Source organism: Leucopleurus acutus, assembly GCF_964270905.1.
Source record: "Leucopleurus acutus genome assembly, chromosome: 3".
Lineage (NCBI taxonomy): Eukaryota > Metazoa > Chordata > Mammalia > Artiodactyla > Delphinidae > Leucopleurus > Leucopleurus acutus.
This window is the reverse complement of record NC_139145.1, coordinates 21,618,545-21,892,596: the sequence shown is the minus strand read 5'-3', so window position 1 is coordinate 21,892,596 and position 274,052 is coordinate 21,618,545. Positions and strand designations below refer to the sequence as shown.

The following is a 274,052-nucleotide window of genomic DNA, read 5'->3' as shown; positions in this document are numbered from 1 at the left end:
ATGAGCTCCTGCCCCCAAAGAAACGCCATCACGAGCTCATATAGCTCCACCCGAGGTTTCCTGCCAGTGGAAAGAAGGAGGGGTCCCGCCATACCGCAAGGGCTGCCCCAGAAGTCTGCAAAGACAGGGGGCGAGGAGGGCCCTCCATCGCCCTCTGCAGCTCTGGTGGTTTACCAGAGGAAAAGCCAGCCTGACAAAAATGCAGAGGCAGCAAGAGGGCAGAAAGGGCCCTGGAGGAAGGGCTCCTGCACATCTGACAGTCCCAGGCCCCGAAAACGCAGGATTCCTCTGCTGCCGCACAGGCGAGGGGAGCCTCTGAGGCTGCCTCCAGCCCCTGAGCCGGGTTTCCCGGTCACCGCCGAAGACTTAGACTCAGAGAAGGAAGCAGTGTTCCGGCGCATCAACAGAGCGCTGCGGGGTGAGACCTATGCCATCGGGGACCTCGGCAGCTCTCCCCAGCATAGGCAACGGAAAGCCCCAGCCTTTGCCTCTGCTCCAGGCCCTCCAGCTTCGGGCGGCCCCGCACAAGCATCTTCTGGGGGTGGTTCATCCAGAAATTCCACCGTGGGCACCCATGCCAGCACACAGCTGGGTTTTGGGAGCAGAGCGGCTGCCCTAGATCTGAGCTGCATGTTTGCAGCTCTCAGCGTGACATCAAGAAAGAGGGGGCCCCCGAGCACCACACACAGCAATGGGGGCAGCGTGGGACAGAACTCCTGGGACCCTCCTCACCAGAGCCACCCCATGGTGACCACGGGACCCAGACCTAAGAAGAAGCCTGGGTTTGGAGGCACTACTGCCCCCATCTTAATGCACATCCCTGGGGGCCCTGATTGGCAGCAGCGAGGAACCACCGCCTGTGGCAGCTCTCCCCAGCAGAGGAAACAGAAAGCCCCAGCATTTGCCTCTGCTCCAGGCCCCCCAGCTTCGGGCGGCCCCGCACAAGCATCTTCTGGGTGTTCATCATCCAGAAATTCCACCGTGGGCACCCATGCCAGCACACAGCTGGGTTTTGGGAGCAGAGCGGCTGCCCTAGATGATCTGAGCTGCATGTTTGCAGCTCTCAGAGTGACATCAAGAAAGAGGGGGCCCCCGAGCACCACACACAGCAATGGGGGCAGCGTGGGCCTGAACTCCTGGGGCCCGCCTCACCAGAGCCACCCCATGGTGACCATGGGACCCAGCCCTAAGAAGAAGCCTAGGTTTGGAGGCACTACTGTCCCCATCTTACATCACATCCCTGGGGGCGCACCCAGGCAGGGCCCCCCTACTTCCAGCGGAGGGCGCAGCCCATGCCCAGCCAAGGCTGACTTTAGGGGTGTGTCGGTTCCGGCCTCTACTCCTATCAGCCTCAGCTCCGCAGTGGGCACAGCAAGGTGCAGCCTTGCTCTTAGGGCCCCCTCATCACCTGCCCAGGGCTTGGCTGGACAAAAAACCACTGGGCCATCGACCAAGTCATTCTCCTCCAGGTCTCGATTCATTACCTTGGGGTTTAAGAGGAGGAAGTTGGCCTGAGCCAATAACTTTGGGGCGAGGCCATCAGTGTCCACCTCCTCCCAGGCTGGGCCTCGTGTGGACCCTGTTTCGATGTGAAACTTATAATAAAGCTTTGTTCTTGTTCTTTTGCATAATCCTCACGTGTCTGTGATCTGTAGATCAAGTGTGGAAAAGCACTGGCTTGTATGAGTGGTAACATGGAAAGCCAGACCTGTTTACAGTTTCCTGTGACCCTGCTCATGGGTTGTGAAGAGTAGCACAACAAGATGGCTACAAGGGCCCTATATTAAAAGTGTGTTTTGAGTTTAAACGATGCAGCCTGGAATAAAATGGGCCCAGAGGGAGGGGTAAACAGGGAGGGTCATCCTTGTCTGTTGTAATTGCTACTTCCCACCCACCTCTCTGGCCTGGAGGGGGCTGGGTCATCCCGAGCACACACCAGCCGCCCATATTCAACACGTTTAGTATTTTCTAATGTAGCAGTTTCTTTGACTTTTTTTGTTTTGCTTTAATAGGTCTTAGGCAAATCATTTACATGCACATCTCACTCGGAGAGTATATGTCCATACAACCTAAAGCAATCTACCCATCCAGTGCAATCCCTATCAAAATTCCCATGACATTTTTTACATAAATAGGAAAAACAATCCTAAAATTCGTATGGAACTGCAATAGACTTCAAAAGCCACAGCAATCCTGAGAAAGAAGAACAAAGCTGGAGGCAACACTTTTCCTGATTTCAAATTATACTACAAAGCTAGAGTAATCAAAATAGTATGGTACTGGCATGAAAACAGACACATACACCAATGCAACAGAATCAAGAGCCGAGAAATAAATCCACACACATACAGGCAACTAATTGACAGGGATCCAAGAATACTCAACAGGGAAAAGATAGTCTCTTCAGTAAATGGTGTTGGCAAAACTGGATACCCACATGCAAAACAAAGAAAGTGGACCCCTATCTTACACCATTTGTAAAAATTAACTTGAAATGGATTAAAGACTTAAATGTAAGACCTGAAACTGTAAAACTCCTAGAAGAGAACATAAAGAGAAAGCTCCTTAACATTGGTCTTGGTGATGATTTTTTGGGTATGATAACAAAACCACAAGCAACAAAAACAAAAAGCAACCAATGGGACTACATCAAACTAAAAAGCTCCTGGAGAGCAAAAGAAACAATCAACAAAATGAAAAGGCAACCTAGGAATGGGAAAAAATATTTGCAAACCACATGTATGATAAGAGGTTAATATCCAAAATCTATAAGGAATTCAAACAACTCCATAGCAAAAAACAAACAAACAAAAACAAATAATCTGATTCTAAAATAGGCAAAGCAGGGGACTTCCCTGGTGGTTCAGTGGTTAAGACTCCACACTTCCACTGCAGGGGGCATGGGTTTGATCCCTGGTCAGGGAATTAAGGCCTGCATGTCATGCAGTGTGTGTAAAAAAATAAAATAAATAAGGCAAAGCAAGACTAGGAAACAACTAAGTGTCCAACAGGTGAATGGATAAAGAAAATGTGACATATAGATATAGATAGATAGATAGATAGATAGATAGATAGATAGATAGATAGATATAGATAGATAGATAGATAGATAGATATAGATAGATAGATAGATATAGATAGATAGATAGATAGATAGATAGATAGATAGATAGATAATGGAATTTTATTCAACCACATGAAAAGAAGGAAATCTGCCATTTGTGACAACACAGATAGACCTTGAGGGCATTATGCTAAGTGCATTAAGTCAGAGGGCGAAACATAAATACTGTATGAGATCACTTATATGTGGAATCTTTAAAAACAAAGAAGAAACAACTCACAGATACATAGAATAGACTGGTTGCCAGAGGTGGGAGGTGGGTGAAATAGCTGAAAGTGGTCCAAAGGTACAAACTTCAAGTTATAAGATAAATAAGTCCTGGGGATGTCATGTATAGTGTAGTGACTATAGCTAACAATATTGTTGTGTATTTGAAAGTTGCTAAGAGAGTAGATCTTAAAAGCTCTCATCACAAGAAAAAAATAATTTGTTACTGTGAGTGGTGATGTATGAAAAGCCATGGAAGAAGCTTAAATGCATATTGCTAGTTGGAAGAAACCGGTCTGAAATGACTACACACTGGATGATTCCAACCATATGACATTCTGGGAAAGGCAAAACTATGAAAACAAGAGGAAATGTGGCCCCAGTGGACACCACTGTCTCTCCTTTCAGGAGCCTCCAGGTGCTGGAGACCTTCCCTCCTGAGATCCAGGTCTTCATGAAGGACTCCAGTGGCCAGGGCAAGCCTTATGCCATTGACCCTGATGACTCCATCCACGACTTGAAAGAGAAGGTTGAAGAGGCTGGAGGACCTTACATGGAGGGTCCCGGGGCCAGAAACTGTGGAATCAATAGCTTCTCAGATTGCACATCAAGGATTGTGACACCATCATGCTCGTTAAGAGAGGCCCCACATCCCCACGAGTGCCAAGATCAGGCTGTTCATTTTGCAGACTCCTATGGTCATGTCCCCCTAGCTCACCCCTTTCTACCCAGACCACTGTGCTCTTTCTGAAGCATAAATAGAAACAGAATCCTCCCCTGCTTAAAATTCTCCAATGACTCCTATTACCTACAGAATCAAGTTCAAGTTCCTTTGCTTGGCATTCAGGGTTCTTGACCATTTAGCTCTTGCTGACCTCTCAGTCTCTCCTCGTCACTCTCAAAACATACCAGACGTGGCCAAACACTTGCAATTCCAGAACACTGAATGCTGGCTCACAACTCCATGACTTTGAGTCAACTTTCCTTCTCCCCCATGTTGTCACCATTCAAAGTTCAAACCTCTAAGTTATTGATTCTCAAAAGTACGGACCCCAGACCAGCAGAATCAACATCATCTGGGAACCTCTTTGAAATAAAAATTCTCAGCAGCTAGCCCAGAATTACCTGAGTTAAGTTCTCTGGAAGTAGGACTCAGCAATCTGTGTCTTAACAAGCCTTCCAAGTAATTCTGAGCAAATATGGAAGTTCCAGGGAGTTAACACCCCAGGGGGTAAGCCTTGGCCCATTGAAAGACAGGAACCAGCGAGTGCAGTGAGTGCATACTCCCCTCCTCCACCTCTCAGGTGGATAATTTTGAGGCACGTTCTGCATTGCTCCTTAGAGGGTCCCCAGTGGGATCAAAGCTCAGCTGCCCACAGTAGTGATCAATTTCATGATATTTCTTGGACTGTTTTTTCCTCCTTCTCAATCCCCCACACCTGTCCCTTGGGATCATTTCCCAAAACAAGTCTCATGCAAATCCTTGTCTCAGGTTCTGCATTTGGAGGAACACAAGCTAAGAGAAAACCCACCTTTATGCATCTTCCTCCTTCCTAAAACCCAGCCCACACCCTTCCTAACCACTAGCTCTTCCCCCACCGCCATAGAAATGTGCCCAACTGCGTGGCATTTCTACAAACCATAAAACCAATACACAATCGACTGCATGTTCCCCCCCGCCTTTTTTTTTTTTTTGTGGTACACGGGCCTCTCACTGTTGTGGCCTCTCCTGTTGCAGAGCACAGGCTCCGGACGCGCAGTCTCAGCAGCCATGGCTCATGGGCCTAGCCGCTCCGCGGTGTGTGGGATCTTCCCGGACTGGGGCACGAACTCATGTCCCCTGCATCGGCAGGCGGACTCCCAACCACTGCGCCACCAGGGAAGCCCCATGTTCCCTTTTCAAATCGTTTTTTTTTTTTTTTTCTTTTTTGGCCACACTGCGAGGCCTGCAGGTTCCTAAATACCAGACCAGGGGTTGAACCCTGGTCCCTGGCAGTGAAAGCCCAGAGTCCCAACCGCTGGACTGCCAGGGAATTCCCCCTTTTGAAATCTTGAAAGCTGCTGAACTCCCAGATATCTCATGAAAATGAATAATGAAATGAATCAAAACTAATATGTAAGGTCTATTGAGCAAAGTGATGGCTACCAGTGGGGAGAAGGAAGTGGGGAGAGGCAAAATAGGAGGACGGGATTAAGAGGTACAAACTACTGTGTATAAAATAGATAAGCTACAAGGACATATGGTACAGCACAGGGAATAGAGCCAATATATTATAATAACTTTAGTTTTTCAAAGGTTTATTATTTATTTATTTATTTAATTTATTTTTGGCTGCATTGGGTCTTAGTTGCGAGACGCAGGATCTTCATTGAGGCGTGCGGGATCTTTCATTGCAGCACATGGGCTCTTCGTTGTGGTGTGGAGGTTTCTCTCTAGTTGTGGCCTGCATGCTCCAGGGCACATGGGCTCAGTAGTTGTGGCGTGCGGGCTTAGTTGCCCTGCCGCCTGTAGGATCTTAGTTCCCCGACCAGGGATCAGACCTGTGTCCCCTGAATTGGAAGGCAGATTCTTTACCACTGAATCACCAGGGAAGTGCCTATAATAACTTTAAATGGAGTATAACCTGTAAAAATATTGAATAACAATGTTGTACACCTGACTGATATAGTGTTGTAAATCAATTATACTTCAAAAAAATGTTTTAAACTAAGATGTAAGGTCTGAATGTTTGAATAACTTTTGTTTGAATAACTTTTATATTGCCTTGAAGCTCATTATCTGTCATTATAAACATAGGACAAATGTTTGGAATCTCACTTTATTGTTGACTTTGGTTTGCGAAATTGCCACTGCTCTTTAAACAGTTATAATATAGGACTGTTTAAGGACCAGGCACTACCAAACTTTGAAAATATGGAGACTTTTAGAATTTATGTAATTAAAAATGTGATTCTTTCCGTTTGGGGTTAGCCAGTTGGAGAGTTTAAATTGAAACGTGTCATGATTGAGGGGTTTTTTTTTCCCCCCAAATGGTATTTAAGACAACAAACACCCTCCACCCCACCACTTCCTCCAGCTAACACCTGGTCTTTCTCCTCCTTTTCACGACAAAGTTCTTAAAAGTGTTATCTACACTCCTGGTCTCCATCCTCCTCACCCAACTTACTCTTCAACCCCGCACCTAAGATCTGGCTTCTGCTCCCAGCTCTCCCTTACATTTCACCCACAATGATCACCAGTAGCCTCTGGGGTGCTTCTCAGACCTATATTCCTGAACTTATCGGAAGCATTAGGCAATGTGGACAACTATTTTAAGCTCTCTGGCTTAAACAGCTACCCTTGTAGACCTCCCCACTTCCCACTCCTCCTTGTATCTTCCTCCCTTTGTTAATAGTACCCTCCATCCATTACCCAGGTACCCAAGCCAGAGAGCTGATAGCCATCCTGTCTTTTCCCTCACCTCCTACCTGTAGTCACCAAGTCCTGTTCACCCTTCCCCCAAGGTAGACCTAGAATCCCATCCCTTCTCCAGCCAAGTCCGGGTCACCTTCCCTCTCACCTGGATCACTGTACAGTGTCCTGACACCTCTCCCTACATATCTACCCCTGCCCCCTGCAATCCATCCTCCCCACAGAAGCAGCCAGACCAATCTTTCCAGAATGGTCATTTCACCTCTGGTCGCTCCTCTGATTTGCCACTGCCCTCAGGACAAAGTCAGCGCAGATTCACCTGATATGTGACCCAGTGGATCACTTTCTCTTTCCTAGAACAATGTTTCCACTTGGCTATCGAAGCACACTCCGGATTTTTCTTCCACCTCCCTGGCTACTCCTTCGCATTCTTGTTTGCCGGATGCTTGCCTCTCCCCAATCACTTAATACTATTAAGTGTTTCAGGGCCCAGTCACTGGTCCTTTTCTTGCCTTGCTCTATACTCACTCCCTTGGTGAACCCACCCAGCCTCATGGCTTTAAATATATCTATGCTGGTCATTTGTATCCCAACCCCAGACTTCGTCCCTGAAATCCAGACTCAAATATGCAACTCCCTAGCCAACTCGGATCTCACTAGACACTCAAGTTTGCTTCCAAAGCCGAGCTCCCGACCTTCATGCCTACACTGTGCCCTGGCCCAGTCTTTCCCTTCTCAGTTAAGCACAATTCTATCCTTCCAGTGCTAAGGCCAAAAGCCTTAGAGTGGTCCTTGACTCTAATTTTTCTCTCACATCACACTCTATCCTTTAGCAAGACCTGTTTATACTCAAAATATAGCCAGTGAAATGATATGAGGTCTGGGATTCACTTCCGAATAATACAGGAGGGGAGATGTGGATGGAGATATCATTGAAACAAGATTGTCTGTAGGTTGGGACTTCCCTGGTGGTCCAGTGGTTAGGACTCTGTGCTTCTACTGCAGGGGGCATGGGTTCAATCCCTGGTTGGGGAACTAAGATCCCGCATGCCGGGTGGCCAATAAAAATTAAAATGGGCAGAAGACCTGAATAAACACTTTAAAAACTGTCTACAGGTTGATAATGGTTGAAGATGGGGGATGGTACATGGAGGTTCATTGTATTATTCTACTTTTGTTCATGTTTGAAATTTTCCATAATAAGAAAATTGAATCATACCACTTCTCCCTACCTTCACTGCTACCATTCTGATCCAAGGCGCCATATCTCTTGCCTGGACTGTTGTAGTAGCTTCTTAACTGAATTCCTGCTTCTGCTCTCACCTCCACTCCCCACCCTCTGCTTTTAATCCAATCTTCCCACGAACAGCCAGTGTGATACCGTTAAAATGAAAGTCCATCCATGTCCCTCTTCTGCTTGGAACTCCCCAGTGGCTCCCCATTTCAATCAGAGTAAAAGCCAAAGTCTTAGTAGTCTTCAAGATCCTACACAATTTGCCCCCTACCCTTGTACTCAAACCTCATCCCCTCCCATTCTCCCCCTTTGATCATTCCATTCCAGTCACACTGCTATTCCTCAATCCCACCAGGCATACTGCCGCCACAGGGCCTTTGCACTTGCTGTTCCTTCTCCCATTCTTCTTTAATTGTTTTTATTTATTTTATTTTTTTTAAATTTTTGGCTGAGCCGGGTCTCAGTCGCGGCACACGGGATCTTTCGTTGGGGCGTGTGGACTTCTTAGTTGCCACATACAGACTCTTAGCTGCGGCATGCATGTGGAATTTAGTTCCCCGATCGGGGATCGAACCTGGGCCCCCTGCATTGGGAGAGTGGAGTCTTACCCACTGGACCACCAGGGAAGTCCCACTTTCTCTCATTCTTCCCTCTGACATACATACCGCTCACTCTTCGCCTCCTTCATGTCTTTGCTCAAATGTCTCCTTTTCAGACCTTCCCTAGCCACCTTTCTTGAGACTGAACCCCTGAACATTACCAAGTCTCACCCCACCCACACACACGTAGTCAGTACCTTTTAACCTCTTTCCCTGCTTTATTTTCCTGATTAGCGCTTATCACCGTCTTAATTATTATAATGTTACTTATTTATCCTGTTTATTATCTGTCTCCACCATTAGAGTGTTAGCTCTCTGCAGTCCGAGAATTTTGCCTATTCACTGCTGTATCCCCAGGACACCTGCCTGGCACATAGCAGGCACTCAACAAATGTTTGTTGAATGAATGAATGAATGGCATTCCGAGTTTCAATCCCTGCCCACCTGTCCAGGCACAGCTCTCCCCTCTCCCCTCCCTGCCCTCCATGCCAACGTGGATCTGACAGCCGAGTCCTGGCACATGGCAGGATGATTCACACTTCTCAGCCTTATCCTGTCTTGTGCCCTCTGTCTCGTGGCCGCATTCCCAGTCTTTTAAGACTCATCTCAAGCAGGTGTTCACTGACACCACAGGTGACCCCAAAGAAACTCTTCTGCCTGAATTTCCACCAAGTTTCTGTGCCCTCTTTTCTCCTAGTACACAGGACACTGGACTCTCTGTGTCTCCTCTGTCTCCCCCACTGCTCTGGGAGCCCCTGGGGCAGGAACCACGTCTTACATTGTCTTCTTCGCACAATGTCTGGCACCCAGCCAGCACTCAATAGATGTACAGTGAACGAATAACAATACTTGCATTTACTTAATGTTTTCTCTGCTAAATGTTCTCTTGCTTAATCCACACAACCTATGGGGTAGGTATTATTCTTAAACCCATTTTAAGGATTATTTCTGTGAGAGTCAGAGAGGTTAAGAGTCTGGCAAAGGGCAGACTGGAATTCCAGAGTTTGTTCTGCGGAACCCTAGAATTCCCACTGTTCAGTCCAACCTCCAGCGAGTGCCTGCTCTTACTGAGCCTGTTTTGGGTGACAAGGTTGTGGGGATGGGATTGGTGGATACCATCCAACTCCCATCTCCTGGGGGAGTTGCTTTTCCCAGGGCCATCCTCAAGCCAGTTTCAGTTTCCAAGTTGTAAAAGGGAAACTAAGAGGTGAGAAATGAAACCTACAGCAGAAAGGGTGACTAAAAGCCCCGCCTGTTAAGGTGGTTTCACCCAGTGTTCCTCGGTACCCCAGCTGCAGTGAATGGCCTCCAGGAAGAGGATCCCCTGGTCAGCCAGACACCTCTTGTTTCCTCTCCACTCTGGTCCTTTGTTCCACAGGGTGCTGGAGGTCAGCTGAGGAGGAGTCCCCTTAAAGAAGAGTGTGTGTGCCAGGAGCTGGGTAGGTGTGTGGGTATAGATCTAGCCACCAGTGGTACTCTCAAGACAGAGATGGCAGTGCCCCCGGAGCTCTTTGTCACCCCAGCTTCCAGGCTGAACTCCTTCGTGGCTCACTGCCTGCATCCCAGCCAGAAGTGGAAAAAAGAGGTGTTGGAGACTGTGCAGACCGTGGAGCAGTTCCTGAGGGAGCAGAGCTTCCAGGGGGAGCATGGGCTGGACCAGGAATCGGGGGTGCTGAAGGTGGTCAAGGTGAGACTGGTTCCCTCCATCCCCAGGCCAGGGCTGGGCAAAATGCAGCTTGTGGGTCTACATCCCTGAGGATGCTGGGACCTGTTGCCTCATTATCTCTAGCCCATGCTACTGACATCTCAAGACACTCCATCCCAATGCACTGCTGCCTTGAGCAGAGCAAGTCCAGTAAGGAAGCTAATAATAATAGTGTACTTTTTAGGATGCACTAGCCTAACCCCTTAACATGTATTATGTCTAATTTGTGTACCCTGTGAGGTATGTACTATTCTTTTCCCATTTTACAGATGAGCAGAATGGAAACTCAGTGATTTAAGATCCATAATGACCAAATGCAATGCAAGGTCTCTGATTGGATCTTGGTGTGAATGGACCATCTGTAAAATATAATTTGGGAACAATTGGAGAAATTTCAATATGGCCAGAATATTAAATAATATATATATATAAGGGAATTGTTTTTTTAATATTTATTTATTTTATTTATTTATTTTCTTGGCTGCGTCAGGTCTTAGTTGTGGCAATGTGGGATCTTTTGTTGCAGCGTGCGGGCTCGGGCTTCTCTCTAGCTGTGGCGTGCGGGTTTTCTCTCCCTAGTTGTGGCGCGTGGGTTCCAGGGTGTGTGGGCTTTGTAGTTTGCGGCATACGGGCTCTCTAGTTGAGGCGTGGGAGCTCAGTAGTTGTGGCACGTGGGCTTAGTTGCCCTGCAGCATGTGGGATCTTCGTTCCCTGACCAGGGATCGAACCCGAGTCCCCTGCATTGGAAGGTGGATTCTTTACCACCGGACCACCAGGGAAGTCCCAGGGAACTGTCTTTTTGAGGCGTAATAGTTTTGTGGTTATGGGGGAAAATGTTCTCTTTTGTTGGACACAAATGCTAAAGTATTTAGGGACGATGGTTCTTAGCGTTTGTAATTTACTTTAAAGTGGCTTAGTTGAAGCAAATATGGCAGAGTTTAGACTTGTTGAATCTGGGCGGATATATAAGTGTTCATTGTATTCTCTTTCTGTTTTTCTGTTTAAAATTTTTGATAATGGAAATTTTTTTTTAATGGAAGCTCAGAGAGGTGAGGTCACTTGCCCAAGGTCACACAGCTAGTGGTGAAGCTGGGATTTCACCCAGGATCTATCTTACTCCACTCCAGGCTGCCCTCACTGAGCTTTTTTCCCCCAAGCCCTTCCTGCAGCTGCATCATGTCACCTCCTGTCCTAGCTAGGATAATAATGCAAGAGGGTCAAAACTAGAAAGGTGTGATGAGAAAAACAACTTTGAGGAAAAAATTTTGTTTTTCTGAGTGGCTGCCTAGGCATTTTACAGTATGGTGACCCTACTAACACCAAAAGTTCAGAGTCTGGACTTTTAGATAGGTTTAGGGTATCCCCACAGGTTCCTGCTTTGCCTTCCCCGGTGGAACCTTTTAATATAACCACTGAGTGGGCTTCCCTGGTGGTCCAGTGGTTAAGACTCTGAGCTTCCACTGCAGCGGGCATGGGTTCGACCCCTGGTCAGGGAAGTTCTGCATGCCACACTGTGTGGCCAAAAAACATAAATAAATAAAATTTTTTAAAAATTTAGAACTAAGCGGGTTTTAAATAAATTTTTTTAATGTAAATTGATACAGCCACTATGGAGAACAGTATGGAGGTTCCTTAAAAAACTACAGATAGAACTACCATACGACCCAGCAATCCCACTACTGGGCATATACCCTGAGAAAACCATAATTCAAAAAGAGTCATGTACCAAAATGTTCATTGCAGCTCTATTTACAATAGCCAAGACATGGAAGCAACCTAAGTGTCCAACAACAGACGAATGGATAAAGAAGATGTGGCACATATATACAATGGAATATTACTCAGCCATAAAAAGAAACGAAATTGAGTTATTTGTAGTGAGGTGGATGGACCTAGAGTCTGTCATACAGAGTGAAGTAAGTCAGAAAGAGAAAAACAAATACCGTATGCTAACACATATATATGGAATCTAAGGGGAAAAAAAAAGAAGGTCATGAAGAACGTAGGGGTAAGACAGGAATAAAGACACAAACCTACTAGAGAATGGACTTGAGGATATGGGGAGGGGGAAGGGTAAGCTGTGACAAAGTGAGAGAGTGGCATGGACGTATATACACTACCAAACGTAAAATAGCTAGTGGGAAGCAGCCGCATAGCACAGGGAGATCAGCTCGGGGCTTTGTGACCATCTAGAGGGGTGGGATAGGGAGGGTGGGAGGGAGACGCAAAAGAGAAGAGATATGGGAACATATGTATATGTGTAACTGATTCACTTTGTTATTAAGCAGAAACTAACACACCATTGTAAAGCAATTATACTCCAATAAAGATGTTTAAAAAAAAATAACCACTTAGAGTTAAGCCTGTGAAAAGTTAGTAGCCTCTGCCCCAATCACCTTGTAAGGACTAGGTGCTTGCTACCCCGCTCTAGCTCCTGCTGGCTTGTGACCTGGGGTGAAGACTGCCCTTCCCCCGGCTCACTGTGTCCCTTTGCTTCTGGGATATATAAGTAATAAATCATTTTTTTATTTTTTAAATTAATTTTTGTTGGAGCATAGCTGCTTTACAATGTTGTGTTAGTCTCTGCTGTACAGCAAAGTGAATCAGTTACACGTATCCATATACCCCTCCTTTTTAGATTTCTTTCTCACTTAGGTCACCACAGAGCATTGAGTAGAGTTCCCTGTGCTATACAGTAGGTTCTCATTAGTTATCTATTTTTGAAAGTAATAAATCTTATGACTCTACTCCCTTTGTATGGGTGTATTGAAACTGCACCTTTCCTCCAAATGACCCCGGGGGTTTCATTTCCCCACAGAGGGAGTTTGGATGCTGAGGGAGCTACCTGCCCACACTGTGTGGGCGGCTTGTGCCCCCGGCCAACGAGAAATTAACACTTTATTTGGGCTTTAAACTCTCCCCCAACCCCTGAAAATCTGGTAAGCTGTGCTGGTCCACAAGAGTGAATGCTTGTCCTTGGGTTTGAATAGGTTTGAACTGAAGCAAGTCATGAAACCTGTTCTAGAACGCTCTTCCCTCTCTGCCTATATCTTACCACTGGAAAAGGTGGGAAGGGCAGCACAGGCACAGCCTTCAGCGGGATGGGCTCTGTGCCATTCCCAGCCCTCTCACATAGGGCAGAAAAGCCCCGCCCCTGCCAATTCCTGAGTTAAAGCACTCACCTCTAATGTGACTGTATGAGGAAATAGGGTCTTTAAATTAAGGTTAAATAAAGTCATAATGGTGAAGCCCTAATCAGACTGGACTCGTGTCCTTATAAGAAGATAGAGACATCAGCGGCCTCTCTCTGTCCATGCACACACACAGGTAAGACCATGTGAGGACTCAGTGAGAAGGCAGCTGTCTGCAAGCCAGGAAGAGAGGCCTCAGAAGAAAGCAACTCTGCTGGCATCTTGATTTTAGACTGCAGAATTCCAGAACTGCGAGAAAGGAAATTTCTGTTGTTTAAGCCTCCAGTCTCTAGTATTCTATTATGGCAGCCCAAACAGACTAATGCACCATTTTATGTTGGCTTTTTTCCCCTATAACAGTAGACTAGCATCCTGGTCCCCAGGCCATTTTGGTTCAGTTAAATTCTTAAAGTAGCACTTACATCTTACCTCACACTGAAATAAATCCTTTTGTAGCATGTGAGTGGCACAGAGTGGAGCTTAAAAGATTTGGTGGGCCATCAGGCTCTCTCTAACCCACCCCTCGAACCTGTCTTATACCATCTTCTTTGCTTCCCAGTCCAAACCCTGTGTTCCAGTCTTTTCCCTGTCCCCCATTTATAGTGCCCACTCCTTCCTTGCCCAGTTGGAATTTTCTCTAGCTTCCATGCCGACTGCCCAAACCCCATCTCTTCTTCAGGGTCATCCTAAGCCTTACATCTTTGGGGCCTCTTCTCAACCTTCCAGCCAACCTCTGCATCACTCTGGTACTTCCTGCTTTTGCAGAAATTTAACAGAAAGAGAGGAGGGGATTGGAGGCACTGTGCCTAAGATCTCAGGTGGATGAGATTCTTCCCTGCAAGCCAAGTGTCCGGCTGTAAACAATACCTTCAGGGCCTAAACAGTGAATAGAGGGATAGAAAGTGACTTGACTTTGGTGTATGTATGTGTTTATACCCATATATGTGAAGTCTGTGCTCTTGGAGTAGAGCCCCATTCATTTAGAGAAAAAAGAGCCTGCTCCAAATTCCCCATCTGGAACTAGCAATTTGTCCTTAATGAGGCACATGTATAACACAGGTTATAGATTAAGACTGACCTGAAGAGAGCACACTGACTTTCGTCTAAGCACCTCAGCTAGACAGCTAGACGTGGAAGAAACCAAGAAATCAAGTGTAGGATTTCCCAAACTGCAGTCAGTTACTAGCCACATTAATAACTGTTTTAAACCTTATTCACATTGCATCAAAGGGATGCTTTGATGCACTGCTGAGGTCTTCTCAGCAAAGCTCACGGGAATTTGGTATATGAGGATCCACAATAGCGATCCATTTCATCGGTGTCAATCTTTCTGGACAGTTTGGGTGGAAAGGACAATTCCTGAAGGTGCGATACCTTCACCGCATGTACTAGCATTGGGTCTTGCTTGTGTGTGTGTCACCGACTTCAGCCTTGCTGTAGCAATAATAGCTAAGATACTGTAGAGCTGAGAGGCTATTTAAGTATTTATAGATATATACATAAGGTAAAAGCACCTAACTTTTTTCTACCTATTGCTTACCCTCCACAGCGGTGTACACACCACACTTTAGGAAACAGTGATGTTGTCCAATTTGTCTTCTCATTTGAAGATGAGAAATGAAGGTCTGGAGACCTTTCATTTCTCAAGGTCATTCGAGTGTTTAAGGGCAGGATGCTGGGGTTCCTGACTTCCAGGGAACCTAACTTTTCTCTGAAATTATACTGCCCCTTAATCTCTTAGCAGTACATAAAACAAATATTGGTGACCTCGTGACATGCCAGCCCTTGGGTGAAATGGAGATCTGTGACTGGCTCTCAAACTTTTAAGAAATGGGAGTCTAGAAAAAAAAAACCCAAAACAGTCATGCAAAGACTCACTGGGCTGGAAGGGGAGCCCGTGGTCGTCTAGCTCAGTGCTGGGCTGAACCCTGGATCGTCCAAGGAGGGTCTTGGAGGCCTCTCTGGAGGCCAAGAAGTCAAGGCATAAGGGGGAATAAGGCAGGTTTGCTTCTGTGTCTTCATGTTATTTTCATGTAAGATAGCACTGAAAATTTCAAAAGTAACACTGGAAATGTTCTGCGCTTGTCCATTTTCATCGTATAGATAATGACATGAAGGCTCAAAGGGGGATCGTGTTTTGCTAGTTAATAACAGACAACATTCCTCATCCAGCATTCCTATAGCTTAAAAAAGCAATAGAGGCAAGTGGGTCCATGAACGTGGGTTTTGTGGTCATGCAGATTTGAACTTGCATCCCAGCAGGGCTTGAATGGAGTTTTTCTCTCCAAATTAGGCAAATTGTTTCTCCAAGGCTCATGGGGTGGTCAGTGTTGTTATAGGGGAGTGAGGTAAAAGCATTTTCCTCACCATATCCTGCCCCAGACATGTTATCTGAAGGGAAGGAAAGAAGGGAAAATGGGAGGGATATATGGAGAAAGAGGGAGGAAACTAAGGTGGCAGAGAACATTCCTAAAAGTCCTCCATGTTACTTCTGCTGTGCTTCCACACGCTCCTTGGGACCTCGCTTGCCAACAGAAATGTTGATTAAGCACTCTGGTTCTTATGTACGTTCTGCATTGGGAACACTTACAGTTAGGTTTCAGGGCTCTGAACTCCCCAAACTGGGGAACTTGTCATTAAAAGGTCCTTTTAAAAAGCACAAGTGCCCCCAAGTTTAATGGCATTAGATTTTGGCAATGATTTCTTGAATATGACACCGAAGGCCCAGGCAACAAAAGGAAAATAGAGAAATTGACTTCATGAAAATGTTTAAAAATCTGTGCATCCAGACCCTATCAACAGAGGAAAAGGGCAATCGCAGAATGAGAGGAGATGTTTGGAAATCACATATCTGATAAGGGATTAATATCTAGAGTGTACAGAGAACTCCTAAAACTCAACCACAAAGCAAACAACCTGGCTAAAAAATGGGCAAAGGACTTGATTAGACATTTCTGCTAAGAAGATACATAAATGGCCCATAAACACCTCAAAAGACGCTCAGCATCAGCGATCATTAGGAAAATGCAAGTCAAGACTACAGTGAGACACCAGCTTACACACATTAGGGTGGCTACTGTGAAAAGAAAAAATAACAAGGGTTAATGAGGATGTAGGAAATTGGAGCCCTGTGCACTACTGGTGAGAATGTAAAATGGTACAGCCATTGTGCAAAATATCATGGTGGTTCCTCAAAATTAAAAGTAGGATTACCATATGGTCCAGTTCCACGTCTGGGTGTATACCCAACATAACTGAAAGCAGGTTTTGCAAGATACTTTGTATACCTATGTTCATAGCAGCATTGTTCACAATAACTAAAATGTGGAAGGAACCCAACTGCCCACTGACAGATGAATAGATAAGCAAAACGGGATGTATACACAACAGAATATTATTCAGCCTTAAAGAGGAAGTTCTGACACAGGCTACAACATGGATGAATCTTGAGGACATGATGCTAACCTACCAGTCACAGAAAGACAAATGCTCTCGATTCCACTTGTATGAGGCACCTAGAGTGGTCAAGTTCATACGGACAGAATGTCGAATGATGGGCGCCAGGGGCTGGGGGTAACAGTTGCTGGAGGGCAGAGAGTTCCAGTTTTTCCAGAAGAAAAGAGTTCTGGAGATTGGCTGCCGCACAACGTGAATCTCCTGAACGTTTCTAAACTCTACACTCATAAGTGATACGATGATACAATTTTATGTGCATTTCACTACAATTAAAAACCAAACATGGACTTCCCTGGTGGCACAGTGGTTAAGAATCTGCCTGCCAATGCAGGGGACACGGGTTCGAGCCCTGGTCCGGGAAGATCCCACATGGCGTGGAACAACTAAGCCCGTATGCCACAACTACTGAGCCTGCACTCTAGAGCCTGCGAGCCACAGCTACTGAAGCCCGTGTGCCACAACTACTGAAGTGCATGCACCTAGAGCCCGTGCTCCGCAACAAGAGAAGCCACCACAGTGAGAAGCCCACACACTGCAACGAGGAGTAGCCCCCGCTCGCCGCAACTAGAGAAAGCCCGCACACAGCAACAAAGACCCAAAGCAGCCAAAAATAAATTAATTAATTAATTTAAAAATTAATTTAAAAATTATTAAAAAAATAAAACACCAAACACAAGTGGCCCTCGGAGACACAGTAAATATTTTTGCCATTCACAGTTCAGAGCTGCCTCATTGTCAGGGTGCTAGTCTTCAGTCAACTAGCTGAGAACTGGTACGGAGGGGGTGGGAACTTCCATGAAAGAGCTTCTGAAGCTAAGTAGCCTGGTCCATTTCCTAATTTCTTCAACGAATATCTGAGTGCTTGCTGGAGCCAGTCACTGTACTTGGTCCTCGAGATAGACAGCTGTGAAAAAATTATACAGAGAGCCTTGCAATCTGGGAGTGAGAGGTGGGGTAGGGAAGGACCCGCAAATGAAAGCATGGAAGTTTTTAGCATGTTACCAGATGATGCAGGTTACGGGAACAATAAAGCATCAAAGGGAAAGAGGGCTACCCTAATTAGAAGGGGACATGTGGACAGACCGGAGAGAGCAGCCCCTGTAGATACGGAGAGAAAGAACATTCTAGGCAGAGAGAATAGTAAGTGCAGGAGGCTATGGGGAGGGAGCTGCTAGGAACAGCCAGGGACAGCGTGCCAGTGTGTCTGGAAGGGCTTGAGGGAAGGGGAGGGACGGTGTGTGTGTGTGTGTGTGTGTGTGTGAGAGAGAGAGAGAGAGAGAGAGAGACAGACAGACAGACAGACAGAGACAGAGACAGAGGGCGGGGATGGGGAGGGGGAGAGAGGGAGAAGACTGCTTTTATTCGAATCCAGATGGGGCCTCTGAAGGGTTTTGAGCTCTGAGCAACACGATCTGACTTGGGACTTACCAGGATCACCGTGACCACTGTACCTAGAACGGATTGAATGGGAGGGGGCAAAGCAGAAAAACGCATTTGAAAGGGGTGCACAGAAGGGGAGAGCAGGGCTGGTGGGACCTGAGGGGAGAGGTTTTCTGTCTCTTGCAGGGTGCCGGGTAGGGTCTAGTCTGGGTGTGGCCGCCCCGCTCCCCGTCTGCAGCACTCTGCCCTCCTCACCTCCTGTAAACGGAGGCTAAGTACATCCTTGAGGCTCTCCCAGAGAGTTGATGGCCTGCCTGGGACAGTCCTGAGTCACAGCCCCTTGGCTGTCGCCAGCTCCAGGGATGCTCCTGTCCTGAGCATTAACCTCCCTCAGCGGGAGTCCTCATTCTCCAGGGAGGAAATGGATATCTCACTGCTGCGGGCTCTTAACTCCTATAAAGCTGCAGGACAAATGACTCACTGAACATGCTTCATGCAGGGAGGAGTGGGTAATCTCAGAGAAGGGAATAAAACTTCTCAAAACTCCGAACCGGGGGATTGCGGAGAAGCTCGCTGTCTTCTCTCTTGGGTGCGTGTGTGTGTGAATCGGGGAAGGAGAGGGCGGGCACCGACTTGGGTCTCGGTTCGCCCCCGCGGACCATTCTTCCAGGGCAAGTTTTTCTTAGTGTCACTCGATTTCCTGAAGTGGGAGAATGAATACCCAGTGTAGAAAAGTGGGAAGAAAAGCGTGTTAGTTAACATGAAATATGGTCATCTGATGACTTGTCCATTATGTATTTGAGGAAGCGGAGATTCTGAAGACCTTCACCTACCCAAGGAGAGGAAATTGCCTCTGTCTAGACCAGGACCTCTTACTTTTGCCACTGGTGACATTTTGTGTCCGATAATTCTTTGCTGTGGGCTGTCCTGGGCATTGTGGGATACTCCTACAGTATCCCTGGCCTCCGCCCAGCGGACGCCAGCAGTCCTTCCCCAGCTGTGACAGCAGAAATGCCTCCTGAACTTGTCAATTGTCCCGGGGGCGGGGAGCTGGGGGGAGGGCGGCAGAGTTGCTCTGGGTTGAGAGCCCCTGACCCAGGCTCAGCAGGCACATGGGTGAAGTCAGGACTGTGTATGTCATGTCCTCTCTGGCTAACAATAATTGATGGAGTTAAAACTAATAGTGGCTTCTGCTTGGTCACTGGGACAGCAGAGCATTCACTGCTCTGCCTTGAGAGAACAATTTTCCTGTGTTTTAACTAATAAGGCCGTTGTGACGGCTGGATTCTGGGCACCCCAACTAATAAGCGTGCCGATAAGGCAAAGACACCAAAACCAACGTCCTCCCTGATTGCCAGGGAGGGGGCATGTTTTCTTTCCCCTCCGTCTCCTGGATCCATGCAGTAATTAGCCAAAGTAAAATGAATTTTAGCTCATGCTTAATTGCCTTTACAGCGTACTCGCCAGCACGGATGCAGTAGTGCTAAACTAATTTTTAAACTAAATTTTAAAAAATTTATTTATTTTTATTTTTGCCTGCCTTAGGGCTTTGTTGCTGCGCGCGGGCTTTCTCTAGTTGCGGTGAGCAGGGGCTACTCTTCGTTGCGGTTCGCGGGCTTCTCATTGGGTGGCTCCTCTTGTTGCAGAGCACGGGCTTTAGGCGCGTGGGTTTCAGTAGTTGTGGCACTTGGGCTCAGTAGTTGTAGCTCGCGGGCTCTAGAGTGCAGGCTCCGTAGTTGTGGCGCACGGGCTTAGTTGCTCCGTGGCATGTGGGATCTTCCCGGACCAGGGTTCGAATCCGTGTTCCCTGCACTGGCAGGAGGATTCTTAACCACTGCACCACCAGGGGAGTCCCTAAACCAATTATTTTTTTAACTTTATGGCTTTAAATAATCCTTGGCTCTGAAATTCCCTGTACCCCTCAGCTACGTAACCACAGACCCCTCTGCCCTAAATCCTTTTCTTATACTTTTGTAGCTTTGTAAGCAAGGCCCCTCTTTAGGAAGACATAATCCCTTCTCTGTAGAAAACATGAAAGACCTGAACAAATCAAGATTTCTCCATGGAGAATTCAGCTAGCCCTGTGCTTAGCTCCAAACAAGGAAATCCATCTCTCTAGCAAGCATGCCATTACCCGGACTAATGCCTGACTTGAATAACAAGCAAATTGTTGTGCTTTTAATTGTACCCTGCTGGGTCACAAAGCTTGTGAGAGAGGAATGTGCCCAGCTTCTGCAGGAGAAACAGGTCAGGCCTCTAATCCTCCTTTTCTGTCACCTTCCCCTCCCCCTTTCCAATCCTTTCTCTTCCCAGCAGAGCAGAGGGACAAGAAAGAGACAGCTAAATTATGTTTAAAATGGAAGAGTCTAAAAGAAGAAAAACGGTGGTCAGTACTGACTTGGGAGAGGATGCATTATCTATCCACAGCCTCTGCAGTGTGGCCCATTTGAGGACAATCAGTGTTCTCACCGGCTTGCTGGAGGGCGATATCTGAGAGCGTAAACCAGGCTTTCTCAGCCTCAGCACGACTGCTGGGTGGGGTTGGATGCTTCTTTGCTGTGGGCCTGTCCTGTGATGGAAGGACATTTAGCCTCGCGTAAGCTGTGACCATCCAAAGTGTCCCAAGACACTTTCAAATGTCTCCTGGGTGCAAAATTGCCCCTGTTTGAGAACCACGGCCCCAAGCCCTTCCATATTGGGATGGACTTGCTCTCTCTCTCAATCTCCCCCCCCACCAGTACACAAAACCCAAGAAAATCATGGTTCCTGTGTTAAAACTGGGGAGATCAACGTGCTCTTCATGTGGGTAGAATGAGTGGAAAGGAAAAAGACGCTGACTTGTGTGTAGGCAGGGGACAGAGTGGGAACCCCCTCAACACCGAGACTGAAAAGAGTCTTAGGATGTGGGTGTGTTTGTGGCTCCCGCTGGGAAGTGGCAATTCCCCTGGTTGAACAAGCCAACTTTCGAACGCCTCTACCCTGTGCACTTTGGAATAGGGCTTGCTGTGGGCGAGATGAGGAGTGATGGCGAGGCTGCAGAGATGAAGGCGCCTCTGAAGGTGCTGACTGTCTCCTCCCACACTACTTGGGACAGGGGAGAACTACCCAGCTTCACAGAGATACCCATTGCTCAGACAATGACAATCCTGTCTTGGACCTAAACATCGGGATGAAAGAGGGCTACTGACAAGACAGACGTTGTGCAAACATGGGGTTGCACTTTCATTATAGACATCGAGGCAAACATTTCACTCCTGGTGATATAATGAGACCTCCCTATTTTTAGGAATTTACAAGAAGCATTATTGCTTGTCCGTACCGGCCAGAAGGAAAGGCGGGAGAGCGAGCACACTGCAGTGAGCCCCCATATCCACTAGATGGCGGTGTACATCTTCCTCAGAAGCCAGGCGGGCAGCGCTCCGGGCAGCTCGTTGGCCTAAGCAAGACAAGGGCTACTCTTCTTTTGGGAGACAGGCGTCTCCTGTCATTGTCGGCACAAACAGCCCCAAACAATTGCACTGACCACTCAGCTCTAAGCCATGTTCCAGGGCACTGCCGTCTGTTCAGGAGTGAATGCTGGGGAAATGAACCACGCTGCTAATTTGCTTGATTGGGGGCCAAAATAAGATCTCAAGTGACAGTGGGTGTGATTTATTTTTCCAACAAGAATAGGGGCAAAGCCATTTCATCCCACCCCCCCCCACCCCCGCCCCAACTGCTACCATAAATGAAAGCAATCACCTAATTAGTCCTGAATTACTAACTGGCAGGGTAAAGATCTGCTGGAATTCAAGCTGAAGTGGGGAGTCTGGAGAAAGGGATGTGATTTCTGCAGGGGAGGAGGGGAGGGGTAGGGCAGGGTGGGAGGGGCGGGAGGGGAGGGGAAGACCTGAAGCCCATTGTGAGGTCCTGCGCCCCTGTGGTCTGGGGGCCGTGCTGGCCCTGACCCTGGGAGAAAAAGAGGCTCAGTGATGTCTTCAGGCCGTTCATTTTGTGCAGGAGAATGACTTTATAAACTGAAGGAAAAAGAACCTGTTGGAGAAAACCTAGCCGAGAGTTTCTCTGAAAATGCTACAGATGGAGATGAACTGGCTTGGGAAGGAGAGCACAGCCCTGTGGCGCCTGGCCACCCCGCTGCTGGTGGACCCCCCACGAAGGTTCTGTCATGGAAACGACAGGCATATCTAAAACCAAGTTGGGCTTTACGTCATTAAGAAATCCCCCAAAGGAATGGAATAAAGGCCTCCTTTCACACTTTGGGTTTTGCATGTGTCCTGAGGAAGCGCCTCTTCCCCAGCTGAGACAGCGCGCTGTCCCCGCGACCCAGTGAGCGGCCCTCGTCCTGCGGGGAAAGCAAAACAGCAGCGGGGTGGGTGCGCGCCCAGAGCTGCCCCTCTCGCAATTGATTTGTTCAGGGGTAACTTCTTGCGTTCTATTTAGATGTGACTTTAATCGAAGTGCTTTCCTAAGGCGATTTATCACAACTGTGAACGGTCAGTTTGCACAGCTGCTGCTCTTTTAGGGAAACGCACAGGCTCGGGAGGCGGAGGGGCCGGCGCGGGCTCCCCTCTTTCCCACGGACCGACCCGCGTGCCCCTCGCCCACCAGAAATATGTGCACCGCGTCTTCAGAGGCCGCCGCTTCTGTGCTCGGGCTCCTCTGCTGTCTCTGGCTGCTGAACAGCCATCTCCTCTCTCCTGGGAGGAGCAGCTGGTTTCCTTTTGGGGCGCTCCCCTTCTCCCCGTCTCAGCTCCTGCAGCGGAGACGAGGCTGCCCCTCTCTCCCTGCACGCTGTGGGCTGGGTGTGCAACCCGGCTCGGGCCACAGTCACCGTCCCCGCCGACCCCGCTCGGCGCCCACCGCAGCCGGCAAAGCCCACACGGGGCGCTCAGTTAAAGCTGAACCTTAGGTGAAAACCACGACTTTTTAGGGTGTCTTCAACATTGCATGCAACATACTTCTACTAAAAAAATTACTGTTTATCTGAAGTTCAGCTTTAACGAGGCGGGCATCCTGTATTTTGTCTGGCAGCCTTCTAGGTTCTAGAGAAAATGTTTGTCCAGAGCAGATCAAATTGGAATCAGCCTAGGACTTTTAACTGGAGCTTTGGGGAAAAAATACTTAAAAGGTATCTGTTGGGACTGCTAGGCTGGTAGGATTCATGCTTGCAACCGCTGGGAGCCAGCTTTGCTATCATATGGGGAGAGCTGCTTGAACTAGAAGCCAACACCACAGAGAGCAGACCTGTTTCACTTGAACAGGTGGATCCAGCTGTTCTTGAAGCTGGCCCGGTGGGTGGTAGAGGTCAGGGTGCTGATGGCCAGGAGGGATAATAATTTCCTACCCCTCAAATCTGGGAAGTGAAAACAGCAGGGCTGAATGTGCCCACGGGGCATGGCTTCTGTTCAACTGGAAGAGTGGTGAATGGCTATTGGGTGACCAAAACAGTCGGTCTACTATATTCTTACTTTGTTTGCTAATTGTTTTGCTGCATGTAAACTCTTTGTTGCATTAGCTCTTGTTCGTGACATCATGTCTGGAGGCAGGGTCTGATAGACTTACATGTGGAATTGGAGACTTAAATTTCAAATCTGCCTCTGTCTGGTTGAGTGGCTTTAGGGTTCTCGTAACCTCTACAAAGTTGAGTTTCTGGGTCTGAAACCTAAGGACAGAGGTTATCGTAATCCATTTGGACTGCTATAACAAAATACCAGAGCCTGGGTAGCTTATGAACAACAGAAATTTATTTCTCATAGTTCTGGAGGTTGGAAGTCTAAGATCAGGGTGCGAGCAGATTCACAGTCCGGTGAGTCTCCTCTTCCTGGGTCACAGTTGGCGTGTTTTCTCTGTAACCTCCCATGGCAGAAAGGTCGAGGGACCTCTGCGGGGTCTCTTTTATGAGGGCACTAATTTTGTTCATGAGGGCTCTACCCTCATGACCTTATCACCTCCCAAATGCCACACCTCCTGATACCATCACTTTGGGGGTTAGGATTTCAACATATGAATTTTGGGGGAGGCAAATGTTAAATCTATAGCAGAGGTACTTTCCCCATAGGATGGGGGAGAGGGAAAGTATGTAAGCACCTGTCATAGGGCCTGGTGTGGAGCAGGTGCCCCATACAGATGTTACTACAAAATATTGAGTATAGTTCCCTGTGCCATAGAGGAGATCCTTCTATCTATTCTATGCCTTCTTTGAATGACCGTAGCACTTGTTGTATCATTTTTATGTCTGTTATTGCTTTGTGACTGAAAACGAAAAATTTCTTTTTGTCCATGTCCTGGCCCTTACATAAAAATGTGTTCATTTATCTATTTCATATTTATTGACTACATCTTAGACACCGTGTTAACTGCTGGTTCTAGATGTTAGTAAAATATAGACCTTCCTGCTCAAAGGGTCACAGTATTTGTGGGAAAACAAAAAAATGAACAACTATGTCTCAAAGAGCTTTGTACTTCCCAAAGAGAACACACCTCGTAGGTACAATAAATACATGTATCATATGTAAATGTATAAATAGTTAATGGGATTATACACCTGAGATAACTGCTTTTCGATTCTGACGAAATGATGATTATATTTCACCAGGAGCTCAATACCACTCTGAGAATGAGGGCTTAACCCCCGACTTGACTCACTGCATCGCTTTCCTATATAAAAATACACAAGTCTGTACATACGCTCTAGAAAAAGGCTTATCTGGCATGAATTTCAGATAGCAAGAAGAAAACTTCAAGGGGTTCAGAGAAGCATCCAGAAGCTCAGATGATTGTCTGGCACTAATACAACTTGCTTGACAGGGAAATAGAGCTGTAAATCTCACAAAATCAGATGATCTTTCAAGAATTTCAAAACCTCCTGCTATTAATTGGAAATCCTAGAAGAATAGCTTCTTTTAAAATGTACTGATAATATGCTTTACAGCTTAATATTCAGAAGCCTATGTTTTGGCTAAGTGAGCTTCAGGAAGGAAGGAAATTTGCGGTTTACCTCCACTTACTTTGGAACTGCTGGTTCCAAACATCTACTTCTATGCACAGTCATCTTATCGCTGTAAAATGGAGGCAACTCTAAGACAACAGAGTTACAGAGATGTTGCACAGCTCCATGTGTCATTGTCGTCATTTGTTTCAGAATACCAATAACATCTAAGCGACTAATGAAAGAGTGCTATATTATTTGGGGTCATCTAGTGCAGCTCTGTCAAAGTAAAGAAAAGGGACCTAGAATGACTATAATTTTCCCAAGAGGACACAATTATTTTATGGTAAATCTGGGACAAGAACCCTGATCTCTTGGATCCCATTCCATTGTTCTTTCATTGGGTTCTGAACAACCCAGAGAAATAAAGAGAAATAAAACTCCTGTGTGCTGTGTCACTGGTACTGGACATGGCAAGATTGGAATTGGAGCACTACATATTAAGAGGTATCTGAGAAATTCTTCAAACTAATTGAGATATATACCAGGTACATAGAAAACAGTATATTTTATGATGATTCTGTGCAATGAACAGAACTGGTAACACACACTGGAAGGTGAATTCTCATTTTCTGGCACCTTGAAAACGCCCCCTCAACATACACGTTAAAATAAACATTTGAACTGGGTCATATTTAATTCTGCATGCTCTTGTAAGTCAGCAAAATATTCCATATATCATTTAAGTTGTCATTCACTTTTTAACTTGACTTTCAATTTCTAAAAGTCTTTCCAAACATAAAACAGAGGTGGGAAAATGGTATATGGGAAGCTGCAGAGATGAAATAAGCTTATTTCATTAGGCATAAGGATGAATATCCAAACAACTTCTTCATGGCTGAAAGTGTCCAAATCTACTGTCTTCATTTTGTAGTCAAGGCTTCCGGAAAAATATGCTAATGGAGTCCTTATTACCCAAATGCCCCATATCAGTTTCAGTAGGTATCATTATATATTATGGAAATTTTTCTCAGTGACAGTGAAAGACACCCTGACTGAACATCCCCCTGCCCATGACACAGAGATGATGGTCTCAAGCTATCTTGAAGGCATTGGAGCCCACACTATCCGTTACTAATATTAATGGAGGATAAAACTTCATATTCTGTTTGCTCTATATTTGTTCAATCACTTCTTCCCTTCATTAAACTGGATGGCCCATAATTGAGTCTGTAGTGTGTCTATCATTGGAAACTGAACAAAGTTTTGTTGGTTTTATTAATGTCATACGTTCCTAGGGAGGGTCTATTCAATAACTAAGTCTAGTTTCACAGTTACAAATAAATTATGATGTAACTTTGAATAAATTAAGTTCATCATAAAGGAAGGATACTGAGAGTTGCTACTACTCTTTCCTTGCGGGGCTCTCGTAAGGCGCTAATTAAAGTAACAGAGGTGTATATGTATGCATATATTTTCAATGATATTTGTACAGACTTAAAAAGAACTCTACAGAATGCATTATAAAAACCTTAATGCTGTGTGTCCCTGGTTCCCAGCTCTCTCATTAGAACTACTTAAATGAACACAATCTTATCTGTTAGGATAGCTATCAGAGTACTCCAAATACTACTTCTTGCAGTACCCTGTCCCAACCATTTGCCATCCTCTTCCCATTAGTCCTCAAGTCAGAAGCCCCGAAGATCTGTTCATTAATTTATGAACACATTTCTTCATCCAGCCAAGAAAATTGATTGATCCCTTACCAAATTTCAGGCACCATTCTTCAGTATGATTTATAGGCATGTTCAGGAAACACAGCAGTGATTAACACAGATGAATATAGTCTCTCTTGAGCTGAGTGGGGAGACAAAAGTAAATCAGCAAATATAAAATCATAAGTATAGGGCTTCCCCGGTGGCGCAGTGGTTGAAAGTCCCCCTGCCGATGCAGGGGACACGGGTTCGTGCCCCAGTCCGGGAAGATGCCACATGCCGCGGAGCGGCTGGGCCCGTGAGCCATGGCCGCTGAGCCTGCGCGTCCGGAGCCTGTGCTCCGCATTGGGAGAGGCCACAACAGTGAGAGGCCCGCGTACCGCCAAAAAAAAAAAGCTATGAAAACAAAACCTATGGATGGAGACCTACATGAAAGATGGAAGAGTATAATAATGGCCAGAGTACATTACTGTGGCAGAAGCAGCAGCCCTTAAGGAGGACAACTTTATAAATTACAAATTGGATTTAAATAGACAGGGAATTGAAAGTGGAGACATTATTTTCTGCAGAAGATGATGGACAGGGGAGAACAAAGAAAATAAAACTGAGATTGTTAGCAAAATACAATGCTAAGCATGTAAGTTAGGACTGAGTCCTTAACTTTCATTTTTATTAATGAGTGGGTGAGTATAGATTACTGACTACACACAACCAAGCCTGGGAACACATTTTATATTTATGATCTTTGTGCCTAAAACTAGATTCACCTGCAATTTAATATGACACTAGGACAATGACTGGCCAAGTTTTAGATTAATCACTCTTACACAAAGATTTTTCATTCATATAATCTCAAACAAATACTGCGTCACCAATTAAGTTCCAGATCCTATGCACTCTGGCTGAAGATAGAAATATCTTGCAAGCCCAGCGTCACTTTCCTCTTTCTCTGGTAACAAATCACACTTTCTATTATGACAATGGCCCCAGTTATCGGCCCAGGAATAAACACTTGACTCAGGAAGAGCCAATTAAAGCCCTCCTTTACAGTTGATCGAGAGCTTGAAGGTTAGAGTATTTCAATCTTATGAAATTTTTGTAAAACAAAATTATTTCAAAATCTACTAATTATTCTTTAAGTTCTAGAAACTGCATTCTGTGACTAAGAGGACAATTTATTTGCCGTCGGTTCTGCTCTGCCCACTTTATGTTTCTGTTATTGTGAGATAAAGGCAGTGGGGAATGGCAAACCAATTCTGATTCATTCAACACATGAGTGCTTCTTAGGTACAAAACACCATTCTGAACATTGTCCGAGGTAAAAAGATAAATAATACCTAGCCCCTTACCCTCAAGGATCTTCCAGCTTAGCAAGGGAAATAAAACATGCACACAGATGACTGCAACAAAAAGAAGATAATGATTGCTGCCAGACGTTTGGGGAGAATGAGTAGAGCAAAGAGAGAACACAGAATAAGGCAACATTCAACAGTCAGCCAAGAACTATTTGTTGAGCAATTGCAAGCTGTGACCTGGAAATGGAAGAGGAGAACATAGATCTTCACATGGGCAGGTGAAAAATCAAGTGTTATTACTTGTAACACAGCTCTTCAAATATATTTTTTGGCACCAAGTGCCTACTAAATAGCCTTAAATTAAAAACTAAATAAGGATACAGTCTCTATCAAATATAGCCTCAGGTACTGATGCCTAAATACTAGGATCACAGTATTTGTGTTCCCAAGGATGCCTTTCTATTGCTTTGCTTCTTTCCCCTTTCCAAATTAGCTAATGCTGCCTTACCAGGATATCTATTTCACTTGTTCCAGCCTTTTTGATCCAATGTATTGAATAGCAGAATAGGTGAGTTACAAGAGGATATTTTGACTTCAAACAACAGAAATAAAATACTATATAATTGAAAAAAAAGAGGCACATGTGGATCCAGGAGTTCAGGCACATGTGGATCCAGGCACATGTGGATCAGGCACATGTGGATCCAGGAGTTTCAGGCACATGTGGATCCAGGAGTTCACATGTTCTAACCAGGTCCCTTTCTCTCTTCCCCACCCCTTCTTCTCTCTGCCTTTTCTCCTCTCTGGTAGTTCTCATTATGGGATTCAAATATTTCCCTGTTTATGTGGGAGCTTCTGGCACAGCTGCAGGCTTATACCCTCACAGCTCCAGGGCTGGCTGGAAGGGGCGGGCGCATCACAGCATAAGGTTGCACAAGGTGTGCACTTATATAGCAGGGCATCACATCTATGAGTGATTGATGATCACATTGTATACAGGGGTAGCTTCGCATAGTTTTTACATCACTTTTCTTGAAGATGGCAGTAAAATGGTATGTTTTTACAAAATCAAATAGTGTAACGTTGTCCAAAAGATATACATAAAGCATTTAGAGGAAGGAGGCTCCTTTTTCTTTTAACTCCGGCACGGATTGTCTATTGGACAGTGGTAACCCTATGTCATCAACCTCGTTACTCCAGCAGAAGTCCAGGGATTAGCCCTGCATAACTCTTGTTAGCCTCTATTCCCTTCCTTGAACACTGTAGCCAGAAGGTTTTTTTCCTCCTCAAACCTTAAGTATTGAAACCTGGAGGAGGGGCATGTCTGAAAAGAAAATGATGGACTGGACTCTCCCTAGAAGGAAGATAAATGGGTGGTCAAGAAGAAAAAAAATAAAATCCTCTGTACCAGGAAATGTTTGGAGTGTTTTTTGGGTATCAAAAAACGGGTGCCCTACACATAAAGCAACAAAGGATATTGGTCTAAAAAGAACACCATGGCCAAAGGTGCATGACCTATTTCAACAGAGGATTTGAAAGTTAAAAGTTAACCTGTAAAACATTCAATTCAATTTCATCATTTTACAGATGGGCAAAGTAAAACTCAGGCACAGGAACAGAAGTGCCAAGGTCATACAGGTGGTTGGTGGAAGAGACAACCAACTTCCCAACTTCTGACTTTTTAGGTGTGTGTGTGTGTGTTGTTTTGTTTATGTGCAAGGACATTTTTCTTTAGTACACTAATATTACAACAGAAAGTATAGTCTTGTTTTGGTTTTCTCTGCGCCCTCAATTCTGTATAAGACAGTTTCGCTGCCCTCCAACAGAAAGGCTCAGCAAGAGTAGAGACCACCATAAGCAGTACACGTGGGCACCAAGGGCAGATACATTGCCCTTCCTTGTGTAGGAACTAGGGCCACTTGTTGCTTTAATGGGCCAAGTTTGGGCTGGACCTGCAGGAGGGGACACCTTTGAAAAACAGCTTCCTAACTGCACTACAACCTGCTCTGGCATCCTGGTTCCACTCCCCAAACCCCCCAAATCTTCAGCCAGAAAAAAAAAAAAAAAAAGAAGAATGGATCACTGGATCGATGGGGAGATTTCTGTCTGCTCCTCCTACTGCCACCTCTTTCTTGCTATTTCCTGCCCGAGGAAACCTGACATCAGCCCAAAAGCATCTCTGGAAATGGGTAGGAAGGAGCCTTACACCTGTCAGCGCCAGAGAGGAAAGGGCGCTCTGCAGAGTTCTCAGTTGTTCCATCTCTTGCGATGAAAGGAAGAAAAGGAGCGAATCCGCCACAGATTTACTGGAGACCAGGGTTACTTCATCCGGCTCCGGCCACAGTAACCCCTGAAGACCAAAGATGCATTTCCATTCCCAGCATTTCTTGTTGGCGTCTTTCCCTACAGGCTAGCCCAGTGCCTGGCCCCGGAGAAGTCTCTGCGTAAAGGTTCTTTAGGTCATAAATCAGGCTCCTGTGTGTATGTGTGTTTTTCTTAGGAAAAACTGGCACAGACGAATTAGCAGTACAGACTGGGGTCTCCCTACTACCCTTCATGCTTGGCGGCATCACCTTCGACTACCTCGCATTCTCCCGGCGCTGACAGTCCGGGCTCCGGACCTCAGGGTTGGAAGCAGTCAGCCCCAGCTAGAACCGCCCTGTCCGGGGCTGATGCCACCCTGTGCCTAGAATGTGCGTGTGGGTGCAGGCGGGCGAGCGAGCGGCTTCTACAGTGAGACCGAAGCAGGAGCTCAGCCTTCGCCTGCGACCTGCAATCCCCAGATTCCCTGGGGACCTCGAAACTCCCAATCGGAAGTACTCCCCCCCCCACACAGCCGCCCACCTATTCCCTCCCCTCTTACCTCAGCACGCAGCCCCTCCCTGCGTGATGATGCAAAACCGTGGGGAGGGTGGGCGCTGGGAAGGGTGGGGAGAGCCTGAGAGCGAGCGAGGGTGGGAGGGAGTGGGCGGAGGAGGAGAGGGAGCCGAACGCGCATTTAAAGCGATAGCCATGCTCGCTCTCTCCCCAGTGCTGGGCTGTTGGAGAGCTCGAGCTGCAAGCCACCGAGCGCGAGCTCGAGCGCGGCGCGCTGGCCGGGGAACCCAAGAGCGCACGGCGCCCCAAGATGGCAGGCGCCGCGGGACCCCCCACCCTCGCCGGCTGCCCTTTCCCGGGCGCCCCTACCCTCCTCGCCCGCAGGAGACCCTGGGCTTCCCCGGAGGAGCTCACCCCAAGGGGCCAGGACTCCGGCGAGCCCGCCACCGTCCCCTCGAGTGCCGCCGCCACCACCGCAGCCGCGGGAGCAGCATGGTCCAGCTGGGGAAGCTGCTCCGCGCCCTGACTTTGATGAAGCTTCCCTGCTGCGTGCTGGAGGTGCTTCTGTGCGCGCTGGCGGCGGCGGCGCGCGGCCAGGAGATGTACGCCCCGCACTCCATTCGGATCGAAGGGGACGTCACCCTCGGGGGGCTGTTCCCGGTGCACGCGAAAGGTCCCAGCGGAGTGCCCTGCGGCGACATCAAGAGGGAGAACGGGATCCACAGGCTGGAAGCGATGCTCTACGCCCTGGACCAGATCAACAGCGATCCCAACCTGCTGCCCAACGTGACGCTGGGAGCGCGGATCCTGGACACTTGTTCCAGGGACACTTATGCGCTCGAACAGTCGCTCACTTTCGTCCAGGCGCTCATCCAGAAGGACACCTCCGAAGTGCGCTGCACCAACGGCGAGCCTCCGGTTTTCGTCAAGCCCGAGAAAGTAGTTGGAGTGATTGGGGCTTCGGGGAGTTCGGTCTCCATCATGGTAGTCAACATCCTGAGGCTTTTCCAGGTAGGGGGGCGCTCCCTCCGGGGCAGAGCGCGCCGTAGCTCCCCGCGCTCTTTATCCTGAAGGCTGGCTTGGACTCCAGGGGTGCGGGGTCTGGTCAGCCTTCGCTCATTTCCACCCTGGAGATCCTGCCGAATCCCTCCCACCTCACCCGAGGAGGTACTTTCCCTGCTTGATTCATTTCCCTTCCATCTCTCCCCTGTCCGCGCTCCACTCCATCCGGCTTGACATTCTGGATTTATGGCCCCATTGACAAGAAACAGTCTCCGAAAAACAAGGCGATGATTTAAATGGGTTTGCATTCGAGTGAAATATGGTTCCAAAACAGGCTTGTAAAAGTGCCGGGCTCCTGTGAGAGCCACTTAGGCGCAAGGAATATGAAAGATGAGAAGACGCCTAGAAACTAGGCATTTCTCAACTCCCCAGCTTCCCTGCCCCAAGCCGCCCGACAAGCTGCAGCTCCCTTGGAAAATTTCCAGAAGAGCTTAGGGAGGCAGTTCTTAAACCGAAGGCTAGGTCTTCACCTACATTTGGACGTGAATTGCCCATTTCGCTCGGGTTGGATTTCCCGACCTTAACCTGTCTCTGCGAGGGCATGGGGCGGAAGGCGTGGGGACTGTCCTCAAGCGGGGAGAAGCCACCCGCAGACGTGCCCCCAGGTGATTTGCTCTGGGCAGTTGTTTGCACCGTCTAAACTGCCTTTGCGATCCGGCCACTGGCAGGAGCCGGGCGATCAGCTTTCTACTCCTGCCAGCTCAGAGCCCGGAGGTGAGCTCATGCTAACTGCGAGACACAGTCGCTTTGTCTGCACCCACCCTGTGCCCATCCTTTCCCACGACCTCTCTAACGCAGCCCCCAACCCCAGTCCTGGGTTTTGAGGACGATTCTCAGAGCCAGACAAGAAGGCGCCTGGAGGGAGGCAGTAGGGTGCGCTGAGCAAGGCCGGGCGGTCCTCTAGCTCCGGGTGCAGGCGGGCAACGGCGGAAGAATGCGAGGACGGCGGAAGATGCGAGGACGGCGGATCGGGCCCGCTGAGCGGTGGGCGGTGCTGCAGTGCTCTCTCACCGCCTGCTCCCGCAGCCTCGGCCCCAAGGCTCCTGTGCCGCCCTGGGTATAGATGGATGGCTTCTGGATGAAGAAATTGAGTTTCAGGGTCTGCGTGACTATGGGTTCTCTTGTTTCTCTGTCTTTCTTCCTGTGTGTCTCTCTCCTTGTGTCTCTTTCTCCCTGCTTTTTTTTTTTTTTGGTCTGTCTGTTTTTATGTTCTCCCTTTCAATTTCTGCCTCTCTTTTCCTTCTCTACCCCTATCTCCAAGTTTTTTGTTCATCTCTGTCTTGAAGTGATCCTTTCCTAATGCACAGCTCTCTCCCTGCCTGGTAGGACCCAAGCTCCGTTAGTCCCTTCTCCAGATGTTCTGGCTGACCCTTATGCTCCCCGTAGCTAAAAAGTCGGCTCCCTCTCAAGTGCCTTTCCTGAAGCATGTTGGGTTTCTGGAGGGGACTCCTTGTGAGATTCAAGCTGTCACTACATCAGCACCCAGGGGTATGAAGTTTGTGTTTGTGCCAGAAGGAGGGGTGCCTGTCTAAAGCTGCAGCCTGGTATGGCCCCTCTGAGCCTCTGAGCATCCCTAGCACCTGTTGAGTATGCCACCTCTAGATGTTTGCAAGGCCAAAAGTGCTTCTGGGCAGCCTTCACTTTGAGGTAATGCTTTCAGGAAGAGCCTGGGTTGTTGGAAGCAAAACCCAGAAGCACTTCCTTTACCTCTGAGCTTAAACTAGAGAACCTGAGGAGGCAGCGCTGCAGGGAGGATGAGGCCAGAGGTCACCTGAGAATCACAGGGGCAACTCACAGTATTTTTACTGGAGCTCTGGGGGTTGAAGGCACATTTGCTGTTTGACATTTTAAAAATTATTTTGGTGCCTTCACTTGGAGCTTGGGAGCTTGCAGATGGGCCTGCCTGTCGAAAAAAGAGTGAAATCTTAAAGTCAAGAGAGAGCTTGCAGACTAGGTGAAGGATTGTGTTTGCTGAAAAAGATTCCAGGGGGAGCTGATTCCTTCTCTGGTATGTGGATCTGAGGCACTTGCAAGAAAAGAGAACGCTTGCCTTATGCTTAGTTCCCCCGTTCCCTGGGCTGGGAAGGAAAGGAACTGAATGCCAGCATTAGCAGTGTGCGTTGGGACCAAAACCATTCAGAGAAAACACTGTCATTTTCCTCTAATTTGCAAATTGCAGCTATTCATGTTGGATTGAACAGCTGAGGGAAAAGAGCCCCCAGTTTTCACCTGCATTTATTGAGAAGAGGCTGGTAGTAGGAGGGATGCACCAACTTGTGGCTTGTGCTGCAAGCTGGATATAAGCTTGGTGTGAGCATCCTGGTTAACCACTGCCCATGTTCAAATATACAGAGAGAGATTCCAACAGTCTCTTCCAGTAGCCTTATTTTTGCGTGTGATCTTAGAAGCTCCTGGCATGTAAGTCCAGCCCCCAGTTTCCAAGCCTCTGTAAACCTGCAAAATGAATAGAGAGAATAGTGGAACACAGACCCCTTGTTCAAAGACACAGTCACTTTAGGGAAAGAGGAAAAGAACAGGTAGGTGAATCTTCTCTGGGATTGCAGGGTTCAGCTCAATGAAGACTGTCCTGGATAAAAGAAACTCCTCTAAATGGTTGAATTCTTAGCTCTCCAGAGATTTGAGTTTTCTTTTCCCCAGTCCCTGTGGGTTGCTGTGGGGAATGTGTCAAACCTATCATTTGAGATAAAAATTTATGGTGAGGTAAGCTTCTAGGCTGGGGGAAGGAAGACTTAGTGACTGAAATGGGGGATGCTAAGCACTGGGGGGCAGGAAGGAACAAGGAGCTAGTAATGGATGTAACAAATGCTGCAGCTGCCAGCAAAGCCTGGATTGAACTTCCTTCCTGAAAATGAGGACCCGGGCAAGAATGACCACTCAGATGTAAACAGTGTCTCTGACGGGGAATTCTCATCTGCCTGCCGGTGGGCCAGAGCTGAGCAAGTCCTTTCTGTCTCCTCTGTATGCACACTGAATTGGTTAGTAAGTGACATGTCAGAGGACAGGAATCCTATTCAGTGGATCTTTCAAATCCAGGAGTTTGAGGCTAATGAAATTAGTGTGTGGCCAGGGCTCTGCCAACTAGAATTAAGTCACTGCAGCCACCCTGCAATGCATCTTCAGCCTGAAGGGAGCATCAGGGAGGAATTTCGGGAGATTTGTTTCGGAGCCTGTACAAAATAATACTCTCCTAATGCTAAGAAAGATTAAATGTAAATTAATATTGACTACGAGTAACATATTTAAAAAATAATCGCCGAGTGGGGGATGGCTTAAAGTGGAGAGATTATATAATATGGTGTCCAAAGAATAAATCTCCTCTGACCACTGTTTCATGGGCTATAAGTAAGATCTATCACAATGGAAAGTAATGGGAACGTTTTTATTCAAGGCTTCTCTGCTATTGACTTGAGAGCAAACACTCTGAGAGTATAAATTACTCTTGCTGTGTGCTGACTCTGAATGAACAATATTTCATGTGCAGTGACATGGTCTAAGCTATAGACTTGGAATTGAATGGCATCTGTTTCAATTGTTTTGTTCTCTCAAGAGCAACTAGATAGAAAAAAGTGGTCAATTTGACCCTTGTGGGAGCGTGTTGCAAATGTAAACCTGTGTCCCTCATACCATAAATGAAATACATTTGTAAATTTGTAAGTGTTTTCCTTCTGTTCATTGATGCTTGAGTATAATCTCAAACTTTGGCAGCAACATTTTATACATAAGTACTTGGTTTTCTTCCTTTCTTCTTTCTCTTCCTCCTCTCTCTCTCTCTCTCCATCTTATGTAATTGAATAGAATTGGGCACCTAGGATGATGTGGTGTTACTATAGTGGGATTTTTTTTTTTTAAAAAAAACAACTCTAACTTACCCTTTTAAACATTTCATAAATACAGGTGTCAGTGCCATTTGGAATAGTCTCTATAACAATTTCTGTCTCCACATTTACTGTGTTTCAGCAAATTTACCTAACAGATGGTGAGTGGGCAATTTTTAAAGGGGCATTTTTTCAAAGAGCGGAGAGGGAAGGAATAGAGACAGGCACATACTATATTTGAAGTTGCCTCCACGTGTATTTTATGTATGTATACCCATACAATTAAGAAGTCTTTGGATGTTTTATCTTCAAGAATAATTCAGATAATGGATTACTTGACTATCATAAACATTTAGGGTTTAACAGATTCGTTACATATAGACGTTGTATCATGGATTTAAAAGACCGTAGCCAGCGGGCAGCGGCGGGCGGAGCGACCGAAGGGCGGCGCGGGCTGGGCGTCGGGTGCGGGGGTCCGTGCTTCTTCGCGGTAGAGGGCTGGGGTTCGCCGGAGACGCCGGGTTGCTCCGCGTTGCCAGGTTACCGAGCGCGTGCCCCGCGCCCACTCTTCCGCCCGGGCCGCCCTCGGCGCCGCCTGAGCCGCGGTGCGGGCTGCGCGGGGCGCCGGGTCCGCGGAAGCCTGGGTCGGGGGCTGCGTGAGGGACTCTCGTCGCGCGTGGACGCTGCGCGAGCGCGCGGGGGACGTAGGGCGCCGACCTGGGGCTCCCCGGCGCTCCGGCTCTGCTCCGGGCGCCCGCTCAGGGGCCTCCGGCGCGAGGCCCCCTTCGTGGTAAAGATAGCAGCGCCCAGGCGGGCCGCGCCGAGGTGAGCTGGAGCCGGGCCCGGAGAGGGGTGAGTCTGCCACGCCCAGGCCTTGGACCCCGGGCTGGTCTCCCGTCTCCCGGGGAGCGGCGGGTGAGTGGGCGCGGCCGCGCGTAGGTCCCTCTCGTGGGGTGGTTAGCTCTTCGTGCGTCCGCAGACTTCTGTCGTCTGATAATCAGATCTGGGGTGGCCCAGGTTGGAGGCGAGGGTGCTTGATTGGGGAAACCTGAGGGGTTTAAGGACTCTGTTGGGATCGTTTCAGACCCCAGCAAGAAGCTGAGCAAGTTTTCTCCTCTCTTCCCGGCTAAGTGTTCTCCCTTCTCTGAAGACGCCAGCTTTTCTGAATCACCTTGTTCCTCGGGGGGATACAGTTGGTGGTTCTGACCGTGGAACGTAGGACCCGGCGCGGGGAAGCCTGAGCTGGTTCTAGTTACTTTGTTTGCAAAGCACTTGTCTTGTCTTTGGAATCTTTGTGTATGTAATCAACGTTGGGAAGAACCAGCGTTTTCTCCTCCAAAACACTGCGAGGGGTAACTTTATACGTAAGAAACAAGTGGGCGTTCACATCCATCTCTTTTCCAACCACTGAGTTTTGGTTGTGTTTCCTTTCTTTAAGTTTGTCTCGTTTTGAACTGATAACCAACCAACCAAACAAACAAACAAACCATAGCCAATTACACAAAGTATATACTCTAGTCTCAGTCCTGCCATTAATTAGCTATGTTACCTTAAGTCATTTATTTTTTCTAGGTCTCATTTTTCTCATGTGATGTTTTTTCTATGAAAAAGTATAGTTTCTCGAAGTCGCTAATCTCTGTGTCATAGTTCAGCTTGGAGAAAACCTGTTCTTATCCAAACTCCATGACATTGTATTTCCAGCTCCAACTTTGGACTTTGAGTGAGTTGGGGGCAACTTTTTAAGGATATTTTCACACAGCTTTTTTAGTTAGTATCAGTCTAGCTGACTTGTCATACTCAGACTTTCTCCCATATTCTTTTACCAGTGTGTTCCTTAGTCATATATATAAAGGCTGTTGTGGAAAAATGACCTCCTGGGTCAGCTTACTGCATGGTCATCGACACAGGGCAGGGAGTAAGATTCTGTGGATTTTACAGAAGCAGATACAGGTTTCATTATCCATGTCCTCTCCCCTTTCATCTTACAAAAACAGCAGGCTTTTCTTGGAGAACTGCCAGATAATGCCATCCTGCCTCCTCACGGGCCCCGGGGATGAGTCGCCCAGGGACTGAACTCCAGTAAAGCAGGTGATTGGCTCATGGGTAGGCATCTGACCTCGGCTAAGTCTATCAGACTGCTCCCCAGGACTTTTCTCTCAGAGCAAAATGGAAGAATTGTCTTTTCTCTCTGGAATTTCTAAGCTGGGGAGATATGACTCTGGGACTCCCAGTGACCATCCAGCACAAGGAGAGACTTTCTGTAAAATAAAGTCTTGCAGAGGTAAGCAGGGCTGAGCGATGGAGAGAGAGCTGGAACCCTGCTAATACTCTGGAACTTCCATATCCAACTGTATCTGAATATGGCTGCATTCCTGAATTTCTAGTACTTGTTTGTTGAGGTGGTTGTTGTTTGGTTTTTGTTTTTAAATTTCCTTTGACTATTTTGAATTTGTTTTCAGCCATGTGCATTTGAAAGCATCATAGCTAAAAGAGCTAATTTCCTACATTAATGTCAGGTTTGCTTCCTTAAGTGAAAAATAATATCCGCTATTTTCTTTAAATAAAATCCTTCTAGCTCAGGTTTGAGATATTCAAAACTCTGCCTCCTACCCCCCTCTTTTCCAACATTTACTATATCACCTTGAAGCATTTATGACCACATCTTTCCCATCTAGACGCAGTTGAGAGAGAGAGCAAAGACTTCTGATATAAACTGCAACCTATACGCCTCCTACCTGGAAGCTTTAGAACATACTTGATTCTTGTCATTAAAGCAAATCTTTTGTTGTTGTCTCCAGGGCACAGAAGCATTTTCATGGCATAATGGAGTACAAAGTACATTAAGCCTAACTCTACTTCTCATCCTCTTTGACTTTAAATAGGCAGAAAAGAACAATCTCAAACACATTTTCCCAACAAATAAAATACATATATGATTATGTTTAGAAGACGTTTATGCAACATATAGTTAGACTGATTACTTAATGGACCTTTCGCCAATTGGCACAGTAAATATATATGTTCAATGTGCTCAATTAAAAAGAAGACAGTAACATATTTTTACAGGTTAATTATCTGAGAAGAATATTGTGCCAGCACACTTGATACTACAGTATTTCATGTTTGACAGGTAATCTTCTTTCAGTTATATTTACTGCTAAATGTTTCTTGGATCAAGCTATTATAAGGTCAAAAGTAAAATGATATGAAATTACAATGATACAGGGACACATATCCCACTTTATGAGAATAGAAGTTCTAATTTCTTTTCAGTACTACTAGTAGTGACCACAATACTAATTTGAGCCCTTACTATGAGCCACTGTGCCCATATACATTTAGTTCTTACAGTAGTTCTGCAAAGGGCATATAATAATCCACACTGTAAAGCTGAAGAAAGTGATTCTCATAGCTGAAAGTCACATAGCTGGTGAGTGGCAGTCTAGATTCAAACTTAGAGTCGTCTGACAATGCCGAGGTTGTTGACCACTATGTACACTGCTCAGTTGTTGCACCAGTAAAGAAGTGCTTGAAATAATTATAGATTTGCCTACCCTGAAACTGCAGTGATTTAAAGACATCAAAGTTGCCAGTTGCTTAACCACATCTACTTACAGTAAGAAATTACATTTTATTTCATTTCTAAAACAAGATTAATTCTGCAGGCCCATCGAAACTTGAGCACACAAATCCTACCTCCAAATGAAAGATGCTTGTTTTCCATTATTCAACACATGGCCCTGTACAGAGGCAATAAATATATAGTAGAATTTTCTTTTTTTTTTTTTTTAACATCTTTATTTGGGTATAATTGCTTTACAATGGTGTGTTAGTTTCTGCTTTATAACAAAGTGAATCAGTTAGAATTTTCATTCAAATAAGTGAGAAGAGAGGTTTCTTCTTGTCCTGATTCAGTGCCCATCATTATGGATTATGATGGCTCTTCCCAAACTTTACTTCATTCACTCCACTCTTTCTACAAAACTCCAGTAATGGAATCCATCATTCAGATATATGTGCAAAGCGAAAGGACTGTATTAATACAGTTGCTGAAAGTCAAGTTGATAGAGCACAGGAAATACATCCTAATAAATGCAACATTAATGTTTGTGTGGGCCTTGGAGTGAGGGGTAGAAGAATTTTCAGTTTAATGGAATATTTTGCCTCTTGCTGTGAAAGTGCGGCTTAATAGTCTTGTAATTGGTCATTTACAGAATCCTCCATCTCTGGGTTTCATGCTTTCTTTACTCTGCAGCTGTTGATTCCTTCTCTTGTTCTGGATGGAAGAGAGCCACTTCAAAGGGCTCAGCCTGCCTTTTTGTGTTATTGTTGAGATGAAGATATTTCCATTTATTAAAGAACACTATTTAAACATTTTTATCATGTTTTAAACTTGACTGTGTCCTGAAGGTATGAGCACAGGCAGACATAATGGGGGATGTTTTCCAGGAGAAAACATACTCTTATCAAAGGAATTATCAGAATTTTCATGTATGGATTGAGAATCAAATTCTGGAGTTAGACCTGAATTTAAATTTATACTCACAACTTATTACCAGTCTCATCTTGATCAAACGGTTACCACACTTCTCATCAATTTCCTTATCTTTGAAAGCGGAATAAGAGAAGTATGCCTGGTGGAGTTACACATCAAGCTCATCTGATAGAATATTCATAAGGATTTTGCAGAAAATATACATGGAAATATTTTAGCACCGAGTTTAGCATGCGATTCGTCTTCAATACATTTAAGAGCTATTATTTTATTATTATTATGCTATCACTAAATATCACTATTACTTAAATGTCATTATTGCTAACATTGCTGTAAAACTACCGGAATAACCCATGATGAATTCCCCTCTTCTGTTTCCTTTGTTTAAATGGAAAATATATATATAAATCTAGACAGAGAACACTTTAGTGATCCTATTCAGTGGAGTGAGAATTTCCATGGCACTGATTAAAACAAATCCTGAATTGCATGGACTTAAGATAGCAGAGAGGGGCTTCCCTGGTGGCGCAGTGGTTGAGAGTTCGTGACCCGATCCGGGAAGATCCCACATGCTGCGGAGCGGCTGGGCCTGTGAGCCATGGCTGCTGAGCCTGCGCGTCCGGAGCCTGTGCTCCGCAACGGGAGAGGCTGCAACAGTGAGAAGCCCGCGTACCGCAAAGAAGAAAAAAAAAAAAAAAAGATAGCAGAGAGGCTAAGAGATTTGAAGTTAGACATCCCCAAGTGTGAATTCTACTGTGACCCTCTTCTAGCTCTAGAACCTTGAGGAAGTTACTTAAACTTTCTGAGCTTTACTACTAGTTTCCTCTTCTGTATCTTTTTCAGGACTATTTATCAAGCATCTTCCTGTTCTCTATGGTTGGACGTATCAATGAATAAATCAGACAAGAGCCTTTGCCTGCGTGCTCCTTCTTGCATGCTTTCTCCCTCCTTACACTCTCGTGTGGAAACGGATGTTATAAATAAACTCTATGCTTTGTCACAGGTTGATGGACGCTACGGGAGAAGGAAAAGGATGTGAAGCTCACTGAAGAGGCTTGGGTTGGGAGTGCTGGAGGAGTGTACAGGTAGGTTCTGATTTTAAATAGGGTAGTCAGGGTGGATTTTATAAGTTGACATTTGAGCAAAGACTTGAAGTGAGGGAGTTGTCAGAATGTATGAGGGGGAGACCACTCCCTGGGAGCAAGAATAACCAGTCCCAACACTCTAAGGCAGAAATATGCCCGGCAGCTTGGAGGAATATCAAGGAGGCCACCCTGACTGACTTAGTCAGTGGGGAGGAAGAGACAGCAGGAGGGCTGGAGGTCGGATATGTGATGGGATGGATTGGGTAAGTCCTGGGAGGCCATCACATGCATTGTGTCTTTTACTCTAAATGTAGGCAGCCAGGGGCAGGATTTTAGCCGAGGTGTGGCATGAACTGTCTCTTTTTTGAAAAGCATAGCTGTATCTGTGGTCTTGAGGATGTGGGGAGAGAGTGGAGTCAGGGAGAATCTCGGGAGGCGACTACAGGATCCTCGAGGTCTATGTTGTTGGCCTGCACCAGGCTGCTAGCGGCTGGTAATTCTCAGAAGTGGCACATTGGAAAGGTTGTGACAGCATTTCGTGGTAGATTGAATGCAAGAATGGAAAGGAAGAGGGGGTCAAGGGTGAATTCGAGATTTAGGGCCTGGGGAACTGGAAAGGTGTGGTTACTGTCACCTAAGATGGAAAAAGTTTGGGGTAGAGCATGTTTGGGGGATTAAAGACCAGTTTTGGAGGTATAAGATTTGAGATGTTTTCGTGACATCCAAGTAGAGGTGCTGAGTACACAGTTGGATACACAAGTCTGCAGTTCTGAAGAAAGGGCTAAACTAGAGATACACTTTAATACAATGGAGATATTAAGAATAATTACATGGAAGCGCTATTTTAAAGATAAAATGAAGTAATGCAATTAGCACTCTGTCTTCTCAAAACATTTAATAACTGTTAGCTAAAATAATTACCTGAAATGAAAAAATACCTATAGTTTCTTTTGTTGTTTGCAGTAAAAGTGAATAAAATGTCACAATTATTTTAATAGTATTTGTGACATAGTAGTTTTAGTTAAGACACCATGACTACAAACATTTACAATAAACCTTTCAGTCTCCGGCTTTTCACTCTGATAGGGTACTTGGAACCATATTTTGTAAGGTTTAAGTTAGTTGTCATAGGGTACCTCTTTAATTAGAAGTAATTCTGAACTGCCTAGTTCCATGCTGTTTTATATACATATATGTATAATTATTATTTTATGATTTATCAAACTCAGTTGAAAATTTGCATCACTGATATACATTAGAATTTAAGCATTTACCCAGGTACTCAAGGAAAAAAATGTACTTGTCTTGTAATTTCCATAGGGGTACTTGCTTTCACATCTTCCCTTCACTTTGCAATTGCAAACGTGGCAGGGGAAATATTATCTTACTGGTCTTTGAGTTCCCCTTAGCTATCTGCAAGTCCTTAAACAGCCTTTGTGGCTTAACCAAAATTCTCTTGCATCTTCATTCCGCTAACAGATATTGGTCTAAGCATGTACTTATACTAAAAACTGCATGACCACGTTGTCTCTACACATCTATAATTTTATGTTAACACTATCATTATGTAAGCTATACTTTAATTGTAATTAAAACAGATTTTATGTCAACACACATCCATTTCTAGTGTTCATCTGGTGTTCAAGGGGAGAGCAGCATGTCGTAAATTTTATCAAAATATAACATCTGAAGAATAGAACAGAGGGTAATTGTGTAATTCTGTATTCACTCTAATTAAGTTCAGTGGAGTTGGCATAATAGAATTAAGATGAAAGAAAAAGACATCGAGGTACCATGGCTCCCTCTCCTAACACACCCTTTTTGTATCCGAGAGCAGAGACTCAGCACCTTTCTGTACAGAAATGGAGACAGGAAGAGGCCAGAGGATGAATGACAGGCACGAATGAGGTGGAACTTTGAAGAGCAACATGGAAATGAAATACTTCTTTTGTATTTGGTAGGTGGGGAAAATGTACCAGCGTGTATGCCTACTGGGACCACGTTTTCCAGAACAGTTAAGCCCAGTGTCCACTGTGCTGTCCCACCTTCCTCGTAAGTAGGAACATACTGTTACTTGAATCTTTGCTTCCTGTTTCTTGATAGCTGGTTGAGAAGATTATCACAGGAACTGCATCTTGTTAGCAAACACACTGTTTTGAAATGATTGACACTCACTGAAGAGTGGCAACTCCAAGCTTGCTCTCTCTTGATCTTGGACTATTTAAGTCTGGAGTGCAGGAGTGGGTTACGGGGAAAGACCATTGGAATTCTTATGTCTTCAGCATAATGGTTATAGCATAATGGTTAGGAGTGTAGGTGCTGGTTCAAATCTCTGCTTTCCACTTGCTAACCATATGAGCTTGGGCAATTTACCTGATTACCTGAACCTTAATACTCCTGCCTATAAAATGATGTTAATAATATTTCATCCCCATAGACTTGTTTTCAATGTTAAAATGAAGTCACTTACACCAAGCACTTAATACAATGCCTAGAGCATAGTAAAGTCTATTATTACTACTACTACTGCTACTAATACTATTATTATTATTACTGTCACGATGCCAGGTGCTAATTTTCCTATGCCTTATTCCATTATCTTCTGCCCTGTCCCCCCATTCTGTCTTGTTTCTGTACAAGGGTAGGTTTGTCACAGAGCATTTTCTTTCCCTAGTGTCTGACTCTTAGTCATCAAGGTGACTGGTCCACGACCTGGCATTCATTGCTGCTCGTTGAAGCAACCCATTTTGAGAAGGGGAGTTGGATATTGATGCCAAGTTGGGTCAAGGAGAGAGAATTTTCTCTCTTCTGCACTCAGAGAGCTAAGTGAAATATTCAGGCCTCAGAAGGAGAATCAGGCAAAGGGCAACATGCTTAATTTCATACCTTAGTGATTAAGAACAAGTCAGACAGGCTGGATTTGAACTCATTTCCGTCATGTACTGACAACGGGATCTTAGGTGCTTTTGTAACCCGTCTGAGGCTTAGTCAACATCTGAAAGAGACGAATAACATTATCAGGACCTGGCATATAGCCTCGTTGTAATAAGTGAGTAAATCCTTTTAAAACGTTCAGCACATTGTTTGGCATATAAACACGTAATAAAATTTAGCTTCTTTGACTACTACCGCTGCTAATATTATTAAGTAGCTGAGCAGATCCGAGGCCCATTTTTTTCTTAGATTGCACATAATCATTTGGACAACCAGCTCACATTGATCAACCGTTGCTTATATATAAACCCCCATGAACCCAAAGGTGCTTTAACTCTCTCCCAGTCAGAGCCTGTTCTGGGGGCAGAAGCAACACCGGCACTACCCCCGTCATCTTTGCCTTTATTGTCACTACACTCGCCTGCCGTACTGAGCACTTTCTGTTTGCCAGGCACCAAATTTAGCCCTGCGTATGCACTATATCATGTAGTTCTCACACTCAGGTGGGAGACATTATCATCATCCCCAATTTTCCGATAAAGACGCCGAGGTGTTGGAAAGGTAAGAAACTTGACCCACAGCAAGAGATGGAGCCGGAGTATTCAAACTCTTCTCTCTGACCTCAAGAACCCTTAAATATTAGCATACTAGTACATCCTGGTAAGAAAATCTGCTTCCAGCCACTCTGGTGAGAGTAGAAATGATTCTCAGTCCCCACATTCCTCTATTGCCCATGCCACCCTAGCCTCAGGACTAGGGGGGAAAGGAAGTGATCTCTTCAAAGAGCAGCCAAAGGGAACCTACTCCCTTCTGCCTTTTCGTAATCAACTAACCAATATTTTATTTCCTTCTTAAGAGTCCCCACGTGTTCCTTTTGGTACTTAGCTTGGCCTTTTAGAATTCTGACATTCTGTACATGACTCATCCACTGTATTTCATGTTACTTTATTGAGGTCAAGTATAGGGTCTTACTCATCCTGAAGTCCAGTTATCCCCTGTCACATCTAACTGTTCTTTTCTTCTTGTAGGACATCTGCAGATATTTATTTGAATTTTGTTGAATTGTTCTCATCAACAGTACATTAAAAGTTATACAGAAAGTGCTTTCTTATAAGGAAAACCATCTAAATAGATTTCTAGCTCTTTACTTTTTATAGCACTATTGTAGAGATTATAGATCTCCAGGTAATATTTTTTAGATTGAGTTCTTCGTATCATCTTATTTTTACATATAATGATAAATCTGAATTTTCTCTATCAAAGCTCTGAGACTTCACTGGCTTGTAACTTAGCTTGTTGATATGTGTTGTTGACTTTTCCATTTTCAATGATGTTTGATCGTGGTAAGGATGGGGCTGGGTGGGAAGGTACATCTTAGGGCCATCAATTGGTTTTGTAGAGAACTAACAGAAAGATCTAAAGTCTCATCATATTTCTGCAGAACTCATGAATCATTTTATTATAATTCCATTCATTCAGGGAGTATAAAACCATTTTCAAATTGTTATTCCTAATTTGTTCATCTTCTCTTCCTTAGTCTTAGTGAGAAGAGAGCAGGCTGAATGGAAGACAGTCATTATGACCACTGGGGCCACTAAGGTAGGCCTCAGTCCCAGAGTTTTGTTTTCATCTCTCCGCTATTAATATTGGCTAATGTCTTGAGTGCTTACTTGGTGCAAATTACTTAGCCGACCATGGCAAATGGGTTGTGTCATTTCATCCCCTGATAGTCATACAATTAATGTATGTATTATTATGATATCCCATAATGCATACATGGAACAGAGCCTCAGAAGTAGTTATTTGCTCACCAAAATATGGTAGATGTGGAATTTGGACTGAGGTCTGATAGACTCCTAAATCACTCCTAGTGATTTTTACCACTGAATTAAAGTTGTATACCTCTGGAGAGTAGACAGTTTCTAAAATTTCCTCAGCTCTAATGTTTTATAATTAAATTTTTGTCTGATGGCAAGCTTAACAGTTAAGATGGGTAGGAAGGAATGCCAGCCTGTTGAATGGAATTTCCCTGAAATGAGCCAGTTCACTCATTCATTCACTCAGCATGTATTGAATGTTTGCTCTGTGCAAAGGCATTTTAGGCATCACAGTGGAGTGAGCGCCCCTTCCATAGACTCTCCTGCAGCACTCAGAGAAGTCTTGGACTGGTTTGCCTGTTATGGAATGGGGCTTGGTGATAGAAGCCTGGTTTGTCCTCCACTGATAAAACTAAGACATACTCATTTGAGTTTAGAGGCATCTTGAAGCCGTGGGATAGTAACACATATGAATCTTAGCATTTTTGCCTGGGATTAATGATATAAAGGCTTTGGATTTGGGTATGGAAAATGGGTGCAATTATGGGCGTGTTGGTTCTACATATATATGGACATCACGTGTCATCAGCCTGCAGCTACCTGCCATTCCTCACTACTTCTTTTCACAAATCAAAGAAGTACCTTCTTATCTCTCCTGTGGATAAGCTCTTGACAGTGGCACTAGGGCCTCCCTCAAGAAGTACATCATTGGCTAAACCAGTGGTTTCTCAGATATGCTCATTGAACAACCCTTAAGGTGGATTGACATTCCACTGCCTAGAATAGAATATGGTGTTCTTTAGAAATCGGGGGGAAAAAATAGGCCACCAGATGTACTTTCTTTAATTTAAATTGTTTATATATATGAACAATTGTTATATATGTGTATGTATACTTGTTCATATATATGAATGATTTAAAATTGAAGAGATATATACACACACACATATATATATGTATATTTAAATTTTGGCTTCTGTTAGCAAGTAGTAAATTAAATTATTAGCAGATCCATACTGCAGGGAAATAACCAATCAGATTTCATTCAATAGCTTGCTTTTTTGTAGATTTATGGTTGTGATTTTATATCTGCAGGTATGTTTGCTGAAGAAAATATTTCTGCCACTTTACACAAAATTAAATTCATTTAATACCAATGCGGCATGTCTCAACTGTCTTAATACAGTTTTAATCTTGAATCGCATCAGAAGTATGAAATTAGAAACATACCCCAAAATCATTTGAAGATATAATTACTTTCATTTCCCTTATACTTTTGAGACTTTTGAAAAATAAGTTTTTAGTTGTACTTATCTGTTTCTGTCTGTCTACGGATAGGAAACACTGAAACACAATTCTTTTTAAAAGTCAATATTAAAAATATATTGTCCAAGATGATCAAAACTAAGGAAGTGGCAAAGAAAGTCAAAAATTTAAACTTTCAAAGGGTGCTTTTTTTGTGAATGTGTAGTACTTGTTCTTCTGAAGGAATTAATCTTTTTAAAAATTTAATTAACTTATTTTTTATTGAAGTATACTTGGTTTACAGCGTTGTGTTAATTACTGCTGTACAGCAAAGTGACTCTGTTATACATATGTATATACATTCTTTTTCATATTCTTTTCCATTATGGTTTATCACAGGATATTGAATATAGTTCCCTGTGCTATATAGTAGGACCTTGTTGTTTAGCCAATCTATATATACCAGTTTGCATCTGCTAATCCCAAACTCCCAGTTTATCCCTTTCCCACCTGCTTCCCCCTTGGCAGCCACCAGTCTATTCTCTATGTCTCTGATTCTGTTTCTGTTTCATAGATAGGTTCATTTGTGTCATATTTTAGATCCCACATATAAGAGGTATCATGGTATCTGTCTTTCTCTTTCTGACTTACTTTGCTTAGTATGATAATCTCTAGTTGCATCCATGTTGCTGCTGCAAATGGCATTATTTCATTCTTTTTTTTAATGGCTGAGTAGTATTTCATTGTATATATGTACCACATCGTCTTTATCCATTCATCTGTTGATGGACATTTAGGCTGTTTCCATGTCTTGGCTATTGTGAATATTGCTGCTGTGAAGATCAGGGTGAATGTGTCTTTTTGAATTATAGTTTGGTCTGGATATACGCCCAGGAGTGGGATTGCTGGATCATATAGTAGGTCTATTTTTAGTTTTCTGAGGAACCTCCATACTGTTTTCCACAGTGGCTGCACCAACTTACATTCCCACCAACAGTGTTGTAGGAGGGTTCCCTTTTCTCCACACCCTCTCCAGCATATGTTATTTGTAGACTTTTTAATGATGGCCATTCTGACTTGTGTGAGGTGGTACCTCATGGTAGTTTTGATTTGCATTTCTTTAATAATTGGCAGTGTTGAGCATCTTTTCATGTGCCTATTGGCCATCTGTATTTCTTCTTTGGAGAAATGTCTCTTTAAGTCTTCTGCCTATTTTTTTGATTGGGTTGTTTGCTTTTATTGTCATCAAGTTGTATGAGCTGTTTGTATATCTTGGAAATTAAGCCCTTGCTGGTCGCATCATTTGCAAATATTTTCTCCCATTCTGTAGGTTGTCTTTTCATTTTGTTTATGGTTTCCTTTGCTGTGCAAAAGCGTGTAAGTTTGATTCGGTCCCCTTTGTTTATTTTCATTTTTATTTCTATTGTCTTGGGAGACTGACCTAAGAAAACATTGGTATGATTTATGTCAGAGAATATTTTGCCTGTGTTCTCTTCTAGAAGTTTTATGGTGTCATGTCTTATGTTTAAGTCTTTAAGACATTTTGAGTTTATTTTCGTGTATGGTGAAAGGATGTGTTCTAACTTCACTGGTTTATATAAGGCTGTCCAACTTTACCAACACCACTTGCGGAAGAGACTGTCTCTTTCCCATTATATATTCTTGCCTCCTTTGTCAAAGATTAATTGTCAAAGATTAACTGAGGTGTGTGGGTTTATTTCTGGGCTCTGTATTCTGTTCCATTGATCCATATGTCTGTTTTTGTGCCAATACCACGCTGTTTTGATTACTGTGACTTTGGAGTACTGTCTGAGTCTGGGGTGGCTATGCTGCCAACGTTGTTCTTTTTCTTCAGGATTGCTTTGGCAATTCTGGGTCTTTTATGGTTCTGTATGAATTTTAGGATTTTGTTCTAATTGCGTGAAAAATGTCATGGATAATTTGATAGGGATCGCATTAAATCTGTAGATTGCTTTGGGTAGTATGAGCATTTTAACAATGTTAATTCCTCCAATCCAAGAACATGAGATGTCTTTCCATTTCTTTGAATCATCTTCACTTTCCTTTATTAATGTCTTACAGTTCTCCGCGTATAAGTCTTTTGCCTTCTTGGTGAGGTTTATTCCTAAGTATTTTATTTTGAGGGTTGTGATTTTAAAAGGCATTGTTTTTTTACATTCCCTTTCCGATATTTCATTGTTGGTATAAAGAAATGCAACCAATTTCTGTATGTTAATCTTGTATTCTGCTACCTTGCTGAATTCGTTTATCAGTTGTAGTAGTTTTCATGTAGAGTCTTTAGGGTTTTCTCTGTATAGTATCATATCATCTGCATCTAATGACAATTTTACCTCTTCCTGAAGGAATTAATCTTGAAGTTCTACTAAGACTTCTGGAATACCTGTTTTAATGAGCCACTACTTCCTGCCTGAGATTGCACTATGCACCAGAGATTCTAGAATTAGCATAATAAAACTAATAATGCAAACAACAACAACAAATCTTCACAAACCTTCCTTGCAAGGAAGTAAAGTCCACTGGAAAAACAGACAAGTGAAACACACATTCAAAATGGCAGTGATTCTCAAACATTTATGTGCTGAAAAATCATGACAAGCATGATAACCAGGGCAATTACTAGACCCCTTCTCCAGCTGGACAGGTGTAAGGTCCTGTAACTCTATTTTTGGTGAATGCCTCCAGGAGAGTGTGAGCCAGATGTTCTCAGTTGTCGTCAACCTTTAGTGTGCATCAGATTTGCCTGAGAATATTGTTAAAACACAGATTGCTGGGCTCCAGTGCCAGAGTTCTAACCAGTTCCCAGGTGTGGCTGATATTGCTGGCCCAGGGACCACATTTTGAGAACCACCTTTCAAAACTCTGCAGTATGCGGTTGTGTGTGTTGTGAATGAGACGGGCCCAGAGAACCAAAGGAGGGCAAAGGGACTCTGCCCTAAATTAGCCAAAGGTAACAATAGCAGCTAGAATTGATTGACCCAAGAAAAAATTATAAGAACTTTACCTGCATTTGCTCATTTAATCCTTTCAGTAAGGTACGTAGGTGCTACTTAGTGTTCCTCTTTTACAGGGGTGTCCAGAGAAGGTAACTACTTTGCCCACGTCCTAAACTGGTAAGTAACATTAAGAATTCAAGTCTAGGAAGTCTGATTCCAGAGCCCACACCTCTACCCTTTCTGCATAGAGAGGAGTAAAGGGTTGTCAGTGAAGCCTTCCTGGGGGCCCTGGCCTCTGAGTGTAGATAGAAGGATGAGTGGACATAAAGATCATTATTTGTGTGTGGTGGGGGTAGGGGAGGAAGTATGAGGGCTTCCAGAAGAGCCCGCCCTCCCCATACATCTGCTGTAAGCAAGTCTGATGATCAGGAGTCCGGAACATGAGTATGACTATGGGATACTGAGAAGGGTTCTAGAACCCTGAGGTTAGAGTTCTGGATCAGTTAGTAGGTAACAGAAAGTGAATGAGTGATTTACCTTACTTTCCACGGGTAGCAGGAAGTTTGGAGATACTCCCTCTAGCGTTAGTCCAGCTGCTAAAGGGCATCACCAGGGGACTGGGTTGCTTCGCTCTTCCAGCTTCCACATCTCTAGCATGTCCACATAGCTTCAAAATGACCCCAGAATCTCCAATAGTGTTCCAACAATTTGGGCAGGAAGAAAGAAAAGGAAAAAAAAAAAGAAATTAAGTAAGAAAAAAAAGGCAGTGTCTAACTCAGAGAGCAAATTTTTTACCACAGATGGTCAGCAGACTTGCACTTAGATCTCATCAGCTCGGATTTTAAACTGGCCGCCTTAGCCTTAAGGATAATGGGGTCTTCTAAACCAGGGCTCTGATAGTAAGGAATAAGGAGAGAGTGGTACTGATTAGCAGTGCCTGCTGTCCCAAACAAATATTATCCCCAAACTATTTTTTTTATCCTATATTTTACTTTAAAGAATGGAGGGGAAACATTATGTATCTGTAAATAGCCTTTTAGAAAGGGTACAATTATATAGTTATACAACCCCCTGGAGGGCTCCTTTCTTCTAAAATCTCTTTAAAAACTGCTCAAGGTTAAGGACATTTTTATCTTAATTTAGTCACTTGCAGTCGATTATCTTGGAATGACATCCTCTCTCTGCAGATGTTCTGTCAGGCTTTAGAAAATTCTAGAAGTGGACAGAGAAGTGTTATGGTACATGTATTTGCAATATGCACGTCTTTGAAATGAAATCCATTTAGGGACCAAAAGGCATTTCATGTCTTTGCTATACATTTTCACATGTTTGCCTTTCCAGAATTCCTTTGAGCAAATCTGTTAGATGTAACCCATCCGTTTCTCCCATCTGAATTCTTTATTACTAAACATTCTTCAGTATGCTCTCACTCCCCTCTGTCAAAGGCGTTTCTCTGGGTCCTCACCCTTCTTATCTCATATGTGAATGCGTATCTTAAACTGAAGCAACAGTCTGCTATGACTTCTCCATAACTTGAAGAACCCGTCTTTGTGGGAAAAAAAGTAGACTTACTAACTTAAAAGGTAAAATGCGCGCAATGTTTCTGAGAATTAAAAACTAAGGTAAAAACATAAGCAAGGGAAAAAACTTACAGTGGATCCTTTTCAAAGACTTTATTTTACAGAGAAGGCAACTGAGGTTTAAAGAAAAAATGCGTTAGTTAAACACTAAATAATAAACCTTAAACCTCAGTGGAGCAACACATGGACAGTTCATTTCTCACTCACTCAGGAGTGTAGTATGGACTTTGGTGGTCTGTGGGTCAGTTTTCTGCTCAGTTATTCAGGGACCCACCACCTTCATCAAGTGGCTCTACGTTTGTCCTAAAAAGGAAAGGAGAGAGGAAGCTGCAAGCTACAATTATCAACTCGTTATGCTTCAGACATAAACTCTTCAGGTCACCTCTGGTCACATTCTTTGGGATAGAACCATACCCAGATGCAAGCGGAGATGGAGAATGTTGTTCCTATCTTGGTCCTAGTGATGCCTCTACAGGCTGGAGGAGCTAATTAAAGTGTAGTCAACAGCTCGTTTCTGCCACAATGAGTGATTAGCCTAAGACTGGATGTGTGTGTGTCACATATACATATAATACACACAAACATATATATGTGTGTGTATATATACATTCTTTAGCATGAGTTGACACATGGGGCTTCTGCCGTATCAAAAGAGTACAAACTGCCTCTTGTTGCTTTTTCTTAATTGAAGTTGACTACTACTATCTATTTCCCTTCATTTTGCTACCTCCCCCCCTGCCGCCTGTCAGTATTATATGAAAATTCTGAAAGAAATAATTTCAAAGTTTCCAGTGCTTTTAAAGGTAATAGAATACTCAGACCTTAACAATTTTCCTGTGTGAAACTTTTGCCAGACTAAAATAGTTAACTTACGAAAAGTAAATTTAGATTGATACAAAAGAGAAAATAAGCTGATTTTTTTTTTCTTACACAAATACCCTGAGCCAGGATGGAAAATAAATGGAAAACTGGAGGAATTTAGATCCTTTTGTTGTAAATTTAAATATTTTTAATTGTAAAAATAATACAGGCTCATTGCAGAAACTCCAAAATTGAAAGGATTTAAAGAAAAAAAGAAAAATAACTCAAAATCCCATTTCTGATAAATCATCTCTGTAACATTTTTGAGGGTATCTTTTGAAACTTTTTTGTGACGGGGTGCATATAAATACAATGCATAAAATACCTTTAATTATTATATCAAACTACAAAACAGTTCTATAACATTTTTATTTAGTAATATAAGTATGACTACTCATCACCTAATAAAAATCTGCAGCAGCATTTTTAATGGTTGAACAGCATTCTATTATTTATTTAACCAGTCCCTACTGTTGAACATTTAGATTATTCCTGTTTTGCTTTGCTAAACAATGAGACAAGCATCCTTGTTCATATGTCTTTGAGCATTTGTTTATTTCCTTAGAATGGACTTCTAGAACTTGAATGGCTGGTTGTCAGTTCTGGTACATACTGACATATTGTCTTCCAGAAAGGTTACCGTGCTTTTTATTTCTACCAAGAGTTTAACATCCAATGTGATTTCTTACACACACTCATCAGTACCAGTATTATCAATATCAATACCAGTATTATCAATAGCAATACCAGTATTATCAAGTTTTTTAAAACTTTGTCATTCTAGTCAGTAAAATATGACACCTGAATTATTTTATTTGTATTTCTTTGATTAATAATAGCAAGGTTGAACATATTTTCATATCTTTATTGGCTGTTAATACTTTTTAGTTTGTGACTTTATGGCATCCATTTTTCATCGATGTATAACAACCTTTTATATATCAATGTGTTTATTTTGTTGTTTGTTGTAAATGCAATTTTTTTCTCTTCATTTATTAATTTTTATTTTGTGTGTGTTGAACTTCTTTAATACTGTCAAGTCTATTCAAAAACCCTTTAATGAACACAACAAATGTGGAAAATCAGTCATTCTCCTGCATTTTGTAATCAATGTATTTCCTTTTGGGCAGTATGGAAATGTAGGTTCTTATTTCATCTTATGGTTGGAAAGAATCTGTTCCCTCGGAAAGGGATTATAGTCTCCATGATGCAGTAATGGGAGATTTTATAGGGTAGGCAGGGTCTACAGAAGAAAAAACCCTAAATCACACTCCATTGGTGGTTGCCTTATTTATAAAAATGGCATTTGAGGTTGTGTGACTGCCATCAGGTAAGCAAAATTAATTTTTAGCATGAAGTACTCCTATCAGCAAGAACAGCCTAGGATAGGCTAGCAGTAAGAAGTGAGGGGTTATGGGATTGGGGCATAGCCTCTGTTTCCTCCAATGCAGCTGGAAATTTAAACTCTGGGGCTCCTGCTTGATCCAATCAGCCCAGCTAGTATGTGTTGCCAGGTAGGGTGAATAGACTCAGAAGTACAAGAGCTCATCCTTGGTCCCCTCTGGAAATGAGCAGAGAATACTGTGTCAAGCAGAGGTGATCAGTCCATGGTCTGGAGACTTGGATCTCCCCACATAGTCCTTAAAGTCAGGGTGAGACAAAATGCCAATACAAATTATATTGATGACAGTATCAATGAGGTGACATTGAGTCCTTTGACCCAATGTGTGTCTGCAGTGTGCCATCCATTAGTAAATGGGCAAAGCCATTTGACAGATCTATCTGATACAATGAATGAATCTGACACTCATAGTTTGAAAAACTGAAACTGTATCCATTTGTCAAGAACAGTGGCTACTTGTTCTGCTTTATTCCCCCTGGTAGAACTAGGTAAAATTGCAGGCAGTAAGACGTTCCGGCATTTCACCCTGGAGTAGCCCCAAAACTGAAGAAGCTGTCTTATCAGTAGTTAGCTCCTTGTCACCAAGAATATTAAAGTAGATTTGTATGATTAGCAAATTAAAGAGACTATAGTGCCTACCACTACTGTATTCACTAAGGTACCCAAGTTATTCTAAAGAAATCCTAATAATACATTAGGACCGTTTTGAATATTTTTATTTGATTAGCCATAATCTTCTAGTTATAACATCCATCACCATTTTGGCCTTCTTTTCTTACAGCCTAACCCTGTGGTCTTGGGCTAATCACTAACTAATTGCTTAGATACAATTTTCTTCTCTATGAAATAGAAACATTATTATATGCTTTGAAGGACTGCAGGAAGATGAGCTGTAATGTTTATCAAGTGCCTAGTAAGTAGCCTGGCCCATAATAAATACTTGGCTAATTGTAGATGTTAGTTTCATTTTTAGTTTTATTTCCAAACATTGCTCTTTACTTTTGGAACTCTAAAATTTGTTTTGAGAGTGGAGGACTTGTTGTTTGGATTCCTCCAACACTCTCTGTATATTCTGTACTTCTATCCCTACATCATTTATATAAATGGAATAAATGATCTTTGGTCTGGTGATTCCAAGGTGACGAGGAGCTAAGTGGAGGTTCAGTATACACCTGGAAGTATGGATTTTCATGCCCAGTGCAAATGTGGGAAAGGCATTATTCCCACATTATAAAGGGGGTAAAGACCTCCAACTTGAGGAGACTCTGGGTTGAGAGATGAGAGATCCTACAGGGTACCACAGGGGCTTTTATGTTCTGTAGCAAGAATTTGCACCTTATACCCTTGTAGTTAGAAGTAAAGCATACCACATAACTAATATGTAGTAAGCATTAGAGTTAGAATAAATACCATTTATTTAATGTTTCCTTTGTGTTAAGCATTTTACAGTTACAACATATGGATGGATACTATATTGTAATGGTTAAGAGTGTAGTTTTTTGAGCTGGATAATCCTGGATTGGAGTCTCTTGTTTATTACCTCTTTTTTTTTCTGTTTTATTGAGGTATAATTGACAAAATTGTAAGATAGTCAAAGAGTGTATCATGATGATTTAATATACATATGCGTTGTAAAAGGATCCTTCCCATCACGTTAATTAATACATCTAACAGCTCATGACACCTTTTTCCTTTTTTTCTTTTTTTGGTGAGAACACTTAAGTTCTATTCTCTCAGAAAATGTTAGTTATACAATACAGTATTATTGACTGTAGTAACTGTGTTATACAGTAGATCCTCAGACCTTATTCATCCTGCAGCTGAAAGTTTGTACCCTTTTACCAGTCTTCCCCTCTTTTCCCCACCCACACCCCAACTCCTGGCAACCAGTTTTCTACTCTGTTTCTATGAGTGTGGCTTTTTTTCTTTTTAGATTCCATATATAAATGATAGAATTCGTATTTATCCTGTCTGGCTTATTTCATCAGCATAATGCACTCCTGTTTCATCTATAATGTCACAAATGAAAGGATCTCCTTCATTTTTTTAAGGCTGAATAATATTCCATTACCTCTTAAATGAGTGACTTTTGGTACATTGTTTACACTTTCTAAGCCTCAGGGTTTCTTTTCTTCTGTAAAAAAAAAATATATATATATACACAAACAGGTTATTTTCTGATATGTGGAATGTTTGTTGAATCAACAAATAATTAGTTGAGATCATAAATGTGACACTTAGCATTGTATTAACATTTATTAATACTCTCCCTGTTAATTTCTACAATAAACTGTATAATAAGTAACAATAATAATAGTACTACTAGTAGTTTTAGCAAATGCATAGGATGTGCCAGGCATCATATACTGTACTACCCTCCTTCATGTGTACCACAAGTTACATGTGGATATCATCTTCCACGTTGTTTCATTTAAAGAAAATTGAAGCTCAGCAAGATTGAGTAGCTTGCTCCAGATGTGAACTCAGGTCTGAATCACTCCACATATAGGTTCTTAATGACTCCATGTCTTTAATTCCACATCTGCATTTGTTTGTTGTTGTTGTTTTTAACTTTCCAAGCATCTGATCTGAAATTCCTTTCTCTGGGGAATTTTCCACTTTGTGGGTCTTGGTGAGAAACAGAGCCTTCCTCTCCTTATACAAGCTGAACACGTCAGATACACTGTTTACTCACATGCTCAGTCTCCCTTACAGATGGAAAACAGTCGGGCGACCTCGGGTTGGCCAACTGCACCCCTCTCTTGGATTTTGAATGACAAATAAATGATGTAAAGAAGCAAGGCCAGCAGTGCTGGGTCAACCTCCTGTTTCCTGTTCCTGCTTGGTAGCAAGGCCAGCTAGGACTTATAACATCACTTTGGCCTGATCCTGTAATTGCAATAGCATAGGCTTGGCTTTCGGTTGTTTAGTCTAGTTACTGAGACCTAACCATAAACTTCCAAAAGTTTCCTTTTCTGCTCAAATTAGCCGTATCTGGTTCCTGATGATTACAAATAAGACCTTTCCTGATATACAATGGTGACCTACTTATCCAGGCAGATGTAACATCGTCCTGGCAGGGACAGAGGGCAGGCAAGTTCCTTGAACAGCTGAACAAGAAGAAAAAGACCTAAGAAGGAAGAATTGAAGCCAGTTCTGCTTGTGTTATAATTCTACCCGCAGCTGCCTCTGTTTCACAGAGCACATGCTAAGGACCATGTCCCTTCCCCTGTAACAGACGAGCAAAGTAGACCCAGGCCTTCCAACCCAGAGACCAGCTGAGCTGTACCATGGGCAATCTAGGATGTGAAAGACTTCACTCAATGTCTTTGTCACTTGACACATTGTTCCTCTCTTTGGGAAGTAGCTTCTTTGTGTGACAAGAATATGCTAAACCAACACTTAAGTGGACAGAGGTGAAAGATGCCAAAATTAGCTACAGAAAAAAAGGCGTAAAGACTTGTATTTTCTGGTATTTGAAGGTGTTAAGACCCCACATAGAATATGAGTCCTTTAAAGGAGAGTTGTGAATGGCCCAGGGAATGTTGAATTTCCATGTGGCAATATGTTCTTGATCAGTCATGATGATGATGATGGTAGCATCAGTAGCATTTATCAGTGTTTCCTGGGTGAGAGGCACTTTATCCTAATGACCTTTTATCCCCATGACGACCCTGTGAAGTAGGAAATACTGTTTCAGCATCTTCAGGGTTTTTCTTTCTTTTTTTTTTTTTTAATCAGGAATTTACCCTAGATCACAGTTGGGTGGTAGAACGACCAGAACTGGACACTAGCCTTTCCTGAATTCCCAGAGTGTGATCTTAGCAGTTGTATTGCCTGATGCAGAGCCATGTAAATGTTGCCAAAGCAATGAAACGTGTACCTATTTCTAACAGATTCTAACTCAGAAGCTCTGGGGTTAAGTGCAGAGCAGTTGAGTGTGATTGTCTTTACAGACAGTAGATAACTTAAGAGAAGTTGTTAAAAAGTATATTTGCATATTGCACTACACTGTCATATCTGTGATTGGTTAGCTATTGAGTAACACAAATCCCAATCCCATCTCTAATCTCATTCATCTCTTGTATGATATTTGACCTAATTGAGGCAGGTTTTTTTTGTTCTTTCCCACAAACACACATCGAACATCCAAAACATGCTTACCATTTGTGAGCATATTCTCTTAGTTATTTAGGAGTTGAGTAAGAGTGAGAGAGAAGGGCTTCCCTGGTGGCGCAGTGGTTGAGTGTTCTGCCTGCCGATGCAGGGGACGCGGGTTCGTGCCCCGGTCCGGGAAGATCCCACATGCCGCGGAGCGGCTGGCCCGTGAGCCATGGTCACTGAGCTTGCGCGTCCGGAGCCTGTGCTCCGCAACGGGAGAGGCCACAACAGTGAGAGGCCCGCGTACCGCAATAAAAAAAAAAAAGTGAGAGAGAAAAAGACACATAAGTATGAAATATGGTGATCATTTTTTTAATATCCTTTATGTTGTTAATCCCTCTTAGCATTTACTGCCATTCACTCATTTGTATTATTTGGGGTATAGCAGTTTATTCACACAGCATTTTTACATATGACTTATCATTTGTATTCTATTTTAATAACACTAATAATTATAGACTATTGACAAACTCATCAGACCCTACATATTCATTTCAAAATCATGAAAATAAGGTGGAAAATGAGGTGTAAAGTGGAAAATCTATGTGTACGTTTTCATTGGTGGAATGAGGAGCTACCTGAATATCACTCCTTTAGCTTTTCCTTCAAATGGTGCACTTTTTCCTCCATGCATAGGAGTCACTTCCATTAGGTAAACAGTAGTCTTGAGGGCAAACCTCAGAAGTAGAAACAGGAGAACTTTTCAGTTATGGTAAAATCAAACATATTTTTCTTCAGTAGTGAAAAAAAAAATTCTTCATGAGAAGTTCAACCACCGTGAGTTCCATGGTGAAAAACTTTCCGCTTATAGATGCAACTTCCCCCAGAATTCTGAGAAATGTCGGTAGTAGAGAGGGGTGTTGCATACACCTGTTTCATTTCCCTCAGACTTTTCCTTCTCCTTTCTCTATTGACATTAAAATCTATAGTGAAAGCACATAGTAAGCAGTCTAGGACAATTGATATGACATTTGATCTAAATCTCCAAAGTCTGTTTTAGATGCGGATGCTATGAGAGTCACAGGAGGGGAAAAAATCTAGAATTATTCTTATGGGATCAAATGTACTAAAATAACAAAAGCAAATCTTATTTCTAGCTAATAACATAGCATTCCTTATATGATGTCGTATTATGGCAGAAAAGAAATATATGCGTCTATTTTCTTCTATATTAAAACTGCTAAGGAGTGGGGACCAATGAACTAAATCAATTGTTTTGGGTTCAAGTTGTAGTTTTTAGTAGCCATCCTTCTTAACAAGTTTTCAGAAGCAAATGTAGTTTGTTTACTATCACCACTAAATGTGCAATTGTGTAGATTTGTGGAAAAAAGTATTGTCAAATATATATACTTCAAAATGATTTGTGTACATTTATCTATTCTTTTTATTATTATTCTCCCCAAGTAAATCAAAATCTACTATATAGTGTGTTTTTCTTCTATAGCTTAAAAGGGGAATGTATGTTGAAACTTATTGAAATATTTATTAGGTGTCTACTAAGTGCCAGGCACTCTACTAGGCAGTAGAGATGTTGTATTAGAGGTGGAAAATGTCCTTGACCTCCAGAACTGATACTCTTGTAAGAGAAATACTGGGTCAAACTAAGTCAACAGTTTCTTTGCTACAGAGCTTTTTACGAGTCTTGTGAATTATGAGTCTCTGATAAGGAGATGTAGTGGACAACAGATCCCAAATTTATTTGAAATCTTTTCCTTCATGGACTGTCTCATAGGATTTATGATCCACTGAACACACCTTGAGAGACACTAGTATTCTGCAGTGGTTAGTTAATTGTTTTCTATTAAACAACTATATACTGAATCCATGATATTATTATCTGGATTTTTTGGAGGATACAATGATGTACATGGCCTCTGTGATGATAAGGGCGTCCAGTTTAGTTAAGAAGAGAAACCACAGAAGCTGTAACTTAATGTAACAAAGAAATACAGACACATATACATATATTTATATGTAAATTACTATTTATATAGTATACAGTGTCTTCTGAAGATGATAGAGTTGTTTGTAACTTGGGATCTCACAGGAGGTTTCACAGAGAAGGTAGACCCTGAGCTGGGCAGAATTTCAGTAAGTTAATTTGGTTCTGACCGTACGATAAAATCAGGTATTTGCACTGGTCAATCTGACCTTGATGGAACAGCATTCCATTTGCAGGGAATGGTGTGATCAAACATGCAGTGGTGGAGATTGCCAGCTTGTAATATTCCAGTACCTGGAAACTGTTGGAACATCTGCTTTCTCCACGGTCTAGAAAAGTGAATCTCAAGTGAAATGCATGTATAATGGAGGCCAGTGCTCTTTGCTTTGTACACTGCTTTGATTCTACAACATGAACAATGTAGCGATCTGTTTCAGGTTGTCATTATTCGAGAGGGTTCTTAGTAACAGGAGTGGAAAAGGAAGACCTCTCTTCCTGTGTTTCTGCCCTATGCTCTTTTTTGTTGTTGTTGCTGTACGCAGGCCTCTCACTGCTGTGGCCTCCCCCGCTGCCGAGCACAGGCTCCGGACGCGCAGGCCCAGCGGCCATGACTCAGAGGCCCAGCCGCTCCGCAGCATGTGGGATCTTCCCGGGCCAGGGCACGAACCCGTGTCCCCTGCATCGGCAGGCGGACTCTCAACCACTGCGCCACCAGGGAAGCCCTGCCTTATGCTCTTAAGCCAGAAAAGGTACCAACATCACTGACCTGACCTTGTCTCAGGTATCTCTCAGGATCTACTAGAATCATTCTAGTGAAAGGTAACTAGACGTCCAAAGGACTTAAAAGATACACTATAACCTTTGTATACTTTATATACCTGGTGAAACAAAAATGTCACCTGAGTGGTCCCCTTCCCTAGAAATACCAGTATGTTTTTCCAGTGCATGGCAGAACTTTGCAGGTAAAACTGGGATAAAGGTGAAGAACGGTCTTAAAATTCTAGTCCTTGAACAGCACCTAACACACAACAGGTTTTCAATAATCTGAGCAACAGTATTCACAAATAATGACCATCAGCGTAACTGCTCTTTTGTGCCAAAATACATTACCATATTACTTTTTTTCCTTCAGCTTTACAACTTGGGTTCTATTATTGTTTCCATTTTGCAGATTAGGAAAGTGAGGCTCAGAGATGCTAAGTCACTTGGGCAAGGTCACAGAGCTTGTAGGAGATAAACCTGCAGGCTTACTGTTGGATCCTACAAACCAGACCATAATTTAAGTCCTTCAAAATATACCTCAGAACATTTGAGTAAATTAATGAATAAATCCTCCTAGTCAGACTGACCAGATCATTATATTAGGTTCAGCTATAAGTGGAGGAAAGTCATAATCATAGTTGGACAGTTAATACAGTAATTTACTTGCTTTGAATTTTCTAAATGATATTTAGCTGGTAGTTTCATGATGATAACCATCGAATAAAAACAGGCATATTTTGGTGTTTGGAATAAGATCTCATATTGAGTAAAATACATATTGATTTCTAGACCTATATGATGTGAGTAACAGATGACATTGAGATGTCATCTAGAAGTACTCCTGTGCAGTTCATCATGTCAACCCAGCTAATAATTTTAGAATGTTCAGAGTGAATAATATATGCAGCCATAAAGCATATTTCTAATCAATGCAAATAATATTTCTCCTATGCTGAACCCAGAGTGAAGTTATAACACGCATCATAAGATTAATGGGCCATTTTTTCTTCATCACTTTGCTAAATTACTTAGTCTGGAAACCATTCAGAAGGTTGCGAATTGGAGCTGAGCAGTAGTAGTGAGACTGTGCCTCTGATGATGAAACTATTTCCACCCCGACCCCTACTGCTCCCTTCTTGGAAAAGAAGGCAACATTTCTCCTAGAAAAAGTCACAGGTTTATAAGCTGGCTTGAATAATACGTTTGGAGGAATAATGTCTTTTAAGCAGAGCCTATCTCGGCATATAAAATAATTTTTACCTACCATTTAATGAAATTAACACTCACTTTGAGGCTAGGTCTTTTGCCATTTGACTCCTGGATCACGTCTATGGATATATGTTTTTCTTGAGACAAAGTGTGAACCCAATATAGTATCCATCATTCAGTCTATCTAGCTGAGGTACATCATCTGAAGCACAAGCTCCCTGAGGCCAGGCACTTTATCTGCTCTATCAGTGTAGCCCTGATGCCTAGTGTCTAGCTTTTGGAGATTCTTAATAAACATTTGTACTGAATACGGTATGTATATGGTGAGCAAAAGTTGGCTTCCCATTTTCCAGTCAAGGGTATCCCACTCATGTTCTGTGAACACTGGATAGCAGAATCTTACTATGTTATTTTTCTGTTCCCTTTGCAAGTTTCCTGAAAGGGCATTCCTGTCCTTAGAATGTCCATCTCCTCCCATCTTCCTGGAGAATAACTCTTCTTTCTTAAATACTTAGCCCCATTATTGACTCTTTAAGATTGAATGTATTACCTCCTTACAAACAGGAAAATGCAGTGCTTTTTTTTTCGACATTTATCACCAGAAAATTATTCTAACACCTGAAATTCTGGACCTAAAATGCTTGGACTAGTGGTTCTCAAAGTCTGGTACCCAGACCAGCACATCAGCTGCACGTAGGAATTTTTAGAAGTGAAAGTCTTGGGCCCTGCTCCAGACCTACAGACTCAGACACTCTGGGGGTGGGGCCCACTGCCTGTTTCAGCAAGCTCTCTTGGTGATGCTGATGCATACTCAAGTTTGAGAGCCACTGCTTACACCTAGAACTTAAGGTTTAGGCTTTGGACAGATCTGAGTCCTAAACACTACTGAGACACTGGGGTGACCATGAGCAAGTTACTTCTGGGAACCTCTTAGCATCTGTGTGCCTTGCTTAGCTAATAGTGATTTTAATTAATTAGAAGAATGCACACGGTGTACTCAAGAGAGTAACCAAAGCATACTTTATGTTCCATAAATTCTAGCTGTTTACCATTATCATCAATCAGAGCTTACTGACACATCCTGAAGACATTCTTCTAATAAGTGTAATAATGTGGTTTGTAAAATTAACAGCTTAGAAGAGCATATTACGAAGTTCATCAGACAGGGTCTCAGCAGGAAATCAGGGGTACATCAATAAAGATAAATTGAGCCCAATGTAGAGAATCAAGAGATAGTGTAGTGCCCTGGGTTCAGTAAAAGTGTGGCTACTTTATAGGAGATGAAAGAGAAAGGAAGCCTTGCTGGAGAGAGAGTCCTCCCCAAAGATGCTGTGATGCCCCACAGAGAAGCACTATACGTTAGTTGGGGGATGCAATTTGGCAAGAATTAATACCCTAACTTCACTCCCCTCCTTCATTCCCTACAATCTTCTATTGGTACTCTTCATTGGTGAGCCAAACAGAAGCCAGAGCAAGGACACTTACTAAGATAGGCCATGCAAGCCATCCATATAGAGTTGGGTGGAGAAAGGATGTGGAAGGGCAAATAGGACATATTTCCCGCAGGTGGTGAGCGAGCTGTAAAATCACTCGCCCTTCTAACATCATTGCCATTGCAGGAGCACGGAGGAGCAAGTGGTTAGTTCTGACTTGGCAGATCCAGGAGACTGCAGGACAGAACTGGTATATGAGTTGGGCTTTAAAGGTAGATTTGAATTTTAATGGAGAGTATGGAGTAAGAAATGGTGAAGAACCAAGGGAAAGGGAGATTCATTGCAAATGGAGAAAAGAAAAGTGGCATAAAGACAAGAAAAGTCAAGACTTATGGAAGAGATAGCAAATACTCTGCGTGTGACTGGAGCAGAGAATGGGCAGACGAAGGCTGGAAGTTAAGATGAAGTCATCCTTGAATAACATTAAAGTTTCCTCCTTTAACCTCAATTTCCACCTTCTACTCCCTTCATTAACATTGGAAAATTAAAATTGAATTTGACTGGGCTGGTGACAATGGCAGTATGAAGCAAAGAGAGGAGAATAAGAGTAAAAAATTTAGTAGTACCTTGGTGAAGCTGGGTAAATGATGGGTGGTGGTGTCACGTCAAAGCATGGGCAAGTGATTGTGACAAATATAGGCTTATTTCTTGACTATATGACTTCAGTTAAGGTACTTAAGCCCTCTAGGCTGCAGTCTCCCAACCTGTAAAATGGGGATAAAACCTTGCTTCCTCCAAGGTTTCTGTGAGGATCTAATGAGCAATGGAAGTAAGAGTTGAGTCCAGTAATCAGTTTTTAATACATATAAACTAATGTGAGGATAAGGGTAAGAATACTTGCTATCATTTATTGAATATTTATTATGTGTCCAATATTGTGCTAGTCTATTTACATATCTTTTCTCACTTAGCTTTCTTTTCTCTTATCTGCCTTTCTATAGGCAAGAGATAACTGATGGCTCAGTTATGAGGAAACGCAGTTGTGAGGAAAATGTCAGAGGGAAAATGTACCAGAAAGTTAATTCCTAATGGATCTGTCAGCCTTAAACAGAGCATGTCTGTGCTAAACTGTGTAAAATATCTGTGCTAAAACTACTCAATTGGACAAGTTTTGATAAAGTATTAACTTAATGAATAGGCATAAACAGCTTGGAGCTTTTCGGAGGGTATGTGGTAATATTAGTATTGGTGTGATGACTTTTGAAAGTTCTATGGCGTATAGAAGTCAAAAAGAAGACCCGGAAAGGGGCAAAACTCTCTCTGAAAGTTATTGGGGAAGTCTGGCTAGTAAGACTCCAAAAGGGAGAATCAGTAAGAGGCCATGTTATTCATAGGCCTTCTAAGAATGTGTCCATGAGAAATATTTACAATGATTGGATGCCGGAATAAAGGAGAACACTGGCTCCATAAATGGTAACTTATTTTACACAAACAGGCTAATGATAAAAATAATGAAAATCTGATGGATTTTTGAGAGTTTCATTGACCAAACTGAGACAAAAGTGCATAACAGCTAGATGCTCATAGTTTTAATCAGTTCAGTTTGGAGTCAAGCAAAGATAGCACCTGAAATGGTAAGGGATGTTTATGCAAGGTCACAAAGATTTTTGGTGGTGCATTTGGGATATAAACCCATTTCCATAAGAATTCTTTCAGAGGTCAGATGTTTGCTTGTCAAAAATAGCATGAACTTACTTCCAGGAAAAGTTCCTAAGAAAAAATAATTTGAGTAATGAAGAACACTGATGTAACAGTTAATTTAAGAACCCAGAAATAGAGGTAAAGAGTAAAGCAATTATGGTTTAAGAGTCTGCATAAATTCCCCTGGAAGGGGGATATGGTCAGAGATGGCAGTTTGAAAACAGTGAGTCACCAAAAGTAAAAGTTTAAATTACAGGCTGCTTTGGGGGTCTTCAAGAGAGATTTTATAGATTGAACAACAACAGCAGCAAGGATAAGGTATAACGCTGTCATGTAGACTGCAGCCTGAAAAGAAAGCATTGCAGAAAAGCCACATTATCTTGAATTTGTATTTCCGTGCATTTGAACAGATTGGAGAGCAGTAAAGTTGTTTTAAGAGCGAGTGATTTAAGTCAGCCAGCTTGTGAATAATAGGAGATATTTTTGCATTTACATTAACTTATGTCCGTAAATAACGAACTTTAACAATGAACAAAATCCATAATCCTGATAATGCTAAGAAAACTGGAAAGATACCTTTACCTTGAAAAGACAGGATAAAGAAGACAGCATAGAAATTTAGGGAGATTGCAGTTTTGGAAAAATCATATTAACATTTATTAGCTGCTACAGCTTTGAAATGTGATGATTTAAAGAAAGAAGTAGACTGTTGATTTCTAAAAGGTAATGTGTTGGCTGAAAGAGAAGAGAATCTTGTTGAGACCTAAAGTGTTCTTTTAAGGATATATTTCAATGTCATTTCAAAAAATAAACGCATTTCCCATAACAAAACAGTGAGGTTAATGTAATACAGGTGAAAGCTTTTTGGCCCGAAGGAGTTCCATCCTTTGGAACAAAGTTTTATTGTTGAACACACCATGACCCAGGCCTGTGAGTGCCAGCACAGTGACTGTTTTTACAAGATCTGGTACAATATGCACAGTAGTTCTGGCCTTAGCACTAGGCAAGGATCATTCTTTTTGTATCTTCCTGATTGCTTCCTCTACAAAAATGGGATAATCCCTCCTCTTCTAAACTGGAAAGTAGTTTCTTCCCTCAATAAAACTAGTTTCTTCTCCAGGTTGAGCTTTTCCAACTCTTAGAGGTCTAAAATGAATGATATGAAACATACTATATTTGCATCTATTTTTATTTAAGAGTTATCTAAGGAGATTTATCTAATTAAATAGGAATTTCCTAAGAGATGCCAAAATAAACAATCAACAAGTTTTCTTTAAAGATCATATATATTATATAACAAGATCCACCTAAGAGTTAAAATATAAGTAGGTATACAATTTAACTATTTGAAGATAATTTTTCTTCTTACCACTGAAGCAGTAAGCAGGTAGTAGTACAATTTGGGGAAAACAATATTTCTGGCTTTTGTTTGTTTTATTTTAATTTGTGATATTCATGAGATCTTTTGTGAAGCCTTTGGGTATATAGTAAAATTCATGGGTTTTTAACTTTGTATTGACTCGTATTTTTGTAGGTTTTAAATTTTCTTCTGGCTTTAATTTATACTATCTCCTTTTACTTCTTCATTTAGAAATAATGTATTTCTCTCAGGATTACAATCTCAGTGCAGTCCTCTACTTTTCTATTTGTTGGACGTTCTCTTAGACATCTACATTTTTGTCTAGTTAGTACATTTCTAGTTTTTTATACAATTGATAAGAAGTCTTTAATCTTATGAATTCTTTATATTTTCTCTTTGGAGACAAGATTTATAGGGATTTCCTTGGGCTTAAACTAGAAAGAAAAACGAATTTGCATATGAAATGTTGAAGGCTTTGTTACAAAGTGGATTAACATTATATGTGTGTTTGAAATAAACTACTTCAACCAGAGCACCTAGCTGTTAACCTCCAGATTAATATCTATCATAAAATATGTGCATGCTTCCAACACATGGCATTGCCTCCTATTACTGCATGTCCAGGAGAAGTTGTTTTGTCTTGTAGCAAAAGGCATTAGCTCTTTGCACATATTTTTTTTTTAATGACAGCTATCCAGAAATCAAGCTGAACCCTTGTATGTGAGGACAGAAAAGGACAATTTTTAGACAGGTCTAATATGCAGTTGTACCTTTCAGTCACTTAGAAGACTTAGACCCCTGAAGCCCAGAGTCACAGGTTTTTTAGGATTATGGTGGTATATACCTCCAGTTTATAGTAAAAAAATGCATTGCAGAAAATCCAAGTTAAATTAGGATTAAAATCCAAGTTAAATCTAGAACTAAAGTTTTACTGCCCCAAATACTTGTAAACTCTAGGTTACTGCTCTGTTGTCCGTTTCATCAGTTGCAGAATATTCAAGTTAGTCTTTCAATGCTAACAAGAACATAAAAATGCATTATGTCTAAAAGCAGAACATGATTGCCAAGCCAGATCTGCACATTACCTGAGAGTTTGGGGGGCCACCCAAGCGGCATCTACTTGTTTGCTACTGACCTTCAAATAGACTTGCTCAAGAATTACAATGTAATAACATATACCCTTATGTACTCTTGAGTTTATTGAAAACACACAGCAAATGTGCACACACACACACATACACACCAGCACACCAGCACGCACCTACTCTAGAGCCTAGAATTTTAAGAGTCAGAACTTTTTATTTGCTTCTGGATTAAGATGGACCCTGTATTTCCTCAGCATGCTAATTAGAAACTCGTTTTAAACAATTCAAAACCAGCTTCTTAAAATTCTGTTTTACAAAAATTGATGTTAAATATTGTCCTCAGAGAGTTCTACTCTGACTTTTCAAATTGTTTTTTTCTCCCTTCATGGGATAAACAGGGTTTCTTTTTGTTTGTTTTTTATCTCTCATTGTAAAAAATTCTATCTTAAAAGCTGATTTATTATTTCTTCCTTAGCATGGACGACGTGGGAACAAAGATGATATTTCATCAGTCTTGTTTTTATTTAAGTTGAAAGGTTATATATTTCTACTATCTACTGCAATACTGCTAAATATTTTTATAGTGCTTGTAAATCTTATGACATTTTTTTTTAGTTTGTATTTAAGGCATTTACTCAAAAGGGACCATATGCCTCAGTTCATGTCACTCTATCATCAGTGTGTATGGTCACTCTATTTTCTAATACTTTTAAGATTGGTTTTGGCCCCGACGTTCCTCTGCCAGATTTATTTCCTTTATTTTCCCCTATATAGCACCATTTGGGCCATTTAATATGTAATTTCCCAACTCACCTTTCATAGTTATTTTAAACATACGTATATATTTGAAATACCGAATTGTTTTGTATTTTCTAATTTTTGCAAAAGTAGTATCGACTAAAAATCACATCCTATTCTTTTATTTTTTCTACACAAAATTATTGTTTTAAAATTTGTCTGTGTTGCTCCATAGAAATTATTGCTTCTGGCCACTGTCTAATATTCCACCATATGTTGATACCATGTTTTGCTTATCCATTACCCTGGTGATACATACTTAGGCTATTTTCAACACTTTATGTCCACCATAAAGCATTAATACACTCTTTCCACATGTCCCCTTGAGTAACAGTGCAGAGTAACAGTGCAGCCGTGGAATGGCTGAGGTAGAAGTCATATATATGCCTTATTTCACAGATTCCTCCCCGGAATAGCTGTACCATTTTCCCCTCACCAGCAATACTTGGAATTTCTCTCTTACCATATCCTTTGTCACCACATGCTGTTAATCTGCATTTTTTTAAATTAATCAATTTATTTATTTGTGGCTGCATTGGGTCTTCGTTGCTACACTCAGGCTCTCTCTAGTTGCAGTGAGCTGGGTCTACTCTTCATTGCGGTGCGCAGGCTTCTCATTGCAGTGGCTTTTCTTGTTGCGGAGCACAGGCTCTAGGCGCGCGGGCTCAGTAGTTGTGGCTCCCAGGCTCTAGAGCGCAGGCTCAGTAGTTGTGGCGCGCAGGCGGAGTTGCTCCACAGCATAATTTGCACTTTAACTTCTGGAAATTTGGCATGTGTGGATTCATATGAAGTAAGGTGTTTTAATTCTGCATTGCTCTGATTCTAGAAAAGTTAGGTCTTCATATGCTTTCTTGCTATTCATGTTTTCCATTCTATGAATTGCCTATCATGACCTTTGCTCATCTTTCTATTGAGTATTCTGTGTCTTTAGAGATGTAGAAGTTTTTGTATTCAGATGTTGAGTCCTTTGTTGGGTTTTAGATAATGTATATGTCTTCTACCCATCAACTGTTTTTCAGTCTGACTTTGGTATCCTTTATTGTACATAAAATTCTAATTTTTTATTAAAGTATAATTGATTTACAATATTATGTTAATTTCAGGTGTACAACATGGTGATTCAATATTTTTATAGATTATGCTCCATTGAAAGTTACTATAAAATATTGGCTATATTCCCCATGCCCTACAATATATCCTTGTATCTCATTTATTTTATACATAGTTGTCTGCACTTCCTAATTCCCAGCCTGTATCTTGCCCCTTTCGCTTCCCTCTCCCCACTGGTAACCACTAGATTGTTTTCTATATCTGTGAATCTCTTTCTGTTTTGTTGTATCCATTCATTTGTCTTATTTTTTGATTCTACTTATAAGTGATATCATTACAGTATTTGTCTTTGTCTGACTTATTTCACTAAGCATAATACCCTCCAGGTCCATCTATGTTGTTGCAAATGACACAATTTAATCATTTTTTATGGCTGAGCAGTGTTCCATTGTGTATATATGGCACGTATTCTTTATTCATTTATCTGTTGATGGACACTTAGGTTGCTTCCATATCTTGGCTATTGTAAACAATGCTGTTATAAACACTGGATGTGGGTGCATGCATCTTTTCAAATCAGTGTTTCTGTTTTCTTCAGATATATACCCAGGAGTGGAATTACTGGATTATATGGTAGTTCTGTTTTGTTTTTGTTTTTATTAACATCTTTATTGGAGTATAATTGCTTTACAATGGTGTGTTAGTTTCTGCTTTATAACAAAATGAGTCAGCTATACATATACATATGTCCCCATATCTTCTTCTTCTTGTATCTCCCTCCCACTCTCCCTATGCCACCCCTCTAGTGGCTACATCAGTTAACATTCCCACCAACAGTGTACCAGGGTTCCCTTTTCTCCACATCCTCGCCAAGGCTTGTTATTTTTGTTCTTTTTTATGATAGCCATTCTGACATGTGTGAGGTGATCTCTCATTGTGGTTTTGATTTTCATTTCCCTGATGGCTAGTGATGTTGAGCATCTTTTCATGTGCCTGTTGGCCATCTGTATGTTTTCTTTGGAAAAATGTCTATTCAGCTCTTCTGCCCATTTTTTTAAATCAGATTTTTTGTATTAATAAATTTATAATTTTAATATATAGTTAAATTCATCACTTTTGCTTCATACAATGTATGCTTCTTTATTTTTCAAAGATCTATTTCATCTCTTACCCTGAAATCACAAATATATTACCTTGCAATTTCTTTTATTCTCTCTAGATTTTATATTTCACATTTAGATATTAAAACTATTGTATTTTAGTTTTGTACATTAGGTGGAATTATATAACATAATGGTTAATAGAATGATTTCTGTGGGGTTTAAGTTCCAGCTCCACCATGTACTTTTTAGGCTAGTCATTTTATCTCTCATACTTCAGTTTTTCCACCTGTAAAATGAGGATAATAGTTTATGCCTTGTGGATTTTTTTATGAAGATTAGGTGAGCTATATAGGACTGGGTACAACATAAGTGATATCACTAGGTTAAGATCCAGTCTCATATCTCTTTTGAAAATGAGACTGTTTCCCCAAAAGCTGTAATTCAACTTCCTCCATTGGACTATGATTCCATCTCTTTCATGTGCCAACTTCCTATCTGTATGTAGCTCTATTTCTAGGCCACCTGTTTGATTTGTTTTCTTGTTTGCCATTTCTTCCAAGGGCATCACACAGTTCTTATCTATCATGACTTCCCAATATATCTTAATGTATAGGGCACATTCTCCATTTTGAGCTTATTTTTCAAAACTACCTTAGCTGTATGGAGAACTTTATTCTTCCAGATACATTTTATTTTATTTTATTTTAATTTTTTTTATAGAAGATAGAGCAATCTGCTCTTTTTTTTTCTTTTTTTTTGGCTGCATTGGGTCTTCATTGCTGCATGTGAGCTTTGTCTAGTTGCAGCGAGGGGTGGGGCAGGAGGCTACTCTTTGTTGTGGTGCACAGGCTTGTCATTGCAGTGTCTTCCCTTGTTGAGGAGCACAGGCTCCAGGCTCGTGGGCTTCAGCAGTTGTGGCTCGTGGGCTCTAGAGTGCAGGCTCAGCAGTTGTGGTGCACCAGCTTAGTTGCTCCGTGGCATGTGGGATCTTCCTGGACCAGGGATTGAACCCATGTTCCCTCCATTGGCAGGCGGATTCTCAACCACTGCGCCACCAGGGAAGTCCCCCAGATACATTTTAGAATCACTTTTTTATGCTGTCCCTCAAAAAAAAAAAACAGACGAGCTTGGCCTTTTATTACAGTTGCATTTAATTTTATAGATTAATATAAGGACATTTATATTATTATAGTAAGTCAACTCATCCATACCTGTGATATATATTTCTTTTACTCATGTGTCCTCTAATAAAGTTTTCATTATGAAGATTTTCTGCATAATTTATTAGGTGAAACCCCATACTCTCTATAGGTTTTGTTACTATGGTAAATTCATCTTGTATTGTATCTAGATATTGATGCTATGGAGGAACACAATTGATTTTGGTGTATTAATTTTTTTCCAGCCCCTATGTTAAGCTCTTTTCTTAGATTTAATAGCTTATTGATTTTCCTGTGTTTCCAATGACATAAATAATCAAAACAATCTATAAATATGACATTTTTATCTATATTCTTCTAAACCTTCTCTCTTTCTATTTCTCTCAATACACAGCTCCAAAAAGGTCAGTTCCAATAGACCAGTAATGTTAGAAATCTTTATCTCAATTCTCTCCTTAAAGGAAATGCTAATTTTTTAAAAAAATTAGTAGTATAATTATTTTTGTTAATGTATACATGTGCCATGTATTTTTGGTCTATAGCCTTTATCAAGGAAAGATAGTTATTATTTGGATCTAGTTTTATAAAATTTACCCTACCCAATAGATTTTGAACCTCATGGGATGCTTTTTATCTCCTCTATCTAAAAAGAATGATGATATGATTTTCTGCTTTTGTTTAACTAATACAGTGAATCACATGAATTGATTGGCTGATACTGAACCAACCTTGCATTCTCAAGGATAAACCCACTTGACCAAATTGTATTATAGTATAGATTAGCTTTTGCTGTATTACAAACCACCTCAAAACTGAGTGGCTTAGGGAGATCAGCTTGGTGCTTTGTGACCACCTAGAGGGGTGGGATAGGGAGGGTGGGAGGGAGGGAGACACAAGAGGGAAGAGATATGGGAACATATGTATATGTATAACTGATTCACTTTGTTATAAAGCAGAAACTAACACACCACTGTAAAGAAATTATACTCCAATAAAGATATAAAAAACAAAACAACAACAACAAAAAACTTAGTGGCTTAAAATAGCAATTACTTGGCCATTTGGGACTGGATTCATCTGGGTAGTGTTTTACTTTTGGTTTTATCTGGGCTCCTTCATGCAGTTTTAGTCAACTGATGGATCAGCTGAGTGAGAGCTGGTCTGAGACAGCCTCACTCACAGGTTTGGTGGTTGGCTTGGACAGTGGGAGCACCTGGTCCACTTGTCTTCAGAACCTAGTGGGCTAGTCCTCGGCAACTGAGCCATCAAGCTCTTTTGCTATTGTCTCATCATGTGGGTTGAGTATGCCAAAGCCCAGTCCTGCTGAAGTGGTGACTCAGGAATGAGGGTGTCAGAAGGGGATTGCACCATAATTTTTGAAACATCCTATCACAGTGATTTTAATATACCCTAAAACTCTGTGGAATAATAGTGTATTTAGGTTTTTGACTTATATTTTTAATAAGGAAAATTTGATTGTAATGTTTTTTTTATATTGCCCCTGTTTGGTATAATATTCTTCTTGCACCTCTAGCCCCATTATTCTAGCTTGGGGTACTTAAAATGTATTGAAGGGAATAGAAATGAGTATTGCATCTTAAATAAAATAGTCTTGGACAAGTGGTTCCCACTTATCACTGAGGTTGTTCAAAAGGCTGCACTCTCACAGTGGACTATTGAAGCCTTATGCACACCAAGCATTACATCTCACTCATACCTTACTAGCATTCTTGTGCTGGTTCCTTGATTTTAATTTAAAAAGTAATAAGTACTTGAAAAAATACAAAGTAAGAAGCAAAAACCCTCCATCACCCTAGTCTCTTTCCCTCACAGGGGAAGCAACTATAAAGTTAAGATGTCAATTTAAAAATATTTACAAGATGAAAATGATTCTTAAAAATCCCTGGGGGCATTTAATCATTGAAGGGTATGCTGAAGAAGGTAAGTGACAGTTTGACCTCCAATCCAGAGACTATTGGCAATAAGTGTAAACAGCGCTCTAACAACATGGCCTAATAGAACTATAGAACTAAAGAAAAAGCTAGGATTAGGATTATTGGGCCCAAATTCACATTTTTCATAATGAAGAACCTTAAAATCATGAAATATTGACTGATCTCTAATTCTAAGTCATTCCAGAATGCTATTTTCTATGTCGAAGAGTGGAGTTTGAGAGAGACATAAGAAGGAATAAAGTCCAATTTGGTTTTAAAGAATCATGGAGAAATGAAGATTATTTCTTTCATAATTTCCCCGTAGATAGAGCTCTTCTATGACTGACTGTTTCACTAAAGCAGGGAAATACAGGGTGTTATCCAGAAAATCATATCAGTTTACTTCAAGTCAGTCCTCTTCTGGGCAAACACATCTTTAACTTCATTTGTATTATATAGTATTTTAAATTATGAATTGTTTTGTCTTCTCAGGTCAGTTTCTTCTAGCCACGTGGGTTTGTTCTCTGTTTATTCCTTCCTCCTTCCCTCTCTTCCTTCTTCTCTCCTGTACTCCCTTTTTTATTAGTGAATTGGAAAGACGATTTCCTTATATATGCTAAACTATGCAATAGCAAAACCCCAAAATATAACTAACGTTTTATGAAGAAGACAATAATGAAAAAAAATTATAGTGGAAAAATCTTAGGAAACTGGAAGGAATTTGGGGGTCTTTCTGTCTCGAAGTAGATTTGGAATGTGCATTTCAGGTTCTCTTTTTTAATGCAGGGTTGCTAGTTGAGCCTTTATTTTGTTTCCAGAAAAACAATCAGCTTACATATTTTTTTTAACAAGGTTTTCTTCACCTTTGGAAATTAGTAATGATTAAAAAGAATATTATATAGTTAAGTGATGTCTAACATTTTTCCTCATGGGGTCACCGTAGTTCAGGTTATAGCCCTGATCTGTTTAATCCTCCAAGAATCCTGAGAGGGAGCAAAGGGGCAGATGTTCTTTCCTCATTTCACAGATGAGAAAACTGAGGTTCAAAGATTCAAAGTGAGGTTAAGTGCTTCTGCCAAGGTCATTATCTGAGGTGAAGCTGGAGCCAGGAATAGCACCTCATCCTCTTGTTTTCTCTCATGTGATTCTCCATCCGCTGACCCACTCTGACTATAAAAATGCACTGTACCAGGCCTCACACAGTCCCTGAAACGTCCTTTTAGTAGGACACGATGGTAGTGACAAGATTGAACAGATATAAAGAATGCTGTAAAAAAGGACCTGTCTTTTTTGTTGACTCCATCCCATAAAATTCCACAGCCACACTGCATGAGAAACATGAGACATCCATTAAGATCATGTTCCCATTAGTTCCCAAAATATAGCTAGAACTAGATTTTGCAGAAATTGAAGACACATCTTGTGGCCTGACTGCTGAAAATGAGTGTCTCAGGAGTCAGAGAGGCATTGCTGCTCAACGCAGTCAAGAATGCCCTTTGCTAATTATTTCTCCTCCATTTCTGAGGGAATTTAAATTCATGATCGGCACCATATATTATACTTCAATACTATTCATCATCCATCTTGTACGTATTTGCAGGAAAGAATGTTGCCCAAGTCATTATATCCCGCCATGATTCACAGTCGTATGACCTTAGGTGGCAGCTCAGCAGGAGCTTACCGGTGCCTTAAATCATCCCTGTTGTGGACATACAAGAGCGTGACCTCTGACTTCCCAAGCTGTCTCTTCATGAAATGAAAATGGAACTGAGAGTTTAGGGGAAAGTGTCTGGCTCTTGTAGTCATCTAATGAGGTCCTCATTTCTAGCTGCTAAGCATGCCCTTTAATTGGCGATCACTCGAAAATCAATGATAATATAACTGTCCAACTCTTTGGAGCTGTTTTTCTCTCTGCTTTCTATCCTGCAAGTGCACGATAAAAGAAACCACCCATTCAGCCATTATCTTGTGTCACTTACTATTCAGAGATCAGTCTTCCTTTATGTGCTCCTTCAGGAAAGACCTGGGTTGTATTTTTCACTTGCCTTTCAGGCAGAGAGTAGAGTCCTTGGCACAGATTAAGTCCTCAAAAATGTTAGATGGGTGGATGGGTGGGCAGTGGATTGCAGCACATGAGCAACTACAGTAGCATTGTGATACATGACAAGGAAATGACCTCAGTTGGGGAAATAAATGCCTAGCACATATGCCACCACTTTCCCCTTCCATCTTCATTACAGTCCTTACTAATCTATTATGACATTTTTTCCCATTGGGTGTAGACGTGACCTCAGGATCCTTGTAGAATATAAACAGTCCTGTGCAATGTAAACCTTGTATAATGTAAACAATGCTTTACTGTTTGATTTGAGTTGGGACACGAGAAGAATCCTATTTTCCGTCCATAACATAGACGTTGGGAATAATAGCTAATGCTTATGTAAACATATAGATTCATAGGATAGAAAAAATAAGTTTTAAGAAATGACCTAGTACAGACTCAGGGGGAAAATATATGTTAACTTGATTATAGAAATTTGGTTCAACCACTCAGCTTCAACCTTCAAAAATCATGTCACTTTTAATTTTAAACCAACATATGAATCCAAGGTATAGCAAAATAAACCATAAACCTTGCAGAACAGGGCCCTTCTAGATACGATCTCGTTAGGACCTGATCCTCCATGGTTGTATCTACACAGAGGGGTAATGCCAGGTCCCCCTACTGGGAAGTTGAATTGGAGGAAGAGATAGACATAGAGGTACTATGGATAATTCTAGACTGACATGGTCATCAAGAAGTCCTATGAAAAATAATTTCTGGTGAGTATAGAGTAAATCAGCAATGAGAAATGGAGAGGATTGGAATTAAGTAGACTCATCACTAGTCCGTGGTTATTACCAGTGTACCAGTTTAGCAATGAATTACTCAAGGTAATTGATGCTAGGTAGTCTAACAAACACTCCTGAAAGCCAAGTGTCTTAACTTAATAAATGTTTATTTCTCTTGTCAGAGACCAGTGTGAATTAGGTGGTTCATTCTTAGCAGATTGCTTTCAAGTAGTGAATCAGGAACCCATGCCCCCTCCACCTTGAGGTGTTGTCTTAAATGCATGACTACCTAAACTACAGCAGAAGGGAACATGGGCAATCATGCATAATATCTCCTGGCCAGGCCTGAAAGTGGTAGACCCATACCCTTTCAACAAGAATGCAAAAACTTGACCTCTGCCTGGCTCCAAGGGAGGTTAGAAAAGGTCATTGTTCTGTGTGTCCAGGAAGAGGAGAATGGAATGCATCTCACTGTCTCATCCATAGCTGAAGGCAGGTAATCTGTGAGAGAGAGCAATGTTTGCAGATGGTGATACGTGAAGATTGAGGAAGATTGATTTCTCAATCATTGAGGAGTACTGTTCCATCTAACTGAGTTCTGAATGGTAATAAAGTCATCCACTGAAAACTTACCAATCTAGTTTGTGTGCAAGATATTATGAATTATATAGTCTTACCGTTAATTTAGCAGACCCACAAATATTTACATCTACCAAGCACCGTGCTGGCAACTGCAGCTTACCAGTACTTCTTTCCTGGGCCCTGGATAATTTCCAGTAGTTGGTATCGGGATCTAAGCTATCCACTTGATGTGGACACTAGTCCCCTTGTAGCCCTCTCACAGGAGCCTTTAACCATTCGTGGCCAAAAACAAAGGAAATGGGCAAGAGTTACTGCTCTACTTATCAGAAAGTGTCTCCTAAAGTCTTGTCTCCTAAATCATTTTTCTGGCCCCTTTATAGTAATTCTTTCTTTATTCACATTTCTTGGCCTACTGAACACTATAATCAAATCCTCCTTCAATTTTCTTTTTTCTGAAGTATATAAAACTACATTTTCTTCAGCCTTTTTTAAAAAAAATGATAATTATCTTGTTTATTTGTAGTTGGACAATCTAATGAGATCACGTATTTAAAAATCACATACTATCAAAAGGTAAATAGTAGTAGTAATACCTTCTGGAATATTTTTGCCCCTCATCCAACCAACGTTAGGTCCCTTACCCCCTTTCCTAGCAACTTTTATTAATTTCTTATGTGTCTATCAGAAGTTTTTTGTGGCAGACGTACATGTGTATGTTTCAGAGGTTACTGTTGTCATGAATTCACAGAAGCCAGAGCCTGGAAAGCATTAAGTGGTCCTGAGCACCCCATTTCCAATGAGAGAGCGTAGCAGTGCTCAAACGGCTGGGTGTCCTATAATTCAACTCAATTCTGGCACTATCTACCTGTAGATAGCATCAGATCTCACATGTGAAGGAAGGGCTCAGTCCAGCAGGAATGCACACACACACTTCAGGTGCCAGTCACCAAGTATATGTTGTCACCTGTGCTTCTGACCCTTGTACCACAGATCAGAGGTTCCAACGACCCCCTTCTTATTAGCTTTAATTAATTTGCCCAAGTGACTCATAGAACTCACAGAAATATTCTATTAACTAGATTAACGGGTGTATTATAACATGATAAAACTCAGCAACAGCCAGATAGAAAACATGTATAGGACGAGGTATGGGGAGAAAGCATGAAGCCCACTCTCCCCAAATCTCCATGTGCTCACCAACTGGGAAGCTCCCTGAACCCTGTCCTTGGGGGTTTATGGAGGCTTCAGTACACAGGCATGTCTGAATAACTCATTGGCCATGGGCGATGAGCTCAGTCTTGAGTGGCTCTTCCCTGCCCTGAGGGCAAGGGGGTGGGACCGAAAGTTCCAACCTCTAATCACAAGGTTGGCTCCACAGGCTGCCTGCTCCCATCCTTAGGTGCTTTCTAAAGATCACCTTGTTAACATAACAAAAGACACCATTATCATCTCATCACTTACGAAATCCCAAGGGTTTTAGAAACTGTGGCAGAAACTGGGACAGAGACCAAAAATATAAATCTTATTACTCCTAAAGCACAGTTATCTAGGTAAATGTTTGTATCACCCCAAATAGGCAGTAGTCACCAGGGAAAATAAGTTAATTGCCAGTCTTTTCTATTAATTTTTAAAAATCAGATTTAAGAAGAGAATTTTTTGAATGGCCAGTGAAAATGTCTCTTACTTTAGCTCTTGCCCTTTTCTACTTATTATTTATTTTTTCAATTTTTAGTTTAGTTTTGAAAACTGTCTTTAAGTTATTTTAAAGTTAGAACCGAACCTTCCAGGGTTAAAAAAATATTGCGTCTCTTGAAAGAGATTATTTTAGACTTAGTGAAATGGATTTGATGCTAGAGAACATGTGACATCATACATTTGACCTTTTTGAAATGATTTACATTATATCAGCTACATTTTAAGTCCAGCAACTGTAACCAAAAAAAAGAAAAAAACACCCTACTAATTAAGGCAACTTAGCAGATTGATGGCATTAGATTATCAATTAAGATCTCAGTTTTAAACCAGATTTTTCCTCTAAATAGTGATCCAAAGAACACTAGTTTTACGGTCATTCTAATTAGTCAGACAGCCTTCTGATTGTTTAGTGCCTTCACTTGAAGTTTGTTAAATATTTTTGAATAGCACCTATGCTCCCATGGGACATTAGTGAATGTGAAGTCAACAAAAAAGAAAAAAAAGTAAGAAAAAGGATTTTGTAGTAAAATAAACTTGAGAAATCCTGGGTTCAGGAAATTTAAACATGTTTCGTGACTGGAGGACTTTTGAGATGTGGAATGAGCTATAATGTGCTCTGTGAATTTCACTGTTAAGTAGAGTTTGGTCTGAAGTGTTTTTAAACTTTATTTGGCTCTACAACCCTTTGTCAGTGGAACATTTTAAAGGACTCTTTGTTTCTAGCAACTTTGGAAAATGCTGTTCTGGTCTCAGTTAAGCCCTTGAAATCTTAGCATTTGGAAGGAGATCCACACACAAGCTCATCCAATTTCTGGTACAGAAATCTACCATGTATCCATGCTATAGGCTCACTCAGCTGTGGATGAGTATTTTGATAACAAAATGCTCACTACCCATAAATCAGCTGATTCTGTAGTCGGAATGCTGGTCTGTTAGGAGGTTTTAACCTTTTAAGTGCCTTTTACTCTTAGAAAATTTTAAGTTTTAAAATTTTGTCTGTTGGACCTAGATCTGATCTCTGGATTAAGATAAGTCCTACTCAAGTAAAAGAATCCTCATTTTTCAAGGATGATTTGTACATGAAAAAAAAAAATCCATATACTTCAAATCATCTGTAAATAGTGACTGAAGAGTAATTGAAAATACATTTGAAAATAATTTTCATTTGAAATTTATGTCAAAATATGTTATTATATAAATGAATCCAGTATATTTTCTCTTATAGCCAGTAAAATTTAGGTTAAATTTTAATTAAGCACAAGTGCTACAATTAAAAAAAAGAATTACATTTTGTTTTGAGTGATTATTTCAGCAAAACTGGTTTATGGGACAGTAAACTCTCCTTCCCTGCATGTTCAATGTTAGCAGCTCAAACAGGCTAATTCTGGTAAAAATTCAACAGTTTTCCAAGGCCTTCTCTTAATTATTTGATACTCAATTGTTTTTTCTTTTACTTCTATTGTATCTCTTCTTTAAATTGTTAACTGCACATCCTCATTTATCAATGGCTTTGTATGTTTAACCCAGCAGATCTCTGGTATTATTTACAATGGCTTCATGATATTATATCTTTAAAATTCAGAATCTCACTTTAAAGTTGATTTGAATTTTATTTCTATTATACGGTATTATGTTTATGTTATGAATCCATCAGTGAGTAATTTTCTGAAACAGGATGAGCAGTTTGCTGACTTAGAAGGGCTGGAATCTATAGACACCTTAACATTAGGATGTAGATAACAAATAGTTGGATGACAAGAAACCCTGTTATATGAAAACAGGAATAATAATGAGTGTTCCAAATCTTATCTTTTCTGTTCTTACTTTTCTCCAAAGGTTAGTTCTAGAGTCCTTAATTCTCCATTCAGTATTAAATGATTGACTATTTGCAGCCTTCCCACCATTCTCCCCACTTCTAGGTCTGAGTTGGATAAACCTTTTGGTTTCATCCTTTCTTTGTGAAGTAGTGTTCCTAGTCAAGCCAGAAGGCTGTTCCATTAAAGGTTTAGCATTTTAGTGATTTTAGTAGTAAGGGTAAGGATAAGTGGTCTTCAGCCCGTCACAGTCTTCCACCCAACCTTTCTTCAGATGAATTTCCTGCAGTAGAAAAATTAGACAACCAGGCTGAATGATTGAGTCCCTGACTATGACTAGCAATGAACTACTCAGCCCTGGCTTCCTGAGCATGCCATCCTTCAAAAACAGCCTGCCAGATGGAATCTCAATCCCCTAGCTTGGCATTCAAGATACTCATACTCTATTCCACCAAAATCCAGTTCCAGTAGTTCTCCCCACTTCTTTCATACAGCAAATATCCATTCACCCAACTGCATTCACTCATCTGGAGTACAAGTTCTTTTCCTTATATTCCAATATATCCCTATTTCATCTGCCTAGGAAGTCTTTCAACTTCTTCACAATCTTAAATCCTACATGGTCTTTACTTTCCTACCTTTACAACTTGACCTTAAGAAAATTTTTGCTTTCCAAGATGTATAAGTCAATCAATCAATAAACCATTAATAAGTTCATAGGCTGCTTCAATACAGTTCTCCTCAATACAAATATAGTTGTCAATCCTTAATAATTGACAGCTTATATTTGATCACATAGAAATGTATTTTAACTCACATATTTGTTATCTAAAATGATAGTATAGCACTCTTCATTTTGTTGGTTATTTTCACATGTTTTAATGTCAGTATCACCTCTTTGAAGACTTAAAGTATATGTTGTCCATTTTTTCAGTATTTTAGTATCCTGCCCTGTTTTACACTTAGTGGGTGTTCAATAAATGACGTTGACACTTCACAGAATGGAGAAAATTTTCCCTAATCCTACCTAATCCTACAAGCGTTGACCCTGTCTGACTTTGCACATCACTTGTTAATGGCAGCTGGGTAGTTGTGTTTGATAGAAATTCAAGAAAAAATTTCTACATGTTTCAAGACCAAAGCCACAGTCATATGAGGACCTTAGCATCATGAATATATTCTTAAACATATACAATGGAGAATTGCACTTTTATGATTTTGTGATGAATCACATGTAAAACAGTCATTCACATTTTATTTATTTATTTATTATTTTTAAATATCTTTATTGGAGTATAATTGCTTTACAATGGTGTGTTAGTTTCTGCTTTATAACAAAGTGAATCAGCTATACATATACATATATCCCCACATCTCCTCCCTCTTGCATCTCCCTCCCAGCTTCCCTATCCCACCCCTCTAGGTGGTCACAAAGCACTGAGCTGATCTCCCTGTGCTATGTGGCTACTTCCCACTAGCTGTCTATTTTACATTTGGTAGTGTATATACGTCCATGCCACTCTCTCTTTGTCCCAGCTTACCCTTCCTCCTCCACGTGTCCTCAAGTCCATTCTCTATGTCTGCGTATTTATTCCTGTCCTGCCCCTAGGTTCTTCAGAACGATTTTTTCTTTCTTTCTTTTCTTTTTGTAGATTCCATATATATGTGTTAGCATATGGGATTTGTTTTTCTCTTTCTGACTTACTTCACTTTGTATGACAGACTCTAGGTCCATCCACCTCACTATGAATAACTCAATTTCGTTTCTCTTTAGAGCTGAGTAATATTCCATTGTATATATGTGCCACATCTTCATTATCCATTCATCTGTCGCTGGACACTTAGGATGCTTCCATGTCCTGGCTATTGTAGATAGAGCTTCAAAGAACATTGTGGTACATGTCTCTTTTTGAATGATGATTTTCTCAGGGTATACGCCCAGCAGTGGGATCGCTGGGTTGTATGGTAGTTCTATTTTTAGTTTTTTAAGGACCCTACCTACTGTTCTCCATAGTGACTGTATCAATTTACATTCCCAGCAACAGTACAAGAGTGTTCCCTTTTCTCCACACCCTCTCCAGCATTTATTGTTTGTAGATTTTTTTGATGATGGCCATTCTGATGGATGTGAGGTGATACCTCATTGCACTTTTGATTTGCATTTCTCTAATGATTAGTAATGTTGAGCATGCTTTCATGGGTTTGTTGTCAATCTGTATAGTTTCCTTGGATAAATGTCTGTTTAGGGCTTCTGCCCATTTTGGGATTGGCTTGTTTGTTTTTTTTGATGTTGAGCTGCATGAGCTGCTTGTATATTTTGAGATTAATCCTTTGTCAGTTTCTTCATTTGCAAATATTTTCTCCCATTCTCAGGATTGTCTTTTCATCTTGTTTATGGTTTCCTTTGCTGTGCAAAAGCTGTTAAGTTTCATTAGGTCCCATTTGTTTATTTTTGTTTTTATTTCCATTTCTCTAGGAGGTGGGTCAAAAAATATCTTGCTGTGATGTATGTCATAGAGTATTCTGCCTATGTTTTCCTCTAAGAGTTTTATAGCGTCTGGTCTTACATTTAGGTCTTTAATCCATTTTGAGTTTATTTTTGTGTATGGTGTTAGAGAGTGTTCTAATTTCATTCTTTTAAATGTAGCTGTCCAGTTTTCCCAGCACCATTATTGAAGAGGCTGTCTTTTCTCCATTGTATATTCTTGCCTCCTTTATGAAAAATAAGGTGACCATATGTGCATGGGTTTCTCTCTGGGCTTTGTCTCCTGTTCCATTGATGTATATTTCTGTTTTTGTGCCAGTACCGTACTGTCTTGGTTACTGTACCTTTGTAATATAGTTGAGGCCTGGGAGCCTAATTCCTCTAGCTCTGTTTTTCTTTCTCAAGATTGCTTTGGGTATTCAGGGTCTTTTGTGTTTCCATACAAATTGTGAAATTTTTTGTTCTAATTCTGTGAAAAATGCCGTTGGTAGTTGGATAGGTATTGCATTGAATCTGTAGATTGCTGTGGGTAGTATTGTCATTTTCACAATGTTGATTCTTCCAATCCAAGAACATGGTATATCTCTCCATCTGTTTGTATCATGTTTAATTTCTTTCCTCAGTGTCTTACTGTTTTCTGCATAAAGGTCTTTTGTCTCCTTAGGTAGGTTTATTCCTAGGTATTTTATTCTTTTTGTTGCAGTGGTAAATGGGAGTGTTTCCTTAATTTGTGTTTCAGATTTTTCATTATTAGTGTATAGGAATGCAAGAGATTTCTGTTCATTTATTTTGTATCCTGCTATATAACCAAATTCATTGATTATCTCTAGTAGTGTTCTGGTAGCATCTTTAGGATGCTCTATATATAGTATCATGTCATCTGCAAACAGTGACAGCTTTACTTCTTCTTTTCCAATTCGGATTCCTTTTATTTCTTTTTCTTCTCTGATTTCTGTGGCTAGAACTTCCAAAACTATGTTGAATAATAGTGGTGAGAGTGAACAACCTTGTCTTGTTCCTCATCTTAGAGGAAATGGTTTCAGTTTTTCACCATTGAAAATGGTGTTGGCTGTGGGTTTGTCATATATGGCCTTTATTATGTTGAGGCAAGTTCCCTCTATGCCTACTTTCTGGAGGGTTTTTATCGTAAATGGGTGTTGAATTTTGTGGAAAGCTTTTCCTGCATCTGTTGAGATGATCATATGGTTTTTCTCCTTCTATTTGTTAGTATGGTTTATCACATTGATTGATTTGCATATATTGAAGAATGCCTTCATTCCTGGGATAAACCCCACTTGATCATGGTGTATGATCCTTTTAATGTGCTGTTGGATTCTGTTTGCTAATATTTTGTTGAGGATTTTTGCAGCTATGTTCATCAGTGATATTGGCCTGTAGTTTTCTTTCTTTGTGACATCTTTGTCTGGTTTTGGTATCAGGGTGATGGTGACCTCGTAGAATGAGTTTGGGAATGTTTCTCCCCTGCTATATTTTGGAAGAGTTTGAGAAGGATAGGTGTTAGCTCTTCTCTAAATGTTTGCTAGAACTCGCCTGTGAAACCATCTGGTCCTGGGCTTTTGTTTGTTGGAAGATTTTTAATCACGGTCTCTATTTCAGTGCTTCTGATTGGTGTCTTTATATTTTCTGTTTCTTCCTGGTTCAGTCTCAGAAGGTTGTGCATTTCTAAGAATTTGTGTGTTTCTTCCAGGTTGTCCATTTTATTGGCATAGAGTTGCTTGTAGTGATCTCTCATGATCCATTGTATTTCTGCAGTGTCTGTTGTTACTTCTCCTTTTTCGTTTCTAATTCTATTGATTTGAGTCTTCTTCCTTTTTTTCTTGATGAGTCTGGCTAATGGTTTATCAATTTTGTTTCTCTTCTCAAAGAACCAGCTTTTAGTTTTATTGATTTTTGCTCTTGTTTCTGTCATTTGTTTTTCATTTATTTCTGATCTGATTTTTATGATTTCTTTCCTTCTGCTAACTTTGGGGTTTTTTTTGTTCTTCTTTCCCTATTTGCTTTAAGTGTAAGGTTAGATTGTTTATTTGAGTTGTTTCTTTCTTCTTGAGGTAGGCTTGTATTGCTATAAACTGCCCTCTTACAACTGCTTTTGCAGCATCCCGTAGGTTTTGCGTCATCGTGTTTTCATTGTCATTCGTTTCTAGGTATTTTTTGATTTCCTCTTCGATTTCTTCAGTGATCTCTTGGTTATCTAGTAACATATTGTTTAGCCTCCATGTTTTTGTATTTTTTACAGTTTTTTTCCTGTAATTGATATCTAGTCTTGTAGCATTATGGTCAGAATAGATACTTGATACGATTTTAATTTTCTTACATTTACCAAGGCTTGACTTGTGACAAGTCAGTATATGATCTATCCTGGAGAATGTTCCATGAGCACTTGAGAAGAAAGTGTATTCTGTTCTTTATGGATGAAATGTTCTGTAAATATCAATTAAGTCCATCTTGTTTAATGTGTCATTTAAAGCTTGTGTTTCCTTATTTATTTTCATTTTGGATGATCTGTCCTTTGGTGAAAGTGGGGTGTTAAAGTCCCCTCCTATGATTGTGTTACTGTTGATTTCCCCTTCTATGGCTGTTAGCATTTGCCTTATGTATTGAGGTGCTCCTATTTTAGGTGCATAAATATTTACAATTGTTATATCTTCTTCTTGGATTGATCCCTTGATCATTATGTAGTGTCCTTCTTTGTCTCTTGTAATAGTCTTTATTTTAAAGTCTATTTTGTCTGATTTGAGAATTGTTATTCCAGCTTTCTTTTGATATCCATTTGCATGGAATATCTTTTTCCATCCCCTCACTTTCAGTCTGTACGTGTCCCTAGTATGAGTCTGAAGTGGTTCCTTAGTGGACAGCATATATAGGGGTCTTGTTTTTGTATCCATTCAGCCAGTCTATGTCCTTTGGTTGGAGCATTTAATTCATTTACATTTAAGGTAGTTATTGATATGTATGTTCCTATTCCCATTTTTTAATTCTTTTGGGGTTGTTATTGGAGGTTTTTTCCTTCTCTTATGTTTCCTATCTAGAGAATTTCCTTTAGTATTTGTAGTAAAGCTGGTTTTGTGGTGCTGAATTCTCTTAGCCTTGGCTTGTCTGTAAAGGTTTTAATTTCTCCATCGAATCTGAATGAGATCCTTGCTGGGTAGAATTATCTTGGTTGTAGGTTTTTCCCTTTCATCACTTTAACTATGTCTTGCCACTCTCTTCTGGCTTGCAGAGTTTCTGCTGAAAGGTCAGTTGTTAACCTTATGGGGATTCCCTTGTATGTCATTTGTTGTTTTCCCTTGCTGCTTTTAATATTTTTTCTTTGTATGTAATTTTTGATAGTTTGATTAATATGTGTCTTGTCATGTTTCTCCTTGGATATTTCCTGTATGGCACTGTCTGCGCTTCCTGGACTTGATTGCCTATTTCCTTTCCCATATAAGGGAAGTTTTCAACTGTATTCTCCTCAAATATTTTCTCAGTCCCTTTCTTTTTCTCTTTGTCTTCTGCGACCCCTATAATTCTACTGTTGGTGTGTTTAATGTTGTCCCAGAGGTCTCTGAGACTGTCCTCAATTCTTTTTATTCTTTTTTCTTTATTCTGCTCTGCAGTAGTTATTTCTACCGTTTTATCTTCCAGGTCACTTTTCTGTTCTTCTGCCTCAGTTATTCTGCTATTGATTCCTTACAGAGAATTTTAAATTTCATTTATTGTGTTCTTCATCATTGTTTGTTTGCTCTTTAGTTCTTCTAGGTCCTTGTTAAACGTTTATTGTATTTTCTCCATTCTATTTCCAAGCTCTTGGCTCATCTTTACTATGATTACTCTGAGTTCTTTTTCAGGTGGACTGCCTATTTCCTCTTCAGTTGTTTTCGTCTGGTGGGTTTTTACCTTGTTCCTTCATCTGCTGTGTATTTCTCTGTATTCTCATTTTACTTAACTTACTGTGTTTGGGGTCTCCTTTTTGCAGGCTGCAGGTTCGTAGTTCCTGCTGTTTTTGGTGTCTGCCCCCAATGGCTAAGGTAGGTTCAGTGGGTTGTGTAGGCTTCCTGGTGGATGGGAGTGGTGCCTGTGTTCTGGTGGGTGAGGCTGCATCTTGTCTTTCAGGTGGGCAGGACCGCATCCTGTGGTGTGTTTTGGGGTGTCTGTGACCTTATTATGATTTTAGGCAGCCTGTGTGCTAATGGGTGGGGTTATGTTCCTCTCTTGCTAGTTGTTTGGCATAGGGTTTCCAGCACTGTAGCTTGCTGGTCGTTGAGTGGAGCTGGGTGTTAGCGTTTAGATGGAGATCTCTGAGAGAGTTTTCGCCTTTTGATATTACGTGGTGCTGGGGGGTGTCTCTCGTGGACCAATGTCCTGAACTTGGCTCTCCTGCCTCAGAGACACAGGCCTGACACCCTTCAGAGCACCCAGACCCTGTCAGCCACACGGTTCAGAACAAAAGGGAGAAAAAAAGAAAGTAAAAAATAAATAAAATAAAGTTATTAAAATAAAAAAATTTAAAAAATTTAGTAATTTTTAAAAAGAAAGAAAGAAAGAAGAGAGCAACCAAACCAAAAAAGAAATCCACCAATGATAACAAGCCCTATAAACTATACTAAAAAACAGAAAAACAAAAGATGTACAGACAGAACCATAGGACAAATGGTATAAGCAAAGCTATACAGACAAAATCACAGAAAGTCCACCGCCTCAATTTTGGGATGATTCATTGTCTATTCAGGTATTCCACTGCTGGGATAGATTTCCCTTTTTCTTCTTTGTTTGCACAGCTCCTGGGGCTCAGCTTTGGATTTGGCCCCACCTCTGCGTGTAGGTCACCTGAGGGCATCTTTTCTTCACCCAGGCAGTACAGGGTTAAAGGAGCAGCTGCTTCGGGGGCTCTGGCTCACTCAGGCCGGGGGGAGGGTGGGGTACTGAGTGCGGGGTGAGCCTGCCGCAGCAGAGGCCAGCGTGATGTTGCACCAGCCTGAGGCGTTCTCCCGCGGAAGTCCCTGGAATTCGGGACCCTGGCAATGGCGGGCTGCAAAGGCTCCCGGGAGGGGAAGTGTGGACAGTGGCTTGTGCTTTCACACAGGATTCTTGGTGGCTGCAGCAGCAGCCTTAGCATCTTATGCCTGTCTCTGGGATCCGCGCTGATAGCCGTGGCTCGCGCCCGTCTCTGGAGCTCGTTTCGGCAGTGCTTTATTAATCCCCTCTCCTTGCGCACTCTGAAACAGTGGTGTCTTGCCTCTTAGGCAGATCCAGACATTTTCCTGGACTCCCTCCCAGCTAGCTGTGGCACACTAGCCCCCTTCAGGCTGTGTTCACGCAGCCAACCCCAGTCCTCTCCCTGGGATCTCACCTCTGAAGCCCGAGCCTCAGCTCCCAGCCCCCACCTGCCCTGGCAGGTGAGCAGAGAAGCCTCTGAGGCTGGTGAGTGCTGGTCAGCACCGATCTGTGCGGGATGCTCTCCGCTTTGCCCTTCGCACCCCTGTTGCCGTGCTCTCCTCCGTGTCTCCAAAGCTTCCTCCCACCCACTGCTCCCTTTCTCCTCCAGTGAAGGGGCTTCATAGTGTATGTAAACTTTTCCTCCTTCACAGCTCCCTCCCAAAGGTGCAGGTCCCATCCCTATTCTTTTGTCTCTGTTTTTTCTTTTTTCTTTTGCCCTACCCAAGTACGTGGGGAGTTTCTTGCCTTTTGGGAAGTCTGAGGTCTTCTGCCGGCGTTCAGTAGGTGTTCTGTAGTTGTTCCGCATGTAGATGTATTTCTGATGTATTTGTGGGGAGGAAGGTGATCTCCACGTCTTACTCCTCTGCCATCTTGAAGGTTCATTCATGTTTTAAATACTCTTCAGAGCACAATTTTTTAACTTTTATTTCTCTAAACATAATTATTTAATAATTAAGAGGTGTCAAAATATTACAGTTGGTTTTTCTTGTCATTCTGTTTGTTTGTTTGATCCTATATTGTATCTTGGACATTTGGGGGCAACTTATATTCTGTAGCAGTATACAGTATATATGCACAATGTTTTAAAAATCTGATGTATAAATATTGAGTTTTACTGTCACCTAGATGGCAGATGTGCAAAAAATAAATTCATTAAAATATTTCTAATGTCCCGGTTTTAAAATGGGGAGCACTTTCTCAATGTTCATATCCTCACATAGTCATAAAATTTCCTACTTTAACAAAAGTCACTTGGTCCTCTGCGCACCAATGAACTTGAATGTCAAATTTACAAGTTCATGCTAATGTGTTCTCTGCTAAATTTGGGAAATTTTCTTTCTGTGTATCCATTGATATTTCACTATTTATCATGGTGGTGTAAATGCTTGGGTTAGCTTGACCTAAAGGCATCCAAATTCATGGAAATGAATGTGGAAATGGGACAATATAATTAAATATCACAATTAATGGGCTTGATGCTCCTATTTCATTCTTCACACAAACATATTAAAAGTAGATTTTTTTTTTATTATGTAAGACTTGGTTCTGTATATAGTTCAGCCAGAAGTAAAATTATTCCTAAATCACCCTGTCTCTCAACCTAATGCATCAGCTTCAGCCTGTACACATAATGACAGTCAGACCTTGATTGGCTTTTTTCTCTTCCAACTGGCGGTGTAGACAGCAAACAGGAACCCTGTCTGAGAAGAGTTTGTGTATAGACCCAGAGAAAACTTTTAACATGGCACTGTTGTTTATGTTATGATCAACCAAATTTACTGATCCAATCATTTATTTATTTGTCCTTACAAAGTCCTGTATTCATCCATCCATCACATTTCCTGAATACTTACCATGCACCAAATACTGAAAGTACAGTAATAAGCAAAACAGACATAGCCCACGTAGTCCCGGATTTCATAATTTGGAAAGCACAGCTGGACTAGAGTTACCCTTAGGAAAAATACGTTCAAATATAATTAGATAATCACACAAATATGTGAAATGAATAATAAACATATGATGCTGTAAAAGTAACGAGACCCAGTATTTTCAAGAGGTCAAAGAAAGGCTTTTTTGTGTCAGTGCCATTTGAACTGAGATGGGAAGGACGCATTAACTAAACAATGGCGGTGATGGGGAAAGTAATCACTAGCTATCTGACCTCAGACAGGTTACTTAACCAGTTTATGCGTCAGTTTTCTCATCTATCAAATGACAGGGTTAATAGTACCTACTGTATAGGGTCTGGTGAGGATTTGGTAAGAGTTTAGGACTATGTTCACTACATGGACTCTATGTAAATATTACATATTGTTGTTACATGGCATTTTTACCCATAGTTTGCTAAGTTAGAAACATACTGAAGAAAATAAAAATAAATAGTACTGAATGTTGATTTCAGATTTATTCAAAGTAAGATGCAAGTGATAAACTTTCCATACAAAAAGTCACAATTCAGGTAGGGAGACAACATGGAAAATGTTGAAAGCGATGAAAATGATGATGTGAACTGCTTACAATATATGCATTATGAAATGACACCTAGAAAAACTGGAAATCAATGAAGTTGTGTTAATTGCTAGTTTTTCTGGAAAGGGAAGATGGATGCTTGCAATAAACTTAAATGAAAGATTTTTAAAAATGGTGCCCTGGGAACAGAGAGGCACAAAAGCATGCTCATAATTTTGTGGCTTGGGCTGAAGCATTTCTCAAATGTCCTTGAAAGTTTCCAAAGACAGTCTTTCCTCAGGAAAGTATTTCTCCTGTGAGTAAATAATGTTCTTGCCTAGAAATGAAATGCAGTAATATATTACATTGCAAGTGAACTGTTAGCAAGACTGGCAGCAGAAGTTCAGAAACAAATGTCACATTGCAATCTAGAGTTTGAGGCTCTGTATCTGAACTTCCATAACTTCTAAAGGGATGCCCTTTGTATGAAATCAAAATAGTCCAGAGAAGAATTTTGACTTCTCTTTACTTAACTATTAGAAGGATTTATTTGGAATTATTATTGTGTCATGCATGTTCTGCCTTAAATTTTCTGTGGTTGAGTTGCACAATTGATAAGCTAAGGTTTCTTTCCACCATAAAAGGCTCCTTTTAAGGAGTCCTATAATAATGACATTTAAAATACTTACTTGCTTTTGAAGAAAGCTTCATGCTTTCCAAAGTGCTTTATAAACGCATTTCTATGAGGCGGGTGGAACATGTCCTGTCAACAGTATTTTACAGAAAAGAAAATGGAGGCTGTAAAGGAAATCTGCTTGGTCGAGGTCATTCAGTGTGTTAGGTGAGTTTTCATCACAGGAGTACTCACAGTTGAGCAGGGAATCCAGCAGGGAGAGCTTAAGGCTTTAGTCTATCTTTATACACGTATTTTTGCATAAATGAAAAATTTACCCAAAATGAAGTGCATTAGGTACCTAGTACTGCCTTCTTGTTCCTTAGAGTCTAGTGAGGGATATAGACTGAGCATATTCTATCCCAATGAAGATAACTTAGATTTTTCTGAGGATGATCACTTGGGCTTTAGAATCTGAATTCCAGCTTGACCCCTTACATGAAGGAAGTTACTTAATCTTTCAGAGCCTGTTTCTCCATCCCTTAAATGGCATTTGAATGCTCTCTTATATGTTTATTAACTCATTCACTTAACAAAGCACCTGCTAGATCTCAAGTACTCTGCTAAGAATGGTGAAGCTTTTCTAGGAAGCCAGAAGGCATCCTTCAGTGGATAGCGGAGGTCAAGAGAGGTTAGAGTTAACACTTGAATTTGACAGTGGGAGAAGATGAAAGGTTCACACGGCAAGGAAAAGAGAAAAAGACTATTATACAGGTTAAAGAGCTAGACCTGGATATATTTGGAGTGACAAAATTTCTGAATTTTGATGTACCATACTTCCTGCCTCAGTTCCCACATCTTGGAAGTGGGAATAATGATTAAACATGTTTCACAGTATTCATTTGGTAGAGATTAAATGAGGATTAATTAAGCATGGAAAGTGGCATAGGACAAATTTGATAAATTATTATGTATGAAAGTGTGTATAAATAAAATCAATTGCCATGACCCCTCTTCGTACCGAGTGATCACAGCACGCTTTAATTTTCTAGCTGAGTCTGGATATGGATTCGTAACTTTATTCAAACAGTGTATCAGGCACCACTTAACCTTTGGATTGGCTGGAAATTTTTGCTCCTCTGCTCTAATACAATTTAATTTTAATTTTGGTTTTTCAGGTACATGGGTATAAATAAGAAGAGTGTTAAAGAAATGTATTTCAGATTTTAAATTCAAAAATGTAGAAAAACTTTCTTTTACTATTTTTCATTTTACCTTTGGGTGCACTGATCAGCTACTTTTTCTTCTGCACCCAGGCAAAAGGGATTCTGAAGAAAACACTTTAAAATTTTGATTTCATTTATAAGCTAGTGGGAGCCTCTGCCTGCTTGATTTACATTTGTGCTCACCTTCCACTTTATGCGGGAGGGGCATACGAGTAAAGGAAACTTTTATATGATTTCAAGTTATTTAATTCCTGATATTATATTTAGCCATGAGAGAGTGTTATGATTTGCCTACAACATCCATCCTTCCTTTTCTTGTACCTTACCTTGTTCAGAGAGGACTTGTGCCTGTTCTGCTCTGAATTTCTCAACAGTTCAGCTGCTAAAATCACAGGTGAAGCTTAGTTTCTGCTGATTGAATCCACCCAATCGAGATAGAGTTTCTCATTTTATTCAGCAAATATTTACTCTGCCTTAAAAAGAGATTTTTAAAAAAATGCATGGTCTTATTTGCTAATGCTGCTGGGAATTAATTAAGTTTTAGGTTCACAGTAAAATTGAGCACAAGGTACAGAGATTTCCCACACATTCCTCTGGTGGGAATGTAATAAATTGGTACAGCCACTGTGGCAAACAGTACGGAGGTCCCTCAAAAGCTAAAAATAGAATTACCATATGATCCAGCAATCCCACTCCTGGGCATATATCCAGACAAAACTATAATTCAAAAAGATACATGCACCCCAATGTTCGCAGCATCATAGAGGCGTTATTTACGATTGCCAAGACGTGGAAACAACCTGAGTGTCCATCAACAGATCAATGGATAAAGAAGATTTTATGTGTGTGTGTGTGTATATATATATATATATATATATATATATATATATATATATATATATAAATTTAAATTTATATATTTGCATACATATATATATATATAAATACTACTCAGCCATAAAAAGAATGAAATTAATTTTGCCATTTGCAGCAACATGGATGGACTTGGAGGGCATTATTCTAAGAGAAACAAGTCAGACAGAGAAAGATAAATACTGTATGATATCACTTATATGTGGAATCTAAGAAATAAAACAAACTGGTGAATATAACATAAAAGAAGCAGACTCACAGATATAGAGAACAAACTAGTAATTGCCAGTGGGGGAGGGGGGAAAGGCAATTTAAGAGTTGGAATTGGGAAGTGGGAAGTACAAACTATTGGGTGTAAAGTAGGTTCCAGGATGTTATTATACAACAGGGGGAATATAGCCAATATTTTGTAATAAATGGAAAGTAGTCTTGAAAATTGTATAAAAATATTTTCTTTTTTAAAAAAGATACTTCTTAGCTGATAGAAGCTTTAGAAGTCTACAGAGGCAGATAATTTTGAAATTGCAGCATATAACTTCTGGAGCCTGGCTGACATTCTCATAGGAAGCCGCATGAAAATTACTTTCAAAGGCATTCATCACCTTAGCTTACAGGAGTCTGTTCCTTCAGTGTGTATTAGTCCATGGTGCATCCTTACTTTGACTTATCTGTGAGGTTCACCTCTCGCCCCCAGGAACAAAGCCTGCAGAGGGGCAACTTGTTTGGCTTGGGAGCCTGCCCAATATGAAAAGTTTGCAGGCAAAATCAGAAAGAACAGCTGCAGGAGGAGAGATGAGGGTTGCTGACAGCTAACGATTCGGAAAGCAATTTGCATGAGAGCCTTCTGCTTAACAGGAGGCAGCATGTGCTGGGCAATGGTTTACCATCCACTGCCAAGCTGGTTTCTACACCCTGAGTCCTCATTCCATCAAAACACGTGTCCTGAGGGAACGCCCAGCCACCAGCTTCCACTTACCTGAGTTAGCATGACCTGCCATCTAGAATTTCAGAGAGCTTTTCATTTATTAACTCACATGAATCTACTTTATCCTGAGGCTCTGGATACTAGTCCCATGCAAACTGATTTAATAACAAACATTTAAGTGCAAATCCAAGGTCATCTAGATAATATTCTTTGACAGCTTATTGCATATGAGGCACTGCACTGTGCACTTTTTATACCATATCGGACTTCATAACAGACCTCTGAAGTGGGTGGTTAAGTTTCCTGCCAAGGGATCCATACACAAGAAACGATAACCAGAAAAGACCAAAGTATTACTTATTACTAGTGAGCTAGCCGCTGTTCCTTCATTTTGGAATTCTAATTGAGGCTTTCCTTCTCTCTCTCTCTTGCCCCCAAATCACAGCTGACTAGGTCATGGGACAAGCTTAAGCTAACATGCCTTATTCTGTGAATCATAAGCTGAGCTACTGGGACAGAACCATGTGACACGTTTGTCCCTTTCAAATGTAATAATTCTACCCATTGCTCCATGGATGTTCTGGTTACTGACCAATAACATTAACAATTCCTCTTCCAAGAATAGGATGGAGGGGAAAGGCACTGGATCTCCTATGCCTCCCAAACATGTGAAGGCCAAAGCATGGTGGGAGGAGAAGCATATCTCTTTGTAATATGTTTTATTCCCTGTTTTATAGATGTGCCTATGGAAGATTAGAAAGGCTGAGTAACTTGTCCATGTCATGTAGCCCATGCTTTTAACTTTTTTATTATACCACTTACCCTTCTCACCTATCAATTTGCCTTTTATACTGATGTCCTGAGAAACAGACCACTGTATGGTATAGAAATGAACAACCATAAATAAGCTGGAAATGCATTTCTATTTACATTAACTAAGATAGTCACTTGTTTCTTTTCAGTGAGGTCCTCCGCCTTTTTAGGGACCTGAGTAAACTAACGATGTGCTTCCATTGATTAAACAAGAATCTCCAGTATTCCATAGAAGAATCATACATTTCTTTAAGCCCTGTGTATGCTTCTAGGGTTTAGATTCTAAATCAAATAGGTTTCTGTTTTTCATTAAAAAAAACGAACACAGGATTTCACTTGTAAATTTATTAACTTTTTTTTTTCTGTCTAGCAACAAGCAGTGACTGTTGTTGGGTTGGTGGACATAGTAGAGATGGCCATTCAGAAAATCACAAATTTTAGGAACTCTAGCGTTCATGTAGCTCAGAACTGTAAGAAGAGACCAGAGGAAGATCAACATGCTTTAAAGTATATTACAAATCAATATTGAAATAGAGCTTAACATATAATTCATCTGGAAAGAAGCTCAGAACATGATTGCCAGTTATTTCATATTCTGGTCAAAGACAATGGAAGCACTATTAAAGTATGGCATTTTGACTGCCATTGGAAAGGTCAGGTTTCAAACAGCAGTGCACTAGTTGTGCTCAAAATGACTAAAGAATGATGAATAATTAAGTGAAGAGGAAATGGGAGACCTGCATTCTAATCTTGTTTTGGCCACTGATGGGAATCATGTGGACTTTAAGGCCATCACACAGTCATTTACTACCTTGGTTTTCTCACCTGTAAAATGAGGGAGTGACTATAGTTCTTTAATAATCCTTGATGATCTTTAGCGCTATGATTCTAGAAGCATCTTGATTTAATACAGTTTGAGGATTTATGTCTAAACTCTAGCAAGCAGAAAAATGTTCTTTTATTTCTAAAATGGACTTGACATTGCGTTAACAGAGCAAATGAAATCTTTTGAAGATTGTTCAAAGAATCACCAACTTAAAATTCATCGCCATTGTTGGTTTTTATTGTCTGTTTAACTCTTACTAGATCTATAATAGTTTTATTTATTTTCCTTTGCACCTGGACTGGCAGCCTGTGTGGTTGGAGAAACACATCACCACTTATTTTAGATACTTTGTTATCAGAGCCAACTCTGTAATCTTCACTCTGCCTGTGAATTATTTATTTAATTTGATGTGTTTTTTCCTGGATTCATAGAATTTCCTTTTGTCATGATGGTTCTTTCCATTTATGGGACTGTAAATACAGCTGACTAAACCTCTCTAGTGGCCGAATACGTATCAGGTCTTTTGTGTGAAGGATGCTAGCTAATCTTCCCGTTCATAGGCTGACTACATTTTTATTCATTTGCTTTTATTCTACTCACCCCTGACAGTAGTATCTGTGGAATAAATAAAATAATGATACCTACTACTTATTTAACTCGGATCAGAAAACTTGACCTTTTCCTAATTTTTTACATTTGCTAGCTTTGTGGCAATATGCACCCCTGTTTTTCTCTGAATCTCAGTTCACCCTCTACATGGGAATAATTATGCCTACCATACAACGTGGTGATCATAAAAGAAATTCTACCCATCTACTACCATATTGGGGAAAAATATTTGGATTGACTTTTACCAGACTTGGAGGCACATGTTTGCAGTGGCCTGTTTGTAAATACTGACTACATGGGGTACAGTGGGATACTCTGAAGGCACCTTACAGAGGTAGATAATATCTCTCCCAGGGCATCAACGCTAAAAGTGAGAAGCATTTTGATTTCTCATCAAGAAAGAAATGTTCTATGATGTTAATGGTTCTTAACTTTTGGTGATTCATTAAAATCTCCTGGGGAGCTTTTGATAATCTTAAAGCCCAGCCTGTAATTTATACCAATTAAATATGAATTTCTGGGGGTTGGACTGAGGCATTGGTATATTTTAAGGTTTGCAGAATGTAATGGTTAATATTTAAGTGTCAATTCAACTATATGCTGAGATACACAGATATTTTGCTAAACATTATTTCTGGGTGGGTCTGTTCCCAGATGAGATTAGCATTTGAATTGGTAGATGGAGTAAAGCAGATTTCCCTCCCCAGTGTAGGTGGGCCTCATCCAATCTCTTGAGGGCCCCAAAAGAATAAAAAGTCAGAGGAAAGGAGAATTTGCTCTCTCTGCCTGAGTGTTTGATCTGATCCCCTGCCCTCTGACTGTGGCTTACGTCAGTTCTGAAAACTACACCCCTGGATTTCCTAGCTTCCAGCTTATATTTCATATACAATATATTTAATATTTAATATGTTTAATATCAATTACATATGTTAAAGCAATTACATATATTACATTATATTTATTATATATCTCCTATTGGTTCTGTTTCTCTGGAGTACCCTGACTACTATGGTGCTTCCAATACACTGTAAATATTGAGAACTACTATATATGTTAAAATACTATGGCTAAGGTATTACAAAAGTGGATACTCTGACAGAGTAGTTCTGCTTCTTAAATGGGCAACTCAATGAGGATAAGTAGCAATGTAAATTATTTTTTTCATTTTAAATGGTGGCCAGTCATATATATATATATAAACACTTTGGGAGGCTATAAGACACTAATTAAAAGAACTTATAGGATATAAGCACTAAAACCACATCGACTCACCACTCAGTAGAAGGAATTCTAGGCCCAAGATACAGAAACCTCCATACCTGAATCATTGGAAAAGATGTAGAAAAGACACTAAAACTATTGAAATTTTCAGAGATCCCTTGTGACCCTTTTGGAGGTCATGATATCAGGACTCACTGTCTCCTGAGTCTTGTTTTGTAATACAGAGAGGGACCCACAGTTACATAGTAAATTGACACCTGAGACTTGTTTTTTTTTCAGCTAGAAGTGGAAAGGAGAAATGTCTTTCACTGAAGCAGAGAGTAGAGGTATAAGTGGGGAAGACAAGGTAAAGAAAGAGAAAAGAAAAGAATCCATTTAGAGAAGACTTGCTCTTGGGGCAAGCCCTGGACATATAGTCATTTATATATCCTATTTCAGGATACATTGCATGCTTTACTGTAAGTAAGCATTTAATGATTTGTCTTCCACATACTTTGTTTCATTAAAGAGATTCACTTCTGCTGGCATTTTGTTTCATGGGATCCCAGGCCCTTAGCATAGTCGCTTAGTAAAGTATTTGTAGAATGAATCAGTCAATATGTCCTCAAACTCAGTACCCTTCTCAAATCAGTTACCTGCTTTATACCATAACTGAGATGATATTATCATAGTGTTAGGACTCAAAGGGAAATATGATCTCGATTTTAGGGTGAGCGGCGAAGCTGCCGAGCGCCCGTGTCGCTGCCGCGGCCGGTAGACAGACGCCCCCCAAAGCCCCTTGCCTGGCTCGGACCAACGGAGCCGGCAGCCCAGCACTCCGGTGAGTGGCGCCTCCTCCCCAGCCCTAGACCCCCGCTGGGGACCGGCCGGCCGGGCTCTTTTGTGCAGCGCACCGGGGGTGCTCTGCGCCCCCTCCGCGCGCCCGGGTCCGGTCCGCCGGACCCCGTGGCTGCGGTGCCCGCGGTGCGATCGGTCTTTGTTTCCACCGGGGCCCGAGGCTCGGCTGGGCTCGGCTCGAAGCCTGGCAGGCAGCGCCGGGAAGGGGGAGGAGGAGGTGGACGAGAAGGGGGCGCGGGGAGGGGGGGTTCCCGGGTTTCCTGGCCGCCCCGCGGCTCCCCCGGCTCGGGGGCGAGGTGCGCGCCCCGCGCTGCCGCGCGCCCCCTCCTCCTTCCCCCTCCTTCCGCCTTTGGATTTAAAACTGCAATTTGCTCTCCAGCTTGCTGAGTGTGTGGCGGGGGTGGGTGAAGGGGGGGACCGTGGGACCGGAGAACAAGGCTGGATTTTAGGAACGGCCCTGGGAAAGGGGGAGACTGCGGAGGGAGGAGCCCCTCCCCTTCAACCCCCAAATCCCAAGGTTCTGCTGGTGCTCTGGGAGTTGAGAGGCGGGGACCTAATGACCCGGAGCGGGTGTGGGGCGGAGGAGGGATTTGGGGGCGGCCAGGGCCGTAGGGGTTGGGCCGCGTGCCCGGTTACCTGGTGAACAAAGTCGGCTCACTTTTGCATAAATAAATAATCGCCTATCAATGCGTTTCCTCTGAGGCTCTGATTGAATTGGCCCCCTCTTCCCCAGGGGGTGGGGTGCTGAGTGACAGCTGTCAGCCCCCTGGGCCGGTAGCTGGGGGTGAATTGCAGAATCCCTCTGCTTTCTGGCTAAGGGCGCATTCCCCTGCTGGGTCCTGGTCCCCAGGCAGAGCCAGAGGGGCAGAGGGCTGGCTCTGAGTCTAGGAAATAACCTTGTTTCCTGTTCTACAGGAAAAGGGACAGCAACCCAGAGTTTGGGGGCTGGTGATGAAGACTGATGGGACCTGGAGGGGTTCCCCAGCAGCCTGACCCCCCCAGCCTCCTGCCAGGCGAAGGGGCCAGCTGAGGGAGGAAGGATGTGGGCCTTGCTGGCCGGAGGCGGTAGCTGGGGCCGTCCCTGAGACGGGCAGCGGGCACTGAGAGGGAGGAGGGAGAGAGAGAGAAGCGGGGGCGGGAATTCTCTACCGCAGACCCTGGGGGCCAGGGCCAGATGTGGAGGGGTGGGGAGTCCCCCCTCCCTCCTAGCTTGGGGGCCCTGGGGCTGGGCGGGGCTGAGCCTGGTGCCCTCCGTTCTGCTCCAGTGCCTGACTGGCAGGGCCAGCTGAATTTGGGCCCAGGCGTCACCCTGGGAGGTAGGGCCAGGCTGCACCAGCCTGGCCCCTGAGCACAAGGAGGGACCCTTGGGGGGCCTGTGCCTGTCTGGCTGGGCAGGCGTTTCCCGCCGGACCAGTTGGTGTCAGGCGGGACTTGGCCCCAGTTCCCTGGGCAGAGCTCAGGGTGTGAGGACAAGTTTGCCTCCGGGTCAGGGTGGCCACATTTCGTCCGCTGCTGCCGCCGGCGGGGCGGGGGCATGCGCCCGGGCCTGGGCAGAGTCCTGCCAGGAGCATTTGGGGTGTTGCTATTGTTGGCTTGTTCCTGTTCCGTGTGGTCCGGTGTGTGTAGCTGTGTGAGCTGGGGCTGTAGGTGACAGATTACCAGTTGGTCCGTCCCCCACCCACACACAGCCCCCACCCCTGCCGCCTGGAGGGGCAGGCTGGGTTGTGGTGGTGAGCTGCAGGGGGACCCCCCAGGTGGCATGTGCCTGCAGCTTGCCATCTCCCTCCTTTGAGCAGATGTATATTTTTATAGTAATGGAAAATCAAACTGGATAGTAAGTTGAATTCATTTTTTTCTTCTGCTGTGTCAATAGTTGGAATAACCTCTAGAGACTAGTGAACTTCTTGCCCCAGAGCTCCTACCCTCCAGAGGTTGCAAAGATCAGTGAGGGCATGAGCTTTGGGGGTCCAGTTCAAACCAGTGACTCTTGTCCCTCTTGGTCTGGCATTGGGGCAGGTGCCCAGGTGGGCGGGCATTGCCCCCTCCCCAGGCATTCCCCCCACACCCCACCCCACCCCAGGTGTAGTCTGTCCTCTCAGCCACCTCCTTGGTCAGTGCCTAAGCTGTGCCCAAGCCCACAGGGACCTTCTCCTGGTGGGCTCTCTCCCCCTGCCTGGGCTCCCAGCCCACGTGTTGATATTTATTTTCTGTAGTAAAATCCATTTTTAATGCCGTTACTATTGAAATAATATAGAGAGAAACAAATGTGATGTGTTTAAGTTGCCCTCTGTGAGTTTTTAATGTGATCTATGGCTGAGGTAGTGATGGAAGGAGCTGTTCGGCTTGGAGGAATTTGGTGTCATAAAGAAAAAGAGCTTGCTGTTTATTATGGTTGCTGGGCTGGGGGGTCTGGAACAGGGTCGTGGGGGCAGGGAGCCCCAGCACCCCCAGGTGCTGTGGATGGACAGGGTTGCTTCTCGGTTTGAAGGTGCATGGGTTCCAGGATTGTTTTGCATTGCTTCCCAGCCCTTGATGGGGCCTTTGGTGAGGGGGCTTGGGAGCTGGGGGGCTTTGTCCCCTCCCATTCCAACTGGTTAGATTGGGGCAGGGAGGCTTATGGAACCCCCTGCTGAGCTAAGTGGAGGTGTACTGTAGGGAGGATGGATTTGGATTCTAAAGGAGATTAAGAGACAGAGACGCGGGATCTTTACCTGCTTGGTGTGGCTGTGCTGGAGGCTTGGAGGGCAAACTGTCCCTGGCAGAAGACCTTTTTTTTAGGGGGGGCTGATCTGGACCGGCAGAGCCCCAGAGGGACATTGCTTGTTCTCAATCAGCCTGGAGCGCTGGCTCGAGCCACTACCTCCTCTTGCCTCTGTTCCCCATTGGACAGGGGCTTCCTCCAGGCAAACCTGATCCCCCTCACTTCCCCTCTTCTCTGCTCTGCCCCACCCCAAGTCAACTTCTTTTTTTTTTTTTTTTTTTTTGGTTTGTGGAATACAGAGCTCTGTGCCTCAGGCCAGCCACCCAAGACCACAGGGTGCCATGCCTTCATACCAGATGCCCAGGCACTTCTGGTGTGATTAGTGAGGTCAAGCAGACTCACCATTATGGGATGGAGCCCAGCTCTGCCTCTGGGTCCCCTGGGTCTCTTGGGACAGAGTCGGGGAGGGGGAAGCCAGGATGGGGTGGAGCTGGGAACTGAAGGGGGGGAGCAACAATAACATTGTTGCTAATGTCAGCAGATGGGCCCCCCAGGGAGAGAGCAGGGGGAGGTGGGGAGGAAAGAGACCCAGAGAGCCCAACTTGAGGTGGAAAGAGGAAAAGATGGTGACAGAAGCCAGTGATGAGGGGGTGAGAGAGAAAACGGTCAAGAAGAGCCAGGATCACAGCCCCTGGAGATGGCATCCAGGGGACCAAGAAGGCCTAGGCATGTGCCACGCCCCACCCCACAGCCCAAAATGAGCGGGCACTGAGAGCCTCTCACCCAAGATCAATTGCTGCTAGGATAGTATCTGAAGGAGAGACAAGCAAACGTCTCTGGGAAAAGGGAGGAGGACAGGTGGGAGAGAGAGAGAGAAGGAAGCTCTCCCACAGGAGGAGGGAGAACGGGGAGACAGGGGGATTCCAGGGGTCACTTGACTAATGCTCCTGCCCCAGGGCAGCGTCTCCCCACTCCCCAAATGTCTGGGAACAGAGCCGACCTCTTCTTTGGACCTGGGGGCGGAGCCTGAGGCAGGTACAGCACCCCACAGGTTGTGGGCGCTCTGTCAGGAGGCACCGGGCTTTTAAAAGCGGGGAACATTAGGACTGTTAGAGACACCAGGGGTGTCATCCGGTTGGATGCCCCCCACCTTGTTTGACAGGAGGAAATCCAGTCTAGAGGGGCCCCCTCCCCTTGCTTGCCTGGGACCTAGGCTCTTTCCGTCCACCTCTCTGTAGTTAGAGAGCTGGAACAGCTGCAGGGGGCCTCCTGGGTGCGGAGGGGGCCAGAGCTTGAGGAGAGGAGCAGGCGGGCACCCTTGTGGCCAGAGCCCCCCCAGGGGAGGGGGAGGCACCGCTGCTGGGAGAGAGGGAGGGAGGGGAGAGAGGAGGGGAAACAGTGAGTCAGGCTTCCAAGAGCTGAGGATGAGAGAGCCAGAGCTGGGAGGGAGAGGGTAGGGAGGGCTGCTCAGAAGTGAGGAGAGGGAGGGGGCCCAGCCAGGGGCAAGGAGAGCTCTAGAGGGAGGGAGCCAGCCCCTGGCCCTGGCCCAGCGGTAGGGCTGTGCAGGGCTGTGCAGCCAACATGGACTTTGCCCGCGGCAGGTCAGGAAGGAGCCAGATTCTGCCCCTGCGGCGTCCTTTTCATTCCCTATTCCTTATTTATGATCCCACCCCAGGGTCTCAGGAAGAATGACTGACTGTGTCATCCCATCCCTTCCTCAGTTTCCCCATCTATTGTGGGATTTGGACTGTGAGCTCTTCTTAGAGAGGGAGGAACAGAGCCTCCTGGGAAGTGTTGGGGGGTACTTTCTCCAGCTGCTGGCTTTGTGCCGGGGGCCCTGCTGGAGGCTGCCACCAGTCAGTGTAGGGTGCAGGTCTCCGCGGTAGGGCTCCTCTTGAGCCCTCAGAATTGCTGGGCCAGGGAGTGGCGGTGGTGGGCCACGAGTGCTGGGGTGCAGTGTGTGTGTGTGTGTGTGGTGCCGGGCTGGCAATGGTAGGTGGACTGCCTGGGGCCTCTCAGGATGGCCAGGGTGTAGACAGGGCCACGAACTCCAGATGTCCAGAGCCAACCTCCATTTGGGGAGGGAGGAGACACCCTTGTGATCCACCCCCCTCCGCCTTATCCCTGTGGGTCAGAGGCTCTGGGGCAGCTGGGAGGTAGGAGTGGTCCCTGTGGGAGCTGGTGAGAACTGCCTATGGGGCCCCTCATGTCCGGAGCTGGGACCAGCACTGGAGGGATCCCCAGGGACTGCCTGGGAGGGAGGAGGGAAGGAGCCCCCCTCCCACCCATCTGACAGGAAGCTATGGCTTCGTCCAAGGCCTGGCATCCCCCAGTCCTTCCCTCCTGGATCCCCAGCATCTCTTCCATTGGTGAGGGGATGAGGGAGGTGGGCACTGAAGCTTCCTCTCCTACAGGGCCTGGCTTTGGGGGGAACGGTGAAGTGAAGGCATAGTGAGGCCCCCTGCCTCCCCCTACGTGCGCACACACAGACTCAGCTGCAGTGAGGCCCTGCTTTCTCCTCTCTCTGCTCTGAGGTCCTTGGCTTGGGAGCCCAGGGGAGGGGCCACTTCTGCAGCTGGCTGGCCCCGAACTCCCAGCTCAGCCAGCTGCTATTGAAGCTTCCAGAAGCTGCAGCTCTGCACCCCCTCCCCGCCCCCTGAGCCAGGAGAGGCCTTTGCTGACCTGGGGGAGGGTGTCTTGGTGAGCGAGTGGGCACCCTTAGAAGGACTAGCACAGACAACCAGACAGATGGGTGGCGGAGCAGATGGACAGAGACACCCACGCACAGGCAGACGGAGAGAGACAGATGGACCAGGACTGGGAGAGACGGACATACAGAGGTGCTGGCAGAGACAGGAGTCAGAAAAATGGAAGGGCCTGGGGAGAGAGTAACAGACAGGCAGAGACAGAGACTTGGAGACAGGGAGATCCAAGGGGGGAGACAAGGTGACTGAGATGGGAGAAGGAGAGATACAGGGTAGAGAGGGAGGGGCAGGAAGAGATAAAGAAAGGGGGAAACCCAGACTGAGAGAAAGAGAGAGGAGAGACTGAAGGCTACAAACCACAAACAAGGATTTGATGAGAATCTGGAAGGTGTTTTCTCCTGCTTCCCTCCCCAAACCCCCAGGCCAGCCAAGTCTCCATTCCTTCCACCCCCGGCTCAGTTTCCAGCTGCTAAAGAGGTCAGGGAGAAAGAGAGAGAGGAAGACACACACACACACACACACACACACACACACACACACTCCCCCAGATCCCAGAGACCCCTTTCCCCTGATCTCTTTGTAGGGGGAGGGAGTTGCGGAGGGTGCCTCTCCTAGCCCTGACCCCTACTCACAAATGTACATACCCCTTGTCTCAGAAAATATCCCAGAATACTTCCCACTCACTCCCCACTCACACTCACTGTGTGTCTCCTTGTGTAAGTGCACCCCCCCATACTCACGCCTGTCCACAGGGGCCTGGCCTCACACACACTCACAAATACACATTTTGTGGCATACATGTCTCTGCTCTCACACTCATCTTGAATCTCACAAACATAACCGGTGAACCTGTCCCTATGCTTTCTTACCCATACAGGCAGTGACACACAGGCCTCATCGTGGCTTCTCAGAACATGTTGATACACACACATACACAGTCACACTCTCACACAACAGTGGCAGACACCCCAGAGCAGAGAGAGGACTCTTTCTCTCTGGAGGAGAAGATCAGGGTTCCCAGGGAGCCATGGTGGGGGGGGTATGCCCCCCACTCTGACCTAGCTGGCAGGGCAGGGAGGCAGGAGACACTTTCAGCCGGTGGCAGCCTTCCTGCAGGGCCTGGCCTGGACACAGAGAAACTGGCTGGTGTGAAAGAGCTGAGAGCTGGTGAGAGTGGGTATGCACGTGTACAAACATGTGCACGTATGTACAGGTATAAGGGATGATGAGTGTCTGTTACAATGTGTATGAGAGAGACTGAGTGCATATGAGGTGGGATATGGGTGTGACAGGAAGATCCACTCCCCAAGGTGTGTGGAGTGTGTGGGTGTGGGTGTGACAGCTACTTGTCGGGTATGTCTGTGTGGAGGCATGCATATGTGACAGGTGCATGTGGCTGTACCTGGCTTTGCAGTGTGCGGGTGTGTGTCATGGGCGTACACATGTGAAGGACTGGGACTCTGGGGCTGAGGGGCATGTGTACCAGGGTGCAGTGTTCTGCAGATGTGAAGGTGTGGGAGATGTTTGCGTGTGAGTGTAGTGTAGGCAGGGTGCATGGATGAGGGGGTAGCTGTGTGAGGCTGTGAGCTCGTAGCCTGGGTTGGAGGGCTGTTTTCCAAGGCAAGGATGCTGCGTGAACAGAGGCCACCGGCATGAACACATGCGAAGGGGCTCCAAGGCACACAGTTGGGCGCTGACCCACACGACGTACGAGGACAGACAAACCCGCCCCTGTCCTCCCTCTTGGTCTCTCCTGGCGTCAGTGGTTTTCAAAGGAGCCTCCACGAGGACTGTTTGCTGTGCAGTTCCCCCCACCCCCCAGCCCGTGCCTCTTCAAACACAGGGATGCCCCCCAGGCAGCTTTGTGGAGGCTCCTGCCTCGACCATCTGAAGGCAGATGGGTGGGCTGGGATCTGCTGCCGCCCCCCCAGGGAGCGAGGAGGCGGCACTGCTCCTTCGGCCTGGGCACAGGAAGAGACAGATGGACTGCCTGTCTCGACACCCGGACGTGGGGTCTGGGGGTGGGCGGGCACCACCGGCAGAGGGGCTCTAGCGGGCAGCCCCCAGGTGGGCCCGAGCAAAGGCCAGGACTCTGCCCTTCACCTCCTCAGAGGGGCACCCGCCCTCACCCCGCAGCCCCATCACCTGTCTGGGCACAGGGGCCCAACTCCAGCCCCTTGTACCTCCTAAATACACAACCACTTCCCCACTCACAGCTCCAGCACCCCCAAACACACAACCACCACATGCCTACCCACCCAAACACATATTACAGCCCTAGTACTTAACCAAAACCCAGATGTTTATGACCCCCAATATACCCCCAGACACCCCAACACACACACAAGGCTTCTACCACATCCTGAAACAGATCAACTCTTCCTCCAGTCCCAGCACCTCCCCAGATACACCCAGGACCCTACTGTAGCCCTAATACCTTCCACACACCCAGGTTCTCAGAGTCCCAGCACCTAACCAGACACCCACAGACTCTCCCGACGGCCCCAGCGTTTCCCTCCGCTGCAGCTCATCACGTCCCCAGACACACCGATACAGCCCCCTACACCTTTCCAAACTCTCCCCGCAACATACACGTACACACACCGCCTCAACACCCACGCAGAGGAGGACACCCCTGTAGCCACACCATTTACCTCAAACACACAGACACGGTGCATCTTTGAACAGTAATGTCCCCTCAGCTTCTCGTACCTTCCAGGCCGTGCACGTGCATGTGCATCCCGCACACGCACACCCCCCCCCCAGATCCCAGCACCTCCGCAAACAAGCAGTCCTCTGTGTGTTCCCCAGCAAGCTGCAGCTCCAGTACTTTCCTCAGCCATCCAAGGGCCCAGGGACAGCCCCCACCCCTCTCCAAACACCAGTCCCGCACTCATACACAGACACACAGGGCCCCAGCCCAGTCACCCCTCAGAGCAGCTCCGCCCTGCGCCCACACCTCACCCTGCAGCCGCACTCCCACCATCACACGTTCCAGCACAGCCTCCCTCCTCAGCACTCTCCATCACCGCTCCCCCACCCCACCTTGTCCTCCCCAGCCTCCCTCCCCCAAACTCCCCCCAGATAGCCTCAGCCTTGCAGACACACTGGCCCACTCTTCCGTGCTCTCTCTCATTCTCGGCTGCCTGGTCCTCCCCCACTTCCCAGAGCCTCCTCTGCCTGGGGAGGCATCTCCACCCCCCCTCATTGCCCCAGGCCTTTCATTCCTGGACAGTGAGGCTGTACATCTGGTTCAAAGCTGCCCCACCCAAGACCCTGTGCTCTGGGCACCCTGGCCTGGGCTTTGGGGGTTTGGGGCCTCTTTGGGGGCTCTTGGCACCTGGTCATCCTGGTGTGTCAGCCAAGAACTCTGAGTACCCAGCCATGCCCTGACTCTGTCGTGTATGGGTGGGGGTGGGGGGGTCTGGGCAGAGGGATTTACCCCCAGCCTGCACATTCTCAGGTGCTTGCCAAATCCCCCTCTTCTTGGGCTCACCTGAGGGGGACATTGGGTCTGGAGCTTCAGGAAAAAAAGATGGAGAAGGTGCTGGCTTGATATGCTTCCCCTCCCACCCCACCCCACCCCCAGATCCGGGCTTGGGGCTTGGTCTCCCTGGGAGTCAGTTCCAACAGTGAAGGTTACTTTACTAGATGCATGATTTTAAATGGAATCTCCACCATCTGTTCCACCCCCTAATTACAGATGCACAGAATCCGCCTCAGAGGGCAGCGTGAGGGGAGTGATTTAGAGGCTGAGCTGCTTCTGCCTGCATTAGGGCTGGGGAGACTGGGGGGGGCCTCTGGGTATTGCTCACAGCCCCCCAATCCCATCTCTTTCCCAGGGGCCCCTCGTGCCTCTTCTCTTGTTGGGGGAAAGGCTCCTAGAAAGGTGCCCCGACCCCCTAGAGCTGAAAGAGGAAGCAACTGCAATGCTGAGGGAGGGGTGCCTGAGAGATCGCCTGTGTCCCAGGCCCCAAGTCTGGGGAGGCAGGCTCCATTAGAGCCTTAAAAAATTCAGTGGATCGATCTCTTGCCTGCTTCTTGTGCCCTGGGGAGCCACAGGCGCTGGCCTGGCCCAGGTGTCTGCCCACCCCAGGGGTAGCAAGGATTAGTGAGGTTAGGGAGGGGGCGGTTAGAGCAGAGGTGGGGACATCCAGGTTTTGGCAGCAGAGGATGTGGCCAGGCACGCCAGGACCCACCAGGTGTGTTTGCACGTATGTGCCCGTCCTCCTTGGCGCAGCTGGCAGGCCCGACCCCAGCTTGAGCCTTGCCCTGTGGGGCTGGACGGGCACCAGGGGCCGGAGGGGATGGGCCAGGGCCTGGGCCTCAGAGGGTTCCGAGGGACACCCCGAGGATGGGTCTACCTTTGCCTGTGGCTCCGGGGACCTGGGGCCCCGGCCAGCTCGCCGGTGGTGGTGGCGGCCGCGGGCACGCTGCGGTAGAAGCTGGAGCATTCACTGTGGGGAGAAAGGGAGAGAGGCCGGGCTACAGGAATTTTAAAGATTGCTGCAGGCAGGAGGGTCTCTGGAACCTTGTGGAGCGGGCAGTCATGCAGAAGTAATCCTATCGCTGCCTGCCTGGAGGAGAGGAGAGGAGAGGAGAGGGGGCTGGGAGGGGAAGGATGGCGCAGCCGCCCCTTTCCCACCTCAGCCCCTGCCCCAGCCAGCTGTGGAGGGAGCCCGGGACCCCAGGGGGCTCCCCCGGGGAGGCACCACCCTTCCACCGCTGCCTGTGCCCCCTGGAGGGGCGGCACCGCAGCTGTTGCTCGGCTAGGAGCTCTGGGTTTTATAAATAATGCAGCTTGGAGGTGGGGGCCCACTCAGCCTTGGGTCACCCACTGTGGCATCATCTCCAGCTGGCAGTCCTGTGGCAGAGCCCCTCTGCCTTCCAGCCTGCTCCTCCTCTTTTGCTATGTGAGTTTGGGCCAGAGGCCCAGCCTGTGTGAGCTGGGCCAGGGCAAAGGAGTGTGGAAGAACCCAGAACCCCCTGTCCTTTTGTACCCCGCCCCCACCAGCCTTCACAGGTTAACTGGCCACTGGCTCAGCAAATCCAGGCTGGGAAGGGATGACCCGCTGTACAGGGGCCTCCCCAGTTCCAGCCCCTCCATTTTGCAGATGGAGTAACCAAGTCCAGAGAGGGCAGGGATGGCCAAGGCCAGCCAGCTGATGAGCAGCTCCTTCCTGTCCCATTCTGCTGTCAGTCAAGGCTCTTCTCAGCCTCAGCTCAGCTAAGAGCAGGGCCTGGAGGGCGGGGGGGATGTTTGGGAAAGTGGTTGCGGCTGAGACGTTGCCATGGCGATGCTGCAGGATGCTGAGCTGAAGTGGGGGTCTTACAGGGTCTCTGGGGCCCCCAGCTCCACACCCCTGTGGTCTTCTCCTCCCCATCTCCTGTCCCTCACCCAGAGGCCTGTCAGGCAGCTCCGGTGACAGGCTGGGTAGGTGACAGGTGGTACAGGTGATGGTCTGGGTGGGTGACAAGCTGGGTGGGTGACAGGTGGTGCAGGTGATGGGCTGGGTGGGTGACGAGCTGGGTGGGTGACAGGTGGTGCGGGTGCGAGGCAGGCAGGTGACAAGCTGGGTGGTGACGGGCCCTGCTGATGACAGGCAGGGGGTGTGGTTGGCGGGGATGCTGTCTCCTGGCTGGTGGCCTGTCGCAGCCCCCCACCCTCACGCGTGTGCACATGCACAGACTCTGGGCTCAGAGCTTGGGGCTAAGATACTAATGAGGCTTATTACGTGTGGGGGGGCAGGTGCCCAGGCTCACTAATGAGAGGCCTTTAACGAAGAGGGGAGACAGCTGGGGGGCTTTGAGGAATTCGGCTGGCCCTCCTGGTCTGGAGGATGAGCCAGGTCGGGGCCCCACCTACCCTTCCCCCCGGCCACTTGGCTTTGTGTTAATACTACCCACAGTCATGATAGTTACCATTGTCCAAGCGTTTGCTACACTGGCTGAGCCCTTTGCATGCGTTTTCTTATTTCAACTCAGCAGTCGTAGGAGGGAGGCACTATTGCCCATTTTATGGATGAGGAATCTGAGGCTGAGAAGGCAAGGGACTTCACGTAACAAGTTTCTGTTGCAGCTGACATTTTAATCTTAAGTCTTTCTGTCCCCAGAGCCCGTGCTCTTAACCATCCCACCAGTAACACTCAGGACTTGGCGCAGACCCCGACCTTCTCTCAGGGCCTCGGTTTCACTCTTCTGGAAAATGGATGTGCGGTGGAGGAGTGAGCACCATACGTTCTTCAGCTCTGACTTGGGTGGCTTCAGGGGCTCCTCCAGTTAACTGCCAAAGCCTCACCCCATCTGGCCCAGATTCTAGGTGACACCCCTGGACTGGAGAGAGGGCAGGGCTTAGCACTGAGGGAGCGGAGCTGAAGGGGGGATGCCTGGGGTATCCAGACCACTTCCTGCATTGTGTGGTGGGGAGGCTGAGGCCTGGAGAGGAGCAGCAAGGGCCCAAGGCCACACACCCTGTAAGCTGTAGGGCCCCGTGGGATCCCAGGTCTCCTGGCCTGTTGGAAGGGCGGGGCTGGGAGTGGTGCCAGAGCTGGGAGGTCACCTCCTCCTGGACCCCACCCACCAGCCTAGCTTCTGCCCTGGAGGTTGTGAGCCCCTACATCCTGGGAGGGGGCAGGGGGCTGTTGGCCACCTCTTTAGGGCCATGCCCCTTCCCCGTCAGTCTGGGCCCGTAGTGTCAGTTGATCTCCTCCCTTTGGGACCCATTGGGGTGGAAACTCCCTGGCAACAGCTGATGGATGGGTTAAGGCCTTGACATTGGCCTGGGGCCACAGCATGACCCTGGAGGGACCAGGCTAGGGCTGGGGGGCTTGGAGGGGAATTTAAGGGAGAAGAATTAGGGTCATAAATCTTGGAGCGTCTGGATTCTCTTCTCCTCGACCTTAATCTCTTACCAAACCTGCTCTCCGGCTGCTCATCCAAGTCTGAGGGTTGAGGGGGGTCCACCTGCCCATTCCCCTCTCCCTCCAACTGATGCCTCCCCCCACCCGAAATTGCACCCCCTATGGGGAAGAACAAGTTGCAGCCACTGCCGCTGGACAGAATTAAGAACTTGTGTGTCTAGACTACTGGATTTGGCCTCTGATTCATAACGGTAGGCAGGGCAGAGAGCTTCACTGCCTCAGTGTCCCCAGCCTTGGGTTTGAAATCCTCTCCTGGTGCCTGACTGCTCAGTCAGGAAGGAGTGCTAAGACCAAGAGGGATTTCACAGCTGCAGGACACATGGCCCTGTCCTCAGAAGCCCCATTCTGAGATAAGCAGCACAGTCCTGGCCTTGAGAGCCCTCAAACCCAGAGGTGAGGTCTTGAACTCAGGCTGGGTGTGCGCTGAGGCTCAGGTAGGGATGGGTGGTGCTGGGTGGCTGGTCTGTTTTCTGAAGCAAAGGCCGAGGCTGGGGAGAGGCCAGAAGAAGGGTGGAGGTTTGCCTGGGGGCCTGAGGAGCCGTCTGTGGTTGGGGGTGGGAGCCTGGAAGGGTCTGGCTTTCCCATAGTCCCGGGCAGCTGTAGCCTGAAGTTCTGGGGCCCTCCTAGCTCCCCAGGGAACCCGCTGCTGCCCGGCCCTGGGGACCCAGGCGTCCTGGCGGGTGAGGGCGGGTCTCCGGCAGGCGCCCTGCCAAGCCTCGCAGCCTGCTCACCAGGAATCTTGTTGCTGAGAGATGGAAGATCCAGGTCGGGCCTGCAGCTCATCTCTCCCCTCCGGGAGGAGGAGGGGCCCAAAGATGCCTTCCTGCACCTGCCCTCCCATCTGGGGCAGGGCCCTCCTCAGCAGTGGGTGGGGCTGGGGGGCCCAGGACAGGCCTCTAAGGCTCCGTCACATGTCCTGGAGCCTAGCCCAGCCAGCAGTGGGCACCGGGGCACTCTGGAGGCAGAATGAGCCTGGTGTGGCAGAGGAGAGGTGGGGGTAGGGTGCTGAGGCCACAGGGGGCCCTGCATAGGGGCCTAAGCCTGGCCCTGGCCCCCACTGGCTCCCCCAGGGCACAGGGTGAAGAGTTGGTTCTCTTCCATTACGGGAGCGTGATTTTATTCCACGTGTCACGGAGTCTGAGATTAACTTGCTCACCAGTCTGTGACAAACCCCTCACACCCAACACACACATACACACAGGCAGAGACACACGGAGATCCTTGGTCTCACAAACGCACCTTCCACAGACACACATAAGCATTTCCATGCTACAACGCATGGCAGACTCTCACATGCAGATGCACAAGCACACACCGAGATACAGTGTGTAAAGATACACCGAGACCTAGATCCACAGTCTCCAAAGCACAACGTTCTCCCACTCACACTAAGGCCACACAGACAGAGATACAAACAGGCGGTCCAGGGGGATGCTCGCAGCCCTACCTAGACATGCACAGATCAAGGACGCCCGGTGCCCCACAGGCACAGATACACATAGACACACACAACCCCAGACACAGTCTTGTGGGCAAGCCTAGACCAACCGCCACACACACTGAGACAAAGGCCCAGATACATACAGAGACAAAGACAGGCACAGACACACAGCCGGCAGCACGCACACAAGCACAGGCGTGCACACCCGGACACAGACAAAGACAAATAAATGCCCAGAGGTTTTGCTGTGGACAAAATGTGAGGCGCACACACACATCTGGGCCTCCTGCTCGACCTCTCTACCTGGGGACGTGGTGATCTGGCGCCCGTGGCTCCAGGGAGAACTCTGAGGAACCTTCTGCTTGGTCAGAGCCCCCCACCCTGGGCCCAGGGCCAGCCCCCACCTCTGGCTCCCGGCCCGTGGCCGAGGCCATGCAGCCACACCCTCAGCAGCGCCCTGACATCCTACCTTACCCTCCACGTCGTGCACACTCACGGTCACACCGTCTCCTCCTGCACGTGCTCACGACACCCTCCACGCCCGCACACTTATGGTTTCTCCCTCACACCCCCCTCAGGTGTCCCCTCCTTGTTGTCTTTCTCAATCACTGTCCCCACCCCCTCGCCCCGCAGACATGCACAACCTCCAGCACAGCCTTCGTGGCCCACACCCTCGCCTTCTCACGCAGACCCCCATGCACAAATAGAACGCACGGGCTCTCCGCCACAGACCCACAAGCCACGTACACGCGCTCCTTCACATACTTCCTCAGCACCACTCTCACAGACTGATTCACAAATGCAGCACACTCACACACGCACGCTCCCCCGCATACATCCCCACCGCCTTCTCACATGCGCGTGTGCGTGCACACACACACTTTCAGAGCCTCCCTCACACCATCACTTTCCTTCCTCTGTCTCTCACAAACACTCCCTCTGCCAAGAGCGTGGCTCTGCTGCAGAGCAGCCCCTGAAGTACTTGTCACTCTACTCCACCACGTCCTTGGCCTTCCTGGCCTCAGTGTCTTCCCTTCCACCTCCAGCCCTGCATACTGTGGCCTTGTATTCTTTTGCCATTTCTCCGTTTAGTCAACAAGAATATAGAGAGTATTCATTTATTCATTCAACAAATGTTGACTGAGCACTGATTATGGGTTAAGCATTGGGGATTCTATGATGACACAGGTCCTTCCCTCGTAGAGCTCTCAATTTTGTGTCCAATTCGTTTGCTGCTTGTCTCATCTGACTAGAATGGAAGGTAACCCTTGATCTTGGATGTTGAGAGATGTGTAGGAGTTCACAGGAGGAAAAGTAGGGGAAGGGTGTTCTAGGCAGAGGGCAAAGCATGTGCAGAGCCTACAAGTAAATCAAGGTACAGTAGGCTGGAAACTGAGGTGATGCTCAGAGACTAGAGGAGAGGCTGCAAAGAGGGAAGAAGCCAGATGTCACAGAGTTTCGATGCCATGCTCAGGGGTTTAGATTTTGTCTAGTGGGCCACAAGGAGTCATGGGAAGTCTTTAGTGACAGGACAGGGTGAGGAAATGATGGTGGTCTGACCTAGAAGAGGTGAGTGGGAAGGAAAGGAGACTCATTTAGGCACAAGAACCAGTGGGGTTCCAGTTCCAGAGCTGTGACCTCAGGAAAGTCACACAACCTCTGTGACCTGGGTCCATCACATGAGGATGGGAGACAGTACCAGAGCCGGGCTTATGGTATATGCTCGGTAAACAATAGGCATTATTGTCAGTTATCGGTAGGACACGGCAGGGCATCAGATGAGGAGGAGATTTTACTGAGCACCTACTGAGTGCTGGGTACTGCGCCAGGTGCTGGGGCCCAGAGGGGAGGTGGTCTGCGGCTTCAGGAAGCTCACACACCGTAACCACAGCTCACGTGGACAACAGAGTGCGGGGTGTGCGGGTGGAGGAAAAGCACCTCGGAAGGTTAGAGGAGCATGAGGGCTCTGGGTGGCTCACGAAGGAGCTGGCATTGAGCCGGACCCTAAAGAGGCTGGTTGAACTTGGGCAGGCAGAGGTGGGAGAAGGAGCTTCGGAGAGAAGGAGCCCTGTGAACGACAGCCTGAGGGCAAGGGGTCTAATCCGGCTGTTGTGCGGGACACAGGAAGGGGGTGTCGTGGGATGGGATTATGGAGGCGAGACCTTGGTGGCCAGGCTAAGAGGGGGGGTCAGCACGGGCTGAGCTGCACTCTAGAAATCCCATGTTTTGGTGGTAACATGGAATGTGTCCATTAGAGACTCTGCTCCAGGCTCCGCCAGTAAGCCGTTGCCCTCTTCGACCTCAGTTTCCCCATCTGTGTGATGAGTTCAGTCTTGTTTAGGAGGGAGTTCCGGTATCATGTCCTGGGGCTGGCCTAGCCTACTTCGTTGGGCATCTTCTGGCCTGGGATTCTGGGTCTCAGCAGTGCTTCCTTCCTGAGCACCCTCAGCCAAAGAAAGGAGCAAAATGAGGGGTTCCCCAGAGGCAGGTTTTGGGCGCTGCAAATGAGGGGCCAGGAGCTCCACACGGAAGGGAGGGGTCTTTGCCTGGATCTGACTCCAAGCCCCAGAGGGAAACCAGAAGAGAATGTCAAGGTCCCTCTTCCCTCTCGCCCTGACCCATGTGGTGGCAGATGTGGGCCATGTGCCCAGTCCCTGGTCCAGGGGGTATCAGGACTATTCTGCCCACTGACAGAGGAGCAGGGCTTGGGTTCAAGAATGTGGCCCAGGGCTTAGAGTCCCCTGGGGTTAAGGAGCCAGGAGGCCAATCTTAGGGTGGCAGAGCCAAGTAAACGCCCATGGGTAACAGGGTTCATTTATATTTGGTGTTGCCAGGAGTTGTGGTCTAAGGCAAGTCCTGGTGACACCCAAAAAAAGAAAAAAAGAAAAAAAATGCTGATTTTATAAAGACTGCTTTCTTCCATAGTTGACAAACTTATGATGGTACTGATGGTTGGATACTACTCTTAGAGATGAAAAAGGTCTTAAGGAATCTTCCATATTCCATTCACCAATCTGTGTTCTTGTTCAAAGCAAAATTAATTCCTCTCAAAATTAACATATTAGCTTAATAATAATTTTTAATCTTCAAATAATCTATCTGTGAGAATGGGAATTTTGGGTAGGAAAAAGTGACAGAAGATGGGACAAAAAGAGAATTCATAGAAAGACAAAACAGAATTTTTTAAATGGTGGGTACAAACTTCTGTTTCCAACTATATCAGTTTACCTTAGGAAAACATACTAGAAAGGCCAGATAAATCATAAGCAACATTTGACTGTGAGCGTTAGAAAGCTACTGAGGTAGCCATGACCTAGAAAAGTAAAATAGAGAAAGAAACTCACTGAAGTGAGAACAATATTCTGCACATGCGTTTCTAGCCCAGTCATTTAGAAACTACTGATGAAGAGCAAAAGTCTGAGAAACCAAACGTGGCTCCTAAGAGGTAGAAAAACCAGTAGAACGTAGGACAATGTCATAGGGCTAAGGAAACCAGAGTTGGAATTGAGAAATAACAAGGCAGCTAGAATTTTAAGGACCAAAATCACAGAGAGAGTAAAGATTCAGAGAACGGAGCTGCATTCAGCAACAGTGTTCCCTTGCAGTATTTTCCATGTATAAAAGGTAGACAAGACAAGATGCTAAGAAGTCAAACAAAAGCTAACTGAAGTCAAAGCAAAGACTTAGTTGCCTCATAATGCTGAAGAGACAAAATTGGGGTTCAGAACCTATGAAAGATTTGTGGCCCAATGGAAAACTAATGATACGAATTAGGACACTGGAAGTCTCTACATATGTGTGTGTGTGTGTGTGTCTGTCTGTGTGTCTGTGTGTTAGGAAGGTTGATGCAACATCTACATTGAACCTTATAAAGAAGGAAAATGAGTATGAAGTTGGTCCAGGTGACTGAGGTGATCTTCCCCTACCTAAGAATAGGAAATTCTCTCCTCAAGAAAATACAGTTGACCCTGGAACAATGTAGTATTTAGAGCCGCTGATTCCCTGTGCAGTCAAAAATCCACATACAACTTTATGGTCGGCCCTTCTTATCTGTGGTTCTGAATCTGAGGATTCAACCAACCACAGCTCATGTAGTACTGTATTACTTATTGAAAAAAAAATCCATGTATAAGTGGATCTGTGCAGTTCAAACCCAGGTTGTCCAAAGGGCAACTGTAATGTCATTCAGATTCTCTACAACTTGTCATATCCCAAGTCTGGTATTCACTGAAGAACCACCAAGACTACCAAGAAAAGGAGAATTAGAATAAAAAACAAAACAGAATCAGAATCATAGATGACCTAAACATTAAATTTCATACATATTTTGGTAAATATTATCAAGTTCAAGAAAATAGATGACAAGGTGAAGAATTTAACTTGACAACTAGAAACTAGAAACTGATTGAAGTTGAACTGATAGAGTTAAAAATTATACGAAATTTAAAACTCGGTAGTGGATTGGACACAGGTAAAGAGAGGTAAGTGAACTGGAAGATAGAGTAGTAACAATATAAAGACTAAAGCACGGGAAACGAAAAGAATAAAAAGTACACATACGCGCATTTGAGACATATGGGCCACAGTAAACATTTTTATCATATGTGTAAACTGGAGTCCAAAGAAAAAAGGAGAGAGAGATTGGGATGAAAACAATATTTCAGAAATATTAACAGCTGAGAGTTCTCTAAAACTAAAAGGAATATATGGAGCCTTAAATTCAACAAGCACTAAAAAAAAAGCAACAAGAACAAATACAAAGAAAACCACACCTAAGATCACCACAGTACAATTCATGAACAGCAAAGAAAAACATGACATCTTAAAAGCAGCCCGACGAAAAAGAGATTACTTTCAAAGGAACAATAGGATTAAGATTACAGTTTACTTCTCAGCGAAACTGAATGGATACTAGAAAATAATGGAATAACATTTTTAAGTGCTAAAGAAAAGAGCTGCCCATTGGGAATTCTAGAGGCAGAGAAATTGTTGTTTGGAAGGAGAGATGCAATAAGGAAATTTGCAGACAAACAAAATTTAGAAAATATTTTCTCATCAGAACTGACTGAATTAAATTATAAAGGGAGACCTGCAGGCAGAAGGAAGATTATCACAGATGAAAATAAGGACTTTATAAAGAATTATGTATAACAGAAAGGATAAATAAGTGGATAAACCTAAATAAAATCTAACAACACAAAAGGGTAATAAAATATATCAAAAATTAGAATGCATTAAAACAAATGGAAGAGGAAAATATAGTAAAAGAAATTTAAGATCTCAGCATTGCCTGAGAAGCAGTAAAAGAGCTAATAAGTCATGGTACATGTGTAACTGCTACTTATATAAAAATAACAAGCTAATACAAGGCAAAACGGAATTTGAAGAAATCTCAAAGGAAGAAAGAAGAGCAAAAGGAACATAACAAGGTGGGACAAATAGTAAACAAGGAGTAAACGGTCTGTAAGAAAATACATTAACTGTAAATACTCAAATGACAAGGATTATTGAAACAAACAAAAAACCTAATTCTATGCCACCTACAAGAGACAAGAGTCAGATTGAAAATGAAAGGATTCAACAATTATGTCATAACAACAATAAGTAAAATTGAAGATTTTTTAATGTTAACATAGATTTGAAAGCAAAAAGTATCACTGGCGATAATGCAGGATAATAAAACCCACTGTTACTTTACAAGGAATATATTATAAATCTAAACTTCAATGCAATATATGAAGGGAAATTCCAAAAATCTAAGTAGAAATAGAAAAATCTGAATTACCTAGATCAGTAACATAGAACCACAACAATAAATCAGCAGATTATAGAAGATCTGAATACCATCATTAAAAACTTTGGCCTAAATTTATATAAAACACTGTACCAACAATGATGGAATATATATATCCCGCAGAAATTTTTAGGTGCACGTGGCACATTTATAAAATTGACTATATTCTGGTTATAAAACAAGACTCCGAATAAGCAAGAAATTTAAAACTATATAACCAATATTTTAGCAAATAGATGGATATTAAAGACATACTTCTGATCATTATGTAGGTCAAAGATAAAGTTGCAATGGGAATTAGAATTTTATTAATTGAATGATAATGAAAACATGCCATAACAAAACCTGTGGGTTGCAAATAAAGCTGTGGTCACAGAGAAGTTTATGTATTCCAATTATACTCTCTAAATGTAAAAGGGAAAGGAATAAAGCAACTAGAAGATAACCTATCACCCTGAGGTAGGCAGCTCCTGAACTGTACCTGGTGGGGAAGGCAGGGCAGAACTTCAGGAGGCCAGCTGAGAGCACGGTGAACACCATGTCAGGAGCAGTCTCCAAGAAAGAGAATTTAATGTACAAAGGGATGACTAATATATATTTAAGAGCTAGCACCCTGACCCTTCTTAAGGATGACTTACGTTGCTGGGGAAAAAATAAGAAGTGCTCGATGTAGCAGGTGAATAGCTTTATAATTCCCAGGAGAATCTTGGTACCAGGACCACACAATGAAGAACTTGGAGTCCCCATGGCTAATCCAGCAGAGAAAAAAGGAGGAACAGAGATGCGAGAGAAAATAAAGGGAACTCTTGGTGCAATCCGGTGCTGCTGCAGGCCCAAGTCCAGGTATGTGCTCTGTATCTCCACATCTTAAATAAAAGCCACCATGTTCCTCAGTCTTTCAGGTACTTAGAATTTCTCTTTAGAACCTGAAAATGGGGTCAGGTTTCCTGTCTCCATCGCTACAGTACAAAATAGAGGCAGGATGTTTGAAATAGTTCTCCATCTGGCAGAGGAGGCCTTGAAGCTGTGAGCCACTCGCTGCAAACCAGCAGGACATGAAGGATTCTTGAGCAGATCTGAAGCTACTGGGAGGCCTTTGAGGAGTTAAATCCCATAGTAAATACTGTACCTTCAATGGCCCCTTCTCCCTCTCTGTCCAGTCTTCCTCCACTCCCGTGGGGGCCCAAAGGGGTTAAATGAGCACTCTTTGACTTGTACTTGGTGGTCCCAGAACTTGACTTGGGCTTGGAGACTTCCATGAAAAGTCTGCCTTCCATCTACTGGCTTGGGTTTCTTGGTCTCTCTGCTCCAGGCTAATCCCTTCAACCTGCTTTTCCCATTTCTGCCAATAATCCCCCTCTCCAGACCTTCCTAATGCTCTTCTGGGGCAGGGGGGAGACTTACTGAGGGCAATGTTTATTTCTAGAGGGAGAGGTGACCACATGACTTCACACTGTCAGGATATTATATATAGCCCAGTTTCTATGCCCTTTATTCAAAGACGCTCAGAAAGGGTTACTCTGGGTAAATTCAGACCTTTTCTCAATATAGAATTTGGTCAACATGCATTCTGAACAGCAAAAGTTCACAGTATTTTCCTACACTAATTGCCACCTCAGCAAATGCAGGATTAAGTATAATCGATTATAAGAAGTTAGAAAGGAAAGATGGAAGAAAAGAAGGAAGGTAGAAAAAAGGTGGATATGGAGTACTTCATAATTTATGTAGAGTGGACCTAAAACTAACCTGAGGTTTCCCTGAATTATTAGCATATGCTATAGAAACTTAAATGACAAAAAAAAATCCAGCAAGGGAAACTCAAAGATTCTTTGCTTTTTCACTTTACTGCATATACACGTCCATCTTAAACAATCTATATGCTTATATCCAACAAGAGAGCATTGTTTTGCAAGACTGTTTGGGTTCTGTCAGCATGTAAAGGTCAGACAACTCAACTTTAGCAGAGTCAGCTTTCAGGTGAATAATTGTTTCTTTCAGGTTGCGAGCATTTGAATTCTCCAGAAATGTTTCCCAAAACATGAAAATTAAAAGAGTCCTAGGACAGCGTCCTTTAGAAGTTTTATAGTATCAAGGTTTTTGGAGGAGGAGTATCCTTGTCCATTATCAACACAATGATTCCAAGCAGGTCAATTTTTGCTGAGAATATTATATAACAGAACCCACTTCACCTCCATTATACTGACAATGATCTTCCTTACTTCAACCTTGTGCTTCTTAGAAAGTTGAAAATACTGAGCCAAGAACAGACAGTGACAATGCCAGAGACTCAGATGTACCTATAGGTGCCTTCAGACAACATCAGCCACCCAGGCTAAAGTCCTGGTTTAAAACATCCCAACATGAATGAATCTCAAAAACCATATGCTGAGCAAGTGAAGCCAGATCAGAAGGGCACCCACTGTATTATTCAACTTACATGAAATTGTAAACTGGGCAAAAGTCATCTCTAAAGATAAAAAACAGATCCGTGGTGGCCTTGGGGTGGGAGATGGGGATACTTTTGCAAAAGCCTAGGAGGAAACTTTCTAGGGTTTTAGAATTGTTATCTATCTTTATGGGGTGCTAGTTATACAAATGTATACATTAATTAAAAGTCACTGAGCCGTTGACTAAAAATGTCTGCATTTTATTTTATGTAAATGATACCTTAATAAGGTTGATTACAAAATGAACCAAAACCAAAACAAAGCAGAAGAAAAACCTCTCAAGACCTTAAAGAAAATACACTGTTTTCTTCCAGGGTACCAGATTGGAAATGAGGCATTGGTCTGTTCTACCCTCAGATTATCCCTAGGATTATCTAGTCTATTTTAAACCACTAGAGTCCCCTATGAGGAAAACTCACCCCATGTTTAATTACTTTGATTTCTTCTGTGCCTCTTCTCCCAGCACAGTGAAGCCATTCACGGAAGAAAAACCAGCTTTTTCCAACTTTGCATCACCATATATTATTTGCAAAGCTATTATTTATAGAATAAAATTTGGCTACACTTTGTAAAAATCTAGCTTTTTGAGGCTTACAAATCTTAACAGTTAACCTATTGCCTCCACTGGAATTTGGGAAAAAAATTATATTGAAAATGAATAGCTGAGAATTGACATTTTTTTGTGTGTGTGATTTTCTCCTCCCCTAAGAGAGAAGTGAGTAGGAATGAGAAACACATACATAAAGGAAAAAACATTATCTTGCTGCCTTTGCATGGTTATAATTTATAGGAGGCCCTTTTCAACAATAATCTATTATCAGAATCAATAAAATATAATCTCCATGCAGGCCAGGCCAGGATATTTGTCTCTTTTTCAGCAGATTGCAATACAAACCACATTCATGGATATGCTTCTTGATGATCTTTGTAATACTGGAACAGTTGACCATTTCCTCATGCCTCTTCACCTTAACTTCAACCTGGTTTTTCTCTAACGACCTCACATTTCCTTCTCTATCACTTGGTTGTGGGCCTCTTTTCCAACTCCAACTCCAACTCGCATTTCACTCTGGAACCAAAGGAAGACTCACACCTTCCTGCTTTTTAGTGATACCTCAAGGTCATTTCCATATTGTGATCACCCTGAAGAATAGCCAGACAATTGTTATTTCAGAGCCATCTGACAGTTTGTAGCTCTAAAAATTAACTAAGGACCAAATTTGTCAAAAATATCCTAGTTTAAGATTTTGGTAATACAGCAACAGTAATCCCGAAGTCACTTATGACAATCAGTGTGGGAAGCACCCTCCTTCAGGAAGATCCTTTGCCATACAATACTCTTTCCCTGTCTGGTAATAAGGAAGAATGGCCGTGGAAAGTAACCTTTTGTGGAAAGAAATACTTGGCTTCGAGAAGGCTTGCAGTTCATATCTTTTTCTTAAATTAGATTCCCCATTAATTACTTTATCCACAAAGAGGTAATTATCAGAATTATGTAAGCAATTAAGGAGATGCTACTCCACATCCTTTCAGCTTGTTGACCTTTCTCACTTTATTTCATGTGGCTATCTGAAACATCAGTGATTTACATGTCTTTCTTTTTCTTTAACAGATTTCTGTGTGTGTGTGTCCCCATGATGAAAACATCATTAAAGTAAAATATCATGAATAGACTCTTAAGAAGCAGAGTCTACTGAAAGTCCTGGAAAATATGAAAGCACTAATATTCATGGACAGCTCTACACTCTGAAAGTTACTCCAAATTTTGTTGACCTCTCTTTTGTCTAGGAGTTTTTCAAATTTTCTACCATGATCATTTGTTAGTTTTATAATTACATAATAAAGGCATTACATCATACAATCTTTTGTTATCCATTGCAGTTTTAAAACTATTCCTTTCTTTGTCCTCAGCAGATATGTCATAGATTATTAGTACACAAGCAAAGACTTTCAACGTAACAGTACTTTATAGTGAGAAGAACTGTACTGAGCTATCTCTTTCCTAAGACAATGCACTAGGAAAGCACTAGGAATTCTTAAGCACTAGGAATACAGAGACGATCAAGGGGCAAGTTCCTTGCCTTCGAGTATACATGATCATTATAGCAAATGCTTAAATAGCACTTAGTATGTAACTCACCACAGCAGTCTTATTATCCTCCATTTTAATAGGTGAGCAGAGGAAGCCACAGGGAAGTCATAGGGTAAAGCCAGAATTTGAACCTAGGTAGACTAGTACACTCTCCACGGCTTTAACTACTACATTTATATATATATATATATATGTTTTATATATATATGTTATATATATATATATGTTATATATATATATATATATATATATATATATATATATAAACTCCAAGTATTCCAAAGTTACAAAACACTTATCTACGAAAACTCAAAAAGGAGCACACAAACTTGCATAGAAAATAAACATGTAAAAGTTCATAAATAAACCACAATATAACCTGCTCCACATAATATACTGACTGCAGTGTCCTGGGCCTCTCCCATCCTTAGGTAGCTGGAAATTACAACAAAATAATACTTTTCACCTTTGGAAGCCACACCATCTCCCATACCAACCAACCAATTACTTCCTTAGAGAGAATAGGAAATTAACCTGAATATCATAAAAATATATATATATATAGCATTAGTGATGTAGAAGCTTTGTTTAAAGACAATAACTTCAATAGCAGAGGGAACGTTACCATTGCAGGCTTCCGATAACCTCTATATTTCTCAGATTTCATGCTAAATCATAAAATGCCATATTGTGTCTGAAGCTATTTTTTCAATACTCCATTTTCTTAAATGGACTAGCAATGCCATAAATACTGAGAAACATTTTGGCTCCCAAATCCTAAAGCCATTCTGATTATGCCTGGGTGATCATGGGGACGTCATCGGAACTACCAGAGGACTGGCTGAAATACCAGTGTTCTGGCCAGCTTACAAATTAGAAATTATACAGAATCCAATTTTATTTTTTTGTTAAGTAATTCCTATGAGGCTGTTGGGATGTCAATGTAAAGTCCTTTCATGTGTAATCTTTATCCATTAGATAGGGAACAATGCCAATCCCCGTCATAAATACTTTCACAACCTGACGTTGAAAATCCACTGTAGGGCATAGGACCTGCAAATAGGATATGAATCACACACATCCACTCATTCAGACAATCCACAAATATTCATTTTTAAGTCTACTATATGCCAATAATGTACCGGCCTCTCAGATGCTAGACCATGCTAAATGCTGAAACAGACATACTCAGTTCGGGCCCTCCTGGAACTTATTACCTACAGAAGTGCCTTCATTGTAAATGGTCAGGTCTCAGCCAATGCTATTATCATCAGCAGGTGACCAAATGATACAGCTTGCTTTCTAAACAAGCTCCACACTGTTTGCTTTCAACATATTTGCTTTCCTTCAAGGCACATAATCCAGTGGTCAGTTTCTCCCAGTTAGTGAGGTTTGGGGAAAAGGTACCCAGTGAACAATTCCTTGTGGCCTCACTCTTTCCTCACACTCTCCTCTGTGCTTTTGAGCTAAAGAGACGTGGATTAAAGTCATTTGTTCTAACCTTATTATTTTAAAATACGGCTGCTCCTGCTTTGAGGATTTCCACTGGACCAACAGAGCAGCAAAGCAGCACTGAATCAGAAGCAGGTAAATTTCAAAATGACAGCTCTAAACATATCCACTCTCCTTTTGTTCTCCTCCTATCCCTTTGCTCTGAACACCTCTGCCCTGAGGCTTTGCCTTTACCCTTCTCTGATTACTGCTCCAAAAGGGTTTCCAAGAACAGGGAGTATTTATGGCTTCATTTGCTCCCAAGTCCTTGGTGGAAAAGGATGCTTGCTTCCTGATTCTTACTAATTCCACACTCACATCATCAACACAAAAACCATCATTAAAAAGAAATTTCCTCAGCTTCATATTTCTTCTGGGCCAACACTGAAAGAATATTTTCAAAGAAACAATATCCTCTCTCCTTTGCTCTTCTGAGTTTCACGTTCTTACCTCCAGTCTCATTTTCAACCCTTATTATGGGATGCATCACAAAAACAGAAGAAAGTTCTTTGTGCTTTCCTGTACCAGCTAATTATTCTAATTTGTTCTGTCTCTACCGAACAGAATGCGAAATCAACACAAAGCCTGATTGTGCGACCTCTTCCAAGGGAATGGTCTGAGAGTTGTCTATTTACTAATGAAGCTCAGTGTGTATTAAGGGTTGACTGAAGCAATCATCAGGAATTTTCATCCCTTAAATTAGTCTTTTCTACCAGATGCACATCTTTCATTTCGGATAATATAACTTTTAAGTTCAGGATACAACTGGACAAAAGAAAAGAAAAAAAGGTAACCAACACAACATTTGCAGTAATAACACAGTAACAGCTATCATCCTTCCCTGAGGAATTCAGCCTACTTTATGGACACAATTTAGTACAAACTCATAAGAAAGCTAACAAAGCCCCAAACCACTTCACAAGAGCGTAGAGAGGTAAAGGTCAGAAATTATTACTGCCAGACCCAGCAGACAATGGCACCTACCGGAAAGAGCACAGGACAGGAAAACCTGGAAGCCTGTGTTCCAGTTTCGGTTATTCCTTTAAGCACTAGTACGATCTGAGTGAACTCAGCCTGCCCTGCTTTTTCCGTTTATAAAAACCTACATCATCCTCTCAGTAGAATGAAATGCCACATCTGAAAAGTTGCAGATCTCTTTAGGAAAGAAAAAAGCTCATGCTTTCCAACCAAAATGGAATAATTCAGTCAATGGAGACTTGATAAAAATTTGCCATAAAGCAATTGTTTACTTGAAATCTATCTTTTGTGGTATATTTATTGGGGTAAGGAGTGTAAGCAAATCATAATTAGAGTTACGGATTATTCCAGAAATCAAGGTCATTGAGTTCAGATTCCAACTTTGACCCTGACCCAGGCTTACAGAGATGTAAGATGTCCCAATACCTCATACCCACCATACATGGGAGAAACAAGGTATGCAGACAGATCCTCTTATAAATATCCCATATGTAGTGGTTTTAATACAGGGTCTCAGATTCACTGCCATTCTTCGCATCCAGATGTGGGTGTTTTCCCTTGAATTTAGGCAGGCTTTCCATGGCTTCAAACAATAGAGCAGGGGTCAGTAAATTATGGCTGGTGGGCCAAGTCTAGGCCTCTACCAGCTTTTATAAATGAAGCTTTATTGGAACACAGCCATGTTCCTTAGTATATGTATTGTTTATGTCTGTTTTCACATCACAGCAGCAGAGCTAAGTAGTTGCAAAAGAGACTGTATGGCTTGTAAAGCCTAAAATATTGACTGTCTGACACTTTATGGAAAAAGGTCTCCAACGCCTGCAATAGTATATAATGAAAGTGATGCTATGTAACATCTAAGACTAGGTCATAAAAGGTCATGCAGCTTTTGCATGATTCTCGTGGAATGCTTCAACCCTGGACACTCATTCTCTTGGGATACTCTATCTTGAATCCTAACTACCACGTTATGAGAAGTCCAAGCCACCTGGGCAGCCATCTATAGGCACTCCAGTCAACAGTTCTTGTTGGGCCCAGTCTTCAAGGGCCAGACATGTGAATTAAAATTATCTAGATGATTCCAGCTCCAGCCATCCGAATCCTCATGAGCTGAGGTTCCAGACATCAGTCATGGAGTAGAGACAAGCCATCTCCTCTGTGTACTGTTTGAATTGCTGACCCACAAAATCTGGGCACATATTAAAACTTTTGTTTATTTCACCACTAAGTTTGGACTTCTTTATTATGTAGCAATAGATAACTATAGCGCTGTGTCTGTACACAGGATATCTACAGAGCACAGATTTTTAGATGTGAATGTTGACTGCTCAATTTCTAAGAAGAACGTATACACACACATAGGTACAAAATGTTTATGCATATGTAAATATTAGACCTATATAAACTAATCTATATTATCCATAAAATGAGGGGGCCTTGATAATGGCTAACATTATTTTTCAGTATTTATTGTGTTCCAAGAACTGATAAATTCTTGCATTGTATGAATTTTCTCTTTCACCCTCATAGCAACTCCCTGAGAGAAGTAATGGTATCTCTATTTTATAGATGAGAAAACTGAGGCAAAAACAGATAACATGCTCAAGAGTACTCAACAAGTAAATTTTAGAGTCAAGATTTGAACCCAGGTTCTCAAGTTTTAGATCCCTTACTCATACTCACCAAGCTATATACTGAGGAAGGGGATGAAAGCTGACACCATTACCTCATGCTCAAGAAGTTAGACAGAAACTTAGCAGGTATGGTTGAAAGAAGACAGAACTTGGAGTCGTAAGTCCAGAGCCTGAGTTATGAGATGAATTCTCCTCTCATCTAGATATAGGTTTGTTTTTAGAAAATGAAGAAGGTCACTGCATATTTTGATTGTTAATTTCTGTACTTAATGATTACCAAAGAATGGAATTTTACCAGGGAGCTATTTTGCAATGACATAAATTATTGATTCAAACTCAAACTTTTATTATAAATTATTGATTCAAAATCAAATCTTTATTAAGTCTCCCTTGCATCAGAAGTTTTTCCCACTCTTCATTTCTTTGAAACCCTTTCCTGTCTACTCTTGGCCAAAGCTTGAAGCCTAATTTAACACTTGGAAATAAAATAATGAAATAGTCATAACACAGCAATTCCAATGCCTACTGAAATGGAAGCTCTAAATAATTTTTCAGATAATTTAGGAGATTAAAAATATTTACATCATAGATGCAAAGACAGAAGTTACTTGTGTAATAAATGGTGAGACAAAAAGTTTCTGGTCAAGTAGATTTGTTTATATATGATCACTAATCTGAGTTCTACCCCTGTGCTAAAACCCAGTGACAGGTTGCATACAGCTTCTAAAGGGATAGTTCAGTGCATTGGGTCAACTTCATGCCATAAAATGTGGTATTAATAGTAGTACTAGAAGACAGAGTGACTGTCTTCTTTGGGACATAGATGAAGACCCCAAGATAGACAATATCAAGGACAAATTATGTAGAATAAGATATTATCTCAGTCCTTGGAACATGTCATCCAGGATAGAACAAGAAGGAGATTTATTATCAAGTACATGAAGCCAGAGACAGTAAGCAATGAGTGGTAGTTGGTTAAAATAGACAGGTTTTAGAAGTAGAGGCACGGATGTAGAAAACAAACTTAGGGTTACCAGGGGATTGTGGCGGGGAGGCTAAATTGGGAGATTGGGACTGAAATATACACACTACTATACATAAAATAGATAACTAGTAAGAACCTGCTCTTCTTATTAGCCCAGGGAACTCCATTCAGTACTCTGTAATGGGCTATTTGGAAAAGACTCCAAAAAAAAAAAAAAAGTGGGGCTTCCCTGGTGGCACAGTGGTTGAGAGTCCGCCTGCTGATGCAGGGGACACGGGTTCGTGCCCCGGTCCGCGAAGATCCCACATGCCGCGGAGCGGCTGGGCCCGTGAGCCATGGCTGCTGAGCCTGCGCGTCTGGAGCCTGTGCTCCACAACGGGAAAGGCCACAACAGTGAGAGGCCCGCGTACTGAAAAAAGAAAAAAAAAAAAAAAGTGGATATATGTACATGTATAACTGATCAACTTTGCTGTACACCTGACACTAACACAACACTGTAAATCAACTATACTCCAATAAAAATTAAAAAAAAAAAAAGGTTTTAAGAACCATAGTCACGGAGCAGTGTGGATTGGAAAGACCTGGCAAGAAAAATTTCTGCATCCTCAGACAATGCTCCCCAAGCTAGCTATTGCAAGGGTGAGCATTTAAGAGATCTTTGACCTAAGGAGGACATGAGATTAACAATCTATCCCAATGTGCATGAATTATTCTCCTCGGTGCTATCAGAAATCAGATGGCATCCTAGAGCAGGGGTCAGCAGATCTTCTTTGTAAAGGGTCAGATAGTAAATATTTTGGATTTTCTGTACCATACGTCTCCATTGCAACTGCCCATCTGCTGCTGTAGCACAGAAACAGCCATGCACAATACGTTAATGAATGAGTGCGGCTGGGTTCAAGCAAAACGTTATGTACAAAACCAGGAGTCAAGCGAGATCTGATCAGTGGGCCAGAGTGTGCGGACGCCAGTTCTGGGTCAGTGTTCACAGCTGAATGAGTCATGAGGCCTTAAGTTCCAGTTCTCATTGTACTACTTTCTACCTGGGTGAACTTGGGTTCATCCTTTTATTTATATGGGCCACTGTATTAGTCAAGGTTCTCCAGAAAAACAGAACCAACAGCATGTGTATACAATGTGCCCATATATACTGACAGATATAGCTCTAGATATCGATATTGATACCTAGATCTATATCCATATCTATATAAAGATAGAGAAAGAGAGAGAGATTTTAAACAATTGGTTCACACAATAATAGAGGCTTGGTAAATTCAAAATCTGCAGGTTAGGCTGTCTAGAGACTCGGAAGAGTTGCAGTTCAATTTCTGTAAGTCTTCTGGCAGAATTCCTTTTTGCGACAGGGAGGTCAGTCTTTGTTTTATTAAGAGCTTCACCTGATTGGATGAGGCCCATGCATATTATGGAGGATAATCTGCTTTACTCAAAGTCCACCACAAATTTAATTATGAATTTCATCCAAAAACACCCTGGTGGCATAGTGGTTAAGAATCCGCCTGCCAATGCAGGGGACACGGGTTTGAGCCCTGGTCTGGGAAGATCTCACATGCCATAGAGCAACTAAGCCCATGCACCACAGCTACTGAGCCCGTGCACCTAGCGCCCATGCTCTGCAACAAGAGAAGCCACCGCAATGAGAAGCCCGCACACCACAACAAAGAGTAGCCCTCGCTTGCTGCAAATAGAGAAAGCCCATGTGCAGCAACAAAGACCCAATGCAGCCAAAAATATAAATAAATAAAACATAAAAATTTTTAAAAACACAAAAACACCATCACAGAAATATCCAGAATAATATTTGACCAAATAACTGGGCATGGTGGCCCAGACAAATTGACATGGAAAATTCACCACCTAAGCCATAGTTTTGTCACCTTTTACTGAGAAATATGACTTATCTGAGCTATTTTGATACCTAGAAGATACCTTCTAGAGGTAATACCCTCAGTATTTTACATGGTAGGCAGTAGAGGGAATGAGCCCATTTGCCCAGTCATATGACACCTAAAGGATAAAATTCTGTCTTCTCTCTCCAACCCACAAGGATGAATGCCAAAAATACATCACTTATATCTGCTTTAGCTAACATAGGATAGGTCTGGAACAGACCTATGCTCCCAGTAAGTCTCATGAAATGCTGTTTCATTAAGGAGAGACTTTACTTGCTAAGATTAGAAGCAAAAGAGGGTGGTGGATGAAAAACTGCCCAAGGATATAAGCTCATGCAAGGAAGCAGGAGAGAGAATGGGTATCCGAAGATGTGCGCTCTGAGCCAACACTAATTCCACAGCATCAGGTTATAATTCAGGGAGCCCAACCGCTGGGGTTTTTTTCCCCTTCTTCTTTTTCCCCAAAGAGGGACAAGCATACTGACGAAGGAAGAGCATCAGTCACCACAGATAAATTGCTTTTTAGAGCTGATCTCGCAAATGATTTGGCTCAGTGTAGACTATGATTTGGCTCCCAAAACCATAAGCTAGAGCATTTCATTCCAGGTCCCTCCTCAAATATCCATGATAGGTAAAACTCTGGCATCAAGTAGGTCTTGAAATCTCCCCAGGTGATTATAATATGCAACCAGGGCTGAGAATCTGGAGAGGTAGAGCAAATTTAAATTGAACTTTAGTTAAACAGTAAAACAAGCTCTGACTCTACTGGCTGGAGCTAGACAAGGGATATGGATTTAGTGGGATGAGAAGATAAAGGACACCAGGGAGTAAATCAAATGCTTTACACCTGTGCTTAGCTAATTGTTACTCAGATAATTCAGACAATCTTACAGCACCTGAACCCTGAAATTCCTTAGTTCTGTTTAAAAAAAAGTAACTCTTCAAGTAACTGAACTCTGAGAATCATGCCAATCATAAAGAAAAAGAAGAAATCTTATTTTTTGAATTAGTTGATTTCATATATACTGTTTCACTTTCATGATATTAACTAGTTATCTTTCTTTCCATTTTATGTTTGAGGAAAGTAAGGCTTTAAAGTCTCAGTAATTTGCTCAAGGTCACTTGTTAAGGGTGTGGTAGGCAGCATATTGGCTCCTAAAAATGCCCTCACCCTAATCCCTAGAACCTAATAATATGTTACCTTACATGGTAAAGAGGACTTTGCAGATATGACTGAAGTTATAGGCCTTGAGATAGAAAGATTATCCTGGATTACCTCATGGAACAAATCTAATTGCATGAGTCCTTAAAAGCAGAAAACCATTCCCAACTGTAGAAAGAGAAAGAGAGAGATGTCCTAATAGAAGCAGAATCAGAGAGATGCAACATTTTGGGGTTTGTAGGTGGAGAAAGGGGACTCTGAGTCAAGGACTACAAGTGACCGCTGGAAGCGGATAAAGTCCAGGGAACAGAAACACCCCTAAGAGCCTCCAGAAAAGAATGTAGCTCTGCCAACACTTTTTTTTCTTTTTTAACCATCTTTATTGGAGTATAATTGCTTTACAATGGCGTGTTAGTTTCTGCTTCATAACAAAGTGAATCAGCTATACATATACATATATCCCCATATCTCCTCCCTCTTGCATCTGCCTACCACCCTCCCTTCCCTATCCCACACATCTAGGTGGACACAAAGCACAGAGCTGGTCTCTCTGTGCTTTGTGGCTGCTTCCCACTAGCTAGCTATTTTACATTTGGTAGTGTATATATGTCCATGCCACTCTCTCACTTCATCCCAGATTACCCTTCCCCGTCCCTGTGTCCTCAAGTCCACTCTCTATGGCTGCGTCTTTATTCCTGCCCTGCCCCTAGGTTCTTCATAACCATTTTTTCTTGTTTTTTTAGATTCCATATATATGTGTTAGCATATGGTATTTGTTTTTGTCTTTCTGACTTACTTCACTCTGTATGACAGTCTCTAGGTCAATCCACCTCACTACAAATAAGTCAATTTCATTTCTTTTTATGGCTGAGTAATATTCCATTGTATATATGTGCCACATCTTTATCCATTCATCTGTTGATCCTGCCAACACTTTTACTTAATTGAGACCAATGTCAGACTTGTAAGGCAATAAATTTATGTTGTTTTGAGTCACTAAATTGGGATAATTTGTATGAAAGCAATAAAAAAAAAAAACAGAGGTCCTACAAGAGCCAGGCTATATATTTATACTTAAGTATTTCTGAAATGAATTTAACCTTGTGATTGACAGCAGTAGCAGCAGCAGCTTCCAAGGGATCCCACCACACACCTGAGGCAAAAGGAGCCTAATACAAAGCAGTGACAGCAGCAGGTCACTGCCCCACACTTGGGGTAGAGGGGGACTTGATCTACTGTAGCAGCAGCATAGCCTGAATGGGAACCCATCCTCCTGTGGCACTAGTCCCATCAACATTAGTCTAATCTGCTAGCATCTGCTGTGCCAACAGGCCCAACGTATACAAACCCTCCAACTCAGTAGCATTAAGTGAGCCAGGCTCAGTGTTTCCTGAAACTCATATCCAGTTGCACTGGAAATCCAAAATATCACCTACTGTTATGAAAATATAAACAATAACAGAAGACTGGGAACTTCAGAAAGAAAAGGGGAACAATGGAATGGGTGAAAACAAATGGGGTAAATATAAGAGACTATCATTAGCCTCATGAGTTTCTTAAATTCTATATGATGGTCAAAGCAAAAATGATGACACCATCTGATGGGGTTCTCAATGTAGAGAAAGGAAATACTACAGAAAATCATACTTTAAAACTGGGGAATATTAAGAGACCTAAATGGAAGTAAAATTTTGAAACTTCACTTGAAGTAATGAAACGCTGATTCCAGTAGGCTATGATAAGTTACATATGTATACTGTAATGCCAAAAACAACCACTAAGAAAACTATACAAACAGTATACACAAATGATTATAAATGAATTAAATTAAAATGGACTTATTAAAAAATGTTTAAGTAACCCACAAGAAGGCAAAATAAGGGAAACACAGGATTGAGAAACTAAGGTAAAAGACAAAACAAAAAATAACATGGTAGACCAAATCTTTGACATGGCAATAATTACATTAACGGTAAATGATCTAAATAACCAAGTCAAAGACAGAGATTGGAAGAGTAGATTAAAAAATCGCAAGCATGATCCAACTATATACTGTCTATAAGAAGCTTACTTTAAACATCATGATATAGGTAGTTCAAAGTAAAAGGATGAAAATGATATATCATGTGAACATTAATCAGAAAAAGCAGGAATGGCTATATTAATATCAGACAAAGTAGACTTCAGAGCAAAGGAAATTATTAGGGGCAAAGAGGGTCATTACATAAAGATAACAGGAATAATCCACCTAGATGACCTAGTGATACTAAATGTGTGTGCACCAAACAACAGAACTTCAAAATGCATGAGGCAAACACTGAAAAAGGTAAAAGGAGAAAGTTTTAAATCCACAATTATTATTTGAGACTTCAACACAGCAATTTATACAACTACCAGAGAGAAAAATCAGCAAGGATATGGAAGAACTGAAAACATCATCAATCAACAGGATATAACTGACATTTAAAGAACACACTCAGTAAGAGCAGAATACATATTCAAGTGTCCATGGAACATTCACTCATATACCATATACTGGGCGATAAAAAAACATTAGCAGATTTAAAAGAATTAAAATCATAGAGAGTATGTTCTCTAGCCATAATGGAATCAGACTAGAAATCAATAAGAGAAAGACAACAGGAAAACCTTCAATCACATGAAAACTAAACATCACACTTCCAAATATCTCATGGGTAAAAAAGACAGCATCAAGGAAAAAATTTTTAAATGCATAGAATAAAAGAAAATGGAGATATAACAGATCAAAGTTTGCGGAATGAAGTGAAAGCAATGCTGAAAGGGAAGTTTATAGCACTAAATTAGGAAAGAAAATATTTCAAAGCAATAATCTAATTTTCTATATTAAAATAGTAAAAAAGGAAGAGGAAAAAACACTAAACAAGCAGAAAGAAGGAAATAATAAAGATGAAACAGAAATCCATGAAACTGAAAACAGGAAAATAGGGGGGGAAATCAATGAAACAAAAGGCTGGTTCTTTGAAATAAGCAATCTAACCAATAAAGATCTAGCAAGACTGATAAAGATAAACAGAGAGATGGCACAAATCACAGATATCAGAAATGCAACCAGGGATACCATGACATATCCTGCAGGTTAATGAGGGACAAGTTACTATGAACAAGTCTACACTATAAATTCAAAAATGTAGATGAAATGGGCTAATGTTTCTACACCCAAAACTCAGCCAAGATGAAATAGATAATCTCAATTTTCCTGTAACCATTAGAAACACTGGTTTTTCATTTAAAAACTCCCAAAAGAAATGTTCAGGCTTAGATGTTTCACTTTTACCCAAGACTTAAAGAATTAACACCAATTTTACATGATTTGATAAGAAATAGAAGTAGAGGGAACAGTTTCTAATTAATTTTATGAAGCCAGTATTACCTTGATACCAAAACCAGACAGGGATAGTATAGAAAGAAGAAACCTACAGACCAATATTTTTTATGAAATTGGCTGAAAAACCCTCAGCCAAATATTAGCAAATTAAATCCAGAAATATATGAAAAGAATAATATACCATGACCAAGTGGGTTTTATTCCAGTTATGCAAAGTTGGTTAAATATTTGAAAATTAAACAGTGTAATCCACCATATCCAATAGATTAAGGGGGAAAAGTCATGTGATCCTATCCATTAATGCAGAGAAAGCATTTGACAAAATCCAATCCCATTCATGATTTTAAAAAAAGAAGAAAAAAAAACTCCAAGCAAACTAGGAATAGAAAAGGAGCATACTGAAACTCATAAAGATGATCTACAAACAACCTATACCGACCTGATATTTAACTGTGGAAGACTGGATGCTTTCTCTGTAAGATCAGAAACAAGGCACCGATATCTGCTCTCACCACTTTTATTAAATATATCACTGGAGGGTCTAGTAAGAAAATAAAGCAAAAATAAATAAATACATAAATTTAAAAGTTAAATTTTTAAAAAGTTTATTTAAAAGATAAAAGGACTATTCCTACTACGTTGCATAGGAAGGAACATATCCTACTGAATGTTGAATAGTAATATATCCTATTATACTGAATAAGGAAAAGTAAAACTGTCTGTATCTGAAGATGAGATGATAATCTAAATGGAGAAAATACCAAGGAATCCACAAAAAGCTTGAGAAATAATATTAGTTTGTAAATGAGTTAGAGTACAAGATCACCACAATTTTATCAAATTATATATTAATAACAAATGTGTAGAAGCTTAAATAAAAATATGTGATGCCATTTACAACTGACCTAAATAAATACCTAAATATAAGCCCAATAAGACATTTATAGGACCTCTATACTGAAAATTACAAAATGCTGATGAAGAAAAATTTTTAAGTCCCAAACAAATAGGGAGACATACCTTGTTCATGGATTAGAAAACACAACATGGTAAAGATGTCAATTCTCCCCAAGTTAAGAGGCTTAACACAATTACTCTTAAAATGCCCTCAAGGTTTCTGTGGATATAGACAAGCTTATTCTAAGATTGATATGGTAAGAAGAGGCTGAAGAATAGCTAAAACAACTTGTAAAGGAAGATGAAAATGGGAGGAATTAATCTACCCAATTTCAAGATTTTGCAGTAATGATGGAGGGTAGATACATAGATCAATGGAATGGAATAGAGAACCCAGAAATAGACTGACATAAATACATATAACTTGTTTTTGACAGCAGTGCAAAAGCTATCAAGGAAGAATAGACTTTTCAAAAAATGGTACTGAAACAGTTGGACATCCCTCGACAAAAACAAACAAAAAATGAACCTTAACCTCCACACCTTACACAAAAATTAAATCAAAGTGGATCATAATCTTAAATGTAAAAGCAGGGCATTTTTAGAAAAAAAATAGGAGAAAATGTTTGGCATCTAGAACAAGGGGAATAATTCTTAGACTTGACACCAAAAGTATGATCAATAAAGGCAAAAACTGATAAATTGGATCTCATGAAAATGAGTTAAAAATGCTTCATAGAAGATCCTTTTAAGTGGATGAAAACTCAAATTACACAGTAGGAAAACATATTTGAAAATCCCATATGAGACAAATGACTTGTATCTATAATATACAAAGAACTCTCCAAACAACTTAAAAAAATCCAACTAGAAAATAGGCAGAAGACAGGAACAGACATTTCATGGAATAGAATATACACACGGCAAAGGAGCACATGAAAAGATGCTCAGCATCATTAGCCATTAGCGAAATGCAAATTAAGACCATAATGAGATGTCAGAGAGTAACTAAAATTAAAGTATAGTGACAACATCAAATGCTGGCGAGTACATAGAAAAATTATATCACATCACTGGTGGGAAAATAAAATGGTTTAGCCACTCTGATCAACAGCTTGACAGTCTCTTTTAATCCTAAAAGTAGATTCACCCTACAACGCAGTAATTGTACTCTTGAGCATTTATCCAAAAGAAACAAAAAATTAATTAAGTTCCCACAGAAACTTACACATAAGTGTTCATAGCAGTTTTATTTATAATAGCCAAAAACTGGCAACTACTCAAATGTCTTTCAGTGGATGAATGTTGAAACAAATTGTGATAAAATCTGATGATAGAATACTACCGAGCAACAAAAAGGAACAAATTATTTTTTTAACATCTTTATTGGAGTATAATTGCTTTACAATGGTATGTTAGTTTCAGCTTCACAACAAAATGAATCAGTTATATATACACATATGTTCCCATATCTCTTCCCGCTTGCGTCTCCCTCCCTCCCACCCTCCCTATCCCACCGCTCCAGGCGGTCACAAAGCACCGAGCTGATCTCCCTGTGCTATGTGGCTGCTTCCCACTAGCTATCTACCTTACGTTTGGTAGTGTATATATGTCCATGCCTCTTTCTAGCTTTGTCACCGTTTACGCTTCCCCCTCCCCATAGCCTCAAGTCCATTCTCTAGTAAGTCTGTGTCTTTATTCCTGTTTCACCCCTAGGTTTTTCATGACATTTTTTTTTCTTAAATTCCATATATATGTGTTAGCATACGGTATTTGTCTCTCTCTTTCTGACTTACTTCACTCTGTATGACAGACTCTAGGTCTATCCACCTCATTACAAATAGCTCAATTTCGTTTCTTTTTATGGCTGAGTAATATTCCATTGTATATATGTGCCACATCTTCTTTATCCATTCATCCGATGATGGACACTTAGGTTGTTTCCATCTCTGGGCTATTGTAAATAGAGCTGCAATGAACATTTTGGTACATGACTCTTGTTGAATTATGGTTTTCTCAGGGTATATGCCCCGTAGTGGGATTGCTGGGTCATATGGTAGTTCTATTTGTAGCTTTTTAAGGAACCTCCATACTGTTCTCCACAGTGGCTGTATCAATTTACATTCCCACCAACAGTGTAAGAGGGTTCCCTTTTCTCCACACCCTCTCCAGCATTTATTGTTTCTAGATTTTTTGATGATGGCCATTCTGACTGGTGTGAGATGATATCTCATTGTAGTTGTGATTTGCATTTCTCTAATGATTAGTGATGTTGAGCATTCTTTCATGTGTTTGTTGGCAGTCTGTGTATCTTCTTTGGAGAAATGTCTATTTAGGTCTTCTGCCCATTTTTGGATTGGGTTGTTTGTTTTCTTGTTATTGAGCTGCATGAGCTGCTTATAAATTTTGGAGATTAATCCTTTGTCGGTTGCTTCATTTGCAAATATTTTCTCCCATTCTGAGGGTTGTCTTTTGGTCTTCTTTATGGTTTCCTTTGCTGCGCAAAAGCTTTTAAGTTTCATTAGGTCCCATTTGTTTACTTTTGTTTTTATTTCCATTTCTCTAGGAGGTGGATCAAAAAGGACCTTGCTGTGATTTATGTCATAGACTGTCCTGCCTATGTTTTCCTCTAAGAGTTTGATAGTTTCTGGCCTTACATTTAGGTCTTTAATCCATTTTGAGCTTATTTTTGTGTATGGTGTTAGGGAGTGATCTAATCTCATACTTTGACATGTAGCTGTCCAGTTTACCCAGCACTTATTGAATAGGCTGTCCTTTCTCCACTGTACATTCCTGCCTCCTTTGTCAAAGATAAGGTGACCATATGTGCGTGGGTTTATCTCTGGGCTTTCTATCCTGTTCCATTGATCTATATTTCTGTTTTTGTGCCAGTACCATACTGTCTTGATTACTGTAGCTTTTAGTATAGTCTGAAGTCAGGAAGCCTGATTCCTCCAGCTCCGTTTTTCGTTCTCAAGATTGCTTTGGCTATTCGGGGTCTTTTGTGTTTCCATACAAATTGTGAAATTTTTTGTTCTAGTTCTGTGAAAAATGCCAGTGGTAGTTTGATAGGGATTGCATTGAATCTGTAGATTGCTTTGGGTAGTAGAGTCATTTTCACAATGTTGATTCTTCCAATCCAAGAACATGGTATATCTCTCCATCTATTTGTATCATCTTTAATTCCTTTCATCAGTGTCTTACAATTTTCTGCATACAGGTCTTTTGTCTCCTTAGGTAGGTTTATTCCTAGATATTTTATTCTTTTTGTTGCAATGGTAAATGGGAGTGTTTTCTTGATTTCACTTTCAGATTTTTCATCCTTAGTGTATAGGAATGCCAGAGATTTCTGTGCATTAATTTTGTATCCTGCTACTTTACCAAATTCATTGATTAGCTCTAGTAGTTTTCTGGTTGCATCTTTAGGATTCTCTATGTATAGTATCATGTCATCTGCAAACAGTGACAGCTTTACTTCTTCTTTTCCGATTTGGATTCCTTTTATTTCCTTTTCTCTCTGATTGCTGTGGCTAAAACTTCCAAAACTATGTTGAATAAGAGTGGTGAGAGTGGGCAACCTTGTCTTGTTCCTGATCTTAGTGGAAATGCTTTCAGTTTTTCACCATTGAGGACGATGTTGGCTGTGGGTTTGTCATATATAGCCTTTATTATGTTGAGGAAAGTTCCCTCTATGCCTACTTTCTGCAGGGTTTTTATCATAAATGGGTGTTGAATTTTGTCAAAAGCTTTCTCTACATCTATTGAGATGATCATATGGTTTTTCTCCTTCAATTTGTTAATATGGTGTATCACGTTGATTGATTTGCATATATTGAAGAATCCTTGCATACCTGGAATAAACCCCACTTGATCATGGTGTATGATCCGTTTAATGTACTGTTGGATTCTGTCTGCTAGTATTTTGTTGAGGATCTTTGCATCTATGTTCATCAGTGATATTGGCCTGTAGTTTTCTTTCTTTGTGACATCCTTGTCTGGTTTTGGTATCAGGGTGATGGTGGCCTCGTAGAATGAGTTGGGGAGTGTTCCTCCCTCTGCTATATTTTGGAAGAGTCTGAGAAGGATAGGTGATAGCTCTTCTCTAAATGTTTGATAGAATTCGCCTGTGAAGCCATCTGGTCCTGGGCTTTTGCTTGTTGGAAGATTTTTAATCACAGTTTCAATTTCAGTGCTTGTGATTGGTCTGTTCATATTTTCTATTTCTTCCTGATTCAGTCTTGGCAGGTTGTGTCTTTCTAAGAATTTGTCCATTTCTTCCAGGTTGTCCATTTTATTGGCATAGAGTTGCTTGTAGTAATCTCTCATGATCTTTTGTATTTCTGCAGTGTCAGTTGTTACTTCTCCTTTTTCATTTCTAATTCTATTGATTTGAGTCTTCTCCCTTTTTTTCTTGGTGAGTCTGGCTAATGGCTTATCAATTTCGTTTATCCTTTCAAAGAACCAGCTTTTAGTTTTATTGATCTTTGCTATCATTTCCTTCATTTCTTTTTCATTTATTTCTGATCTGATTTTTATGATTTCTTTCCTTCTGCTAACTTTGGGGGTTTTTTGTTCTTCTTTCTCTAATTGCTTTAGGTGCAAGGTTAGGTTGTTTATTCGAGATGTTTCCTGTTTCTTAAGGTAGGATTGTATTGCTATAAACTTCCCTCTTAGAACTGCTTTTGCTGCATCCCATAGATTTTGAGTCATCGTGTCTCCATTGTCATTTGTTTCTAGGTATTTTTTGATTTCCTCTTTGATTTCTTCAGTGATCACTTCGTTATTAAGTAGTGTATTGTTTAGCCTCCATGTGTTTGTATTTTTTTACAGATCTTTTCCTGTAATTGATATCGAGTCTCATAGCGTTGTGGTCAGAAAAGATACTTGATACAATTTCAATTTTCTTAAATTTACCAAGGCTTGATTTGTGACCCAAGATATGATCTATCCTGGAGAATGTTCCACGAGCACTTGAGAAAAATGTGTATTCTGTTGTTTTTGGATGGAATGTCCTATAAATATCAATTAAGTCCATCTCGTTTAATGTATCATTTAAAGCTTGTGTTTCCTTATTTATTTTCATTTTGGATGATCTGTCCATTGGTGAAAGTGGGGTGTTAAAGTCCCCTACTATGAATGTGTTAGTGTCGATTTCCCCTTTTATGGCTGTCAGTATTTGCCTTATGTATTGAGGTGCTCCTATGTTGGGTGCATAAATATTTACAATTGTTATATCTTCTTCTTGGATCGATCCCTTGATCATTATGTAGTGTCCTTCTTTGTCTCTTCTAATAGTCTTTGTTTTAAAGTCTATTTTGTCTGATATGAGAATTGCTACTCCAGCTTTCTTTTGGTTTCCATTTGCATGAAATACCTTTTTCCTTTTTCTCTACGTCTGAAGTGGGTCTCTTGTAGACAGCAAATATATGCGTCTTGTTTTTGTATCCATTCAGCCAATCTGTGTCTTTTGGTGGGAGCATTTAGTCCATTTACATTTAAGGTAATTATCGATATGTGTGTTCCCATTCCCATTTTCTTAATTGTTTTGGGTTCGTTATTGTAGGTCTTTTCCTTCTTTTGTGTTTCTTGCCTAGAGAAGTTCCTTTAGCAGTTGTTGTAGAGCTGGTTTGGTGGTGCTGAACTCTCTCAGCTTTTGCTTGTCTGTAAAGGTTTTAATTTCTCCATCAAATCTGAATGAGATCCTTGCTGGGTAGAGTAATCTTGGTTGCAGGTTTTTCTCCTTCAACACTTTCAATATGTCCTGCCACTCCCTTCTGGCTTGCAGAGTTTCTGCTGAAACATCAGCTGTTAACCTTATGGGGATTCCCTTGTGTGTTATTTGTTGTTTTTCCCTTGCTGCTTTTAATATGTTTTCTTTGTATTTAATTTTTGACAGTTTGATTAATATGTGTCTTGGCATATTTCTCCTTGGATTTATCCTGTATGGGACTCTCTGTGCTTCCTGGACTTGATTAACTATTTCCTTTACCATATTAGGGAAGTTTTCAACTATAATCTCTTCAAATATTTTCTCAGTCCCTTTCTTTTTCTCTTCTTCTTCTGGAACCCCTATAATTCGAATGTTGGTGCGTTTAATGTTGTCCCAGAGGTCTCTGAGACTGTCCTCAGTTCTCTTCATTCTTTTTTCTTTATTCTGCTCTGCAGTAGTTATTTCCACTATTTTATCTTCCAGGTCACTTATCCGTTCTTCTGCCTCAGTTATTCTGCTATTGATCCCATCTAGAGTATTTTTCATTTCATTTATTGTGTTCATCATTGTTTGTTTCATCTTTAGTTCTTCTAGGTCCTTGTTAACTGATTCTTGCATTTTGTCTATTCTATTTCCAAGATTTTGGATCATCTTTACTATCATTATTCTGAATTCTTTTTCAGGTAGACTGCCTATTTCCTCTTCATTTGTTAGGTCTCATGGGTTTTTATCTTGCTCCTTCATCTGCTGTGTGTTTTTCTGTCTTTTCATTTTGCTTATCTTACTGTGTTTGGGGTCTCCTTTTTGCAGGCTGAAGGTTCGTAGTTCCTGTTATTTTTTGTGTCTGTCCCCAGTGGCTAAGGTTGGTTCAGTGGGTTGTGTAGGCTTCCTGGTGGAGGGGACTAGTGCCTGTGTTCTGGTGGATGAGGCTGGATCTTGTCTTTCTGGTGGGCAGGTCCACGTCTGGTGGTGTGTTTTGGGGTGTCTGTAGACTTATTATGATTTTGGGCAGCCTCTCTGCTAATGGGTGGGGTTGTGTTCCTGTCTTGCTAGTTGTTTGGCATAGGATGTCCAGCACTGTAGCTTGCTGGTCGTTGAGTGAAGCTGGGTGCTGGCGTTGAGATGGAGATCTCTGGGAGATTTTCGCTGTTTGACATTATGTGCAGCTGGGAGGCCTCTTGTGGACCAGTGTCCTGAAGTTGGCTCTCCCACCTCAGAGGCACAGCACTGATTCCTGGCTGCAGCACCAAGAGCCTTTCATCCACAGGGCTCCTTAATTTGGGATGATTCGTTGTCTATTCATGTATTCCACAGATGCAGGGTACATCAAGTTGATTGTGGAGCTTTAATCCGCTGCTTCTGAGGCTGCTGGGAGAGATTTCCCTTTCTCTTCTTTGTTCTCACAGCTCCCAGGGGCTCAGCTTTGGATTTGGCCCCGCCTGTGCGTGTAGGTCGCCGGAGGGCGTCTGTTCTTTGCTCAGACAGGACGGGGTTAAAGGAGCCGCTGATTCGGGGGCTCTGGCTCACTCAGGCCGGGGTGGGGGTGGGGGGGTAGGGAGGGTCACGGAGTGTGGTGTGGGCCTGCGGCGGCAGAGGCCGGCGTGACGTTGCTAGCCTGAGGCGCGCCATGCGTTCTCCCGGGGGAGTTGTCCCTGGATCCCTGGACCCTGGCAGTGGCGGGCTGCACAGGCTCCCCGGAAGGGGGTGTGGACAGTGACCTGTGTTCGCACACAGGCCTCCTGGTGGCGGCAGCAGCGGCCCTAGCGTCTCATGTCCGTCTCTGTGCTCCTCACTTTTAGCCGCGGCTCGCGCCCGTCCCTGGAGCTCTCCCAAGCAGCGTTCTTAATCCCCTCTCCTCGCGAACCAGGAAACAAGGAGGGAAGAAAAAGTCTCTTGCCTATTCGGCAGGTCCAGACCCCTCCTCGGACTCCCTCCCGGCTAGCCGCGGCGCACCAACGCCCTGCAGGCTGTGCTCACGCAGCCAACCCCAGTCCTCTCCCGGCGCTCCGACAGAAGCCGGAGCCTCAGCTCCCAGCCCCGCCCGCCCCGGCGGGTGAGCAGACAAGCCTCTCGGCTGGTGAGTGCCGTTCGGCCCGATCCTCTGCGCTGGAATCTCTCCGCTTTGCCCTCTGCACCCTTGTTGCTGTGCTCTCCTCCGTGGCTCCCAAGCTCCCTCACTCCACCACCCGAAGTCTCCGCCCGCGAAGGGGCTCCTAGTGTGTGGACACTTTTCCTCCTTCACAGCTCTCTCCCGCTGGTGCAGGGCCCGTCCCTATCCTTTTGTCTCTGTTTAGTTTTTTCTTTTGCCCTAACCAGGTACGTGGGGGGTTCCTTGCCTTTTGGGAGGTCTGAGGTCTTCTGCCAGCGTTCAGTAGGTGCTCCGTAGGAGTTGTTCCACGCATAGATGTATTTCTGGTGTATCTGTGGGGAGGAAGGTGATCTCCGCGTCTTACTCTTCTGCCATCTTCCCGGAAGTTTCTGGAACAAATTATTAATATATGCAAAAATTGAAATGAACTTCAAGGGAATGATGCCGAGGGAAAAATTTTGAAAAGCCGATCTCCGAAGATTAAGTAATTCATGATTATGTTTACATATTTTTCTTAAAATAACAAAACCGTGGAGATGGAGAACAGTTTAGAAGTTGCCAAGGGTTAGAGATGGGGGTAGAAGGTACAGCGGGGGAACTCTGTGAGGTTTTTGTGGTTCCAGTACAAATAATACAGCAATCTTGGTTTTAATCCCTAAAGATTTCTAAAAGCAATTCCTAATAAGAGGTGTCCAGATATTTAGTAATGGCAGATTAGAGGTATAGCTCCCCAACATAACAACTTCAAAAGAGAACATACTAATTCAATGCATATGTTAATTTCAAAAAAAAGGCCAGTCACAATACTTAAATGGTATATATCTTAACTATATTATTCTAAGTATCCAGCTATACCAGATGGACTAGCAAGATTTTCTGTACATTCAACCTTATTTAAGACAGTAAATCTTATAAGACAGTTAGAAAAAGAAAAAAAAAAAAAAAAACAAACCTCAACTACAGTTGGATATTCTCATAGGAAGATGAGGTGCAAATATGCAGCAGCGGTTCAAAAGCTTAAGCAGTGGCACCTAAATTTGGTTGTGCATTAGAATCATCTGAAGCACTTTTTAAAAACCCTCACACTGACGGTTGGTCATCGTAGACCAATAAAATCATTTTAAATCTCCTCAGACGATGCCAATGTCTAGCCAGAACTGAGAACCAGCGGACTAAGCAGAAGGGGATGTTTCTACAAAGATCTCTTAACAATAAGTCCTTTCACCCAATCAGATTTACCTCCCCGCAAAGGGCTAAAGAACGCTAGTGTTGTCCATACTTGCTTAGCTTTAATTAGCACTTGTGACTTGCCCAAAACCTAGATCATGTTTCCCCTAAATTTCATGTTATTCCCTACGTTTTTCAAACCCAGGGCTAAGGGGTTTGCCAGGATGAGATTTTAAGTGCTCACACAGGGGAAGTCCCTGGCAAACCAGGACAGCGGTCCCTCTACATTGAAATGTAAAGCATCCTAAATAACCCTGCCACTGCTCCCAGATCCTAGTCTGTGCCAACCAGTGAAGAAAAGGCATTCTCCATTACTACCACGGCAAATGCTGCTGTACTTGCCTTGGCTGGTCCCTATCTTTTCCAGGCACCAATCCCCTTCACCTGCTGGTGGACGCTTTGGCCAGCTGACAATGCAGATATTTTCAAACTTTAAGGTGAATAAAAATCATCTGGAGGGCCTGTTATAACAGAGATCACTGAGCCCCACCAGAGCTGCTGATTCCATAGGGCTGGGACAGGGCCCTAAAACTTGAATATCTGACACATTATCAGGGGACGCTGGTAAAACTGGTCAGGTTGTTACCGAATGCAGGTTCGTCTGTCTGAAGCACAGTGAGGCCAAACAAACCTAAAGGCTGGAGTCTGGAGCAGAGAAAGGTTTATTGCAGGATCGAGCAAGGAGAGGGGTGGCCCGAGTTCCAAAACACCCTGAAATCTCCAAAGGATTTCAGCAAAGCATTTTTAAAGGCCAGGTGAGGGAGGGACGTCCCAGGGAATGTGATCAGCTCGTGCACAATCCTCTGATTGGTTGATGTTGAGGCCACAGGGCAGGTAACATTATCCATCCTTAGGTGCCAGAAGGTCTGGGGGCTACGTGCTCATGATCATCAAGGAGTTAATTTCTTCCATTGGGTGGTGGTTTTTAGCATCTGAAAACTCAAGAAATATGCCTGAGATACTATTATCGGAGTACTTCAGAGAGGAACTACAGCAGAGGATATGGGGGATGGGTCTGTCCTAGGAAGGCCCCATAGGGTACTGCTTGGTTACAAGGTGACCATACTTTGAGAACCACTGCTCTAGTGGCTTGGAATGTTCAGAAAGTAATGGAAGAATCCCTTCCCAGGTCTAGATTCTAGTATCGCCAGCTATTTTGGTGGGGGGAAGGGTAAGTTTTGTCCTTGCTTGGACTTCTTGTTCATTTATATCAAAGCCTATTTGAGGCAGTGCGCTCGGCAGTCCTGCAGTTCTGTCTTTTGCTTCAACAGTGTTTGGAATGAACAGACCCAGGGACGCTCCTTGCTCCAGCCCCTGACCACCCTCCAACCTTTCTTCCTGTCGCAACCTTTGGAATCAGCCACTCAGCTATCCTCAGCCTCCAGGACAGGCCAACACCGTTTTTTGAGCTTAGCTCCTTATCACTGATCAACCACGAGTTCCCAGGTTCGTCAGAATTATTCCATCGAGGTGGAGGCCGCTGTCCACCGCCTGTTCAACATGCATCTGGGGACACTTACCTCTCTCTGAGCTTCTATTTCGACAGCAACAATGGGACTCTGGACAGTGTGGGCCACATTTTTCGCCAACTGGCTGAGGAGAAGTGTGAGGGCGCCCAGCGTCTCTTGAAAATGCAAAACCAGTGCTGTGGCCGCGCCCTCTTCCAGGATGCGCGGAAGCCTTCTCAAGATGAGTGGGGTAAAACCCAGGACGCTGTGGAAGCTGCCATTCTTAGGGGGAAGAGCCTGCACCAGGCACTATCAGATCTGCGCGCCCTGGGTTCCGCCCGCGCAGACTCCCACCTCTGTGACTTCCTGGAGAGCCGCTTCCTGGAGGAGCAGGTGAAACTCATCAAGAAGATGGGCGACCACCTGACCAACCTCCGCAGGCTGGCTGGTCCGCAGGCTGTGCTGGGCGAGTATCTCTTTGAAAGGCTCACCCTCGAGCACAAACAGGAGTCTCTGAAGTCCAGCCGCCTCTGAGGAGCCCCTCTGGCATCAGAGCTTCTGCCTGAAGCCCTGCTCTGCAGCTACTAGGCAGCTTTGTAACCGCCCTGGAGCCCTCTCCCAAGCCTTGGACCAAATGGAAACAATAACGCTTTTTGCAGAAGGAAAAAAAAAAAGCCTATTTGAAACACAAACAGAATAAAGAGGAAAAAAAGAAATATATATATATATCTATAAGTATATATATATATATTCATGTTTTTTTTCCTTTTTTAAAAAATTTATTTTACTGAAGTATAGTTGATATACAATGTTGTGTTAGTTTATGCTGTACAACAAAGTTATTCAGTTATACATATATATAATTTTTCATATTCTTTTCCATTATGGTTAATTACAGGACATTGACTATAGTTCCCTGTACTATACAGTAGGACCTTGTTGTTTATCCATCATATATATAATAGGTTACCTCTGCTAATCCCAAACTCCCAATCCATCACTCCCCCACCTCCCCCTTCCCCTCGGGAACCACAAGTTTGTGTGCTATGTCTGTGAGTCTGTTTCTGTTTCATGGATAAGTTCATTTGTATCATATTCTAGATTCCACATATAAGTGGTATCATATGGTATTTGTCTTTCTCCTTCTCACTTACTTCATTTAGTATAATAGTCTCTAGGTCCAGCCATGTTGCTGCAAATGGCATTATTTCATTCTTTTTTATAGCTGAGTAGTATTCCATTTTATATATATCACATCTTCTTTATCCATTCATCTGTGAGTGGACATTTAGGTTGTTTGCATGTCTTGGCTATTATAAATAGTGCTGCTGTGAACATAGGGGTGCATGTATGTTTTCGAATTATAGTTTTGTCCAGATATTTGCCCAGGAGTAAGATTGCTGGATCATATGGTAGCTCTATTTTTAGCTTTTTGAGGAACTGTCATAGTGTTTTCCATAGTGGTTGCACCAATTTACATCCCCACCAACAGTGTAGAAGTCAGTCAGAAAGAGAGAGACAAATACTGTATGCTAACACATATATATGGATTTAAGAAAAAAAAATGTCATGAAGAACCTAGGGGTAAAACAGGAATAAAGACACAGACTTACTAGAGAACGGACTTGAGGATATGGGGAGGGGGAAGGGTAAACTGTGACAAAGCGTGAGAGAGGCATGGACATATATTCATGTTCTTTTAACATATGAATTGCCCCACTTTATCTGTGTGAAATAAGTTTGTTCCCGTTATTGGGCTGCTTCTCAAGCTTTGCTGCTCATTTGAATTACCTAAAGAGCTTTTAAGAAAAACATTGGTGTCTGGGTCCCAGCCCCAGAGATTTTGATTCAGTAGGTCTAGGGAGGAGCCTGGGCCCTGGGAGGTCTCAGAGTTCCCCAGGTGATTCTAGTGTGCAGCAACTTTGGGAACCACCTCTTGGCTTCAATCCAGCTAGTGATCAGATATTAAATCTAAGACACATGGGCTAGTGCGTGAGCTCTAGGAAGATTTGTGCCAGGGAAAATGATCGATAGTTGTGTTACTTCTCTGAAATGGATTGAAATTTCCAATTAGCATGAACAGGGGAGGGTGAATGGGTGAATGCAATAAGGTGTATCATTTACGTATTGCCCTATGTGTATGGCTAGAAGCTTTTGCAACTGAGGTCTGCCCTACTTTTCATGCTAATGGTAATGCTTGTCCTCCTAATGCAGCTGTAAACTTTATAAGCCCATAGGTAGACAGCATCACAAAATATTTACCCCTCCCCACTGGCCCACTCTCAAGCTTCTCTCCCCTTCCCCAATACACAAATGTACATCAATGCTCTTGAGACCAATATCAACATATTGACCTTCAATTCTTCTACTTTGCAGCTTCCCTCTTATCAGGACATGTCAGCATTTAGTGCAAGGACAAATGCTTGCCTCTTGGTGAGTAATGTAGACAATGCCTCCAAGAGACAAACAGCCCTTAGGGAGGGGGAAAAAGTCTTTCAAAAATGTTGATGCCCAGAGGAGGCATTTTCAGTCATCTCAGCTTAGAGGTCAAATATCCAAAATTAAAAAGGTTAAAAAAAAGAAAAAGAAGAAAGCAAGGAAGAAAAGAAGGAAACAATTTTCTTATCTCATAGTAATAAGGCAGTTTTCCTTAAAAAAAAAAAGACTTAAGCCTTAAATTCTCTTTCCTAATCAAAATGTGCTTTTCCGTCTTTAGACTATTCCTCTTATATCCTGTATTATTCATGACGTTTAATTCTTGAAATAGCACATGGCTGAAAACAGAAGCTAACCTCTTGTCCACTATGAATTAAATCTTCTTTTCCTAGGACCTGTCTACAGTGTACAATTTGGGGTTTGCCAACATAATTATTTTTTCTGAAATAAGTTACAGCATTTTGCCTTTTCAATATATAGTTATACAATATATTGTTAACACAACATAGTTAATATAGTCAATATAGTAAATACAACTATAACACACGTGATATGATGCCACTGGTGATTTTCTTCATCCATGTAATTCTGAAATTTGACAGTATAGTTTTCATATTCTAATGGGCTGAGTATTACCTTTGCGAGGATAGAACAATAAAATAAATTCATAATATTCTCGTGTGGTTTGCCCCTGGGGTGGATTACCATAATGGGGGGATATTTGAGCCTTTCCCCAAGTCATTAAAAAACCTCCAGCGAGCAGCCCCTTGTCCGCTCCAGGGAGTGGGGGGAAAGGATCTTTAATCATAATAATCCTGGGGGGAGAAATCTCAGAAATAAGACATCTGCTTCTGTGCCTTGTTGTTTTGCAGAATAGCAATGATTGCTTTAGCAGCTTCTATTGCCATGTGTGTACAATAAGTAAATGAACATAAAATTGAATGAACGCATAAAAGAAGGATAAACCCACCCAGCTTAACAAATCCACTCTCTCACCTGCTGTGCCCTGAAACATGAAAGAAAGAATCACGGGATCATAAGGATTAATAAAATAACAGTCTCTGTTAACAATATTGACAGAAGGTATAGGAAAATTTGTCTGATGTGGGACCAACAGCTTAACTGCTTAATCCTTTTTTTTTTTTTAAGGGCAACTCATTCATTTATTGTTTAAAGATTGCAAGACAACTTCTGAATTTCTGTAGCACAGTTTAAATGTTTTACTGTTTTGATAAATCAGAGTATAATAGAAAAAACAATTAGTTTCCAGTAATATCTATATCTCTATTCAGAATTAAGTCTTCCACAGACATGTAACCTGGAAACAAAATCCTGTTACAATAAGCAAAGCTTCAACAGAGCTGCTACTTTTCGGGCCAGGGAAAGGTTCATCCCTATAGGAGGAGGATGTGCTATGTAAAATGGCTGCAAGGTCACAGCCTTGAGGGCGCTGGAAGTCTATTATCCTATCCCACATTAAGTAGTTTGGTGAACTTCAAACGTCCGTTCATCTGCAACCAAGCTGGCAAACTTTAACTGATATTTCAAGCAGGTAAAAAATAAATTAAAAGAAAGCCTTACACTGATGTTCCTTGATTCACACTGTTAAATGGTTCATTAACATGTAATTCTGGCTAAGAATTACATTTGAGACTCCTTGCTCAGATTTTGGTTAACAGTACAAATCTTTGAGAAATTCAAGTTCTTATTAATCAATAATTTGTCAGCTAGGCTACATTCAGGCATCAGCTGCAACTACAGAATAGGTGCACTGCCTCAGCGCTTTGGAAAGACATAATCTAGAACACTACTAGCAGACAAAATATCTGTTACTAGACAGCACAGGTGCAGTACAGCAAGACAAAAACATATATTCATGTGTGCCGCGGACCAGCCGGAGAAAGAGGATTTCACCGCCCAGGGTCAGAAGGGAAGGGGTAAGGAACTGAAGTAGCACCGAAGAATGGGGTCAGAAGGACCAAGACAATTGATGGTTGCAAGGCAAATTTTATTGCGCTACAGTTGCAGATTATCTAGACTAGAAATCGGAAGGTTGCCAGATGGTGGTTTACATTACCTACAGACTGTCTCGGCTCAAGGTTAACTTCCCTGGGAGGAAACCCATAAACCCAGAAGCATCAAAAATAACCTGCATGTGCAGGGGGAAGACAGCTTTGCTTGTCTCATTTTACATTCTTTCTGATCTCTGGGCCCTGGTGATTTATCTCCCATGGAATGGCACAAGGAGGGGAACAAGTAGGGACAGTCCCTTCGAGCAGCGGCGGCATGCCTGGCATGTCCTTACCTGCTCTCAAGGCTGACTGCTTCCCACAGGTCTTTTTTATTTTTTAACTTTTGCTGCAAAATAATTCCATGAAGTTTAGTGCCGAGAGTAGTGTACTGTTGCATGAGGATACGAAACAGACATGAGAAGATTATTATCAATAATAGGCAAATTATGGCCAGGGTAATAAATCCTGACAACCTTCCAGTAATCCAAGACTGAGGGTTTAACCACTTTAAATGATCCAGTAAAGTTTGAATTACATCTTCTGGCGAAACATCATCAAGATGTGTATTTTGTATATCCTGAATTTCAGCATTTAATTTCTTAAGATCAAGACTAATATTATTATCTGACCAAACACTCAGCAGATGCATTTTTACTTTTTCCCATTCCCAAATACAGTCACTGTACTTTTAAGGAGTAACACACATCCATGTATACTTTGCATGACAAGCTAAACGCATCCTCAATTTTAATGCTGCCATCTGATCTCCAATCCCCAAAATTGCGTTTTTAAATTCATCTAACTTGTTATTAATCCATAAATATATGTGACTTTGTAAAGATAAAGCAAGACTGGTATGTTGAGATAACTGATTAGCAAAGTGAGCATGATTAATACTCTGTGAAAGAGCAAGACCGGCAGTAGCCACAGTAGCAGACAGAGCAGCCGACGCAAGTAAACTTACTATTAGCCACCCAAGAAAGCGTCTCCTCTGCAAGGCTTTAGAGACTTCCACCCATGCCTGTACTCCAGTATCTTCATACCAAGGTTCTCTCAGATGTACAGGCACCATAACATACATGGGTTGCTTTAGTATAAGCACAGATTGCGTTCCTGCAGAAGGGAACATACAACTGCTAAAAATACAATTAACACAGCTAATATTATATCCTCCTTTGGAAGAATTACCAATGTTAATAGAACCACACAAACGTGTATATGGAGGAGCAACACAAGTTATAACAGGTGTATTGGAATAAGTTAGAGCTAGTTTCCATATATCCCAGTTCTTTTGAAATGTGATAAACCTATCTATGATGGGAAAAGAAGAGATAAGAATTGACACCTTGGTATAATCTATAGTACACCATATTTGGTTATTATTCCAAGATGCGTTGCAATGTTCAAAATTGGATCCAGGAAAGTTAACGGTCGTAAGGGGAGGCAATTGATTTTTTGATTTTCTGTTAAGCATAGTAACCTTACGTCCAGCTATAAGTATCCCTTGTCCTCCAAGTAAACACTTCATACAGAAATAATTTCCTGAATCTTCACCTGTAACCTTGGCTATAGTAATAGCGGAATCCCTAAGTGGTGAGGCGTATGAGATTTGACCTCTAATATTAATAGCTTGCCCATTTTATACCAAATGATGGTATCCTTAAGATCCTCTCGTCGGCTGGTAGCCGGGCATGTAAGAGTAATGTTGGTTCCTGTAAAACGAAGGATGCCTGGAGAGCCTGACAAACTAATTGATTGATCCGTTCCCTCATAAACATCTGTATGCTCATAACTAATAGCCTTTACACATCCAGTTTCCAGATTCAATGGGCTAAGACAGACAGGATGGGTACTAAACCAGTTAGTATAATTTACAGACATATTGATTTGTTTTATATTCCCAATAAGAGGCCCATAAACACTTATCATTGTAAAATACAGGAAACTCTGCTTCAGACCAAGATATGGGTTGTAATAGTGGAGGATAAGGTACATAGGCCCAGTAAGTTGCTGCATTAACAGAGGGAACACATGAAATGGTTGCCAACATAACCAAAAATAAAGTTACAGGTGTAACAGGATTATTCTGTTGTTTCACTGACTCTTGAGCTCATGAAACCAGTTGTTTAATTTGTCCCCAAGTTGGAACAGCACTCCTTTGAGTCGTCCTGGCAAGTGGTCTCCTCTTCTTCTTCTTCTTCTGAATCAACACTGTCAAATTTTCAGGAGAGGTGCAGAGCTTCTTCATCTTCTGAACTAGGTGAGCTATGGCGAGCCATCTATTTGCTTGACTAAGCGCTCAGGAAGCCAGCAAAGTCCAGGCACTGATCTGGGAAAGATACACACGTGACCACGTCCCCAAATCAACACAGGATCAGGACCACGCCAAGTGCTGGTTGACGGATCTTTCCAGAGGACCTCCGGAGATTGAGAGGCCAATCTTGGCTCAGCCACCAACCTTCCCCCTGCAGAGCAGCCAAATTTGTCAACAGTGAGAACATTTAAAATAAACAGAGCATGATTTATAAGGTTCTGTGGTGTTGTTCTATACAATTCCCCCCTTTTTATTTTTTCAGTAGTTAGCTTTAAAGATCTATTTGCACGTTCTATAATACATTGTCCTTGAGGGTTATATGGAATGCCTGTAATATGGGTAATTTTGTAATGAATTACAAAATGTTGCAAAAGCAGCGGGCCCATTATCTGTTTTAATAATTTTGGGAAGGTTCATGAAAGCAAAACAGTGTAATAAATGAGTGATAACATGTTTAGTAGCTTCTCCGGTCTGTGCTGTAGCACAGAGGAAACCAGAATAAGTATCGATAGTGACATGAACAAACTGTAATTTCCCAAAAGACGGAATACAAGTAACATCCATTTGCCATAAATGTCTAGGTAATAATCCACGAGGATTAACAACATAATGTGGAACAGGAAGGTGAGGTAAGCATTGTGGGCATTGCTTAACAATTTGTCGGGCGGCTTCACCAGTAAGGGAAAATTGTGCGTGTAATGTAGCCGCCGACTGACGGTGTAAAGCGTGCAACGGCTGTGCTGCTTGTGAAGCAGTTTGATCATAACTTACCATAATATGAGGGTGTCCAGGACATGGACCATGAGTATCAAGAGTATGAAGATAATGAATGCAGTACATTAGCCATTCTTGACAGCATGATGAACGGAAAGGAGGAGTACGGTAAATTGGGACCTGTCCTGCTTTAGGGAAAAGAGATTGAGGAGGAGGAGTAACTTCAACTCTATTCTTGGGAGGAAAATGTACAGGATAAAGATCACGTTTAGATCGAGTTAAAACATCTGCAGTCGCATTAAGTTTAGTCAATGGACCAGGCAAGTTAGAATGAGCACGGATATACAGACCTGCAACAGGACCATCATGGGAACGAATAAGCTGTTGAAGCAAACAAAAAGAGGATGATAATTCAGGGTCATTAGTATGTCCTATGCTCTCAGTCTCCAGAAGAAATCACAAGCTAATAAGATATTTACTATCAGAAAACAAATTAAAAGATATAGAAGGCAAATGTTTAAAAGACATAATGACAGCATACAGTTCAACACGTTGAGCTGAAGTCAAGGAAGTTTCTTTAACGAGGTTTGTTCCGTGGTCAGTGATTACAGTAGCCACTCCTGAAGAAGAACCGTCCGTAAAAACCAAAGGTACATGAGGAACAGGCTGTTGCCTAATTATAGAAGGAAAGATATGAGTTAAGTTTGCTGAATTGGATCAATTTATCAGCAGGGTAATGGCGTTCCAAGGTACCTGAAAATCCTGCAAGAGCAAGACCCCATTCATTATTATGTTGAAAAAGTCAATTTTGTTGACTAACTGAATAAGGGATAATAATTTGAGAAGGTTCTATACTTATAGGTTGTAAGCATCTAGTTCTACCTTGCATTATTAAATTACTAATAAGTTCATAATAAGGGTTAATAACTTTAGAGGGTGTAGATTTCATATGAATCTATTCAATAATTCCAACAGTTTGCCATAAGACGGCAGTAGGCACATGAGGAGTTGGACAAATTATTAAGAAAATTGGAAGGTGAGTATGAATTCTAGTTAATTGTGTAGAACTGATAGATCTACTCACTATTTGTAAAGCTTGAAATCCTTCTGGAGTCATAGAGCGTGAAGAAGAAGGATCTGAGTCACCTTTAAGATTATCAAACAAAGGCTGTAATTGAGCAGTAGTAAGTTTTAAGGAAGGCCTTAGCCAATTAATATCTCCAAGTAATTTTTGAAAAGCATTTAATGTTTTTAAATTATCAACTCGAATTTGCAGTTTTTGAGGCCTAATAGTAGTGTTATCAATATATTTTCCCAAATATAAAAATGGAGATTGTCTTTGAATTTTTTTTGAGGCAATGACCAAGCCAAATGATTGTAAGGACTGTTGTAAAAATTGAAAAGCAGTCTCTAATAAAGAAATATTATCAGTGGCTAAAAGTATATCATCCATATAATGTATGAGATATAACGATGGAAACCTTTTTCTCACAGGAGTCAAGGCCTGAGCCACATATTTTTGGCATAATGTAGGACTATTTGCCATGCCCTGAGGCAATACTTTCCATTGAAATCTCCTCATGGGTTCCTTAAAATTTAAGGAAGGCAAGCTAAAAGCAAAATGTTTTCTATCTTCAGGAAACAAAGGAATAGTGAAAAAACAATCTTTTAAATCTATAACTAAAAGATGATAATTGTGTGGTATGGCTGTTGGAGAGGGTAGGCCTGGTTGAAGAGCTCCCATTATTAGCATAGTTTTATTAACAGCTCTTAGATCCTGTAATAACCTATATTTTCCAGATTTTTTCTTGATAATAAAAATAGGAGTATTCCAAGGACTACTGGAAATTTCTAAATGCCCTAATTGTTCCAGTACTAATTGTTCTGCAGCTTCTCATTTCTCCTTTGTGAGGGGCCATTGGTCCACCCATACAGGGTCATCAGTCAGCCAAGTAATTGGATCAGCAGTGAGTGGAGACTCCAAGGCGCCTAAGAAAAACCCAAACCTTGTCTATCACTTTTTATTTTCACATCAATAGGACAGACAGTTCCTTGTTGATTTGTTCCCAGCCCTTTTGTGGGAAGAAATCCTTGATACAACATCATATTAGAGACTTGAGAGTTTGGACTATAAAGTAATACTCCCATTTCTTTTAATATATCTCGGCCCCAGAGGTTTAAAGGCAGCCCAGGCAAAACATGAGGCTGGAAATATCCTGAATGGCCCTCACTATCTTGCCATTAAAAAAAACTGACTACTTTGCATAGGAGAAGAACTTTGTCCTATTCCGTGAAGTTCTGTAATAGTAGGACTAATGGGCCAACGTTTAGGCCAGTGTACCTGCGTCATAACAGAGACATCAGCTCCAGTGTCTAACAAACCTGAAAAAACCTTTCCATTAATGGTTCATTTCATTTCTGGACGTTCTTTCCCTATCTTCTGAATCCAGTAGGCAGCATTAGACGATCCAAAAGCCTTTGTTTCTCTCTTTTGATGTTGTAAAATTTGTCCATGAGGTACAAAGGGCAAAAGTAGCAATTGTGCAATTTTATCACCAGGAGAAATAGTTATTATATTTTTAATAGTTTGTGCCATGACTTTTATTTCTCCTTCGTAGTCAGAATCTATGACTCCTGGCATAACAGTTAAACCTTTCATGGCGACACTACTTCTTCCCAATAATAGTCCCATCAAACCCTTGGGTAAAGGTCCACAGATGCCCGTAGAGAGGGCCTGAGGACCCATTTCAGGAGTTAATACATATCGGGCGGAGGTACTGAGCTCCAGTCCTGCGCTTCCTGGTGTTGCTCTGGAGAGCGAGGATATTGTATGTTTCTGTTTTTGGTTAATGTCTGATTGATAATTTGAGGAGGATACACAGACATTGCCCTTATTATTTGTTGGGGCCGGGGAAGGCCCCGGGAGGAGTTCCCCGACAGTGGTGGCCCATCCTTGTGGGCCACTGAGCAACAATCTTGTGCCCAATGTTTCCCCCTATTGCATGTAGGGCATAAACCAGGGATTTTCTGACCATCTGGAGGTTTCTGAGTAGGGAAGGAAGGACTAGGGTTAGAATTAAAAGATCTACATTCTCTAGCAAAAGGACCTGCCCTTTCCGCATTTAAAACAAGTCTTTGTTTTCTTTTGATTGTTTTTAAACCCCACGTTAGTTAATGCTGCAGCCACAGCAGCACCCTGTATATAAGTAGGCCCAATGCCTGCACAAAGGCGAATATAAGCCTCCAATGTTCCCCGTTTTCTCCAAGGTCGAATCGCAGCCTGACATGCCTTATTAGCATTCTCAAAAGCAAGCTGCTTAACTACAATCGTACCAGTGAGTCCGTCCACAATGAGTCTCCCCACCGCCTGTGACAACCTATCTACAAAATCAGCGTATGGTTCATCAGGTCCCCGTCTAATTGTTGAAAGGTCCTCAGTTTTGTGTGTAGAAGGACATTTCCTCCAGGCTTGTAATGCCAAATGATTTATTTGAGGATAAGCAACAAAGGGATAAGTTAATTGATCTTGTAAAGAAAGATATTGTCCTTCCCCAATCAGCATATGATAATCAACTGGAATATTATGGGCAGCATTCTTTTCTGCTTGTTCAGCAGCCCGTTCATAAAAATCAAACTTCCATATTAAATAATCTCCACCATTTAAACAAGCTCGTGCAATAGACTTCCAATCAGCGGGGGGAAGAGCTTCTCCTGTCAACCATAGCAGCAGTAAAAGGAGCAGTGGGCCCATATTGAGCACAGGCAGATTTTCAATCTTTCAAAACTTTCAAAGGGAGAGCCTGATGCTCCCTAGTAGCTTGTTGAGGATTATTAGGATCAGGTCTCTCTATGACGGGACAACAGAAAATAGGATCTTCTCCTCGTTTTATGGCTCCTTGTACAGCGTGCTGCAAGGGACTGAGCATTTTTACAGATGTAGATTTTTGAGGAAGACAGTCCTTATTAACCTGCAGCTTTCTCACTGACTTATCTATCACAGCCACTAGAAAATCATCCTCAGGACATTTCTCTCTTTTATGTTTACAAGCCTCATCTGTTAAGTCAAAATGTTCCTCTTCATCTAAAATATTTAAATTAATTAGCTCTTTCGGTTTAGGAAGCGGCGACACAGTAGCTGATAATACAGTCTCTCCTTCTGTCAGAGGCTTATGTTTTTCTGACTTTACATTCAAATCAACACTATCATGAGAAGAATCTAAACATATTTTTATCAGATTCCACAAACTATATGTAACAACAGGAGTATGAGTAGGCCCTCGAGACTCGTAATAATTTTTTAAATCTTCTCCAACTTTCTGCCAGATTTCTATGTCACCAGAGCCACCATCAGGAAACCAGGGAGATACACCATGGATATGCTGTAAAAATTCAGTCAACAATAAAGTTCAGAAACTTTATTACCCCGAGCTTTAAGCATCAAAAGTAAAACCTGAGCAAATAATTCATACATCTTTGAGCCCTTTTGCCCCATCTTATTTTACTTCTGACTATTGCCTTATGCCTCTATTCGTTTCACTTTTACTGGTGGCCACACATATTTTGCATAAGGGTTCTCTTACCTGCACTTTCTTTTTCTTTTAACTGCCTTCACGCTTCAGGTCCCTGTTCGAGTGCCACTTGCCGCGGACCAGCCGGAGAAAGAGGATCTCACCCCCAGGGTCAGAAGGGAAGGGGTAAGGAACTGAAGAGGCACCGAAGGGTGGGGTCAGAAGGACCAAGACAACTGATGGTTGCAAGGCAAATTTTATTATGCTACAGTTGCAGATTATCTAGACTAGAAATCGGAAGGTTGCCAGATGGTGGTTTACATTATCTACAGACTGTCTCGGCTCAAGATAAACTTCCCTGGGAGGAAACCCATAAACCCAGAAGCATCAAAAATAACCTGCATGTGCAGGGGGGAGACAGCTTTGCTTGTCTCATTTTACATTCTTTCTGATCTCTGGGCCCTGGTGATTTATCTCCCATGGAATGGAACAAGGAGGGGAACAAGTAGGGACAGTCCCTTCGAGCAGCGGCCGCATGCCTGGCATGTCCTTACCTGCCCTCAAGGCTGACTGCTTCCCACACGTATGTTGCCTTGTTTAAGCCTCAAGCCCTCGATCCTTTGTTGAAATACAATAATTTCATTCCTATGGTTTTCAATACCAAAAACTCAACCTCCAAGAGGGCTAAAGTCTAATTTGTACTCCAAACCAAGTAGCAGTGCAGTTCGCTACTACTGAGACTGAATCCATAAAGACTTCAAGACCACGTCCAGAAGACAAGTTATTATATATAATACCCTAGAAGGTCTGAAACATAATTATCATATACATAGCTGGTCCTTCAGAGCTTTTTACCTATAACATGTTTTTTGATGAAAGTTATTTAATGTACTGGAGATAACTGTGACTTACTGATCAAATATTTGAATACTTATACTTACCTGGGATTTCATTTCTGCTGAAAGAAAAAGGAAGAACAGGACTCACTAAAACAAACAAACATACATTAGAAATGAAAGTAAAAATCTTAACACACACTATCACTTTTGGAAGCAGCATAGAGGGGCAGTCAACGGTAAAACACTGGTGAAATAGGTCAACACTCTAGGCCAAAAATCCATTATTATTATCATCAGTGACAGTACCACAACTGTGCCCTTCAGAATTAATAATCACTCCTAAGAATCTTCATTCGGCACCAGATGACGCGGTTAAGAGAAACACTCTGGGAGGTTTTGAATCAGACTTGGTTTTTTGTTAGCCAAGTTACAGGAGAATTTTTAAAGTGGGGGGAAGGGAAGAAGGAAACGGACCAGGAAAATAATTTAAGCCATCATCTATAAACCAACAAAGCACTGATAGTTCCGAACATTATGTCAGACACTAAAATGACTGATATAAGCTCAAGTGGTTTACACAACCTATAAAAAGACTATACCAGCAAAGTCCCCATTTATCTGTAGAGTTCAGAAACTAAAACAAGGAATATTTTAGCTTAAAAGCTTATCTCAAGAGAATCATACACACTTCACATGAATAAAAATACCTGAAACCAAACATTTTTAAAAGCTCCAATACCCAAAATATAAAGAAAAATATTAATTCAGAAGACTCAATCAATCCATGATAATCACAAAACGGCTGGGCAATCTCTATCTCCCTTCCACACTAACCATCCATCCTATGGAAGACCAAGGGAGATCAGACCTTCCAGACTTACCTTCCAGACCTTCCAGACACCTGGCTGCTGCAAAATTCTATGGAGACTCCTTGTGGAACAGCAGTTTCCCATCTCTTGTGTCTCTCCCTATCATGATCATGATCATGCAGGAAGCAAGTCTGGCTGTGCTATTTCTTATCATTGTCTGTCACCCATCTGCAGCATGGTATTGTACAGATAAGGAAAAAGTAGTTCCCTTTCCCCCAGAAGGTTGAGGCTCAGGTACAGGGTAATTCTCCTGTGCACACAGTCATTATTTAGGCCGACTCAGTGACTTCAACAGGCTTAATCATGTGATCAGGTTTGTTGCCAGCTGCGTAATGCTCCCACATCTGTAGATAGAGCCGCTCTAGGTCCATCGTGTATTGTTTGGTGTTGAACAGAGGGCTAGATGTTCTCTGCTTCCAGACTTTGCCACGAAGTTTCTTCAGGTATTCTAGATCAGTTCCCAGTTTCACAGCTATGTCTTCATATTCTTGTCTATTTTTAGCAATAAGCTCACGACAGCCTAAACAAGTGAGCTGGGAAGCTGCAACTCGGGAAGCAAGAGTCTCTCCTGGCATAGTCACCATGGGTGTCCCTGACCAAAGGACATCCATCCCTGTGGTGTGTCCATTACAGAGTGGAGTGTCCAAGCAGACATCAGCCAGCTGGCCTCTCCGAACATGTTCCTCTTTAGGAGCAACAGGTGAAAAAATGATACGGTTCTGGGGAAGGCCCATATTTTGTGCATACTGTTGAATATTAGGTTCTCCTACTGCTGGAAAACGCAACAGCCACAGTACACTATTGGGAACACGCTTCAGAATATTTGCCCACATCTGCAAAGTAGATGGGTCAATTTTATATAACTGATTAAAGTTACAGTACACAATGGCACCTTCCGGTAACCCGTACTGAGAACGTGTGGTTACAATAATGGTACGGGGAACCTCCTCTCCAGTGGCAGCCTTAATGTTGATCTGGGTAGTTGCCAGTCCATTGCTAAGACTGAATCCATTAACTGTTATCTAAATTTGTCCTCTGTTAATCATTTCAATAACTGCCTCTGCAATAGTATTCATAGGAATGACAGGCATATTAAGAGCCGTATTACTGCTGTCTGCGTTGTCTCCTCCATCAGGACATTTCATCTTGACAATCTGCACATCTGGGAGACTATCAAGAAATGCTTTGAGGTCGATGCCATTCAGCACAATCCGATTGTCATAAATGTGCCCATTGGACTGAAAATCGATGACTGCCTTCTTCTTCAGGTGAGGGAACATATTAGCATGATCACCAATAAAGAAAGTATGGGGCATATAAGCCAGTTTCTCAGAATACTGCTCAGCAACTTCAGCAGGTGAAGTTTCCTGATCAGTGATGATATAATCCATGAAAAGCACGCCACTGGTCCCAGGGTAGCCCAGCCACATTGCCTGAATAGGAGCTGGCCTGAGAGCAAAGAGTTCATTTCGAGCACCCCTGGTATAACCATTCATATTTACAAGGATGTGTATACCATCTTGATGGATGCGATCAGCTGCTTTCCCATTGCATGGAATCTGAGAAAGATCAATGAAATGATGGGCTTCTGCCATCACCTTCGCTCGGAAGTTTGTGCCATCATCTGGGCTCAGGGCATAACAGAATACCTCAAATTTATCAGGATTGTGCATGCCTGGAATAGACTGCATAAGATGAGAAGTAGGATGATTCCCAAAGTCAGAACTCACGTATCCTACACGCAGTCGACCATCACTGAGCTTCAAGTCTTTTGGATGTTCGTACGGTGGTTTATGAAGGACACCGATCTCATCCAAGCAGAGGTTCCCATGGCTCTCAGCAATAGCCTTCCTGAAGCCATGAGAAAGAGGATAGAGCATACTATGATGAGGCTGCACAGAAGGCAACCTATTCTTCTCCAGCTGGTCAGCCACAATGCTGACCAACTTCTTCATTCGCTCATCATAGTCTGTCCAATCACAGACAATCTGCAGGCAATGAGCCAAATCACAATAAGCGTCAGGAAAATCAGGTTCAAGCTTCAGAGCAGTGCGATAAGAAGCAATTGCTTCTGGAATATTCCCTGAATACTTGTGAATGGAAGCCAGATTGCTGTGGGCATCCGCAAGTGCAGGGTTAATCTGAATGGCACGAGTATAACACTGCAAGGCTCCCTGAACATCCTGCATCTCCTTTAGAGTGTTTCCCATGTTACAGTAGGCATCAGCAAAAGTAGGACTGATTCGAACAGCCTCCTTATAATGCATCAGAGCTTCCTGCAGTTTTCCCTGCTGCTGCAATACACTTGCTAAATTTGAATGGGCAACAGCAAACTCTGGGAAGACTTCTAATGCTTTACAATACAAGCGAACTGCCTCTTCAATGTTTCCCTGGTCTCCTTTGATATTGGCTAGGTTATTCAGAGAGTCTGCATGGATGGGACACAGCCGCAGAGCTGTATTATAACAATCTTCTGCTTCGGCAACACTGCCCTTCTCTTCCAGAGCGTTGGCTAGGTTGCAGTAAGCATCAGGGAAATGTGGTTGCAACTCAATAGCTCGCCTGTAGGTGTCTATTGCCAGATCTATCAGGCCTTGCTCATAGTATACACAAGCCAGGTTGGCATGTACCACTGCATGATTTGGGCTCAAGCTTAGGGCACAAAGGTAAGCTGCCACAGCTCTGTCAAAAATCCGTGCCTCTTTCAAGACATTTCCTAAATTGATATAAGCATCCAGAAAATTGGGGTCAAGGGTGACAGCCTTTTCAAAGTGATGAATTGCAAGCCAAATCTCCCCTTGTGCATTGAAAACACAGCCAAGATTACTCCAAGCTACTGCAAAGTTCGGTTGCGTCTCCATTGCTTTCAAATAACATGCCTTGGCTCCTTCCAAGCGACCCAGGGCTTTGAGCAGGTTCCCCAGGTCACTGCGAACACAGTACAAATGAGGATTGCACTGAAGAGCAGAGACGTAAGCTTGTACTGCCCCTTCCATGTCGCCTGCTGCTACCAAAGCGGCTGCCAGGTTAATATAACCATCGATGAAATCTGGTTTGAGATGCAATGCATGCCGGTAATGCTCAATTGCTTCCTGCAACTGCCCTCTTTCCTTGTACACATTCCCCAAATTCGAATAGGCTTCTGCCAGAAGAGGGTTCTGTTTAATTGCCAGAGTACTAAAGTGGGCAGATCTGTCCAGCCTTCGACACTGGAAGTGTAGAGATGAAAGTAATAAAAGTACTCCAGTATTGTCTGGCTCTTGTCTCCACAGCTGCATGCAGTGTCTCTCAGCTGCCTCAAAATCTCCTGCCTGATACTCTCGATGTACCAACTCAGCTAACCCTTGGAAGGAAAGCATACGTTTCGTTGGTTCTGTGCTGTCGGCCACGTTGCCCACAGAAGACGTCATCTGGAGGGTCTGCAGAGAGTGATAAAAGGGGGTAATTGAGTCCCGCTGCCGCCAGTACTGGCAAGAATGTTTCTAGAGGTAGCAAATACGAGGGCAGCAGCCGTACCACTGCTTTGGCAGGCTTAAGCGGCGGCAACAGTTACAGGCACCGAACCTTAGGAACTCTGGTTGGCCATCTACCTCTCACGCTCTTGAAATCTTAATTCCTAACCCTGCCCTCTTCCACCATTTTTCTCCTCATCAGGGAATAAAAATTACCTATACACTTGCCTTAGAAGAAATCAGAAGTCAGTAGTCCAAACACTTTTTAAAATTTTGTTTTCTGTCCAGTTGGAAAGGAAATACATGATTGACTTTACTTCATCATTCATATAATCAATGTGGAAAACATTAGGGCCGTGAATTTCAATACAGTAAGATCAGAAAATTTTAAATTGGCCTTCCCAAACCACTAATAAGTAACCAATGTTGTATATAATGCTAAAATCTTAGAGACTGAGTTTGATATTTTAAAAGTTCTGAAAGGATTAGCTAATTTCTCCTCATCATACCTCTCATGCCTCAAACCTGAGTATTACTTTTTTAAAATTAAATTTATTTATCTTTATTTATTTATTTTTATTTTGGCTGCGTTGGGTCTTCAATGCTGCGTGCAGACTTTCTCTAGTTGTGGCGAGCGGGGGCTACTCTTTGTTGCAGTGCCTGGGCTTCTCATCACAGCAGCTTCTATTGTTGTTCCACAACTCTATGGGTTCCTTTTTAGGTCCTATGAAGAACCCTAGAAATTAGTTCATGGAATTATAAGTTTTTGCAAAATTGTCAAAAGTGAGATATTTTAATTTCCATCAGGTAAGACCAGCGTCTCTTTCTTTGCCAATTTTCCTTCTATCATATTCCGCTATGTTGGATCATATTGGAATGGCCACAGGCTTTTTTGAAATCTGGCTAAGGAGATTTTCTTTTTTCTGTGGTACGCGGGCCTCTCATTGTTGTGGCCTCTCCCGTTGTGGAGCACAGGCTCTGGATGCACAGGCTCAGCGGCCATGGCTCACGGGCCTAGCCGCTCCGCGGCATGTGGGATCTTCCCGGACTGGGACACGAACCTGTGTCCCCTGCGTCGGCAGGTGGACTCTCAACCACTGCGCCACCAGGGAAGCCCTAAGGAGATGTTTTAAGTGAGGCTATTATGTGATTTTCAGACACCGCCATATGTAATTGACTATATACTATCGCATTACAGGAATAACTTCCAGTACTCATACTGACTGCTCTACTGACTTAACCTAGCACAAGACACAGAAGCATAAGGACAAAACCCACCTTACAATATAGCCGTGTCTTGCACTTCACAGCTCTCAAAGCATGTGCGTTTGAAGAAGAAAAAAAGAACTGAAAAGTACAAAACCAGAAGCTAATCTGTGGAAAATTATTTCAATCATCAGGCATGTGAAAGATAAGTCAAAGATTCAGTTCTCATCAATGCTTAGTCAAAACGGAAATTTTCTTCTGTCAAGAATATACTCCAGGGGCTTCCCTGATGGCGCCGTGGTTAAGAAGCCACCTGCCAATACAGGGGACAAGGGTTCGAGTCCTGGTCCGGGAAGATCCCACATTCCGGTGGCCGGTGTGCCACAACTACGGAACCTGTGCTCTAGAGCCCGTGAGCCACGACTATTGAGCCTGCGAGCCAGAACTACTGAAGCCTCCGTGCCTAGCGCCCGTGCTCTGCAACAAGAGAAGCCACCGCAATGAGAAGCCTGTGCACCGCAACGAAGAGTAGCCCCCAGTCCCTGCAAGTAGAGAAAGCCTGCGCACAGCAACGAAGACCCAACACAGCCAAAAATAAATAAATGAATGAATGAATGAATGAATATACTCCATCAACAATGTGTGTAATGGAATGGTATGAATGAGTATTTTATCAGAATCCCTGTAATGCACAAACCTATAGCAGTACTGAAATCAGTAATGCATTTATAATAGTAAATACTTATGAGGAAGTAATCCATAGAGGTTTGCTCAAAGTTAACAATGAAAATTAATGTGACATTATCAATAATAAATTGTGAAGCTGAAATAAACTTTTCTAAACTATTAATAACTAGAAGCAAATTCTAATCAACCATGGTACAAGAAATCTATGTCTAAAAACTACAAAGTTTATTTCTTAAAATTTGATTTCGAAAATACATAAACTGTCGTATGAGGAGGCAGTTAAAGAATATATAGCTAAAAGAGTGGGGGAAAAGTTTTATAGAGACACATCTGGCAGTAGTTCATTTTTAAATGTCATTTTTCTAGATTTTGTGACACCTATAGTATTGATATTTGAAAGCATTTAAAAAATTGTAATTTGAAGATTTGCTACTTCCAGGTAGAATAAAATATTTTGAAGCAAAACAACGTTTCCACTGAGAAAAACAAAAAAAGCCAAATAAAATAGCCAGCATTCAATCAAAAAGTTCTAGACAAACCAAGAGATAGAATCATATGACTAAACTTCTAAGAAAAGAACAGATAATACAAAAATATTTACATAAGATATTGTGTATCTTTATCAGGAAAAGTCTTTATCAAGAAAAGACTTTAAAATCATCAGAATTAATATTATATTTTATTTGTATATTTATATATAGATATTTATATATTTATATAAAGAACTTAAAGATAAAGCCCTAGTTAAGGCAGTGACAACAGTAGCAGTGGGAGTGAAAAGAAATGGTTATATTCAAGCATATTTTGTCAGGAAAAGTCCAAGATCAAATGTCTGACTGCACACATGGGATGGATAGACGGAGTGGGAAAAATCAAAGTTAACTATAGAGGTTCTAGTGAAGATGGGGTTGCCGTCACCCAACCCAAGGGGCTGCGATCATCCCCAAGGTCTAGGAGACTCAAAGGGAAGGTCATGGTCAGAGGCAAAGTTAATTGGTGGGAAAATAAGACTCCCAGTCTCTCCATCTCCTTATACCAGTTTTTTTTGGTAACATCTTTATTGGAGTATAATTGCTTTACAATGGTGTGTTAGTTTCTGCTTTATAACAAAGTAAATCAGTTATACATATGTCCCCATATCTCCTCCCTCTTGCATCTCCCTCCTTCCCACCCTCCCTATCCCACCCCCTCTAGGTGGTCACAAAGCACCGAGCGGATCTCCCTGTGCTATGCGGAAGCTTCCCACTAGCTATCTATTCCTTATACCAGTTTTGTTTTTCTGCTCATATACGTAGCAGCATTTCATTCAAGGGGAATGTCATTGATCTGACTGGTCAAATTAAACAACATAGTTCAAGGCACATTTACAGTGGTTAGTTCCTCCACAATTTAGAAAGTCACATTCATAATTTCCCTCTTCCTACACCACGGAACACATTGGCCATTCCTCCAAAGTTTCCACTCCACAGAGTGGACCAGAGATGACGTTAGCCCAGAACTGAGAGCTTGGCATGAGATGGTGTCAGCCCCATGTAGAGCTCTGGCATAAATTATAACCCAACCCAGCTCTACAGAGAGCTCTGCATGGAATCCTGGGAGTAAACTTAGCCATAATAATGGGATTCTGTTTTTCATTTGCTTTTCTTCCTTGCTTAACTTTCCCTGGCCACTCTGACAAACAAACTTTCAGGCATTCCTGGGCCACTCACTAACTTTATTCCATTTTATGTCATCCAGATTCCCAAGAAAATTACTAAGTATAAGGAGGGAAATTTGGAACATGGTAAGTGTTAGATGCCTGAAATATACAGGTCATTGAATCCAGTTAAGTAGCAAATTATCTGGATCTCAAATATGCCAGTAGAATAACAGACTAAGCTCAATTTAATGTACTCTTACTGGAGACACATGTAAATTCTGGGTCAATTTTGAAAAGGTTAAAAGCACATAGCTGAGATTAAAAGAAAGAAAGGAACACCTGCATGTTTCAGAAAGTAACAGAGAAATTAAATCCAGAGAAAGAAGAGTGGACTGATGTCTGTGGGTTCCGTTCCTTAGTATAGGCCTTATGTAAATAGGGGCTGGAGCTAGAAATCTAACATTACCTTGAGGCCAGGAATTTATAGACTCAGGATGGAACAATATTGAGAAGTTGGTACAGATATCCTACAGAAATTTCATGAGGAACTGCTTAGTCCATTAAGAGGGCCAAGGGCGGTGGTGAGGAAGATTGATATCTCTTGAAAACCTTCAGGTACAGAAAACATCAACACCTCTGAAAAGTAGGCCTGTCCTTCCCAGCGTTGTGATGGCCAGGTTGTCACTAACCTGTAAGGCCCTGTATGAATCAGAAACTGCAAGGAGAGTAATTCAAAGAAAAACAGATGCAGGATGGGTGTGGCAATAAATCCTAGGACCCTATCAGAAACAAAATTAAAACCACTCTAAAGGGAAATTTTAACAAACCAGAGCAGATAGTATCCTAACCAGAATAGAATAATAATTCTGAGGAAGTTACTTTAGTTATTTAAGTAATATTCAATATCCAGAGCAAAATTCACTTAAGTACTGTACTGGTGGAAACTAGGCAGCACTATGGAGACAATAAAAAGGTGTTTACCATCAAAAAACATCAAGGTAAGAAAGATAATGTCTAATTTTTAATTATCCTGTGGTTTATTGAAATCTTTTGGAAACCCAAAATAGAGAAAACCTAGCAGGCAATGAAGACTTAAATCTTTAGAGATTTATCAACTCATCTATAAAAGCTTTATTAATCTCTTCTTTTAATACCACTCCTGAGAGGTATAAATGTGTCCAGTGATAGGGTTGAAGAAGCCTGAGAGAATTTCAATTGTTTACTATTCGTGGTCAGCTATTAAGACCTTTCAGGAGCATCTTGATTTTCATGGCATCATCCAACAAAAAGCAGGATATTTTACAGAAAGTCCTGGTCCACTTTTTGGCTTGCTTTTGTGTTTATGTTTTTGGTTTTCTCACATTGGGCGGTACATTAGGCTACCTATTGCATACTCCCTCATTCATGCATGCATTCATTCAAACAATATTTACTGAGTTGAGATATTTAATTAACACCCAATAAATGATGTTTAGATGAATGAATGCGCTTTTTATCAAAGTAAGTGTAAGTACTGAGAAAAATTACAGAATGTATGATCCCAGCCCCACAAAAGCGTATAATTGTGTTGAGGATATAACATATGCTGTGAAATAACTAATATATCATATTGGACAGTTTCTAAGTTCAAAAATGAGTTTTTGTAAATAATCAGAGCCTAAGGAGGACAAAGAAGGGACAGTTCATTATGGGTTGAATCTATCAATAAATGTACATTTCAGATGAGATTTGAGATTGACCTTAAAGAAAGAAGAGGACTTAGATATATGAACAGAGAACAAAAAAGACATGGTGATAGCATGTGCATGGATAGTGTGGCCAATATTTATGTTCTTCATTAAAGACAGTCAGAGATAACCCAAATGTAACTGTTTCCATGGGTCCATTCTCAGTATCCAAACAAAACGGCAAATCCTATCTTAGTAAAACTAATGAAAAACACAGTCTTTAACAAAGACATTGTGAAGGAAAGGGGGAGAGAAAGGCTTGCGTCCCATACCACACAACAAAACTTATTTAATTATTTGTTTCATTTTCTCCTTCTGAAAATTTCCTCTCCCTCTCTCTGTATGTCTCTCTTCTCCCACCACATCTGGCCACACTCTACCAGCCACCTTTCCAGATCTTTCCAGAACTCTCCTACTTTCATTATGCCACAAGTTAAACATCTCACAGGTCTCCAGGATGCATCCTCATCACTTATTCCACAAAGACAAACAAAGGACACTTCTCAGGATCACATTTCTTGGAAGGAAGAGGTCACGAGGAGTGATTATAAATAATATAAGGTGGAGAGCAGTGACTTAAAATACCATTTTTCCTCTTAGAATGTGAATACAGGGAACTTTGGGAAACTAGAAAATGTAGAAAGGATTCATTGATAATTATTTATTTTCAATGAATAAAATAAAATGTAATAATACGGCTAAACTCTGACAAATTAACTTTTTCAAAAGTTGCTTTCACACACCTTCACTATTGGGATGTTTCATAAACACATCTTTCTTCTTTCTTTGCAGATACTGGCACCAAACTTTCAAACAATAAGAACCTTCCCATAAGTCCCTTGCCAGGCAAGATTAAGGTATAACAATCCAAACAGATTTTTGAAGAAGATAACTGGTTGAAAGCACAGGGAAAGAGCTGGGTTTCTCTTTTTCAACGGTCACATAATGAGTAATGTGGGAATTGGTTTACAAAGTCTCTCTCCATGAGGGGCTAAGGTTAAGATTAGAACTTCTGAGGCCAGAAGAGCAAAATAACTACAACAACACACATATTTTCAAGAGCCGCCCTTTGGATGTGAGGGATTGATTTTTCCCACTCTTTTTTCAGCAGCCCACCTGGTGTCTTTAGTAAATGACATAAGAGAATACAGTGTGGCCAAGAAGGCTTAGATTTCCTTAGCCCCAAGTCAGATATTCTCAAGTGACTGTCCACTCAAATTAAAAAGAGAGATTTACAAGAGGAAACTGGATACAACTGAGTGTACTTTTATTTCAGCCCTTTACCTGAATGTTTTGTTTTCAGTTCTCCACTGAAGTTGCCTACATTAATATATTTTTAAGAACATTTCCTTACGTTGAAGTATTCATTCAGTATATTCATTTACTATAATTGAGAAAAGCCAAATGACTTAGGCAAATTCATTTCTATATTGCCACAGCAGTGTATTGTGAACTAAATGACACCTGGCAGTTGTTTACTCAGATACTAACTCAGTTAGAAGGCAGAACAAGGATACCTACCCATTCAGGGAAGGAAAGGTCACTTAGCCTCTGTAGCTATCTTAGGTCTCTTATCATCACAGTAACAAATTGAAGACTAAAAACCATACAATCATCTCAATAGGTGCAGAAAAAGCTTCTGAAAAAATTCAATATCCATTCATGGTAAAAACTCTCCAGAAAGTGGGCATACAGGGAACATACCTCAACATAATAAAGGCCATATATGACAAGCCCATAGCTAACATACTCAATGGTGAAAAGCTGAAAGCATTTCCTGTAAGATCAGGAACAAGACAAGGATGCCCACTCTCACCACTTTTATTGAACAGAGTTTTGGAAATCCTAGCCACAGCAATCAGACAAGAAAAAATAAATAAATAAAAGGACTCCAAAATGGAAAGGAAAAAGTAAAACTGTCACTGTTGGCAGATGGCATGATACATAGAAAATCTGAAAGACACCATCAAAAAACTATTCGAGCTCAAACATGAACTTGGTAAATTTTCAGGATACACTAGATTTCTATATATAAATTTTGTATTTCTATACACTCACAGTGAACTATCAGAAAGAGAAATTAAGGAAACAATCCCATTTACAATCGCATAAAAAAGAATAAAATACATAAGAATAAACCTGCCTAAGGAGGTAAAAGACCTGTACCCAGGAAACTATATGACACGCGTAAAAGAAATGAAAGATGACACAAACAGCTGGAAAGATATACCATGGTCACGGATTGGAAGAATTAATATTGTTAAAATGACCATCATACCCAAGGACATCTACGGATTCAATGCAGTCTGTATCAACATATTAAGGGCATTTTCCACAGACCTAGAACAAATAATTTTAAAGTTTGTATGGAAACGCAAAAGATCCTGAATAGCTAAAACAGTCTTGAGAAAGAAGAACACAACTGGAGGAATCATGCTCCCTGGCTTCAGACTGTGCTGCAAACCTACAGTAATCAAAACAGTATGGTACCGGCACAAAAACATCCATCACTGGAACAGAATAGAGAGCCCAGAAAGAAACCCATGCACTTATGTCAATGAATCTATGACAAAGGAGGCAAGAATATGCAATGGAGAAAATTCTGGGCTTCCTTAGGGATGGTTTCATCAATTAATTTGTTTTCTTAAATGGACCATACTTTTCCATGTCTTTGTATACCTTGTGAGTTTTTTGGTTGAACATTTGGCTTTCAAATATTATAATGTGGTGTCTATGGAAATCAGATTCTCCCACTTTCCCAGGGTTTTCTTGGCTTTGGATTGTTGAAGGCTGTAGTAGTCTGTTTGTTTGGGGACCTTTCCAAACTAGTTTTGCAATGAGTGTACTCCTTATCGTATGTAGGCACTGAAGTCTCTGTTCCTTTAGTTCATGTTTACCTAATGTTTTGACAGAGATGTCCTTGAATCCCTGCACCTAAGACAAACAAAAACAAATATACACAAGCACATCCACACGCACACTCAAAACCACACACCTCTCCCCATTGTGCAGATTGCTGGATCACTCCTTCAACATTTAGCTGACCTGCACTGAGTTCAGGGCTCAGCCCATGGTAAAAGCTTAGAGACTCCTCTGGTGTTTTCAGAACATGCATCTGATCTTGAGTATGCATGTGGCTTTCTTAATTTCTCTGGACACATGTGTACTTTTTGTATGTTCTAAGTTCCCAAAGAATCTCCCCCAACTTTTGCTCCTGCATCTTATGTGGTCTATTGTATTTCAATGCACAGTCTTCTGCCCCAGCCATCTGTGCTTTGTCAGTTCACCTTGCACTTTTTTTGAGCAATGACCGCTGCTTTTCCAGACTGTGTTCCAGGTTAGCTAAGACAGAGATAAGCATCTTGTGTCAGTCCTTCAGGTAACTCCAAGACAGGTTAGAACAGATACACATAATAATCCGAGAGTATGGTCTCTTCTGCTCCCTCCTGAAGCAGGATTGAGGGTCCCATACTAGGAATGGTCTGCTGCTACTTTAAGACTATCACTGCATTAAGACCCCACCACTTTAAGACCACCACTACACTAACAGTAGATGGGGCAAGGGCAAGTAAAAATGCCACAAAGCTTTCCTGCCATTTTCAAATTGCCTCTTCCCTGGTTCAGTATGTGTTTGGTTGCTGTAAATCTTTGCCTGATTTCAGGACTAAGAGAAACTCAAGGAACGCCACAACAAGAAACAATATAATCAAACTCTCAGATGCCAAAAGACAGAGAAAGAATCTCTACTCCCAAAGGAGAAAGAAAAAACAAATTTGTTACAAAGCAGGGATCCTCAAAAAGATTCATAGCTAATTTCCTATCTGAAACCACGGAAGCAAGAGGCCAGACATATATATTTAAAGTGCTGAAGGAAAAAAATTGTCCACCAAGAATTCTATATTTGCCCAAAATGGTTTCAAAACTTAGGGAGAAGTTAACACATTCCCAGATGAACAAAGGCTGAGGGCGTTTGTTTTACAACTTCCTAACACTGCCCTATGAAAAATGCTAAATTGAACCTTCAGCTTGAAATGAGAGGACACTAGACAGCAACTCGAAGGTGTATAAAGAAATAGAAATCTCCATGGGCAGATACTAAAGCCAGTATTGTGCTACTGGCTTGTAACGCTAGTTTTCATTTCTTACATGATTGAAAAAACAAATGCATAAAATAATCATAAATCCATGTTATTGGGCTCACAAAGTATAAAGGTGTAATTTGTGACAACAATAATGTAAGGAGGAGGAATGGAACTGTAGAGGAACAGAGTTTCTGTGTGCTATTGAAGTTGGTTCCAATTCAAAGGATATTGGTTGAACTTTAGAAGGGTAAATGTAATCTTCTTGATAACCACAAAGAAAATATCAATAGACTATATGCAAAAAGAAATGAAAAAGGAATCAAGAGTTCACTACAACAAAATCGGCTAAGCACAGAAGAAGTCAGTAATGGAGTAAATGAGGGGCAAAAAATGCATAAGACATACAGAAAACAGCCAGGAAACAGAGAGAATTAAGTTCTTCCTCATCAGTAATTTTTGAAAAAGTGGATTAAGCTCTCCAATAAAAAGATAAATATTGGCAGAATGGACCTTAAAAACATCCATAATCCAAGTATATGCTGTCCGCAAAAAACTCACTTGATTTCAAGAGACACAAGTTGGTTGAAAGTTAAAGCACAGAATAAAATATCCCATGCAAATAGTAACAAAAAGAAATAAAGAGAGAGAAAGAAGAAGGAAGGAAGGAAGGAAGAAAGGAAGGAAGGAAGGAAGGAAGGTAGATAGATCTGGGATGGCTATGTTAATATCACACAAAATAAACTTTAAATCAAAAACTATCACAAGAGGAAAAGGAGGCCACTATATGTTGATAACAAGTTCAATCTATCAAGAAGATATAACAACTATAAACATATATGTACCAAACATCCCCCAAATATGTGAAGCAGACATTGACAGAATTGAAGGAAGAAATAGATACTTCTAAAATAATAGTTCGAGATCAATACCTTGCTTTCAATAATGGATAACACATCTAGACAGTAGATCAGTAGAGAGGTAGGGGGACTGAATAACACATTTAACCAACTAAACCTAACAGCCATATATAGATCACTCCACTCAACAACAGCAGAATACACATTTTTCTCAAGTACACATGGAACATTCTCCAGGAAAGACCATATGTTACGCCACAATACAAGTACCAATACATTGTTAAGAAACTGAAATCATACAAAGTATCTTCTTTAGCCACAGTGAAATGAAGGTAGAAATCAATAACAGAACCATTGGTAGCCATTTCCCATCATGCCTGCCACACATGATATAAAGCAATGAAGGGAAAAACATACTTGACCATTTAGAAAAGTGGGAAAGAGGACATACCATTGACACAGAGTGTGTGCTGTTTCCCGTTGTCAGGGATAGAAATAAATTAGCATCATTTATTCATTAGTGTGTTAATTTCTTGGTCAATCATTGCACAGCCAGTGTTTCTGCCTGATGGGAAGTTTTCCTATACTCAGTGTTGAGTGGAGACAACCTTGAAAGGGACATTTAAAAGGATTATACTGTGATGGGCTTAGCAGTACCCTTCCTCCTATGCCAGTATTTAGGCTGGGGTATTTCCATGCAGTGTGTACAATCGTAGGCCCCAGGTCACCAGAATTTAGTTGGATTCGTTTTGTTAATACATTCCCTCAGTACTTTGTCTTTTATTTGACTGGCGCATTTACTTCATTCTTTATTATCACTGCGAAACAACTTTGTTTCCTGTTCAGATGCCAAAAAGTGGATATCAATACCTCCTGAGTTTTACACATCACAGGTCTGTTTTACATATCAGAGACAGAGACAGCAACTATTTCCAATGACTTTGAGACATGCTTTGAAAATGTGATTAACACGTGGAGTGTTGAAATGTGTGTCGAGCTCATTATACTTGCTCTAAAAGGTTTCAAACTGCAAAGATTTAAAAATCTTTATCTTTGAATAGTTTTCCTGTGCTGTCCCTTTGTGTCAGACTGTTAATGTGCAGTCTGGCACCTTCAAATAACATGGCTTTGTAACCAATTATTTACATGTTGTTTTATCCACAGAGAATCTTTTTTTTAATAAATTTATTTATTTTTGGCTGTGTTGGGTCTTTGTTGCTGCACATGGGCTTTCTCTAGTTGGGGCAAGTGGGGGCTACTCTACATTGTGGTGTGCAGGCTCCTCATTGCTGTGGCTTCTCTCGTTGCGGAGCACGGGCTCTAGGCGCTAGGGTTTCAGTAGTTGTGGCACGTGGGCTTCAGTAGTTGTGGCTCAGTGGCCCTAGAGCACAGGCTCAGAAGTTGTGGCGCACGGGCTTAGTTGCTCCGCGGCATGTGGGATCTTCCCAGACCAGGGCCCGAACCCATGTCCCCTGCACTGGCAGGAGGATTCCCAACCACTGTGCCACCAGGGAAGTCCCCACACAGAGAATCTTAAGGTCAAAACATACAACTCGATTAACTACACTTCCTCCTGTTCACATTTCCCTCATCTTTTCTTCATCTTCTATGTTTCCTTGGCCCTGTTTATATTAAGTGCTTTTGCCATTATATTTGATTGTCTGTATTCCGGTGAGTTACCACAATGCTTTATGAGATATGGTAGGATATAAATGCATTTAGGTAATATATATATATATATATATCTATATCTATATCTATATATATATATATATGTAGTTTGCTTGAGTGCAGTGTTTTTTGTTTTCTGTATTGAATTCATTAGCATGGGTCGGTATAAAATTTAGCATAGGTCAATATGTAATTTGTAAACTAATAAGGTCTTAAAAGTGAGGAATTAAGTGTTTTAAATTTAATTATTTATTGTAAAGAGCAGAATAGCATACATCAACAGGTGCCTAAGGAAAATTTGTATTCTAATCTGGAACTCTCATGAACACTTTTTTTTCTTCTAATGGTATGATAGTAGGCCATTTGATTATTTCTATTTTTAATGGCTTTAACTTTAGAACAATGAAATATTCGTAAAGTTTAAAAAGTATTTTTCTTTATTTGATGCGGGTGGGATACTGGAGAAATGAAAGGTCAAACACCTATTGAGGAATCCATACTTGTCTATATATTGTGTACTTTTATTTCAATAACTGATTTAAAATTCCTAAAAGGATGCTATAATAAGTTATTATGCCATTTTACAGACTGAATTAAGTGAATTTCAGGGAGGTATGAAACTTGCCTAATGTTATCCAGCTGCCAAGCGGTAGGAGTGAGAATTAAATCCAGGTATACCTATCGCCAAAGTTTCTGCTCATCTCTTTACATCATCCACTTTTAATAGCCAATGCTTTCCTGCTTACAAATATGACTGAGGTTTCCAGACAGTCAACATTCCTTTGTAATCAGATAGAAAAATTACTGTTGATTCTCTAAAGACATATTCGTTTTCCATTAAGTGACTTTAGTTGTTCAAATGATACTTCCAGACAGTAGTAATCACACAGTTGGAGACTAAGAACAGAACTCAGGGATGTGTCTAGCAGTCAGTAAAGACCAACTGGGCTCACTGATGATATTTACGGTCATTTCCTCTAGACTAATATAATCTTATTAATAAGACCCTAATAATTCACAGTACTGCCCTTGCCTGATTGTTTGTTCTTCTCCCTCTATCACTCTCTCTTTCCCCATATTATTATTATTTTTGGCAATTTTTGGTGAATTAAATTCAGGGATTAGTATTCAGGAGTACTAGTCACAAAAGCAGAGAATCTTAGCTCACCAAAGGAAGAAAATAGAGAAAAAGTATAAATTATATGAATACACACACATACACACATGTGCCAACTATATGCTGCACTTCTCCAAAATCTATTCAGTATCTGCACATTTACTGTATATTAGCAGTAAGACCAGAAATGAGCGTAACGCTCTGTTTACAAGGCACAGAAAACAGACCCAAATATGGAAATTACTAGCAATGAGAATGGGGAAGAAAGACTACAACAAGGAATGTAGATGATATTTTTGTTTCCTAGCTATGATGCCAAATATTGAACTTTCAACTTGAGACAAGGAGGCCATAAAAAGTTGTATTAGTTTCCTAGAGCTGCCATGACAAAGTACCAGAGACTGAGGAGGTTAAACAACAGAAATTTACTCACTCACAGGTCTAGAGGCTAGAAATCTGACATAAGATGTCAGCAGGATTGATTTCTTCTCAAGTATCTCTTCTTGGTTTGTAGATGCCATGTTTTCCTTTTGTCTTCACATGGTCTTCTCTCTGTGCATGTCTGTGTCCTAATATTTTCTTTTTATAAGGACACCAGTCATTGGATTAGAGCCCACACATTTGACCTCAGTTACCTATTTACGGGCCTTATCTCCAAATACAGTCATATTACGAGGTATTGGGGGTTAAGACTTCCACATATCAACTAGAGCAGGACACAATTCAGCTGATAATAGAAGATAAGAGTAATTTAAGCAAGTAACTAACTATTGTTTACAGTGAGTTGCTTAAGGATATGAATTTACTCAAGAAAAACAAGAAGAAATTACATAACACTGTACGTTATACAAAGATATTAAATTAATCATCATAACATCCTGTGAGATGGGCATTAAATTAGACTAAGCAAGATGAAGCAACTTATCCAGAATTGTATAGTTGGTACTTTCCAGAATTTAAACCAAGTATTTTCCCACTTCCATTCTACGTTATATATTCCTTTCATTATTTGAAATGAATTTTGAGTCTTCATTTTGCTTAGTTTCTGAAGTTACATGGGGATAGAGTGGAGTTGGATATTTTCAGTGACATTCACACATGGGGAAGGAAATTGAGTGCAGAAGCTTCAGCAATGTTTCCATGGAGAACACTAACAACAGAACCAGAAACACCATTATCCTTTTGGTTCAGTGATCTTTCCTGAAGCACTACAAGAATCAATTTTAAGAAGCCCAGTGTTTTCCAAACTTTCACCAATGGGCTCTGTAGGGTCCTCTAACAGTATCTAAGAGACTAACTAGTTTCACATCCCAAGCCACTTAAGACAAGGAGTTCTGATTGTTCTCTGTGAGGAAATCAAGTGACAATCATAGCTGGTGATTTAGGATAGTTTCTTCAGGGCCCAGGCAAAACCTAATACACAGTAATAATCATTGTTAACTGCATCTTTGACAAGGATTAATCAGGTATCAAAGAGGTCTATAAATTGGGAGAAATTATGATCAAAGAGAAACATAGACCACAGATATTTAATTAATGCTCAATTTTTTATGAGTTTAACTTTGGTTAACCTAATTTTCCTTCTTCTAGACAATTTCCAATTCATCTCCACAAACAGACCAGAATAATCACCTTCCAATACAAGATTTATTGTGTTGCTTTAATTTAAAGCATACAGTGACTTCTACATTCACTCCACCAAGTTTTGCCAGGAGAGAAAAGGAGACGTGATATTTTGTCTTGAATTGGATATGCCACCATACTTGACTTAGCTCATCCTACTGGAAGCACTTTGAGGGCAGATTCTACAGTCTTGTCTTACATCCTCTATGGAATCAAGCCAAGGGAATCACACACAGTTACAGCTGGAAAAACATTTGTTCTGGGTTAATACTTTTAGCCTTTACCACCAAGACTTTATCACCAAGACCCATCTTTACAGTCTCTAAACAGGAGACCTTCTTGCCTTCCCTTTTCATATTGACTAGGAAGGTAAAGGGAAGAACTGAGTAGTACCCAAAGTCAGCTAGCAGCCAGCACAGATAAATCATCTGTGGAGATATTGTTTCTTTCAAAAGATATAAACATAAGAGGAAGTCCTAGTGTTTGAAACAACTGTGCATAATAAAATTCCATGAAAACCTAGAAATCCAGATGCAGATCAGTAACATATTGGTTAAATAAGCTGTTATGTTCATGCAATGGACAAGTGTACATACATTAAGAAGAACGAGATACTCTTTTCTATGAGATTCTCTTTTCACTGAACTCATCAGTGCTGCAACACAATGTTACATAATACTTTTTCTTTAACATTATATCAGGCATCCTCATCTTGTCCTGCATTTATTGCCAGTGTTACTAAAGTCTATCACTTACCTCTTTCTCTTTTAGACATATAATTTCTTCTTATTTTGGAAGCATTCATCAATCCCTTTTTTACTCTTTCTTTTAAATTACAAATGAATATTGAATTTTATAAAATATCTTTTGGGGGATATTTCAATGATTGTATACTTTTGCTCTCCTTTGACCTTGTTATATGGTAAATTATATTTTGTTATTTTATATTATGCTATTTATTATATATTGTATTCTGTTTACTAATGACATTTATTATATTATAATTTCATTATTTTTAAGGTAGCATTTTGTTTTAGATAGACAAAACAACCAGTGGAATAGGAAGCATCTTAAAATTAGATGCAAGAGCGTAAGGGAATTGAGATTAAAATAAAATTCACATTCTGGATCAGTAGCAAAAATTATTCAACAAAAGTGGGAAAATATGGCTATCATAGAATTACTAAATTCTAGATACAGCAACCAGTTAAAAGTTAAAAAATAATGAAAGTGTAAAACTATCAGAAACCTGGGAGACTTGAAATAAGTTATTCATGAGGAATACCTTTCTAAGATACAAAGAAAAAAAGGATACATTTAATTATATAAGAATTAAAATTTTCCTCATGGCAAAATGCACTACAAAGGTCAGAAAACAAGCAAAAGAAATTGGGAAATATATTTAGAAATGGATATGCCTTCTTTACAACTTTTGAGAGAAGCACATGTTTCTTTTTCCTTTAACCTGTTATGTGGGTATTAATCTATAATGTAAGTGCATGGTTCCTTTCCTTTAACCTGTAATGTGAGATTTAATCTATATGGTAAGTGCATGGTTCCTTTCCTTTCATCTGTAATGTGAGTGTCAACATGGGGCACTGTTTCCAAGCACAGACTTTGGATGTTCCTGTACTGGTCCCGTCACTGACCATCCACAAAAACTTACAAATGTTGCTTTACTTTCCTGGGGCTTAGAGTCTTAGCTAAGAAATGGAAGCAAAATAGAACTTTCCCCCAGGGATGATAGAAGGTTTAAAGGAGTAAATATGTAAGTGACTTGGCACAGTGCCTAGTACAAGAGAGATCAATATAAGTACTTCCCAATTTGTTAAAGAGACACATGAAAGAAATAAAATGTGGTGATTTCAATCTATTGATATATATTCTTGACATTAAACTACATTGGATGACCTAACTTGCTCGTGCTTTTTCTTACTCTAGTGAACTTGGGTAGCTAATAGCATAGTTTAAAATTTTTCCTTTTATATTTACAAGTAAATTTGACCTGTAAATTTCTTTTTCCTTACAGTCCTAATCTATTTTCAGTATTAGGATTATATAGACTTCATAAGATGAATAAAGGAGCATTCTTCTTTGCTACTCCCTAGAAGTTTTTCTTTGTTAATATTGATGTTATCTGTTTAACAGAAGTTTGATAGAATTCACCTCCCAAATGATCTGGCCGGGTCTGGTATTTTCTTGGTGAAAGCTTGTAAACTATTGACTTAATTCCTTTACTGGTGTAAGAACTCCAGCTACAATTTTCCGCTTGTGTCAGTTTTGGTAAACTTTAGGAGCTAGGAAATTGTCCACTTTACAGAAATGTTCAAATTTACTGGCATTTCATATATTCTCTGTTTGTACTCTCTGCTATAACATTGTCCTGATTCTTTCTGTATATTGTTTAGTTACGTTTTTGTTTTGCTTAATCAAAGTTTGTTTTTTTAAATCTTTTCAAAGAATATTCTTTGACTTACTAAATCACCTCAATTTTATACTTTTTTCTGTTTTATTAAGTTCTGCTCATATCTTTACTGTCTATTTTTCTATGTTCTCAGGGTTTATTGTTTTACTCTTCTGATGTCAATTAAAACACTTGGTTATTAATTTTAATAAATCTTTTGACTTATAAACAGTTGAACTTTTTGAAGGTTCCAGCTTAGTTGTACGTATCTAAGGGTCAGCTCCTCCTCATAGTTGCTGGCCTAAGGCTTAGTTCACCCTATAGCCATGTATATATTGACATTTTTTCCCCTCGACTTTCTGTGTTTTGCTACTTCTCACTTTTCTTTGCAGAGAAGCCCTTTGAAATACCCTTAACTTATTTTACAGCCAATAAGTCTTTAAAATACTGTGTATTTTTTAAGATAAATCAACTTATATAATTAGGCAGGAAATCTGACCTGCCATATTTTTAAAAACAGCATAATTTCACTCTTCTCCACGATTAATCTGCTGTATTACACGACCTTCGAGTTTTTAGCTTTAACAATGACATGTACTCTAAAAATGTTTGAAAGATCCTACCCAGTCTTTTAAAACATCCTTGCTCCTTGTTTCAGTTCTAGTTTTATGTATATTTTCTGCCTGGCACCTGATTATTCCAACATCTGATGGATGGCCTTGGGAATCTAATTCTGCTATTGATTGTTTTTGCTGATTCTCTCCACTTGTAGCTGATTTCTTCATTATTGTGTAAATTTAGATCATGAGCTCACGTTTAGCTAAACTTTATCTGTGGGAACGCTACAGGCCTGTGTTGAAGGTCTACCTCTCCAGAAAGGGTTTAGTTTTGTGTTTGGAATACCACCGATTTGGGAGCATTGTAAATTAATTTCTTAGCTTCTGTTTGCAAGACCGCAAATAAATTTGCAACCCAAACACTGTGAACACAGATCTGCGGTTCAGAATTCTCAAGATTTCCTACCTGTTTCCTACCCAGAGCAGAGGCCAAGAGAATTTGCTCTTAGTCTCCCTTTGCCAGCAGATATTTTTTTCTCCTGGCACACCCTTTCATTAAAGGTGAAGCCAGGGATAGATAGCTTTAGTTCTAACTTCCCATCTAGTAGGGATGGAGTCTTACCTCCTGCCTCCCATGTGGTCATGGCCATTTAAAAACAAGTCTCTATACCGGGTGTGTCATTCAATTACGGCCTGTATTCCAAATCCAGACAGCTGCCTATTTTTTATGGCCTATGAGCTATGAATAATTTTCACGTTTTAACTGGTAGCATTTTAAATGGTTACCTAAGTACCTAAATAATATCCTCAATTTTGCCTCTTTGGTCTACAAAGCCTAAAATATTTGCCATTTGGCTCCATAAAAACAGGAGTTCCAGCTTCTGTTCTAAGCTATCAAGATCTTCAATCCACTCTTAATAGAGCTATCACTCTCACACATGGACCACCCTTCCTTCATGGGTCCTGCACATTTCGACTGCACACTTCCAAAATCAACCACGCACTTAAAAATAAGTTGTGTACATTTAACCTAGCATACCTAACCCTTTTCTTTTAGGAGAGTTTTTCAAGTAATCTTGCCCACCGTATTCTTCAGAACTTCATTAATAATGGCAAAAAACTGGGCTTACCTGGTGGCGCAGTGGTTGAGAGTCCGCCTGCCGATACAGGGGACACGGGTTCGTGCCCCTGTCCGGGAAGATCCCACATGCCGTGGAGCGGCTGGGCCCGTGAGCCATGGCCGCTGAGCCTGTGCGTCCGGAGCCTGTGCTCCGCAATGGGAGAGGCCACAACAGTGAGAGGCCTACGTACCAGAAAAACAAACAAAAAACAAAAAAAGGCAAAAAATTAAAACAACTTAACATTCAACAAAAATGGGAAATGTTCATAACAATTATAGAAGAACATACAGTAGAAAACTATAAACTGTTATTGAAAGAGTGAGACATAACCTTTTATTCTTAGAGAACTATGTTTATTTAGGTCCCTTTTGTTTAAATAAGTGTATTTCTGTGTATGTATGTATACAGTCATGTATTTATATACACATACATTATTTGTATGATATATTTATATAAGCATATGAAATACATACCTATACACATACCTTTGATTTATATTTGTATACATACACAGGAATATAATTATATATTATATATTTATATACATTGAACTGAAAACTGGTAGTATACATATATATCGTGTAGAAATGTGTGTCTACGTGCATGTGTAGAAAAGCAGGTTGAGAGATATGGAAGCATGAGTTAGACAGGGTTCAAGATTTTAAAAGTAGTTATGTGTAGGTAGTGAGGTTAAGGCCCATTTGATTGAAAATATTGCATATTTTTACATCAATTGTTATGATGACCAGATTCCTATGTAAATAAAATTATAATTAGCTATACATACTCGTATGTGTAATGTATAACCAAAAGATATATAGTTTTATATATGTATTATATTTATATTATATAATACAATTATACTAATACATTATATATTGTGTTATATAGAATATATTAACTATAGTGTATTATATCAGATAATAATAATCATATATTTATATATTATGATATAATTGTTTTATAATCAATATTACAGGATATATCATATTAATATTATGAACATATTAACGATATAAATACATTTCATTACTCATATATTTTGTCTATAATATAGGCTAGGCAAAAAAATATATTAATATAATACATAACTGTTATACACTAATATAAATATTAGTATATTACATTTATACATCAATATAATATTTAATATTGGTATATTTATATTATTTTTAATATATACATAGCTAATGCTCTTTAAAGCCATCTGCTACAAGTAGAATAAGACCAGGAGTATGGCCAAAGCAAATTGTAAAAATATTAGATTACTTATATTCATTTATATGTCATTTTCCTGGAATCTGCATCTGGCTACTAGAGAGGACACACAGCAAAATCAACAAAAAGTGCCCAGGACATAGGATCCTTTCTTCATTGGAACCTCAAAGGAAACACAGTGCTATTCAGTCCCCCTTCAAAGAGCCAAGAGCAAACCTTGAAGCACCCAGTAAAAGCCAATTCAAACAAAAAAGCTTTTCCACTTAAACTGGAAAACGTTAAGTTCCCAAGAGACCCCCTACATCAACCACTGAAGCTCATTTGGCAGTAAAAACCGAACAACAAGAAACGCAAAACAATAGGTGTTTTACCAAAAACACAAAAAAGCAGCTAATTAGTGTCTTTCCTGTTTGAGAGAAGGGGGTGGGAAGTGGGCAGAAGACCTCATAGGAAAGATAAAAAGAAAAGGAAAAGGAAAATAACACTTTCCAGTTTGACACTCAAGCTGTCTTCTGCATCCATTTTGTCAAGACCACCAAGTCAATGTGGAGGCTTTTTCCTCCTTCCCTTTTCTTTTCATGAGACCGATCACAACCAGCACTGCAGATTCCATCCAATTAAGGAATGCTGTTGCCTACAGGTGTGAATGAGCTGTGAGTAAAGTACTGAAGTAGAGGACACCTAAAGTGAAACGATTTCATGAATGTCCACGTGGCTGAGCAGCAAGTTAACCTTTCATAGATGTGCTAAAGAAGAAGAGTTGGGTTTTATTTTATTTACTTTTCCCTGGACTGTGTTGAATGACTATCATCGACAAGTTCAGGCTACTTTTTGCTGAGGATTAATGCACTGGGAGAGCTGAGAGAACACTGAACAGTAGAGCTGTCTTTTTCTTGACCAGTTCACCTTAGTTTCCCAAAGTCTAAGTCTTTCCCTAATTCTTTCTCCTTTTTATTGTAGTAAAATGAACATAACACAAAATTCACCATTTTGATCATTTTACAATTCACTGTACCATTCAGTGGAATTTACTACTGTCACAATGTTGTGCAACTATCACCACTGTCCAACTACAAAACATTTTCATCACCCCAAGAGGAAACATACACCCATTTTGAGGAGTCATTCCCTATTTCCCTCTCTTCCAAACCCCTGGAAACCACTAATGTATAATATTTTCCGTGTGTATGGATTTGCCACTGCTGGACATTTCATATAAATGGAACCATACAATATAGAGCCTTTCGTGCCTGACTTCTTTCACTTAGTTGCATCCATGATGTAGCATGTATCAGTAATCCATTCACTTTTATGGCTGAATTCCCTGATCCTGTTTTCTTCATACTGTTTGAATACAAAATTTAAAATAAGTTGAGAGTGAAGCTCTGTTTTAAGGGCATATCTACGAGGCCAATTCTTTTAAAGAAGGTGAAAAGGGAGATATTGTTGTGAAATGATAATCGTTGAGAAGCCTCAGCCAATTTGATAATGAAAAGTTTGGGAAATGTTGCAAAAAATTATCTGCTTTATATTAAAAGCCTTTTAAGCAAGGATTCAGGAGATTGTCTTTTTCTTGCAGGTAACTTAAATGAGTCAGAAGGAAATAACTGCGCTTTAAAACAGATTTTGAAAGGATTCTATTTATTCTTAATAGACGAATGGGAGTACAGGTAGTTCACATCCAATATGGACTCCCTGTGCAAACACTGTTTATCGTTTTAGCCACCACTATCGAATTATATTTCTTGAGAGTAAGGCAGCTCAATTCCTGCATATTACTTTTTTTTCCTGCATATTACTTTTTAAAATTCATCTATCAAATCCATTAATACAGTATAAACAAGAGATGTTCATGTTTCAGTGCAGTTCAAATATCAGGTATAAAGAACCACCAGCAAGAAAAAGAATCCTGTATCTCTTGCCAGAATGTGGTCAGCTCTGGGGTGCTTTGCTAGCTGAAACACATTTTCATTGTTAAGAGGATAGAGGCTGTTTAAGAGGGATGAGAGCCAAAAAATGTTAACTACGTGTATGTGTTAAGAACAGTGCTAGGTTATCTCATATTCTATATCAGCCAAGGCTCACCATTTTACATATGTGAAAAGCGAAGTTAAAAGTGTTTTAGTAGGGCTTCCCTGGTGGTGCAGTGGTTAAGAATCTGCTTGCCAGTGCAGGTGACGCGGGTTTGAGCCCTGGTCCGGGAAGCTCCCACATGCCACGGAGCAACTAAGAGCATGCGCCACAACTACTGAGCCTGCACTCTAGAGCCCGTGAACCACAACTACTGAAGCCCACACACCTAGACCCCGTGCTCAGCAACAAAGAGAAGCCACCACAATGAGAAGCCCGCGCACCGTAACAAAGAGTAGCCCCTGCTCACCGCAACTAGAGAAAGCCCGCGCATGGCAAGGAAGAGCCAACGCAGCCAAAAATAAATAAATAAATCTATTTTTTTTTTAAAGTGTTTTAGTAACTTACTAAAAGGCACGCAATCAGTAAATCTGAGCAAGAATTCAATCCCAAATCTGTCACACTGAAGTTTAAGCTAATACATGAGATTAATAAAAACAGCACTAAATTAAAAGTTCAGAGATATTTTTAATTTCATACTCTTTCACTAACGCTCTTTGGAGATAAATCATTTCTTTTATATGGGCCTTAGTTTTCACAACTATAATAGTTGGAAGCTTGACTAGATGATCTGTATGTAGTCTTCCAATTCTAAAATGTTCCACTCATTTGGATTCCTACAATAATTGCCCTTGCAATACATGCATGCTGCCACCAAGTAGCCGTACAGACTATTAGTTCCTTTTATATCCCTAGTGGGGAGTGCATTTTGACATCAGACTTACCGGTCAATAGTACAACCTGTTACTATAACTATAAAATAACAAAATAATCTGGTATTATTTCCTGTAAAGCAGAAGCTTTACATTGTCTGTGCATCATATCAGAATCACCTGTAGGTTTGTTTGGTTGTGTTTTAACATCTTTATTGGAGTATAATTGCTTTACAATGGTGTGTTAGTTTCTGCTTTATAACACCTGTACGTTTTTAAACATAGAGGAAATCCATAACCCATTGAATGAGAATTTTCAGAGACAGGACATGGGCATCTGGATTTTTGGGCTCCCATCATCCGTTTATTTTATTTTATTTTATTTTTTGCCTATGTACAATATTTGTCACATCCTCTTGAATCTTTAAATGTTTCTTTTTGTTTTAAAATTTTAGAATATTCCATAATCTTCACCTACTTTTCATAAGGTGTTATCTGTTATGTTTATTCGATCTTGTTCTTCTCCTGGTTGTCTTCTTTTTTTCCTTTTTTTTTTTTTGGCGTGGGGGGGGCCCTGCCTCATGGCTTGCAGGATCTTAGTTCCCTGACCGGGAATGGGACCCCAGGGCCCCAGCAGTGAAAGTGCCAAGTTCTAACCACTGGACCACCAGGGAAGTCCCAAGACTTCTGTTTTAAATGACTTTTTTCCCCACTCTAATTCATTCCTGGGATCAGTTTCATGTTTGAACATTAAACCAACCTTGCATTACTAGAATAAAGCTACTTTGATTGTGATATATGATTGTTTTACATACCATGGATACAGTTTGTGCTTCTGTTTACACATTTTGCATGCATGTTCAAAAGAGAAACTGGCCTGTGATTCTATTCTTGTAATATTCTTTTTAGTTTTGATCTGAAGCTTATGTTGGCCTTATTAATATTTGAGCAATATATACTTTTCTGTTTCCTGGAAGATTTTTATGTAAGATTACCAATATTTCTTCCCTAAATATTTGGAAGAATTTACTTGGAAAGCCATTTATCCCTGGAAATCATTTTCTGTAAAGGTACTTAATTATACAAACAACTTTTGCAGTAGATATAGGTTTTTGAGATATGTTTTCTTTCTTGGGTTAGTCTTGTTAGCTTGCATTTTTAAAGAATTTGTCATTTTCGATGAATTTTCAAATTTATAAATATAAAATTATCATAATTTAAACAGCTTTATTGGGATGGAATTTACATACCATAATTTCAACACTTTAATGTATACAATTCAGTGGTTCTGAGTGTAACCACTAAAAGACTTGGGTAAGCAACACAACAATCCAATTTTAGATTTCTGTCCCCCCACAAAAAACCCATTACACATTAACAAGCTTTTTTCAATCTCCTCAACCCTCTCAGCCCTAGGCAACCACTCATCTACTTCCTGTCTCTACAGATTTGCTATTCTGGGCATTTCATATAAATGGGACCGTACAATATGTGATCTTCTGTGAGTGGCTGCTTTTACTTTACATAATGCTTTCATGGTTCATCTATGTTGTAACATGGATCAGTAGATCGTTCCTTTCTATAGCTGAATGCTATTCTATTGTATGGATATTCCACATTTTGTTTATTCATTTATCCAGTTGTCATTTGAATTATTTCCACCTTTTGTTTTTAGAAAGATGCTTCTATGAACATTCACGTACAAGCTTTTGTGCAGACATAAGTTTTTATTTGTCTTAGGTATATATTTAGTACTGGAACTGCTGGGTCATAGGGTAACTCTATGTTTAACACTTGCAGGAACTCTCAAGCTGTTTTGTAAAATGGCCGCACCATTTTACATTCCCACCAGCAATGTATGTGCGTTTCAATCTCTTCTCTTACAGCCTAGCATGTCATCTATGCTGGAAAACGTTTCACATGTAGTTGAGCAGGATGAGTATTTTACTCTTTGGTTGAGTGTTCTGTAAACATTTATTAGGTCTTGTTAATTCATAGTCTTGTCCAAGTCTTCTATATCGTTGTTGATCTTCTGCCTAACTGTTCTATCCATTATTGACTGTGGAGTACTGAAGCCTCTACCTAATGTTGTGCAATTATCTATTTCTTCCTTCAATTCTTCATGGATTTTGGTATTTTCTTCTTCGTGTATTTTGGTTTTACCTTATTCAGGGCAAATAGGGTAAAGATTTTTGTATCTTCCCTTTCTTTATCATAAAATGTCCCTTTTCATATCTAGTAACTTTTTTGTTTGTTTTAAAGTCTATTTTTTCTGGTATTAGTATAGCCACTTCAGCAATGCTTACGGTTGCTATTTGCATGATATATATTTTTTCATCCTTTTACTTTGTACACATTAGACTTTTGAATCCAAGCAGTGTCTCCTATAGAAAACATTTTTTAATACCCAGTTCGACAATATCTGCCTTTTGATTGTATTGTTTAATTCATTTACATTTAGTTTTTATTATTGATATGGTAGGATTTATTTATGTCTATCATTCTACCTTTGGTTTTCTACATGTCTCATGTTTTTGCTTTTTTGTTATTGTTCCTCCAGTTTCCTTTTATAGTAAGTAGATATTTTCTACCGTAACATGTAATTCCTTTAATGATTTTTAACCACATTGTTTGAGTAATGGCTGCACTAGGGCTTATGTAATACATCTCAGAATCTCTTCAGATTTTTACTAGGTTCATTCCAGATAGAAACAGAAACTGTACTTTTATAGAGCTGTATGCCTTCCCCTCTTTTTTGTTTTTATTACATTTATATATGTTACATACTTAACAACATATTATTATAATAATTACTTCTCACAAGCTTATTTTTTCAAAGAGCTTAGAGAAGAAAGTTGAGCAAATAAATATTTTTGAGTTTGTCGGGTTAATCTGTTTACCATTTCTGGTTCTCTTCCTTTCTTCCTGCGGATTCAGCTTATGATCTACTGTCATTTTTATTCTAACACAGCTTTGTTCTCACTGCCTTCGTTGTGCCATATCATTAAATATATGATATGTTTTTATGTTATATAGAGAACAATCCAAATATAGTCATATTGTTTAGGCACTTACTTTTAAAATTAGTTAAGAGAAGAAAGGAGAAGAAATTTGAAATTACAGTATCTTTTATAATTCCCTACACAACTGCTCTAGTCAGCATTCTTTGTTTTGTTTGTATGGCTTGAGTTACTGTCTGCTATCATTTGAAGAACTTCCACTAGTATTGCTTGTGAAGCCCGTCTGCTAACAATGAACTCACTCAGTTTCTGTTTCTGAGTTATGGTGAAGTATTGATGATAAGTTGTGGAGTGGTGGGAAAAACTAAAATGCGATGTGCTGTATGATGTATGTTTCACTGAAGTGTCTTGGTCAAATTCTAATGATTTATGATAGAAATCACATAAAGCAAGCATCACAATTCTCCAGGAATGTTCTGTAGAATGCTAATGTTAATGATGAATATGTGATCCCAAATCTTTCACTTGTATTGACCTTATCTCAATAATTCTTCTCCCAACAATGCCGTAACTAGAGTTGAGTTCTAAAGTGTACCTTCCTCTTTTCCAATAGAAATGGTCCCACAATTTCAGAAAGTTCTCAAAGGTGAAAAAGTGCACACGGCGTTTATCACGTTTGCAAATGCCAATGAAAATGCTAAGGTAACACTGTCCAAAATGCAATATTCTTCTGTGAGGGCACCCAACTTTAAACAAATACACATATTCTAAATACAGCTTAGATCTGTGACATGTTTTGGCCAATGAAGTGTGAGCAGACATGACGGCCTTCAATGAGCAGCAGAGGCCTTAAATGGGCTTGTGCACTTGGGCTCACCTCTTATGTTTCAGTGAACTCTGTGAGAAGACAGGGCCTGGGAGCTGCGGCCTCACAGTTGGGCTCCAGAGGAAGATGTGTGTTACAGACCTCAAACTGACCCAAAACACGGAGCAAAACCAGCCATCTAGAGGTCTAAAAGAGAGACACTGCAGCTAGCCAATAGGTCCAAGAAAAATCAATTCTTCTTTATGGAACTGAGTTTTGGGTCGATTTGTTCCAAAGCATTATCACAGCAAGAGCTGACTAACACAACATCCTCCAAATCATTGTTATGTAAATGGCTGCCACCATGCCTACAAGTAAGGCAATTGTGTACTCAAATTGTGAGAGTTCTTGAACTCTTGGTGCCTCTCCAACACAATGTACATGGCTGAATTTCCACAACTAAGTTCACTAATATACCACAAAGATCTCCCTAAGCTTTTATTAAATGTAATGCAAAGTTCTTTCTTTTCATTTTCTGCTTCTACATAGTTAAAATGCTTTTTATCAATGTAAAATGGCTCTTACCTTTTGGCTTCTGTCGTGAGAGTCTTGAACTCTGAAACACTGTAGGATATCACCTATAAATGGAATCTAAAACATACAACAATTGAACGAATATAGCAAAAAAGGAGAGTCACCGATATAGAGAACAAACTAATGGTTGCCAGTGTGGAGGGGGAGGAGGGGGCAATACAGGGGTGGGGAAGTGAGAGATGTAAACTACTGGTGTACGACAGGCTCAAGGATGTATTGTACAACACAGGGAATATAGCCAATATTTTGTAATAACTGTAAATGTAAAGTAACCTTTAAATAGGATATAAAATTTTTTTAAAAAAGAAATCATACTTAAAATTTGAAACAATTTAAATGTCCATCAACAGGAAAATGCACATATAAATTATTGGATTTCCCTACATGGGAATCCTACGTAGCAAGGAAAGTACATGAACTAGACAGATCTTTACGTGTCAGCATGGATGAACCTAGCAAAGATAACGCTAAATAAAGCAAGTAACAAGAGAAAACAAAATAGAATACGATATGCAGTTTAAGACTACTTAAACATGTAGCACACATAGAAAGACATCCATGCCACTGATGGAGACCAAGTTCAGAAGAGTGGTTACCCAGGGTCAGCTGGGGAGTGGCTGTGTTTGGGAAAGTGGTCACATCAGAGACTCTTCAAGAGGAATGGTAATGTTTCACTTCACACACTGGCTGGAGGACGGAGGAGTGTCTGCGATGTTATAATGTGAGCACGCTGCATGTAAAAGCCATTGCTGACCACATCTAGGGGAACTGATGCGTGGGAGCTGGTAGTGGGTGGAGGCATCCAGAAGGTGGTGGTAGAAGAGGAACGTTGTACACGTAACGCCTAAGGCCTGACCAGAGGACGACCACCGCTCTAGAAACTGGACACAAATCCAACTTCTACGGCCAATCCTAGAAGACAAACTGAGGCATATTTAAAATTTTAACACTTTATGTGCGCAAAAATAGATTCAATTCATGCACCACAAAGCGGAAGAGGTGAGGAGCACTCCAGCCACAGGAGCTGCACAGATGTTTATTTTAAAAGGGCAGAAGCAAAGCAAGGAAACGAGTGATTTGCTATGGCTTTAACGCCTAGTTGGTGGTTTGTGACTGGGTGTCCTCAGCGGTGTTCGTCACCCTGAGGCGCTGACAGGCTTCGATTTGGGTTGGTTTAAGTGGGCGGCCGCATCGCTAGAGCCACCGCAGGCTAACGGCCTCCTTGCAGGGTTAATTTACTAACACCAATTGTCTGAGTCCTTCCTCTTACTCGGTCACTTCACTTCCTACGCCTCACTTTCTCTTCTCTAAAGTGGATATTCAGTAGTAAATTCTCTGTGGAGGTGTCAGGACAAAACAAAGTGATTATTAGGAACCACGATCATGTCCTGAATGCACGGAACACGTCACCGTTTGCCAACCACCGTGTCAAGCCAGCAGAAACGACAGAAATTAAGAGCTCTCCGCAGAAATTCACACACCCGTGCACCAGGTAAGGGACCACAGGCAGACGTTCACTCAGCCTTTCCTGTGTCCCTCACGGAGTTCACGCTCTCTCCTGGGCGGGGCGAGCACAGACACTTTGCGGGAGTTTAACTACTTTTAAAATGCGCTGATACAACTAGTCTCACTTTTGTTTGGATCAGTCAGCAAACGCTTTTTGGAAACCCCAAATTCTCCACACCTCCTACCTTTCGCGCTGCCCTAGTCTCGAGGCTGCCGACACCGCTCCTCAGGCTGCGTCGTCAGGAGAGGCGGGTCTGCGTGCTGCTCCTCAGGCCGCGTCGTCAAGGGAGGCGGGTCTGCGTGCGGACGCACGGCGAGCGCGCAGAAGTCCTCGAGCCCCGCCCCCACGGGCCCGCCCGGAGGCTTAAAGCGCAGCCCCGCGGCTCGGGAGGGCGTTGATGCCCGCGCCAACACCAGACCGCGCGTGGGCTCCGGAGCGCGGCATGGAGGGCCCGGCCTAGCTGGGGCCCGTGGCCCTGTGTCTTCGGGCCGCAGCCGCCGGGCGGTGGGCGCCCGAGGGGCCTGGAGGCGAGCCGGGACCCACAGGAGGGTGTGGGCATCCTGTCTGCAGCCAGCGTCCCCGAGGCCGCGCTCAGGCCATGAACACTCGGTGAAGCTGCGCCCGGACAGCCGCGGCCGACTCCTTCTCGCGCTCTGAGGACCTGTGCGCGCTGCAGGACTCGGTGCCTCTGCCCTCCGTGCGGGCTTCCCTGAGGGAGGGCCTGCTGGACTTAACGCCTTCTGCCTCCGCGGGTAGACTGGGCGCCGCTCCTGAGCACCCTCTGCCCCTGATCTGTATCCAGAGCTTCTTCCAGCCACGGCTTGTCGAGACAGGTTTGTACTTCCCGCTTCCAGGGGCCCTCGTGTGGGCGCTGAGAAGCGGGGTTTTAAATGGTTAACGGTGGAGGGTGGGCACTAGAACCGGTGCCCAGTGCCCGGGTGTACGTGCACTAGACGGGGCGTGCGGCCTAGGACTCCTGCCAGCTCGGTGACCCCGGCCGAGTGCCTTAAGGCTTCAAGGTCTCAGTGTTCTCATCTGTAGCATGGGCTTCACAGGACCCAGCCTCTGTGGCGGTTACAAGGATGCACTGTGTTAATGCTTCTAGACTCTACAAAGTAGAACACTTAGCACAGTTTGGAGCATCGTTAATTGTTGCACAGATGTTACCTGGTCTGTTGAATGACTTTGCCTGGTACACACCAAAGCGATTAGGAAATGGATATATCCCAGCTTCATTTCCTTTCCATTCAAACAGGGCTCAGGAAAAAAAAATTTTTTTTCAATAGGTGTATCATATATAGTGGAAAGAGCACCGGTGTCAAGGCAGCTTAGGGTTTGAATTCCAGGGCTGATGCTCTCTGTGGCCTGGACAGGTTTCTTTTGCACTACAATCCCCACACTTGTAAAATGACATTAAAAATCACTCTTTCTGTGGGTTCTTAGAATTAATTAAGCAGGTTATGTGTGTAAAGTATCCTGGCACTTGAATGAGATGTCAGAACCAAGGGCTGCTGGAGACGATGCTTCTGCCCTAGGTAATCTTCCCTTCTACTGGGCAGCAAGTAAACACAAGCACAGGAGTCAGTGCTCTGGAAGAAGTGAGTTCTGCTGCTACAGAGCACAGAACCTCTTTTTTGTTTAATTTAATTTTTATTCTATATTGGAGGATAGTTGATTTACAATATTGTGTTACTTTCAGGTGTACAGTAAAGTGATTCAGTTATACATATATCCATTCCTTTTCAGATTCTTTTCCCGTACAGTTTGTTACAGGATATGGAGTAGAGGTCCCTGTGCTATGCAGTAGGTCCTTGTTGATGATTTTATATATAGTCGTGTGTATATGTTAATGCTAAACTCCTAATGTATCCCTCCCCACCATCTTTCCCCTTTGCAGAGCACAGAAACTTGGAAGGGAAAGTTCAGGGTAGGATTCTTGGAGGAACTGCCATCCTTTCTAAGGATATGTAGAAGCTCCTGGGGTGGCAGGAGAGAGCAGTGTGTGTTGAAGTTTGAGAAATGTAAGAAAATATGGCAAAACTAATGTACAGGGCTGGAACTCAGGGTTTGGGAAAGAAATGAGAGTTAATACTGAAAACTTAGTGGGGCCCAACAGAAAGGCGCCTTGTTTGTCCTGTCAGAAGTTTGGATGTTTATCCTGAAGGCTGTGGGAAACACCAAAGAACAGTGAAATGGAATTCTGGTTTAGAGACTCACTTGGACCTCCATGTGGAAGGCAGTTGATTGGGTGCAGGGTGAATTGTAATCTAAGGGTCCCACTTAAGTTATAAAAGGTGGGACCGGGTTTTGCAGATCTGAGAGAGAATGGGTGAGGCCTGGTGACCAGTTAGAAAAGGGAGGGCAGCAAGCGTGGGTGACAGTTTACAGCTGCATCTTTTTGAGAGCTACAGAGCACAGTAGAAAGGGATTGGGGGTGGCGAGAGGATCTTCCTTCATCTTCAGTGCTTTAGAGGGGCCTGGTAGACAGGTCTGGGCCCAAGGTACAGATGTGGGCTTTTGGGAGGACAGGTGTTTGAAGGCATGGTAGAGACTTAGGTTATCCACAAGAATATCCAAAGGATCATAGGTCTGAGAGTTTTTTTAAGTGGGTATATTTGAGGATGTTTATAAGCTGAGAGAAAGTAGCCAGCAGAGGAAGGGTGTAAAGATCTAGGAGAGGAAGTGATTGTTCATTTGTTTTTGAAAAGCTGAACACTTATCGTGTGCCTGGCCCTTTTCTAGGATGTGGGGTTCACACCATCTGTTATCTCTTCTGCAAGGACAGTTCAGTTCATCCCCCGGTGAACAGAAGTCAGATTATTCTTTGCATCCCATTCAGGTGTAAGAACTGTTTTGTACCTCTGAAGGGAAGCAAGCTCTATCCTTTGGTCACCTGCTGATGATAATAGCATTGGCTGAGACCTGACCATTTACAACGAAGGCACTTCTGTAGGTAATAAGTTCCAGGAGGGCCCGAACTGAGTATGTCTGTTTCAGCATTTAGCATGGTTTAGCATCTGAGAGGCCGGTACATTATTGGCATATAGTAGACTTAAAAATGAGTATTTGTGGATTGTCTGAATGAGTGGATGTGTGTGATTCATATCTTATTTGCAGGTCCTATGCCCTGCAATGGATTTTCAGTGTCAGGTTGTGACAGTATTTATGATGGGGATTGGCATTGTTCCCTATCTAATGGATAAAGATTACACATGAAAGGACTTTACAGTGACATCCCAAAAGCCTCATAGGAATTACATAACAAAAAAATAAAATTGGATTCTGTATAATTTTTAATTTGTAAGCTGGCCAGAACACTGGTATTTCAGCCAGTCCTCTGGTAGTTCCGATGACGTCCCCATGATCACCCAGGCATAATCAGAATGGCTTTAGGATTTGGGAGCCAAAATGTTCCTCAGTATTTACTGCTTTGCATAGTCCACTTAAGAAAATGGACTATTGAAAAAAAAGCTTCAGACACAATATGGCATTTTATGATTTAGCATGAAATCTGAGAAATCTAGAGGTTATCTGAAGCCTGCAATGGTAAAGTTTCCTCTGCTATTGAAGTTATTGTCTTTAAACAAAGGTTCTACATTACTAATGCTATATACATATATTTTATGATATTCAGGTTAATTTCCAATTCTAAGGAAGTAATTGGTTGCTTGGTATGAGAGATGGTGTGGCTTCCAAAGGTGAAAAGTATTATTTTGTTGTAATTTCCAGCTACCTAAGGATGGGAGAGGCCCTGGACACTGCAGTCAGTATATTTTGTGGAGCAGGTTATATTGTGGTTTATTTTTGAAGTTTTACATGTTTATTTTCTTTTTTGCGGTACGCGGGCCTCTCACTGTTGCGGCCTTTCCCTTTGAGGAGCACAGGCTCCGGACGCACAGACTCAGCGGCCATGGCTCACGGGCCTAGCCACTCCGCGGCATGTGGGATCTTCCCAGACTGGGGCACGAACCCGTGTCCCCTGCATCGACAGGCAGACTCTCAACCACTGCGCCACAGGGGAAGCCCACATGTTTATTTTCTATGCAAGTTTGTGTGCTCCTTTTTGAGTTTTGGTAGATAAGTGTTTTGTAACTTTGGAATACTTGGAGTTATATACATATATATATATATATATATATATATATATATATATATATATATATATGAAACTTATATATATATATATATGAAACATATATATATATATATATATATATATATATATAATGTAGTAGTTAAAGCCGTGGAGAGTGTACTAGTCTACCTAGGTTCAAATTCTGGCTTTACCCTATGACTTCCCTGTGGCTTCCTCTGCTCACCTATTCAAAAGGAGGATAATAAGTCTGCTGTGGTGAGTTACATACTAAGTGCTATTTAAGCATTTGCTATAATGATCCTGTATACTCGAAGGCAAGGAACTTGCCCCTTGATCGTCTCTGTATTCCTAGTGCTTAAGAAATCCTAGTGCTTTCCTAGTGCATTGTCTTAGGATAGAGATAGCTCAGTATAGTTCTTCTCACTATAAAGTACTGTTACGTTGAAAGTCTTTGCTTGCGTACTAATAATCTATGACATATCTGCTGAGGAAAGGAAAGGAATAGTTTTAAAACTGCAATGGATAACAAAAGATTGTATGATGTAATGCCTTTATTATGTAATTATAAAACTAACAAATGATCGTGGTAGAAAATTTGAAAAACTCCTAGACAAAAGAGAGGTCAACAAAATTTGGAGTAACATTCAGAGTGTAGAGTTGTCCATGAATATTAGTGCTTTCATATTTTCCAGGACTTTAAGTAGACTCTGCTTCTTAAGAGTCTATTCATGATATTTTACTTTAATGATGTTTTCATCATGAGGACACACGCACATGGAAATCTGTCAAAAAAAAAGGCATGTAAATCACTGATGTTTCAGATAGCCACATGAAATAAAGTGAGAAAGGTCAACAAGCTGAAAGAATGTGGAGTAGCATCTCCTTAATTGCTTACATAACTCTGATAATTACCTCTTTGTGGATAAAGTAATTAATGGGGAATCTAATTCAAGAAAAATGTATGAACTTCAAGCCTTCTCAAAGCCAAGTATTTCTTTCCACAAAAGGTTACTTTCCACGGCCATTCTTCCTTACAGGGAAAGAATATTGTATGGCAAAGGATCTTCCTGAAGGAGGGTGCTTCCCACACTGATTGTCATAAATGACTTCGGAATTACTGTTGCTGTATTACCAAAATCTTAAACTAGGATATTTTTGACAAATGCGGTCCTTAGTTAATTTTTAGAGCTACAAACTGTCAGATGGCTCTGAAATAACAATTATCTGGCTGTTCTTCAGGGTGATCACAATATGGTAATGACCTTGAGGTATCACTAAAAAGCAGGAAGGTGTGAGTCTTCCTTTGGTGCCAGAGTGAAATGCAAGTTGGAGTTGGAGTTGGAAAAGAGGCCCACAACCAAGTGATAGAGAAGGAAATGTGAGGTCATTGGTGAAAAACCAGGTTGAAGTTAAGGGGAAGAGGCATGAGGAAATGGTCAACTGTTACAGTATTACAAAGATCATCAAGAAGCATATCCATGAATGTAGTTTGTATTACAATCTGCTGAAAAAGAGACAAATATCCTGGCCTGGCCTTCATGGAGATTATATTTTATTGATTCTGATAATAGATTATTGTTGAAAAGGGCCTCCTATAAATTATAACCATGCAAAGGCAGCAAGATAATTTATTTTTCTTTATGTATGTGTTTCTCATTCCTACTCACTTCTCTCTTAGGGGAGGAGAAAATCACACACAAAAAATGTCAAGTCTCAGCTATTCCTTTTCAAAATAATTTTTTTTCAAATTCCAGTGGAGGCAATAGGTTAACTGTTAAGATTTGTAAGGCTCAAAAAACTAGATTTTTACAAAGTGTAGCCAAATTTCATTCAATAAATAATAGCTTTGGAAAGAATATGTGGTGATGCAAAGTTGGAAAAAGCTGGCTTTTCTTCCGTGAATGGCTTCACTGTCTTGGGAGAAGAGGCAGAGAAGAAATCAAAGTAATTAAACATGCGGTGAGTTTTCCTGATAGGGGACTCTAGTGCTTTAAAATAGACTAGATAATCCTAGGGATAATCTGAGGGTAGAACAGACCAATGCCTCATTTCCAATCTGGTACCCTGGAAGAAAACAGTGTATTTCCTTTGAGGTCTTGAGAGGTTTTTCTTCTGCTTTGTTTTGGTTTTGGTTCATTTTGTAATCAACCTTATTAAGGTATCATTTACATACAATAAAATGCAGACATTTTTAGTCAACGGTTCAGTGACTTTTAATTAATGTATACATTTGTTTAACTACCACCCCCATAAAGATAGATAACAATCCTAAAACCCTAGAAAGTTTCCTCCTAGGCTTTTGCAAAAGTATCCCCATCTCCCACCCCAAGGCAACCACGGATCTGTTTTTTATCTTTAGAGATGACTTTTGCCCAGTTTAGAATTTCATATAAGTTGAATAATACAGTGGGTGCCCTTCTGATCTGGCTTCACTTGCTCAGCATATGGTTTTTGAGATTCATTCATGTTGGGATATTTTAAACCAGGACTTTAGCCTGGGTGGCTGATGTTGTCTGAAGGCACCTATAGGTACATCTGAGTCTCTGGCATTGTCACTGTCTGTTCTTGGCTCCGTATTTTCAACTTTACTAAGAAGCACAAGGTTGAAGTAAGAAAGATCATTGTCAGTATAATGGAGGTGAAGTGGGTTCTGTTATATAATATTCTCAGCAAAAATTGACCTGCTTGGAATCATTGTGTTGATAATCGACAAGGATTCTCTTCCTCCAAAAGCCTTGATACTATAAACCTTCTAAAGGACGCTGTCCTAGGACCCTTCTTTTAGTTTTCATATTTTGGGAAACATTTCTGGAAAATTCAACTGCTCGCAACCTGAAAGAAGCAATTATTCACCTGAAGGCTAACTCTGCTAAAGTTGAGTTGTCCGACCTTTACATGCTGATAGAAGCCAAATAGCCTTGCAAAACAATGCTCTCTTATTGGATATAAGCATATAGATGGTTTAAGGTGGACGTGTGTATGCAGTAAAGTGAAAAAACAGAGAATCTTTGAGTTTCCCTTGCTGGGTTTTTTATTTTTTCATTTAAGTTTCCATAGCGTATGCTAATAGCTCAGGGAAACCTCAGGTTAGTTTTAGGTCCACTCTTTACGTAAATGTTGAAGTACTCCATACCCACCTTTTTTCTACCTTCCTTCTTTTCTTCCATCTTTCCTTTCTAACTTCTTATAATCCATTATACTTAATCCTGCATTTGCTGGGGTGGCAATTAGTGTAGGAAAATACTGTGAAATTTTGCTGTTCAGAATGCATGTTGACCAAATTCTATATTGAGAAAAGGTCTGAATTTACCCAGAGTAACCCTTTCTCAGCGTCTTTGAATAAAGGCCATAGAAACTGGGCTATATATAGTATCCTGACAGGTATGTAGAATTCATAGCAATTGCCCTCAAAGAGCTTACCTAGCGTAGATGCATATGAATGCATTTAATAATTGCTTTATTGGCAGCAGTGCCAACATACACAGTCTATTTTGTTTTATATCATTCTCATTACCTGCTCTTTACCACTGTATAATGGTAATGGTGTGGTTTCTATGGCTTGTGAATTTCACGGCCAAATAATATGTAATTTATTGCACACTTCAGTGTAGACGATGGAGACTCCATAACTTTTCATGTACTCTTTGCCCCTTTGGATGTATTACACTGAGATCAGTCAAAGTAATAAATTTATTTCAAATGTGCATGATAGGTAGACATCAATTAGGACTGATGGGCAATATTTCTTCTTCCAGCAACATAACAGTTTTTAAAGACTAAGCCATTGAACGTGGAGTCACTGAACATGGGACTCAGTTCACTGGGATCCTTCTTAGAAAATTAAAGGACAACTTGAATTGGATTTCTGTGGCTTATTCAAGTAGTAACTAATCAGCTACATCTTGGTGAACTTAATTTGTCACAATCCTTTGGTATTTTATTAACTCTCTTCCCCTTCTTCCCCCGACTCTCACAAGAACGGATCATGAGTATCTTAAAACATATTAAGTCATCTTCCATCCCTGTTAATCTAACTACAAAAGCACACTTTCCTTATCCAATGTAACTTACTGTCTTTTAGAGTGGCTGGGGTTTTAATTCTCTACAAAATTTAAACCAGCAAAGAGAAACATTTTCAAGAGCCACCACATTTTAGCGCTTTAGAAAGAAAACTTTAGAATTAAGGGCAACTATATCATTTTATAGCTAAAGCACCTGAGGCCTAAAGTAGGAAGGTAACCATCAAGGTCAGGGAAGGGGTTGAAGATCAGGTTTCAAGCTGAGGAAGAGTCTACAGGAACTCAATCTGAGCAGGTCGGAAACTGAAAGGAAACCACAAATGTTCTGGGAAGGCTGGCATCTGGCCTCAAGTGTGGGATTCAGACAGGGAGTGGGCCTGGGGGAACTGCGCTTCTGCAGTAGGCAGAGAAGTCCACCTCCCCTCCGGAAAGTGCCACTGACATCAGGGAGTTGAGGGGAAAGAGCAATGAGTTCCAGTCCACCTGAGAAAGCAGGCCAGTCTGATTAACTCTGAATTTAGGCTTATTTCAGATACTTCTTGAGAAAGAACTTGGACAAGAGCAAGTCCCCCGCAGCCTCTTTTAAATCCATGCCCAGTATTTTCTGGTGGAGCTGCTTAAACCCTCCAAGTGACTCCAGTATTTTAATTTCACTCTGTATTTAATTCCGACAGTTCTCTGACTGATTATTTAATGGGCAAATAAGTAGGGTCACAAAAGAGTGTGAATGTATTTTACAGGATGAGGATGGGCGGAGTGGAGCAGTCTGGAACAGGACACCAGTAAAAAGGGATCTTGGTAAAGAAGAACGTCTATTAGAAATGGAGAGGAATTCACAAGGAAATTAGTGCCTGACACCACGCCCTTCTCTCTGCATGTTTAGAAGCTAGTTTCTAATTTTATTTTCATAGGAGATGTGCCTGTGATGAATTGTCTTTTACCTCCACACTATTTATCACATGGACATATTGTGAAGTTTGTGTGAGAGAAAGCAAGTATTAGAAATTGTTTTGCAAGGAGCTATAATCACTTCCTGGAACAATCTAGGGTAGAAGGAAAAGGAAAGGAAGGTGGAAACAAAGGAGAAAGACAGCTAATGATGCTGGAGTCTCTCGCTGGGATTTGTGGTATCTCTTTTTGAAACTAAGTACAGAAAGTCAGAACTTGACTGATTGTTTCTTGATCACAGTTTGTTTTCATTTTTGTTTTTCTCTTGCTCTCTCATCAGTTATTCCAGCCAGTGCCATGTCATTTTCAGTTTCAGTAAGCATGCCTGCCTTGTTTCCATTTGCATTATTCATGCAAACGTTGATTGAACTGATGACCGAGTTATGACGGGAAACATTAGATACACCAGTGGATACATTTCTTAATTTTAGAAAAAAATTCCCGAGTGAAGGTTAAAATAACTCCTCTTCAATTTGTCATTTTAAAAAAACTTCTCCTAACATACAATACTTCATTGCCTAACAATGCCAGATAAATGAAGAATTCCTATGTATTCATGAATGCAGGCTAGTCTGTATATCTTTTGGCAGGTATGACCGTTACCGAGGGTAATGGCCTTGTTTGCTGGCCATGTCCTGTCTCCTAGAAAGTTGTAGTTTCTGTTTTCTTTCAGTTGGTCCATTGGATATCAGAGGTGAATTTATAAAACTATACTTCCCTTTACACTTACTTTGTTTTGTTTAGTTTTGTTTTACCTGAAGTATTGTTGAATGACAATGTTGTGTTTCAGGTGTACAGCCAAGAGATTCAGATATATATATTTCTTTTTCAGATCTATTTCCTTTATACGTTATTACAAGGTATTAAATATAGTTGCCTGTGCTATACAGCAGGACCTCATAGTTTATACTTTATACATAGTATACACTTACTTTGTGTGATCCACGCTGGTCAGACCACATAATTATTTTCACATCTGATATAATTTTTTCAGGTCCAACCTCAAATCTTTGATGAGAAGATATTTTAAAATAAGTTTAGCATGTGTGTGCTCTAAATCCAACAGTAGTTATTAGAGATATGATTTTGCACTAGGTATTCCTCTCTTTTTTGTTCTTGGCCAACCAATTGAAAATTAGTTTTTATTTTCTGGTTGGTTTGCTAGATGTTTATGACTATAATAAACGTGTTAAATTTTCTCTCATATCTTAAAGCACAATCTGAATTAGCAATGGATATTGTGCTATACATAGGGGCTGTGATATAAATATAGTTTCTAACTTCCAAAACATATAGCCTAGAAGGGAACACAGACAAATATGCAGCAATTATGACAACTGCATTTGTTTACTAAGTGAAATAGTACTGAGATGCATAAAGTGCTAGCAAGCCTTGAACAGGCAAATCAGCTTCAAAAATAGATGCGCAGTTCTTTAAAAATATTTTTAACATTTTTCTAGCTACATGTAGAATATAACTTAGCATAAAAACGGTATGGGTTTGAGGATATGGGGAGGGGGAGGGTTAAGCTGTGACAAAGTGAGAGAGTGGCATGGACATATATATACTACCAAACATAAAATAGATAGCTAGTGGGAAGCAACCGCTTAGCACAGGGAGATCAGCTTGGTGCTTTGTGACCACCTGGATGGGTGGGATAGGGAGGGTGGGAGGGAGACAAAAGAGGGAGGGGTTATGGGGATGTATGTATATGTATAGCTGATTCACTTTGTTATATAGCAGAAACTAACACACCATTGTAAAGCAAATATATTCCAATAAGGTCGTTAAAAATAAATTAAGTAAAAGAAGACTGACTCATCCAATTAAAAAAAAAATTCTCTCATCCTGGATTCAAGAGAAGGGATGAAGTAAAAGGATGAGGAAGAACAAGAAGAGGAAATGTGAGCCTGGAGAGGGTAGGAGGAAGAGCAGAAGGCAAATAAGTGTATGTGCATCCCTTGCCATCCCTGACTTTTTTTTTTTTTTTTTTTGGTGCTTCAGGAAAACCCAAAAGCCAGAGGAGAGCACAGAGGTGCTCACCACTGCATGTGAACAAAAAGGTGGAGAGAAGAGAATGGTGGTAATCTGCGCAGGCAACTGGAGGATGACCTGAGTGCATCTCGCCAGGGAACGGTCCCCGTTCCATAGAAGCCCTGAATATGCCAGGCTCTTATGTTTAGATGGGGGGCCGAAGGCATCTGTGGGGTCACCACATACATCACTCCTGGAGGTGTTGTTGACATTGTGTTCTTTGTAAAGAGTGTCCCTGGTGAGGTTCCACATCTCCCTCTGCAGGACCCAGCCTTGCCCTCCCAACCTGCCGAGGTCAGCAGGCAACATCCCCAGTTAATCACCAAGTGTGGTGAGATATCTGGAGTGGCCCTGGTGCCCCCCAGTTCAGGCGTCCTGGGGAAAGGGTGAGGAGGACAGAGGCACCGGGGCTTCTTCTCACGCAAGCAGACAGCTCACCTGGCCCAGCGCTGCTGCATCCCTGTGGGCACGCGGTAGCCCTGGCATCCGGTAGGGGACACTGCAGGATCCACACCTGGCTGGGATTTGCCCACCCCCTGGGACCTCGCAGCCTCTGTGGAGCCCCACTGAAGGGCCTGGGTCACCTCATGGCACCATTTCTCAACCTGAGGTTCTATAGATTTTCCATAGATGTGTAAAAATTGAATACAACACACACACAAAATGAAGGCAATTCAAAGCAATGCTAATTTAGGATGAGTTAAAGGGCCAGGATTCCAAGTTAATTATGACCTTAAAATTAGATAACAAATACATCTGGTTTTATTACACGCTGAAAAGCAGTGTCTTCTACAAACTTTTCATGTTGGGATACAGCAAAGCTATAGAATTTATGATTCTATGACCACAGCATCAGGATATTTTTAAATTAAAAAGCACAGGCAAGTTTGGCTGGGGTGTTAAAGAAAGAAAAATGATTATTAGGGGAAAAGGGAACATTGCGGTTCTCTGCCCACTTCCACTGTGCTGGTCTCATGATGGGCCGTGTTGCGTGTGGGCTGGAGGGACAGGGTCACTACTCCCACCTGTGTCATCAGACCTCCCACTCACAGCGCCCAGGTGGGAGGGACCCACACTTTTCACCCTGGAGCCCCAGAGCCTCCCCTTTCCTCTGCATCACTTTCACTGTTCAGGGGACCAGTCACTTGAACGCCGCCCGGCCAAATGCCCAGGTTAAATCGCCCCTGTAGGACAGGTCTCTCTGCTACCAGAACACACTTGGCAAAGAGCAGCAAAGAGGCCCCAGTGCCCTGGGGATGTGAGCCCTGGGGATGTCAGGGCCCAAAGTCACTTGCAGGGTCTGAGTAGCCCCCTGGGTCCCACACACCGACCCCAGGGAGCCCACCTCCCCACTGACTCCAGTCCCTGCCTTTGTGTGGCAGGTTCTGGTCTGACACCTGTGAGGACTGTGACCTGGAGGCCTCAGCCTGAGACTCAGAGGGGATGGAGCTTGTGCAGCGTCTGGCAGCTTAAATGAGACAGGAGGCCAAGGAAGGAGGGCCGCCTCTCTGCTCCCCCTCCGCTCCTGAGTCAGCTAGTGAGTGCCGGTTACTTCCTGTCGGAGCTGTACAAATTTAGCATCAATTTTAGATACATGTCTTACTTTTAACAGTGAAAGGCTGTTACATCAAGCAAAATTGATCTCCTCCTCGGTTTTTTTTTTAAACATTTCTATGTAAGATAACACACAAGTATAGAAAAGCACCCTCCGCAAAGGGAGGGCTCAGTGAATTACAGTGGGCGCTCCACTCTGGGGAGCAGTAGTTTTTCCCTCTGTGAAAGCCCAGATGCTTCTGAGAAGCTCCTCAGCTTCCTTACTCTGGCCCGACCTCCACAGCGGAAATCCCAAAGGGACTGGATTCTCCCAGCCCTCCAGCACCCTCCACTACTTTCTGATTGTGCTGCCACACTCATTTTGAGTTATTTGTGTGTAAATCACTGCACTTGGAATATACATGGAGTAACTGATTTCATTCTTATAACCGAATAAGTTAGCACTTATTCTTCTCCCCTTCTACAGGGGGCAGCCAGGGTGCTGGGGACATCCTGTATATTGAACTGTGTGTTGGTAGCAGATGTGTTTATATTTACAAGAAACCATAAAGCTCTACGCTTAAGATCTGTGCCCTGTACAATACACCAAGGAAACTTCAATTAGAAAGAGATGCCAAAAAAATTTCCCCACAAAACAAACTTCAGGGCCAGGTGGCTTCCTCTGGTTTCTACCAAACATTTAAGACAGAAACGATGCCCGTCTCCTACACACTCTTCCAGAGAACAGATACAGAGGGAACACACCCACACTGCTTTCATCGGACCAGGAGAATACTGATGTCGTACCCGCAGCAGATATTACAGGACAGGAGAAATTACAGGCTGAACACTTCTGAATGTCGATGTCAAAATCCGAAAGCAAATACTAGCAGTCTAAATCGAGAGGTTTTCAGAAAGGAAGGAAACTGGGATTTCGTGGCGGTATTTCCAGTGGTTGATGTGGACAGGATCACTGGGTGTTTGGGCGCTGCCTGGGAACGTGGAGAGAAGGGACAATGCCATCGTGTTAGTGGAATGAACATTTGGTGACAGAGATTAGGAGGGCCTGGGTCATCCTCAGAGACAGTCCTGGGATGGGGTCTCTAGGCTGTGGCTATGGAGGGGTCCCTCTAGAAGGGCATGGGCCTCTCTCCTGTGCCACTGCAGGGTCTAGGGATGGATGAGGAGTTTGTAGGGGCTGGATTTTGATGAGGAAGGATGAGCAGGGAAGGTGCGCCCTCAGAGCCAGTGCAGCCACGGCCCCTCCCCAGCCAGGCCGTAGCCCAGGCTACTCCGACAATTGCTCACATCGATAGTCAGGCGACAGTGGGGCACGCCAGCTTCACCCACGAAACCACCAAGCACAGCCCAGCAGGCCACTGTCCTCATTAATCAGCACTACCTGTGCATCCAGGGCTGGTTGTTGAAGACCAAGCTAATTTGTTAGAGACGTGCCATGTGGGCAACTGGCTTGGAGAGACCAGGGCTCTGAGCCACGTGGAGACAAGCCGACCACTGGTCAGACCACCAGGAGGCTCACCCAGTGTGTGAAGACGCTGAGGGAGGAGGGACGTAGATGGGACCCCCTGATCCTTCAAGGGACCTTCCTTCAGGGATATTTAAGAGCTGTGGGGTCAGGGATCAACATGTAAGGGAGGCAGCGGGGTCAGGCATGGGCCCTCCTGTTGGCTCAGACCCCTCCTGTCCTTGGAGCAACCATGGGGCAGTCAGGAGGATTGGGGTCATGGAGGGAGGGGAGCCCTGGGCTCAGGGGTCCAGAGCACCATCTAGAAGATTCAGGGGTTCAGGGATTTCTGTCCCAGGGAACCAACTACATTCCTGTCCCACATCCATCTGTCATCAGCTTTGCGACTCCGGGAAAGTCACTTACAATCGCAACATTTTCGTGCCATGTACCATAAAATATGGTTCACAGCACCTGCCATGAGTTCCCCACGGGGCTGATGTGGGGATCACAGGAGATGATGACAGATATTCTTCACAAGCTCTAAAGCATCACACCCATAACCTTCCCCACTCCCCTGCCCTGTGGCATCCAGGTCCCCTCTCTGGAGGCAGCACTACCACATTTCTTGCTTATTCTTCCAGACATTTAATATTTGAACACTTAGGTAGCACTTATGAAGTAACCATCATTTTTCATCAGGGTCTACCTGATTTGCTGTATTAAGCTTCATCATGTAATACTAATAAGTGGGCCCTATTGACATTTCCATTATCACAGAACAAGGAACTGAGGACAGAGGGTCTGCATAACTTTCCCAGGTTCATGTGGCTTCTGGTATGATTTGAATCCAGACCATCAGGCACCAGCCCCCACTCTGTCGGTCACTGTGCTGTGCTCCCTTTCTGTATTATCTCACTAAATAAAGTCATGTCCCCGTGCAGTCAGCCTGCTGGCTATTTTAAGTGCACACCACATTGCAACACCCTCTTCTCAGCCCAGCTTCGATTCACTTGACTCCCCTAGACTCCCCTAGGAGGCTGGTGAACAAAGAGAAGAGATGTGTGCCCTGGGAATGAATTGACACCTCTGCATGGTCTTCTCCCAGCAACATATCAATAGTTCTCTCAGTTTTTGTTGTGTTTTCCTGGATCATGACTCGGGTACCAAGAAGAAAAGGAAGATTATAAAGGAATCAAACACAGGATGCACAAGAATATAATCTGCGATCAAGATAATCTGCTGGCCATCCGCAGCGGTGGTTCAGGCACATCAGAATCAGCATCTGGCCAAACAACAGGGTAGGGACACAAATAGCACCCCCACTAACCACTCCATTGAAGGTACTGTGGAAATAATACCAGCAAGTAGATTCAGGAGCAATGGCTGTAGTTTGTACAGCAGAGCCTGGATCTGGCTGAGGGAGGATTGGGCAGGGAAGGTGCCCACTCAGAGCCGGTGCAGCTACTGCCCGCTCTTAGGCAGGCCTTAGTCCAAGCTGCTCAGATGATTGGTCAGTTTCTAGTCAGTGAGACCCTGGGGTCCTGTAAAGCTCATCTGTTAAGCCACCATAACAACAGCCCAGTAGACCCTGTTCCCAGCTAATGAATATTAACTGCTCATCATCCAGGTTTGATCAGTTGAAGATGATGCTAATTCTCTGTGCAACTGTCATGTGGGCAGTTGGTTTGGACTGTCCTGGGTTTTGAGTCAGTTAGGGAGTCAAGTAGACTACTGGTCATTCAGGGTGGTCACCTGACCACCAGGAAGTCTCACTGCAAATCAGCTGCTAGAATCAAGTGCTGAGGGGGAAGGGAGGGAAGATGCACACATATTTGGATACCCCGGTCCATCAGGGGGTCTGCATTTGGGGGAAGGACATTGTATTTGGGGTCAGGGATTGAAACGTAGAGCCAGGAGGTGGGTCCAGATTTGAGCCATTCTCTTGGGCCAGGCACCTCCTCCGAGTACCAGCTGTCTCCCTGCAGCATCTTTGGGGCAGGAGGATGTGGGAAAGGGAGTGAGGAGAGCTCTTGGTTTGTGTATCCAGGGCATGATCTCATGTCCATGTGTTCAGGAATCTCTATCCCTCCCCTGCCTCAGACCCATCACTCATCAGTGTTGTGACTCTGGGCAAGTTACTCAATCTGTCTCAATTTCAGTGCCCTGAACCATAAAATATGGGTCACAGCCCCTACTCTGCCCACCCCACAGTGCATCACAAGAAATAATATTCTTTCCATGAGCTCTAAAACTTCTTACTCATGTCATCAATGTGAAAAAGTAGGCTCTATCCTCCTGTTTGTAGCCTCCTAGGTGCCCTTTCTGGAGACGACCTACTTATTCTTCCAGGCATTTAATACTTGAACATTTATGTAGGTAGCACTTATGAAGTACCCATCATTTTTCTTCAGGCTTTATATTTACTAATTTTTAGCCTCAGAACATAATACGAATAAGCAGGTCCTACTAATATTTCCATATCCCTGGCCAGGGAACTGAGAAACAGAAGGGCTAAGTTACTAACCTTCCCAGGTACACGTGGCGTTCAAATAGGATTTGATTTCAGGCCATCAGGCACCAGCACCCATACTCTCCCTCATTGTGTTGTGCTGACTTTGTACTTGTCTCATGTAAATAAAGTTATTTTCCCCATGTGATCAGCCTGTTGGGTATTTTAAGTGCACGCTAAAATGCAAGGTCCATCTTCATAAGCCCTACTTTGCTTCAGGGGACTCCCCGGGCAGCTAGTAATAAGGAGCTCTGAAGTTTCACCTGTGAAAAAGTTAAGACTTTTGCCAGGAAGATGTCAACACCTCTCACTATTGTGAATGTATTTCCTAGGAACTTGTTTCAGGAATATGAAAAGAAAAAGACAAGGATTCAAACCAAGGATACATATGGGGATTGATCCTCCGTGAAGAAAATATACTGGCTGGCCCTCACCGTCATTCAACAGCTCAAAATGAACATCTAGTCCCAAAGGGTTGAGCCTCAACTATCATCCCATACAAGCCACTCCATTGAAGTCACTGTGGGAATTCCATCCTGAAACTCATCAAGAGTAATGACTATAAAAATGTTGTCATATTATCTTTGATTGAGATATAATCCATATTCCATCAATTCATATATATATATATTTTTGGCGGTACACGGGCCTCTCACTGCTGTGGCCTCTCCCGTTGCGGAGCACAGGCTCCGGACGCGCAGGCTCAGTGGCCATGGCCCATGGGCCCAGCCGCTTACGCGACATGTGGGATCTTCCCGGACCGGGGTATGAACCCGCGTCCCCTGCACCGGCAGGCGGACTCTCAACCACTGCGCCACCAGGGAAGCCCCACATTTTTTATTAACTGTGTGATTCGGCTGCTTTTAGTGTACTCAGGTTTTGCAATGAACATCTCTAATTCCAGTACATTTTCATCATCCCCAAGAGAAACCTCATACCTAGTATCAGTCATTCTCATTCTGTCCTCCCCTTTCACCCCAGCCCTGGGTCTTTCTGTCTCTATTGATTTTCCTATGCTGGACATTTCATATGAAAAGAACCACACAATGTGCGGACTTCTGTGTCTGACTTTTGCAGTAAGCAAAATGTATTCAAGGTGCATCCAGGTTGTAGCATGTATCTGTCCTTCACCCTTTTAATGGCTGAATAATATTCATTGTATGGATATAACACATTTTATTTTTCCATTCCTCAGTTGGTGAATAGTTGGGTTGTTTCCACTTTTTGACTATTATGAATAATGATACGACAATGTAACACTCATGTACAAGTTTTTGTGTGAACATATGTTTTTTATTTCTCCTGGACATATACCTGGGAGTGGAGTTCCTGGGCCATACTGTATCTCTGTGTTGAACTTTTTGAGGAAGGGCCAAACTATTTTCTTTTTCATATTTGCACCAGCGATGCTTGAAAGTGCCAATTTCCCCACATCATTGCCAACCCTTGTTTTTAAAAAAATTATATGGCACAATAGTGGGTATGAAGTGGTATCTCACTGTGGTTTCAGTTTGCATGATTTTGACTAATAATTTTGGACATGTTTTCATGTGCTTATTGGCAATTTGTGTCTCTTCTTTGGAGCAGTATCTATGCAGATTCTTTTTCTCATTCTTAAAATTTGGTTATTTGACATTTTATTGAGTTGCCAGTGTTCTTTACATATTCTGAATACTAGGCTTTATCTGATATATGACTTGCAAACATTTTCCTTCATTCTGAAGGTTGTATTATGTCTTTCTTGATGGTGTTCTTTGAAACACAAAGGATTTTAATTTTGATAAAGTCCAATTTCTTTTTCCTTTTGTTGCCTGTGCTTTTGCTATCATATTTAAGAGTTCATTGCCAAATCCAAGACTATGAAGATTTATCCCTTTTTTTCTTCAGAAATTTGTATAGTTTAGCTCTTATATTTAACTCTTTGATCCATTTTAAATTCAAAGTCTATTTTGTCTGATATTGGTATAGACACTCCTGCTCTCTTGGTTACTATTTGAGTTTTCTCACTGAGTTTGGAATTCCCTTTTCTATCCTTTAACTTTCAACCTGCTTGATTCTTTTGATCTCAAGTAAGTCTCTTGTAGACAGCATATAGTTGGGTCATATGTTTTTACCTATTCCGCCAATCTCTGTATTTTGATTGGAGAGTTTAATGCATTTACATTTAAAGTAATTGCTGACAAAAAAAAGACTTATTTCTGCTATTGTGCTGTTTCTTTTCCATCTGCCCAAAGCTTTTTGCACCTCATTTCCTGCATTCCTATCTTTCGTTGTGTGTGTTTAGCTGATTTCTTACAATAAAATATTTAAATTACTTTCTCACTTCCTTTTGGGACTATTCTATAGCTATTTTCTTTGTGTTTACCATGGGGATTACCTTTAATATCCTAAAATTAAAACACTCTAATTTGAATTTATACCAGGTTAAACTCAACAACATCCAAGTTCTTGAAGCTAAAAGAGCATCCTACTATCTCAATGCAAAAGACCTTCTCCAAGACACACTGCAGTTTCTGCCTGGCTGGGACATTGCCCCAGAGTGAGGTTAAGTTTAAGGAGTCGAAGGAGGCATACATTTCCATCCTCTGGATCACTGCTCACCAAAAAATACATAATGCCAGGCACATATGTAATTTTGAATTTTCTAATGAACACACCAGGAAAATGAAAATGGTGAAGTCAATGTAAATAATAGATTTTTAATTCAGTATCTGCAAAGTGTTAGAATGTTTACATGTGGCACGAGAAATGTGGTCATATTACGAAGGCTTGAGAGCCGCGTGGGGCAAGATAGAGGACAAACAGCATGCACTTGAAACTCTAAGAAGTGAACGCTAACAGGCAGATGGGGCCTGGAAGTCCAAAGTTGAATAACAGCCCATAACAGGGTGATTATGGTGGGGTTTTTTCCTGCCTCTGTCTCCCAGTTTACGCAAGGCACGCAAAGTCCAGCAACAGCTGAAAGTTAAAACCATGGGATCAACCTTTTATTTCTAGCCAGACAAGTGAGAAAGTGGGGGGCTTGGATGTTGAGGAGTGAGGGGGTCATCCCCATTGGTCTTTTTCTCCCCAGTTACCACATCTCCCCTGCAACCTCAGTGATGGCAGAGGCCTTCACTGAGAAATGGCCTGTGTCTCTGGACAAAGGAACAGGTTAAGAGGCTCCTATTGTCTGAAGAGTGTGGGGGCATGCCCGTTATTTTCCTTTCTTTTCTCTTGCTATTTAAATTGACAAGAACAGATACTACACTTGATCTTAGCCAAAAGGCTGAGATGAAATAGACAAAATAAACTTTAAGCTAAAATTACTGTCAAGTATAAATTTTACTAATCTAGTAATTCCAAAGGACCAAAGAGCAGGGCAGTGGCTTTATTGAGAACCCAGGATTTCCGAGTGTCCACCATGCTCAGTCACTTTTAAATCATCAGCACAGCCCTATAATTCAGAGATTTAGGTGAAGTGACTTGCCCAGCGTCACACAGCTAAGTGAGAGTCTTCTGGGACCAACAGTAACTTTTGCAAAAGCGTCTCTTGCTATACTTAATCACTGCCACCATCTGACACTCACATTCTTTTTATACTATTCTGTTTCCTTGGGTCAAAGAATCCGACCCCTGAATTAAGGTTAAATAGGAATTAGTGGCAGATCAAAAGCCAAAATCGCTTCAAGATATTCTTTAATTACCCCAAGTAATGCCTTTAGTCACAAAAATATAGAACAATATAGAAAATTACAAGTCAAGTGACCTTAGTGTTCACAGGGAAGCACTAATACATTTTAATGTACCATGATCATATTAAAATAGAAATAACTATGAAACATTTTCTGCGGAGAAGCAGCCCCTGCAGCAGGCAGCAGAAAGGGACAGGAAGGCTGCATGGCGCCCAGGCCCCCAGTGGCCTAGGTCTCACCCCGCAGCGCACTGTTGATGCGCCGGAACGCTGCTTCCTTCTCGGAGTCTAGGTCTTCAGCGGCAACAGGGAAACCCAGCTCAGGGCCTGGGGGCAGCCTCAGAGGCTCCCCTTGCCGGTGCGGCAGCAGAGGAATCCTGCGTTTTCGGGGCCTGGGACTGTCAGATGTGCGGGAGCCGTTCCTCCAGGGCCGTTTCTGCCCTCTTGTCTCTGCATCTTTGTCAGGCTGGTTTTTCCTCTGGGAAACCACCGGAGCTGCAGAGGGCGATGGAGGGCCCTCCTTGCTCCCTTTCTTTGCAGACTTCTGGGGCAGCCCTTGCGGTATGGCGGGACCCCTCCTTCTCTTCACTGGCGGGAAACCTCGGGTGGAGCTATATGAGCTCGTGATGGCGTTTCTTTGGGGGCAGGAGCTCATACAAGTGGTCTACAGTTTCCTGGCGGATCTCTCTTCTGCCCTCTTGGCGTGGAGGTCTCTCTGCAGAGGTCCAGGCCTGGGCACGAAGAAAGAGCCCCCCAGGGGCCTAAATGCAGATCGTGCGCCCCCGGTGTCATCGGGGCCGCTTCTCTGGTCTTCGTTCCTCCCTGTGACTGTGGGGACTTCCTCCTGCTCGGCCATCCCTTGCCCGCTCTCTCCCAGGGCCCTCAACACCGTCTTCTCTGTGCTGTAGTTGTAGTTCGGGACACAGCTGGGTGTCGTGGCCGGCACTGGCTGCCCCTGCGCCACACTGACAGTGACTGTGTCCACTGCGGACACTGAGCTGCGGGACGTCGTGGAGGTGCGAGCACCCATCTCTGCCTTCTTCCGACGGCCTCGCCTGAAGATGGAGATAAGGATCCCCATAAGGCGTGCAGCGTCTGCGGGATGGTAGAATGGGGTCTCAGAGACTCTGTGGCAAAGCGTAGATGCAGAGTCACTGGACACTTGTGGGCTGGCCTGCGAGTGGATAGCCGGCCATAGACAGCTGGGTGACCCGGGCCGGCCACGGGAAGTCGGTGGGCGCGGGGAGCGGGCTGGGGGCAGCCGAACCCTCCTGGCAGGTGCTGGTCCCCCAGTGCCCGGTGTGAGGGTGAGGGGCAGGGCCTACCTAAGTAACTGCCCCTAGAGAACTTGGGTGAGGTTGGTCCTTGGTTAGCGAGCTGGGCTCCGAGCACTCTCCTTCAGCTGCCAACTCGGCCAAAATCGGAGTGCGCTCTCTTTGGCCTGTTGCTGGGATGCAGCTCTGAAACCTGTGAGCGAACAATGGGCGTGCGTTGGCGGGGCGCAAAAGTTTAGGGAGGGGTGGCGCATGCGCAGAGTACACGTCAGGCCCTGGGGCGCACAGGTGAGGATGCGCGCCCCTGGACCGTCTAGCGCTTCTGAATCTCCCCGGGGGTCTGAGGGCTGGAGGTGTTTGCCTTGAGGGTGATGAGCTTCTTGGTAGGGCAGCTGCCCCTTCTCCCCCGGCCGGCTCTAACTGTACAGGATGGGTCCCCGGCCACCAGAGCAGGAAAGCTGGAGAGCAGGGTACCTGGCTCAGCAGCCGCCGCCCGAGGTGGCAGATTTGGCATCAGCGCCTGTGCGTCCGCCTGCCCTCCCACCTGGTAACATTGGAGGAGAGAGCCGCTAAGAACAGAAGTGCAAAAAAAAAAAAAAAAAAAAAAAACCCACAAGTGCCCAAGCCAACCAGATCCTTCTGGGGTGACAACTGAAGGGGGATAAATGACTGAACAAAAATTAAGTCTCAGAGACATGTGAAACAATATTGCAAGTTCTAACTTTTGTGCCGTTGGAGGGTCTGAAGGAAAGGTGCAGAAGAAAATATATGAGGAAAAGAATAGTTGAAAACGTCACTGATTTCAAGACACAGACCTAAGCTCAGAAAGCCTCACCCTGACACACAACCTGATAAAAAAGCCAAGGTGAAGAATAATCTTGTATAACTGACCTGTTATACATCACAGAATGTCAACTTGAAGGACTGTGATTTCTCATCAGAAAACAGAGACCAGAAAAGAATGGAATAACATCTTTAAAGTATTAAAGGAAAAGACCAACCAGGATATGATATCCTTAAAGCAAGGATATCCTTAAAGACTGAAAGTCAAACAAAAGCCAAAATGCAGTCTGATGGAGATGAGAGAAAACTAAGAGAATTCATCACCAGACAATTTGCTATAACATAATTACATGAAAGGAACTTCTTCAGGCTGAAGTGAAATGACACAAGAAAGAAGTAAGCTTGCAACTTCAGGAACAAAGGAAGGGCAACAAAAATGGCAAGTATCTGGAAAAATTATCCTCTTACATTATTTTGTATATGTATGACTTTTTTTTTTTTTGGCCACGCCTGCGTGGCCTGCGGGATCTTAGTTCCCCTACCAGGGACTGAACCCGGGGCCCCAGCAGTGAAAGTGCTGAGTCCTAACCACTGGACCGCCAGGGAATTCCCTGTATATGTATGAAAAAAGGATACCACAGTCTCAGAGGGTGGCGTTGACGTCATATAAATGTGACACATATGACAGCTATAACAAAGAGTGGAAGGTAAAAGAATCTATATGGATGTAAGCCTTCTGAATTTTATTTAATTGGTAAAATATTAACTCTAGACTGTGAAACAATACGTATACATAGTGTTATTCCAAGAACAATTAAAAAATGACAAACTCAAGAAAATTGGATAACCTCAATAGTCCTATATTTAGGAATTGTGGACAAGATAGCTAAAACATTCACATATGTGTTTTGTGAAAAGTTTTTCTCTTGGTTAATTGCCTAGGAGTGGGTTTTTGGGTCATATGGTAAGTATGGCCCTCTCAGCCAGCCCTGGTCACCACTTCAGGTGTCACCCCAGCAGGATCTGGATGGTGTGGGCACTTTCGTTCTTAGCGGCTCTCCCCTCCAGTGCCGCCAGGGGAAAGGGCAGGAGGACGCAGAGGCGCTGCTGCCAAAGCTGCCGCCTCTTGTGGGAGCTGCACAGCCAGCGACCTTGCCCCACTTTGCTGGGCGGGGATCCCGTCCAGTACAGTTAGTTACCCCGACAGCACTGGGGCGCGGCCAGGGGAGAAGGGCCAGCTGTCCTGCCAAGAAGCTCATCACCCTCAAGGCAAACACCTCTAGCCCTCAGACCCCCGGGAGATTCAGAAGCGCTAGAAGGTCCAGGGGCGCGCATCCTCACCTGTGCGCCCCAGGGCCTGACGTGTACTCTGCGCATGCGCCACCCCTCCCTAAACTTTTGCGCCCCGCCAACGCACGCCCATTGTTCGCTCACAGGTTTCAGAGTATAAAAAGGCAACAGGTCAAAGAGAGCGCACTCCGCTTTTGGCCGAGTTGGCAGCTGAAGGAGAGTGCTCGGAGCCCAGCTCTCTATCCACGGACCGACCTCACCCATGTTCTCTAGGAGCAGTTACTTAGGTAGGCCCTGCCCCTCACCCTCACACCTGGCACTGGGGGACCAGCACCTGCCAGGAGGGCTCGGCTGCCCCCAGCCCGCTCCCCGCGCCCACCGACTTCCCGTGGCCGGCCCGGGTCACCCAGCTGTCTATGGCCGGCTATCCACTCGCAGGCCAGCCCACAAATGTCCAGTGACTCTGCATCTGCACTTTGCCACAGAGTCTCTGAGACCCCATTCTACCATCCCGCAGACGCTGCACTCCTTATGGGGATCCTTATCTCCATCTTCAGGCGAGGCCGTCGGAAGAAGGCAGAGATGGGTGCTCGCACCTCCACGACGTCCCGCAGCTCAGTGTCCGCAGTGGACACAGTCACTGTCAGTGTGACGCAGGGGCAGCCAGTGCCGGCCACGACACCCAGCTGTGTCCCGAACTACAACTACAGCACAGAGAAGACGGTGTTGAGGACCCTGGAGGAGAGCGGGCAAGGGATGGCCGAGCAGGAGGAAGTCCCCACAGTCACAGGGAGGAACGAAGACCAGAGAAGCGGCCCCGATGACACCGGGGGCGCACGATCTGCATTTAGGCCCCTGGGGGGCTCTTTCTTCGTGCCCAGGCCTGGACCTCTGCAGAGAGACCTCCACGCCAAGTGGGCAGAGGACAGATCCGCCAGGAAACAGCAGACCTCTGGTATGAGTTCCTGCCCCCAAAGAAACGCCATCACGAGCTCATATAGCTCCACCCGAGGTTTCCTGCCAGTGGAAAGAAGGAGGGGTCCCGCCATACCGCAAGGGCTGCCCCAGAAGTCTGCGAAGACAGGGGGCGAGGAGGGCCCTCCATCGCCATCTGCAGCTCCGGTGGTTTACCAGAGGAAAAGCCAGCCTGACAAAAATGCAGAGGCAGCAAGAGGGCAGAAAGGGCCCTGGAGGAAGGGCTCCTGCACATCTGACAGTCCCAGGCCCCGAAAACGCAGGATTCCTCTGCTGCCGCACAGGCGAGGGGAGCCTCTGAGGCTGCCCCCAGCCCCTGAGCCGGGTTTCCGGGTCACCGCCGAAGACCTAGACTCGGAGAAGGAAGCAGCGTTCCGGCGCATCAACAGTGCGCTGCGGGATGAGACCTATGCCATCGGGGACCTCGGCAGCTCTCCCCAGCATAGGCAACGGAAAGCCCCAGCCTTTGCCTCTGCTCCAGGCCCTCCAGCTTCGGGCGGCCCCGCACAAGCATCTTCTGGGGGTGGTTCATCCAGAAATTCCACCGTGGGCACCCATGCCAGCACACAGCTGGGTTTTGGGAGCAGAGCGGCTGCCCTAGATCTGAGCTGCATGTTTGCAGCTCTCAGCGTGACATCAAGAAAGAGGGGGCCCCCGAGCACCACACACAGCAATGGGGGCAGCATGGGCCTGAACTCCTGGGACTCTCCTCACCAGAGCCACCCCATGGTGACCACGGGACCCAGACCTAAGAAGAAGCCTGGGTTTGGAGGCACTACTGCCCCCATCTTAATGCACATCCCTGGGGGCCCTGATTGGCAGCAGCGAGGAACCACTGCCTGTGGCAGCTCTCCCCAGCAGAGGAAACAGAAAGCCCCAGCATTTGCCTCTGCTCCAGGCCCCCCAGCTTCGGGCGGCCCCGCACAAGCATCTTCTGGGTGTTCATCATCCAGAAATTCCACCGTGGGCACCCATGCCAGCACACAGCTGGGTTTTGGGAGCAGAGCGGCTGCCCTAGATGATCTGAGCTGCATGTTTGCAGCTCTCAGAGTGACATCAAGAAAGAGGGGGCCCCCGAGCACCACACACAGCAATGGGGGCAGCGTGGGCCTGAACTCCTGGGGCCCGCCTCACCAGAGCCACCCCATGGTGACCATGGGACCCAGCCCTAAGAAGAAGCCTAGGTTTGGAGGCACTACTGTCCCCATCTTACATCACATCCCTGGGGGCGCACCCAGGCAGGGCCCCCCTACTTCCAGCGGAGGGCGCAGCCCATGCCCAGCCAAGGCTGACTTTAGGGGTGTGTCGGTTCCGGCCTCTACTCCTATCAGCCTCAGCTCCGCAGTGGGCACAGCAAGGTGCAGCCTTGCTCTTAGGGCCCCCTCATCACCTGCCCAGGGCTTGGCTGGACAAAAAACCACTGGGCCATCGACCAAGTCATTCTCCTCCAGGTCTCGATTCATTACCTTGGGGTTTAAGAGGAGGAAGTTGGCCTGAGCCAATAACTTTGGGGCGAGGCCATCAGTGTCCACCTCCTCCCAGGCTGGGCCTCGTGTGGACCCTGTTTCGATGTGAAACTTATAATAAAGCTTTGTTCTTGTTCTTTTGCATAATCCTCACGTGTCTGTGATCTGTAGATCAAGTGTGGAAAAGCACTGGCTTGTATGAGTGGTAACATGGAAAGCCAGACCTGTTTAGTTTCCTGTGACCCTGCTCATGGGTTGTGAACAGTAGTAGCACAACAAGATGGCTACAAGGGCCCTATATTAAAAGTGTGTTTTGAGTTTAAACGATGCAGCCCGGAATAAAATGGGCCCAGAAGGAGGGGTAAACAGGGAGGGTCATCCTTGTCTGTTGTAATTGCTACTTCCCACCCACTTCTCTGGCCTGGAGGGGGCTGGGTCATCCCGAGCACACACCAGCCGCCCATACTCTACACGTTTAGTATTTTCTAATGTAGCAGTTTCTTTGACTTTTTTTGTTTTGCTTTAATAGGTCTTAGGCAAATCATTTACATGCACATCTCACTCAGAGAGTATATGTCCATACAACCTAAAACAATCTACAGATCCAGTGCAATCCCTATCAAAATTCCAATGACATTTTTTACATAAATAGAAAGAACAATCCTAAAATTCGTATGGAACTGCAATAGACTTCAAAAGCCACAGCAATCCTGAGAAAGAAGAACAAAGCTGGAGGCAACACTTTTCCTGATTTCAAATTATACTACAAAGCTAGAGTAATCAAAATAGTATGGTACTGGCATGAAAACAGACACATACACCAATGCAACAGAATCAAGAGCCGAGAAATAAATCCACACACATACAGGCAACTAATTGACAGGGATCCAAGAATACTCAACAGGGAAAAGATAGTCTCTTCAGTAAATGGTGTTGGCAAAACTGGATACCCACATGCAAAACAAAGAAAGTGGACCCCTATCTTACACCATTTGTAAAAATTAACTTGAAATGGATTAAAGACTTAAATGTAAGACCTGAAACTGTAAAACTCCTAGAAGAGAACATAAAGAGAAAACTCCTTAACATTGGTCTTGGTGATGATTTTTTGGGTATGATAACAAAACCACAAGCAACAAAAACAAAAAGCAACCAATGGGACTACATCAAACTAAAAAGCTCCTGGAGAGCAAAAGAAACAATCAACAAAATGAAAAGGCAACCTAGGAATGGGAAAAAATATTTGCAAACCACATGTATGATAAGAGGTTAATATCCAAAATCTATAAGGAATTCAAACAACTCCATAGCAACAAACAAACAAACAAACAAAAACAAATAATCTGATTCTAAAATAGGCAAAGCAGGGGACTTCCCTGGTGGTCCAGTGGTTAAGACTCCACACTTCCACTGCAGGGGGCATGGGTTTGATCCCTGGTCAGGGAATTAAGGCCCGCATGTCATGCAGTGTGTGTAAAAAAATAAAATAAATAAGGCAAAGCAAGACTAGGAAACAACTAAGTGTCCAACAGGTGAATGGATAAAGAAAATGTGACATATCCAGATATAGATAGATAGATAGATAGATAGATAGATAGATAGATAGATAGATACATAGATAGATAGACTATTTGAACGCCACGTGTACCTAGGAAGGTTAGTTACTTAGCCCTTCTGTTTCTCAGTTCCCTGGCCAGGGATATGGAAATATTAGTAGGACCTGCTTATTCGTATTATGTTCTGAGGCTAAAAATTAGTAAATATAAAGCCTGAAGAAAAATGATGGGTACTTCATAAGTGCTACCTACATAAATGTTCAAGTATTAAATGCCTGGAAGAATAAGTAGGTCGTCTCCAGAAAGGGCACCTAGGAGGCTACAAACAGGAGGATAGAGCCTACTTTTTCACATTGATGACATGAGTAAGAAGTTTTAGAGCTCATGGAAAGAATATTATTTCTTGTGATGCACTGTGGGGTGGGCAGAGTAGGGGCTGTGACCCATATTTTATGGTTCAGGGCACTGAAATTGAGACAGATTGAGTAACTTGCCCAGAGTCACAACACTGATGAGTGATGGGTCTGAGGCAGGGGAGGGATAGAGATTCCTGAACACATGGACATGAGATCATGCCCTGGATACACAAACCAAGAGCTCTCCTCACTCCCTTTCCCACATCCTCCTGCCCCAAAGATGCTGCAGGGAGACAGCTGGTACTCGGAGGAGGTGCCTGGCCCAAGAGAATGGCTCAAATCTGGACCCACCTCCTGGCTCTACGTTTCAATCCCTGACCCCAAATACAATGTCCTTCCCCCAAATGCAGACCCCCTGATGGACCGGGGTATCCAAATATGTGTGCATCTTCCCTCCCTTCCCCCTCAGCACTTGATTCTAGCAGCTGATTTGCAGTGAGACTTCCTGGTGGTCAGGTGACCACCCTGAATGACCAGTAGTCTACTTGACTCCCTAACTGACTCAAAACCCAGGACAGTCCAAACCAACTGCCCACATGACAGTTGCACAGAGAATTAGCATCATCTTCAACTGATCAAACCTGGATGATGAGCAGTTAATATTCATTAGCTGGGAACAGGGTCTACTGGGCTGTTGTTATGGTGGCTTAACAGATGAGCTTTACAGGACCCCAGGGTCTCACTGACTAGAAACTGACCAATCATCTGAGCAGCTTGGACTAAGGCCTGCCTAAGAGCGGGCAGTAGCTGCACCGGCTCTGAGTGGGCACCTTCCCTGCCCAATCCTCCCTCAGCCAGATCCAGGCTCTGCTGTACAAACTACAGCCATTGCTCCTGAATCTACTTGCTGGTATTATTTCCACAGTACCTTCAATGGAGTGGTTAGTGGGGGTGCTATTTGTGTCCCTACCCTGTTGTTTGGCCAGATGCTGATTCTGATGTGCCTGAACCACCGCTGCGGATGGCCAGCAGATTATCTTGATCGCAGATTATATTCTTGTGCATCCTGTGTTTGATTCCTTTATAATCTTCCTTTTCTTCTTGGTACCCGAGTCATGATCCAGGAAAACACAACAAAAACTGAGAGAACTATTGATATGTTGCTGGGAGAAGACCATGCAGAGGTGTCAATTCATTCCCAGGGCACACATCTCTTCTCTTTGTTCACCAGCCTCCTAGGGGAGTCTAGGGGAGTCAAGTGAATCGAAGCTGGGCTGAGAAGAGGGTGTTGCAATGTGGTGTGCACTTAAAATAGCCAGCAGGCTGACTGCACGGGGACATGACTTTATTTAGTGAGATAATACAGAAAGGGAGCACAGCACAGTGACCGACAGAGTGGGGGCTGGTGCCTGATGGTCTGGATTCAAATCATACCAGAAGCCACATGAACCTGGGAAAGTTATGCAGACCCTCTGTCCTCAGTTCCTTGTTCTGTGATAATGGAAATGTCAATAGGGCCCACTTATTAGTATTACATGATGAAGCTTAATACAGCAAATCAGGTAGACCCTGATGAAAAATGATGGTTACTTCATAAGTGCTACCTAAGTGTTCAAATATTAAATGTCTGGAAGAATAAGCAAGAAATGTGGTAGTGCTGCCTCCAGAGAGGGGACCTGGATGCCACAGGGCAGGGGAGTGGGGAAGGTTATGGGTGTGATGCTTTAGAGCTTGTGAAGAATATCTGTCATCATCTCCTGTGATCCCCACATCAGCCCCGTGGGGAACTCATGGCAGGTGCTGTGAACCATATTTTATGGTACATGGCACGAAAATGTTGCGATTGTAAGTGACTTTCCCGGAGTCGCAAAGCTGATGACAGATGGATGTGGGACAGGAATGTAGTTGGTTCCCTGGGACAGAAATCCCTGAACCCCTGAATCTTCTAGATGGTGCTCTGGACCCCTGAGCCCAGGGCTCCCCTCCCTCCATGACCCCAATCCTCCTGACTGCCCCATGGTTGCTCCAAGGACAGGAGGGGTCTGAGCCAACAGGAGGGCCCATGCCTGACCCGCTGCCTCCCTTACATGTTGATCCCTGACCCCACAGCTCTTAAATATCCCTGAAGGAAGGTCCCTTGAAGGATCAGGGGGTCCCATCTACGTCCCTCCTCCCTCAGCGTCTTCACACACTGGGTGAGCCTCCTGGTGGTCTGACCAGTGGTCGGCTTGTCTCCACGTGGCTCAGAGCCCTGGTCTCTCCAAGCCAGTTGCCCACATGGCACGTCTCTAACAAATTAGCTTGGTCTTCAACAACCAGCCCTGGATGCACAGGTAGTGCTGATTAATGAGGACAGTGGCCTGCTGGGCTGTGCTTGGTGGTTTCGTGGGTGAAGCTGGCGTGCCCCACTGTCGCCTGACTATCGATGTGAGCAATTGTCGGAGTAGCCTGGGCTACGGCCTGGCTGGGGAGGGGCCGTGGCTGCACTGGCTCTGAGGGCGCACCTTCCCTGCTCATCCTTCCTCATCAAAATCCAGCCCCTACAAACTCCTCATCCATCCCTAGACCCTGCAGTGGCACAGGAGAGAGGCCCATGCCCTTCTAGAGGGACCCCTCCATAGCCACAGCCTAGAGACCCCATCCCAGGACTGTCTCTGAGGATGACCCAGGCCCTCCTAATCTCTGTCACCAAATGTTCATTCCACTAACACGATGGCATTGTCCCTTCTCTCCACGTTCCCAGGCAGCGCCCAAACACCCAGTGATCCTGTCCACATCAACCACTGGAAATACCGCCACGAAATCCCAGTTTCCTTCCTTTCTGAAAACCTCTCGATTTAGACTGCTAGTATTTGCTTTCGGATTTTGACATCGACATTCAGAAGTGTTCAGCCTGTAATTTCTCCTGTCCTGTAATATCTGCTGCGGGTACGACATCAGTATTCTCCTGGTCCGATGAAAGCAGTGTGGGTGTGTTCCCTCTGTATCTGTTCTCTGGAAGAGTGTGTAGGAGACGGGCATCGTTTCTGTCTTAAATGTTTGGTAGAAACCAGAGGAAGCCACCTGGCCCTGAAGTTTGTTTTGTGGGGAAATTTTTTTGGCATCTCTTTCTAATTGAAGTTTCCTTGGTGTATTGTACAGGGCACAGATCTTAAGCGTAGAGCTTTATGGTTTCTTGTAAATATAAACACATCTGCTACCAACACACAGTTCAATATACAGGATGTCCCCAGCACCCTGGCTGCCCCCTGTAGAAGGGGAGAAGAATAAGTGCTAACTTATTCGGTTATAAGAATGAAATCAGTTACTCCATGTATATTCCAAGTGCAGTGATTTACACACAAATAACTCAAAATGAGTGTGGCAGCACAATCAGAAAGTAGTGGAGGGTGCTGGAGGGCTGGGAGAATCCAGTCCCTTTGGGATTTCCGCTGTGGAGGTCGGGCCAGAGTAAGGAAGCTGAGGAGCTTCTCAGAAGCATCTGGGCTTTCACAGAGGGAAAAACTACTGCTCCCCAGAGTGGAGCGCCCACTGTAATTCACTGAGCCCTCCCTTTGCGGAGGGTGCTTTTCTATACTTGTGTGTTATCTTACATAGAAATGTTTAAAAAAAAAACCGAGGAGGAGATCAATTTTGCTTGATGTAACAGCCTTTCACTGTTAAAAGTAAGACATGTATCTAAAATTGATGCTAAATTTGTACAGCTCCGACAGGAAGTAACCGGCACTCACTAGCTGACTCAGGAGCGGAGGGGGAGCAGAGAGGCGGCCCTCCTTCCTTGGCCTCCTGTCTCATTTAAGCTGCCAGACGCTGCACAAGCTCCATCCCCTCTGAGTCTCAGGCTGAGGCCTCCAGGTCACAGTCCTCACAGGTGTCAGACCAGAACCTGCCACACAAAGGCAGGGACTGGAGTCAGTGGGGAGGTGGGCTCCCTGGGGTCGGTGTGTGGGACCCAGGGGGCTACTCAGACCCTGCAAGTGACTTTGGGCCCTGACATCCCCAGGGCTCACATCCCCAGGGCACTGGGGCCTCTTTGCTGCTCTTTGCCAAGTGTGTTCTGGTAGCAGAGAGACCTGTCCTACAGGGGCGATTTAACCTGGGCATTTGGCCGGGCGGCGTTCAAGTGACTGGTCCCCTGAACAGTGAAAGTGATGCAGAGGAAAGGGGAGGCTCTGGGGCTCCAGGGTGAAAAGTGTGGGTCCCTCCCACCTGGGCGCTGTGAGTGGGAGGTCTGATGACACAGGTGGGAGTAGTGACCCTGTCCCTCCAGCCCACACGCAACACGGCCCATCATGAGACCAGCACAGTGGAAGTGGGCAGAGAACCGCAATGTTCCCTTTTCCCCTAATAATCATTTTTCTTTCTTTAACACCCCAGCCAAACTTGCCTGTGCTTTTTAATTTAAAAATATCCTGATGCTGTGGTCATAGAATCATAAATTCTATAGCTTTGCTGTATCCCAACATGAAAAGTTTGTAGAAGACACTGCTTTTCAGCGTGTAATAAAACCAGATGTATTTGTTATCTAATTTTAAGGTCATAATTAACTTGGAATCCTGGCCCTTTAACTCATCCTAAATTAGCATTGCTTTGAATTGCCTTCATTTTGTGCGTGTGTTGTATTCAATTTTTACACATCTATGGAAAATCTATAGAACCTCAGGTTGAGAAATGGTGCCATGAGGTGACCCAGGCCCTTCAGTGGGGCTCCACAGAGGCTGCGAGGTCCCAGGGGGTGGGCAAATCCCAGCCAGGTGTGGATCCTGCAGTGTCCCCTACCGGATGCCAGGGCTACCGCGTGCCCACAGGGATGCAGCAGCGCTGGGCCAGGTGAGCTGTCTGCTTGCGTGAGAAGAAGCCCCGGTGCCTCTGTCCTCCTCACCCTTTCCCCAGGACGCCTGAACTGGGGGGCACCAGGGCCACTCCAGATATCTCACCACACTTGGTGATTAACTGGGGATGTTGCCTGCTGACCTCGGCAGGTTGGGAGGGCAAGGCTGGGTCCTGCAGAGGGAGATGTGGAACCTCACCAGGGACACTCTTTACAAAGAACACAATGTCAACAACACCTCCAGGAGTGATGTATGTGGTGACCCCACAGATGCCTTCGGCCCCCCATCTAAACATAAGAGCCTGGCATATTCAGGGCTTCTATGGAACGGGGACCGTTCCCTGGCGAGATGCACTCAGGTCATCCTCCAGTTGCCTGCGCAGATTACCACCATTCTCTTCTCTCCACCTTTTTGTTCACATGCAGTGGTGAGCACCTCTGTGCTCTCCTCTGGCTTTTGGGTTTTCCTGAAGCACCAAAAAAAAAAAAAAAAAAAGTCAGGGATGGCAAGGGATGCACATACACTTATTTGCCTTCTGCTCTTCCTCCTACCCTCTCCAGGCTCACATTTCCTCTTCTTGTTCTTCCTCATCCTTTTACTTCATCCCTTCTCTTGAATCCAGGATGAGAGAATTTTTTTTTTAATTGGATGAGTCAGTCTTCTTTTACTTAATTTATTTTTAACGACCTTATTGGAATATATTTGCTTTACAATGGTGTGTTAGTTTCTGCTATATAACAAAGTGAATCAGCTATACATATACATACATCCCCATAACCCCTCCCTCTTTTGTCTCCCTCCCACCCTCCCTATCCCACCCATCCAGGTGGTCACAAAGCACCAAGCTGATCTCCCTGTGCTAAGCGGTTGCTTCCCACTAGCTATCTATTTTATGTTTGGTAGTATATATATGTCCATGCCACTCTCTCACTTTGTCACAGCTTAACCCTCCCCCTCCCCATATCCTCAAACCCATACCGTTTTTATGCTAAGTTATATTCTACATGTAGCTAGAAAAATGTTAAAAATATTTTTAAAGAACTGCGCATCTATTTTTGAAGCTGATTTGCCTGTTCAAGGCTTGCTAGCACTTTATGCATCTCAGTACTATTTCACTTAGTAAACAAATGCAGTTGTCATAATTGCTGCATATTTGTCTGTGTTCCCTTCTAGGCTATATGTTTTGGAAGTTAGAAACTATATTTATATCACAGCCCCTATGTATAGCACAATATCCATTGCTAATTCAGATTGTGCTTTAAGATATGAGACAAAATTTAACACGTTTATTATAGTCATAAACATCTAGCAAACCAACCAGAAAATAAAAACTAATTTTCAATTGGTTGGCCAAGAACAAAAAAGAGAGGAATACCTAGTGCAAAATCATATCTCTAATAACTACTGTTGGATTTAGAGCACACACATGCTAAACTTATTTTAAAATATCTTCTCATCAAAGATTTGAGGTTGGACCTGAAAAAATTATATCAGATGTGAAAATAATTATGTGGTCTGACCAGCGTGGATCACACAAAGTAAGTGTATACTATGTATAAAGTATAAACTATGAGGTCCTGCTGTATAGCACAGGCAACTATATTTAATACCTTGTAATAACGTATAAAGGAAATAGATCTGAAAAAGAAATATATATATCTGAATCTCTTGGCTGTACACCTGAAACACAACATTGTCATTCAACAATACTTCAGGTAAAACAAAACTAAACAAAACAAAGTAAGTGTAAAGGGAAGTATAGTTTTATAAATTCACCTCTGATATCCAATGGACCAACTGAAAGAAAACAGAAACTACAACTTTCTAGGAGACAGGACATGGCCAGCAAACAAGGCCATTACCCTCGGTAACGGTCATACCTGCCAAAAGATATACAGACTAGCCTGCATTCATGAATACATAGGAATTCTTCATTTATCTGGCATTGTTAGGCAATGAAGTATTGTATGTTAGGAGAAGTTTTTTTAAAATGACAAATTGAAGAGGAGTTATTTTAACCTTCACTCGGGAATTTTTTTCTAAAATTAAGAAATGTATCCACTGGTGTATCTAATGTTTCCCGTCATAACTCGGTCATCAGTTCAATCAACGTTTGCATGAATAATGCAAATGGAAACAAGGCAGGCATGCTTACTGAAACTGAAAATGACATGGCACTGGCTGGAATAACTGATGAGAGAGCAAGAGAAAAACAAAAATGAAAACAAACAGTGATCAAGAAACAATCAGTCAAGTTCTGACTTTCTGTACTTAGTTTCAAAAAGAGATACCACAAATCCCAGCGAGAGACTCCAGCATCATTAGCTGTCTTTCTCCTTTGTTTCCACCTTCCTTTCCTTTTCCTTCTACCCTAGATTGTTCCAGGAAGTGATTATAGCTCCTTGCAAAACAATTTCTAATACTTGCTTTCTCTCACACAAACTTCACAATATGTCCATGTGATAAATAGTGTGGAGGTAAAAGACAATTCATCACAGGCACATCTCCTATGAAAATAAAATTAGAAACTAGCTTCTAAACATGCAGAGAGAAGGGCGTGGTGTCAGGCACTAATTTCCTTGTGAATTCCTCTCCATTTCTAATAGACGTTCTTCTTTACCAAGATCCCTTTTTACTGGTGTCCTGTTCCAGACTGCTCCACTCCACCCATCCTCATCCTGTAAAATACATTCACACTCTTTTGTGACCCTACTTATTTGCCCATTAAATAATCAGTCAGAGAACTGTCGGAATTAAATACAGAGTGAAATTAAAATACTGGAGTCACTTGGAGGGTTTAAGCAGCTCCACCAGAAAATACTGGGCATGGATTTAAAAGAGGCTGCGGGGGACTTGCTCTTGTCCAAGTTCTTTCTCAAGAAGTATCTGAAATAAGCCTAAATTCAGAGTTAATCAGACTGGCCTGCTTTCTCAGGTGGACTGGAACTCATTGCTCTTTCCCCTCAACTCCCTGATGTCAGTGGCACTTTCCGGAGGGGAGGTGGACTTCTCTGCCTACTGCAGAAGCGCAGTTCCCCCAGGCCCACTCCCTGTCTGAATCCCACACTTGAGGCCAGATGCCAGCCTTCCCAGAACATTTGTGGTTTCCTTTCAGTTTCCGACCTGCTCAGATTGAGTTCCTGTAGACTCTTCCTCAGCTTGAAACCTGATCTTCAACCCCTTCCCTGACCTTGATGGTTACCTTCCTACTTTAGGCCTCAGGTGCTTTAGCTATAAAATGATATAGTTGCCCTTAATTCTAAAGTTTTCTTTCTAAAGCGCTAAAATGTGGTGGCTCTTGAAAATGTTTCTCTTTGCTGGTTTAAATTTTGTAGAGAATTAAAACCCCAGCCACTCTAAAAGACAGTAAGTTACATTGGATAAGGAAAGTGTGCTTTTGTAGTTAGATTAACAGGGATGGAAGATGACTTAATATGTTTTAAGATACTCATGATCCGTTCTTGTGAGAGTCGGGGGAAGAAGGGGAAGAGAGTTAATAAAATACCAAAGGATTGTGACAAATTAAGTTCACCAAGATGTAGCTGATTAGTTACTACTTGAATAAGCCACAGAAATCCAATTCAAGTTGTCCTTTAATTTTCTAAGAAGGATCCCAGTGAACTGAGTCCCATGTTCAGTGACTCCACGTTCAATGGCTTAGTCTTTAAAAACTGTTATGTTGCTGGAAGAAGAAATATTGCCCATCAGTCCTAATTGATGTCTACCTATCATGCACATTTGAAATAAATTTATTACTTTGACTGATCTCAGTGTAATACATCCAAAGGGGCAAAGAGTACATGAAAAGTTATGGAGTCTCCATCGTCTACACTGAAGTGTGCAATAAATTACATATTATTTGGCCGTGAAATTCACAAGCCATAGAAACCACACCATTACCATTATACAGTGGTAAAGAGCAGGTAATGAGAATGATATAAAACAAAATAGACTGTGTATGTTGGCACTGCTGCCAATAAAGCAATTATTAAATGCATTCATATGCATCTACGCTAGGTAAGCTCTTTGAGGGCAATTGCTATGAATTCTACATACCTGTCAGGATACTATATATAGCCCAGTTTCTATGGCCTTTATTCAAAGACGCTGAGAAAGGGTTACTCTGGGTAAATTCAGACCTTTTCTCAATATAGAATTTGGTCAACATGCATTCTGAACAGCAAAATTTCACAGTATTTTCCTACACTAATTGCCACCCCAGCAAATGCAGGATTAAGTATAATGGATTATAAGAAGTTAGAAAGGAAAGATGGAAGAAAAGAAGGAAGGTAGAAAAAAGGTGGGTATGGAGTACTTCAACATTTACGTAAAGAGTGGACCTAAAACTAACCTGAGGTTTCCCTGAGCTATTAGCATACGCTATGGAAACTTAAATGAAAAAATAAAAAACCCAGCAAGGGAAACTCAAAGATTCTCTGTTTTTTCACTTTACTGCATACACACGTCCACCTTAAACCATCTATATGCTTATATCCAATAAGAGAGCATTGTTTTGCAAGGCTATTTGGCTTCTATCAGCATGTAAAGGTCGGACAACTCAACTTTAGCAGAGTTAGCCTTCAGGTGAATAATTGCTTCTTTCAGGTTGCGAGCAGTTGAATTTTCCAGAAATGTTTCCCAAAATATGAAAACTAAAAGAAGGGTCCTAGGACAGCGTCCTTTAGAAGGTTTATAGTATCAAGGCTTTTGGAGGAAGAGAATCCTTGTCGATTATCAACACAATGATTCCAAGCAGGTCAATTTTTGCTGAGAATATTATATAACAGAACCCACTTCACCTCCATTATACTGACAATGATCTTTCTTACTTCAACCTTGTGCTTCTTAGTAAAGTTGAAAATACGGAGCCAAGAACAGACAGTGACAATGCCAGAGACTCAGATGTACCTATAGGTGCCTTCAGACAACATCAGCCACCCAGGCTAAAGTCCTGGTTTAAAATATCCCAACATGAATGAATCTCAAAAACCATATGCTGAGCAAGTGAAGCCAGATCAGAAGGGCACCCACTGTATTATTCAACTTATATGAAATTCTAAACTGGGCAAAAGTCATCTCTAAAGATAAAAAACAGATCCGTGGTTGCCTTGGGGTGGGAGATGGGGATACTTTTGCAAAAGCCTAGGAGGAAACTTTCTAGGGTTTTAGGATTGTTATCTATCTTTATGGGGGTGGTAGTTAAACAAATGTATACATTAATTAAAAGTCACTGAACCGTTGACTAAAAATGTCTGCATTTTATTGTATGTAAATGATACCTTAATAAGGTTGATTACAAAATGAACCAAAACCAAAACAAAGCAGAAGAAAAACCTCTCAAGACCTCAAAGGAAATACACTGTTTTCTTCCAGGGTACCAGATTGGAAATGAGGCATTGGTCTGTTCTACCCTCAGATTATCCCTAGGATTATCTAGTCTATTTTAAAGCACTAGAGTCCCCTATCAGGAAAACTCACCGCATGTTTAATTACTTTGATTTCTTCTCTGCCTCTTCTCCCAAGACAGTGAAGCCATTCACGGAAGAAAAGCCAGCTTTTTCCAACTTTGCATCACCACATATTCTTTCCAAAGCTATTATTTATTGAATGAAATTTGGCTACACTTTGTAAAAATCTAGTTTTTTGAGCCTTACAAATCTTAACAGTTAACCTATTGCCTCCACTGGAATTTGAAAAAAAATTATTTTGAAAAGGAATAGCTGAGACTTGACATTTTTTGTGTGTGATTTTCTCCTCCCCTAAGAGAGAAGTGAGTAGGAATGAGAAACACATACATAAAGAAAAATAAATTATCTTGCTGCCTTTGCATGGTTATAATTTATAGGAGGCCCTTTTCAACAATAATCTATTATCAGAATCAATAAAATATAATCTCCATGAAGGCCAGGCCAGGATATTTGTCTCTTTTTCAGCAGATTGTAATACAAACTACATTCATGGATATGCTTCTTGATGATCTTTGTAATACTGTAACAGTTGACCATTTCCTCATGCCTCTTCCCCTTAACTTCAACCTGGTTTTTCACCAATGACCTCACATTTCCTTCTCTATCACTTGGTTGTGGGCCTCTTTTCCAACTCCAACTCCAACTTGCATTTCACTCTGGCACCAAAGGAAGACTCACACCTTCCTGCTTTTTAGTGATACCTCAAGGTCATTACCATATTGTGATCACCCTGAAGAACAGCCAGATAATTGTTATTTCAGAGCCATCTGACAGTTTGTAGCTCTAAAAATTAACTAAGGACCGCATTTGTCAAAAATATCCTAGTTTAAGATTTTGGTAATACAGCAACAGTAATTCCGAAGTCATTTATGACAATCAGTGTGGGAAGCACCCTCCTTCAGGAAGATCCTTTGCCATACAATATTCTTTCCCTGTAAGGAAGAATGGCCGTGGAAAGTAACCTTTTGTGGAAAGAAATACTTGGCTTTGAGAAGGCTTGAAGTTCATACATTTTTCTTGAATTAGATTCCCCATTAATTACTTTATCCACAAAGAGGTAATTATCAGAGTTATGTAAGCAATTAAGGAGATGCTACTCCACATTCTTTCAGCTTGTTGACCTTTCTCACTTTATTTCATGTGGCTATCTGAAACATCAGTGATTTACATGCCTTTTTTTTTGACAGATTTCCATGTGTGTGTGTCCTCATGATGAAAACATCATTAAAGTAAAATATCATGAATAGACTCTTAAGAAGCAGAGTCTACTTAAAGTCCTGGAAAATATGAAAGCACTAATATTCATGGACAACTCTACACTCTGAATGTTACTCCAAATTTTGTTGACCTCTCTTTTGTCTAGGAGTTTTTCAAATTTTCTACCACGATCATTTGTTAGTTTTATAATTACATAATAAAGGCATTACATCATACAATCTTTTGTTATCCATTGCAGTTTTAAAACTATTCCTTTCCTTTCCTCAGCAGATATGTCATAGATTATTAGTACGCAAGCAAAGACTTTCAACGTAACAGTACTTTATAGTGAGAAGAACTATACTGAGCTATCTCTATCCTAAGACAATGCACTAGGAAAGCACTAGGATTTCTTAAGCACTAGGAATACAGAGACGATCAAGGGGCAAGTTCCTTGCCTTCGAGTATACAGGATCATTATAGCAAATGCTTAAATAGCACTTAGTATGTAACTCACCACAGCAGACTTATTATCCTCCTTTTGAATAGGTGAGCAGAGGAAGCCACAGGGAAGTCATAGGGTAAAGCCAGAATTTGAACCTAGGTAGACTAGTACACTCTCCACGGCTTTAACTACTACATTAAATATATATATATATATATATATATATATATATATATATATATATATATATGTTTCATATATATATATATAAGTTTCATATATATATATATATATATATATATATATATATATATATATGTATATAACTCCAAGTATTCCAAAGTTACAAAACACTTATCTACCAAAACTCAAAAAGGAGCACACAAATTTGCATAGAAAATAAACATGTGGGCTTCCCCTGTGGCGCAGTGGTTGAGAGTCTGCCTGTCGATGCAGGGGACACGGGTTCGTGCCCCAGTCTGGGAAGATCCCACATGCCGCGGAGTGGCTAGGCCCGTGAGCCATGGCCGCTGAGTCTGTGCGTCCGGAGCCTGTGCTCCTCAAAGGGAAAGGCCGCAACAGTGAGAGGCCCGCGTACCGCAAAAAAGAAAATAAACATGTAAAACTTCAAAAATAAACCACAATATAACCTGCTCCACAAAATATACTGACTGCAGTGTCCAGGGCCTCTCCCATCCTTAGGTAGCTGGAAATTACAACAAAATAATACTTTTCACCTTTGGAAGCCACACCATCTCTCATACCAAGCAACCAATTACTTCCTTAGAATTGGAAATTAACCTGAATATCATAAAATATATGTATATAGCATTAGTAATGTAGAACCTTTGTTTAAAGACAATAACTTCAATAGCAGAGGAAACTTTACCATTGCAGGCTTCAGATAACCTCTAGATTTCTCAGATTTCATGCTAAATCATAAAATGCCATATTGTGTCTGAAGCTTTTTTTTCAATAGTCCATTTTCTTAAGTGGACTATGCAAAGCAGTAAATACTGAGGAACATTTTGGCTCCCAAATCCTAAAGCCATTCTGATTATGCCTGGGTGATCATGGGGACGTCATCGGAACTACCAGAGGACTGGCTGAAATACCAGTGTTCTGGCCAGCTTACAAATTAAAAATTATACAGAATCCAATTTTATTTTTTTGTTATGTAATTCCTATGAGGCTTTTGGGATGTCACTGTAAAGTCCTTTCATGTGTAATCTTTATCCATTAGATAGGGAACAATGCCAATCCCCATCATAAATACTGTCACAACCTGACACTGAAAATCCATTGCAGGGCATAGGACCTGCAAATAAGATATGAATCACACACATCCACTCATTCAGACAATCCACAAATACTCATTTTTAAGTCTACTATATGCCAATAATGTACCGGCCTCTCAGATGCTAAACCATGCTAAATGCTGAAACAGACATACTCAGTTCGGGCCCTCCTGGAACTTATTACCTACAGAAGTGCCTTCGTTGTAAATGGTCAGGTCTCAGCCAATGCTATTATCATCAGCAGGTGACCAAAGGATAGAGCTTGCTTCCCTTCAGAGGTACAAAACAGTTCTTACACCTGAATGGGATGCAAAGAATAATCTGACTTCTGTTCACCGGGGGATGAACTGAACTGTCCTTGCAGAAGAGATAACAGATGGTGTGAACCCCACATCCTAGAAAAGGGCCAGGCACACGATAAGTGTTCAGCTTTTCAAAAACAAATGAACAATCACTTCCTCTCCTAGATCTTTACACCCTTCCTCTGCTGGCTACTTTCTCTCAGCTTATAAACATCCTCAAATATACCCACTTAAAAAAACTCTCAGACCTATGATCCTTTGGATATTCTTGTGGATAACCTAAGTCTCTACCATGCCTTCAAACACCTGTCCTCCCAAAAGCCCACATCTGTACCTTGGGCCCAGACCTGTCTACCAGGCCCCTCTAAAGCACTGAAGATGAAGGAAGATCCTCTCGCCACCCCCAATCCCTTTCTACTGTGCTCTGTAGCTCTCAAAAAGATGCAGCTGTAAACTGTCACCCACGCTTGCTGCCCTCCCTTTTCTAACTGGTCACCAGGCCTCACCCATTCTCTCTCAGATCTGCAAAACCCGGTCCCACCTTTTATAACTTAAGTGGGACCCTTAGATTACAATTCACCCTGCACCCAATCAACTGCCTTCCACATGGAGGTCCAAGTGAGTCTCTAAACCAGAATTCCATTTCACTGTTCTTTGGTGTTTCCCACAGCCTTCAGGATAAACATCCAAACTTCTGACAGGACAAACAAGGCGCCTTTCTGTTGGGCCCCACTAAGTTTTCAGTATTAACTCTCATTTCTTTCCCAAACCCTGAGTTCCAGCCCTGTACATTAGTTTTGCCATATTTTCTTACATTTCTCAAACTTCAACACACACTGCTCTCTCCTGCCACCCCAGGAGCTTCTACATATCCTTAGAAAGGATGGCAGTTCCTCCAAGAATCCTACCCTGAACTTTCCCTTCCAAGTTTCTGTGCTCTGCAAAGGGGAAAGATGGTGGGGAGGGATACATTAGGAGTTTAGCATTAACATATACACACGACTATATATAAAATCATCAACAAGGACCTACTGCATAGCACAGGGACCTCTACTCCATATCCTGTAACAAACTGTACGGGAAAAGAATCTGAAAAGGAATGGATATATGTATAACTGAATCACTTTACTGTACACCTGAAAGTAACACAATATTGTAAATCAACTATCCTCCAATATAGAATAAAAATTAAATTAAACAAAAAAGAGGTTCTGTGCTCTGTAGCAGCAGAACTCACTTCTTCCAGAGCACTGACTCCTGTGCTTGTGTTTACTTGCTGCCCAGTAGAAGGGAAGATTACCTAGGGCAGAAGCATCGTCTCCAGCAGCCCTTGGTTCTGACATCTCATTCAAGTGCCAGGATACTTTACACACATAACCTGCTTAATTAATTCTAAGAACCCACAGAAAGAGTGATTTTTAATGTCATTTTACAAGTGTGGGGATTGTAGTGCAAAAGAAACCTGTCCAGGCCACAGAGAGCATCAGCCCTGGAATTCAAACCCTAAGCTGCCTTGACACCGGTGCTCTTTCCACTATATATGATACACCTATTGAAAAAAAATTTTTTTTTCCTGAGCCCTGTTTGAATGGAAAGGAAATGAAGCTGGGATATATCCATTTCCTAATCGCTTTGGTGTGTACCAGGCAAAGTCATTCAACAGACCAGGTAACATCTGTGCAACAATTAACGATGCTCCAAACTGTGCTAAGTGTTCTACTTTGTAGAGTCTAGAAGCATTAACACAGTGCATCCTTGTAACCGCCACAGAGGCTGGGTCCTGTGAAGCCCATGCTACAGATGAGAACACTGAGACCTTGAAGCCTTAAGGCACTCGGCCGGGGTCACCGAGCTGGCAGGAGTCCTAGGCCGCACGCCCCGTCTAGTGCACGTACACCCGGGCACTGGGCACCGGTTCTAGTGCCCACCCTCCACCGTTAACCATTTAAAACCCCGCTTCTCAGCGCCCACACGAGGGCCCCTGGAAGCGGGAAGTACAAACCTGTCTCGACAAGCCGTGGCTGGAAGAAGCTCTGGATACAGATCAGGGGCAGAGGGTGCTCAGGAGCGGCGCCCAGTCTACCCGCGGAGGCAGAAGGCGTTAAGTCCAGCAGGCCCTCCCTCAGGGAAGCCCGCACGGAGGGCAGAGGCACCGAGTCCTGCAGCGCGCACAGGTCCTCAGAGCGCGAGAAGGAGTCGGCCGCGGCTGTCCGGGCGCAGCTTCACCGAGTGTTCATGGCCTGAGCGCGGCCTCGGGGACGCTGGCTGCAGACAGGATGCCCACACCCTCCTGTGGGTCCCGGCTCGCCTCCAGGCCCCTCGGGCGCCCACCGCCCGGCGGCTGCGGCCCGAAGACACAGGGCCACGGGCCCCAGCTAGGCCGGGCCCTCCATGCCGCGCTCCGGAGCCCACGCGCGGTCTGGTGTTGGCGCGGGCATCAACGCCCTCCCGAGCCGCGGGGCTGCGCTTTAAGCCTCCGGGCGGGCCCGTGGGGGCGGGGCTCGAGGACTTCTGCGCGCTCGCCGTGCGTCCGCACGCAGACCCGCCTCCCTTGACGACGCGGCCTGAGGAGCAGCACGCAGACCCGCCTCTCCTGACGACGCAGCCTGAGGAGCGGTGTCGGCAGCCTCGAGACTAGGGCAGCGCGAAAGGTAGGAGGTGTGGAGAATTTGGGGTTTCCAAAAAGCGTTTGCTGACTGATCCAAACAAAAGTGAGACTAGTTGTATCAGCGCATTTTAAAAGTAGTTAAACTCCCGCAAAGTGTCTGTGCTCGCCCCGCCCAGGAGAGAGCGTGAACTCCGTGAGGGACACAGGAAAGGCTGAGTGAACGTCTGCCTGTGGTCCCTTACCTGGTGCACGGGTGTGTGAATTTCTGCGGAGAGCTCTTAATTTCTGTCGTTTCTGCTGGCTTGACACGGTGGTTGGCAAACGGTGACGTGTTCCGTGCATTCAGGACATGATCGTGGTTCCTAATAATCACTTTGTTTTGTCCTGACACCTCCACAGAGAATTTACTACTGAATAACCACTTTAGAGAAGAGAAAGTGAGGCGTAGGAAGTGAAGTGACCGAGTAAGAGGAAGGACTCAGACAATTGGTGTTAGTAAATTAACCCTGCAAGGAGGCCGTTAGCCTGCGGTGGCTCTAGCGATGCGGCCGCCCACTTAAACCAACCCAAATCGAAGCCTGTCAGCGCCTCAGGGTGACGAACACCGCTGAGGACACCCAGTCACAAACCACCAACTAGGCGTTAAAGCCATAGCAAATCACTCGTTTCCTTGCTTTGCTTCTGCCCTTTTAAAATAAACATCTGTGCAGCTCCTGTGGCTGGAGTGCTCCTCACCTCTTCCGCTTTGTGGTGCATGAATTGAATCTATTTTTGCGCACATAAAGTGTTAAAATTTTAAATATGCCTCAGTTTGTCTTCTAGGATTGGCCGTAGAAGTTGGATTTGTGTCCAGTTTCTAGAGCGGTGGTCGTCCTCTGGTCAGGCCTTAGGCGTTACGTGTACAACGTTCCTCTTCTACCACCACCTTCTGGATGCCTCCACCCACTACCAGCTCCCACGCATCAGTTCCCCTAGATGTGGTCAGCAATGGCTTTTACATGCAGCGTGCTCACATTATAACATCGCAGACACTCCTCCGTCCTCCAGCCAGTGTGTGAAGTGAAACATTACCATTCCTCTTGAAGAGTCTCTGATGTGACCACTTTCCCAAACACAGCCACTCCCCAGCTGACCCTGGGTAACCACTCTTCTGAACTTGGTCTCCATCAGTGGCATGGATGTCTTTCTATGTGTGCTACATGTTTAAGTAGTCTTAAACTGCATATCGTATTCTATTTTGTTTTCTCTTGTTACTTGCTTTATTTAGCGTTATCTTTGCTAGGTTCATCCATGCTGACACGTAAAGATCTGTCTAGTTCATGTACTTTCCTCGCTACGTAGGATTCCCATGTAGGGAAATCCAATAATTTATATGTGCATTTTCCTGTTGATGGACATTTAAATTGTTTCAAATTTTAAGTATGATTTCTTTTTTAAAAAAATTTTATATCCTATTTAAAGGTTACTTTACATTTACAGTTATTACAAAATATTGGCTATATTCCCTGTGTTGTACAATACATCCTTGAGCCTGTCGTACACCAGTAGTTTACATCTCTCACTTCCCCACCCCTGTATTGCCCCCTCCTCCCCCTCCACACTGGCAACCATTAGTTTGTTCTCTATATCGGTGACTCTCCTTTTTTGCTATATTCGTTCAATTGTTGTATGTTTTAGATTCCATTTATAGGTGATATCCTACAGTGTTTCAGAGTTCAAGACTCTCACGACAGAAGCCAAAAGGTAAGAGCCATTTTACATTGATAAAAAGCATTTTAACTATGTAGAAGCAGAAAATGAAAAGAAAGAACTTTGCATTACATTTAATAAAAGCTTAGGGAGATCTTTGTGGTATATTAGTGAACTTAGTTGTGGAAATTCAGCCATGTACATTGTGTTGGAGAGGCACCAAGAGTTCAAGAACTCTCACAATTTGAGTACACAATTGCCTTACTTGTAGGCATGGTGGCAGCCATTTACATAACAATGATTTGGAGGATGTTGTGTTAGTCAGCTCTTGCTGTGATAATGCTTTGGAACAAATCGACCCAAAACTCAGTTCCATAAAGAAGAATTGATTTTTCTTGGACCTATTGGCTAGCTGCAGTGTCTCTCTTTTAGACCTCTAGATGGCTGGTTTTGCTCCGTGTTTTGGGTCAGTTTGAGGTCTGTAACACACATCTTCCTCTGGAGCCCAACTGTGAGGCCGCAGCTCCCAGGCCCTGTCTTCTCACAGAGTTCACTGAAACATAAGAGGTGAGCCCAAGTGCACAAGCCCATTTAAGGCCTCTGCTGCTCATTGAAGGCCGTCATGTCTGCTCACACTTCATTGGCCAAAACATGTCACAGATCTAAGCTGTATTTAGAATATGTGTATTTGTTTAAAGTTGGGTGCCCTCACAGAAGAATATTGCATTTTGGACAGTGTTACCTTAGCATTTTCATTGGCATTTGCAAACGTGATAAACGCCGTGTGCACTTTTTCACCTTTGAGAACTTTCTGAAATTGTGGGACCATTTCTATTGGAAAAGAGGAAGGTACACTTTAGAACTCAACTCTAGTTACGGCATTGTTGGGAGAAGAATTATTGAGATAAGGTCAATACAAGTGAAAGATTTGGGATCACATATTCATCATTAACATTAGCATTCTACAGAACATTCCTGGAGAATTGTGATGCTTGCTTTATGTGATTTCTATCATAAATCATTAGAATTTGACCAAGACACTTCAGTGAAACATACATCATACAGCACATCGCATTTTAGTTTTTCCCACCACTCCACAACTTATCATCAATACTTCACCATAACTCAGAAACAGAAACTGAGTGAGTTCATTGTTAGCAGACGGGCTTCACAAGCAATACTAGTGGAAGTTCTTCAAATGATAGCAGACAGTAACTCAAGCCATACAAACAAAACAAAGAATGCTGACTAGAGCAGTTGTGTAGGGAATTATAAAAGATACTGTAATTTCAAATTTCTTCTCCTTTCTTCTCTTAACTAATTTTAAAAGTAAGTGCCTAAACAATATGACTATATTTGGATTGTTCTCTATATAACATAAAAACATATCATATATTTAATGATATGGCACAACGAAGGCAGTGAGAACAAAGCTGTGTTAGAATAAAAATGACAGTAGATCATAAGCTGAATCCGCAGGAAGAAAGGAAGAGAACCAGAAATGGTAAACAGATTAACCCGACAAACTCAAAAATATTTATTTGCTCAACTTTCTTCTCTAAGCTCTTTGAAAAAATAAGCTTGTGAGAAGTAATTATTATAATAATATGTTGTTAAGTATGTAACATATATAAATGTAATAAAAACAAAAAAGAGGGGAAGGCATACAGCTCTATAAAAGTACAGTTTCTGTTTCTATCTGGAATGAACCTAGTAAAAATCTGAAGAGATTCTGAGATGTATTACATAAGCCCTAGTGCAGCCATTACTCAAACAATGTGGTTAAAAATCATTAAAGGAATTACATGTTACGGTAGAAAATATCTACTTACTATAAAAGGAAACTGGAGGAACAATAACAAAAAAGCAAAAACATGAGACATGTAGAAAACCAAAGGTAGAATGATAGACATAAATAAATCCTACCATATCAATAATAAAAACTAAATGTAAATGAATTAAACAATACAATCAAAAGGCAGATATTGTCGAACTGGGTATTAAAAATGTTTTCTATAGGAGGCACTGCTTGGATTCAAAAGTCTAATGTGTACAAAGTAAAAGGATGAAAAAATATATATCATGCAAATAGCAACCGTAAGCATTGCTGAAGTGGCTATACTAATACCAGAAAAAATAGACTTTAAAACAAACAAAAAAGTTACTAGATATGAAAAGGGACATTTTATGATAAAGAAAGGGAAGATACAAAAATCTTTACCCTATTTGCCCTGAATAAGGTAAAACCAAAATACACGAAGAAGAAAATACCAAAATCCATGAAGAATTGAAGGAAGAAATAGATAATTGCACAACATTAGGTAGAGGCTTCAGTACTCCACAGTCAATAATGGATAGAACAGTTAGGCAGAAGATCAACAACGATATAGAAGACTTGGACAAGACTATGAATTAACAAGACCTAATAAATGTTTACAGAACACTCAACCAAAGAGTAAAATACTCATCCTGCTCAACTACATGTGAAACGTTTTCCAGCATAGATGACATGCTAGGCTGTAAGAGAAGAGATTGAAACGCACATACATTGCTGGTGGGAATGTAAAATGGTGCGGCCATTTTACAAAACAGCTTGAGAGTTCCTGCAAGTGTTAAACATAGAGTTACCCTATGACCCAGCAGTTCCAGTACTAAATATATACCTAAGACAAATAAAAACTTATGTCTGCACAAAAGCTTGTACGTGAATGTTCATAGAAGCATCTTTCTAAAAACAAAAGGTGGAAATAATTCAAATGACAACTGGATAAATGAATAAACAAAATGTGGAATATCCATACAATAGAATAGCATTCAGCTATAGAAAGGAACGATCTACTGATCCATGTTACAACATAGATGAACCATGAAAGCATTATGTAAAGTAAAAGCAGCCACTCACAGAAGATCACATATTGTACGGTCCCATTTATATGAAATGCCCAGAATAGCAAATCTGTAGAGACAGGAAGTAGATGAGTGGTTGCCTAGGGCTGAGAGGGTTGAGGAGATTGAAAAAAGCTTGTTAATGTGTAATGGGTTTTTTGTGGGGGGACAGAAATCTAAAATTGGATTGTTGTGTTGCTTACCCAAGTCTTTTAGTGGTTACACTCAGAACCACTGAATTGTATACATTAAAGTGTTGAAATTATGGTATGTAAATTCCATCCCAATAAAGCTGTTTAAATTATGATAATTTTATATTTATAAATTTGAAAATTCATCGAAAATGACAAATTCTTTAAAAATGCAAGCTAACAAGACTAACCCAAGAAAGAAAACATATCTCAAAAACCTATATCTACTGCAAAAGTTGTTTGTATAATTAAGTACCTTTAGAGAAAATGATTTCCAGGGATAAATGGCTTTCCAAGTAAATTCTTCCAAATATTTAGGGAAGAAATATTGGTAATCTTACATAAAAATCTTCCAGGAAACAGAAAAGTATATATTGCTCAAATATTAATAAGGCCAACATAAGCTTCAGATCAAAACTAAAAAGAATATTACAAGAATAGAATCACAGGCCAGTTTCTCTTTTGAACATGCATGCAAAATGTGTAAACAGAAGCACAAACTGTATCCATGGTATGTAAAACAATCATATATCACAATCAAAGTAGCTTTATTCTAGTAATGCAAGGTTGGTTTAATGTTCAAACATGAAACTGATCCCAGGAATGAATTAGAGTGGGGAAAAAAGTCATTTAAAACAGAAGTCTTGGGACTTCCCTGGTGGTCCAGTGGTTAGAACTTGGCACTTTCACTGCTGGGGCCCTGGGGTCCCATTCCCGGTCAGGGAACTAAGATCCTGCAAGCCATGAGGCAGGGCCCCCCCCACGCCAAAAAAAAAAAAAGGAAAAAAAGAAGACAACCAGGAGAAGAACAAGATCGAATAAACATAACAGATAACACCTTATGAAAAGTAGGTGAAGATTATGGAATATTCTAAAATTTTAAAACAAAAAGAAACATTTAAAGATTCAAGAGGATGTGACAAATATTGTACATAGGCAAAAAATAAAATAAAATAAAATAAACGGATGATGGGAGCCCAAAAATCCAGATGCCCATGTCCTGTCTCTGAAAATTCTCATTCAATGGGTTATGGATTTCCTCTATGTTTAAAAACGTACAGGTGTTATAAAGCAGAAACTAACACACCATTGTAAAGCAATTATACTCCAATAAAGATGTTAAAACACAACCAAACAAACCTACAGGTGATTCTGATATGATGCACAGACAATGTAAAGCTTCTGCTTTACAGGAAATAATACCAGATTATTTTGTTATTTTATAGTTATAGTAACAGGTTGTACTATTGACCGGTAAGTCTGATGTCAAAATGCACTCCCCACTAGGGATATAAAAGGAACTAATAGTCTGTACGGCTACTTGGTGGCAGCATGCATGTATTGCAAGGGCAATTATTGTAGGAATCCAAATGAGTGGAACATTTTAGAATTGGAAGACTACATACAGATCATCTAGTCAAGCTTCCAACTATTATAGTTGTGAAAACTAAGGCCCATATAAAAGAAATGATTTATCTCCAAAGAGCGTTAGTGAAAGAGTATGAAATTAAAAATATCTCTGAACTTTTAATTTAGTGCTGTTTTTATTAATCTCATGTATTAGCTTAAACTTCAGTGTGACAGATTTGGGATTGAATTCTTGCTCAGATTTACTGATTGCGTGCCTTTTAGTAAGTTACTAAAACACTTTAAAAAAAAATAGATTTATTTATTTATTTTTGGCTGCGTTGGCTCTTCCTTGCCATGCGCGGGCTTTCTCTAGTTGCGGTGAGCAGGGGCTACTCTTTGTTACGGTGCGCGGGCTTCTCATTGTGGTGGCTTCTCTTTGTTGCTGAGCACGGGGTCTAGGTGTGTGGGCTTCAGTAGTTGTGGTTCACGGGCTCTAGAGTGCAGGCTCAGTAGTTGTGGCGCATGCTCTTAGTTGCTCCGTGGCATGTGGGAGCTTCCCGGACCAGGGCTCAAACCCGCGTCACCTGCACTGGCAAGCAGATTCTTAACCACTGCACCACCAGGGAAGCCCTACTAAAACACTTTTAACTTCGCTTTTCACATATGTAAAATGGTGAGCCTTGGCTGATATAGAATATGAGATAACCTAGCACTGTTCTTAACACATACACGTAGTTAACATTTTTTGGCTCTCATCCCTCTTAAACAGCCTCTATCCTCTTAACAATGAAAATGTGTTTCAGCTAGCAAAGCACCCCAGAGCTGACCACATTCTGGCAAGAGATACAGGATTCTTTTTCTTGCTGGTGGTTCTTTATACCTGATATTTGAACTGCACTGAAACATGAACATCTCTTGTTTATACTGTATTAATGGATTTGATAGATGAATTTTAAAAAGTAATATGCAGGAAAAAAAAGTAATATGCAGGAATTGAGCTGCCTTACTCTCAAGAAATATAATTCGATAGTGGTGGCTAAAACGATAAACAGTGTTTGCACAGGGAGTCCATATTGGATGTGAACAACCTGTACTCCCATTCGTCTATTAAGAATAAATAGAATCCTTTCAAAATCTGTTTTAAAGCGCAGTTATTTCCTTCTGACTCATTTAAGTTACCTGCAAGAAAAAGACAATCTCCTGAATCCTTGCTTAAAAGGCTTTTAATATAAAGCAGATAATTTTTTGCAACATTTCCCAAACTTTTCATTATCAAATTGGCTGAGGCTTCTCAACGATTATCATTTCACAACAATATCTCCCTTTTCACCTTCTTTAAAAGAATTGGCCTCGTAGATATGCCCTTAAAACAGAGCTTCACTCTCAACTTATTTTAAATTTTGTATTCAAACAGTATGAAGAAAACAGGATCAGGGAATTCAGCCATAAAAGTGAATGGATTACTGATACATGCTACATCATGGATGCAACTAAGTGAAAGAAGTCAGGCACGAAAGGCTCTATATTGTATGGTTCCATTTATATGAAATGTCCAGCAGTGGCAAATCCATACACACGGAAAATATTATACATTAGTGGTTTCCAGGGGTTTGGAAGAGAGGGAAATAGGGAATGACTCCTCAAAATGGGTGTATGTTTCCTCTTGGGGTGATGAAAATGTTTTGTAGTTGGACAGTGGTGATAGTTGCACAACATTGTGACAGTAGTAAATTCCACTGAATGGTACAGTGAATTGTAAAATGATCAAAATGGTGAATTTTGTGTTATGTTCATTTTACTACAATAAAAAGGAGAAAGAATTAGGGAAAGACTTAGACTTTGGGAAACTAAGGTGAACTGGTCAAGAAAAAGACAGCTCTACTGTTCAGTGTTCTCTCAGCTCTCCCAGTGCATTAATCCTCAGCAAAAAGTAGCCTGAACTTGTCGATGATAGTCATTCAACACAGTCCAGGGAAAAGTAAATAAAATAAAACCCAACTCTTCTTCTTTAGCACATCTATGAAAGGTTAACTTGCTGCTCAGCCACGTGGACATTCATGAAATCGTTTCACTTTAGGTGTCCTCTACTTCAGTACTTTACTCACAGCTCATTCACACCTGTAGGCAACAGCATTCCTTAATTGGATGGAATCTGCAGTGCTGGTTGTGATCGGTCTCATGAAAAGAAAAGGGAAGGAGGAAAAAGCCTCCACATTGACTTGGTGGTCTTGACAAAATGGATGCAGAAGACAGCTTGAGTGTCAAACTGGAAAGTGTTATTTTCCTTTTCCTTTTCTTTTTATCTTTCCTATGAGGTCTTCTGCCCACTTCCCACCCCCTTCTCTCAAACAGGAAAGACACTAATTAGCTGCTTTTTTGTGTTTTTGGTAAAACACCTATTGTTTTGCGTTTCTTGTTGTTCGGTTTTTACTGCCAAATGAGCTTCAGTGGTTGATGTAGGGGGTCTCTTGGGAACTTAACGTTTTCCAGTTTAAGTGGAAAAGCTTTTTTGTTTGAATTGGCTTTTACTGGGTGCTTCAAGGTTTGCTCTTGGCTCTTTGAAGGGGGACTGAATAGCACTGTGTTTCCTTTGAGGTTCCAATGAAGAAAGGATCCTATGTCCTGGGCACTTTTTGTTGATTTTGCTGTGTGTCCTCTCTAGTAGCCAGATGCAGATTCCAGGAAAATGACATATAAATGAATATAAGTAATCTAATATTTTTACAATTTGCTTTGGCCATACTCCTGGTCTTATTCTACTTGTAGCAGATGGCTTTAAAGAGCATTAGCTATGTATATATTAAAAATAATATAAATATACCAATATTAAATATTATATTGATGTATAAATGTAATATACTAATATTTATATTAGTGTATAACAGTTATGTATTATATTAATATATTTTTTTGCCTAGCCTATATTATAGACAAAATATATGAGTAATGAAATGTATTTATATCGTTAATATGTTCATAATATTAATATGATATATCCTGTAATATTGATTATAAAACAATTATATCATAATATATAAATATATGATTATTATTATCTGATATAATACACTATAGTTAATATATTCTATATAACACAATATATAATGTATTAGTATAATTGTATTATATAATATAAATATAATACATATATAAAACTATATATCTTTTGGTTATACATTACACATACGAGTATGTATAGCTAATTATAATTTTATTTACATAGGAATCTGGTCATCATAACAATTGATGTAAAAATATGCAATATTTTCAATCAAATGGGCCTTAACCTCACTACCTACACATAACTACTTTTAAAATCTTGAACCCTGTCTAACTCATGCTTCCATATCTCTCAACCTGCTTTTCTACACATGCACGTAGACACACATTTCTACACGATATATATGTATACTACCAGTTTTCAGTTCAATGTATATAAATATATAATATATAATTATATTCCTGTGTATGTATACAAATATAAATCAAAGGTATGTGTATAGGTATGTATTTCATATGCTTATATAAATATATCATACAAATAATGTATGTGTATATAAATACATGACTGTATACATACATACACAGAAATACACTTATTTAAACAAAAGGGACCTAAATAAACATAGTTCTCTAAGAATAAAAGGTTATGTCTCACTCTTTCAATAACAGTTTATAGTTTTCTACTGTATGTTCTTCTATAATTGTTATGAACATTTCCCATTTTTGTTGAATGTTAAGTTGTTTTAATTTTTTGCCTTTTTTTGTTTTTTGTTTGTTTTTCTGGTACGTAGGCCTCTCACTGTTGTGGCCTCTCCCATTGCGGAGCACAGGCTCCGGACGCACAGGCTCAGCGGCCATGGCTCACGGGCCCAGCCGCTCCACGGCATGTGGGATCTTCCCGGACAGGGGCACGAACCCGTGTCCCCTGTATCGGCAGGCGGACTCTCAACCACTGCGCCACCAGGTAAGCCCAGTTTTTTGCCATTATTAATGAAGTTCTGAAGAATACGGTGGGCAAGATTACTTGAAAAACTCTCCTAAAAGAAAAGGGTTAGGTATGCTAGGTTAAATGTACACAACTTATTTTTAAGTGCGTGGTTGATTTTGGAAGTGTGCAGTCGAAATGTGCAGGACCCATGAAGGAAGGGTGGTCCATGTGTGAGAGTGATAGCTCTATTAAGAGTGGATTGAAGATCTTGATAGCTTAGAACAGAAGCTGGAAATCCTGTTTTTATGGAGCCAAATGGCAAATATTTTAGGCTTTGTAGACCAAAGAGGCAAAATTGAGGATATTATTTAGGTACTTAGGTAACCATTTAAAATGCTACCAGTTAAAACGTGAAAATTATTCATAGCTCATAGGCCATAAAAAATAGGCAGCTGTCTGGATTTGGAATACAGGCCGTAATTGAATGACACACCCGGTATAGAGACTTGTTTTTAAATGGCCATGACCACATGGGAGGCAAGAGGTAAGACTCCATCCCTACTAGATGGGAAGTTAGAACTAAAGCTATCTATCCCTGGCTTCACCTTTAATGAAAGGGTGTGCCAGGAGAAAAAAATATCTGCTGGCAAAGGGAGACTAAGAGCAAATTCTCTTGGCCTCTGCTCTGGGTAGGAAACAGGTAGGAAATCTTGAGAATTCTGAACCGCAGATCTGTGTTCACAGTGTTTGGGTTGCAAATTTATTTGCGGTCTTGCAAACAGAAGCTAAGAAATTAATTTACAATGCTCCCAAATCGGTGGTATTCCAAACACAAAACTAAACCCTTTCTGGAGAGGTAGACCTTCAACACAGGCCTGTAGCGTTCCCACAGATAAAGTTTAGCTAAACGTGAGCTCATGATCTAAATTTACACAATAATGAAGAAATCAGCTACAAGTGGAGAGAATCAGCAAAAACAATCAATAGCAGAATTAGATTCCCAAGGCCATCCATCAGATGTTGGAATAATCAGGTGCCAGGCAGAAAATATACATAAAACTAGAACTGAAACAAGGAGCAAGGATGTTTTAAAAGACTGGGTAGGATCTTTCAAACATTTTTAGAGTACATGTCATTGTTAAAGCTAAAAACTCGAAGGTCGTGTAATACAGCAGATTAATCGTGGAGAAGAGTGAAATTATGCTGTTTTTAAAAATATGGCAGGTCAGATTTCCTGCCTAATTATATAAGTTGATTTATCTTAAAAAATACACAGTATTTTAAAGACTTATTGGCTGTAAAATAAGTTAAGGGTATTTCAAAGGGCTTCTCTGCAAAGAAAAGTGAGAAGTAGCAAAACACAGAAAGTCGAGGGGAAAAAATGTCAATATATACATGGCTATAGGGTGAACTAAGCCTTAGGCCAGCAACTATGAGGAGGAGCTGACCCTTAGATACGTACAACTAAGCTGGAACCTTCAAAAAGTTCAACTGTTTATAAGTCAAAAGATTTATTAAAATTAATAACCAAGTGTTTTAATTGACATCAGAAGAGTAAAACAATAAACCCTGAGAACATAGAAAAATAGACAGTAAAGATATGAGCAGAACTTAATAAAACAGAAAAAAGTATAAAATTGAGGTGATTTAGTAAGTCAAAGAATATTCTTTGAAAAGATTTAAAAAAACAAACTTTGATTAAGCAAAACAAAAACGTAACTAAACAATATACAGAAAGAATCAGGACAATGTTATAGCAGAGAGTACAAACAGAGAATATATGAAATGCCAGTAAATTTGAACATTTCTGTAAAGTGGACAATTTCCTAGCTCCTAAAGTTTACCAAAACTGACACAAGCGGAAAATTGTAGCTGGAGTTCTTACACCAGTAAAGGAATTAAGTCAATAGTTTACAAGCTTTCACCAAGAAAATACCAGACCCGGCCAGATCATTTGGGAGGTGAATTCTATCAAACTTCTGTTAAACAGATAACATCAATATTAACAAAGAAAAACTTCTAGGGAGTAGCAAAGAAGAATGCTCCTTTATTCATCTTATGAAGTCTATATAATCCTAATACTGAAAATAGATTAGGACTGTAAGGAAAAAGAAATTTACAGGTCAAATTTACTTGTAAATATAAAAGGAAAAATTTTAAACTATGCTATTAGCTACCCAAGTTCACTAGAGTAAGAAAAAGCACGAGCAAGTTAGGTCATCCAATGTAGTTTAATGTCAAGAATATATATCAATAGATTGAAATCACCACATTTTATTTCTTTCATGTGTCTCTTTAACAAATTGGGAAGTACTTATATTGATCTCTCTTGTACTAGGCACTGTGCCAAGTCACTTACATATTTACTCCTTTAAACCTTCTATCATCCCTGGGGGAAAGTTCTATTTTGCTTCCATTTCTTAGCTAAGACTCTAAGCCCCAGGAAAGTAAAGCAACATTTGTAAGTTTTTGTGGATGGTCAGTGACGGGACCAGTACAGGAACATCCAAAGTCTGTGCTTGGAAACAGTGCCCCATGTTGACACTCACATTACAGATGAAAGGAAAGGAACCATGCACTTACCATATAGATTAAATCTCACATTACAGGTTAAAGGAAAGGAACCATGCACTTACATTATAGATTAATACCCACATAACAGGTTAAAGGAAAAAGAAACATGTGCTTCTCTCAAAAGTTGTAAAGAAGGCATATCCATTTCTAAATATATTTCCCAATTTCTTTTGCTTGTTTTCTGACCTTTGTAGTGCATTTTGCCATGAGGAAAATTTTAATTCTTATATAATTAAATGTATCCTTTTTTTCTTTGTATCTTAGAAAGGTATTCCTCATGAATAACTTATTTCAAGTCTCCCAGGTTTCTGATAGTTTTACACTTTCATTATTTTTTAACTTTTAACTGGTTGCTGTATCTAGAATTTAGTAATTCTATGATAGCCATATTTTCCCACTTTTGTTGAATAATTTTTGCTACTGATCCAGAATGTGAATTTTATTTTAATCTCAATTCCCTTACGCTCTTGCATCTAATTTTAAGATGCTTCCTATTCCACTGGTTGTTTTGTCTATCTAAAACAAAATGCTACCTTAAAAATAATGAAATTATAATATAATAAATGTCATTAGTAAACAGAATACAATATATAATAAATAGCATAATATAAAATAACAAAATATAATTTACCATATAACAAGGTCAAAGGAGAGCAAAAGTATACAATCATTGAAATATCCCCCAAAAGATATTTTATAAAATTCAATATTCATTTGTAATTTAAAAGAAAGAGTAAAAAAGGGATTGATGAATGCTTCCAAAATAAGAAGAAATTATATGTCTAAAAGAGAAAGAGGTAAGTGATAGACTTTAGTAACACTGGCAATAAATGCAGGACAAGATGAGGATGCCTGATATAATGTTAAAGAAAAAGTATTATGTAACATTGTGTTGCAGCACTGATGAGTTCAGTGAAAAGAGAATCTCATAGAAAAGAGTATCTCGTTCTTCTTAATGTATGTACACTTGTCCATTGCATGAACATAACAGCTTATTTAACCAATATGTTACTGATCTGCATCTGGATTTCTAGGTTTTCATGGAATTTTATTATGCACAGTTGTTTCAAACACTAGGACTTCCTCTTATGTTTATATCTTTTGAAAGAAACAATATCTCCACAGATGATTTATCTGTGCTGGCTGCTAGCTGACTTTGGGTACTACTCAGTTCTTCCCTTTACCTTCCTAGTCAATATGAAAAGGGAAGGCAAGAAGGTCTCCTGTTTAGAGACTGTAAAGATGGGTCTTGGTGATAAAGTCTTGGTGGTAAAGGCTAAAAGTATTAACCCAGAACAAATGTTTTTCCAGCTGTAACTGTGTGTGATTCCCTTGGCTTGATTCCATAGAGGATGTAAGACAAGACTGTAGAATCTGCCCTCAAAGTGCTTCCAGTAGGATGAGCTAAGTCAAGTATGGTGGCATATCCAATTCAAGACAAAATATCACGTCTCCTTTTCTCTCCTGGCAAAACTTGGTGGAGTGAATGTAGAAGTCACTGTATGCTTTAAATTAAAGCAACACAATAAATCTTGTATTGGAAGGTGATTATTCTGGTCTGTTTGTGGAGATGAATTGGAAATTGTCTAGAAGAAGGAAAATTAGGTTAACCAAAGTTAAACTCATAAAAAATTGAGCATTAATTAAATATCTGTGGTCTATGTTTCTCTTTGATCATAATTTCTCCCAATTTATAGACCTCTTTGATACCTGATTAATCCTTGTCAAAGATGCAGTTAACAATGATTATTACTGTGTATTAGGTTTTGCCTGGGCCCTGAAGAAACTATCCTAAATCACCAGCTATGATTGTCACTTGATTTCCTCACAGAGAACAATCAGAACTCCTTGTCTTAAGTGGCTTGGGATGTGAAACTAGTTAGTCTCTTAGATACTGTTAGAGGACCCTACAGAGCCCATTGGTGAAAGTTTGGAAAACACTGGGCTTCTTAAAATTGATTCTTGTAGTGCTTCAGGAAAGATCACTGAACCAAAAGGATAATGGTGTTTCTGGTTCTGTTGTTAGTGTTCTCCATGGAAACATTGCTGAAGCTTCTGCACTCAATTTCCTTCCCCATGTGTGAATGTCACTGAAAATATCCAACTCCACTCTATCCCCATGTAACTTCAGAAACTAAGCAAAATGAAGACTCAAAATTCATTTCAAATAATGAAAGGAATATATAACGTAGAATGGAAGTGGGAAAATACTTGGTTTAAATTCTGGAAAGTACCAACTATACAATTCTGGATAAGTTGCTTCATCTTGCTTAGTCTAATTTAATGCCCATCTCACAGGATGTTATGATGATTAATTTAATATCTTTGTATAACGTACAGTGTTATGTAATTTCTTCTTGTTTTTCTTGAGTAAATTCATATCCTTAAGCAACTCACTGTAAACAATAGTTAGTTACTTGCTTAAAGTACTCTTATCTTCTATTATCAGCTGAATTGTGTCCTGCTCTAGTTGATATGTGGAAGTCTTAACCCCCAATACCTCGTAATATGACTGTATTTGGAGATAAGGCCCGTAAATAGGTAACTGAGGTCAAATGTGTGGGCTCTAATCCAATGACTGGTGTCCTTATAAAAAGAAAATATTAGGACACAGACATGCACAGAGAGAAGACCATGTGAAGACAAAAGGAAAACATGGCATCTACAAACCAAGAAGAGATACTTGAGAAGAAATCAATCCTGCTGACATCTTATGTCAGATTTCTAGCCTCTAGACCTGTGAGTGAGTAAATTTCTGTTGTTTAACCTCCTCAGTCTCTGGTACTTTGTCATGGCAGCTCTAGGAAACTAATACAACTTTTTATGGCCTCCTTGTCTCAAGTTGAAAGTTCAATATTTGGCATCATAGCTAGGAAACAAAAATATCATCTACATTCCTTGTTGTAGTCTTTCTTCCCCATTCTCATTGCTAGTAATTTCCATATTTGGGTCTGTTTTCTGTGCCTTGTAAACAGAGCGTTACGCTCATTTCTGGTCTTACTGCTAATATACAGTAAATGTGCAGATACTGAATAGATTTTGGAGAAGTGCAGCATATAGTTGGCACATGTGTGTATGTGTGTGTATTCATATAATTTATACTTTTTCTCTATTTTCTTCCTTTGGTGAGCTAAGATTCTCTGCTTTTGTGACTAGTACTCCTGAATACTAATCCCTGAATTTAATTCACCAAAAATTGCCAAAAATAATAATAATATGGGGAAAGAGAGAGTGATAGAGGGAGAAGAACAAACAATCAGGCAAGGGCAGTACTGTGAATTATTAGGGTCTTATTAATAAGATTATATTAGTCTAGAGGAAATGACCGTAAATATCATCAGTGAGCCCAGTTGGTCTTTACTGACTGCTAGACACATCCCTGAGTTCTGTTCTTAGTCTCCAACTGTGTGATTACTACTGTCTGGAAGTATTATTTGAACAACTAAAGTCACTTAATGGAAAACGAATATGTCTTTAGAGAATCAACAGTAATTTTTCTATCTGATTACAAAGGAATGTTGACTGTCTGGAAACCTCAGTCATATTTGTAAGCAGGAAAGCATTGGCTATTAAAAGTGGATGATGTAAAGAGATGAGCAGAAACTTTGGCGATAGGTATACCTGGATTTAATTCTCACTCCTACCGCTTGGCAGCTGGATAACATTAGGCAAGTTTCATACCTCCCTGAAATTCACTTAATTCAGTCTGTAAAATGGCATAATAACTTATTATAGCATCCTTTTAGGAATTTTAAATCAGTTATTGAAATAAAAGTACACAATATATAGACAAGTATGGATTCCTCAATAGGTGTTTGACCTTTCATTTCTCCAGTATCCCACCCGCATCAAATAAAGAAAAATACTTTTTAAACTTTACGAATATTTCATTGTTCTAAAGTTAAAGCCATTAAAAATAGAAATAATCAAATGGCCTACTATCATACCATTAGAAGAAAAAAAAGTGTTCATGAGAGTTCCAGATTAGAATACAAATTTTCCTTAGGCACCTGTTGATGTATGCTATTCTGCTCTTTACAATAAATAATTAAATTTAAAACACTTAATTCCTCACTTTTAAGACCTTATTAGTTTACAAATTACATATTGACCTATGCTAAATTTTATACCGACCCATGCTAATGAATTCAATACAGAAAACAAAAAACACTGCACTCAAGCAAACTACATATATATATAGATATAGATATAGATATATATATATATATATATATATATTACCTAAATGCATTTATATCCTACCATATCTCATAAAGCATTGTGGTAACTCACCGGAATACAGACAATCAAATATAATGGCAAAAGCACTTAATATAAACAGGGCCAAGGAAACATAGAAGATGAAGAAAAGATGAGGGAAATGTGAACAGGAGGAAGTGTAGTTAATCGAGTTGTATGTTTTGACCTTAAGATTCTCTGTGTGGGGACTTCCCTGGTGGCACAGTGGTTGGGAATCCTCCTGCCAGTGCAGGGGACATGGGTTCGGGCCCTGGTCTGGGAAGATCCCACATGCCGCGGAGCAACTAAGCCCGTGCGCCACAACTTCTGAGCCTGTGCTCTAGGGCCACTGAGCCACAACTACTGAAGCCCACATGCCACAACTACTGAAACCCTAGCGCCTAGAGCCCGTGCTCCGCAACGAGAGAAGCCACAGCAATGAGGAGCCTGCACACCACAATGTAGAGTAGCCCCCACTTGCCCCAACTAGAGAAAGCCCATGTGCAGCAACAAAGACCCAACACAGCCAAAAATAAATAAATTTATTAAAAAAAAGATTCTCTGTGGATAAAACAACATGTAAATAATTGGTTACAAAGCCATGTTATTTGAAGGTGCCAGACTGCACATTAACAGTCTGACACAAAGGGACAGCACAGGAAAACTATTCAAAGATAAAGATTTTTAAATCTTTGCAGTTTGAAACCTTTTAGAGCAAGTATAATGAGCTCGACACACATTTCAACACTCCACGTGTTAATCACATTTTCAAAGCATGTCTCAAAGTCATTGGAAATAGTTGCTGTCTCTGTCTCTGATATGTAAAACAGACCTGTGATGTGTAAAACTCAGGAGGTATTGATATCCACTTTTTGGCATCTGAACAGGAAACAAAGTTGTTTCGCAGTGATAATAAAGAATGAAGTAAATGCACCAGTCAAATAAAAGACAAAGTACTGAGGGAATGTATTAACAAAACGAATCCAACTAAATTCTGGTTACCTGGGGCCTACGATTGTACACACTGCATGGAAATACCCCAGCCTAAATACTGGCATAGGAGGAAGGGTACTGCTAAGCCCATCACAGTATAATCCTTTTAAATGTCCCTTTCAAGGTTGTCTCCACTCAACACTGAGTATAGGAAAACTTCCCATCAGGCAGAAACACTGGCTGTGCAATGATTGACCAAGAAATTAACACACTAATGAATAAATGATGCTAATTTATTTCTATCCCTGACAACGGGAAACAGCACACACTCTGTGTCAATGGTATGTCCTCTTTCCCACTTTTCTAAATGGTCAAGTATGTTTTTCCCTTCATTGCTTTATATCATGTGTGGCAGGCATGATGGGAAATGGCTACCAATGGTTCTGTTATTGATTTCTACCTTCATTTCACTGTGGCTAAAGAAGATACTTTGTATGATTTCAGTTTCTTAACAATGTATTGGTACTTGTATTGTGGCGTAACATATGGTCTTTCCTGGAGAATGTTCCATGTGTACTTGAGAAAAATGTGTATTCTGCTGTTGTTGAGTGGAGTGATCTATATATGGCTGTTAGGTTTAGTTGGTTAAATGTGTTATTCAGTCCCCCTACCTCTCTACTGATCTACTGTCTAGATGTGTTATCCATTATTGAAAGCAAGGTATTGATCTCGAACTATTATTTTAGAAGTATCTATTTCTTCCTTCAATTCTGTCAATGTCTGCTTCACATATTTGGGGGATGTTTGGTACATATATGTTTATAGTTGTTATATCTTCTTGATAGATTGAACTTGTTATCAACATATAGTGGCCTCCTTTTCCTCTTGTGATAGTTTTTGATTTAAAGTTTATTTTGTGTGATATTAACATAGCCATCCCAGATCTATCTACCTTCCTTCCTTCCTTCCTTCCTTTCTTCCTTCCTTCCTTCCTTCTTCTTTCTCTCTCTTTATTTCTTTTTGTTACTATTTGCATGGGATATTTTATTCTGTGCTTTAACTTTCAACCAACTTGTGTCTCTTGAAATCAAGTGAGTTTTTTGCGGACAGCATATACTTGGATTATGGATGTTTTTAAGGTCCATTCTGCCAATATTTATCTTTTTATTGGAGAGCTTAATCCACTTTTTCAAAAATTACTGATGAGGAAGAACTTAATTCTCTCTGTTTCCTGGCTGTTTTCTGTATGTCTTATGCATTTTTTGCCCCTCATTTACTCCATTACTGACTTCTTCTGTGCTTAGCCGATTTTGTTGTAGTGAACTCTTGATTCCTTTTTCATTTCTTTTTGCATATAGTCTATTGATATTTTCTTTGTGGTTATCAAGAAGATTACATTTACCCTTCTAAAGTTCAACCAATATCCTTTGAATTGGAACCAACTTCAATAGCACACAGAAACTCTGTTCCTCTACAGTTCCATTCCTCCTCCTTACATTATTGTTGTCACAAATTACACCTTTATACTTTGTGAGCCCAATAACATGGATTTATGATTATTTTATGCATTTGTTTCTTCAATCATGTAAGAAATGAAAACTAGCGTTACAAGCCAGTAGCACAATACTGGCTTTAGTATCTGCCCATGGAGATTTCTATTTCTTTATACACCTTCGAGTTGCTGTCTAGTGTCCTCTCATTTCAAGCTGAAGGTTCAATTTAGCATTTTTCATAGGGCAGTGTTAGGAAGTTGTAAAACAAACGCCCTCAGCCTTTGTTCATCTGGGAATGTGTTAACTTCTCCCTAAGTTTTGAAACCATTTTGGGCAAATATAGAATTCTTGGTGGACAATTTTTTTCCTTCAGCACTTTAAATATATATGTCTGGCCTCTTGCTTCCGTGGTTTCAGATAGGAAATTAGCTATGAATCTTTTTGAGGATCCCTGCTTTGTAACAAATTTGTTTTTTCTTTCTCCTTTGGGAGTAGAGATTCTTTCTCTGTCTTTTGGCATCTGAGAGTTTGATTATATTGTTTCTTGTTGTGGCGTTCCTTGAGTTTCTCTTAGTCCTGAAATCAGGCAAAGATTTACAGCAACCAAACACATACTGAACCAGGGAAGAGGCAATTTGAAAATGGCAGGAAAGCTTTGTGGCATTTTTACTTGCCCTTGCCCCATCTACTGTTAGTGTAGTGGTGGTCTTAAAGTGGTGGGGTCTTAATGCAGTGATAGTCTTAAAGTAGCAGCAGACCATTCCTAGTATGGGACCCTCAATCCTGCTTCAGGAGGGAGCAGAAGAGACCATACTCTCGGATTATTATGTGTATCTGTTCTAACCTGTCTTGGAGTTACCTGAAGGACTGACACAAGATGCTTATCTCTGTCTTAGCTAACCTGGAACACAGTCTGGAAAAGCAGCGGTCATTGCTCAAAAAAAGTGCAAGGTGAACTGACAAAGCACAGATGGCTGGGGCAGAAGACTGTGCATTGAAATACAATAGACCACATAAGATGCAGGAGCAAAAGTTGGGGGAGATTCTTTGGGAACTTAGAACATACAAAAAGTACACATGTGTCCAGAGAAATTAAGAAAGCCACATGCATACTCAAGATCAGATGCATGTTCTGAAAACACCAGAGGAGTCTCTAAGCTTTTACCATGGGCTGAGCCCTGAACTCAGTGCAGGTCAGCTAAATGTTGAAGGAGTGATCCAGCAATCTGCACAATGGGGAGAGGTGTGTGGTTTTGAGTGTGCGTGTGGATGTGCTTGTGTATATTTGTTTTTGTTTGTCTTAGGTGCAGGGATTCAAGGACATCTCTGTCAAAACATTAGGTAAACATGAACTAAAGGAACAGAGACTTCAGTGCCTACATACGATAAGGAGTACACTCATTGCAAAACTAGTTTGGAAAGGTCCCCAAACAAACAGACTACTACAGCCTTCAACAATCCAAAGCCAAGAAAACCCTGGGAAAGTGGGAGAATCTGATTTCCATAGACACCACATTATAATATTTGAAAGCCAAATGTTCAACCAAAAAACTCACAAGGTATACAAAGACATGGAAAAGTATGGTCCATTTAAGAAAACAAATTAATTGATGAAACCATCCCTAAGGAAGCCCAGAATTTTCTCCATTGCATATTCTTGCCTCCTTTGTCATAGATTCATTGACATAAGTGCATGGGTTTCTTTCTGGGCTCTCTATTCTGTTCCAGTGATGGATGTTTTTGTGCCGGTACCATACTGTTTTGATTACTGTAGGTTTGCAGCACAGTCTGAAGCCAGGGAGCATGATTCCTCCAGTTGTGTTCTTCTTTCTCAAGACTGTTTTAGCTATTCAGGATCTTTTGCGTTTCCATACAAACTTTAAAATTATTTGTTCTAGGTCTGTGGAAAATGCCCTTAATATGTTGATACAGACTGCATTGAATCCGTAGATGTCCTTGGGTATGATGGTCATTTTAACAATATTAATTCTTCCAATCCGTGACCATGGTATATCTTTCCAGCTGTTTGTGTCATCTTTCATTTCTTTTACGCGTGTCATATAGTTTCCTGGGTACAGGTCTTTTACCTCCTTAGGCAGGTTTATTCTTATGTATTTTATTCTTTTTTATGCGATTGTAAATGGGATTGTTTCCTTAATTTCTCTTTCTGATAGTTCACTGTGAGTGTATAGAAATACAAAATTTATATATAGAAATCTAGTGTATCCTGAAAATTTACCAAGTTCATGTTTGAGCTCGAATAGTTTTTTGATGGTGTCTTTCAGATTTTCTATGTATCATGCCATCTGCCAACAGTGACAGTTTTACTTTTTCCTTTCCATTTTGGAGTCCTTTTATTTATTTATTTTTTCTTGTCTGATTGCTGTGGCTAGGATTTCCAAAACTCTGTTCAATAAAAGTGGTGAGAGTGGGCATCCTTGTCTTGTTCCTGATCTTACAGGAAATGCTTTCAGCTTTTCACCATTGAGTATGTTAGCTATGGGCTTGTCATATATGGCCTTTATTATGTTGAGGTATGTTCCCTGTATGCCCACTTTCTGGAGAGTTTTTACCATGAATGGATATTGAATTTTTTCAGAAGCTTTTTCTGCACCTATTGAGATGATTGTATGGTTTTTAGTCTTCAATTTGTTACTGTGATGATAAGAGACCTAAGATAGCTACAGAGGCTAAGTGACCTTTCCTTCCCTGAATGGGTAGGTATCCTTGTTCTGCCTTCTAACTGAGTTAGTATCTGAGTAAACAACTGCCAGGTGTCATTTAGTTCACAATACACTGCTGTGGCAATATAGAAATGAATTTGCCTAAGTCATTTGGCTTTTCTCAATTATAGTAAATGAATATACTGAATGAATACTTCAACGTAAGGAAATGTTCTTAAAAATATATTAATGTAGGCAACTTCAGTGGAGAACTGAAAACAAAACATTCAGGTAAAGGGCTGAAATAAAAGTACACTCAGTTGTATCCAGTTTCCTCTTGTAAATCTCTCTTTTTAATTTGAGTGGACAGTCACTTGAGAATATCTGACTTGGGGCTAAGGAAATCTAAGCCTTCTTGGCCACACTGTATTCTCTTATGTCATTTACTAAAGACACCAGGTGGGCTGCTGAAAAAAGAGTGGGAAAAATCAATCCCTCACATCCAAAGGGCGGCTCTTGAAAATATGTGTGTTGTTGTAGTTATTTTGCTCTTCTGGCCTCAGAAGTTCTAATCTTAACCTTAGCCCCTCATGGAGAGAGACTTTGTAAACGAATTCCCACATTACTCATTATGTGACCGTTGAAAAAGAGAAACCCAGCTCTTTCCCTGTGCTTTCAACCAGTTATCTTCTTCAAAAATCTGTTTGGATTGTTATACCTTAATCTTGCCTGGCAAGGGACTTATGGGAAGGTTCTTATTGTTTGAAAGTTTGGTGCCAGTATCTGCAAAGAAAGAAGAAAGATGTGTTTATGAAACATCCCAATAGTGAAGGTGTGTGAAAGCAACTTTTGAAAAAGTTAATTTGTCAGAGTTTAGCCGTATTATTACATTTTATTTTATTCATTGAAAATAAATAATTATCAATGAATCCTTTCTACATTTTCTAGTTTCCCAAAGTTCCCTGTATTCACATTCTAAGAGGAAAAATGGTATTTTAAGTCACTGCTCTCCACCTTATATTATTTATAATCACTCCTCGTGACCTCTTCCTTCCAAGAAATGTGATCCTGAGAAGTGTCCTTTGTTTGTCTTTGTGGAATAAGTGATGAGGATGCATCCTGGAGACCTGTGAGATGTTTAACTTGTGGCATAATGAAAGTAGGAGAGTTCTGGAAAGATCTGGAAAGGTGGCTGGTAGAGTGTGGCCAGATGTGGTGGGAGAAGAGAGACATACAGAGAGAGGGAGAGGAAATTTTCAGAAGGAGAAAATGAAACAAATAATTAAATAAGTTTTGTTGTGTGGTATGGGACGCAAGCCTTTCTCTCCCCCTTTCCTTCACAATGTCTTTGTTAAAGACTGTGTTTTTCATTAGTTTTACTAAGATAGGATTTGCCGTTTTGTTTGGATACTGAGAATGGACCCATGGAAACAGTTACATTTGGGTTATCTCTGACTGTCTTTAATGAAGAACATAAATATTGGCCACACTATCCATGCACATGCTATCACCATGTCTTTTTTGTTCTCTGTTCATATATCTAAGTCCTCTTCTTTCTTTAAGGTCAATCTCAAATCTCATCTGAAATGTACATTTATTGATAGATTCAACCCATAATGAACTGTCCCTTCTTTGTCCTCCTTAGGCTCTGATTATTTACAAAAACTCATTTTTGAACTTAGAAACTGTCCAATATGATATATTAGTTATTTCACAGCATATGTTATATCCTCAACACAATTATACGCTTTTGTGGGGCTGGGATCATACATTCTGTAATTTTTCTCAGTACTTACACTTACTTTGATAAAAAGCGCATTCATTCATCTAAACATCATTTATTGGGTGTTAATTAAATATCTCAACTCAGTAAATATTGTTTGAATGAATGCATGCATGAATGAGGGAGTATGCAATAGGTAGCCTAATGTACCGCCCAATGTGAGAAAACCAAAAACATAAACACAAAAGCAAGCCAAAAAGTGGACCAGGACTTTCTGTAAAATATCCTGCTTTTTGTTGGATGATGCCATGAAAATCAAGATGCTCCTGAAAGGTCTTAATAGCTGACCACGAATAGTAAACAACTGAAATTCTCTCAGGCTTCTTCAACCCTATCACTGGACACATTTATACCTCTCAGGAGTGGTATTAAAAGAAGAGATTAATAAAGCTTTTATAGATGAGTTGATAAATCTCTAAAGATTTAAGTCTTCATTGCCTGCTAGGTTTTCTCTATTTTGGGTTTCCAAAAGATTTCAATAAACCACAGGATAATTAAAAATTAGACATTATCTTTCTTACCTTGATGTTTTTTGATGGTAAACACCTTTTTATTGTCTCCATAGTGCTGCCTAGTTTCCACCAGTACAGTACTTAAGTGAATTTTGCTCTGGATATTGAATATTACTTAAATAACTAAAGTAACTTCCTCAGAATTATTATTCTATTCTGGTTAGGATACTATCTGCTCTGGTTTGTTAAAATTTCCCTTTAGAGTGGTTTTAATTTTGTTTCTGATAGGGTCCTAGGATTTATTGCCACACCCATCCTGCATCTGTTTTTCTTTGAATTACTCTCCTTGCAGTTTCTGATTCATACAGGGCCTTACAGGTTAGTGACAACCTGGCCATCACAACGCTGGGAAGGACAGGCCTACTTTTCAGAGGTGTTGATGTTTTCTGTACCTGAAGGTTTTCAAGAGATATCAATCTTCCTCACCACCGCCCTTGGCCCTCTTAATGGACTAAGCAGTTCCTCATGAAATTTCTGTAGGATATCTGTACCAACTTCTCAATATTGTTCCATCCTGAGTCTATAAATTCCTGGCCTCAAGGTAATGTTAGATTTCTAGCTCCAGCCCCTATTTACATAAGGCCTATACTAAGGAACGGAACCCACAGACATCAGTCCACTCTTCTTTCTCTGGATTTAATTTCTCTGTTACTTTCTGAAACATGCAGGTGTTCCTTTCTTTCTTTTAATCTCAGCTATGTGCTTTTAACCTTTTCAAAATTGACCCAGAATTTACATGTGTCTCCAGTAAGAGTACATTAAATTGAGCTTAGTCTGTTATTCTACTGGCATATTTGAGATCCAGATAATTTGCTACTTAACTGGATTCAATGACCTGTATATTTCAGGCATCTAACACTTACCATGTTCCAAATTTCCCTCCTTATACTTAGTAATTTTCTTGGGAATCTGGATGACATAAAATGGAATAAAGTTAGTGAGTGGCCCAGGAATGCCTGAAAGTTTGTTTGTCAGAGTGGCCAGGGAAAGTTAAGCAAGGAAGAAAAGCAAATGAAAAACAGAATCCCATTATTATGGCTAAGTTTACTCCCAGGATTCCATGCAGAGCTCTCTGTAGAGCTGGGTTGGGTTATAATTTATGCCAGAGCTCTACATGGGGCTGACACCATCTCATGCCAAGCTCTCAGTTCTGGGCTAACGTCATCTCTGGTCCACTCTGTGGAGTGGAAACTTTGGAGGAATGGCCAATGTGTTCCGTGGTGTAGGAAGAGGGAAATTATGAATGTGACTTTCTAAATTGTGGAGGAACTAACCACTGTAAATGTGCCTTGAACTATGTTGTTTAATTTGACCAGTCAGATCAATGACATTCCCCTTGAATGAAATGCTGCTACGTATATGAGCAGAAAAACAAAACTGGTATAAGGAATAGATAGCTAGTGGGAAGCTTCCGCATAGCACAGGGAGATCCGCTCGGTGCTTTGTGACCACCTAGAGGGGTGGGATAGGGAGGGTGGGAAGGAGGGAGATGCAAGAGGGAGGAGATATGGGGACATATGTATAACTGATTTACTTTGTTATAAAGCAGAAACTAACACACCATTGTAAAGCAATTATACTCCAATAAAGATGTTACCAAAAAAAACTGGTATAAGGAGATGGAGAGACTGGGAGTCTTATTTTCCCACCAATTAACTTTGCCTCTGACCATGACCTTCCCTTTGAGTCTCCTAGACCTTGGGGATGATCGCAGCCCCTTGGGTTGGGTGACGGCAACCCCATCTTCACTAGAACCTCTATAGTTAACTTTGATTTTTCCCACTCCGTCTATCCATCCCATGTGTGCAGTCAGACATTTGATCTTGGACTTTTCCTGACAAAATATGCTTGAATATAACCATTTCTTTTCACTCCCACTGCTACTGTTGTCACTGCCTTAACTAGGGCTTTATCTTTAAGTTCTTTATATAAATATATAAATATCTATATATAAATATACAAATAAAATATAATATTAATTCTGATGATTTTAAAGTCTTTTCTTGATAAAGACTTTTCCTGATAAAGATACACAATATCTTATATAAATATTTTTGTATTATCTGTTCTTTTCTTAGAAGTTTAGTCATATGATTCTATCTCTTGGTTTGTCTAGAACTTTTTGATTGAATGCTGGCTATTTTATTTGGCTTTTTTTGTTTTTCTCAGTGGAAACGTTGTTTTGCTTCAAAATATTTTATTCTACCTGGAAGTAGCAAATCTTCAAATTACAATTTTTTAAATGCTTTCAAATATCAATACTATAGGTGTCACAAAATCTAGAAAAATGACATTTAAAAATGAACTACTGCCAGATGTGTCTCTATAAAACTTTTCCCCCACTCTTTTAGCTATATATTCTTTAACTGCCTCCTCATACGACAGTTTATGTATTTTCGAAATCAAATTTTAAGAAATAAACTTTGTAGTTTTTAGACATAGATTTCTTGTACCATGGTTGATTAGAATTTGCTTCTAGTTATTAATAGTTTAGAAAAGTTTATTTCAGCTTCACAATTTATTATTGATAATGTCACATTAATTTTCATTGTTAACTTTGAGCAAACCTCTATGGATTACTTCCTCATAAGTATTTACTATTATAAATGCATTACTGATTTCAGTACTGCTATAGGTTTGTGCATTACAGGGATTCTGATAAAATACTCATTCATACCATTCCATTACACACATTGTTGATGGAGTATATTCATTCATTCATTCATTCATTCATTCATTTATTTATTTTTGGCTGTGTTGGGTCTTCGTTGCTGTGCGCAGGCTTTCTCTACTTGCAGGGACTGGGGGCTACTCTTCGTTGCGGTGCACAGGCTTCTCATTGCGGTGGCTTCTCTTGTTGCAGAGCACGGGCGCTAGGCACGGAGGCTTCAGTAGTTCTGGCTCGCAGGCTCAATAGTCGTGGCTCACGGGCTCTAGAGCACAGGTTCCGTAGTTGTGGCACACCGGCTTAGTTGCTCCGTGGAATGTGGGATCTTCCCGGACCAGGACTCGAACCCTTGTCCCCTGTATTGGCAGGTGACTTCTTAACCACGGCGCCATCAGGGAAGCCCCTGGAGTATATTCTTGACAGAAGAAAATTTCCGTTTTGACTAAGCATTGATGAGAACTGAATCTTTGACTTATCTTTCACATGCCTGATGATTGAAATAATTTTCCACAGATTAGCTTCTGGTTTTGTACTTTTCAGTTCTTTTTTTCTTCTTCAAACGCACATGCTTTGAGAGCTGTGAAGTGCAAGACACGGCTATATTGTAAGGTGGGTTTTGTCCTTATGCTTCTGTGTCTTGTGCTAGGTTAAGTCAGTAGAGCAGTCAGTATGAGTACTGGAAGTTATTCCTGTAATGCGATAGTATATAGTCAATTACATATGGCGGTGTCTGAAAATCACATAATAGCCTCACTTAAAACATCTCCTTAGGGCTTCCCTGGTGGCGCAGTGGTTGAGAGTCCACCTGCCGACGCAGGGGACACAGGTTCGTGTCCCAGTCCGGGAAGATCCCACATGCCGCGGAGCGGCTAGGCCCGTGAGCCATGGCCGCTGAGCCTGTGCATCCAGAGCCTGTGCTCCACAACGGGAGAGGCCACAACAATGAGAGGCCCGCGTACCACAGAAAAAAGAAAATCTCCTTAGCCAGATTTCAAAAAAGCCTGTGGCCATTCCAATATGATCCAACATAGCGGAATATGATAGAAGGAAAATTGGCAAAGAAAGAGACGCTGGTCTTACCTGATGGAAATTAAAATATCTCACTTTTGACAATTTTGCAAAAACTTATAATTCCATGAACTAATTTCTAGGGTTCTTCATAGGACCTAAAAAGGAACCCATAGAGTTGTGGAACAACAATAGAAGCTGCTGTGATGAGAAGCCCAGGCACTGCAACAAAGAGTAGCCCCCGCTCGCCACAACTAGAGAAAGTCTGCACGCAGCATTGAAGACCCAACGCAGCCAAAATAAAAATAAATAAATAAAGATAAATAAATTTAATTTTAAAAAAGTAATACTCAGGTTTGAGGCATGAGAGGTATGATGAGGAGAAATTAGCTAATCCTTTCAGAACTTTTAAAATATCAAACTCAGTCTCTAAGATTTTAGCATTATATACAACATTGGTTACTTATTAGTGGTTTGGGAAGGCCAATTTAAAATTTTCTGATCTTACTGTATTGAAATTCACGGCCCTAATGTTTTCCACATTGATTATATGAATGATGAAGTAAAGTCAATCATGTATTTCCTTTCCAACTGGACAGAAAACAAAATTTTAAAAAGTGTTTGGACTACTGACTTCTGATTTCTTCTAAGGCAAGTGTATAGGTAATTTTTATTCCCTGATGAGGAGAAAAATGGTGGAAGAGGGCAGGGTTAGGAATTAAGATTTCAAGAGCGTGAGAGGTAGATGGCCAACCAGAGTTCCTAAGGTTCGGTGCCTGTAACTGTTGCCGCCGCTTAAGCCTGCCAAAGCAGTGGTACGGCTGCTGCCCTCGTATTTGCTACCTCTAGAAACATTCTTGCCAGTACTGGCGGCAGCGGGACTCAATTACCCCCTTTTATCACTCTCTGCAGACCCTCCAGATGACGTCTTCTGTGGGCAACGTGGCCGACAGCACAGAACCAACGAAACGTATGCTTTCCTTCCAAGGGTTAGCTGAGTTGGTACATCGAGAGTATCAGGCAGGAGATTTTGAGGCAGCTGAGAGACACTGCATGCAGCTGTGGAGACAAGAGCCAGACAATACTGGAGTACTTTTATTACTTTCATCTCTACACTTCCAGTGTCGAAGGCTGGACAGATCTGCCCACTTTAGTACTCTGGCAATTAAACAGAACCCTCTTCTGGCAGAAGCCTATTCGAATTTGGGGAATGTGTACAAGGAAAGAGGGCAGTTGCAGGAAGCAATTGAGCATTACCGGCATGCATTGCATCTCAAACCAGATTTCATCGATGGTTATATTAACCTGGCAGCCGCTTTGGTAGCAGCAGGCGACATGGAAGGGGCAGTACAAGCTTACGTCTCTGCTCTTCAGTGCAATCCTGATTTGTACTGTGTTCGCAGTGACCTGGGGAACCTGCTCAAAGCCCTGGGTCGCTTGGAAGGAGCCAAGGCATGTTATTTGAAAGCAATGGAGACGCAACCGAACTTTGCAGTAGCTTGGAGTAATCTTGGCTGTGTTTTCAATGCACAAGGGGAGATTTGGCTTGCAATTCATCACTTTGAAAAGGCTGTCACCCTTGACCCCAATTTTCTGGATGCTTATATCAATTTAGGAAATGTCTTGAAAGAGGCACGGATTTTTGACAGAGCTGTGGCAGCTTACCTTTGTGCCCTAAGCTTGAGCCCAAATCATGCAGTGGTACATGCCAACCTGGCTTGTGTATACTATGAGCAAGGCCTGATAGATCTGGCAATAGACACCTACAGGCGAGCTATTGAGTTGCAACCACATTTCCCTGATGCTTACTGCAACCTAGCCAACGCTCTGGAAGAGAAGGGCAGTGTTGCCGAAGCAGAAGATTGTTATAATACAGCTCTGCGGCTGTGTCCCATCCATGCAGACTCTCTGAATAACCTAGCCAATATCAAAGGAGACCAGGGAAACATTGAAGAGGCAGTTCGCTTGTATTGTAAAGCATTAGAAGTCTTCCCAGAGTTTGCTGTTGCCCATTCAAATTTAGCAAGTGTATTGCAGCAGCAGGGAAAACTGCAGGAAGCTCTGATGCATTATAAGGAGGCTGTTCGAATCAGTCCTACTTTTGCTGATGCCTACTGTAACATGGGAAACACTCTAAAGGAGATGCAGGATGTTCAGGGAGCCTTGCAGTGTTATACTCGTGCCATTCAGATTAACCCTGCACTTGCGGATGCCCACAGCAATCTGGCTTCCATTCACAAGTATTCAGGGAATATTCCAGAAGCAATTGCTTCTTATCGCACTGCTCTGAAGCTTGAACCTGATTTTCCTGACGCTTATTGTGATTTGGCTCATTGCCTGCAGATTGTCTGTGATTGGACAGACTATGATGAGCGAATGAAGAAGTTGGTCAGCATTGTGGCTGACCAGCTGGAGAAGAATAGGTTGCCTTCTGTGCAGCCTCATCATAGTATGCTCTATCCTCTTTCTCATGGCTTCAGGAAGGCTATTGCTGAGAGCCATGGGAACCTCTGCTTGGATGAGATCGGTGTCCTTCATAAACCACCGTACGAACATCCAAAAGACTTGAAGCTCAGTGATGGTCGACTGCGTGTAGGATACGTGAGTTCTGACTTTGGGAATCATCCTACTTCTCATCTTATGCAGTCTATTCCAGGCATGCACAATCCTGATAAATTTGAGGTATTCTGTTATGCCCTGAGCCCAGATGATGGCACAAACTTCCGAGCGAAGGTGATGGCAGAAGCCCATCATTTCATTGATCTTTCTCAGATTCCATGCAATGGGAAAGCAGCTGATCGCATCCATCAAGATGGTATACACATCCTTGTAAATATGAATGGTTATACCAGGGATGCTCGAAATGAACTCTTTGCTCTCAGGCCAGCTCCTATTCAGGCAATGTGGCTGGGCTACCCTGGGACCATTGGCGTGCTTTTCATGGATTATATCATCACTGATCAGGAAACTTCACCTGCTGAAGTTGCTGAGCAGTATTCTGAGAAACTGGCTTATATGCCCCATACTTTCTTTATTGGTGATCATGCTAATATGTTCCCTCACCTGAAGAAGAAGGCAGTCATCGATTTTCAGTCCAATGGGCACATTTATGACAATCGGATTGTGCTGAATGGCATCGACCTCAAAGCATTTCTTGATAGTCTCCCAGATGTGCAGATTGTCAAGATGAAATGTCCTGATGGAGGAGACAACGCAGACAGCAGTAATACGGCTCTTAATATGCCTGTCATTCCTATGAATACTATTGCAGAGGCAGTTATTGAAATGATTAACAGAGGACAAATTCAGATAACAGTTAATGGATTCAGTCTTAGCAATGGACTGGCAACTACCCAGATCAACATTAAGGCTGCCACTGGAGAGGAGGTTCCCCGTACCATTATTGTAACCACACGTTCTCAGTACGGGTTACCGGAAGATGCCATTGTGTACTGTAACTTTAATCAGTTATATAAAATTGACCCATCTACTTTGCAGATGTGGGCAAATATTCTGAAGCGTGTTCCCAATAGTGTACTGTGGCTGTTGCGTTTTCCAGCAGTAGGAGAACCTAATATTCAACAGTATGCACAAAATATGGGCCTTCCCCAGAACCGTATCATTTTTTCACCTGTTGCTCCTAAAGAGGAACATGTTCGGAGAGGCCAGCTGGCTGATGTCTGCTTGGACACTCCACTCTGTAATGGACACACCACAGGGATGGATGTCCTTTGGTCAGGGACACCCATGGTGACTATGCCAGGAGAGACTCTTGCTTCCCGAGTTGCAGCTTCCCAGCTCACTTGTTTAGGCTGTCGTGAGCTTATTGCTAAAAATAGACAAGAATATGAAGACATAGCTGTGAAACTGGGAACTGATCTAGAATACCTGAAGAAACTTCGTGGCAAAGTCTGGAAGCAGAGAACATCTAGCCCTCTGTTCAACACCAAACAATACACGATGGACCTAGAGCGGCTCTATCTACAGATGTGGGAGCATTACGCAGCTGGCAACAAACCTGATCACATGATTAAGCCTGTTGAAGTCACTGAGTCGGCCTAAATAATGACTGTGTGCACAGGAGAATTACCCTGTACCTGAGCCTCAACCTTCTGGGGGAAAGGGAACTACTTTTTCCTTATCTGTACAATACCATGCTGCAGATGGGTGACAGACAATGATAAGAAATAGCACAGCCAGACTTGCTTCCTGCATGATCATGATCATGATAGGGAGAGACACAAGAGATGGGAAACTGCTGTTCCACAAGGAGTCTCCATAGAATTTTGCAGCAGCCAGGTGTCTGGAAGGTCTGGAAGGTAAGTCTGGAAGGTCTGATCTCCCTTGGTCTTCCATAGGATGGATGGTTAGTGTGGAAGGGAGATAGAGATTGCCCAGCCGTTTTGTGATTATCATGGATTGATTGAGTCTTCTGAATTAATATTTTTCTTTATATTTTGGGTATTGGAGCTTTTAAAAATGTTTGGTTTCAGGTATTTTTATTCATGTGAAGTGTGTATGATTCTCTTGAGATAAGCTTTTAAGCTAAAATATTCCTTGTTTTAGTTTCTGAACTCTACAGATAAATGGGGACTTTGCTGGTATAGTCTTTTTATAGGTTGTGTAAACCACTTGAGCTTATATCAGTCATTTTAGTGTCTGACATAATGTTCGGAACTATCAGTGCTTTGTTGGTTTATAGATGATGGCTTAAATTATTTTCCTGGTCCGTTTCCTTCTTCCCTTCCCCCCACTTTAAAAATTCTCCTGTAACTTGGCTAACAAAAAACCAAGTCTGATTCAAAACCTCCCAGAGTGTTTCTCTTAACCGCGTCATCTGGTGCCGAATGAAGATTCTTAGGAGTGATTATTAATTCTGAAGGGCACAGTTGTGGTACTGTCACTGATGATAATAATAATGGATTTTTGGCCTAGAGTGTTGACCTATTTCACCAGTGTTTTACCGTTGACTGCCCCTCTATGCTGCTTCCAAAAGTGATAGTGTGTGTTAAGATTTTTACTTTCATTTCTAATGTATGTTTGTTTGTTTTAGTGAGTCCTGTTCTTCCTTTTTCTTTCAGCAGAAATGAAATCCCAGGTAAGTATAAGTATTCAAATATTTGATCAGTAAGTCACAGTTATCTCCAGTACATTAAATAACTTTCATCAAAAAACATGTTATAGGTAAAAAGCTCTGAAGGACCAGCTATGTATATGATAATTATGTTTCAGACCTTCTAGGGTATTATATATAATAACTTGTCTTCTGGACGTGGTCTTGAAGTCTTTATGGATTCAGTCTCAGTAGTAGCGAACTGCACTGCTACTTGGTTTGGAGTACAAATTAGACTTTAGCCCTCTTGGAGGTTGAGTTTTTGGTATTGAAAACCATAGGAATGAAATTATTGTATTTCAACAAAGGATCGAGGGCTTGAGGCTTAAACAAGGCAACATACGTGTGGGAAGCAGTCAGCCTTGAGGGCAGGTAAGGACATGCCAGGCATGCGGCCGCTGCTCGAAGGGACTGTCCCTACTTGTTCCCCTCCTTGTTCCATTCCATGGGAGATAAATCACCAGGGCCCAGAGATCAGAAAGAATGTAAAATGAGACAAGCAAAGCTGTCTCCCCCCTGCACATGCAGGTTATTTTTGATGCTTCTGGGTTTATGGGTTTCCTCCCAGGGAAGTTTATCTTGAGCCGAGACAGTCTGTAGATAATGTAAACCACCATCTGGCAACCTTCCGATTTCTAGTCTAGATAATCTGCAACTGTAGCATAATAAAATTTGCCTTGCAACCATCAGTTGTCTTGGTCCTTCTGACCCCACCCTTCGGTGCCTCTTCAGTTCCTTACCCCTTCCCTTCTGACCCTGGGGGTGAGATCCTCTTTCTCCGGCTGGTCCGCGGCAAGTGGCACTCGAACAGGGACCTGAAGCGTGAAGGCAGTTAAAAGAAAAAGAAAGTGCAGGTAAGAGAACCCTTATGCAAAATATGTGTGGCCACCAGTAAAAGTGAAACGAATAGAGGCATAAGGCAATAGTCAGAAGTAAAATAAGATGGGGCAAAAGGGCTCAAAGATGTATGAATTATTTGCTCAGGTTTTACTTTTGATGCTTAAAGCTCGGGGTAATAAAGTTTCTGAACTTTATTGTTGACTGAATTTTTACAGCATATCCATGGTGTATCTCCCTGGTTTCCTGATGGTGGCTCTGGTGACATAGAAATCTGGCAGAAAGTTGGAGAAGATTTAAAAAATTATTACGAGTCTCGAGGGCCTACTCATACTCCTGTTGTTACATATAGTTTGTGGAATCTGATAAAAATATGTTTAGATTCTTCTCATGATAGTGTTGATTTGAATGTAAAGTCAGAAAAACATAAGCCTCTGACAGAAGGAGAGACTGTATTATCAGCTACTGTGTCGCCGCTTCCTAAACCGAAAGAGCTAATTAATTTAAATATTTTAGATGAAGAGGAACATTTTGACTTAACAGATGAGGCTTGTAAACATAAAAGAGAGAAATGTCCTGAGGATGATTTTCTAGTGGCTGTGATAGATAAGTCAGTGAGAAAGCTGCAGGTTAATAAGGACTGTCTTCCTCAAAAATCTACATCTGTAAAAATGCTCAGTCCCTTGCAGCACGCTGTACAAGGAGCCATAAAACGAGGAGAAGATCCTATTTTCTGTTGTCCCGTCATAGAGAGACCTGATCCTAATAATCCTCAACAAGCTACTAGGGAGCATCAGGCTCTCCCTTTGAAAGTTTTGAAAGATTGAAAATCTGCCTGTGCTCAATATGGGCCCACTGCTCCTTTTACTGCTGCTATGGTTGACAGGAGAAGCTCTTCCCCCCGCTGATTGGAAGTCTATTGCACGAGCTTGTTTAAATGGTGGAGATTATTTAATATGGAAGTTTGATTTTTATGAACGGGCTGCTGAACAAGCAGAAAAGAATGCTGCCCATAATATTCCAGTTGATTATCATATGCTGATTGGGGAAGGACAATATCTTTCTTTACAAGATCAATTAACTTATCCCTTTGTTGCTTATCCTCAAATAAATCATTTGGCATTACAAGCCTGGAGGAAATGTCCTTCTACACACAAAACTGAGGACCTTTCAACAATTAGACGGGGACCTGATGAACCATACGCTGATTTTGTAGATAGGTTGTCACAGGCGGTGGGGAGACTCATTGCGGACGGACTCACTGGTACGATTGTAGTTAAGCAGCTTGCTTTTGAGAATGCTAATAAGGCATGTCAGGCTGCGATTCGACCTTGGAGAAAACGGGGAACATTGGAGGCTTATATTCGCCTTTGTGCAGGCATTGGGCCTACTTATATACAGGGTGCTGCTGTGGCTGCAGCATTAACTAACGTGGGGTTTAAAAACAATCAAAAGAAAACAAAGACTTGTTTTAAATGCGGAAAGGGCAGGTCCTTTTGCTAGAGAATGTAGATCTTTTAATTCTAACCCTAGTCCTTCCTTCCCTACTCAGAAACCTCCAGATGGTCAGAAAATCCCTGGTTTATGCCCTACATGCAATAGGGGGAAACATTGGGCACAAGATTGTTGCTCAGTGGCCCACAAGGATGGGCCACCACTGTCGGGGAACTCCTCCCGGGGCCTTCCCCGGCCCCAACAAATAATAAGGGCAATGTCTGTGTATCCTCCTCAAATTATCAATCAGACATTAACCAAAAACAGAAACATACAATATCCTCGCTCTCCAGAGCAACACCAGGAAGCGCAGGACTGGAGCTCAGTACCTCCGCCCGATATGTATTAACTCCTGAAATGGGTCCTCAGGCCCTCTCTACGGGCATCTGTGGACCTTTACCCAAGGGTTTGATGGGACTATTATTGGGAAGAAGTAGTGTCGCCATGAAAGGTTTAACTGTTATGCCAGGAGTCATAGATTCTGACTACGAAGGAGAAATAAAAGTCATGGCACAAACTATTAAAAATATAATAACTATTTCTCCTGGTGATAAAATTGCACAATTGCTACTTTTGCCCTTTGTACCTCATGGACAAATTTTACAACATCAAAAGAGAGAAACAAAGGCTTTTGGATCGTCTAATGCTGCCTACTGGATTCAGAAGATAGGGAAAGAACGTCCAGAAATGAAATGAACCATTAATGGAAAGGTTTTTTCAGGTTTGTTAGACACTGGAGCTGATGTCTCTGTTATGACGCAGGTACACTGGCCTAAACGTTGGCCCATTAGTCCTACTATTACAGAACTTCACGGAATAGGACAAAGTTCTTCTCCTATGCAAAGTAGTCAGTTTTTTTTAATGGCAAGATAGTGAGGGCCATTCAGGATATTTCCAGCCTCATGTTTTGCCTGGGCTGCCTTTAAACCTCTGGGGCCGAGATATATTAAAAGAAATGGGAGTATTACTTTATAGTCCAAACTCTCAAGTCTCTAATATGATGTTGTATCAAGGATTTCTTCCCACAAAAGGGCTGGGAACAAATCAACAAGGAACTGTCTGTCCTATTGATGTGAAAATAAAAAGTGATAGACAAGGTTTGGGTTTTTCTTAGGCGCCTTGGATTCTCCACTCACTGCTGATCCAATTACTTGGCTGACTGATAACCCTGTATGGGTGGACCAATGGCCCCTCACAAAGGAGAAATGAGAAGCTGCAGAACAATTAGTACTGGAACAATTAGGGCATTTAGAAATTTCCAGTAGTCCTTGGAATACTCCTATTTTTATTATCAAGAAAAAATCTGGAAAATATAGGTTATTACAGGATCTAAGAGCTGTTAATAAAACTATGCTAATAATGGGAGCTCTTCAACCAGGCCTACCCTCTCCAACAGCCATACCACACAATTATCATCTTTTAGTTATAGATTTAAAAGATTGTTTTTTCACTATTCCTTTGTTTCCTGAAGATAGAAAACATTTTGCTTTTAGCTTGCCTTCCTTAAATTTTAAGGAACCCATGAGGAGATTTCAATGGAAAGTATTGCCTCAGGGCATGGCAAATAGTCCTACATTATGCCAAAAATATGTGGCTCAGGCCTTGACTCCTGTGAGAAAAAGGTTTCCATCGTTATATCTCATACATTATATGGATGATATACTTTTAGCCACTGATAATATTTCTTTATTAGAGACTGCTTTTCAATTTTTACAACAGTCCTTACAATCATTTGGCTTGGTCATTGCCTCAAAAAAAATTCAAAGACAATCTCCATTTTTATATTTGGGAAAATATATTGATAACACTACTATTAGGCCTCAAAAACTGCAAATTCGAGTTGATAATTTAAAAACATTAAATGCTTTTCAAAAATTACTTGGAGATATTAATTGGCTAAGGCCTTCCTTAAAACTTACTACTGCTCAATTACAGCCTTTGTTTGATAATCTTAAAGGTGACTCAGATCCTTCTTCTTCACGCTCTATGACTCCAGAAGGATTTCAAGCTTTACAAATAGTGAGTAGATCTATCAGTTCTACACAATTAACTAGAATTCATACTCACCTTCCAATTTTCTTAATAATTTGTCCAACTCCTCATGTGCCTACTGCCGTCTTATGGCAAACTGTTGGAATTATTGAATAGATTCATATGAAATCTACACCCTCTAAAGTTATTAACCCTTATTATGAACTTATTAGTAATTTAATAATGCAAGGTAGAACTAGATGCTTACAACCTATAAGTATAGAACCTTCTCAAATTATTATCCCTTATTCAGTTAGTCAACAAAATTGACTTTTTCAACATAATAATGAATGGGGTCTTGCTCTTGCAGGATTTTCAGGTACCTTGGAACGCCATTACCCTGCTGATAAATTGATCCAATTCAGCAAACTTAACTCATATCTTTCCTTCTATAATTAGGCAACAGCCTGTTCCTCATGTACCTTTGGTTTTTACGGACGGTTCTTCTTCAGGAGTGGCTACTGTAATCACTGACCACGGAACAAACCTCGTTAAAGAAACTTCCTTGACTTCAGCTCAACGTGTTGAACTGTATGCTGTCATTATGTCTTTTAAACATTTGCCTTCTATATCTTTTAATTTGTTTTCTGATAGTAAATATCTTATTAGCTTGTGATTTCTTCTGGAGACTGAGAGCATAGGACATACTAATGACCCTGAATTATCATCCTCTTTTTGTTTGCTTCAACAGCTTATTCGTTCCCATGATGGTCCTGTTGCAGGTCTGTATATCCGTGCTCATTCTAACTTGCCTGGTCCATTGACTAAACTTAATGCGACTGCAGATGTTTTAACTCGATCTAAACGTGATCTTTATCCTGTACATTTTCCTCCCAAGAATAGAGTTGAAGTTACTCCTCCTCCTCAATCTCTTTTCCCTAAAGCAGGACAGGTCCCAATTTACCGTACTCCTCCTTTCCGTTCATCATGCTGTCAAGAATGGCTAATGTACTGCATTCATTATCTTCATACTCTTGATACTCATGGTCCATGTCCTGGACACCCTCATATTATGGTAAGTTATGATCAAACTGCTTCACAAGCAGCACAGC

At 41.9% G+C, this 274,052-nt stretch overlaps 1 protein-coding gene and 2 pseudogenes across 4 annotated transcripts; 2 read left to right on the top strand and 1 right to left on the bottom strand.

Annotated features, from left to right (window-relative positions):
• The first annotated feature begins 32,058 nt into the window (after nt 1–32,058).
• LOC309960011 (UDP-N-acetylglucosamine--peptide N-acetylglucosaminyltransferase 110 kDa subunit-like) lies at nt 32,059–267,603 on the top strand. Of its 2 annotated transcripts, XM_082836556.1 has the most exons (4): nt 32,059–32,074; nt 41,460–41,541; nt 43,379–43,593; nt 264,438–267,603. In XM_082836556.1, exon 4 carries the CDS (start codon nt 264,447–264,449, stop codon nt 267,585–267,587), a length of 3,141 nt encoding a protein of 1,046 aa, XP_082692682.1. In that variant the 5' UTR covers nt 32,059–32,074; nt 41,460–41,541; nt 43,379–43,593; nt 264,438–264,446; the 3' UTR covers nt 267,588–267,603. The 2 variants fall into 2 exon arrangements, 1 of the variants encoding a protein (XP_082692682.1); XR_014326111.1 differs by lacking the exons at nt 32,059–32,074; nt 41,460–41,541; nt 264,438–267,603 and adding an exon at nt 122,396–122,603 and having other exon boundaries at nt 43,144–43,593.
• On the top strand, nt 144,915–146,307 carry LOC309958859 (ferritin light chain-like; annotated as a pseudogene). Its single transcript has 2 exons — nt 144,915–144,940; nt 145,765–146,307. The product of its transcript is annotated as a ferritin light chain-like (transcript).
• LOC309960626 (UDP-N-acetylglucosamine--peptide N-acetylglucosaminyltransferase 110 kDa subunit-like) lies at nt 159,719–162,875 on the bottom strand (annotated as a pseudogene). The gene has a single exon. The product of its transcript is annotated as a UDP-N-acetylglucosamine--peptide N-acetylglucosaminyltransferase 110 kDa subunit-like (transcript).
• Nucleotides 267,604–274,052: the final 6,449 nt, after the last annotated feature.

What these genes read in the sequence shown, in the direction of transcription:
- LOC309960011 (XM_082836556.1), top strand. Translation starts at nt 264,447, where the DNA reads ATGACGTCTTCTGTGGGCAACGTGGCCGACAGCACAGAACCAACGAAA.